Source organism: Tachypleus tridentatus, chromosome 7, assembly GCF_004210375.1.
Source record: "Tachypleus tridentatus isolate NWPU-2018 chromosome 7, ASM421037v1, whole genome shotgun sequence".
In the NCBI taxonomy this organism is placed as follows: domain Eukaryota; kingdom Metazoa; phylum Arthropoda; class Merostomata; order Xiphosura; family Limulidae; genus Tachypleus; species Tachypleus tridentatus.
Genome location: NC_134831.1, coordinates 36,648,927 through 36,890,773, shown reverse-complemented (window position 1 = coordinate 36,890,773; position 241,847 = coordinate 36,648,927). Strand labels below are relative to the sequence as shown.

At 32.7% G+C, this 241,847-nt stretch overlaps 1 protein-coding gene and 1 long non-coding RNA gene across 4 annotated transcripts; one reads left to right on the top strand and one right to left on the bottom strand.

The window, feature by feature from the left end:
• Window positions 1-47,314: 47,314 nt before the first annotated feature.
• On the bottom strand, window positions 47,315-203,599 carry LOC143255443 (paired box protein Pax-6-like). 3 transcript variants are annotated; one of them, XM_076511115.1, is made up of 7 exons: window positions 203,580-203,599; window positions 90,279-90,946; window positions 80,258-80,410; window positions 76,846-77,001; window positions 59,223-59,486; window positions 58,719-58,915; window positions 47,315-49,451 (listed from the first exon to the last, which is right to left on the bottom strand). In XM_076511115.1, the coding sequence occupies exons 2-7, from the start codon at window positions 90,580-90,582 to the stop codon at window positions 49,179-49,181; spliced, it is 1,347 nt and encodes a 448-aa protein (XP_076367230.1). In that variant the 5' UTR covers window positions 90,583-90,946; window positions 203,580-203,599; the 3' UTR covers window positions 47,315-49,178. The 3 variants fall into 3 exon arrangements, with proteins under 3 accessions (XP_076367230.1, XP_076367229.1, XP_076367231.1); XM_076511114.1 differs by lacking the exon at window positions 203,580-203,599 and adding an exon at window positions 145,605-145,717; XM_076511116.1 differs by lacking the exon at window positions 203,580-203,599 and adding an exon at window positions 145,605-145,717 and having other exon boundaries at window positions 47,315-49,434.
• Window positions 183,339-189,099, top strand: LOC143257972 (uncharacterized). Its single transcript, XR_013032061.1, has 3 exons — window positions 183,339-183,465; window positions 186,512-186,646; window positions 188,924-189,099. It is a non-coding gene; the product is annotated as an uncharacterized LOC143257972 (long non-coding RNA).
• Window positions 203,600-241,847: the final 38,248 nt, after the last annotated feature.

The window sequence follows — 241,847 nt, the reverse complement described above, 5'->3', positions numbered from 1 at the left end:
TTATGGCTGCTATTGAATCTAGTATTTTACTTTACATTACAAGAAGTTGGTTATGGCTGCTATTGAATCTAGTATTTTACTTTACATTACAAGAAGTTGGTTATGGCTGCTATTGAATCTAGTATTTTACTTTACATTACAAGAAGTTGGTTATGGCTGCTATTGAATCTAGTATTTTACTTTACATTACAAGAAGTTGGTTATGGCTGCTATTGAATCTAGTATTTTACTTTACATTACAAGAAGTTGGTTATGGCTGCTATTGAATCTAGTATTTTACTTTACATTACAAGAAGTTGGTTATGGCTGCTATTGAATCTAGTATTTTACTTTACATTACAAGAAGTTGGTTATGGCTGCTATTGAATCTAGTATTTTACTTTACATTACAAGAAGTTGGTTATGGCTGCTATTGAATCTAGTATTTTACTTTACATTACAAGAAGTTGGTTATGGCTGCTATTGAATCTAGTATTTTACTTTACATTACAAGAAGTTGGTTATGGCTGCTATTGAATCTAGTATTTTACTTTACATTACAAGAAGTTGGTTATGGCTGCTATTGAATCTAGTATTTTACTTTACATTACAAGAAGTTGGTTATGGTGCTATTGAATCTAGTATTTTACTTTACATTACAAGAAGTTGGTTATGGCTGCTATTGAATCTAGTATTTTACTTTACATTACAAGAAGTTGGTTATGGCTGCTATTGAATCTAGTATTTTACTTTACATTACAAGAAGTTGGTTATGGCTGCTATTGAATCTAGTATTTTACTTTACATTACAAGAAGTTGGTTATGGCTGCTATTGAATCTAGTATTTTACTTTACATTACAAGAAGTTGGTTATGGCTGCTATTGAATCTAGTATTTTACTTTACATTACAAGAAGTTGGTTATGGCTGCTATTGAATCTAGTATTTTACTTTACATTACAAGAAGTTGGTTATGGCTGCTATTGAATCTAGTATTTTACTTTACATTACAAGAAGTTGGTTATGGCTGCTATTGTATTTTTACTTTACATTACAAGAAGTTGGTTATGGCTGCTATTGAATCTAGTATTTTACTTTACATTACAAGAAGTTGGTTATGGCTGCTATTGAATCTAGTATTTTACTTTACATTACAAGAAGTTGGTTATGGCTGCTATTGAATCTAGTATTTTACTTTACATTACAAGAAGTTGGTTATGGTTGCTATTGAATCTAGTATTTTACTTTACATTACAAGAAGTTGGTTATGGCTGCTATTGAATCTAGTATTTTACTTTACATTACAAGAAGTTGGTTATGGCTGCTATTGAATCTAGTATTTTACTTTACATTACAAGAAGTTGGTTATGGTTGCTATTGAATCTAGTATTTTACTTTACATTACAAGAAGTTGGTTATGGCTGCTATTGAATCTAGTATTTTACTTTACATTACAAGAAGTTGGTTATGGCTGCTATTGAATCTAGTATTTTACTTTACATTACAAGAAGTTGGTTATGGCTGCTATTGAATCTAGTATTTTACTTTACATTACAAGAAGTTGGTTATGGTTGCTATTGAATCTAGTATTTTACTTTACATTACAAGAAGTTGGTTATGGCTGCTATTGAATCTAGTATTTTACTTTACATTACAAGAAGTTGGTTATGGCTGCTATTGAATCTAGTATTTTACTTTACATTACAAGAAGTTGGTTATGGCTGCTATTGAATCTAGTATTTTACTTTACATTACAAGAAGTTGGTTATGGCTGCTATTGAATCTAGTATTTTACTTTACATTATTGAATCTAGTATTTTACTTTACATTACAAGAAGTTGGTTATGGCTGCTATTGAATCTAGTATTTTACTTTACATTACAAGAAGTTGGTTATGGCTGCTATTGAATCTAGTATTTTACTTTACATTACAAGAAGTTGGTTATGGCTGCTATTGAATCTAGTATTTTACTTTACATTACAAGAAGTTGGTTATGGCTGCTATTGAATCTAGTATTTTACTTTACATTACAAGAAGTTGGTTATGGCTGCTATTGAATCTAGTATTTTACTTTACATTACAAGAAGTTGGTTATGGTTGCTATTGAATCTAGTATTTTACTTTACATTACAAGAAGTTGGTTATGGCTGCTATTGAATCTAGTATTTTACTTTACATTACAAGAAGTTGGTTATGGTTGCTATTGAATCTAGTATTTTACTTTACATTACAAGAAGTTGGTTATGGCTGCTATTGAATCTAGTATTTTACTTTACATTACAAGAAGTTGGTTATGGCTGCTATTGAATCTAGTATTTTACTTTACATTACAAGAAGTTGGTTATGGCTGCTATTGAATCTAGTATTTTACTTTACATTACAAGAAGTTGGTTATGGCTGCTATTGAATCTAGTATTTTACTTTACATTACAAGAAGTTGGTTATCGGTGCTATTGAATCTAGTATTTTACTTTACATTACAAGAAGTTGGTTATGGCTGCTATTGAATCTAGTATTTTACTTTACATTACAAGAAGTTGGTTATGGCTGCTATTGAATCTAGTATTTTACTTTACATTACAAGAAGTTGGTTATGGCTGCTATTGAATCTAGTATTTTACTTTACATTACAAGAAGTTGGTTATGGCTGCTATTGAATCTAGTATTTTACTTTACATTACAAGAAGTTGGTTATGGCTGCTATTGAATCTAGTATTTTACTTTACATTACAAGAAGTTGGTTATGGCTGCTATTGAATCTAGTATTTTACTTTACATTACAAGAAGTTGGTTATGGCTGCTATTGAATCTAGTATTTTACTTTACATTACAAGAAGTTGGTTATGGCTGCTATTGAATCTAGTATTTTACTTTACATTACAAGAAGTTGGTTATGGCTGCTATTGAATCTAGTATTTTACTTTACATTACAAGAAGTTGGTTATGGCTGCTATTGAATCTAGTATTTTACTTTACATTACAAGAAGTTGGTTATGGCTGCTATTGAATCTAGTATTTTACTTTACATTACAAGAAGTTGGTTATGGCTGCTATTGAATCTAGTATTTTACTTTACATTACAAGAAGTTGGTTATGGCTGCTATTGAATCTACAAGTATTTTACTGCTTTGACAGTATTTTACTTTACATTAAGTTGGTTATGGTGCTATTGAATCTAGTATTTTACTTTACATTACAAGAAGTTGGTTATGGCTGCTATTGAATCTAGTATTTTACTTTACATTACAAGAAGTTGGTTATGGCTGCTATTGAATCTAGTATTTTACTTTACATTACAAGAAGTTGGTTATGGCTGCTATTGAATCTAGTATTTTACTTTACATTACAAGAAGTTGGTTATGGCTGCTATTGAATCTAGTATTTTACTTTACATTACAAGAAGTTGGTTATGGTTGCTATTGAATCTAGTATTTTACTTTACATTACAAGAAGTTGGTTATGGCTGCTATTGAATCTAGTATTTTACTTTACATTACAAGAAGTTGGTTATGGCTGCTATTGAATCTAGTATTTTACTTTACATTACAAGAAGTTGGTTATGGCTGCTATTAAATCTAGTATTTTACTTTACATTATTGAATCTGGTATTTTACTTTACATTACAAGAAGTTGGTTATGGCTGCTATTGAATCTAGTATTTTACTTTACATTACAAGAAGTTGGTTATGGCTGCTATTGAATCTAGTATTTTACTTTACATTACAAGAAGTTGGTTATGGCTGCTATTGAATCTAGTATTTTACTTTACATTACAAGAAGTTGGTTATGGCTGCTATTGAATCTAGTATTTTACTTTACATTACAAGAAGTTGGTTATGGCTGCTATTGAATCTAGTATTTTACTTTACATTACAAGAAGTTGGTTATGGCTGCTATTGAATCTAGTATTTTACTTTACATTACAAGAATTTTACTTTACATTACAAGTTGGTTATGGCTGCTATTGAATCTAGTATTTTACTTTACATTACAAGAAGTTGGTTATGGCTGCTATTGAATCTAGTATTTTACTTTACATTACAAGAAGTTGGTTATGGCTGCTATTGAATCTAGTATTTTACTTTACATTACAAGAAGTTGGTTATGGCTGCTATTGAATCTAGTATTTTACTTTACATTACAAGAAGTTGGTTATGGCTGCTATTGAATCTAGTATTTTACTTTACATTACAAGAAGTTGGTTATGGCTGCTATTGAATCTAGTATTTTACTTTACATTACAAGAAGTTGGTTATGGCTGCTATTGAATCTAGTATTTTACTTTACATTACAAGAAGTTGGTTATGGCTGCTATTGAATCTAGTATTTTACTTTACATTACAAGAAGTTGGTTATGGCTGCTATTGAATCTAGTATTTTACTTTACATTACAAGAAGTTGGTTATGGTATTTTACTGCTATTGAATCTAGTATTTTACTTTACATTACAAGAAGTTGGTTATGGCTGCTATTGAATCTAGTATTTTACTTTACATTACAAGAAGTTGGTTATGGCTGCTATTGAATCTAGTATTTTACTTTACATTACAAGAAGTTGGTTATGGCTGCTATTGAATCTAGTATTTTACTTTACATTACAAGAAGTTGGTTATGGCTGCTATTGAATCTAGTATTTTACTTTACATTACAAGAAGTTGGTTATGGTTGCTATTGAATCTAGTATTTTACTTTACATTACAAGAAGTTGGTTATGGCTGCTATTGAATCTAGTATTTTACTTTACATTACAAGAAGTTGGTTATGGCTGCTATTGAATCTAGTATTTTACTTTACATTACAAGAAGTTGGTTATGGCTGCTATTGAATCTAGTATTTTACTTTACATTACAAGAAGTTGGTTATGGCTGCTATTGAATCTAGTATTTTACTTTACATTACAAGAAGTTGGTTATGGCTGCTATTGAATCTAGTATTTTACTTTACATTACAAGAAGTTGGTTATGGCTGCTATTGAATCTAGTATTTTACTTTACATTATTGAATCTAGTATTTTACTTTACATTACAAGAAGTTGGTTATGGCTGCTATTGAATCTAGTATTTTACTTTACATTACAAGAAGTTGGTTATGGCTGCTATTGAATCTAGTATTTTACTTTACATTACAAGAAGTTGGTTATGGCTGCTATTGAATCTAGTATTTTACTTTACATTACAAGAAGTTGGTTATGGCTGCTATTGAATCTAGTATTTTACTTTACATTACAAGAAGTTGGTTATGGCTGCTATTGAATCTAGTATTTTACTTTACATTACAAGAAGTTGGTTATGGCTGCTATTGAATCTAGTATTTTACTTTACATTACAAGAAGTTGGTTATGGCTGCTATTGAATCTAGTATTTTACTTTACATTACAAGAAGTTGGTTATGGCTGCTATTGAATCTAGTATTTTACTTTACATTACAAGAAGTTGGTTATGGCTGCTATTGAATCTAGTATTTTACTTTACATTACAAGAAGTTGGTTATGGCTGCTATTGAATCTAGTATTTTACTTTACATTACAAGAAGTTGGTTATGGCTGCTATTGAATCTAGTATTTTACTTTACATTACAAGAAGTTGGTTATGGCTGCTATTGAATCTAGTATTTTACTTTACATTACAAGAAGTTGGTTATGGCTGCTATTGAATCTAGTATTTTACTTTACATTACAAGAAGTTGGTTATGGCTGCTATTGAATCTAGTATTTTACTTTACATTACAAGAAGTTGGTTATGGCTGCTATTGAATCTAGTATTTTACTTTACATTACAAGAAGTTGGTTATGGCTGCTATTGAATCTAGTATTTTACTTTACATTACAAGAAGTTGGTTATGGCTGCTATTGAATCTAGTATTTTACTTTACATTACAAGAAGTTGGTTATGGCTGCTATTGAATCTAGTATTTTACTTTACATTACAAGAAGTTGGTTATGGCTGCTATTGAATCTAGTATTTTACTTTACATTACAAGAAGTTGGTTATGGCTGCTATTGAATCTAGTATTTTACTTTACATTACAAGAAGTTGGTTATGGCTGCTATTGAATCTAGTATTTTACTTTACATTACAAGAAGTTGGTTATGGCTGCTATTGAATCTAGTATTTTACTTTACATTACAAGAAGTTGGTTATGGTGCTATTGAATCTAGTATTTTACTTTACATTACAAGAAGTTGGTTATGGCTGCTATTGAATCTAGTATTTTACTTTACATTACAAGAAGTTGGTTATGGCTGCTATTGAATCTAGTATTTTACTTTACATTACAAGAAGTTGGTTATGGCTGCTATTGAATCTAGTATTTTACTTTACATTACAAGAAGTTGGTTATGGCTGCTATTGAATCTAGTATTTTACTTTACATTACAAGAAGTTGGTTATGGTGCTATTGAATCTAGTATTTTACTTTACATTACAAGAAGTTGGTTATGGCTGCTATTGAATCTAGTATTTTACTTTACATTACAAGAAGTTGGTTATGGCTGCTATTGAATCTAGTATTTTACTTTACATTACAAGAAGTTGGTTATGGCTGCTATTGAATCTAGTATTTTACTTTACATTACAAGAAGTTGGTTATGGCTGCTATTGAATCTAGTATTTTACTTTACATTACAAGAAGTTGGTTATGGCTGCTATTGAATCTAGTATTTTACTTTACATTACAAGAAGTTGGTTATGGCTGCTATTGAATCTAGTATTTTACTTTACATTACAAGAAGTTGGTTATGGCTGCTATTGAATCTAGTATTTTACTTTACATTACAAGAAGTTGGTTATGGCTGCTATTGAATCTAGTATTTTACTTTACATTACAAGAAGTTGGTTATGGTTGCTATTGAATCTAGTATTTTACTTTACATTACAAGAAGTTGGTTATGGCTGCTATTGAATCTAGTATTTTACTTTACATTACAAGAAGTTGGTTATGGCTGCTATTGAATCTAGTATTTTACTTTACATTACAAGAAGTTGGTTATGGCTGCTATTGAATCTAGTATTTTACTTTTACATTACAATTTTAAGTTGGTTATGGCTGCTATTGAATCTAGTATTTTACTTTACATTACAAGAAGTTGGTTATGGCTGCTATTGAATCTAGTATTTTACTTTACATTACAAGAAGTTGGTTATGGCTGCTATTGAATCTAGTATTTTACTTTACATTACAAGAAGTTGGTTATGGCTGCTATTGAATCTAGTATTTTACTTTACATTATTGAATCTAGTATTTTACTTTACATTACAAGAAGTTGGTTATGGCTGCTATTGAATCTAGTATTTTACTTTACATTACAAGAAGTTGGTTATGGCTGCTATTGAATCTAGTATTTTACTTTACATTACAAGAAGTTGGTTATGGCTGCTATTAAATCTAGTATTTTACTTTACATTACAAGAAGTTGGTTATGGCTGCTATTGAATCTAGTATTTTACTTTACATTACAAGAAGTTGGTTATGGCTGCTATTGAATCTAGTATTTTACTTTACATTACAAGAAGTTGGTTATGGTTGCTATTGAATCTAGTATTTTACTTTACATTACAAGAAGTTGGTTATGGCTGCTATTGAATCTAGTATTTTACTTTACATTACAAGAAGTTGGTTATGGCTGCTATTGAATCTAGTATTTTACTTTACATTACAAGAAGTTGGTTATGGCTGCTATTGAATCTAGTATTTTACTTTACATTACAAGAAGTTGGTTATGGCTGCTATTGAATCTAGTATTTTACTTTACATTACAAGAAGTTGGTTATGGCTGCTATTGAATCTAGTATTTTACTTTACATTACAAGAAGTTGGTTATGGTTGCTATTGAATCTAGTATTTTACTTTACATTACAAGAAGTTGGTTATGGTTGCTATTGAATCTAGTATTTTACTTTACATTACAATTACAAGAAGTTGGTTATGGCTGCTATTGAATCTAGTATTTTACTTTACATTACAAGAAGTTGGTTATGGCTGCTATTGAATCTAGTATTTTACTTTACATTACAAGAAGTTGGTTATGGCTGCTATTGAATCTAGTATTTTACTTTACATTACAAGAAGTTGGTTATGGCTGCTATTGAATCTAGTATTTTACTTTACATTACAAGAAGTTGGTTATGGCTGCTATTGAATCTAGTATTTTACTTTACATTACAAGAAGTTGGTTATGGCTGCTATTGAATCTAGTATTTTACTTTACATTACAAGAAGTTGGTTATGGCTGCTATTGAATCTAGTATTTTACTTTACATTACAAGAAGTTGGTTATGGCTGCTATTGAATCTAGTATTTTACTTTACATTACAAGAAGTTGGTTATGGCTGCTATTGAATCTAGTATTTTACTTTACATTACAAGAAGTTGGTTATGGCTGCTATTGAATCTAATCTAGTATTTTACTTTACATTACAAGAAGTTGGTTATGGCTGCTATTGAATCTAGTATTTTACTTTACATTACAAGAAGTTGGTTATGGCTGCTATTGAATCTAGTATTTTACTTTACATTACAAGAAGTTGGTTATGGCTGCTATTGAATCTAGTATTTTACTTTACATTACAAGAAGTTGGTTATGGCTGCTATTGAATCTAGTATTTTACTTTACATTACAAGAAGTTGGTTATGGCTGCTATTGAATCTAGTATTTTACTTTACATTACAAGAAGTTGGTTATGGCTGCTATTGAATCTAGTATTTTACTTTACATTACAAGAAGTTGGTTATGGCTGCTATTGAATCTAGTATTTTACTTTACATTACAAGAAGTTGGTTATGGTTGCTATTGAATCTAGTATTTTACTTTACATTACAAGAAGTTGGTTATGGCTGCTATTGAATCTAGTATTTTACTTTACATTACAAGAAGTTGGTTATGGCTGCTATTGAATCTAGTATTTTACTTTACATTACAAGAAGTTGGTTATGGTTGCTATTGAATCTAGTATTTTACTTTACATTACAAGAAGTTGGTTATGGCTGCTATTGAATCTAGTATTTTACTTTACATTACAAGAAGTTGGTTATGGTGCTATTGAATCTAGTATTTTACTTTACATTACAAGAAGTTGGTTATGGCTGCTATTGAATCTAGTATTTTACTTTACATTACAAGAAGTTGGTTATGGCTGCTATTGAATCTAGTATTTTACTTTACATTACAAGAAGTTGGTTATGGCTGCTATTGAATCTAGTATTTTACTTTACATTACAAGAAGTTGGTTATGGCTGCTATTGAATCTAGTATTTTACTTTACATTACAAGAAGTTGGTTATGGCTGCTATTGAATCTAGTATTTTACTTTACATTACAAGAAGTTGGTTATGGCTGCTATTGAATCTAGTATTTTACTTTACATTACAAGAAGTTGGTTATGGCTGCTATTGAATCTAGTATTTTACTTTACATTACAAGAAGTTGGTTATGGCTGCTATTGAATCTAGTATTTTACTTTACATTACAAGAAGTTGGTTATGGCTGCTATTGAATCTAGTATTTTACTTTACATTACAAGAAGTTGGTTATGGCTGCTATTGAATCTAGTATTTTACTTTACATTACAAGAAGTTGGTTATGGCTGCTATTGAATCTAGTATTTTACTTTACATTACAAGAAGTTGGTTATGGCTGCTATTGAATCTAGTATTTTACTTTACATTACAAGAAGTTGGTTATGGCTGCTATTGAATCTAGTATTTTACTTTACATTACAAGAAGTTGGTTATGGCTGCTATTGAATCTAGTATTTTACTTTACATTACAAGAAGTTGGTTATGGCTGCTATTGAATCTAGTATTTTACTTTACATTACAAGAAGTTGGTTATGGCTGCTATTGAATCTAGTATTTTACTTTACATTACAAGAAGTTGGTTATGGCTGCTGTTAAATCTAGTATTTTACTTTACATTATTGAATCTAGTTATTTTACTTTACATTACAAGAAGTTGCTTACGGCTGCTATTGAATCTAGTATTTTACTTTACATTACAAGAAGTTGGTTATGGCTGCTATTGAATCTAGTATTTTACTTTACATTACAAGAAGTTGGTTATGGCTGCTATTGAATCTAGTATTTTACTTTACATTACAAGAAGTTGGTTATGGCTGCTATTGAATCTAGTATTTTACTTTACATTACAAGAAGTTGGTTATGGCTGCTATTGAATCTAGTATTTTACTTTACATTACAAGAAGTTGGTTATGGCTGCTATTGAATCTAGTATTTTACTTTACATTACAAGAAGTTGGTTATGGCTGCTATTGAATCTAGTATTTTACTTTACATTACAAGAAGTTGGTTATGGCTGCTATTGAATCTAGTATTTTACTTTACATTACAAGAAGTTGGTTATGGTTGCTATTGAATCTAGTATTTTACTTTACATTACAAGAAGTTGGTTATGGCTGCTATTGAATCTAGTATTTTACTTTACATTACAAGAAGTTGGTTATGGCTGCTATTGAATCTAGTATTTTACTTTACATTACAAGAAGTTGGTTATGGCTGCTATTGAATCTAGTATTTTACTTTACATTACAAGAAGTTGGTTATGGCTGCTATTGAATCTAGTATTTTACTTTACATTACAAGAAGTTGGTTATGGCTGCTATTGAATCTAGTATTTTACTTTACATTACAAGAAGTTGGTTATGGCTGCTATTGAATCTAGTATTTTACTTTACATTACAAGAAGTTGGTTATGGCTGCTATTGAATCTAGTATTTTACTTTACATTACAAGAAGTTGGTTATGGCTGCTATTGAATCTAGTATTTTACTTTACATTACAAGAAGTTGGTTATGGCTGCTATTGAATCTAGTATTTTACTTTACATTACAAGAAGTTGGTTATGGCTGCTATTGAATCTAGTATTTTACTTTACATTACAAGAAGTTGGTTATGGCTGCTATTGAATCTAGTATTTTACTTTACATTACAAGAAGTTGGTTATGGTTGCTATTGAATCTAGTATTTTACTTTACATTACAAGAAGTTGGTTATGGTTGCTATTGAATCTAGTATTTTACTTTACATTACAAGAAGTTGGTTATGGCTGCTATTGAATCTAGTATTTTACTTTACATTACAAGAAGTTGGTTATGGCTGCTATTGAATCTAGTATTTTACTTTACATTACAAGAAGTTGGTTATGGTGCTATTGAATCTAGTATTTTACTTTACATTACAAGAAGTTGGTTATGGCTGCTATTGAATCTAGTATTTTACTTTACATTACAAGAAGTTGGTTATGGTGCTATTGAATCTAGTATTTTACTTTACATTACAAGAAGTTGGTTATGGCTGCTATTGAATCTAGTATTTTACTTTACATTACAAGAAGTTGGTTATCGGTGCTATTGAATCTAGTATTTTACTTTACATTACAAGAAGTTGGTTATGGCTGCTATTGAATCTAGTATTTTACTTTACATTACAAGAAGTTGGTTATGGCTGCTATTGAATCTAGTATTTTACTTTACATTACAAGAAGTTGGTTATGGCTGCTATTGAATCTAGTATTTTACTTTTACATTACAAGAAGTTGGTTATGGCTGCTATTGAATCTAGTATTTTACTATTACATTACAAGAAAGTTGGTTATGGCTGCTATTGAATCTAGTATTTTACTTTACATTACAAGAAGTTGGTTATGGCTGCTATTGAATCTAGTATTTTACTTTACATTACAAGAAGTTGGTTATGGCTGCTATTGAATCTAGTATTTTACTTTACATTACAAGAAGTTGGTTATGGCTGCTATTGAATCTAGTATTTTACTTTACATTACAAGAAGTTGGTTATGGCTGCTATTGAATCTAGTATTTTACTTTACATTACAAGAAGTTGGTTATGGCTGCTATTGAATCTAGTATTTTACTTTACATTACAAGAAGTTGGTTATGGCTGCTATTGAATCTAGTATTTTACTTTACATTACAAGAAGTTGGTTATGGCTGCTATTGAATCTAGTATTTTACTTTACATTACAAGAAGTTGGTTATGGTGCTATTGAATCTAGTATTTTACTTTACATTACAAGAAGTTGGTTATGGCTGCTATTGAATCTAGTATTTTACTTTACATTACAAGAAGTTGGTTATGGCTGCTATTGAATCTAGTATTTTACTTTACATTACAAGAAGTTGGTTATGGGTGCTATTGAATCTAGTATTTTACTTTACATTACAAGAAGTTGGTTATGGCTGCTATTGAATCTAGTATTTTACTTTACATTACAAGAAGTTGGTTATGGCTGCTATTAAATCTAGTATTTTACTTTTACATTACAAGAAGTTGGTTACATTGAATCTAGTATTTTACTTTACATTACAAGAAGTTGGTTATGGCTGCTATTGAATCTAGTATTTTACTTTACATTACAAGAAGTTGGTTATGGTTGCTATTGAATCTAGTATTTTACTTTACATTACAAGAAGTTGGTTATGGCTGCTATTGAATCTAGTATTTTACTTTACATTACAAGAAGTTGGTTATGGCTGCTATTGAATCTAGTATTTTACTTTACATTACAAGAAGTTGGTTATGGCTGCTATTGAATCTAGTATTTTACTTTACATTACAAGAAGTTGGTTATGGCTGCTATTGAATCTAGTATTTTACTTTACATTACAAGAAGTTGGTTATGGCTGCTATTGAATCTAGTATTTTACTTTACATTACAAGAAGTTGGTTATGGCTGCTATTGAATCTAGTATTTTACTTTACATTACAAGAAGTTGGTTATGGCTGCTATTGAATCTAGTATTTTACTTTTACAAGAAGTTGGTTACATTAATCTAGAAGTTGGTTATGGCTGCTATTGAATCTAGTATTTTACTTTACATTACAAGAAGTTGGTTATGGCTGCTATTGAATCTAGTATTTTACTTTACATTACAAGAAGTTGGTTACGGCTGCTATTGAATCTAGTATTTTACTTTACATTACAAGAAGTTGGTTATGGCTGCTATTGAATCTAGTATTTTACTTTACATTACAAGAAGTTGGTTATGGTTGCTATTGAATCTGGCATTTTACTTCACATTACAAGAGGTCGGTTATGGCTGCTATTACATTACAAGAAGTTGGATATGGTTGCTATTGAATCTAGTATTTTACTTTACATTACAAGAAGCTGGTTATGGCTGCTATTGAATCTAGTATTTTACTTTACATTACAAGAAGTTGGTTATGGCTGCTATTGAATCTAGTATTTTACTTTACATTATTGAATCTAGTATTTTACTTTACATTACAAGAAGTTGGTTATGGCTGCTATTGAATCTAGTATTTTACTTTACATTACAAGAAGTTGGTTATGGTTGCTATTGAATCTAGTATTTTACTTTACATTACAAGAAGTTGGTTATGGCTGCTATTGAATCTAGTATTTTACTTTACATTACAAGAAGTTGGTTATGGCTGCTATTGAATCTAGTATTTTACTTTACATTACAAGAAGTTGGTTATGGCTGCTATTGAATCTAGTATTTTACTTTACATTACAAGAAGTTGGTTATGGCTGCTATTGAATCTAGTATTTTACTTTACATTACAAGAAGTTGGTTATGGCTGCTATTGAATCTAGTATTTTACTTTACATTACAAGAAGTTGGTTATGGTTGCTATTGAATCTAGTATTTTACTTTACATTACAAGAAGTTGGTTATGGCTGCTATTGAATCTAGTATTTTACTTTACATTACAAGAAGTTGGTTATGGCTGCTATTGAATCTAGTATTTTACTTTACATTACAAGAAGTTGGTTATGGCTGCTATTGAATCTAGTATTTTACTTTACATTACAAGAAGTTGGTTATGGCTGCTATTGAATCTAGTATTTTACTTTACATTACAAGAAGTTGGTTATGGTGCTATTGAATCTAGTATTTTACTTTACATTACAAGAAGTTGGTTATGGCTGCTATTGAATCTAGTATTTTACTTTACATTACAAGAAGTTGGTTATGGCTGCTATTGAATCTAGTATTTTACTTTACATTACAAGAAGTTGGTTATGGCTGCTATTGAATCTAGTATTTTACTTTACATTACAAGAAGTTGGTTATGGCTGCTATTGAATCTAGTATTTTACTTTACATTACAAGAAGTTGGTTATTTTACTTTTTTACTTACAAGAAGTTGGTTATGGCTGCTATTGAATCTAGTATTTTACTTTACATTACAAGAAGTTGGTTATGGCTGCTATTAAATCTAGTATTTTACTTTACATTATTGAATCTAGTATTTTACTTTACATTACAAGAAGTTGGTTATGGCTGCTATTAAATCTAGTATTTTACTTTACATTACAAGAAGTTGGTTATGGCTGCTATTGAATCTAGTATTTTACTTTACATTACAAGAAGTTGGTTATGGCTGCTATTGAATCTAGTATTTTACTTTACATTACAAGAAGTTGGTTATGGTTGCTATTGAATCTAGTATTTTACTTTACATTACAAGAAGTTGGTTATGGCTGCTATTGAATCTAGTATTTTACTTTACATTACAAGAAGTTGGTTATGGCTGCTATTGAATCTAGTATTTTACTTTACATTACAAGAAGTTGGTTATGGCTGCTATTGAATCTAGTATTTTACTTTACATTACAAGAAGTTGGTTATGGCTGCTATTGAATCTAGTATTTTACTTTACATTACAAGAAGTTGGTTATGGCTGCTATTGAATCTAGTATTTTACTTTACATTACAAGAAGTTGGTTATGGCTGCTATTGAATCTAGTATTTTACTTTACATTACAAGAAGTTGGTTATGGCTGCTATTGAATCTAGTATTTTACTTTACATTACAAGAAGTTGGTTATGGCTGCTATTGAATCTAGTATTTTACTTTACATTACAAGAAGTTGGTTATGGCTGCTATTGAATCTAGTATTTTACTTTACATTACAAGAAGTTGGTTATGGCTGCTATTGAATCTAGTATTTTACTTTACATTACAAGAAGTTGGTTATGGCTGCTATTGAATCTAGTATTTTACTTTACATTACAAGAAGTTGGTTATGGCTGCTATTGAATCTAGTATTTTACTTTACATTACAAGAAGTTGGTTATGGCTGCTATTGAATCTAGTATTTTACTTTACATTACAAGAAGTTGGTTATGGCTGCTATTGAATCTAGTATTTTACTTTACATTACAAGAAGTTGGTTATGGCTGCTATTGAATCTAGTATTTTACTTTACATTACAAGAAGTTGGTTATGGCTGCTATTGAATCTAGTATTTTACTTTACATTACAAGAAGTTGGTTATGGCTGCTATTGAATCTAGTATTTTACTTTACATTACAAGAAGTTGGTTATGGCTGCTATTGAATCTAGTATTTTACTTTACATTACAAGAAGTTGGTTATGGCTGCTATTGAATCTAGTATTTTACTTTACATTACAAGAAGTTGGTTATGGCTGCTATTGAATCTAGTATTTTACTTTACATTACAAGAAGTTGGTTATGGCTGCTATTGAATCTAGTATTTTACTTTACATTACAAGAAGTTGGTTATGGTGCTATTGAATCTAGTATTTTACTTTACATTACAAGAAGTTGGTTATGGCTGCTATTGAATCTAGTATTTTACTTTACATTACAAGAAGTTGGTTATGGTGCTATTGAATCTAGTATTTTACTTTACATTACAAGAAGTTGGTTATGGCTGCTATTGAATCTAGTATTTTACTTTACATTACAAGAAGTTGGTTATGGCTGCTATTGAATCTAGTATTTTACTTTACATTACAAGAAGTTGGTTATGGCTGCTATTGAATCTAGTATTTTACTTTACATTACAAGAAGTTGGTTATGGCTGCTATTGAATCTAGTATTTTACTTTACATTACAAGAAGTTGGTTATGGCTGCTATTAAATCTAGTATTTTACTTTACATTACAAGAAGTTGGTTATGGTGCTATTGAATCTAGTATTTTACTTTACATTACAAGAAGTTGGTTATGGCTGCTATTGAATCTAGTATTTTACTTTACATTACAAGAAGTTGGTTATGGCTGCTATTGAATCTAGTATTTTACTTTACATTACAAGAAGTTGGTTATGGTTGCTATTGAATCTAGTATTTTACTTTACATTACAAGAAGTTGGTTATGGCTGCTATTGAATCTAGTATTTTACTTTACATTACAAGAAGTTGGTTATGGCTGCTATTGAATCTAGTATTTTACTTTACATTACAAGAAGTTGGTTATGGCTGCTATTGAATCTAGTATTTTACTTTACATTACAAGAATCTAGTTGGTTATGGTTGGTTATGGCTATTGAATCTAGTATTTTACTTTACATTACAAGAAGTTGGTTATGGCTGCTATTGAATCTAGTATTTTACTTTACATTACAAGAAGTTGGTTATGGCTGCTATTGAATCTAGTATTTTACTTTACATTACAAGAAGTTGGTTATGGCTGCTATTGAATCTAGTATTTTACTTTACATTACAAGAAGTTGGTTATGGCTGCTATTGAATCTAGTATTTTACTTTACATTACAAGAAGTTGGTTATGGCTGCTATTGAATCTAGTATTTTACTTTACATTACAAGAAGTTGGTTATGGCTGCTATTGAATCTAGTATTTTACTTTACATTACAAGAAGTTGGTTATGGCTGCTATTGAATCTAGTATTTTACTTTACATTACAATGGTGCTATTGAATCTAGTATTTTACTTGGTTATGGTTGCTATTGAATCTAGTATTTTACTTTACATTACAAGAAGTTGGTTATGGCTGCTATTGAATCTAGTATTTTACTTTACATTACAAGAAGTTGGTTATGGCTGCTATTGAATCTAGTATTTTACTTTACATTACAAGAAGTTGGTTATGGCTGCTATTGAATCTAGTATTTTACTTTACATTACAAGAAGTTGGTTATGGCTGCTATTGAATCTAGTATTTTACTTTACATTACAAGAAGTTGGTTATGGCTGCTATTGAATCTAGTATTTTACTTTACATTACAAGAAGTTGGTTATGGCTGCTATTGAATCTAGTATTTTACTTTACATTACAAGAAGTTGGTTATGGTGCTATTGAATCTAGTATTTTACTTTACATTACAAGAAGTTGGTTATGGCTGCTATTGAATCTAGTATTTTACTTTACATTACAAGAAGTTGGTTATGGCTGCTATTGAATCTAGTATTTTACTTTACATTACAAGAAGTTGGTTATGGCTGCTATTGAATCTAGTATTTTACTTTACATTACAAGAAGTTGGTTATGGCTGCTATTGAATCTAGTATTTTACTTTACATTACAAGAAGTTGGTTATGGCTGCTATTGAATCTAGTATTTTACTTTACATTACAAGAAGTTGGTTATGGCTGCTATTGAATCTAGTATTTTACTTTACATTACAAGAAGTTGGTTATGGTTGCTATTGAATCTAGTATTTTACTTTACATTACAAGAAGTTGGTTATGGCTGCTATTGAATCTAGTATTTTACTTTACATTACAAGAAGTTGGTTATGGCTGCTATTGAATCTAGTATTTTACTTTACATTACAAGAAGTTGGTTATGGCTGCTATTGAATCTAGTATTTTACTTTACATTACAAGAAGTTGGTTATGGCTGCTATTGAATCTAGTATTTTACTTTACATTACAAGAAGTTGGTTATGGCTGCTATTGAATCTAGTATTTTACTTTACATTACAAGAAGTTGGTTATGGCTGCTATTGAATCTAGTATTTTACTTTATGTTATTGAATCTAGTATTTTACTTTACATTACAAGAAGTTGGTTATGGCTGCTATTGAATCTAGTATTTTACTTTACATTACAAGAAGTTGGTTATGGCTGCTATTGAATCTAGTATTTTACTTTACATTACAAGAAGTTGGTTATGGCTGCTATTGAATCTAGTATTTTACTTTACATTACAAGAAGTTGGTTATGGCTGCTATTGAATCTAGTATTTTACTTTACATTACAAGAAGTTGGTTATGGCTGCTATTGAATCTAGTATTTTACTTTACATTACAAGAAGTTGGTTATGGCTGCTATTGAATCTAGTATTTTACTTTACATTACAAGAAGTTGGTTATGGCTGCTATTGAATCTAGTATTTTACTTTACATTACAAGAAGTTGGTTATGGCTGCTATTGAATCTAGTATTTTACTTTACATTACAAGAAGTTGGTTATGGCTGCTATTGAATCTAGTATTTTACTTTACATTACAAGAAGTTGGTTATGGCTGCTATTGAATCTAGTATTTTACTTTACATTACAAGAAGTTGGTTATGGCTGCTATTGAATCTAGTATTTTACTTTACATTACAAGAAGTTGGTTATGGCTGCTATTAAATCTAGTATTTTACTTTACATTACAAGAAGTTGGTTATGGCTGCTATTGAATCTAGTATTTTACTTTACATTACAAGAAGTTGGTTATGGTTGCTATTGAATCTAGTATTTTACTTTACATTACAAGAAGTTGGTTATGGCTGCTATTGAATCTAGTATTTTACTTTACATTACAAGAAGTTGGTTATGGCTGCTATTGAATCTAGTATTTTACTTTACATTACAAGAAGTTGGTTATGGCTGCTATTGAATCTAGTATTTTACTTTACATTACAAGAAGTTGGTTATGGCTGCTATTGAATCTAGTATTTTACTTTACATTACAAGAAGTTGGTTATGGCTGCTATTGAATCTAGTATTTTACTTTACATTACAAGAAGTTGGTTATGGCTGCTATTGAATCTAGTATTTTACTTTACATTACAAGAAGTTGGTTATGGCTGCTATTGAATCTAGTATTTTACTTTACATTACAAGAAGTTGGTTATGGCTGCTATTGAATCTAGTATTTTACTTTACATTACAAGAAGTTGGTTATGGCTGCTATTGAATCTAGTATTTTACTTTACATTACAAGAAGTTGGTTATGGCTGCTATTGAATCTAGTATTTTACTTTACATTACAAGAAGTTGGTTATGGCTGCTATTGAATCTAGTATTTTACTTTACATTACAAGAAGTTGGTTATGGCTGCTATTGAATCTAGTATTTTACTTTACATTACAAGAAGTTGGTTATGGCTGCTATTGAATCTAGTATTTTACTTTACATTACAAGAAGTTGGTTATGGCTGCTATTGAATCTAGTATTTTACTTTACATTACAAGAAGTTGGTTATGGCTGCTATTAAATCTAGTATTTTACTTTACATTATTGAATCTTGTATTTTACTTTACATTACAAGAAGTTGGTTATGGCTGCTATTGAATCTAGTATTTTACTTTACATTACAAGAAGTTGGTTATGGCTGCTATTGAATCTAGTATTTTACTTTACATTACAAGAAGTTGGTTATGGCTGCTATTGAATCTAGTATTTTACTTTACATTACAAGAAGTTGGTTATGGCTGCTATTGAATCTAGTATTTTACTTTACATTACAAGAAGTTGGTTATGGTTGCTATTGAATCTAGTATTTTACTTTACATTACAAGAAGTTGGTTATGGCTGCTATTGAATCTAGTATTTTACTTTACATTACAAGAAGTTGGTTATGGCTGCTATTGAATCTATTTTACTTTACATTACAAGTTGGTTATTTTTGACTTTTTTACATTACAAGAAGTTGGTTATGGCTGCTATTGAATCTAGTATTTTACTTTACATTACAAGAAGTTGGTTATGGCTGCTATTGAATCTAGTATTTTACTTTACATTACAAGAAGTTGGTTATGGCTGCTATTGAATCTAGTATTTTACTTTACATTACAAGAAGTTGGTTATGGCTGCTATTGAATCTAGTATTTTACTTTACATTACAAGAAGTTGGTTATGGCTGCTATTGAATCTAGTATTTTACTTTACATTACAAGAAGTTGGTTATGGCTGCTATTGAATCTAGTATTTTACTTTACATTACAAGAAGTTGGTTATGGCTGCTATTGAATCTAGTATTTTACTTTACATTACAAGAAGTTGGTTATGGCTGCTATTGAATCTAGTATTTTACTTTACATTACAAGAAGTTGGTTATGGCTGCTATTGAATCTAGTATTTTACTTTACATTACAAGAAGTTGGTTATGGCTGCTATTGAATCTAGTATTTTACTTTACATTACAAGAAGTTGGTTATGGCTGCTATTGAATCTAGTATTTTACTTTACATTACAAGAAGTTGGTTATGGCTGCTATTGAATCTAGTATTTTACTTTACATTACAAGAAGTTGGTTATGGCTGCTATTGAATCTAGTATTTTACTTTACATTACAAGAAGTTGGTTATGGCTGCTATTGAATCTAGTATTTTACTTTACATTACAAGAAGTTGGTTATGGCTGCTATTGAATCTAGTATTTTACTTTACATTACAAGAAGTTGGTTATGGCTGCTATTGAATCTAGTATTTTACTTTACATTACAAGAAGTTGGTTATGGCTGCTATTGAATCTAGTATTTTACTTTACATTACAAGAAGTTGGTTATGGTGCTATTGAATCTAGTATTTTACTTTACATTACAAGAAGTTGGTTATGGCTGCTATTGAATCTAGTATTTTACTTTACATTACAAGAAGTTGGTTATGGCTGCTATTGAATCTAGTATTTTACTTTACATTACAAGAAGTTGGTTATGGCTGCTATTGAATCTAGTATTTTACTTTACATTACAAGAAGTTGGTTATGGCTGCTATTGAATCTAGTATTTTACTTTACAAGAAGTTGGTTATGGCTTATTATACATTACAAGAAGTTGGTTATGGCTGCTATTGAATCTAGTATTTTACTTTACATTACAAGAAGTTGGTTATGGCTGCTATTGAATCTAGTATTTTACTTTACATTACAAGAAGTTGGTTATGGCTGCTATTGAATCTAGTATTTTACTTTACATTACAAGAAGTTGGTTATGGCTGCTATTGAATCTAGTATTTTACTTTACATTACAAGAAGTTGGTTATGGCTGCTATTGAATCTAGTATTTTACTTTACATTACAAGAAGTTGGTTATGGCTGCTACTAGTATTTTACACATTACAAGAAGTTGGTTATGGCTGCTATTGAATCTAGTATTTTACTTTACATTACAAGAAGTTGGTTATGGTTGCTATTGAATCTAGTATTTTACTTTACATTACAAGAAGTTGGTTATGGTTGCTATTGAATCTAGTATTTTACTTTACATTACAAGAAGTTGGTTATGGCTGCTATTGAATCTAGTATTTTACTTTACATTACAAGAAGTTGGTTATGGTTGCTATTGAATCTAGTATTTTACTTTACATTACAAGAAGTTGGTTATGGCTGCTATTGAATCTAGTATTTTACTTTACATTACAAGAAGTTGGTTATGGTGCTATTGAATCTAGTATTTTACTTTACATTACAAGAAGGTTATGGTTATTGAATCTAGTATTTTACTATTACAAGAATCTAGTATTTTACTTTACATTACAAGAAGTTGGTTATGGCTGCTATTGAATCTAGTATTTTACTTTACATTACAAGAAGTTGGTTATGGCTGCTATTGAATCTAGTATTTTACTTGAATTGGTTATGGCTATTGAATCTTATTTTACTTTACATTACAAGAAGTTGGTTATGGCTGCTATTGAATCTAGTATTTTACTTTACATTACAAGAAGTTGGTTATGGCTGCTATTGAATCTAGTATTTTACTTTACATTACAAGAAGTTGGTTATGGCTGCTATTGAATCTAGTATTTTACTTTACATTACAAGAAGTTGGTTATGGCTGCTATTGAATCTAGTATTTTACTTTACATTACAAGAAGTTGGTTATGGCTGCTATTGAATCTAGTATTTTACTTTACATTACAAGAAGTTGGTTATGGCTGCTATTGAATCTAGTATTTTACTTTTTACATTACAAGAAGTTGGTTATGGCTGCTATTGAATCTAGTATTTTACTTTACATTACAAGAAGTTGGTTATGGCTGCTATTGAATCTAGTATTTTACTTTACATTACAAGAAGTTGGTTATGGCTGCTATTGAATCTAGTATTTTACTTTACATTACAAGAAGTTGGTTATGGTGCTATTGAATCTAGTATTTTACTTTACATTACAAGAAGTTGGTTATGGCTGCTATTGAATCTAGTATTTTACTTTACATTACAAGAAGTTGGTTATGGCTGCTATTGAATCTAGTATTTTACTTTACATTACAAGAAGTTGGTTATGGCTGCTATTGAATCTAGTATTTTACTTTACATTACAAGAAGTTGGTTATGGCTGCTATTGAATCTAGTATTTTACTTTACATTACAAGAAGTTGGTTATGGCTGCTATTGAATCTAGTATTTTACTTTACATTACAAGAAGTTGGTTATGGCTGCTATTGAATCTAGTATTTTACTTTACATTACAAGAAGTTGGTTATGGCTGCTATTGAATCTAGTATTTTACTTTACATTACAAGAAGTTGGTTATGGCTGCTATTGAATCTAGTATTTTACTTTACATTACAAGAAGTTGGTTATGGCTGCTATTGAATCTAGTATTTTACTTTACATTACAAGAAGTTGGTTATGGCTGCTATTGAATCTAGTATTTTACTTTACATTACAAGAAGTTGGTTATGGCTGCTATTGAATCTAGTATTTTACTTTACATTACAAGAAGTTGGTTATGGCTGCTATTGAATCTAGTATTTTACTTTACATTACAAGAAGTTGGTTATGGCTGCTATTGAATCTAGTATTTTACTTTACATTACAAGAAGTTGGTTATGGCTGCTATTGAATCTAGTATTTTACTTTACATTACAAGAAGTTGGTTATGGCTGCTATTGAATCTAGTATTTTACTTTACATTACAAGAAGTTGGTTATGGCTGCTATTGAATCTAGTATTTTACTTTACATTACAAGAAGTTGGTTATGGCTGCTATTGAATCTAGTATTTTACTTTACATTACAAGAAGTTGGTTATGGCTGCTATTGAATCTAGTATTTTACTTTACATTACAAGAAGTTGGTTATGGCTGCTATTAAATCTAGTATTTTACTTTACATTATTGAATCTAGTATTTTACTTTACATTACAAGAAGTTGGTTATGGCTGCTATTGAATCTAGTATTTTACTTTACATTACAAGAAGTTGGTTATGGCTGCTATTGAATCTAGTATTTTACTTTACATTACAAGAAGTTGGTTATGGCTGCTATTGAATCTAGTATTTTACTTTACATTACAAGAAGTTGGTTATGGCTGCTATTGAATCTAGTATTTTACTTTACATTACAAGAAGTTGGTTATGGCTGCTATTGAATCTAGTATTTTACTTTACATTACAAGAAGTTGGTTATGGCTGCTATTGAATCTAGTATTTTACTTTACATTACAAGAAGTTGGTTATGGTTGCTATTGAATCTAGTATTTTACTTTACATTACAAGAAGTTGGTTATGGCTGCTATTGAATCTAGTATTTTACTTTACATTACAAGAAGTTGGTTATGGCTGCTATTGAATCTAGTATTTTACTTTACATTACAAGAAGTTGGTTATGGCTGCTATTGAATCTAGTATTTTACTTTACATTACAAGAAGTTGGTTATGGCTGCTATTGAATCTAGTATTTTACTTTACATTACAATTACAAGAAGTTGGTTATGGCTGCTATTGAATCTAGTATTTTACTTTACATTACAAGAAGTTGGTTATGGCTGCTATTGAATCTAGTATTTTACTTTACATTACAAGAAGTTGGTTATGGCTGCTATTGAATCTAGTATTTTACTTTACATTACAAGAAGTTGGTTATGGCTGCTATTGAATCTAGTATTTTACTTTACATTACAAGAAGTTGGTTATGGTGCTATTGAATCTAGTATTTTACTTTACATTACAAGAAGTTGGTTATGGCTGCTATTGAATCTAGTATTTTACTTTACATTACAAGAAGTTGGTTATGGCTGCTATTGAATCTAGTATTTTACTTTACATTACAAGAAGTTGGTTATGGCTGCTATTGAATCTAGTATTTTACTTTACATTACAAGAAGTTGGTTATGGCTGCTATTGAATCTAGTATTTTACTTTACATTACAAGAAGTTGGTTATGGCTGCTATTGAATCTAGTATTTTACTTTACATTACAAGAAGTTGGTTATGGCTGCTATTGAATCTAGTATTTTACTTTACATTACAAGAAGTTGGTTATGGCTGCTATTGAATCTAGTATTTTACTTTATTACAAGAAGTTGGTTATGGCTGCTATTGTATCTTTTTACTTTACATTACAAGAAGTTGGTTATGGCTGCTATTGAATCTAGTATTTTACTTTACATTACAAGAAGTTGGTTATGGCTGCTATTGAATCTAGTATTTTACTTTACATTACAAGAAGTTGGTTATGGCTGCTATTGAATCTAGTATTTTACTTTACACATTACAAGAAGTTGGTTATGGCTGCTATTGAATCTAGTATTTTACTTTACATTACAAGAAGTTGGTTATGGCTGCTATTGAATCTAGTATTTTACTTTACATTACAAGAAGTTGGTTATGGCTGCTATTGAATCTAGTATTTTACTTTACATTACAAGAAGTTGGTTATGGCTGCTATTGAATCTAGTATTTTACTTTACATTACAAGAAGTTGGTTATGGCTGCTATTGAATCTAGTATTTTACTTTACATTACAAGAAGTTGGTTATGGCTGCTATTGAATCTAGTATTTTACTTTACATTACAAGAAGTTGGTTATGGTTGCTATTGAATCTAGTATTTTACTTTACATTACAAGAAGTTGGTTATGGTTGCTATTGAATCTAGTATTTTACTTTACATTACAAGAAGTTGGTTATGGCTGCTATTGAATCTAGTATTTTACTTTACATTACAAGAAGTTGGTTATGGCTGCTATTGAATCTAGTATTTTACTTTACATTACAAGAAGTTGGTTATGGTGCTATTGAATCTAGTATTTTACTTTACATTACAAGAAGTTGGTTATGGCTGCTATTGAATCTAGTATTTTACTTTACATTACAAGAAGTTGGTTATCGGTGCTATTGAATCTAGTATTTTACTTTACATTACAAGAAGTTGGTTATGGCTGCTATTGAATCTAGTATTTTTGAATCTTTACACATTACAAGAAGTTGGTTATGGCTGCTATTGAATCTAGTATTTTACTTTACATTACAAGAAGTTGGTTATGGCTGCTATTGAATCTAGTATTTTACTTTACATTACAAGAAGTTGGTTATGGCTGCTATTGAATCTAGTATTTTACTTTACATTACAAGAAGTTGGTTATGGTGCTATTGAATCTAGTATTTTACTTTACATTACAAGAAGTTGGTTATGGCTGCTATTGAATCTAGTATTTTACTTTACATTACAAGAAGTTGGTTATGGCTGCTATTGAATCTAGTATTTTACTTTACATTACAAGAAGTTGGTTATGGTGCTATTGAATCTAGTATTTTACTTTACATTACAAGAAGTTGGTTATGGCTGCTATTGAATCTAGTATTTTACTTTACATTACAAGAAGTTGGTTATGGCTGCTATTGAATCTAGTATTTTACTTTACATTACAAGAAGTTGGTTATGGCTGCTATTGAATCTAGTATTTTACTTTACATTACAAGAAGTTGGTTATGGCTGCTATTGAATCTAGTATTTTACTTTACATTACAAGAAGTTGGTTATGGTGCTATTGAATCTAGTATTTTACTTTACATTACAAGAAGTTGGTTATGGCTGCTATTGAATCTAGTATTTTACTTTACATTACAAGAAGTTGGTTATGGTTGCTATTGAATCTAGTATTTTACTTTACATTACAAGAAGTTGGTTATGGCTGCTATTGAATCTAGTATTTTACTTTACATTACAAGAAGTTGGTTATGGCTGCTATTGAATCTAGTATTTTACTTTACATTACAAGAAGTTGGTTATGGCTGCTATTGAATCTAGTATTTTACTTTACATTACAAGAAGTTGGTTATGGCTGCTATTGAATCTAGTATTTTACTTTACATTACAAGAAGTTGGTTATGGCTGCTATTGAATCTAGTATTTTACTTTACATTACAAGAAGTTGGTTATGGCTGCTATTGAATCTAGTATTTTACTTTACATTACAAGAAGTTGGTTATGGCTGCTATTGAATCTAGTATTTTACTTTACATTACAAGAAGTTGGTTATGGCTGCTATTGAATCTAGTATTTTACTTTACATTACAAGAAGTTGGTTATGGCTGCTATTGAATCTAGTATTTTACTTTACATTACAAGAAGTTGGTTATGGCTGCTATTGAATCTAGTATTTTACTTTACATTACAAGAAGTTGGTTATGGCTGCTATTGAATCTAGTATTTTACTTTACATTACAAGAAGTTGGTTATGGCTGCTATTGAATCTAGTATTTTACTTTACATTACAAGAAGTTGGTTATGGCTGCTATTGAATCTAGTATTTTACTTTACATTACAAGAAGTTGGTTATGGCTGCTATTGAATCTAGTATTTTACTTTACATTACAAGAAGTTGGTTATGGCTGCTATTGAATCTAGTATTTTACTTTACATTACAAGAAGTTGGTTATGGCTGCTATTGAATCTAGTATTTTACTTTTACATTACAAGAAGTTGGTTATGGCTGCTATTGAATCTAGTATTTTACTTTACATTACAAGAAGTTGGTTATGGCTGCTATTGAATCTAGTATTTTACTTTACATTACAAGAAGTTGGTTATGGTTGCTATTGAATCTAGTATTTTACTTTACATTACAAGAAGTTGGTTATGGTTGCTATTGAATCTAGTATTTTACTTTACATTACAAGAAGTTGGTTATGGCTGCTATTGAATCTAGTATTTTACTTTACATTACAAGAAGTTGGTTATGGCTGCTATTGAATCTAGTATTTTACTTTACATTACAAGAAGTTGGTTATGGCTGCTATTGAATCTAGTATTTTACTTTACATTACAAGAAGTTGGTTATGGTTGCTATTGAATCTAGTATTTTACTTTACATTACAAGAAGTTGGTTATGGCTGCTATTGAATCTAGTATTTTACTTTACATTACAAGAAGTTGGTTATGGCTGCTATTGAATCTAGTATTTTACTTTACATTATTGAATCTGGTATTTTACTTTACATTACAAGAAGTTGGTTATGGCTGCTATTAAATCTAGTATTTTACTTTACATTACAAGAAGTTGGTTATGGCTGCTATTGAATCTAGTATTTTACTTTACATTACAAGAAGTTGGTTATGGCTGCTATTGAATCTAGTATTTTACTTTACATTACAAGAAGTTGGTTATGGCTGCTATTGAATCTAGTATTTTACTTTACATTACAAGAAGTTGGTTATGGTGCTATTGAATCTAGTATTTTACTTTACATTACAAGAAGTTGGTTATGGCTGCTATTGAATCTAGTATTTTACTTTACATTACAAGAAGTTGGTTATGGTGCTATTGAATCTAGTATTTTACTGAATCTTACACTTTACAAGAAGTTGGTTATGGCTGCTATTGAATCTAGTATTTTACTTTACATTACAAGAAGTTGGTTATGGCTGCTATTGAATCTAGTATTTTACTTTACATTACAAGAAGTTGGTTATGGCTGCTATTGAATCTAGTATTTTACTTTACATTACAAGAAGTTGGTTATGGCTGCTATTGAATCTAGTATTTTACTTTACATTACAAGAAGTTGGTTATGGCTGCTATTGAATCTAGTATTTTACTTTTACATTACAAGAAGTTGGTTATGGCTGCTATTGAATCTAGTATTTTACTTTACATTACAAGAAGTTGGTTATGGTTGCTATTGAATCTAGTATTTTACTTTACATTACAAGAAGTTGGTTATGGCTGCTATTGAATCTAGTATTTTACTTTACATTACAAGAAGTTGGTTATGGCTGCTATTGAATCTAGTATTTTACTTTACATTACAAGAAGTTGGTTATGGCTGCTATTGAATCTAGTATTTTACTTTACATTACAAGAAGTTGGTTATGGCTGCTATTGAATCTAGTATTTTACTTTACATTACAAGAAGTTGGTTATGGCTGCTATTGAATCTAGTATTTTACTTTACATTACAAGAAGTTGGTTATGGCTGCTATTGAATCTAGTATTTTACTTTACATTACAAGAAGTTGGTTATGGCTGCTATTGAATCTAGTATTTTACTTTACATTACAAGAAGTTGGTTATGGCTGCTATTGAATCTAGTATTTTATTTTACATTACAAGAAGTTGGTTATCGGTGCTATTGAATCTAGTATTTTACTTTACATTACAAGAAGTTGGTTATGGCTGCTATTGAATCTAGTATTTTACTTTACATTACAAGAAGTTGGTTATGGCTGCTATTAAATCTAGTATTTTACTTTACATTATTGAATCTAGTATTTTACTTTACATTACAAGAAGTTGGTTATGGCTGCTATTGAATCTAGTATTTTACTTTACATTACAAGAAGTTGGTTATGGTTGCTATTGAATCTAGTATTTTACTTTACATTACAAGAAGTTGGTTATGGCTGCTATTGAATCTAGTATTTTACTTTACATTACAAGAAGTTGGTTATGGCTGCTATTGAATCTAGTATTTTACTTTACATTACAAGAAGTTGGTTATGGCTGCTATTGAATCTAGTATTTTACTTTACATTATTGAATCTAGTATTTTACTTTACATTACAAGAAGTTGGTTATGGCTGCTATTGAATCTAGTATTTTACTTTACATTACAAGAAGTTGGTTATGGCTGCTATTGAATCTAGTATTTTACTTTACATTACAAGAAGTTGGTTATGGCTGCTATTGAATCTAGTATTTTACTTTACATTACAAGAAGTTGGTTATGGCTGCTATTGAATCTAGTATTTTACTTTACATTACAAGAAGTTGGTTATGGCTGCTATTGAATCTAGTATTTTACTTTACATTACAAGAAGTTGGTTATGGCTGCTATTGAATCTAGTATTTTACTTTACATTACAAGAAGTTGGTTATGGCTGCTATTGAATCTAGTATTTTACTTTACATTACAAGAAGTTGGTTATGGCTGCTATTGAATCTAGTATTTTACTTTACATTACAAGAAGTTGGTTATGGCTGCTATTGAATCTAGTATTTTACTTTACATTACAAGAAGTTGGTTATGGTATGCTATTGAATCTAGTTTTTACTTTACATTACAAGAAGTTGGTTATGGCTGCTATTGAATCTAGTATTTTACTTTACATTACAAGAAGTTGGTTATGGCTGCTATTGAATCTAGTATTTTACTTTACATTACAAGAAGTTGGTTATGGTTGCTATTGAATCTAGTATTTTACTTTACATTACAAGAAGTTGGTTATGGCTGCTATTGAATCTAGTATTTTACTTTACATTACAAGAAGTTGGTTATGGCTGCTATTGAATCTGGTATTTTACTTTACATTACAATAAGTTGGTTATGGGTGCTATTGAATCTAGTATTTTTTTTTTACATTACAAGAAGTTGGTTATGGCTGCTATTAAATCTGGTATTTTACTTTACATTACAAGAAGTTGGTTATGGCTGCTATTGAATCTAGTATTTTACTTTACATTACAAGAAGTTGGTTATGGCTGCTATTGAATCTAGTATTTTACTTTACATTATTGAATCTAGTATTTTACTTTACATTACAAGAAGTTGGTTATGGCTGCTATTGAATCTAGTATTTTACTTTACATTACAAGAAGTTGGTTATGGCTATTGAATTGAATCTAGTATTTTACTTTACATTACAAGAAGTTGGTTATGGCTGCTATTGAATCTAGTATTTTACTTTACATTACAAGAAGTTGGTTATGGTGCTATTGAATCTAGTATTTTACTTTACATTACAAGAAGTTGGTTATGGCTGCTATTGAATCTAGTATTTTACTTTACATTACAAGAAGTTGGTTATGGCTGCTATTGAATCTAGTATTTTACTTTACATTACAAGAAGTTGGTTATGGCTGCTATTGAATCTAGTATTTTACTTTACATTACAAGAAGTTGGTTATGGTTGCTATTGAATCTAGTATTTTACTTTACATTACAAGAAGTTGGTTATGGCTGCTATTGAATCTAGTATTTTACTTTACATTACAAGAAGTTGGTTATGGCTGCTATTGAATCTAGTATTTTACTTTACATTACAAGAAGTTGGTTATGGCTGCTATTGAATCTAGTATTTTACTTTACATTACAAGAAGTTGGTTATGGCTGCTATTGAATCTAGTATTTTACTTTACATTACAAGAAGTTGGTTATGGCTGCTATTGAATCTAGTATTTTACTTTACATTACAAGAAGTTGGTTATGGCTGCTATTGAATCTAGTATTTTACTTTACATTACAAGAAGTTGGTTATGGCTGCTATTGAATCTAGTATTTTACTTTACATTACAAGAAGTTGGTTATGGTTGCTATTGAATCTAGTATTTTACTTTACATTACAAGAAGTTGGTTATGGCTGCTATTGAATCTAGTATTTTACTTTACATTACAAGAAGTTGGTTATGGTTGCTATTGAATCTAGTATTTTACTTTACATTATTAAATCTAGTATTTTACTTTACATTACAAGAAGTTGGTTATGGTTGCTATTGAATCTAGTATTTTACTTTACATTACAAGAAGTTGGTTATGGCTGCTATTGAATCTAGTATTTTACTTTACATTACAAGAAGTTGGTTATGGCTGCTATTGAATCTAGTATTTTACTTTACATTACAAGAAGTTGGTTATGGCTGCTATTGAATCTAGTATTTTACTTTACATTACAAGAAGTTGGTTATGGTTGCTATTGAATCTAGTATTTTACTTTACATTACAAGAAGTTGGTTATGGTGCTATTGAATCTAGTATTTTACTTTACATTACAAGAAGTTGGTTATGGCTGCTATTGAATCTAGTATTTTACTTTACATTACAAGAAGTTGGTTATGGCTGCTATTGAATCTAGTATTTTACTTTACATTACAAGAAGTTGGTTATGGCTGCTATTAAATCTAGTATTTTACTTTACATTATTGAATCTGGTATTTTACTTTACATTACAAGAAGTTGGTTATGGCTGCTATTGAATCTAGTATTTTACTTTACATTATTGAATCTAGTATTTTACTTTACATTACAAGAAGTTGGTTATGGCTGCTATTGAATCTAGTATTTTACTTTACATTACAAGAAGTTGGTTATGGCTGCTATTGAATCTAGTATTTTACTTTACATTACAAGAAGTTGGTTATGGCTGCTATTGAATCTAGTATTTTACTTTACATTACAAGAAGTTGGTTATGGCTGCTATTAAATCTAGTATTTTACTTTACATTACAAGAAGTTGGTTATGGCTGCTATTAAATCTAGTATTTTACTTTACATTATTGAATCTGGTATTTTACTTTACATTACAAGAAGTTGGTTACGACTGCTATTAAATCTAGTATTTTACTTTACATTACAAGAAGTTGGTTATGGCTGCTATTGAATCTAGTATTTTACTTTACATTACAAGAAGTTGGTTATGGTTGCTATTGAATCTAGTATTTTACTTTACATTACAAGAAGTTGGTTATGGCTGCTATTGAATCTAGTATTTTACTTTACATTACAAGAAGTTGGTTATGGTGCTATTGAATCTAGTATTTTACTTTACATTACAAGAAGTTGGTTATGGCTGCTATTGAATCTAGTATTTTACTTTACATTACAAGAAGTTGGTTATGGCTGCTATTGAATCTAGTATTTTACTTTACATTACAAGAAGTTGGTTATGGCTGCTATTGAATCTAGTATTTTACTTTACATTACAAGAAGTTGGTTATGGCTGCTATTGAATCTAGTATTTTACTTTACATTACAAGAAGTTGGTTATGGCTGCTATTGAATCTAGTATTTTACTTTACATTACAAGAAGTTGGTTATGGCTGCTATTGAATCTAGTATTTTACTTTACATTACAAGAAGTTGGTTATGGCTGCTATTGAATCTAGTATTTTACTTTACATTACAAGAAGTTGGTTATGGCTGCTATTGAATCTAGTATTTTACTTTACATTACAAGAAGTTGGTTATGGCTGCTATTGAATCTAGTATTTTACTTTACATTACAAGAAGTTGGTTATGGCTGCTATTGAATCTAGTATTTTACTTTACATTACAAGAAGTTGGTTATGGCTGCTATTGAATCTAGTATTTTACTTTACATTACAAGAATCTAGTTGAAGTTGGTTATGGCTGCTATTGAATCTAGTATTTTACTTTTACATTACAAGAAGTTGGTTATGGTTGCTATTGAATCTAGTATTTTACTTTACATTACAAGAAGTTGGTTATGGCTGCTATTGAATCTAGTATTTTACTTTACATTACAAGAAGTTGGTTATGGCTGCTATTGAATCTAGTATTTTACTTTACATTACAAGAAGTTGGTTATGGTTGCTATTGAATCTAGTATTTTACTTTACATTACAAGAAGTTGGTTATGGCTGCTATTGAATCTAGTATTTTACTTTACATTACAAGAAGTTGGTTATGGCTGCTATTGAATCTAGTATTTTACTTTACATTACAAGAAGTTGGTTATGGCTGCTATTGAATCTAGTATTTTACTTTACATTACAAGAAGTTGGTTATGGCTGCTATTGAATCTGCTATTTTACTTTACATTACAAGAAGTTGGTTATGGTTGCTATTGAATCTAGTATTTTACTTTACATTACAAGAAGTTGGTTATGGTTGCTATTGAATCTAGTATTTTACTTTACATTACAAGAAGTTGGTTATGGCTGCTATTGAATCTAGTATTTTACTTTACATTACAAGAAGTTGGTTATGGCTGCTATTGAATCTAGTATTTTACTTTACATTACAAGAAGTTGGTTATGGCTGCTATTGAATCTAGTATTTTACTTTACATTACAAGAAGTTGGTTATGGCTGCTATTGAATCTAGTATTTTACTTTACATTACAAGAAGTTGGTTATGGCTGCTATTGAATCTAGTATTTTACTTTACATTACAAGAAGTTGGTTATGGCTGCTATTGAATCTAGTATTTTACTTTACATTACAAGAAGTTGGTTATGGCTGCTATTGAATCTAGTATTTTACTTTACATTACAAGAAGTTGGTTATGGCTGCTATTGAATCTAGTATTTTACTTTACATTACAAGAAGTTGGTTATGGCTGCTATTGAATCTAGTATTTTACTTTACATTACAAGAAGTTGGTTATGGCTGCTATTGAATCTAGTATTTTACTTTACATTACAAGAAGTTGGTTATGGTGCTATTGAATCTAGTATTTTACTTTACATTACAAGAAGTTGGTTATGGTTGCTATTGAATCTAGTATTTTACTTTACATTACAAGAAGTTGGTTATGGCTGCTATTGAATCTAGTATTTTACTTTACATTACAAGAAGTTGGTTATGGCTGCTATTGAATCTAGTATTTTACTTTACATTACAAGAAGTTGGTTATGGCTGCTATTGAATCTAGTATTTTACTTTACATTACAAGAAGTTGGTTATGGTTGCTATTGAATCTAGTATTTTACTTTACATTACAAGAAGTTGGTTATGGTTGCTATTGAATCTAGTATTTTACTTTTGAATCATTACAAGAAGTTGGTTATGGCTGCTATTGAATCTAGTATTTTACTTTACATTACAAGAAGTTGGTTATGGTTGCTATTGAATCTAGTATTTTACTTTACATTACAAGAAGTTGGTTATGGCTGCTATTGAATCTAGTATTTTACTTTACATTACAAGAAGTTGGTTATGGCTGCTATTGAATCTAGTATTTTACTTTACATTATTGAATCTGGTATTTTACTTTACATTACAAGAAGTTGGTTATGGCTGCTATTGAATCTAGTATTTTACTTTACATTACAAGAAGTTGGTTATGGCTGCTATTGAATCTAGTATTTTACTTTACATTACAAGAAGTTGGTTATGGCTGCTATTGAATCTAGTATTTTACTTTACATTACAAGAAGTTGGTTATGGCTGCTATTGAATCTAGTATTTTACTTTACATTACAAGAAGTTGGTTATGGCTGCTATTGAATCTAGTATTTTACTTTACATTACAAGAAGTTGGTTATGGCTGCTATTGAATCTAGTATTTTACTTTACATTACAAGAAGTTGGTTATGGCTGCTATTGAATCTAGTATTTTACTTTACATTACAAGAAGTTGGTTATGGCTGCTATTGAATCTAGTATTTTACTTTACATTACAAGAAGTTGGTTATGGTTGCTATTGAATCTAGTATTTTACTTTACATTACAAGAAGTTGGTTATGGCTGCTATTGAATCTAGTATTTTACTTTACATTACAAGAAGTTGGTTATGGCTGCTATTGAATCTAGTATTTTACTTTACATTACAAGAAGTTGGTTATGGCTGCTATTGAATCTAGTATTTTACTTTACATTACAAGAAGTTGGTTATGGCTGCTATTGAATCTAGTATTTTACTTTACATTACAAGAAGTTGGTTATGGCTGCTATTGAATCTAGTATTTTACTTTACATTACAAGAAGTTGGTTATGGCTGCTATTGAATCTAGTATTTTACTTTACATTACAAGAAGTTGGTTATGGCTGCTATTGAATCTAGTATTTTACTTTACATTACAAGAAGTTGGTTATGGCTGCTATTGAATCTAGTATTTTACTTTACATTACAAGAAGTTGGTTATGGCTGCTATTCTAGTATTTTACTTTACATTACAAGAAGTTGGTTATGGTGCTATTGAATCTAGTATTTTACTTTACATTACAAGAAGTTGGTTATGGCTGCTATTGAATCTAGTATTTTACTTTACATTACAAGAAGTTGGTTATGGCTGCTATTGAATCTAGTATTTTACTTTACATTACAAGAAGTTGGTTATGGGTGCTATTGAATCTAGTATTTTACTTTACATTACAAGAAGTTGGTTATGGCTGCTATTGAATCTAGTATTTTACTTTACATTACAAGAAGTTGGTTATGGCTGCTATTAAATCTAGTATTTTACTTTACATTACAAGAAGTTGGTTATGGCTGCTATTGAATCTAGTATTTTACTTTACATTACAAGAAGTTGGTTATGGCTGCTATTGAATCTAGTATTTTACTTTACATTACAAGAAGTTGGTTATGGCTGCTATTGAATCTAGTATTTTACTTTACATTACAAGAAGTTGGTTATGGCTGCTATTGAATCTAGTATTTTACTTTACATTACAAGAAGTTGGTTATGGCTGCTATTGAATCTAGTATTTTACTTTACATTACAAGAAGTTGGTTATGGCTGCTATTGAATCTAGTATTTTACTTTACATTACAAGAAGTTGGTTATGGCTGCTATTGAATCTAGTATTTTACTTTACATTACAAGAAGTTGGTTATGGCTGCTATTGAATCTAGTATTTTACTTTACATTACAAGAAGTTGGTTATGGCTGCTATTGAATCTAGTATTTTACTTTACATTACAAGAAGTTGGTTATGGGTGCTATTGAATCTAGTATTTTACTTTACATTACAAGAAGTTGGTTATGGCTGCTATTGAATGAATTTTACTTTACATTACAAGTTGGTTATGGCTGCTATTGAATCTAGTATTTTACTTTACATTACAAGAAGTTGGTTATGGCTGCTATTGAATCTAGTATTTTACTTTACATTACAAGAAGTTGGTTATGGCTGCTATTGAATCTAGTATTTTACTTTACATTACAAGAAGTTGGTTATGGCTGCTATTGAATCTAGTATTTTACTTTACATTACAAGAAGTTGGTTATGGCTGCTATTGAATCTAGTATTTTACTTTACATTACAAGAAGTTGGTTATGGCTGCTATTGAATCTAGTATTTTACTTTACATTACAAGAAGTTGGTTATGGTGCTATTGAATCTAGTATTTTACTTTACATTACAAGAAGTTGGTTATGGCTGCTATTGAATCTAGTATTTTACTTTATTACAAGAATTGGTTATGGTATTGTATTTTTACTTTACATTACAAGAAGTTGGTTATGGCTGCTATTGAATCTAGTATTTTACTTTACATTACAAGAAGTTGGTTATGGCTGCTATTGAATCTAGTATTTTACTTTACATTACAAGAAGTTGGTTATGGCTGCTATTGAATCTAGTATTTTACTTTACATTACAAGAAGTTGGTTATGGCTGCTATTGAATCTAGTATTTTACTTTACATTACAAGAAGTTGGTTATGGCTGCTATTGAATCTAGTATTTTACTTTACATTACAAGAAGTTGGTTATGGTGCTATTGAATCTAGTATTTTACTTTACATTACAAGAAGTTGGTTATGGTGCTATTGAATCTAGTATTTTACTTTACATTACAAGAAGTTGGTTATGGCTGCTATTAAATCTAGTATTTTACTTTACATTATTGAATCTGGTATTTTACTTTACATTACAAGAAGTTGGTTATGGCTGCTATTGAATCTAGTATTTTACTTTACATTACAAGAAGTTGGTTATGGCTGCTATTGAATCTAGTATTTTACTTTACATTACAAGAAGTTGGTTATGGTTGCTATTGAATCTAGTATTTTACTTTACATTACAAGAAGTTGGTTATGGCTGCTATTGAATCTAGTATTTTACTTTACATTACAAGAAGTTGGTTATGGCTGCTATTGAATCTAGTATTTTACTTTACATTACAAGAAGTTGGTTATGGCTGCTATTGAATCTAGTATTTTACTTTACATTACAAGAAGTTGGTTATGGCTGCTATTGAATCTAGTATTTTACTTTACATTATTGAATCTAGTATTTTACTTTACATTACAAGAAGTTGGTTATGGCTGCTATTGAATCTAGTATTTTACTTTACATTACAAGAAGTTGGTTATGGCTGCTATTGAATCTAGTATTTTACTTTACATTACAAGAAGTTGGTTATGGCTGCTATTGAATCTAGTATTTTACTTTACATTACAAGAAGTTGGTTATGGCTGCTATTGAATCTAGTATTTTACTTTACATTACAAGAAGTTGGTTATGGCTGCTATTGAATCTAGTATTTTACTTTACATTACAAGAAGTTGGTTATGGTTGCTATTGAATCTAGTATTTTACTTTACATTACAAGAAGTTGGTTATGGCTGCTATTGAATCTAGTATTTTACTTTACATTACAAGAAGTTGGTTATGGCTGCTATTGAATCTAGTATTTTACTTTACATTACAAGAAGTTGGTTATGGCTGCTATTGAATCTAGTATTTTACTTTACATTACAAGAAGTTGGTTATCGGTGCTATTGAATCTAGTATTTTACTTTACATTACAAGAAGTTGGTTATGGCTGCTATTGAATCTAGTATTTTACTTTACATTACAAGAAGTTGGTTATGGCTGCTATTGAATCTAGTATTTTACTTTACATTACAAGAAGTTGGTTATGGCTGCTATTGAATCTAGTATTTTACTTTACATTACAAGAAGTTGGTTATGGCTGCTATTGAATCTAGTATTTTACTTTACATTATTGAATCTAGTATTTTACTTTACATTACAAGAAGTTGGTTATGGCTGCTATTGAATCTAGTATTTTACTTTACATTACAAGAAGTTGGTTATGGTTGCTATTGAATCTAGTATTTTACTTTACATTACAAGAAGTTGGTTATGGTTGCTATTGAATCTAGTATTTTACTTTACATTACAAGAAGTTGGTTATGGCTGCTATTGAATCTAGTATTTTACTTTACATTACAAGAAGTTGGTTATGGCTGCTATTGAATCTAGTATTTTACTTATTTTACATTACAAGAAGTTGGTTATGGCTGCTATTGAATCTAGTATTTTACTTTACATTACAAGAAGTTGGTTATGGCTGCTATTGAATCTAGTATTTTACTTTACATTACAAGAAGTTGGTTATGGTGCTATTGAATCTAGTATTTTACTTTACATTACAAGAAGTTGGTTATGGCTGCTATTGAATCTAGTATTTTACTTTACATTACAAGAAGTTGGTTATGGCTGCTATTGAATCTAGTATTTTACTTTACATTACAAGAAGTTGGTTATGGCTGCTATTAAATCTAGTATTTTACTTTACATTACAAGAAGTTGGTTATGGCTGCTATTAAATCTAGTATTTTACTTTACATTTTACACATTACAAGAAGTTGGTTATGGCTGCTATTGAATCTAGTATTTTACTTTACATTACAAGAAGTTGGTTATGGCTGCTATTGAATCTAGTATTTTACTTTACATTACAAGAAGTTGGTTATGGTTGCTATTGAATCTAGTATTTTACTTTACATTACAAGAAGTTGGTTATGGCTGCTATTGAATCTAGTATTTTACTTTACATTACAAGAAGTTGGTTATGGCTGCTATTGAATCTAGTATTTTACTTTACATTACAAGAAGTTGGTTATGGCTGCTATTGAATCTAGTATTTTACTTTACATTACAAGAAGTTGGTTATGGTGCTATTGAATCTAGTATTTTACTTTACATTACAAGAAGTTGGTTATGGTTGCTATTGAATCTAGTATTTTACTTATTGAATCTAGTATTTTACATTTACAAGAAGTTGGTTATGGTTGCTATTGAATCTAGTATTTTACTTTACATTACAAGAAGTTGGTTATGGCTGCTATTGAATCTAGTATTTTACTTTACATTACAAGAAGTTGGTTATGGTTGCTATTGAATCTAGTATTTTACTTTACATTACAAGAAGTTGGTTATGGCTGCTATTGAATCTAGTATTTTACTTTACATTACAAGAAGTTGGTTATGGCTGCTATTGAATCTAGTATTTTACTTTACATTACAAGAAGTTGGTTATGGCTGCTATTGAATCTAGTATTTTACTTTACATTACAAGAAAAATAAAACCCTGCAGTACTTTAAAGTATCCCAGGATATAAGCTACTGTTCAATTAATATTTTTTCTTCTTCTTTAGTCTGAACAGCAATCACTTACCCACAATTGTTTGCGGGTAGTGAAATGTGATATAGATGTGGGACGTTGTGGGCTTGAGCACCCACAGCCCTCTCTCTTAATTTCTATTTCTATCCTTTACTTTATTTCATTTCTTTATGTGAGATTGATGAATGCAAGTTAAGACTGACAAAGGACGTTTTCCCATGTGATATGGGCCCTACTTCCTCAGTGACCTCCAAAACCTAGAGTATATTTTATATTCCATATTATAGCTGGTACCCTCGGATCCTTTAAATCAGTACAGCGTTTTTTTAAAATGTATTTTTGTTTCAGCTTGCTTTTGGTTATAACAATCTAATATAACTAGTCAGAGGTTTGGACTTGTTTTTAACACAGTTCTAATTTGTTTTAATTTACTTTACTGTCAATATTAATATTCTCTCTCTCTATCTTTCTCTATATATATATATTAATGTATGGTTTTATCTATTTTATCTAAAGAGCCAATTGTTAACAGAAACAAATGTTAGGCATCTGGTAATATGTTAGAAATTTTGGCGTATAAAGAACGTTTCTAAATATGTTCACACCCCAACTTGTAATAAATATCGTTATGATAGATGTATGTAGTTATATTTTCTCTATACAATAAATATTAAATGTTTTCATTAATCTGTTTTCTGTTTCTTTCTTTACAACTCAATCAAATTACCATCAGTGAGACGAATTTGATATCTGTACAACACGGGTATGTGTAAATTAATGTAGTAATAAATAGTGCACTTACTACAGTCTCGATAACATAATGCAAGGTTTATTCAATGCAATAGCCACATAATGGTCATAACAACATAAGTTACTCATGAAACCGAACTGAAGGAGTTGGCCAAACACAATTGTACATTATGTAAACTTTATGATATCTATCCCTTGTTTCCTTTTAATAGAATAAATTAAGTTGTTATTGTTCTGAAATGATGGAGAATAAACCCTTTCATGATGCTGAAAATTAAGATATACCAAAAATAAATTAACATCTGTTTTTGTATATATTGCCAAATAATTAGTTCTCTGTTATTATAGAGTGGAAAGAATACATATCAGTTCTTGGGAGTTATCTTTGGCTAAAAACACTGCACAAACAATTTTTTGAAAAGTTTTGCTTTTGAAAAGTTTTGCTGATTGTGACAGGCACCTGGTGGGTATGCACGAATATAGTTTTGGTTTTGCTTCATCACATAGGAACTCTAAGACATAGACAGTTAATTGTTTACCGGCAATAACGTATTTAATTGCGTTTATGTTTCTAATACGCTATTAAGTTAAACATAATTAAAAGTGTTTTGCTCCTGATTTTCGTTTGTATTCAATGTCCGGTGCATCACGTTGCAGTGTCCAACAGTAGTCAGCAAGTATTGACGGATTCCAGTTGTCCTGATATCGTTTTTCCACTGTAGCAATGTCCTGATAAAACCAACATTTCGATGAAACGGTACGTGATAGGCAAATTTTAATGTGATTTTCGTGATCACCAGCCAAAAATCTATAAGGAACACCCAACAGTGTTCAAGAAGCAAAATCTTTGTTGTGCAGTGTAACAAAATAAAAATTATTTTATTGTGCCATCTAATTGTAAAGTTAACGTACAAAGTGTAACAAAACATTATTATAACATAATTTAGAAATAGAAAACACGCAACTGTTGTTAAACCTTCTAAAGCTATTAAACAATTTGCATTTATATATTTCCGTAATTTACATTTGAAGCACAAAATACAAGCATAAATATTTTATATTTTGTTTTACTAACAAAATGAAATATTAGATACTGGACTGATATAGAGCAAACATATTGTCTGTTTGTTTGAATTTCGCGCAAAGCTACACGAGGGCTCTCTGTGCTAGCTGTCCCTAATTTAGCAGTGTAAGACTAGAGGGAAGGCAGCTAGTCATCATCACCCACCGTCAACTCTTGGGCTACTCTTTTACCAACGAATAATGGTATTGACCGTCACATTATAACGCTCCCATGGCTGAAAGGGCGAGCATGTGTGGTGCGACAGGGATTCGAACCCGCGCCCCTCAGATTACGAGTCGGACTCCTTAACCCACCTGGCCATGCCAGTCCCGAGCAAACAGGGAGTAGAACCTATGGCAACCTTATTTTGAGTAAACAACGTTCATATTGGATAAAAAAGTACATGAGAACCAGTTTAGTCATCTGACCCTAAGTTGTTGTTAGTTTGAATTAATCACAAAGCTACACAGTGGGCTATCTTCGCTCTGCCCCCGTCTGGTATCGAAACCCAGACATGCCGCTGTACCGCTGGGAGGCCATCAGACCATAAGAAACAAAACAAAATGAAATAATATTTCTGTTTCGGAACTCCGTAGGGTATCCGGAGTTGTTCGAATGAAAACATCCGGAGCGCTCTTGTTTAATCAACCATATTAATCGTCATTTTATCTTGTTTAATCAACCGTATTAATCGTCATTTTATCTTGTTTAATCAACCATATTAATCGTGATCTTATCTCAAAGTAACGAAATTGATTTCTTTACCTAACTGAATCTTTTCATCAAGATCAATAAAAATAACAATGTGCGAAAAGTGTTGCTAAAGCTATTTCAATGAAAGCAAAACCGGACATATTGCTCCTCCTTCTTTTGTTTTCTTTGCTTCACGTTTTAAGTTTCCCAAACAAAGTTCTGTACTTTACTTGTTGGTGTCCTGATTGATGCTGTGCAGTTGAGTGTCCTTTGTAGTGTATTCTAACTTTACTATCGTTCCGTTTAATAAATAACTGACTTTCTTCTCGTCGCAACACAAAGCAAATGAAAATTTGTTGTTACCAAACATTCTTTTAAAGTTATCGTATAGCTGATTCTTGCGAATATATGCAGGTAAAGCAAAAGATATAATTGAAGCAAGCCTAGTTAGTTGAGAGGGTGCGCTCGCATGACTGAAAGTAACAGTTTTTTGAGTTAAGGGGATCTAGAAAGTGAGCATTTATGTGTAAAGATAAAGAGAAAGAGCACAAATGAAGGCTTCACGAAGTTTTTGAATCTTTTTAACACAATGTTGATCATGAATAGAATGATTAAGAGAAACTGGTCTTTTCAATTTGACACCAATTGCATGTCCTGCTTACAAAGGATTGCTATATTGATTACTTTAGCCTTAACTTATGGCCTCAAAATGGCCTATGAGGCCACGGTTACATGACGCACATTATTTTCTGCACAAAGTATTTACATAAATTTATATTCGAACTTGAAATTTAACAAATTATCGTCAATAGAAAAATCATACCAGTGTATAACTGTGTACGTATTTGATGTAAGTACAGAAAGTTATATACAAAAAAAAAAATACGAAAGCTTATATACAAAATATTTTCAAATTATCCATTACACTTCTAAATACAATGTAAAGCATTTCCAAAACATTATGTAGCATGTGACTTACTGGAAAACAAACAAACACAGCAAAATGCAGTTCAGTGGACGGCAATTGCCTGTTGTAGAAACACAAGTGTGGAGACCGACGTTTCGAAAGTCTTTCATCTTCAGGCGGACGACTGTTGAAACGTCGTTCTCTGTAATTGTGTTGCTACAACAAACAGCTGGCATCCGTTCAAATAAATTGCATCGTGAATACTCAGGCTAAACGATCCGTCAAAGAATCACAACGAAATTGCTCAACTTTGTAAGTACGTTTCATAGTTTGTCCATAGATGGCAGCCGTAGCAAAAAGTAAATTTAAACTTCAAAAATGGATTTTTTTAAGGAATCTCTAAATAATAAAATAAAAAATTTGCATAGTATTTCATAATTTTCCTTTTTACAGATTTTGTAACCTCTTCTGTTACTATTCAAAATTAATTATGAAATAAGATTTAAAATTTGTATAAAATTCATACTATATGTCTGAACACTAAAAATAATCACTGATACAAAAATATGTATTAAAATAAACAAAAGTTATATTTCACCTGCAATACACGCGAGTAGAATGGGAAATGTCCGTATTGAAGTTTGTTTGTTTTGAATTTCGCGCAAAGCTACACGAGGGCTATCTGCGCTCCATATTGAAGTCACCTTCTGAGCATACGTAATTAACGTAATTTCAAAACATTAAACCTCTTTTAAAATATTCTCTAATATCAGAAAAAAATATATGCTTTCCTTTTAAAGAAGCTTTACACAAATGATAAGATACTTTGGATTAGTCAGTCGATTTTGATTTTCAATCTAATGTCTTAATTCAGTAGTTTTCAATACGTGATTCGCAAAAACCTTTCATTGGTCAGTGTAAGGGTGACGTAAAGGAAGAGGCAATATAAAAACCAATAAAAAACGTTCATTTGATCCAGAAACATAAATTTTGAATAAAAGTCTAATATTTCTGTAATTTTGTGATAAATAAACTCAAACAATTACAGAAACCTTCACTTTTTTGTACGTTTTTATCACAAGCACAAAGATCCCAATACATCGAAATATTTGTACAATGGTAACTAACCTATATACTCAGCTAAAGCCATTAGTAGTTGACCTCATTTTAATACAAGTTACACATTTTACAGTCAGGAAGAAAGAACATTTTTAAAACAGGAACAACGTGTTGATCACGGCTGCGATTATTCATACGTACATGAAGAATATTTTAGTATTTAAATCAACAATCTAATAATATATTTAATTTTCAGAATTGATAGTTGTTACTTAGACACGTGTATATCAGGTCGGGTGAACTGATAGATTACTTAGTTATGGCTGAACAGAAAACAGAAACAGAAAGTGAATAAACATAAAAACGTGGACTATGTCATGCGAAATATTTGCATAATATAAGGAAATGTCTGGGAAAATAATTATCAAAGACATAACCAGATGTGTCTGGGTATTACTTAATTATGGGATTGTTTGATTTATTCATAAAGCTTTTAAATTTGTTGTTGTTGGTGGTGGTGTCAGGCTCGTGTTTTAGTATTGTGACGTTTCGTTCAGAAAAACTGTTTTTGTATTTACTCCTATGTTCATGGACTTGAAAAGGTGTTTTGAGTTTATTTTAACCGGATGCTCAAGTTACGTCATGTTTCACCTACTGTTCAGCTGCTACATTTTTTTTTTGTAAATGTTTCCTGGTGAAGTTGGTTCGTTATGCAATTTTCTTAACACGTACTTAATTTTCATTCCAAGGGTGAAAATAAATATAAGCGTTTTATTAAGGTTGTATATATTTGCTAGTCTTTTTGAAATTTCTGATAGAGGTACGCCAATATATTATATATATATGAAATGGTGTAAGTAATTAGTTTTCATCTGTTTTGTGTGAGTGTACCTTGCAACAAATAAATATTTAAATAATAAAAAAACTAGTATTTCACACACTCGTTTATTTACTCAAAAGAACTGTTACTACAGGTTTGCTGGTTGAATTCCAGTATGAAGTATAGACTCAGAAATCACCATGTTAAGACGTGAAACACTTCATTACTAAATAATGTTATTTCTGAAAGTGCATAGAAACCTTCAATCGTAATAGGAAATTAGGTAATTTTCCAAAAATACTATTCATATTGGTTTTAGAGGTGACTTATTGATTTTTTTTTCAATTTTTGTTTGATTTTTAAAACATTTCAAACACATTTTAAAATGTTCTTGAAAACAACTTACTGCTCTACTTTCATATTCCGAAACAGAAGGTTTGAAGTCATCATCCAGTATGTAACTTAGTTTTTGATTATCTTTAGGTTTGTTTGTTGTTTTTTTTATTTAGCGCAAAGCCACACGAGAGCTATCTGCGCTAGCCGTCCCTAATTTAGCAGCGTAAAACTAGAGGAAAGGTAGCTGGTCATCACAACCAACTGTCAACTCTTAGGCTACTCTTTTACCAACGCTCCCACGGCTGAAAGGGCGAGCATGTTTGGTGCGACGGGGACTCGAACCCACGACCCTCAGATTGTAAGTCGAACTCCTTAACAAACCTTGCCATGCCTGACTTACTATCATTAGGTCAATATCTAAAAGCTTTGACATGACCAAGAAAAACGACCCAAGTCCGTCACTCTGATGGTTGGGTATATTGCTGACCGAATTCCTTCGTCACGACAAATAAAACTCATTCCATCGTTACAATGAATGATTTTTGTCTTCGTACAAGTTCATCATCGAAAGTTAGTAAACTATTAAATTAATGTTTTACATTCTACTATTTATTTTCTGAAAAGATCGATTTCATTGAACTAATAAACGGTTTTTGAAAATAACCTTTTCTCATTTACAATAAGCCTTTCGCACATTGTTTGCTCGAAATCCATCTCCTATACTACCTTCGTTGATAATTTGTAGGTAACATTGGTATTTTTTTACTTGAATTATGCGGCTAAGTCTTCGTAGTTAAGTGATACAACAGAATAGTTTAGGTTTGTTTGGAATTAAGCACGAATATGCACAACGGGGTATCTGTGTTCTGCCCACCACAGGTATCAGCATTCGGTTTCTAGCTTTGTAAGTCAGCAAACATACCGTGTGCTATTGAAGGGGGACAATCTTTTAGGATTATTAAAATTGTAGTTTCGTACAAAACAGTATTATTACGTTTTTGATGCACAGTCTCCTAATGATGAAGTAGTCAAAGTATTACTAATCAAAATTTCGCCAAACATTACGTTCGTATAACCAATCTTTCGATGAACTGATTTTTACAAAATGAATTTAACCATCCTTTCCAAAATAAAATATTCATACACTTGGATAATAGACTTATTTAGATTTGAGATTTAGAATTTCAAAGACGAGGATAACTCTTGACTTAATGATACTGAAAAAAAAAGGGATATGGATCAACTTGGAGCATCAGAGCGATCCAGATAAAAACCTGTCAAAAAAGCAGTACCATAACTGTGATAAGCGATGTTTTGAGAAACCACAAAAACAAAGGTCAGTGCATAAGTAGTCCACGTGACACAGACAACAGTACGCAACATATTTAAAAAGAATGTCCATCTGAGAACGAGGCCATTAAGGTATTGGTCCAGGCTTCCTGTCATGCCTCCTGTTCAATCGTTGCATCCAGCTAGAGCATAAAACGAATATTCCTACTACTTCGTATGAATACATATCTTTCAAACTGTTGGAGTTCTTTCTGAACGTTGAAAAGAGAGATGTGCTCTGGACACGTCAGTCTCACGACAGAGTCTTTTGCAATGCTAACTATACTACAGGCTGTTGTCAAGGTGTGCGGTCTTTAGATATAGCATAACCAGACACAGGGATATGGATTCTAACGGCATGGCGAGGCACCAGCATTGTTTTAAAGTAACTTACTCAACCTGAAAGACATACGTCTTAAAGTCAGTTACTTAAAAACCATTTTCATAATAAAATATTGGCATTTTAAACTTGTGAATAGAACGTATAGAACAAAATAGTACGAAACCTTTGTTTACTAGCAGTGTCTTGCAATTTATGAGTATTTTACTCAATAAATAATGTTTTAATACAAATTTTCTAATTCTGGTTAATTTATCTGGTTAAGGTACAATAATGCATGATAAAAATAACCTCATTACACACGTTCCTGTACGAAGGTGAACTGTATCTCGCAGTAGAAAGAAGTGTTCCAAAGCTATTAGAAAATTGAATGCTGTTTTTTGTATAATGTGTAAAAGATATTGAAGTTATTACATAATGGAATATATATTTATTAGTACTATTTGTGGACGTTGTGTTGGTTCTTTGAAACACTGCATTTTTTCAGTTCTCTTGACTGGTATTACAATAAAACGAGATCTCTTTGTTAAGGACATTTTAGGCTACTGTGATTAACTGGTACAGGAATGAAAACGACATGAAACTCATGTGGTACTGACCAAAACACACAATATCTCAAACTTTATCGTGTTGGCTTACACACGCATTCTCCTTGTTTTTCTTAGTTCTATTGTAATAGTATTCGATAACAAATACTGTTTAGTTGAACTGTAAATGTAGACAGGGAGAAAAGAAATAGTTCGTGAGCAGGAAACTAGCTTTCTGTTTTCATACTGTTCTCTTGGTGTTGTATATCATAACTAAAATGTATGTATCTTCTCACCTACACTGCTTATAATGAGAGTAACTTTCGAATCAATCTGAATTCCATAAAGAGTTTGAAATATCGAACTAAGAAGCAATTACAATAAAATGAGGCTGAAACGTGGATACAAAGTTTTCACGTGGTTTCCAAAGAGAACTTCATATTAACAGAGCACTCAGCTGCTTATGGAGTTGAAACGTGGATACAAAGTTTTCACGTGGTTTCCAAAGTGAACTTCATATTAACAGAGCACTCGGCTGCTTATGTTTACGAAGTGACTTTATTAAATACTTCTTACAAACACGAAACAGTGCACAAAATATTACATTACATATACACAGCAAATGACCAACTCCGACAATGAAGAATCACTAAGGTAATAAAACAGTTTTATTTTTTACCAAATATCAATAATATACAAGAACTCAATTTAAGACTTTCGTCATATTTCCATCAAGCAAACTAAACATCCTTATTTTACAGTTTTTTTGTTGAAATAAACTGTATACAGGAACGAATATGAAGCCTGCTTGGGTTTGAACGAAGTTAGTTTTTGTATTAAGTTTTAACAGTTCTCTTGAATTTTATATTTCTGAAACCACTTATGATAATATGATTATAAACAAAACCTAAATTCTAAACTTAAAACTACTTGACAAATTGAATTTGCGCCAAATTAATGCAGTGTTATTATACTTAAAAAATAACTCTTTTGGATATTGATAACTCGTTACATTTAGATCCAAAATATTAATTTATCAGAAGGAAAACACCTGCTGGTAAAATGTCATCACAGCTGCTAACTAATTCTATGTAACTTAAAGGTTGATTGTGGCTAGCACGTTCAGATATGGTTCTGTTATTTAAAATGTTTCACTACAAGAAACCACATAAGGTAACAATAGATTTTAATTTTAACCAATAACACCATATATACGTGTGTGTCTTTTAATTGAATAATTCCAGGCTAGGTTATAAGTGTTGTTTTTCTCTATTTTGAAATACTGAAAATTTAAAATGATTGTTCATTGTTTCTTGGGATATTTACTACTCTCTTTTAAAAAGTTAACTTAAATAACACTTGCAATACTTTCATAGGAATGTATGACCTTCTTTAAGTTAGGCATTTTGGCTTTTATGACTTTACTATTTGGTAAACTACTTCATTATGAAACTGGATCATAAAGAAAAGGCTTAGTAGTCGACAAATCTTAAGGTGCCATAAAAACAATCTTTATAAAAATATTACGATATTCATTGTCTGCCCATTAATACTTCACCATCATAGCTTCTTAACTGGAACATTTCGTTCTTAAGAAGTAAGACGAACATACTGAAGATCTAGAACAAAAACCTAGCGTTTAAAAACATTTTTGAGAACTTTTTGAATGCCTTGAAGATACTGTAAATTACTTTATATGAATAAGACATATAGCATATACGAAGTTTTACGTACAGAAAATTAAATACCTGTCGACAATATTGAGAAAAAAACTCTTTTTACAAATTATTAAAACTTAAGAATACCAAGTTCCTAAAATCAAGAAATAATTTTTAATTTCTATATAACTAATTCATTATATATATATGTGTGTGTGTGTGTGTGTTTTTAAAAACGTACCTTTAAAACTTTACATCCCTCATATTTATTAATAGTGAGAATGACTTTTGTTAATTTATAATACTTGCTGAGAGAAGGCCAGAGAAATGTTTCGTTTTCCCCCCAATAAGTGATTTACTGATGATTGTAATACAATTAAAGAAAAAGTTGGTTAGGAATTGCAGAATTTTCACTTTTCAAATCCAACTGTTTAAAGCGGTGTTCCTTGAAACGCCACAGTATTTATTGTAAAAAGTATATTTTTTTATCTTTCTTGTCAGATATTCACACGATAAAAAGATGTTTGAATTTACTGTTCTGTGGGTATTGATTCCTACATCGGCTCAAAGTCCATACTTCCTAAGGACGGAATTATGATTAAAAGTTAGCGTTTTGCAATCACCGAAACACTATGTTTGTGTCGGACTGAAACAACGTACGTAAAGAAAATTAGCACACACTTGTTTACAAACCTTTCATCTAACTAGGAACCCCGAAGAGAGTTCATGTTGAATGTATTCTTGGTCAGTCTGAAACAGGGGACTGAGGACTGGTTGTAGATGACGAAGAAGAAGGTCTAGCTGGTGAAAAAGCTGAGTTGAAACCTCCCATTTGAGGAACGTTGTCGCTAGGTTTTGGAGCCTGTGGGTGAAGTTGACTAGAGGGCGTTGTTGGCTCCGGAGAAGTTGAAAGTGGGCTGGAGGGGCCTGGTGACGAGACTTCTATGCTGTCCATAGGCTTGATAATGTTCATTCGCTGATGACGACGCCACTTGGCTCGTCTGTTGGAAAACCACACCTGTTTCAAACAACCAACAGTGGTATTGTGGGTCTGGAAGTCTGAACTTCTGTTAACCAAATTATTTATAAGAAACTTCCAATATTGTTAAGGATTATATAGTTTAACCAGTTTGGTATGCCTTTACAGTCAAGTCAGTCTGTAATACGATTACATGAGCTTAGAAACAACTGGGACTTATTCAACGAAGTTCATAAAACATTTTGTGATCTCATGTCGTGTCTATAATAACTTACCGGAAATGTAGAAGATAACAAAGGTTTATGAACGTACTATGTACATATGTGCATACAAAGAACACGGTGTGGTTTGTTATTAGTTTCTGTATCCTCTCTTTCAAGGTACAGTGACCATTGATATGGCTCATTAGAGGTATTATTAGGTTTAAAAACAATATCTATTACTTTACAATATCTTACCTGTCCAGAAGAACGCTTCATTAACAGGACATTAATTAGTTGTTTTTATTAAGTTACATGTACAGTGTTTTTATTAAGTTACATGTACAGTGGTTTTTGAGAAATATAGAATTGTTTTTACATTTTAGAGTTTGAGTCAGAATTATCACGATGCCTTGTTTACGTGTTTGGTCATTAAATATTTGCAAGGCAGTTTATAATCTTATTGAGTGAAGGTCACCTTTACCAAACACCAAAAAATGCAACACCGAAAGTAGGTGACTTTCATCTAGCACATGTGTATCATTCAAAATATACCTAGAAAGACCTTCAAAATATTATTACAACCTTCTCCAGAATATATCAACTAAAGCAGTTACAACTGTCGTTTTCTTTTGCCTTTTATCAAAGCATGTCCATTTCTTCTTTACCTTTTAAGGATGACAAAACGAGGAGACCACAGTGATTATCAAGATATAAGCTTGGCAACCAGTTTTTATGTAACCATAGGAACCAAGAGTTGTGACGTGTCAAGGTAATGAGGGTGCGTGAGACATATTACATACATATATGTATGTATGTACTTATAAAAGTTGAATGACCATGGTTCGGAGAGACATGAGCTTCTCGTTTATTGGTTGCAATCGAATTGCTGAGTCCACGCAGAGAGATAAACTAGTTTCTTCTGTAAATTACATAGCTTCAAAGTTAAACGGAACAGTTAAAAGAGTCTGGCTACAAATAAGACAACGAAATGATGACAATAGTTGAAAAAAAAATGAAACTGACTCATTTTTCTTGATTATATGATTAAGCAAATATAAGTTTTAGGAGAATAACGATTTTAAACTTGTCACTAATAAAAGTCTACAAAACAGGGCAGATTAAATATCAGTGGTGAAATAGTAGAAACGTGCAAGTTACTACGTTCTTCAAACATTGTCTATTTTAATAGTATATAATTATTTCTGGCATAGATTCAATGAAAAAAAAAAGTCCCTAGTTTATGTATATGTGTGTGTATATGGTTATGTACCTGACCGACAGTTTGTGATCGGTTTAAGAGCAAACAACTTAAAACTCACAAAATGTGACGTAAACAGAACCCACGTATTCAGATATTGTTCTACCTATGCGATGTAATAGAACCCACGTATTTAGATATTGTTCTACCTATGTGATGTAATAGAACCCACGTGTTTAGATATTGTTCTATCTATGTGGTGTAATAGAACCCACGTATTTAGATATTGTTCTGCCTATTTGACGTAACAGAACCCACGTATTTAGATATTATTCAACCTGTGTGATGTAACAGAATCCACGTATTCAGATATTGTTCAACCTATGTGATGTAACAGAACCCATGTATTTAGATATTATTCTACCTATGTGATGTGCAAGCAGTTAACAATTGAACCATAATTATTTTTATTATACACATTATTCCACAGAACAGGATTAGATTAACAGGTAATACTGATTTAGAATAAATAAATATAACAAGGTAGTGACGTTTACACTGATCAGCCAAGTTTTACAGACCCCCACACACACACCTGTAGAACACTCAATTAATTTGCTTATACATATCAAAACAGATTATTCGTGTGAATTGTATCAGATTACCACACTGGTGTATCCATAACACACTTAGTATGGAATATCATCTATCCCCTCATTATCTACAGCCCATGATTGTCTATCAAGAACAGCGATATCAGATGAATAAAGTTTAAACATATATATGTCATCAGACATTATCAGATGTTATGTCTGTCGACAGGAAACACGTGTAGTCGCCACTCGCCGGTTGGTTTGTGTAAAATGATCTAACAGGCTTTTTAACACGCAATATTAATTTTTTCATTCGACAGTGGTGAGAAATTGGCTTCGCTAATTGTTCTGAGCTTAGATATGACACGCTACAAAGTTACTAAAAATCACTTCGTAAACTAATGAAAACAGTGTTAAGTCACCGTTTGTTTTTTGTCTCTACAACAGAAAAATGTGAGAAGTGCACAGGAAGCACTTGTGTTACTTAGACAGGACAACAGACTATTGGATATGGTTACTCTAACAGCACAGACTGTTGGATATGGTTACTCTAACAGCACAGACTGTTGGATATGGTTACTCTAACAGGACAGACTGTTGGACATGGTTATTCTGACAGGGCAGACTGTTGAACATTTTTACTCTAACAGACTAGACTATTGGAAATTGTTACTCCAACAAGATAGACTGTTGGAGACATGATTATTCCGACAGACCCGACTGCTAGGCTTAGCATTAAAAGTAGTCTATATGAACGTCACTGTAATAGTATCCGTTTCACAATACTGTGTTTTTCTAAGGAACAAGAAACCTGGTCGTATTACCAAAAATTGGATGGAAGAGCACGTGAGTGACTTCCGTTTTCTTCCTTGCTCAGCACAACTAAAAAACCTCCATTCATTTCTACAATCCCTGTAGAATCAGCTACAGTTCATGCTGCTGAACAAATAGGCTATCATAGAAAACATCATATTCCGACAGTTACCTCAGTGAGTTTGTTTAAAGTTGGTCCAATCAGAGATGGAGGTGGTCAGTTGACCTAACCAAGTGTAGAAAGTTAGTTGGAATAGAAGAAATTCTTGGCATTTATTCGATACAGTTAAATATATAGATGGACGTATACAGTAGATATAATACTGTTAATCACATATAAACATAACGTATGCAATTATTAATTAGTCATACAAAGAGCTCATTGCTAATGTGACGATAAAGTAGAAGTATTATTTCGTCACATGACGACACTAAACAGTTTTTTTGTTCTTAAGCACTTAGCTGTACAATCGACTATCTGTGCTGTTACAACGTCACCGATCAAACCCCAAAATTTAGCGTTATTATCCCTTAAGCTTACAGCTGAACCACAGCCAGCAGCATATTCAACTAACGTACACCCTCCCTGCAGTGGTACAGCAGTATGTCTGTAGACTCACACCGCTAGAAAACCGGGTTTCGATACACTAGTGAGCAGAGCACAGACAGCTCATAGTGTATTTCTGTGCTTAATTTTAAACACAAACTGATTTATGTACTGATAATAAATTCGTGGATCATAGAATAGTTCAATTAAAACATTAACCAAATTTCTTCACAAAACTTTCTAAGTCTTCGAAGTTTTACCCAAATAGAGATGAGATTACCTTTATTTTGTAGTTATTAAATTCATGTATTATAAATTAAAGGGGTTTTCAAATCCTCTGTGGTCTGTCTTCTATTAAAACTCTACATGTAAAAGTTCTTTATAAATAATATGTCTTGCTTCTGTGCACGCTAATACGCTATTTGTTTAGTACGTAATCGAACATTTATAATAAAAGATAGTCTATTTTGGCAGAGTACTGTACTGTTCAGAGTGGAAAGATACATTACGTTAGCCTATATTTGATAGAAATGATTAAGTGCACGATTATTCGTACATCCAACACCTGGTGGCAGGATGAAAGAGAAATCCTCCACCCTTAGATCTCGCGTGATAAGACACCCGATACTCTCCACCCCATCCGAGCTTCGTGCTTCGATACTACACATTACAGAAACTCCGCCCCCAACGTGTTATTAGTTAAGCTTGTAATGAACTGAAAATGAAAACAGTGTAATTTGGAATATGGAACTAGAATGTAGGTTTCAAACTATGACTTTCATACTTTAGATATAAATGTTCTTCGTCACGTATTGTTTGGCTAACATACCTGAAATCGTTGTGAACTACAGTTATATATATATATATATATATACACTAAATAGGCTATACTACCTCTTCATAAACCTTGAAGGGAATGGATATAGGTTTTAAATAGGTGGTATAGTTTATTTAGTGTAGTTTAGGTACTTTGTGTGCTTAAACTTTGACGTTAGTATATTCATGTTCACTGAAGTAAAATCAGACTTTTAAAATTCTGTCATTTTCATATGTGTATTTGTGGTACACGTTTCTGTTGACCTTCTGTGGTAAAAGAATAAAGCATTCCACTGCTTACAATCAAACAATGGTAAATTAAGTGTCATTGTATGTCTCTGTTTAATGGCTGAGAATTATTTTGTTCTATAACAAAACTACATTAGACTATCTTCTGTCTCCATCACGGGGAATTGAACCCAGGATTTTAAGTCCCTAAACTTAGCACTGACCCACCAACGGATAGTGACTGACAAAGAAGAACCATGCGCAGTAGAATTATCAGATTTTGATATCTGATGTTATAAATACGTCTTCAACTTAGAATAACAAACCCAAATGTATTTCTGGAGTAAATCTGGGTTATTATTGTGATAAACTCTAATAAAAAACTAAACCTTCAGTTTGACAGGATTCTTTGATGATTAACCTATTAATGAAACATTATGTTATTTACATGTGAAAGAAAACAGTGACGTTGTATCCGTACTCTGATATAATTGTTTTAATTTGACTCAAACTGCCCCCCGCTAGTACAGCGGTATGTCTCCGGAGTTACAACGCTAAAATCAGGGGTTCGATTCCCCTCGGTGGGCTGAGCAGATAGCCTGATGTGGCTTTGCTGTAAGAAAATCACAATCAATCACTATTACGTAGATTTATAGGCCTGGCATGGCCTAGCGCGTTAAGGCGTGCGCTTCGTAATCTGAGGGTCGCGGGTTCGTGCCCGAGTCGCGCCAAACATGCTCGCCCTCCCAGCCGTGGGGGCGTTATAATGTGACGGTCAATCCCACTATTCGTTGGTAACAGAGTAGCCCAAGAGTTGGCGGTGGGTGGTGATGACTAGCTGCCTTCCCTCTGGTCTTACACTGCTAAATTAGGGACGGCTAGCGCAGATAACCCTCGAGTAGCTTTGTGCGAAATTCAGAAAACAAACAAACAAAGACTCAAACTGTTTACTAAGCGCTAGCTGTGGTATTAAATTTTCTTTCGGGTCACTTTGTTTTAATAACTTATGTAACTCACAGATAATGCTCTAGGTTGTTTTAGTCACTTTGTTTTCACGAGTTAAGTAACTGATAGGTTATAACGCAAGTTATTTTGGTCACTGTTCTCACAACTTCAATAACTAATAGATAATCACGTAAGTTGCTTTCGGCACATTGTTATTTGTACTATATTAAAGACTCACACTGGTATTCGTTGTTGTTGTTGAAAAAAACCTGTGCATTATTAAAATTATTTGTAGAAAGACAATAGAACATAAACCTGCCATTTGGAAGCTAAGGAACCGTGGGACATGGCATGTTCAGACTTGCTGTTGAAAAGGCATTTAACTATTGAATATGGTATGTCCAGACTTGCTGTTTAAAAGATATTGAGCTATAGGACATAGCATGTTCAGACTTGCTGTTGGAAAGATTTGAACTGTTGGATATGGCATGTTCAGACTTGCTGTTATAAAGGCATTGAACTGTTGGATAAGGCATGTTCAGACTTACTATTATAAAGCATTGAACTGTTGGATAAGGCATGTTCAGACTTACTATTATAAAGACATTGAACTGTTGGATAAGGCACGTTCAGACTTACTATTATAAAGATATTGAACTGTTGGATAAAGCATGTTCAGACTTACTATTATAAAGACATTGAACTGTTGGATAAGGCATGTTCAGATTTGTTGTTAAATAAGTTTACAAATATGGGAATAAAAACGGGCAGACAGATGAATGAATGAAAAATATATTATATTATATTATATTTCAGTAAATAGAGGAATGTAATAATTATAATAATAATTATTTAAACAATGAATAAGAAGATATATGCACAAAAATAATTAGATAATTCAAGGACTAAATATGGATAAATCTACGTAATAATGATTGATTGTGATTTTCTTACAGCAAAGCCACATCAGGCTATCTGCTCAGCCTACCGAGGGGAATCGAACGCCTGATTTTAGCGTTGTAAATCCGGAGACATACCACTGTACTAGCGTGGGGCGTACATAATAGTAACTCATAAAGTAATGTAACTGAAACGACCTTAAAAAGAAACTTGCTTATTCTGAAATATCCTGCATCAATATCCATATACAAGTGTAGACCACTACAGTATTACAAACGTATGCAAATATTCTTAATTATGTAAAATGTATATTCCTGGAAATCTTATCGGACCTAGACTCTTAATATAGAACCACGAAACTTATTAACGTTGGTTCTAACTCGTAAGGTCTTCGAAGAGGAGAAATCTGCTTTTACATATATATATATATATACTATTTTTTTATTCCACACTGAAGTCAGTTATTAAGTATCTAATAATGAAATATGCATTACACAACTACAAATACTTATTTTGTGCATACAAAATTTGTATCAGAAAAGCTCTGTTAACCAATGATTATTTAGATCGAAGAAAAACTGTTGAAACACGTATTGTTGTCTGACAAAAATCTTAAATTGTTATGGCATTTCTTAGAAAAAAATGTTTCCCCAAAGTTTTCCAATTACGAGTTCGTCGTTAACTTCTCTTTCAAATCTCCGCTAAGCCATTTGCTGTTAAATTTTAGGATATTTTGCTAAAACTAAGAAGGGGACTTTAATTACTGTTAATGTTTATTCAACATATTTTTTTTTCACCGTTTAATTCAGAGGAACTCTGTTTCACTTTATAATTTCAGGAAATCAAGCTACTAGTGGGTTATTGTAGAAACTTATTTGATACACATAGTTTCTCACTACTTTAATTTCTATACAGTTTCTCCCTACACGTTAATTCCTGTGTAGTTTCTTACCACTCTTGATATATGTACAGTTTCTCACTACCCTTAAAATCTGTACAGTTTCTTGATACCTATTAAATCCCTCTGTGGCTTAACGATTTTTGTGAATGTTAGGGGTAACACAAAATTCAAATTCCTACATTGGGTAGTATTTAGTTTAATAGAATATCCTGGTTCTTGTATTCCTTCTCGGAGTTCTTTAATTATTTTATAACGTATTAATTCCTTTTGATATTGTACAGTTTAAATGTGGGTCCTGTTTTAATGGATCCCTTACAACGTATTAATTCTTTTTAATATTGTACAGTTTAAATGTGGGTCCTGTTTTAATGGATCCCTTACAACGTATTAATTCCTTTTGATATTGTACAGTTTAAATGTGGGTCCTGTTTTAATGGATCCCTTACAACGTATTAATTCTTTTTAATATTGTACAGTTTAAATGTGGGTCCTGTTTTAATGGATCCCTTACAACGTATTAATTCTTTTTAATATTGTACAATTTAAATGTGGGTCCTGTTTAATGGATCCATTACAATGTATTAATTCCTTTTGATATCGTACAGTTTAAATGTGGGTCCTGTTTAATGGATCCATTACAATGTATTAATTCCTTTTGATATCGTACAGTTTAAATGTGGGTCCTGTTTTAATGGATCCATTACAATGTATTAATTCCTTTTGATATCGTACAGTTTAAATGTGGGTCCTGTTTAATGGATTCCTTACAAAGTATTAATTCCTTTTGATATCGTACAGTTTAAATGTGGGTCCTGTTTAATGGATCCCTTACAACGTATTAATTCCTTTTGATATTGTACAGTTTAAATGTGGGTCCTGTTTTAATGGATCCCTTACAACGTATTAATTCTTTTTAATATTGTACAGTTTAAATGTGGGTCCTGTTTTAATGGATCCCTTACAACGTATTAATTCCTTTTGATATTGTACAGTTTAAATGTGGGTCCTGTTTTAATGGATCCCTTACAACGTATTAATTCTTTTTAATATTGTACAGTTTAAATGTGGGTCCTGTTTTAATGGATCCCTTACAACGTATTAATTCTTTTTAATATTGTACAATTTAAATGTGGGTCCTGTTTAATGGATCCATTACAATGTATTAATTCCTTTTGATATCGTACAGTTTAAATGTGGGTCCTGTTTAATGGATCCATTACAATGTATTAATTCCTTTTGATATCGTACAGTTTAAATGTGGGTCCTGTTTTAATGGATCCATTACAATGTATTAATTCCTTTTGATATCGTACAGTTTAAATGTGGGTCCTGTTTAATGGATTCCTTACAAAGTATTAATTCCTTTTGATATCGTACAGTTTAAATGTGGGTCCTGTTTAATGGATCCCTTACAACGTATTAATTCTTTTTAATATTGTACAGTTTAAATGTGGGTTCTGTTTTAATGGATCTCTTACAACGTATTAATTCTTTTTAATATTGTACAATTTAAATGTGGGTCCTGTTTTAATGGATCCATTACATTGTATTAATTCCTTTTGATATCGTACAGTTTAAATGTGGGTCCTGTTTTAATGGATCCATTACAATGTATTAATTCCTTTTGATATCGTACAGTTTAAATGTGGGTCCTGTTTTAATGGATCCATTACAATGTATTAATTCCTTTTGATATCGTACAGTTTAAATGTGGGTCCTGTTTAATGGATTCCTTACAAAGTATTCATTCCTTTTGATATCGTACAGCTTAAATGTGGGTCCTGTTTAATGGATCCCTTACAACGTGTTAATTCTTTTTTTTGAGCAACGAAACAGGATATTCTTAATGTAATAATAACCTGAAGCCTGTACAGTTTAATAACGCTTACTGATATAGAAAACCCAAAACTGATTGGTTTCGCTAAAATATTTCTCACTTTACAGCTTTGAAATACATTTATTAAAGTGTATCCTAAATATTAAACTGTGTATGAAATTGCAACCCGAAGTTCATATCATTATAACTAGTGTAAGTCCAAGTCCAGATATTTTGGTAGTTTCTACAGAAATACACATATTCTGTAGCGACAGCAAACTCGACTTCGTTTTGTGTTCTAAAAAATAAATAATTAATGAAAGATAACAAGACACGTCACACTCACCTGTACCCTTGCTTCTGACAAATTAGTTTTAGCAGCAAGACGCTCACGGGTATTCACACATGGGTAATGTGTGTTTTCGAATTCTTCTTCTAGTACTTCTAACTGTTCAGGGCTGAAAGTTGTGCGATTCCGTCGAAACTTTGGTCTGTCATTTGTATCTGTACTCACTCCATCTTCACTGTCTTTGTCTGTTATGTCTGAAATTAGGTTTAATATTAGCAGTTCTTTCACTAAATATTAAAATTAGACGTGTAGGTGCCGGGATTTAGGTTTAACAGATGTTTTAGATTTTAAAAGATCAGGTTAAAAATAAATAGAAAAGTGTATTATTCTAGCGGTTCATTATCCCTGAACATTCGACATTTATGCACACATATATCTCATATTTTTCTTCCTTACACCTTCTTTCTCTCAGTACCATTATTTTCTTCATTCATCCAACTCTCTCTCTTCATAAACTTATTCGTTTTGTTTTTTCTTTCCCAAACGATGTACGGTACAAACCTGTAGTTCTTTGTTCCCGCAAAGAAGATATAGTAGCTAATGCCGCTGGATCTGTGGTTGTTCCAGGAGGGAGGTGTGATCCAGCGAAAGATGACCACATATGAGGGGGAGCTGCCGGGCCCCAGGGAAAAGCTGCGGCATATGGGTGGTACATATTGTAGCCGGCGGCACGTGCGAACTCTGCTGCTGCCCTTTCTGCTGCTCTGTTTCGTAGGATTCGGTTAATGGAACTAACACTTGGTGCAGTGTTATTGGTGCAAACTCCTAAAGATCAAAATACAATAACATAAAGTTTACCACTCTTGGTGTAGTGTTATTGGTGCAAACCCCTAAAGGTCAAAATACAATAACTTAAGGTTTACCACACTTGATGCAGTGTTATTGATGCAAATTCCTAGAGATAAAAATACAATAAAATATGGTTTACCACACTTGGTACAAACTTCTGAAGATAAAAATACAATAGAAGAAGGGTCGTAACGTGTGACAATCAGATGTTGTATCGTTCGACAAATATTTTACCTTGGAAGACTTGTTGTAGATATAATATATATTTCTTGACCTTTAAGAGTTAACGATGTCGCCATAGATACATGGTGACTGTTGTTAAATGGGTAGAGTATACTAAATTAGTAAACAATTAACACAAGAAAACCGAAAATCTCGACGATACTCTGTATGGTTGACTTGAATTATATTTATATCATATGAATAAAATAATGAACATTGTAACTTAAGACTATATTAATGTAACAACACAGTATTTTTTTTTATCTTTCCCATACATGTGTTGCTGGAACTGAAGCGGTATTGGCCCCTGAAGAGGGGGCGAATATTTACAGTACCAAAGTAGATTAGTTACTACGTATTTTCGTATTGTTTGTCTTCTTTCATGCAAAATTTTTTCCACCACGATACACTGTCTGCCCACAGATTAATAAAATGTCAATGGGCAATTTCTGTTTATCCATATTGTGACAACACGTAATATAACGAACTTGTCAGTTGTAATTACTGGGCTGGCAGAACGCTTGAAAACCAGAGAGCTGTTTTCAAACAAACTCGTTTCTTATGTACTTAATGATTCGGGAAATAAATTTTTAATTGTACCTTTATCGACTTACTTTGCAGTAGCATGCTAAGTTATAAAGAGGAATATATAAATATAAATCATGTATTTCGGTTTCCACGACTTTTTTCAAATCGATAGAAACAAACACCCTCTGTAAACATACCATGCTGGACACTGTGTCGCGTATTTTGATTCGTAAACTTGGGCCATCCGGATAAAGAAGCGGGTGTTTATGAAGTTACAGGAGTTTCGACTATCGTTTCACTGTAAATTATAAATGATACGTTCTCTACAAAACGTCGTTTCACACGTTTTGGTTCGTTGCTATAACTACATCACATCAGAATGGAATAATTTAGACCACGAAATAAAAAATCGACTTTTAACGACAGCCGTGATATGTTCCGCCTCTGTCGTTGTCACATCGGCGAACGTGTAGTGCTTACTGTTCAATCGTATATGTCATTATCATCCTCAGTTGTTCTCTTGCTTCCTTCTGTTCCATTTGTTTGTTTTTAAAACGTGGGAAGCGACAAGGGGGCTACAAATCTGTTATTCGTCTCCTTCACTAGACGAGAAACTAATTTCGTCAAGTAGGTAAAAACAAAAATAACGTATAAAAAACTGGTTATTTCCCTGATTTTGATTGTAAATTTTGTTTAGGTAGTAAGCTTCAACATTTTTCATTAAATAATTTACGACATAAGTATGTAAATTAAAATTCAATATTTGTTAGCGAGTTGAAAATAAAGTTTAATTAAAGTCGCTACGCTGCAAAACGAACGTACTTGAAAAGTAATTAAATTATGGATTGATATGTACACGTTCAAAATACGTTCTGAGCTTCAAATTAGCCAGTCTTGTAAACAATAATTCCTTCCTCTGAAACGTGAAGTAGAAGTGAAAGTATAAACATGAAAGTTAATGTAATGAACAGGTATTTATGATCCATCACCATCATTTAAAATTATAAAATATAAGATCCACTATCAATATTATGGATCATCCAACACACATATTTAATATTTACTGTCATTCAATACACGCGTTTTAGATCCACTATCAACATTAAGAATGATCCAACATACAGTTTGAACTTTCCCGTTGTTATAAAGATATAAAATGCATTTATTCCATAGGTAAAGTGGTTTCTATAGTTACCGTCTCGAGGACTCGTGGTTACAGAAACTCGTATTGTGTTAGTCAGACTCATTACAAAGTGTACGAAACCTATAAATAACTTCATAGATGTCTTATACTAAACTTCTGATATCGGACGCGATGTTAACGCTTTCAGAAATAAAAATATCTTCCGCTTAATGCTCAAGAAAAGAAAACACGATTGGTTTTAATACTGTTGTATTTTATTTTAACATTAGAAATGATTGTCATTTTCAAACTGTCGTCTTCCTTTTCGACTAGTTTCGTGAGGTATTCTAGATCTGAAAATTGATTTTCATTTCACATACTACCAAAGTTACTTCGATATTCGGTTGTTGAAACGAGTGTTTATTAGTATTATATCACGTTATTTTGATTGATGTTCTTTCGTGAGTCAGTAGCAAGTTAGTGAATTTACAAAATTAAAATTCGGGATTCGATTCCTCGTGGTGGGCAATGCTTGATTGAGTACACTATATTAAAAGCTCATGACGTTGTTTCCGTCCACGTTTGATCATGATATGTCTCATGACAGAACATTTTAAAAACTGTCTCGCAGAATAGTTTTTATTGTAAAGGTCTCAATAAAAGGTTAAATCCAGAGCACATCTCTTCTCCTAGCTCATTTTCCATAAGCTATCTATTGTAAAAAAAGACGACTGTTTTTAGTTCCTATAGGAACAGTTCAATGTTCAGCGTTTGGATATTTGACTGATACATTTTTATATAGAATATCAAAAATACCAGTTTGTTACGTTTCTTAGCTATTTGAAGTATGCAACAGCTGAATGAATGCGTCGTATAAGTAACTTATGTATACATGATCGCATGCCGCATTTACCAGAGAAGATCTTTCTTTATTATGTTTCATACTGTTACCTGTGGCATATGGACAGTTTTTATCACTGAGCATACTGTTTGTGAACTCGTGCCCATTACAAGACGCCTCTGTTTGCGTATCACAGGTGTGTTACGACTTGTTGCAGGTATCTTTCTGGATGGTCCTGGTGTCCAAACTTGACCCATGTTCCTTTGTTTTCTAAAGTACCAGGGATATACCCGTCGTGAAAATTCTAAACATTCGATCGAACACATTTTTATTATTTCAGTATATGAATATCATGTGTCAGAAAGGGTTTTCATACACAATTTTCAAAAATGATCCATTTTCGCTATCATCATACTACGCTAATCAATGCAAAAAACATAGTTCTAATTCTTTCATTCCAACGCGGCTTTCTATCTGTTGTACTTGTGGGATTTGCTTTATTTCCATAATAAAGTTCGTTTTAATATAACACACAGTCGAATCTTTATACTATTATTTAATGACCTGTGATTCGGAAGAAATAACTTGCTAGAATGCAACAATTTTTTTTTGTATTCATTGTTCATTAATTATGATTTAAATAAGGCTTTGGTATAGTTATAAAGAAAGTAACAACCATGAGGGTGATAATAATCGGTTTTTAATTATTAAAAATATTTTTTACACTCGAAAAACTTATTTGCAGCTCAAATGTAATACGAAGGTGTGTATACGTTACACCTTACACCAAGCCTTACACCAAGTCAATATGATGTCAAGTTGCAATTCTGTTGCTTTAAAACATACCTAATGCGGAGAGACATCAACAAAAATGACAATAAACAATTTGGACTTACCCCCATAGCCCGGCATGGCCAAGCGTGTTAAGGCGTTCGACTCGTAATCCGAGGGTTGCGGGTTCGAATCCCGGTCGCACCAAACATGCTCGCCTTTTCAGCCGTGGGGGCGTTATAATGTGATGGTCAATCCCACTATTCGTTGGTACAAGAGTAGCCCAAGAGTTGGCGGTGGGTGTAATGACTAGCTGCTTTCCCTCTTGTCTTACACTGCTAAATTAGGGACGGCTAGCGCAGATAACCCTCGAGTAGCTTTGCGCGAAATTCCAAACAAAACAAACAAACAAAGAAAACTCACCCCTTACTGAAAGCAACATTTAAAAAGTCTAAACGATCTGGTTGCTACTTCGTGGTAAACTGTGGGGTCACTTACGACTGTTTGTGCTCTAATGATCACTGTTGTCATGAAATCTATATTGAGTCTATGGTCAGTCGACTTGCGTTTCTTGGACGTCACCTTGTAAAGATATATGTTATTTTATGACGTAATTCCCCTCGCATGACCATTTTATCGTAAGAGTTCAGGCCTGGCATGGCCAATCGCGTAAGGCGTGCGACTCGTAATCCGAGGGTCCGACGGCTAGCACAGATAGCCCTCGAGTAGCTTTGTGCGAAATTTCAAAACAAACAAACAAACAAATCGTAAGAGTTCCATTTCTGTGTGTGTGTTCAGGTGTTCAGTTTCCAAAAGTTAAATGGCTATCAGCCTTTCGCCTGTCATCAACAAGTAACACTGTTCTTGAAACAAAAATCCCAAGTTAATAGACCTGAAGTCGAAATAGATGTACTATACTACCAACACGTGTGGTAACTGTAAGATGTGCCTAAACAGACGTACATTCTCATAGCAAAACATTAAAAGTAAACATCACTAACAATTCATTTAAGTATAATTTTTTTATAAAATACTTTTCGTCAGTAAGTTTATTCGACATTCCCCACATTACTTACTAGTTCCTGTACCAATAATGAAGGTCTAACGGAACATTTTATACAATGTTCCCCTTCTCGGTAGCACAGCTGTAAGGCTGAGGGCTTATAACGATAAAATTCTAGGTTAAATCCCTATAATGGACATAGTAGATATAACCCATTATGCAGCAGCTTTGCGCTTAAATAAAAAAAAAAATCCGGTTATATAATACACTGTTCAAAATATGTTTGCTAAGCAAGAAATGTTTAAATGGGCTCAATTACATTTGATTTATATAGTTAACTTACCAGCCTGTTGTAGGTGTCCGAACTTTTACTACTTTGCCCTCTAAAGAAGGGTTTTTAGAAAACGAAAATAATAGATAGCCCCCAATTATGAAAGCATATACCGAAAATAATTAATATTTATTAAGTAATATTATGTAGTTAGTTGCTGTATAACTTTGTTAATGACCGGAAATATGCTGTTTTTTGGGGTTTTTTTTGCCATCAGCAGTAATATTTCACATCAACACGAGAGAACTGCAAAGCATTTTCTCTACAAATCATTAGTAATTTTTATTTGCTGAGCGGATATACCCTCTGGGGTTAATTTTTTCCTTGTTTCCGCTTCAGTTGGCGCGCGATCACAGAGCTCATATGCCAAAGCAGGTGTATTGCTTCACCATTTATCTTGAACACAAACCTGTCTCCCATTGTTTTGTAAATATCTTTTATAGTGTGAATGAAACGAGGCACTTTTCCCTTAATTTGTGCGCTGTATTAATTATTTTGTTCTATGCAGAGAACTACATGAACCGGAAATAGCAAAACATATTCGAAGCGCTATCTCTAACGCACGTGTCTTATAGGCACTTCACGAACACGTCTCTGCAAATAATGTGTGGTCAAGAAGATAAACGCGGGCAATACTGCGGTACATTTTAGCTGCACGAAAACAAAGCATCACTCTCATGCTACTGAAGTTATCATTTTGAAATGTTCGAGCTAAGCGTTTTGTCACAATAACTTTAAATTTTTCCTAAAATAACTAAATAATTATTTGAATGGCTCATTAGAAATAGAGGCACGTAAGTTCAGTTGTTTCCCACACCATTTGTAGGACAAATTCACGCTATAAATAACTAAATTTGCAAAGCACAGAGCTTCTCGTATTCACCGTAAACCGATTAACAATTGCAAGAAAAGTATGAAGATTTTTCACGTGTAGTCACTGAGCACGAGACGCTTTCCTTAAAGAATATAAATGTGTTAACGTTTTTCGAGGTATTTCTCGGAAAATGACTTAATATATTCATTTTCTTTTCTGACATTCCAAGATCCACCAACATATTTATTTAATCAAGGATAATTATATGTGTATAAGAACGCATCCAGAAAGTTTTTATTATTTTAGTGGAATTCACGTTTTGAAGATAAACTTATGCCACAAAATACAGATATATCTCTAATTTTCGGAAACAATTATCTCATTTCAGTGACTTGTAAACAATGTGGATTTTTTAGTTTGATGGGAATCTAAACGAGGTTAAACGATCAGGTCAGATGACCCTATGGTTAAGGGGTTAACTGACTTAATCGTTTTTAGTTATTTATATATTAATTCCTAAGCCTCAAAAAACACTATTAATATACAAAAATATAAAATTCAACCTGAGAGAAACAGCTAATAGTAAGTACTCATTATTCTAAAAAAAAACATGTATATAGTGCTAACAAAAAAAAACCACTGAAGTAGAGGGCGTTAATATGTTATTCTGTATTCCACCAACCGAATTTAGTGAAAAGTAATAATAAAGGTGGTGCGATTAGAATTCTTATCGTATTTCACTAAAGTAAGTTTAGTGCCGGTAATGTAAGTAGTTTAATGCAATCTGTTTCATATTCAGTTTAATCCAGTCCAAAAACAAATAATTCAGCCTTACGTTTAATACAGGTAATCTACTGGGTGTGTCAAGAAAAGACATCTAAGATTGTAAAATGTTTTGATAAGAAGACAAATAATGCTTCTCCCATTTATGTGATGTAAGAAAATGTTGGTCCAGCGCATGATCAGAGTTTCAAATATAATTTTATCTACTGCAAGCTCAGGTACGCTTGTTAATTACTATCAGGTATAGCCTATTTAAAAATAAACTAAGTCTAACTATTTATTGATGTGTTTTTTTCTAATGTTCGTGGTAAAGATTAACTAGTAAAGAAACCATTTCTGAGTAACAAGCCCTCAAATGGCACAGTTTGCAGACTTATGACGCTAGAAATCTGGTTTCGATATCCGCGGAGAGCATGGTACATATATATGTAGTTTATTGTTTAGCTTTTTGCTTAATTGCAAACAAATAAACTGAGTTGCACAATTTTAGAAAGATTAATAAGCCCAGTGCTTAATACAAGTTACGAATAGGAATGCACAAAGATATGAACGTGTGTGGAAATGAAAATGGTCTAATACTGACTTCACAGATCTTTAAACTAATGTCAAAAACACTGTTAGGCTGTGTAGTGAAGATCACACTTGTTTCTTATGTCAAGTGAATGTGTCTGTCCGTTCGTTTATACTAAGGCTATCTGCGATAATCGTCCTTATAATGATATACTGTAGAGGGAAGGCAGCATCATTCACTCCCAGTTTCTAGGCGAACCTTCTTAAGTAAATACTGGCATTTGACAGTCACTTTTATAACGTACGCATGTCCTAATATACAAAAGGAGATTTTTGTTTTGACAGTAAATGGATTCGAACTGTGAAACTTCAAGCAAGAGGACCCACGTACACGTCATTATTCACTTCAGCAGTGACGTAACATTATTAATATGTATCCCGTTTTCATATTTCCAGCTGTATTAGAAAGACTCATTGTCAATTTTCAAATATGACGTACATGACTTGTACTTTATAAAAACTATTTTATTATCAATTCCAAGAAAGCACACATTAACAGCAGAATGATCTAACAGAAGTTACATCACGTGATTCTCGTTGGTTGAATTGTGTAATAAAAAACTCTGGTTTAAGTTCTTATTGTGATTTAATGGACGGACAAGTCCTTCAAAATATTTTCACTTAAGCGGTTCTTAACGTTACAATTACAGAAGAATTATTTTCTCATTGTTATATTTTTAACTTGACAGTCTCATACTGTTTGCTGTTTCTGTTGCTTATTGATTAACAATACAGCTTGCAATTTCTACAAGCCAAGCAAGACATTTTTTGATTATGGTGTTCTTTTGACAAATCACCATCTAGTGGCGACTCTGAAAACACATTAAGTTTTTTTCATAGAATCACTAGTCACCATTAAAGATAAGGATTAGTAGCTCTGAGTTGCAGGAATAGTTGCCTCTGGGTATGTAAATTATTTCACTTATCGAACGAAGCAATTGACTAATAACAGGATGTCGTTACTAAATGAGTTGAGCTAGTAAGCAGAATGACAGAATTTCTTAACAACGACCTCTAGTGTTACATAGAAGCTTCACAATCTATCATGATTTAATTATCATTCTTGGTGCTCGTGATTACGTGGTTCGAGTACAGAGCCTCGAGCATTCTGAACTTGGGTACAATGAAACTGCGAGGCACGTGAAAAGACAGTGTTATTTTTGTTACAAATCAGCCATGTACTAATTGCGGTTTCTGCGTCAGCTAAAGCCGACAAATGTGGATTACCAAGACGATAAAAATACAGATCTTCACTGGCATTAACAGTTTGCAAGCAGGAATTTCTGGTTTGATGCGATAGCAGACTCTAGATATGAATCAAGTGGAGCTGTGCTACGACGTTAGAAGTTTTTTGTTTGTTTATATCCTGTACGAAACGAATAACTCTTCATGATTATTTATACCCTCATATTCTGACACAACCAAGGTATTATTTTGAGTGGAGGTTTTAAGCTAAAGTCAATGAATTTAACCACATATTTTGAACTGTTGCTAGAGTCGAAAGTACGTGATATAAAAATTGTGTCCTTCTTACGTTTCTATAACTCTTTATCGGTTTCATTGTATTACGTGTAACAACTGTCTCAATAAAAAATGTATCAGTTGCTTGTGCGTGTTCATTTTACTCACCCTAGCTACCCATTTCCGGCTCACCTGGTAGTTACATTTTGTCTTAGCAGAAAAAATAAAAAGTGTGCTCTTCCGCTTTGTCCTTTACATAATGTTCAACACGTCTCGATAGCTGTGCACCCTACTAGAAAATTATTCCTATACTGACTCATTCCGCGGGGCAGGTGCCTCGTGTCTTTAGGCGCCATGTCTGTCTTGTACCAAACATCTCAAGAAAATGCTTACACGGGACCGGAAATCTATAGCTGATGTAATCACGTCCGCCACGAGGCTGTGACATGCTTACTCGAGCTATGAAAACGACTATTTCATGTCCCAGATCTTGTTAATTGACTCTCTCCAACGTGTCTATCGTCTTACATTGACGAATTCCATTTCGTAACGTAGGTAAGCTTACTTTTAACACTACAGCTTCATATTAAGCCGGAAGAAACAATCCACGAGCCCTAAAATAAACAAGTACAATTATTCTGAACAAACCACCTATAATATTATCTTTTCTTCATCAGCTAGTTATAGTGTGAAAATATTTATTGAAACTTATAAAACAGCTATATAGAGATGAGGAACATTTCTATTATTATATATATATATATGATGAACAATCCTATTGTTACATATATATATATATATATATGATGAACATTTCTATTGTTATATATATATATATATGATGAACATTTCTATTGTTATATATATATATATATGATGAACATTTCTATTGTTATATATATATATATATGATGAACATTTCTATTGTTATATATATATATATATGATGAACATTTCTATTGTTATATATATATATATGATGAACATTTCTATTGTTATATATATATATAGCGCAAGAACATTTTGAAATATTTAGTTATTTATTAATTCTTACCAGAATAAGGTCCGGTTAGTTCACGTTTTTGTTGTTAACCTAAGACGACCTATAATTCAATTTAATCAATGTATTATCTTCATTACACTTTTGTTTTATTTTTCTACTCAGTTGTACTGCTTCTTGTACTAAATACTTATATCTACCTTAATCAAACGTACTTCCTGTTGGTCGTCCAATATGAACTGCCCATATTCTGACACGCCGGTTGTTGGTAGTTCAATAAAAACTACCTTGTAAGTACCACAATCAGACACACCGGTTGTTGATCATCCGATAAAACTATCTTGTAAATACGACAATCAACCACGTCGGTTGTTGGTCGTTCAATATACACTACCTTATAAATACCGTAACCAGCTTGTTGGTAGTCAATATAAATTACCCCATAAGTACCACAATCATACACGTCGGTTGTTGGTCGTCCAATATAAACTATCTTGTGAATACGACAATCAACCACGTCGGTTGTTGGTCGTCCAATATAAACTATCTTGTAAATATGACAATCAGACACGTCGGTTGTTGGTCGTTCAATATAAACTCCCTTAAAAGTACCGTAACCAGATTGTTGGTAGTCAATATAAATTACCGATAAGTACCACAATCAGACACGCCGGTTGTTAGTAGTCCGATAAAAACTACCTTGTAAGTACCACAATCAGACACGCCGGTTGTTGGCCGTATAATATAAAGTACCTTGTAAGTACTATAATTAGACATGCCAGTTGTTGATAACTCAATATGAAATACCTTATAAGTACCACATTCTGACACGTCGGTTGTTGGTAGTCCAATATAAACTACCTCATAAGTACCACAACCAGGTTGTTAATAGTCAATATAAATTACCCGATAAATACGACAATCAGACACGTCGGTTGTTGGTCGTTCAATATAAACTACCTTATAAGTACCAAAACCAGGTTGTTGGTTGTATATATAACATACCCGATAAGTACCACAATCAGACACGCCGGTTGTTGATCATCCGATATAAACTATCATGTAAGTACCATAATCATACACGTCGGTTGTTGGTCGTCCAATATAAGCTATCTTGTTAATACGACAATCAACCACGTCGGTTGTTGGTCGTCCGATGTAAACTATCTTGTAAATATGACAATCAGACACGTCGGTTGTTGGTCGTCCAATGTAAACTATCTTGTAAATATGACAATCAGACACGTCGGTTGTTGGTCGTTCAATACAAACTACCTTAAAAGTACCGTAACCATTTTGTTGGTAGTCAATATAAATTACCCGATAAGTACCACAATCAGACACGCCGGTTGTTGGCCGTATAATATAAAGTGCCTTGTAAGTACTATAATCAGACATGCCAGTTGTTGATAGCTCAATATGAAATACCTTATAAGTACCACATTCTGACACGTCGGTTGTTGGCCGTATAATTTGTTTGTTTTGGAATTTCGCACAAAGCTACTCGAGGGCTATCTGTGCTAGCCGTCCCTAATTTAGCAGTGTAAGACTAGAGGGAAGGCAGCTAGTCATCACCACCTACCGCCAACTCTTGGGCTACTCTTTTACCAACGAATAGTGGGATTGACCGTCACCTTATAACGCCCCCACGGCTGATAGGGCGAGCATGTTTGGCGCGACTCGGGCGCGAACCCGCGACCCTCAGATTACGAAGCGCACGCCTTAACGCGCTAGGCCATGCCAGGCCCCAGGCCGTATAATATAAAGTACCTTGTAAGTACTATAATCAGACATGCCAGTTGTTGATAACTCAATATGAAATACCTTATAAGTACCACATTCTGACACGCCGGTTGTTGGTAGTCCAATATAAACTACCTTATAAGTACCACAACCAGGTTGTTGATAGTCAATATAAATTACCCGATAAATACGACAATCAGACACGTCGGTTGTTGGTCGTTTAAAATAAACTACCTTATAAGTACCAAAACCAGGTTGTTGGTTGTATGTATAACATACCCGATAAGTACCACAATAAGACACGCCGGTTGTTGACCGTCTAATATAAACTATCTTGTAAATACGAAAATCGGACACGTTTTTGTTGGTCGTCCAATATAAACTATCTTTTAAGTACCACACTTCGATACGCCGGTTGTTAGTAGTCCGATAAAAACTACCTTGTAAGTACCATAATCAGACACGCCAGTTGTTGATAGTCCAATATAAACTACCTTGTAAGTACTACAATCAAACATGCCAGTTGTTGGTAGCCAATATATATTACCCGATAAGTATCATAATCAGACAGGCCGATTATTGATCGTCCGATATAAACTATCTTGTAAGTACCACAATCACACACGTCGGTTGTTGGTCGTCCAATATAAACTATCTTGAAAATAAGACAGTCAGACACGTCGGTTGTTAGTCGTCCAATATAAGCTACCTTGTATTTCTTATTTCAAGAATTGAGCACTTACTATGTTGACAGTGTTAAACACTCATTCTGGAATTTTTATTATGTCACCGGTTTACCTTATTTTTTGGACAAACAATAGTTAGCCTCATCTCAGTTTCACACCCGGATATTTTCCTACTTTAAAGCAGTGATTTTCTAGTCCATTCTACTTCTTGGATTAGTACACCTTTTGTATTGTAAGTCGAGACAATAATTTCTTCCCCAGCCAATTACAGTGAGTAAATCGTATTTAGAACGTATAAAGTAGGTATATAAAGATTATAAACATAGATTATCTCGCAATAGCATTTAAAACAATTGGTTATTAATTAATTTTTATCTTAGCATTTTTTTCTAATTATTAGAGATTTCCATCAAATCGACACTGTTTTCATGCGGTGTCGTATTTTTCTTTAGTTATACAACCATTTCTTGATTCATTTCAAACAATGATTACTCTTCAGTGTCACATATAATATTAATATTTTGTTTTAGTTAATTAATATTACGTTAATCACAACATACTTTAGATATGACACCGACTACATTCTGTACGAAGACACGGTCGAAGAAAGCTTATATAATAAATACGTATCACATAAGGTTGGTACCTGAAACTTATCAGAACAGTGTCTAGACAATATCCTATACTACCTATAATATGAAATTTATATATATTTATATCTTTATAAATAAATACAGTTATAAACCTTCGTTTTTTATTTTGGTACGTCAACTATAATGCATTAAATGTTTTTAAATTTATATAAATATGTATACATATATACATATGTGTGTGTGTGTGTATAGTATACTGCCAACAGCCACACCCGTGGAAAGTTAATTGTGTGTATTTGGTAGATTTAGGTGGACTTGTTTTTTTATTATGGGAACAGGTAATTATACAAGGATAAATTGCTTGCCCTCGAGGCCTCTTTGTTCGATATATTCTTTCACTCTGCCTCTAAAGGCTAAAATGATGTTATCTTTAGCTCCACTTGTACAAGTTGTAGATAGATATTTTTTAGCAGTTGAGAGGATAAGAAAAATGAGCCGTTTGTACCAACACCCACTTGCTTTACGGGCCATCTTGTTTTATAGATTGAGGTGCCATAGCTGTTATCATATAATAAATGAAAATAGAAGAAGTTTAACCAGGTGATTACCTAAAGAAGCGTGCAGTGTTAATGGCAGAGGTTAATTGTGTGTTAAGGGGCACGTGGGCCCGCAAATTGGAGAAAATTGGCAGTTTAAAGAGAGGAAGTTAGCAGGGGTCGGGCGTCAGCCAAGGGTAGCTCACCATGAACATGGTGAATCGGTGCCAGACCTATGTGATTCCTTGAGAGAGAGGGGTAGGGGAGTGCATACCTTACCAAAGAAATGAAAGTACGCGTCGTTACGGTCAACTTGGTTTGCTGAATAATTTGACCGTTAAGTTGAGAACTTTAATAAAGCAAATCGATTTATTATTTTTCTGTTTCCTCCAAAACCTTTATAGGAGAAAAAAAGATAACATGCTTTATGACAACGCACTACATGTAACAGTGCTTTATTGTTCACTACTTCGAGACAGCGCACTACATGTGACAGTGCTTTACTGTTCACTACTTCAAGACAGCGCACTACATGTAACAGTGCTTTATTGTTCACTACTTCAAGACAGCACACTACATGTAACAGTGCTTTATTGTTCGCTACTTCGCGACAGCACACTACATGTAACAGTGCTTTACTGTTCACTACTTCGATGGAAAATCGAGAAAAAATATTTTATTTGCGCACAGTTTTTAATGTCTGCTTCTCATCATCATGGAAAGTGCACTTTCATTTGACAGTCGAAATCAAATCTCGCAAAACTGTTCTTCAGTTAAGAAATGGAAATATTCCTATTTAGACTACTATACTAATCTATTAAATCCGGTTAGTTTAAACGTTTTAAGGGTAAGGGTCTATTGACTTTATAACTGTTAACCTTCAAAATAGCAATGAGATCGATTTCATTGACTATTTAAACATATTTTTATAAACTACTAGTTCGTCACAATATCTTGCGGCTACATGCCTGGTTGGTGAGAGAATCCGTAATAACACGGATCTCACACACAAAAGATAGTTATAAATGCCATTAGTACTATAATTAGTTCCAGTAATTGCTCTGTCTAGTTTGTTTGAACTTAAGCACAAAGCTACACAATGGGCTATCAGTGCTCTGCCCACCGCTGGTATAGAAACCCGGCATATACTGTTGTAAGTCCGCAGACATGCCACTGTGACGAGTGTACTGAGAAAATGAGTTATTTCGTCTAACATTTGGCTACTTCTATACAACTTCTGCAAACATAAATATGCTCAATACGTAATTCTTATTAGCGGTATGACAACAGAATACTGTCCACTAAAAATGCTGACATTACTATTATTATGATAACTGAGTGTATTAAGAATGCTGACGTAATTGGCATTGTTAAACCCTCAGTACTGTGTATTAAAAAAAATTTGACGTAAGTGGTAAAAACTGAATACTTCGTATTACAAATCCTAACGTGAATAGTGAAACTGAATACATTGTATTACAAATACTGACGTGAATAGTAAAACTGAATACTTTGTATTACAAATACTAACGTGAATAGTAAAACTGAATACTTTGTATTACAAATACTAACGTGAATAGTGAAAACTGAATACTGTCTATTTAGATTGCCATCGGCTGGCTAAATTTTCTTGAAAGAGTTTGTTAGAGCTACATTGATTGTTTATGAAACCATTTATATGTACATTTTTAATGCCATTAGCCCCAAAATGTAGTTTATATTATCTATCTGGCTATCACACAGATATATGTTAGTGGTTGTATCTGTGAAGACTTACACCTTTCCAATTAATTACGAAGTGCGTATGCGTAGTATTGATTAATGTTAACACCTACTTGTTCAGATAACGTTTTTATCTTCAATACAAATCACAGTGTTGAAAAGATAGAGATTATTGAAGTGTTCTAATCAGGAGATTCGAAATTAAAGTGTCAACTAGCAGGAGTCTTCGGATGGAGAGAATCCCATTAGAATGAAAAACAGTTCTGATCTTTGATAAGAGTTTTAAACCAGCATCATGTTAAACCCAGGTAAGACAAGTTGGATACCCTGATTTGTCAAACATTCTATATCCAGAAACTTCGAAACAGCAACGTTCAATAAATTTAGTTTATTTGTACGATTTTGAGTTCAAATGTTATTGCAGTTATTCCTACACGTAGAACCTGCTTTTTATCAGTTATTCCTACACATAAAACCTGCTTCTTATCCGTTATTTCTACACATAGAACTTGCTTCTTATCCGTTATTCCTACACATAGAACCTGCTTTTTATCAGTTATTCCTACACACAGAACCTGCTTTTTATCAGTTATTCCTAGACATAGAACCTGCTTTTTATCAGTTATTCCTAGACATAGAACCTGCTTTTTATCAGTTATTCCTTCACATAGAACCTGCTTTTTATCCGTTATTCCTACACATAGAACCTGCTTTTTATCAGTTATTCCTACACACAGAACCTGCTTTTTATCAGTTATTCCTAGACATAGAACCTACTTTTTATCAGTTATTCCTTCACATAGAACCTGCTTTTTATCAGTTATTCCTACACACAGAACCTGCTTTTTATCAGTTATTCCTAGACATAGAACCTGCTTTTCATCAGTTATTCCTAGACATAGAACCTGCTTTTTATCCGTTATTCCTACACCTAGAACCTACTTTTTATCAGTTATTCCTACACACAGAACCTGCTTTTTATCAGTTATTCCTACACATAGAACGTGCTTTTTATCCGTTATTCCTACACATAGAACCTGCTTTTTATCAGTTATTCCTACACACAGAACCTGCTTTTTATCAGTTATTCCTACACACAGAACCTGCTTTTTATCAGTTATTCCTAGACATAGAACCTGCTTTTTATCAGTTATTCCTTCACATAGAACCTGCTTTTTATCCGTTATTCCTACACATAGAACCTGCTTTTTATCCGTTATTCCTACACATAGAACCTGCTTTTTATCAGTTATTCCTACACACAGAACCTGCTTTTTATCAGTTATTCCTAGACATAGAACCTGCTTTTCATCAGTTATTCCTAGACATAGAACCTGCTTTTTATCCGTTATTCCTACACCTAGAACCTACTTTTTATCAGTTATTCCTACACACAGAACCTGCTTTTTATCAGTTATTCCTACACATAGAACCTGCTTTTTATCCGTTATTTCTACACATAGAACCTGCTCTTTATCAGTTATTCCTACACATAGAATCTGCTTTTTATCAACAATTTGGGCATAAATTCCTGAATTTTCATAGCTCACTTTTCTTGGTTTTATCTAAATAATACCAACACTCGCTTTAGTACAACATTTTTTAATATAGTAAAGTGCTTAGTAGGCTATTACATATACAATGAAAATTTTCGAAATGAACTGCAATGTATTGTGAAAGTGATGAAACGTAGAAAAATTACAGCTAATGGAAGAATATGTTTTAAATAAAATTCACAACTGTTGGTTGGTTTACATATTTCTAAAACAAATACTGAGTCTGTAACCCTTTGAAAATATATATATATTATTATATCCGTTGTTTACGTCCGATTGATTGGACTATCTTAAAATTAAATTTACAGAGACAGGTGTTGAACAGCCTTGATTAAGATATGGTGGGAAGATGTTCAAATCGACGTCCACACGAACCTTAATGATAGCATCCCGCGGAGCCGCTTACTCTTTTTAAGCCCCTAGTTGAACATAACCTAGGGGAAACTTGAATGTTGTTAGACAGACTGAAAACCTCGATATGGTGCCAAACACTCACATTTGTTTACTTCCAGTGCAGAGTGGCAAGTTGTCTAGAATGTGAAAAAACCTCAATTACGCTTTACACATTGTAACTGAGAACTATGTGACATGCTTACCTTAATTCTTTTACGTATGTCAACACCTCAATCACTAACCTACAGCGCAAACTTCTGTGAACAATACACGATTGTTGTTAAACTATTCAATTCTTATGTTTTAAGCTGCTTATTAAAGTGGGCAAGTTTGCAAGAATAAGTTAAGGAATTTTTATGTTTTTCTATACAGCCTAGGACTGACTAAACTGACAAGAATATTGTTACTTTGGGATAATTCTATGTTGTTTCTGTAGAGCCTAGAACTGACTAAACTGACAAAAATATTGTTACTTTGGGATAATTCTATGTTGTTTCTGTACGGCCTAGAACTGACTAAACTGACAAGAATATTGTTACTTAGGGATAATTCTATGTTGTTTCTGTACGGCCTAGAACTGACTAAAGTGACAAGAATATTGTTACTTAGGGATAATTCTATGTTGTTTCTGTACAGCGTAGGACTAAACTGTTACTTACTTTCAGATATAAGGCGTTCTCTGATTTCCCATGCGAAAATCGTGGGATTCTCTCTCTTATACTGTTCAATTTTAGCCACTACCGTAGGGGTCGCTACTTTTGGTTTACTTCCTCCTATGACTCCTGGACGAAGAGAACCTGTTTCGTAGTATCGTCCTGTCACGAGAAAGATGTAGAAGACACTTACTAGTCATAAGCTTTCATTTTTATGATCATAAAGTCGTTCAGATAGAAATTAAAGACCTATATAGGAACAAAATACTTTAGCATTCAGGAAATCTACCAGGGTTAATTTCAAACCTTTAACATTCTTTTAGTTCAATACGTTCAAAATATTCCCGGACATTTGTCGTGAATAAAAGATCTTTTATGGAGTTAAGTGAACAAAATACTATTTACTGTAAAGCATCTCGTCCCAAATAAACGTTTAGTATTTAATATCAATAACACATTTCAATTGGAGTCTTAACTCATTAATAATTTATTTAGTAAAGGTTTTGATTTTGATTTTTAATTATAAGTTTGTTATTGTCTCTTTGCCGATTAACCATTTTATTTAAGCGTTCTATCTACAATTATAATATGAAAATTTCTATAAAATATTGCATCATCATTCTTTAAATGATTTATTAAATAATTTGGTAAACAAAATAGAAAATCAAATATGATCAAATTACGTGTCAAACTTATTGTCTGTATTCATCACAGGACAGGTTGCAAAATTCTATATATCCGCTGCGTAATTTTAATGGGTGAACCTTGGAAACTCAACTAGACACGAATATCTATCTCACGAACTTGAAAAGCAAGCTGTATATCAAAAACTAGTGGACATCTAAAAATACGCGGTGTTTCTGTTCCAATTGTTTTGTCTCGCCTGATTCTATAGTTTTTATTAATGGGTATATGGAGTATTTTGGCCACTCCGTAATTGAGAAATTAATTTTATTTAAACTGGACTTTTTACAAAATAAAACACAATAAAACATCATAAAATTCTAAATTTATATTTAATCATTTAACACTTCTAAGTACACAATGATAAATAGTTAGTGATTTGAACCATGGAAATACATTACCTGGGGATACCCGTTAATAAATCTAAAACTGTATAAAGGACAATGTTAGATAATGTTTCCCCTTATTCTTTTGTTATTAAATCTCTAATGACCTCATTAGATATTAACTGTATATTCTGTTTTGTGAAACGTAATAATTAACTCATTCTACTGATTAAATACTTGAAATAGTTGTGTTTTGAAATTCAATCAAAAGTCGGTGACAAAGTGAAAATGTGTCCTTGTTCGTTCAATTACAGTATCCTAATCTGACTGATGAATGGTGTTCAATTACAGTATCCTAATCTGACTGATGAATGGTGTTCAATTACAGTATCCTAATCTGACTGATGAACGGTGTTCAATTACAGTATCGAGACAACCTAATCTGACTGATGAATGCTAATACGCACTAAAATAATTTGTATGTAACAACTGTCAAGATCAGTTATTTTTATCATCCACCATGATTGAAAAAATTATTTGTAAATGTATTTTACTTTGTTAGGGCACTTGACTCTCAATTTGAGAGCCGCGAGTTCAAATCCCCGTTCCATCAGTCATGTTTGCCCTTTCAGCCGTGGGAGCGTTATAATAATACGGAAAATCCCACCATTCGTTTGTAAAAGAGTGGCCAAAAGTTGACGGTGGGTGGTGATGAATATCTGTCTTCTCTTAATTTTTGCACTGTTAAAATAGTGGCGAGTAATGCTGATAGCCCTCGTAAAGTTTTGCGCGAAATTAAAAACAAACTTTACCAAGAAAAAATTAAAACTACCTCAACTTAAATAAAAAATATTCCCTGAATTCACTAAATTGATGTTTGTATGTCGTCTTTAAAACCTGACATAATTATGCCTGCATTAATTAAATGATGTCCTTACAAAAACATATATGATATCTTAAATATGTCATAATTTATTAACCAGATCAAGAGTGTGTAATTAAATTATGAATCAATAATTTCTTTGAAAAGACTAGCCAGTCAATGATGTTCTTAATTACAATTCTCATGAGATTAGTCTAATATTTCTTAACATAAGACTTTCGTGCACTAAATTATACTTTATTGTATTCGATTTTTATAAAGGCCAGTTTCGTTTCATAAAATCAGGAAAAAAAATACGGGTATCAGCTTGACGTTCTCTATTAGGTAGCAACTATCCAAAAAAATATAGGTATCAGCTTAACGTTCTCTATTAGGTAGCAACTATTTAGAAAAATTATACAGATATCGGCTTGACGTTCTCTATTAGGAAGCAATTATCCAGAAAAAAATATAGGTATCAGCTTGACGTTCTCTATTAGGTAGCAACTATCCAGAAAAAATATACAGATATCTGCTTGATGTTCTCTATTAGGTAGCAACTATCCAGAAAAAAAATATAGGTATCAGCTTGACGTTGTCTGTTAGGTAGCAACTATTTAGAAAAATTATACAGATATCGGCTTGACGTTCTCTATTAGGAAGCAATTATCCAGAAAAAAATATAGGTATCAGCTTGACGTTCTCTATTAGGTAGCAACCATCCAGAAAAATATAGGTATCAGCTTGAAGTTCTCTATTAGGTAGCAACTATCCAGAAAAAATATACAGATATCTGCTTGATGTTCTCTATTAGGTAGCAACTATCCAGAAAAAAAATATAGGTATCAGCTTGACGTTGTCTGTTAGGTAGCAACTATTTAGAAAAATTATACAGATATCGGCTTGACGTTCTCTAGTAGGTAGCAATTATCCAGAAAAAAATATAGGTATCAGCTTGACGTTCTCTATTAGGTAGCAACCATCCAGAAAAATATACAGATCGGTTTGACGTTCTTTATCACGTTCCAGTTTTTCAGTGTTTGTTATTAGGTTCTCAAACTACGTTAGAGACTCATAAATATTTCTTGTTACGGTTTATCTTAATCACCAAGAACTATGTAGATTATAACTAACTCTGAAATATATGATTAGCTGACAGAATGCAAAAATTGCATGCCTCTAGTTAATACACAAGGAGTGTTGATTAAAATATTACAACACCATTTCTTCAACATATTCTCCCAAATTTCTTAAATATCAAACATGCAGCCTTATGTAATTAGTAATTTATTTCCATATCAGGTTAAGTACCAATTTCATTAATGAACTTAGATTAAAACCATTAATCACTAGGACTATTTATTATTTATGTTTTTGGCTGATAGACATATAAGTCAATTCAAATTGAACTTCAATGTTTGTGTGACTTTTTCAATGCAAAGCATTATCCCGTTTTAAAACTGGAATACCAGCCTAATTAAACGTAATGTTGTCTTTTCTAAAAATGTACTTCATAGCAGATTATTAAAGTTAAAGATCAACTTGCCTAAAATCTTACTGACAGTAGTTTGTGATGTCAGAAAATGGCGGGCGAAATCATAAGGCCGAAGTCCGTAAGGAGAAAACTCGGTGGGTAACGCCCTAGATGGCGTTAATGTCTCACTCAGTCGAGAATTGAGGTACACTGGGTTTAGGCTACCTGTGAAGAAAAGCAAAGAAATAATTTAAATAATGATACTGATTAAAATTTCAATTTTATATGAGACAATCTGAAATACACCTGCCAACTGACGGGTAGTGTTAAAATATAACTTAGAAATGTAAGTTTAACAGCAATCGTATATTTCAAAGTAATAACTTGAAAGTAAAATTTATCTCGGATATTTGAAATTATAGAAATGTTTCTTCATACACAACAGTTCTTGAGTACCCTGCATCTCAATGACCATAAGAAAGTCAGGGTTGTTTGAGAAACAATCCAGCAACTTTCACATTTTTTACCTTGAATTCCTTTAGAATATTCAACATTGTCTGAAACATCATCCTGCCAAAATTGTTGATTATATTTTAATACAATAAGCTAGGAGAAATCAACCAACAGTCTTACAAAATAGAAATAGAGTTAGTTCAGTTTTGACCCCTTATGACATTCCCCCACAGTTCATAGTGTTTAAATATAATTTTTGGTTGAAATTGGTGTAATAGACACGGAGGAGTTAGAGTACAAACAAATAGACATTTCGTCTTAATATATATATATATATTTTGTATATCTTTTATAGCATTTTCTATCTCTAAATTACTTTATGCAATGACGTACATAACAGTAACTTCTCTAGGGTTCATACATTCGTCTTTGTATTTGTTACTTAAGGCTCAAACAAACTTGGTGTAAATAATACACAAATAAAACTAGTTAGATAAATTGTTTAAACTATTGGTCTTAAAGTGTTTCAAAATTAAGAATAATTTAAGCATTAACATAAAAATGGCTAACTTAAACAGAACACATCCTGTATAAAGAGCACTAACGTTTTATATTGTCTATTTGTGTGGCATATGAAATTAGATACAATATGATTACTTTGGTTTTCTGAGGAGAACTGCGTTATAAAAACATCGTTTTTAAGGGGAGCTACAGCGCAAAATAAGACATACAGAAAACATTTTAATTACACTTGCACGGGTGGGTATCAAAGTGAGCATGCCACAATTTTTAACAGGGTGCTATTCATCACGATATTACGTATTTGATGTCAAAGTTATGCATTATTCATTTTACACTACATGACAGAGGAGCGTAAATAACACATACAATATACAGGGACATAGTAGATATGCATTTCAGATGTTCTGTGCGTTATGTGTCCTCTGCTGGTACAGCGGTAAGTCTACGGATCTACAACGCTAAAATCAGAAAACACACACACAGAGTGTACGTTATGCAAGTGAAATATATAAACTTTCGATGGAAAATATGTCTATTCCTCACATGAACTTCACTTTGTATTCTGAACTGTCAGAGTACAAAGTGAAGTTCATGTGAGGAATAGACATATTCACAGAAGTACAAATACTTCCTTAACAGATCTGATTATTTTGTGTAAAACAGGCTTGTACTTTTGCTTAAAATTTACCAGATTTCGTGTAGATATATACAACAAATTTGGAATTAAGGTTTATATTCCTTTTTCAATCCGGTAACGAGACATTGGACAGACAGACCACGTGCACATTCAGTTAACATCATTTCTAGTTTTTAAAGGTAGTTAAGACAATTTCTTTTCGTTATACTACACTGAATTTTTCAATCTATACGAGAATTATTTTTATCTAGAAAACAGTTTATGAGTATCTTTGTAAGAATTAGATAACGTTCTACACATTAAATTATTATTTAGGCCTATTGGCGACTAAAGTTTATACTCTTGAACATATTCAATTACAAACAAATGTTTCTTCTCATGCGTGTACCGTTACTTCGGGTACCTGGTGGATCTGTGACAGAGCACGTGTTAGGGTTTGATATTTAAAATCGCAGAATCTGCTCAATGTGTTCGTAATATTTTTTTTCCAGAAAGGTTATAATATACGTTCACAGGTAAGGTAATGGCTGTACCTATCTCTGTGGGAGTCATTCACTTAACGATTAACAAATATTACTTGCCAAAGAAAGCAGTAGATTACAAGAGAGAATAATATACATAGATAATTAAGCAACGCTGATCAATACGAAAGAGAAGTATGGAAGATTTTCATAGAACTAAGTTTCAACATCACAGAACCATACTTTAAAGAATGATTGCAAAAATAACTTACACAATTATAGTATATTTACTAAGAATGTTTTATGACAAGAATATCCACACCAAAAATTATAGTATCATGCTAAGGCAATAAGTTATAGCATAATTGATAAATCAATAATAGTTTCGGACCATGTGAAAGACTTTATGGAAGTTTCAATACGAATTTCTTTGAAATGATTTAGTGTCTGTTTATTCTCTTTCAGTTTCTTCACATCTCTCATTCTGTCCAAAATATGGATCAGACATTTTTGTATTCCAGTAGAATATAATACTGTTTCTCGTTGCATAAATCCAAATTCAACTTCATGTTAGTTGTTTCGTTTTTTTTTTGGGATTCAATATGGCGCTAGTAAGAACATAAAGCCTCGCTATAACAACAAATACATGCCTTTTACTTATAATCTGCGCACTTCTAATTCGTCTAAGTCGAGATCAATATCTATGGATCCACATCCGTGAAATGATTGGGTGAGGCCACGTGCGGCTTAGGGTTGTTGCTTTCTGCTCGTACTATCTGTACAGGACCTGAAGGATCAATCGCGTGGACAGACAGACCAATAGGAGTGATTGCCCAACTCTAGTATAGCTTTGAATAGTCTGGACTAAGGATATCGCGTGTTTCATCAGGTGCCATTGCTTATGAACTGTATGAGCTTGATTCGTCTTTTATTTTCTCTGAAACTAATGCATTGTTTCCTATATCTAAAGGACGTAGTATATGAGTCGTTAAAGAAAGTACGCTTCAGTCATTGACGTCACGAGCTTCTAAACTTTAAGCTGAATCCTCCACCAGGCGTCTCGTATAGTTTTAAATTTATTGTGAAAACACAAAAATACAATTTTTTCAGATTCACAAAACCTCTGATATATATATTTTACATAAATATTTACAGTACTCCCTGTTAGGATTGATTAAACCACTGCAAAGAGTTCAAATGGTGATACCTTGACGTGCGGAAAGATTAAAGTACAATTTAGAACACTAAGGTAGTGTGTCACGTGACCTATACACAAACAGTTTTTATTGAATCTGTCAGACATTCTTACTTAAGATTGATGAGACAACATTAACGTTTCCAATTACTGAACTGAATATATTAAAGTTCAACATTTCGTTTGTACAAAATCATTTGATCACTTTTAAGAATTAATCGACAACTGTTGTAATTTGTAACAGTTTCTTAGAGTTTTCTAGATGAATAAACATAGTATGCGAGGTACGTACCACAATCAACAAAAGAATGAACACTATTAGCACTTTTAAGTCCGATCCTAACATAACTACAAATAATATGGACAATGAACTTAGAAAAATTCGAAATACGAAACGATGAAAAATTTCTAGCAACAATCAATCAAACAATAACAAAAAGGATTTGAATTCGATGACAAATAATATTCAATGTGTATAACAATGATACACAAGGAGGAGAAAACTAAAAGCCAACAATGATGAACACGTTTTAAAAAGTGGCACGTGACAAGCACAATAATGTGAGACACCTTCTGGAAAGTAATCAACTGAGTTCAGTCGTTGAAATGGGCCAACAATGATAAAAATGTATTTTCGAAACAAACTGACGCAATTTATTTCTACACCGTGTATGCAATGATACACAACAACTACATATACAGCTTTATTCTCGCTTAAATTGTTTTATGGCCAGCGCACACTCACATGATAACATGTATACGTGTACATTTTCTATTGTGTTGCCATATGGAATAGCATGTATGAACCTATAATGGACTATTAACACGTACAAAATATTTCATGTCTATCATCAAACACCTGGGTTTGGAAGGATTCCGAGAATTGCTTAGGAGGGCACCATCTTTACAAAGGTACAGCATCATCATTAGATTGTTCGTTTAGATGACAATTGTTCCCGAGTTAAAAACTTATCTGTTTATGAATCCAAATCTATCTGTTACTCTGTAATCAAGACAGTATTTTATGAGATAGAAAAATAATGATTAAAAGCTGTGATTCTGACAATCTATCGTTCGCAGACAGCATTTTTGGATTGTAAGTAGATTATTCCAATCCTATTATTCAATTATAGTAGTGAAAGAGCTAGCGGCTGGTGTTATTTACTAGTTGCCAGCCTTCTTTTAGTTGAAAATTAGGACTGGTTAGTGGAGACAGCCTTTGTGTAGTTTTTCTCCAACACTCGAAGCAAAGAACAAACAAGTGTAAAAAAAAGCCCTAAATCTCGGTTTGTACTGATAACGAGAGTTCAAGTTAATATCATTTTTTAAGTGTGTGTGTTCTTTTAATGTTACCTATTGAATTTGAGAAATATTTCTAGTTCTTATGTACTGTAGAACACTCTGGAAAGACGTCATCTTGGGACAGTAAAATATTTAGAAGCCACGTACACACTAATTGCTTTTTCTACAGGCTCCCTAATAGTACAGAAATATATATGCGGACTTACAACGCTAGAATCCGAGTTTTGCTACCCGTGGTGGGTAGAGCACAGATAACCTATTGTATAGGTTTGTTCTTAATCACAAGCAAAAAATAAACAACATATAAGTAGCATAATACGATATCTTTCAACGTAACATGCCACTCAAAAATGTCATGGTTATTTATAATTATATAGCAGTTACATAACCTAACTTACATATTGAAAACGACGGTGCAATTGAATAAGTTACTATATGAAATGTATTTGTTCTCACGAACTTTGATATATTCACTATAGAAAACCTAACAAATGTTTATACGTGTTTCGAAATGAATACTTGAATGTGCACTTAGCAACTAAATCTTTCACTAGCACCAAGGTACGACTTTTAACTACAATTGTAAACTACTTGCTTGAAATGCAATAACTCAAACAAAACCTCTTGTGCATGTCCAAAATTGGAGCGTATGTTAATGTGATCTAAGATATAACAAAACTTTACTGGCAGATTATTAGTGAAAGCTACACCTTTTCTGAAGCTAACGTGCTGGACTGAGATGTTTAAGTCTAATGTGGTTTTAAAATACACCTTGAGGACAAAACCTGACAATGAAATATAGTCACAATTAGTTAACAGTTGTCCAAAGATACAAACCAGACAATGAAATATAGTCACAATTAGTTAACAGTTGTCCAAAGATACAAACCTGACAATGAAATATAGTCACAATTAGTTAACAGTTGTCCAAAGATACAAACCTGACAATGAAATATAGTCACAATTAGTTAACAGTTGTTCAAAGATACAAACCTGACAATGAAATATAGTCACAATTAGTTAACAGTTGTTCAAAGATACAAACCTGACAATGAAATATAGTCACAATTAGTTAACAGTTGTCCAAAGATACAAACCAGACAATGAAATATAGTCACAATTAGTTAACAGTTGTCCAAAGATACAAACCTGACAATGAAATATAGTCACAATTAGTTAACAGTTGTCCAAAGATACAAACCAGACAATGAAATATAGTCACAATTAGTTAACAGTTGTCCAAAGATACAAACCTGACAATGAGATATAGTCACAATTAGTTAACAGTTGTCCAAAGATACAAACCACTTTATTCAAAGAAACAGAAAGAACTGTAAACAGAAAACTTCGAACTCTACAGTTGAACCGCCATGAGAATGTCAGGAAATATATTTTGACAAAGTGAGAATAATTTGCAAACGCGATAAAACCAAAAGCGAAGATTCAAAACTAAAATATCTATCTTTAGTATTACAAAATAACACTACCAAGGAATGCCAACAAGTTCTTAAAAGTGTGAGATAAACTTAAAAAAGCACTAAAACAGCAGGTGTAAGTAAAAAGACTGCACTCGATACTAAGAGAGAACTTCTTACCTAGCAGATAATCTGTAATGAGAAGTACTGGTAACTATCAATTAGACACACTGAAGAAACGTGCAGAGTTTAGGAACAGGGGGGCTAGTCTCATGAACCTGTATGAGAAGTACTGGTAACTATCAATTAGACACACTGAAGAAACGTGCAGAGTTTAGGAACAGGGGGGCTAGTCTCATGAACCTGTATGAGAAGTACTGGTAACTATCAATTAGACACACTGAAGAAACGTGCAGAGTTTAGGAACAGGGGGGCTAGTCTCATGAACCTGTATGAGAAGTACTGGTAACTATCAATTAGACACACTGAAGAAACGTGCAGAGTTTAGGAACAGGGGGGCTAGTCTCATGAATCTGTATGAGAAGTACTGGTAACTATCAATTAGACACACTGAAGAAACGTGCAGAGTTTAGGAACAGGGGGGCTAGTCTCATGAACCTGTATGAGAAGTACTGGTAACTATCAATTAGACACACTGAAGAAACGTGCAGAGTTTAGGAACAGGGGCTAGTCTCATGAACCTGTATGAGAAGTACTGGTAACTATCAATTAGACACACTGAAGAAACGTGCAGAGTTTAGGAACAGGGGGGCTAGTCTCATGAACCTGTATGAGAAGTACTGGTAACTATCAATTAGACACACTGAAGAAACGTGCAGAGTTTAGGAACAGGGGGGCTAGTCTCATGAATCTGTATGAGAAGTACTGGTAACTATCAATTAGACACACTGAAGAAACGTGCAGAGTTTAGGAACAGGGGGGCTAGTCTCATGAACCTGTATGAGAAGTACTGGTAACTATCAATTAGACACACTGAAGAAACGTGCAGAGTTTAGGAACAGGGGCTAGTCTCATGAACCTGTATGAGAAGTACTGGTAACTATCAATTAGACACACTGAAGAAACGTGCAGAGTTTAGGAACAGGGGGGCTAGTCTCATGAACCTGTATGAGAAGTACTGGTAACTATCAATTAGACACACTGAAGAAACGTGCAGAGTTTAGGAACAGGGGGGCTAGTCTCATGAATCTGTATGAGAAGTACTGGTAACTATCAATTAGACACACTGAAGAAACGTGCAGAGTTTAGGAACAGGGGCTAGTCTCATGAACCTGTATGAGAAGTACTGGTAACTATCAATTAGACACACTGAAGAAACGTGCAGAGTTTAGGAACAGGGGGGCTAGTCTCATGAACCTGTATGAGAAGTACTGGTAACTATCAATTAGACACACTGAAGAAACGTGCAGAGTTTAGGAACAGGGGGGCTAGTCTCATGAACCTGTATGAGAAGTACTGGTGACTATCAATTAGACACACTGAAGAAACGTGCAGAGTTTAGGAACAGGGGGCTAGTCTCATGAACCTGTATGAGAAGTAAAATGTGGGAACAAGAGGCCAGTCCCATGAACCTATACAATAGGTGATATGCAGGAACGGGGAAGCTAGTTCCACAAACCTGGACGGAAAGTATAATGTGTGAACAGGGGGGCTTGTCCCCAAAATATGTACGATTGGTAGAAACAATATTAAAACATGAAGGCTAAACTCACTAGCCTGTACGATAAGTAAAAATATAGATATACAGAGTTCGACTGGTAGAACATATAAATACAGCTACGTAGTAAAACAATAAACACTTTGGACGTATACATTTTGAATCCAATTCATCGGATTGTAAATCCTGCCACTTTACTTACACACTGGTTTTATAATAACGCCGATTCATTGTCATCTTTAGTAATGAGAGAAATGAATATTTCGGTCAACTCCCTTACTTATCCATATTACATAAAGCGATTCCTTGAAAAGAGAAAGCCATTAACGAGTATGTTAACTGTTTTTCTCTGCGAAAAGCAAGTTAGTACTAACTGTCAATAAACTGATACGCCCTAAATACACGAACAGATTAAGTCGCAATAAAGTCTCACCAATACTTAGTGCAGAGTAATTTGCAAGTCACTTTACCTAATCAATTATTAACAACGTAGAACTTAATTTGAGATTGAGCTTGCAAGATCATGGTTATTTACGACTTAAGAATTAAAATTAAGTCATCGTCATCGGTAACTAAAAATGTCATTAGCGTATGTAGAAAAGGAAGCTGCACGTTTACATAGAAAAAATCTACATATTAAAATCCTATTATTTAGAATTCTCTAAGTTTAAAATGTAAACTTTGGTAATATTTAATAGAACTATCGAGTGAAAACTCTGACCAATGAAAGATGACAAATTCCAAACCTGTTTACTCATTACTATAAGTAGTAAGTTGAAGTACTGTGAAGCACTTGGTACCCTTTGAGATGGGCTCCTTGTGATAGGTACACACTGAAACAATACTATTTTATTTAAGTGTACCTAACATGAATACTAGAAACAACGTGTTTTTAAACACATGTTAAGTTTAGTGATACACTACTTGTGGACAAATATTCTTCTACGTCTAAACGATGAAAATATAAACACCTTAAGTCATAAAAGTTCATTGACACTTAGGATAAATAACACTGTGGTGACACAAACATCAATCTCAGGATTTAATAAAATATTATATTGCTACGTATGGTGTTTTACTTATTTCGTTGATGTCGAATTCATCGATTTGATATTCGTTTTTTATCTGCTTGGCAGCAATTATTTGAAAAGAAACAAATCCCATATACAAATTAGATTGAGTTGTATCATTTACTATCAGGCATCGAGTTTTAAACACTTGTCTTTAGAGGTGTTTTTGGTTTCAGGCGATGAATGTCAAATCTTTGCTTTGAGTTGTATATTCTACTATCAAACATCCAGTATAAAACTCCTGCCTTTAGAGATGCTTTTGGCTTCAGACGATAAGCGTAAAATACCTGCATAAACTGGTGCATCTGGTGTTCAGTGTAAAACGTGCATTGTAGAAAGAACAATAATGTGCTCAAAGTACAAGTTGTTTACGATATCCTGTGAGTCGCTAACAGTTTACAAACTCTGATAACGCCGCTGTGTGAAATAAACCACTGCTTTTAGCCCAACATTTTTTCCTTAGGTAAATCTTCTACTTATTTAATGGTGCAATAAATTTACCCTAAACTCACTCATTCTGCTGTCCATAAAACTATTAATTCACTACGTGTTATAAAACAGTGTGTTTTAAAGTGTACCTAAAAACGATGGAATGATATTCATTCAGAACATCAGAACGAAATATGAATAATTAGAACAATAAATACAAGAGAAAAGTAAGTTCGTCAGATGAGGGTAATCAGTTCATCTATTTATTTTTTGTTAAGAAAATACCCAAACATTACTTACTTACATTACTTCTCTCTCTTCTTGTAATCAGGAATAGAAGGAAGGAACAAATTTTATATAAATAATTGGACCTTGAAAACAAAGCGTTTTTGTTCAAAAGTCAGAACTTGTTCTGTTTCAAATAACTGTTAAATCACACAAGACTGATCCTAACAACATGTGAAATATCCTTGATTTTAAAGCATACAATGTGAATAGTTGACACACACTGCATCAATGTGAATAACCCTCTTAAAACAGTTGACACATGTATACTGGAAACCATACAACTCTTGTGTACTTTGACGCACTTTCTAAACACTGAAAGCTACACAACTCTTGCTTAGTTATTTTAATCCACAATCACTAAACAGAATACAATTATCCAAGGAATTCTTAAAACAAACGTGAATTCTGTCAGGAATAACATAATGAAAAATAATCTCAACTTATACAACCCATATTACATTCGTCACATAAAATACAATGTTCACCAATATTGTACGAAGACTGTTAAAAACTTGTATTGTAACAAGTTGCTAGAGAAATATATTACTTGTTGGTGACATGATTTGTTGCTACGAACTGAACCCGGAACCATTTGTTAAAGATTAAAGAATGACTTATGCTGTAGTGCTACAGATATTCCTACCTGCCATAAGTGTAGATGCCGTGACGTTACAGGGGAAAGCCGGTGGCGTAGCTACGGAAGCTGGTTCACAAGATCGGTAGGCAGCGGTCGGGGAGATATTCGTAGGTCTTTGAGGAGAAACCGCTGTTAGATCCGGAACGTGAGGGAAGTGTACCATGCCGGGCACGGAAACTGAAGTCAGGGTAGACGTACCAGCAGAAGAGAGAAATGGAAGAGCGATGTTAGTTCGGAGAGATGGTGCCAATAGATGTTGTGGAGGCACCGCAGGTGGCGATATGGAACGCTTCGGAACGCTTAAGTCCATTAAAGTTGTCGGTCGAAGGCGGGGATGGTGATCAGGAAAACTGGCGTGGTTTATAACAAGTCGACATAGGCTTAACACAGCGGTAGACAAGTACAGTGTGGTCAACGTTAAAATATCAGCCAACGGAGCGGTTTACCAAGAACAGGTGCTGTCCTGAAGAAGGTTCAGTCAGTGACCCTATTGCCCGACCATTAGACAGGTGTACATGTTAACTTGTGGCTAGTGCGAAGCTCTCTCTCGTCTCAAGAAGATGGCTCATTAACCTTCATAATGTGATTAAGTCGAGTGTGGTTTTCATTGGCTTTTGTCGCACCCAACCTCAAGGCGTCTGGTCGAACGCTTGACTGAGTCTCTTCGGCTCCACCTGTCAAAAAAACAGAGAACGAGAGTATAGCGAGAAAACCAGTAGCTGTCAGGGCTCGTCCTCAGCACTCTCTGCCTCAGGCGAAAACATTAACTGTTCAGCCAAATTTTTTTACCGTGTGCGTTCAGCAGCGACAGTAATAATGAACTACGACTTTGTGGCGACCCGCTACCCAGAAAAGCCCAGCCGCCTGTAAAGTGGACATTTCAAATTACTGATTCGTAGAGGAAACAGCTAGCGAGTAACGGCTACGTAAATATCTTACTTCAGTCAAGTTATCATGTGAAAACTGGATCAGTGACGTCATTTCGAACATGAAACTTAATACTCATTTCATGTTATGCTATTATGTTTAATATTATCAAAAAGTTTATGTTTTTCGTCAATCGCTAAGCTAGTAAAACACAACTCAGATGATTTACAAGAATATGATAATAAAAATACACAAAAGATACAAATACCAGGATTTCTGCTGTCTTATGTATATTAATCAACAATAAAATTTTGATTATGTATTATAAATGTCATTTAGCAGGGTAATATAATGTAATGACCTGAACTTGTATAGATAAAAAACACGGTGGCAAATGTGGTAGAAACTGTAATATTACGAGAAAGCTGAGGTTTAGAAACAGCACTTGAAATCGTAGATAACAAGTGAAACTATTATTTCATAATTTTAATATACACCTTGTTCAAGTAAAGAAAAATAAATTATAATATCCAGTTGATTTACAACTACATTTATATGTGCATTAAATCAAAAAGATTTCTTGTCTCTGTTATAAAATAGTGTTTTATTGTACTATCATGTCAACGACTACTGGTTTTGTTTTGTTTTCTTTGAGAAGGAGATAATTTATGGTCACATTAGACTAACTGTTTTCCGTTTGTGAATTTCAAAGAACCAGTAGTTCATTAACTCCTATACATTTAGCATGAATAATTTTGTTTAAAAATGGTTGGTGGCATAACCATTACCACAGATTAACTGAGAGAACTAAATGTTAGAAATAGTAACCTAATCATAATCGCATTATGAATATTAAGAAAGATTAAGTAGGGTTACTTAATGTCGTTAATCTGGATACCAGAAAACAAAGCTTTAACGATTAGAATCATCATACGTGTATACCTCCTCTTAAAAAACTTTTACGATCTGAAATTGACTGGAGACGAGATTACTTAATAAATCTAAGACTGTCCATTCGATTCACGTTTTAAACACTTTTTTAGAGCAATATAACATCATAAGCTATTAAGCTGAAAATTATAACGCTGGCAAACTATCGCTGGCTTTTATGTACGGTCTTTAAGAGGTTAACGATGAAATTCCTCCACAATAAAAGTAGTCTTAGTTTGTCTTACACACGAGTGCAGTTCGTTAAACCCCTTTTTCATAAGTTAACAAAACAAATCGTGACGTAAATGATGCTGACTTCCAAAGGGTACCGCCATCTTCAACATACGAACCAAATCAGTCAAGTACATAATTATAAGAGAATGTCTATCACACTACATCCGTCATAATCAGTGTCGACGTGGCCTTCCGTACAGTACCAAGACTCGTGATTAATTGTAATAAATAATAACAGTTGTGGTGTTTATATGATTGTAATTTTAACATTTTTATTTAAATCGTGTATAAATACGATATTAGTATAACAGTTAAGAACACAATAAAAACTGAAAAATTAACCTCAAAACATGTGTGAAGAAAGAAGCTTGAACAAGAACACTTTGTATCTATTTCAAAAACTGTCAACATCAACGTGCCCAATGTTTTGAAACAAAATACTTTTTTTGCTAGTTATTCGCAGCTTTGTGTTTTGGATGTGTTGTCCTTATATCCGTCTGTTAAGCTATCTGTCGGAACGAGTTATATAATCCAAGGAAATCAGTTCAGCGTAATAAAAGACATCTATATACAATCGACGAATATAAAGGATCTGTTGCATTAGATACATTAAGAACTTATCTGCATTTTATCGTTTAAATTCTAAATTACTATGGTGAATTTAATCTATTACGATAGAGACGAAAACGGAAGTATTAGAAATTCTATTTCGAAACTGTTCGTGTGTTTCATAAAATGTAGGAGGTGAATTTATTTTTCTCTGGCTATACAGTACCTCATATACAGTACCTTTTCTCTGGCTATACAGTACCTTATATACAGTACCTTTTCTCTGGCTACAGTACCTTATATACAGTACCTTTTCTCTGGCTATACAGTACCTTATATACAGTACCTTTTCTCTGGCTACAGTACCTTATATACAGTACCTTTTCTCTGGCTATACAGTACCTTATATACAGTACCTTTTCTCTGGCTATACAGTACCTTATATACAGTACCTTTTCTCTGGCTATACAGTACCTTATATACAGTACCTTTTCTCTGGCTACAGTACCTTATATACAGTACCTTTTCTCTGGCTATACAGTACCTTATATACAGTACCTTTTCTTTGGCTATACAGTACCTTTTCTTTGGCTATACAGTACCAGAAGTCAGTCTAACTGGTTATTGGAAAATCGTACAAAACAATATATTTGTTTGTAGTTAAGCACAAAGCTACTCATTGGGCTATTTATGCTCTGTCCACCACAGATATCGAAACCCGGTTTCCAGTTTGTAAGTCCACGGACATGCCGCTGTACCATTAGAGGACACACTACAATGTACATCTTTCAGAATTACAACGCCTAGCAGCTGTGTAAGAGTTCTATGCGTGAAGCTGACCTTAATATTAAATGAAGGGAAATCAGTCAGTTGTCATATCAACTCATGAGCTACTTTTAAGATTTGATTGCCACTTTTATAACTCACCAAAGCCCCAAAGTGCGTTTTATTGCGGCAACGGTCTCGAACCATGGACTCTCAGTTCACATTTTGAGCACGTAAATATTGTTACTGTTAGCTTTGTGTGTTTTTATTTTAGTGATTCACTTGCACATTTCGAACAATCGTCTGATAATACCAGCTGAAATAAACAAGCGAACATTTCTAAAGAATTATTTTAAAATTTTAATGTATGTTTTTGTCAGATAATTTGTCTATATTTCAGGCCTTCTCATGTTTTATTCCAGTTGCGTGATTATTAGACAATGACGTATAGAAGTTAAAATTTAATAATCAGCTTAAGACGGTAACAGCATCTATAATTTACACATAAGATACTAATGCTTCACCCATTATTATTTGCATAAAAGCTGTTAGCACTGTGTCTGTTGCTCTATTTGACAAGTAGTATTTTATCTTGCGTTTTGGGCGGTCCCACCTGGTTATAGTAATCAGTGAGTGCGCATGCGCTTGAAGCATTCTAACAATAGTACGCGTCATGAGCACTGATAGTGAATTGTTAAAAACAGTCCACTATGGGTTGTCGTTAGGCCCATTTTCAAAATTATAGGTGGTTGAAACCATGCACGGGAGTTTATTGGCTGAACGCGCTTCATCAGCAGAGCTGATACGATTAGATTTTTTTTATCTTCATCCTGTCCAGTCTGCCAGTGGACTATTCGGAATGCAAAATTACTAGTTATTCCATGCCCAATTGCAAATATAGGAAATGGATTATTAATGAAATGTACTTTTTACCGTCTGTTTCTTTTTCCAGAAGTTGGTGTTATGTACAATTATTCTTTGTTAGGAAACAAAGGAAGTAGTTTTTGAATTTCCGGTTGAAAGATTAAAATTTTCCTGCTTTGTAGAAAGAAACAACAGGAAATGTAGATGGACTCATGAGCGATTCTATTAGAAAATGATACCAATATAACAATAATCATGCCTAGCTGAACACAAAACAAGGGTTGTTTAGTTCAACAGTCTTTACGACACCACATACATATAGTAATTTTGCAAATGCACACAGACGTTGACATTTTGATACCAAAAAATATTCAATACTAACATAAAACTGTTGCATCACTTTTAGCATGACGGTCTGGTGAGAAAGTTGGTTTATTTCACTGTCTGTTAAAATATTCTGGTCAGCTGCAAATGGACTCTTGAAGTTACAAATGAACTTTAGAGTTATTTCCTAATAACGTTACTGCATTCAGTTGTTGTAAATCAACAAAATGTATCAGTCGTTAGGGGTGTAGTACAAAGGAAATGACCTCGTAGAATGATTCCAAGACTTCATGAAACGAATTACAAGAACTGCCAGATACTGCAGTATATGAAGACTTAGAATGTATTAAACAAACTTAAAGAGAAGTACTCTAAGAAAGAAAAACAAAACTAACACTAAAGCACAATAAACGGCAACAATATCCACTGGTACAATAGATCAGTGACTTGCTTCACTACCTACTGTTATAACAGAACAATGACTTATTTTACTACCTACTACTACAACAGAACAAAGATTACTTTACTACCTACTGCTACAAGAGAACAGAGACTTACTTTAGTACCTACTTTTACAACAGAACAGTGATTACTTTACTATCTGCTGCTACAACAGAACAGTGACTTACTTTACTACCTACTTTTACAACAGAACAGAGACTTGCTTTACTACCTACTGCTACAACAGAACAGTGAATATTTACTATCTACTGCTACAACAGAACAGGGACTTTCTTTACTACCTACTGCTACAACAGAAAAGTGACTACTTTGCTATCTACTGCTACAACAGAACAGGAACTTGCTTTACTACCTACTGCTTCAACAGAACAGGAACTTGCTTTACTACCTACTGCTTCAACAGAACAGGGACTTACTTTACTACTTATTGCTACAACAGAACAGAGACTTGCTTTACTACCTACTACTACAACAAAACAGGGACTTACTTTACTACCTACTTTTACAACAGAACAAAGACTTAATTTACTACCTACTTATACAACAGAACAGGGACTTTATTTACTACCTACTGCTACAACAGAAAAGTGACTACTTTGCTATCTACTGCTACAACAGAACAGGAACTTGCTTTACTACCTACTGCTTCAACAGAACAGGGACTTACTTTACTACTTATTGCTACAACAGAACAGGAACTTGCTTTACTACCTACTGCTTCAACAGAACAGGGACTTACTTTACTACTTATTGCTACAACAGAACAGGAACTTGCTTTACTACCTACTACTACAACAAAACAGGGACTTACTTTACTATCTACTTTTACAACAGAACAAAGACTTAATTTACTACCTACTTTTACAACAAAACAGGGACTTACTTTACTACCTACTACTACAACAGAAGAGTGACTACATTACTACCTACTTTTACAACAGAACAGTGACTTGCTTTACTACCTACTGCTACAACAGAACAGGGACTTACTTTAGTACGTACTGCTAGTTTTAGTATTGTCTACTGAAAAGACGTATAGGGATTTGCTTTGTGGTCATGTTTCATGTAAAATATATATAAATATTAAATCTTTATTTTGTATTACATTTTTATAAATATATAAGAAAGTAAATGATACGATTTTTTGTTACGAACTAAACAGATCAAATATCTTGTTTCCAGATGTAATTTTCCAAGGATTTAACTTCTATTGATTTGAAAAAAAACAAAAAAAAACGTTTTTAAAGCTGACATGCACGTGATGAAATAGATTATTACACAAAAACAATTTTGTGCATAATTTAATTTATAAGTTAAAAACTTATGAAATGTACAAGATTAGCCAATAGATATCTTGATTTTTTTTCCAACAAGTGGATTTTCCAATCCGAAGACTAATACAAACTCATCCAAATACAGTGAAAAACCAATATATTTTGAAACTTCAAGAAGTTATATTCATAAGTAATTATTTCATGTTTGTGGTGTAACATATAATTTAATTTTCTCACTTTAAAATAAATATGGCGTGAGAGATAATTTTATTTCAACTATAAAATGTTCGACCTCACTTCCTAATTTTAATCAATTTAGCTTTCTACATTTTTATTGCAGTACTCGAATGAAATAGTGATATTCTGCTATCAATTCGTTAAAAATTGTTAGAAGTTAAGATAGGTTAAATATTAATAAGAAATGTTCAAGAAAGTAAACTAAACTTACTCACCTGCTGCTTCTCTACAAACATGTACAGCAAAAATACATTAAAGTTTTCGTCAATAAAAACTTAAAAATTTCTTAATCGTAAGAGAGAAGTTTTAAGAAACAAAAACTTAGCTCCAGCTGTACGACAAATGACAGGTTCAGCTTGTTTGAGCATCCATTTTCTGAGCACTTCTGGTACGAATTTGTCATATAGATATATGTATATATTCAATACTTGAACTTGGTGGTTCCATGACATTTAGCTCAACAGCTGTTTCGTTGTTTGTTTATTTTTTCTTCTGTTATTACGGTTTCCGTTGCGACGCGTGTGTATCGTGGTGTGCAGTGTTTTGTTTAGCCATGGAAGAACGTATATTTAACTAAAAAAAAAAAAACGATTGTAAGGTTATGGTAAAGATAATAGAGAAGGGGGGTTAGAGGGGGGATGGATGAGCAGGTGTCTTTTTACCCCAAAACATAAGGAAGAGATGAATTGAAAAAAAACAAAACAATAAACTTGTAACTTAAACAGAATCCCACAGAACTGCGTTCCAGTGACTAATTTGAAACTGGATATCGTTTTTGTCTGTTTCATTCCAGCAATGTACACTATCTTCTTTTTACTGTGACCTTCTGTTGTCAGAGAAAACCATAACCCCATGGAGCTGGGAGTGATTAAGCGTCACTTAATGTTTTAATCTAAATTAAACAGAGGACATTAAACAGTTTAAACAGATAAGTGCTCTATTTTGTTCAGGTTCTTTCTCTTTTTGCGATAAAATGAAACGGTTTTGTGACTTACAATATGTTTTCTTTGATGCCTATTGAAAACGTCAATAGCGTTCTCTGTATTTCAGTTCATTCACTTTTTAGAAAATTCAACGCTGTAAATCTCAAACTTTTTACCAGTTTCGTGACGCAAATGTATATAATTACCTACAAATACCTAGTTTTATTTAGTTTTCTTGTTTTAAAAAATATATAACATATCCATTCCCATGGGTCAAAACGTTAACACAAAGAAACACATAATTGCTCAAGGGAAATACATTGTAATAACGGAAGAGGGGCAATCTGCCTTCATAACCTTTGAAACTTAATATATAGAACTCTAAGTACACATAAATTAATAAGTATTTGTCTTAACACAAAGTTTATAACTATAAACCTTCAAATGACTCTCGCAGATGAAACTTGCTTTTATCTTGCATGGTGAGAATTTTAGGTTGAATAAATATCATTCAGTTAAACAAATATACTAGAGCAGTAAGCACTGAACAGAAGGTCATTTCACATGTTAAACTATTGTCATTTTGCTTCCATGTAATATTTGAAGAACAGTAAAGTATGCTATTTTTAACGCTCAGCACGCATTTTATTACTGAATATTGTTTTAGTTTATATGATTCACATCCTGGTTGCTATTAGTATTCTTTGTTATATTGATTTTACTTTTGTCAAATAATTTGTGAAATTCTTGTTAAAATGTACAACAATAATTGTTATTATTTAAGTCAGGTTTCACTTTACCGACATGTTTTGTTTAATATATTTAAATATTTAGAAATATTCTTTAATAGTTTAACATCATTCCTTTTTGTTTATTCTGTGAAATTAGAACAAGTCTAAGTTTAGAATAAACAAACAGCAATACTTACTTTCTGAATCCCTTCAATAATCAGCCAGAGCAAAGAATAAAAATGTATTAATGCTTACTGCACTGTGCCCACTGCAGGAACTGAATCTCCAGTTTTAGTGTTATAAGACTCCAAAGCAGCTACTAAAGTGAGTTTTATTGTTTCATCTTTAGGAAAGTAATTACTGTTTATAATTTCGTGAGTTTATAAACACAAGGGCCAGACATTTTATATACATGGAAAAATTTATATATAAAAGATAAAGCAAGTTAAAACGCGCCCATTTAACAACATGATACACACCTCACACAGGACAATAGTACAAAAAACAAGTATTACATTATAAAGGGACTCTTATGTAAATCAAGAAGTGTCCACTATGCTACTAAAGAGAAGAGTTCATTAAAACTCTCGTTACCATGTGAAGAATCGTTATGGAAGTTTGATCATACTTTATAAGTACAAGAATTAGGTTCCGAACTGACCTCGAAACTGCTTCCTCCTCGATTGCGTTCAGCCTGACCTCCGAGATTGCTCACTATTGTTCGATTGTGACATGCTTATTGCACCAGGTTTCCCCGAAGTACTAAAGGTCAGTTTACATTATACACAGTAATCTTTCCACACTGTACTTCAACCTTCTTCCATTACCACAGTTAAGCAAACTAAATCCACGGAAGTCCATGAATGTGCAGTTAGGTAGGGTCACTTAACAGGTATGCTTCTGTTGGTTTATCTTCATCCTGGAGTATTAATATTTCTTTGCGTCTTTGCCATATATACGTGAGTTATTCTACACTACTGGTGTCAGTGTGTTCTTCACTTCACAGCTGCTTTACTGTGTTCCTTGCGAATTGTTTCACTATACAATAAACCCAGGTCGTCTCTGAAGGCGAGACAACTATTTTGGAACTTTGACAATTGTGGTAGTAATTCTAATGCATTAAGACGATTATTAGGTGGTTTTACATGTTCCATGAGTTTCATTAAGTCTTTTTTGACGTTGATGTGCCATGGGATTTTTATACCCTTTGTAGTAAACTGTGTTATGGAATGGTGAATAATTCACTGTGAATCAGTTAATCAAAATATCTTCCATCAACAGTGACACCACGTCTTACTTACCCCTCTCTACATCAGAGAAGAATTATACATGAAGTGGCACAGCGGCATATATGCGAACTTACAACATTGGAAATAGGGTTTCGATACCCGTGGTGGGAAAAGCACCGATAGACCCATTATTCAGCTTTGTACTTAACTACAAACAATTATAGGCGAGTGAATGCTCATTATAATATAAAAGGATAATTTTATGATATAATTCACACAGTAACGTATAACAGGATATAATTAAACACTTAATAACATGTGACAGGATATAATTAAACACTTAGTAACTTGTGACACGATATAAATAAACATTTAGTAGCATATAACAGGATATAATTAAACATTTAACAACATATTACAGGACTTAATTAACACTTAGCAACATGTAATAGGACATAATTAAGCATTAGTAACATATAACAAGACATAATAAACACTTAGTAACATATAACAGGGTATAATTACTTAGTACCATACAATGGAACATAAGTAAACCATCGAGAAAGATATTAGCTGGACGGCAAGTTCTTAACTCTCGGTTTGAGTATTATTTTAATATTTTACGTTATAAACTTAACCTTGTTTTGTATTTCCATTCGTTAGTGTAACTTACCTGAACTTTTCATCTGCTGTTTATATGCTCACCAGCTCTCATAAAGGTTATTCACTCCAGCCGTAACCTTAGTTTTTATTAGTTTGTCCGTTCATAATTAGCCTGTAAACCCTAAGTACAGCTCTGAATTCTTGTTTCAATCCCATTGTTTCACTCAACTTTACTGCTTCTGATTTTAAGAGTTGACTACCAGCTGATGTAATTACCTTAGTTACATTCAACTTGTCGATCCAGTTTCTTTAGTTTTCTAGTCCATCCTTTGCTTTTCGGTATCTATGATTAGCTGAGATATGAAATCTACTCTTCTAGAGATTTAGTGCTAAAATATAGAAATTAGATATTTCTCGATTTTTGTTTCTTTAGAAACTTACTACCGACCACTTTTAAACCAGTGTCTTAGATATATTGCTCATACCAATGACGAAATATTAGCCTGTCTACTTTATTAAGCCTATAAACATCTAACACGTGTTTCTGGTTTTCTAATCCTTCCGACTTACCTCCAATTTTTAAATATACACGACTTTAGCCTTCACACGTCTTTATGGTGTTCTGTTCTTACTCCCACGTTTAATTATTCGTTTTGTGGTTTCTGCCCCACCTCTAACCTTTGGCCTACATACCCACAACCCTTCCCAGCTTTAGGTTTTGAGTTTGGAAGAAATTTTCCACTCGTTGTCCCAAAGGTTCGTTAATTCTTTCATATTTTTTTATCCTTCAGGTATATCTCTACCTTAAGTGTGGACGTTCATTCGCACATAACTAACCAGTTAGCTTGGATACCTTCCTTATACGTTTTATCTTTTGATTTGAACTAACTCAGTCCTACCAAAAACCTGAGTGTCATTTCTTTATAGTCCTGTCTATTCCGTTTTGGTACTCTACTCTTTATACAATATTTAAAATCTAGCTTTCGCCCAAAAGAAAATCTAAACAGGTTGTTCATTAGGCATACAATTAAAACATCATAAGTACGTGTTTGGAACTACGGATTTTTAGATCTGCCGTTTAAATTAAATCAATCACATGTTTAAAGCTTCACTTTATTATTGAGATGTTTCGTACTCTAATATCTTCCACATTACATCTATTAATTAAAATACATAATCTTTATTAGGGTGTTGAGTTAAACGTTCAATTCTCTATTAGGGCCATAAGGATTGAAATAATATTATACAGGCCCATAAGGATTGAAATACTATTATACATCCTTCTTCTTGAATAATCCTATAGGATCAATAAAGAGTAATGTGTTAACAATTAATAAACCAAATACTGTTGTCTTATTGTACTCTGCGAAACGTACAATAAGAATCTTTGTCTTCGTTTAAGAAATTAATCGCGTAAAGCTTCACAATGGGCATCTGCAATAGCCTTCCTAATTTTGAACTGACATACTAGAGACAAAGCACTTTATTAACTCAAACCACTCACCACCAGCTCATGGGCTATTTTAATCTAACAGTGGGTTTTGCCCACTCTTATAAGACATTCTCTGTCTCAAAGGGAGGAGCGTGATTTCGCACTATCGAGGCTCGAAAAAATGACCCTCAGATTCCCTGTTCGTCGCTATAACTAATGGGTCACGCCTAAACTTTGTAATAAAATATCTTTCATAAGCTTATTGTAGAGCGGGGAGATCAAACACTGGCATAAACCAATAGCATTTGAAATGTCTATCTCTTCAACTAGGACAATAAGAAGTTATGAGAAAGCTATTAGTTAAGTAATGGGTTTATTTCTTTTGGACATTATAAATGATAATTTCAGGGTGTTTGTGCGTCTGTGTTTTTCTTATAAGAAACAATCTGCTGATAATTTCAGCAAATGTTAAGAATGGATAAAATAAAAGATTATTTTCGAAAATTTCTTCTGTTAACTCCTGTTTTATTAAGTTATTTACGTCTTTGATGACATCTATATAAGAAAATATATAAAACAAAACTTCCACGTGTATCGTTATGAGGAAGAACATCGATGTTACAGTAATTATTAATTTTACTGTTGTTTCGCGTGAAAGGACATCTAACTAGAACTAGTAAATAAACGTATTTACCTGATGATTTCTGTTATTTATTTATAAGATTTTAAGTTATGTCTTTATTTTCATGTCACTTGGGTTTAGCTTGTTCATTTAACAAACAAACGAAATGGACGCGAACGAATCATGTGAATGACTACCTCGTACTGTGTTTGTGGGCGTGACGCAATCAGTTGTCTAGTTATCTAATATTCTTCCTGTAAGTACAAACCAATTATGAATCTAGATACCTAGTATTGTTCCTTTGGGTACAAACCAATCACATGTCTATATATATATATATATAGTATTGTACCCATGGGTACAAGCCAATCATGTGTCTCGATACTTTGGGCTGTTAATGTGAAAAAGAAACTTCTTGGGATTTGTACTTTTTTGTTTTTAATTAGTATTAGTAATAAACTACTTTGCATAGTACTATTTGCACTATTGCAAGATATTATGGAAAGTTATATGCTTGCGATACTTGGATTGGTCAATAAATAATGTAATGAAACAGTTTATGTAAAATCATTGGTCAAGAAGGTTGAATCATTTTACAGTGGGCCACTAGTAAAGCTAACTTAAACCTCTGTAATCATTCATAATTCTCATAACTCTTATGTTCTAAACTTATGTTTAGCTTTAAATAAAAAATACGTACGTACATAATGAGATTGCTCATTTGAATATATTTTTATATCTAATTTTGTGTTAAGCATTAGGTTAGGAAATATCCTAAATACAACCCCTATATATAAATATTGTGTAAATGGAAAACGTAAAAGGAAAAAGAAATGTTATAGATACTTTTTCTTGAAACTAGAGGCGTGAATGCCGCGAAGAACAATAAAAAGAAGACATTTACCAATGACTGTAACACACCTCCTGGTTCTCAAGTTCCAAATACCTATTATAAAACACTTCTAAACATTGTTTTGTAAGCTATGATTACCGTTCATGAAAAGAGCGAAATAACCGAAGAAATTAGTCCTGCAAAGAACAAATATAAATGTTGTATTTTATTCGAGATCATGTTCGTCCAAGGTATTGGAGAGTATGAGACGACACAGGTATAATTCAAACTAAAATTTATAAAATGTTTATATAAGATGTAATAAAAGTGAATCAAACAGAATTTAAGCATGAAGACTCGAATGGTTTAAACATACAAAGTGTTAGTATTTCTGACTTAACTACTCGAGTAACTTGGAATAATTCTTAACATAAACCAAATAGGCTTGTTTTTTAATTTCGCGCAAAGCTACACGAGGGCTGTCTGCGCTAGCCGTCCCTAAATTAGCAGTGTAAGACTAGAGGGAAGGCAACTAGTCACCACCACCCACCGCCAACTCTTGGGCTACTCTTTTACCAACGAATAGTGGGATAGACCATCACATTATAACGCCCCCACGGCTGAAAGGGCGGGCATGTTTGGTGCGACAGAGATTCGAACCCACGATTCTCAGATTACGAGTCAAACGCGTTAATCCACCTGGCCCACCAAATAGGATTCGGCGATTCAGTTCTATTGGTATTCCTAGAAGAAGCCGAATAGAGACAATAGATTTCAAACAGGAATTAGCTTCATAACACGATGCAGTGTCCTGTTATTGTGTTATGGCAGTTTTATTCACGTCATTTTTGGGTACGTATCTCTATTTAACTACTGTCCATAATAATGTTATTTGTTAAATATTTGTTTTCTTAGCTTTATCACCACTACTATCTTCCTCATTACTTGTTAACTAATTACACAATAGACAAAGAAATACCATAATTAATTAACACTAATTATCCTTAGTGCTTTAACAAGAGAATATCCACGTGGCTTGTTAACTAGCTATTTACTTTGTCAGTAGTATTTCTCATGCCTCTTCACTAGCTTACCTATTACTGAACAAAACGGTTTTCATCCTTTTATCTTGTGATTTTTAGTTGTTATTGCTACCAAAACTGTTACCTTCTTTTAATAGCGAGATCATTAACTTATTTCGACTATGGTTACTTTGTCAGTAGTATTTCTCATGCCTCTTCACTAGCTTACCTATTACTGATCAAAACGGTTTTCATCCTTTTATCTTGTGATTTTTAGTTGTTATTGCTACCAAAACTGTTACCTTCTTTTAATAGCGAGATCATTAACTTATTTCGACTATGGTTACGATGTATGTATTAAAAGGTTGAGTTTTAATATTAGCTGCTTGTCTTTTGTGGTTAAAGTCCTAGATTGTGAAATGGGTGGTTCAAGTTCACACCCTGTTGCCACAAAACAACAACAAAAAACAACCATTCCTCTCTTTGTAAGTTATAAACACATTTTGTTAATCTGGTACTTACATTGTTCCGTAGTGAACACCAAACTTGTTAAAATCCAGTGTTTTACACTTGGTGTTAATGACAATGCTTTTAATCTTTCAACAAAATATGTGATACCGAGAGTTCTAATTTAAAGTTCAGTAAGTATAACCGGATCGTTCTTGCATATGGACGTTTTTTGTTTGACTACGCAAGTGTTCTACACATAGGAAGAGAAACGCCTTGTCTGTACCGCCTCTAGGGACTGGGGTTCTTCTAAATCAGTTGAAATGGTTGATACAATAAAGAAAAATGCTCCGCTCGTATTGGTGTTTTTTTAGGCTGATATACAGTTATAATCAGAATCATGTTCTGCATAAGGAAGACCAAATGAACGTATATAGCGCTACTAACTTCTGTGTTCTAGTTCATTAAAACTCTTGACACAAGCACAAGGAAGTTGAACGAAACCCTCATGGATGTCCATCGATTCATCATTACAAAATCATCTAACACAGTTTTGAAACATTAGTATATGAATCTGCAGGACATAAAAGTAGCTATGCTTAAAATGCACTATTCATTTAATTCATTTACTATTAAATGTTTTTAAAACTATAAAGGAAACTAAAGTGTCTGGACAAAGTTCACATCTTTGGCTTGATATTTAGTTGTATAATCCAGTGCGTATAGCTCAAAATGACGCCAAAAATATTTCATAGGAGATCAGATGTTACCGTTTATCAACATATAGATGTGTGCTGTTGTTTAACTTGCTTTATCATTGGATCATATACTTTATAGAACTTGTACTGAAATATCGTTTTTATTTCGTTACATTACCATTATTATGATCATGTACTTTATAGAACTTGTACTGAATTATCGTTACATTACCATTATTATGATCATGTACTTTATAGAACTTGTACTGAATTATCGTTACATTACCATTATTATGATCATGCACTTTATAGAACTTGTACTGAATTATCGTTACATTACTATTATTATGATCATGTACTTTATAGAACTTGTACTGAATTATCGTTACATTACCATTATTACCATCATGTACTTTCCCTGGAATTGAAAGAAATCTGAAATCTAGATATTTACAATTCCAGTCAAGCAGTTTGTTAGCCTTTTACAAATAGTAAATAACTTGACAAATGTTTGTACTAACGGCATATCGACTTATTATAGGTAGAGTTTTTGTGGTAAATGTATATTGTATCATAGAGGAATTTACATATTTTATAAATAAAAACCTAATTACAATGTTTTTATTGTACATTTCGGATATTTGTAAAAAGCTACGCAACTCATATACTATAGGGAAGGCAAAAAATCAAAGGCACCCACCGTCAACTATTTGGTTACTGTAATATAACAATGGAGCGCGATTTCCTGGCAAATTGTACCAGAAGAAGAGAACCACGAATTAACAAATCAACACGTTAACCGTAGGGCCACACCCACTCTCACATGTTTGGAACACTTACGCTTCCTTAATGCGTCCTTTTACGGACAGAAGTCGCCAGCGTTCATACCAAATGAACTGTCGTATTTTTACATGTTGTTTACATCCACTCCATCTAGTTTGGAAGTTAAACACAAGTTTCTACCAATAAGACCCTGTTTCACTTTTACATTTATTAGTTTTAAAAATGATCCATCTTCGTGATACATAATTAGTGTGCTAAAGAAAAATCTCAGTGACATACTTGATGACGTAATCGTATTTTCCGTAACGATTTTAATGGGTTACATTCAGTATTAAACATGTGATGGAAACTAAGATAACTAAAATGTATTATTATTAAAACTATTTTCGATGGACTGATTCCACTAATTAGTAGACCTATCTTGAACATCCTCAGTACAGCTAACACTGCCGAAGAGTTAAAGGTCATTTGCAAAGTTTACTAGTTTACTAATTATTACCATCTCCATGTGTCATTGATGTCGTTGAGAAAAATCAAAGACTCGAGATCTGCTCCTCTAGAGCAGGAGTCAAGTATAACTGGACTTTGTTAATAACGTTAATCTATTCTACCCAGCCATCTTTCAATCCAATTTAGTACTCCAGCCACCTGATGTGATTCTCTTTGTTAATTTTTATGTGGCATCTTATAGAAAGCGTTTTTGAAAACCTAAGTCCATAAAATCTACATCTTTTCTATCATCCAAAGTACACGTAACCTTCTCGAGCCCCAAACTGGCGCAGCCGTATGTCTATAGACTTACAACGATAGAGACCGTGTTTCGATACCCATGGTGAGCGGAACACAGATAGCCCATTGTGTAGCTTTATGTTTAAGTACAAACAAGTAAACAAACTTTCCCAAAACAAATATAACAGGTTACTAAGGAAATACTTTATGTTAGTCGATCCATGTTGATTTCCTATTATATTACTTTTCTTCACGTAATTTTGCAAGGAACATTCAGTAAACTTTCCTGAATTTTTCATATTAAAGAAGTAATACTAAATTATCTATAATTTTTTTTTTTTACAAATAGGAGTAACATTTGCATTTATCTAGCTTCTGAACCTTTGACCACCAACCTTCCAGAAACGAAACAAAACGTTAGAAACTCTGGTTCTTGATCTCTTTTAAAACCACAAGAAAATGTTTAAAACCTGAAAAGATTTGGTTTAAAATTTATTAAACAGGCAGTTTCTAAACAATTTTCATAAAAACGATGAAAATGGTTCTTTCATATCATATACAAGCAGTATCTAATATACAAGCAGTATCTAATATTACAGAGGTGATACAAGCTGTATCTAGTATTACAAAGGTGATACAAGCTGTACCTAATATTACAAAGGTGAGTTGAAAATACAAGCACTTTTATTCACTGCCCATCAAAATAATAAATATGAACCCCAGTAACTTGGAATAACGTTTTACAACCTTTTCACTAATATGATAAACTTGAGAAATAATTAGACGTAAACAGGTCTACAACAAGGTTGTCGCTTTATTTAAGCTCCGCTATCTTTGTTTGTACTTCTTACGTATGGTCTATAGCAGTTTTAATTGTCTTGTATACTTAGTTAAATATCAAGGTGGTCGGGTTCACCATAATAGTTACGTGCTTGGATTAGGAATCAGTATTCACTACACGCGATCTGCACTTTAGAGATGTGGATGCGTTATAAGAGTGACTGTAACTTAATTTAACGAAAGTATTCAGTGGTATCACGTATTCAACCCCGGACTCTTCGATTAGTAGATCACTTGACCACGCCCAGCATAAGCAATTGTAAAATAATCAGGTGTCTCTGTACATGAAATTAGTAAACCTGTAGTTGCAGAATACAACAACATTATTTCTATAAGATCAAACACGACTGTTAACTCATGAACACGAAGAAACTCTTGATTTCAGTAAATAATGAAACTACAAGCTGACATTCTTAAATATCTACAAAAATAGAGCGTTTTATAATTAAAACAAATAAACAAACATGTTTAAGATGGTATTCGTGATAAGATGAGCCCAAATCTCGAGCATATATGACGATTACCAACAAGTTGCGACATCAAATCTGAGAAAGCTTATTACAATCCACTCTTTGCAATGTATTTAAAATATTACAACCCGTATTTTAGCCTGATTTCGAATTGTCAAAGTTTTTGAAATGTACATACCTTGTAAAACTGTTTACTTTGTACCATCTCTCGTGAAATGAACTTACAGGACATCAGAAAATAAGTACTTTTCATGTAATTAAACTCCACAGTGACTTTCAGGACAACAGGGAGTAAACAACTGTTAAGTATTACGTTTCATACTGAGTTTCAAGACCACATTACCATTATCTGTGAAGTATCGTTAAACACTGAGGTTTTGTTTCTTTTACAAAATGAAACGTTAGCGTTTCTAAATAACGAATATCTGAAACAACTGAGTATCAACAAAAGATGGCACCATGATTTGGGAATTTCTTTTAAAATTCCATTTTTAAGAAACGAGGGTTTAGTTCACGGTTTCCTACTTGCTTACCTCAAGTTCATCATGTTGCTGCTATCTTGATACCACCAGCTGTTTAACAGTATTGATTTGATCATGTCCATCATATGATAGACCAAAAAAAGTCAAAACAACATAAACGTTTGAACTATTTTTAGACTGATTTAGTTATTACAGTTTCAAATAAACAAGACAGGGTGATATCGTTTTCAACTGACTTTACCTTGTAAAATTTCAATTTGATCATTAGAAATTGTCATTATCTTTATATATTCTTTCAGTTCCAATGATTGGTTTGATAAACTGTTACCATGATAGATAAATACCATTTACTGATAAGTTGAGCAAGGAATATCTAGAACAATTTGTCCAAGACAAATCTCCATCCTTATTTAAAGTGATATATTTACACCAAGATATATCATACGTTATCTTCATAGAAATTCACAAACTGAAAATGATGCGTGCCAGCACAATGTACTTATGCAGCTTTGTTTATACGAATATCCAAAGTAAACCAAACTAAGTTCTGTCTTTAAGTGGTATATCCTTTACCTCGTTTTCATCAACTGCTTCATCTCGGCTTCTCTACAGATATGTTTGTGTAGTCAGACGTAAGGCTTTTCAAACTTGGCTTATATCACTGCACTTATTATCGGACATAAACAGCTGTACAAATACATTATTATAATTCATAAAACTGCGACATTATCTTTTATAGATTTAAGTAAGATATATAGATTTTAATAAATATAGTCTGTCTGGCCACTACATTAGGCCTTCTCCAGACTTTTGTACAATACTCTGTACGGCAATACTATATTTTACCATACATTCCACCTGGCCATTTCAATTGTCCCTCCCACATAGTACTATTTGTTGGTATAACAAAAATTGACATTTCATATAATGTAGAAAGGGATTTAATAAAAACAGGCTTTATAGTCAGATCATGTTAGCCACGATTTATGTTTAGGTCCTCGCCTTTTCTATGTTGTTAGTTAAAATGAGAAGTAACAAAAAAAAAAATTGAAGGTGCATTCCTATGCAGGTAACATGGCCCCACCTCATAGTTGGCAAGTCGCCACCGTGACTGAGATATGGTTTTGATCATGTGACGAGGGGCTTGCTTCACGTTCTCACAGTCCGCGCACGGAAGTCTAAGAAAGAAAGAATGAGGAAATGAGTGTTATTATTCATGTTAAGTAGCATGACCTTGTTCAATATATTTATTCAATCATCGAGTGAGGATTGTTTGTAACCACTTTACTGCTCGCGTGTAGAGGTAATAAAGCCTTCGAATCATGGTCAGAGAACTCGGCTGGAGGTAGGTTTCCACGAGATTTGAAACATACATACTGATTGATATACACACACCAACATTTGTGAAACTGTTCAAAATATTAATCGTGGAAACAGAGACACAAATGGCATTCTTCGCCAATCTACCTTAGGCCAAGAGTGCATGGATCTATCTAACTGGAATTCAGGTCCCTTAGCTTTTCAATCATCCTAAAGATTGCGAAAAAATATTATAAATATACAGAGAGTAGTAACCACTGTCCATTTATAGCAAACTTAACATCTGACAGGATATCAATTGATGTCTAAGTGTGTAATATTCAGTATTAACTTTTAAACCAAAATCAGTAGAATGTAGACGTCGCTCTGCAAAACACAACTACCAGAAATATTTCTTATAACATGGCGTACGGAAAACTACACGCCCCCTCGGTGCACACAACAGATAGCCAGATGTGGATTTGCCCTAAGAAAAACACACACAGCTACACGCCCTCTCTTGAGAAAAGTAAAAAAATTAAACTCGTTTTTTATTTTGCAGAGAATCATTGATTCCGCTTATAAACTCTTCTACTGTGTTGACCTACATTATTGTAAGTAGCAGTCTTTTCCATAATCAAATTAATGTACTGTATAGCAGCAACAGTTTTACACCTTGTCATAATCTCTGACAGAAACAAACATGGAACTTCTAGTTATTTTATTCTGTGTATTATTACTACTTTTTAAAACTTTCCAGAAAACCTAAAATGCAGTTAGAAAATCAATTTCATCTAAAAAATCGCAAAGACTTACAACTAATTGTTTCGGGCAACACAGATGTTGATACTGGTTATAATTACTACTTTATCACAAAATAGTCCATTGGCTACGTGCTGTTAAAACTTGAAATAGCTGAAATCTTAACCCTAAAATTACGAAGCGGTTTTAACATTTTAAAGCTACTTGGTCCATAAATTTCATCAAATTGAATTATTCTATGATTTTCCTGAAGAAACCTCGGTGTAAAAAGTTGATGAATAAAATCACTCATATTCTGTGTAACAGACGTAGATGGCTCCAGCATCAGTAAATGGTATTAACTTGAATATTTATGACATATGTGCTTGTATACTCACGTAAAGCTCCGCAAGGACTATTTTCTCTGGTCGTCCTTTATTTGAAAGCGATAAACAAGCTAGTAGAAAGCACGTACCGCCAACCTTAGTGCTATTCCATTAAATTATTGGATTTAACCTACACTTAAACGCACCCATGGCTTCAAAGTGTGAGGCGTTATTTTGCAGCAACGAGGCCTAAACCATTGATTCTCGGATCCACACTACGACTCTAAACCACTAAACAATGTTCAGTTTTTTGGATTATCATTTAGCTCAACATATCAATATAAACGCTGTAACCAACAAAGTTATCGACCTATAAGACACTTGGTTGATGAACAGTTATAAATCACAATGAAAAAAACTGAAGCTAATACTGACTTACACGGATTTTCATAATTTATCATCCGGTCATATATAATGTATAAACAAATTTCTTCCCAATTTTTCAAAATTCTTCTGTATTTTACATGAGCTAAAACTCTTGAAGTAAAGTGAGTATTTGAATTGTGCACAGTTCTAGTTTAAACAATGTTATCATTAGTTCAAACAACACTTTAAAACCTTTATTATTGGCTGATCCAAACCTTTTGTATAATACTTGAAGTCAGTTTTTCTTACAGACATTTGGTGTTCCTTTATGAGATTTCAGTACAAAGTAAAACGTGAATTACAAAGTCCTTAAATGACTGTAACATGTAGATATTCAACACTTTGTACACTATACAATTGGTGTCTTTAGGAGCCAATCCCTATATTACGTATGAAAGGAAGTAAAAAAAAATCAATACACATAATATTAAATTTTATTACACACATTCATAGAATAATTACCTTAAAATAAACAAGGTTTATTTAACCTTCATCAGTACATGTTAATATATCCAACGTTCAGTACACCTGGGGTCCACACGGACCTCGCATATAATTAATGATCATAATGTTAAAGCTATGATTTAGATGTTGAAAAGTTAGCATACTGGCTTCTCATAGCATTGTGTAGATAAACTGTAAGAAAGACTGTGTACCATAAGTATATAATATGTGATTTATTATTATAAATTATGAAATTTTCTTATATCCATGTTCTCATATTTAGACAAAAATGCCATTATTGACATGTATTTCGACAATATAGGGCTACTTCCTCTCTAACTGGCATCTCACAATTAAAACCAATAAAATACTGAATGAAGAAACAGATTTCTCGAATATGTAACAAAAAACGCCAAACTGTACGAAAACGTGCTTGGGTTCTGACCCAAGGGGGTCAGAACTACATCAAACTTTGTTTCAGAGCTAAACTAATGCCAAATTTTGGACAACATGTAATCAAAACTTATTCTGAGTGAACATAAAGTTTCTCATATCTTTTACCAGTCATTTTACAAACACTCACCACACCGTACACAAGGTGTGGAGTGATCAGCGCAAACACAGTTTCCACATGCTGTACTGGTGTGACGGACTTTCCTGTCCGCGATTCTTGGGCAAAGATAACATCATTTTTTGTTGTTGGAACACCTTGACCAGCATGCTGCCTTGTGTCAAACAATCCTAGATCTACAAAGGCAGATTTGACGCTTTTCTGCATTACACAGGGATATTAGGGACGTCTCTGAAGTAGATAGTGCGCATTACTTCAGGAGTGATCTAAATACATAATCACTGTTTATCACAATGGATAGCCTCTGAGTCCATAACACACAATGCCTGATGAAGACACAGAACACCAAATCTGTATATTACTTTGGGTCCGCACGGACACCATGCAACTTTTTATACACAAAAAATATTCGACTGCAAAATATTAAAAGTTTTACTATTTTTGTGGCAGAGGACGCTAATGTGACAATTACATAAAATATCACTGGTTGATGCAAAAATATTTGTCACTAGGATCCATATGGACCCCAGGTGTACAGATAAAGGTTAAAGTGATATTTTTAAACGCATATGTTTTATTTGAAAAGGCTGCTTTTTGTTGAAGTTGTTTCTTAGTCTAGGCATATATTTACCCATTGCTATGTACTATGTATATATTTACCCATTGCTATGTACTATGTATATAAAATTTAGTTACACAGAAACTTTTAATCCTCACTATGTTATGAAAGAAATCTCCATGACAAACTTCACCTGCAGCTTAACATTTTACATCTCGAATTAATGTGATCAGATAGTCAATAGCTACAATAAATCATCATGAACCGTATCAGCTAGCTCCAGCTATATTTATCATTGCTACAACGTGAAAGGTTAGCTACCATGTCAAGTAATTTTTGCCCATAGTTTGCTATGAAAAAAAACAAGACAGAAGATAAGATATATATATTGGTTTACGAAAACAATACTAGTATATACGGATATCACCCACACAAGTCAGATTTAACTAAGTGTCATTAAATAAGGAAATACTACTATATTAATACATAAATTACACCAATACAAAGGTTAGTTTAACTGTTTATTTAAGGGAAACAATATGCGAATTCCAGTGCGTTTAGTAAGCGAATGAATTGAATATTTCATTAAATAAGTCGGTTTACTGTGATTTTATGTGACTTACGCACTTACTAGCTAGTCAGCTCGGTGCATGTTTAAGGTAACATGTATACACGCGCACATCAGTATATAATATATATGTATATATAAATGTTATAGAAAAAATAACAATAGCTATTACAGATATATATGATACAACCAAAAACACGGGTAGAAACATAATGGGCTATCTGTGTCTGCCCACCTCGGGGGGTATTGATATCCTTTGGGTTTTTCGCTGAACTACTGGAAGCGAAGAAGAAAATGAAAAAAAATAAAAAATTACACTGTTGCTCAGCACGATAATTTACACATAAGATCTCTAAAAGATGGTAATACATTTCTACACAACCTGCTACAGACATAATGATATTGACTTCTAAAACCAGAGAGCCAGAAGTCCATGGTTGCAAAGTCAAGTCACTTCCCTTGTTTGTCGGAGAAAACACAAATAACAGCACTAGTGTCCTTCACTGAAGCTGGGAACATAACCATGACGTTTCCTGTTATCTTTTTATGAACTGACCATTTGTTATAGAATAGGCTCAGCATGGCTAGGTAGTTAGGACGAGCGACTCGTAATTTAAGGGTCGCCGGTTCGAATCCCTGTCGCACTAAACATGCCCCTTCAGCCGTGAGAACGTTATAATGTGACGCTCAATCTTACTATTCGTTGATATAAGACTAGTCCAAGAATTTACGGTGAGTGGTAATGACTAGCTGGCTTCCCTCTAGTGTTGCACCGCTAAATTAGGGTGGTAACCCTAAAATCTGACCAAAAATATTGTTTACGTTTTCCGTATCAAGCTGGAAAACCTAATATTGTTTTGAATGTTAAAGAATACTGTACAACGTCCATCTCTGTCTGGGTAACTTCTGTGTACTTTCTTTCAACCTGTCTTTCTTTCTGTTTATCAACCTGTTGTTCGTTTATTTAGAAGGTAAAATGTTTATGAATTTTCATGTAAACAGGTGACTGGAATACGAACACCTTGTTTACAAACATTTGGGTCTTGAACAAAAGAAATGTGAACTTTTGCAGTCTGTCTGGGATTATATCCTGAGTATTTTCATTTTACCCTTCCGATGATTCTATAGGTAATTGTATTTTATTTCGTGTTTCGTTATTATTTCGCGATAGGTATGTCCTTCATCGGAAAAGACAGACATACATCCAGACATAAGTCTGTCGGTCTAGTGTTCATCATGACTACAAACTTTGCTCTTGAAACTGAGACAACAACAAGAGCATTCCGACACCAAACTAACCAGTTTGGTGAAACTTGTCATCACTCGGCAACACTGTGTCAAGTTCCTTCTCTGAAGCAAGAGCCACTCCCAGTACATCTTCTCTGTTATTTAAAAAAAAAACGTTTTTTGTTTGTTTGTTTCTCAGCACAAACCTATACAACATGTTATATGCACTCTTTCCACTTCGAGGATTTAACTTCCCAATCTTAGCGTTATAACTGTTCAAGTACAAATTGTGGTGTTACATGTTTTTTTTACTTCCTTCTAACTTAGTAATTTTACAAGTATTTACGATTTGCTTTCTTACCTCTCCTTTTTAAGTTAGTGATGCGTAATTATTTGTTTGTTTTCATTTTAGTGTGGTTGACCAATCACCACTTAGCAATAGCGAAGCGAGACGCATACTGCACCTATATATATATTGATTATAAATTAGGTTCTTGGAAGTTGTGTTATAGATTGTGTAAGAAGATTGTGTAAATATTGATTAATAAATTTTCATTAAACGTCGCCCAATGTGTTTGTTATTAATACATAAGTATCTAAAGAACGTCGACATGAGTATCTAAAGAACGTGGGTAATCCCACATGTACCACCGGTCTTTCTGCAGTAGCTGAAAAAGTAAATTACTCGATCTATATTGTTTCTGCTAGTGGTTATTGGTATTGTGAACGGTCTAGTTGTTAACATTCACAAATGTTGAATCTTAGAATTTAAGTTCTGTAAAAAATTTCCGCAAAAATGCATTCCGCACTTTAGGACTGTGGGTACTGTTAGGTATCATGGTTGTCTTTTCTCTACTGTCATTTCCTTGAAAATTAAGAACAGCTGTGTGCGAAAATAACTCCTCTGTAGTTTTACAAGAAAATGAGAAAAAATAAGCCAGTTGGTGAGGGCACTTGACTTGTGATCTAAGGGTCGTAGGTTCGAGTCCCAAATACATCAAACAAGCTTGCTCTTTCAGCTGTGGGGACGTTATAATGTGACAGTCAATCTTACCATTCGTTGCTAAAAGAATAATCCAAGAGTTAGCGGTGGGTGGTGATAACTAGCTACCTTCCCTCTAGTCTTCCACCGCTAAAGGCCCGGCATGGCCAAACGTGTTAAGGCGTTCGACTCGTAATCCGAGGGTCGCGGGTTCGAATCCCGGTCGCACCAAACATGCTCGCCCTTTCAGCCGTGGGGGCGTTATAATGTGACGGTCGATCCCACTCTTTGTTGGTAAAAGAGTAGCCCAATAGTTGGCGGTGAATGGTGATGACTAGCTGCCTTCCCTCTAGTCTTACACTGCTAAATTAGGGACGACTAGCTTAGATAGCTCTCGTGTAGCTTTGCGCGAAATTGAAAACAAAGTAAGAAAAAACTAAAACGATCTGACACGTAATACATTTAATTTTTAATGATTAGCATAACAATCACATCAAATCTGATGTGTTAATAGGACTTAGAGGGTTTATCGTATTTCAGCAGCTGCATTACTGAAAACAGGAGTAAAAACCGATCCTCTGGTGTAGAGAGTTTTGAATTATTAACAGTTAAACACCTGTCTCCAGTAACTTCTTTGTTTGATACTCAGATCCTTCACGGCCTCCAATCCGCACACGTGGCAACATCTGAAACTACGGTTACTTTTCATATTCAGTTGTCTTAAGTTTCTGAAATAAGTTCGCCACAGCTAGTAGTACTATAATAAAATTTTGTGATAACTCCCCTTGTTCATTAATGAGCACGAACCCCCAGTAAAACACGTAATACATATGGAAGTAGAATAGCAATTCTCATAAGCCCCTTGTCTTTGATTTAATCACAAGTGTATCGTTAAAGTCTCTAAGCTCTTGGTAATAACTGGTGTGTAATTACTATAGTTCCACAGATGTTTTTTTCTAGATTGTTTGAATGACGTATATATTGTTCAACAATATATATATATAATAACCTTCATTGTTCCAGAGGCACTTAATCCCTGAAAATTACTCTCCAAGTACTGGTATAAACGAGGCTATTTCTTTTAAAGTAGATTTTAAGTTTTACTCGTATATAAAATTTAAAGAACTATAAACTGTCTTATTATTCTTCTTTAACAGAAAAGGAAGACAAATCGCTCGATTCGAGCCCACGTTCGTGAGGATGCTATCAAATATATTTGATTTTTTTCTAACTTTCTAAGAACGTAATTCAATATAAATGGCAGGCGCTATTGGAGACAGGTGTATTAAAATGCCATTATTGTCATTAGAACTCAGTGTAATATATATTAAATGTAGATTCTCCAGAACTTATTGCCAAAATTCTGGGCGTTATCTATGTTGGCCGCAGAAATAGAGGTAGCTGGATTGGTAATAATCGCTTCTCATGAGACACAGGGCGTAGGGGAAAGAGAGGCGGCCTCACAAAACACGAACAGCTAAGGGAGGTGTTAACAACTATTGAACACCCTTGACTTCGAAGTAGACGACAAATTATTCCAGAGAGCAGCAGGCTCGTGCACATTTACAGAAACTTACAACAATCGTCGGTAGGTTGCATGGTTAAAATCGGATAAACTTTCTAACTTAAACACACCCATTAAATCTCAGCAAAGAGTAAACTTCGTACAAGTGAAATAGGACTCGCAGCTTTTTCTCAAATAAAAACAAACATTTACAAAGCGTCTAATTACAGGGTAGAAGGTGCTTGGAATATCTTTTTGTTTTGCTATTTACCATTAAAGTGTTTTTTTTTTTTTCAAGTATTTTTCAAATAGTTGAACTTATGGTAATTCAGTTAGCACGCTAACCTTAATAACACTATGTAACACAAATTTTGTTCCTGGATAGAATGTGTTATTTCTTAATTGCTTATGTTGTAAAAGTACAGAAAATGACCATTATTTCCTTCAAACTTTGCTTTTGTGACCTGGATAATGAAATTTAGAAATTAACCTATTTTCTATGTAAAAACGGGCAAATGTGTACATTTTCATTTACATAAGGTCTAAATAAAACAACATATGAATCAAGATTTACATGTATTTATACTAAAGTTATACAAAAATATTTAGAAGTGAGTAGTTTTTCGAGATTTGTCACTGTAATGTAAATCACTTTCACTTATCAGCCCCCAAATATAGTCTCCCATCATGTTTTCGTTATACGCTCCCAGGTCACAAAAGCAAAGTTTGAAGAGAAAAATAGGTCTTTTCCATTTACTTTAGGTATAAGTAATTGGGAAATAACACTTTCTGCCCAGGAACAAGAAAAAGTAAAAAAAAAATTGTTACATAGTGTTATATACTAGTATGCATATTTGTGTAGTTTTATTTATTTTTATTCAAAGGTATAAAATGTTAGACAAAATAAAGGTGTTCAGTATCTGAATGTAAAAGTATTTTAACACAATAAAAGAATATTTCTGATTTGAGCCACAAAAGGCACAACAATACTTAAGATATTGTTGAATGTAGAGCTGTGTGTATTCACACTGTGTATATTCATATTCCAAATATCTAGAATACGGTATTCAAACATACCGGAGTACCACCTGTAATCTGCGCTTTAATCATAACGGTGCTAGATAAAGTTGTAATCTCCCATTCTGTTTACAACTTTAAGAATGGACGACACCAGGTAATGTGATAATCACTATTTTATTCGATACACTTGTTGACTCTCTAGATGTCTATAAAACACGCTATAACCAATTCTAATGATCGTGAAGTTTCTGTAAGGGTTTTATACGCTATTATAGATAAACTTTCACTTTTCGTTTACCTGACAACAGATACGTTATCCATAAACTGAAAACACAGTGTTTGATAACTTAATACAAAGTGTTAAGTGTACGTTCTGTTAATTAACAATATCTATACGACGTTTGTTTTAAAGAATCTTATTTTTCTTGTAACTGTATCCGGATATTCCTCACAGAACGAAGACAGTTTCTATTTGTATTATAATAAGAATGAGAAAGGGGTGTTTTTCATGATACTTTACGATAATACCAACATGGCTTAGTTACGTATGCAAATATTATGGTTAGATACAGGTAGACGGGAAGATGTCTAGAAGCAGGGTCATGGAAATATTGATGTCAGTATGATTGCTAAAGATTAAATTCAATTCTTTTTCTGTATTTATTTACAACAGCTGCAGAATTCTAAACATTGCAGAGGAAAAGTCTAATTATACGCAGGCAGGGATGCACATGTTTACTCGCTTATTATCTGTTAAATATTTATATAATATGTATGACATAACCAGCTCTATGCCTCAGTTTATTGTCCTTAAAACTGTGGACACAGTATACATATAAACTTGTTTAAAATAGCAGACGAATGTTAAACATATATGAGTGTGCGCACAAACAAATATCAGTGTGACTGTGTCTCCTAATGGATCCCTGTCAACTCGAGACAGCAGAACCCTGGCGGTTGAATCTCCACCTCTTCACCTAAACAGAGTAAATGGAATAGTTTATTCACTGGTTTCTTTATGTCAAAGGTTATAGTTTATTCATGTTGAGCTTGCTTGCCCTAACAACGGCAAACAGACTTTTCTGTTATTAATATGGAAGGTTAGTCCTACAGTTTCACCGACGTTGGTCGATGTTCATACACTTAGGAGAGATCTAATACAAACACTGTCTGGCGTAGCGAATCAATACAGCAATGAGGCTTACACGCGCTGCTAACTCCCATCCAATCATCTGCACTCAACAATTAACCCTGCCACATGAGGCCGATACGGAATAATGTTAGCATAAGTAGAACGTACTTACCAATCTCAGGTACAGTCATTTGCTAGCACGCAAACAACTACTAATGTTTCTAGCTAACTTTAACCTGTAGGGACACTTTTTATGTTGAAATCACACGTGTATTAAGTGAGAGAAGCTACATCTCAACATCTGACATGTACCTATATGAGGATCACCTTGGAAAGTAAAGAATGAATTGTAAACATTTCATAACTCTTGAATTTACTGAACTCAACTAAACTGTACTAATACAACTGTTACCTGCACCTTGAAGAACAACTACATTATTCGCATGTGCAAAGCTGATTTCGCAAGTAACTGTTTAAACCCTTAGATGTTAGATTCAGTCTTGAACATTTATAAAGTATTACACTAAAAATCATTTCTAATTATAGAATTCATGTCTTTTTTTTACTTTTAATGTTTGGGAGAAAACTTGGACATTACATAAATTAGACTACAGCGTTAAACGGGTAACGATTTTGAATTTAAACAGTTTGAAAAAAAATATGCCTGCAGCAGATATTCTGTTTGCATAACAAATATGTCGCCAACTTGGATCGGTTAAGTTCATTAATGGCAAAAAGCGTAGAGATGGTCTCTCTTAGGGCTAGCGTATATCCAATGTTTTTCAAGGTTTGAATCGTTATAAAACTAATTCTAAAATTTGCTTAACAAACAGCTTTCTACACTTAATATCAGTTTCATAACAGAAGTAATTTTTCCACACAGACAACCCTCTAGCCTTACACTACTAAATTAGTAACAGCTAACACAGACAACCCTCTAGCCTTAATAACGATAACATCATGTTTTATAGAAACATCTTGAAAAGGGTTATTTCTAAAGCAGTTTTGTGTGTGGAAAAATTAGTAGTGTAAGGCTAGAGGGTTGTCTGTGTTAGCTGTTACTAATTTTAGTAGTGTAAGGCTAGAGGGTTGTCTGTGTTAGCTGTTACTAATTTAGTAGTGTAAGGCTAGAGGGTTGTCTGTGTTAGCTGTTACTAATTTAGTAGTGTAAGGCTAGAGGGTTGTCTGTGATAGCTGTTACTAATTTAGTAGTGTAAGGCTAGAGGTTGTCTGTGTTAGCTGTTACTAATTTAGTAGTGTAAGACTAGAGGGAAGCCAGCTAGTCATTACCATCCACCGCCAACTTTTGGGCTACTCTTTTACCAACGATTAGTAGGATTGACTGTTACATATAACGCTCTCACATCTGCCTTAAAGAGCGATCTTCTTTGGTGTGACAGGAATTTGAACCCGCGACTCTAATATTACGTGTCGAGCCAGCATGAAATTAAATTTGTAGTTTTCAAATAACGTATTTGTATCACTATAGTATTGACTGGAATATCCAGGATATTACACACACCAGCTCTAAGAATTAGTGACTTAGAAGTAGGTTCAACCATGCAAGCTAACAAAGTGTTAAAGACATTTGAAAGAGAAAAATCACAGAAGAAATAAAAAAACGAAAACAGTTCACTCCAGAAACCTCACATAGATTTTCACTTTATTGTATTTTTGTGAAATAATTAAATATAAAAATAAACAGAAAATTATAATGCAAGAGTATAATAAATAATTAGACTTTGAGATAAATAACCTTAAATTATTTAGTTTCTCCCCTTAAATATATTGTCAGATTTCTGAGTAAATGCTTTTCATGGCGAACGGGCCCGGCATGGCCAGGTGGGTTAAGGCGTTCGACTCGTAATATGAGGGTCGTGGGTTCGAATCTCCGTTGCACCAAACATGCTCGCCCTTTCAACCGTGGGGGTGTTACAATGTGACGGTCAATCCCACTATTCGTTGGTAAAAGAGTAGCCCAAGAGTTGGCGGTGGGTGGTGATGACTAGCTGGCTTCTTTCTAGTCTTTACATTGCTAAATTAGGGATGGTTAGCGCAGATAGCCCTCGTGTAGCTTTGCGCGAAATTAAAACAAACAAATAAACAAACATTGCGTAAGAAACAGCCCGTCCATAGTTTGCTTGTTGAATAAAGAAACGAAACGCTTTCTTGAAACGTCGCTAAGAAAAAAAAAGATTAAACACTTGTAGGCTTATTTTTCTCCGGAAACTACGTATTGGTTTCACTTCATAAGGTTATCTGTTGTGTCTTCTGTTGGGAATGAACACCATATTCTGGCGTTGTGATCCGTAAACTTACCACTTTGTTATTACAGGTAAAACTCGTGTGGTCACAGTATCTAATAATGTCCTATTAAAGACAAAACTCGTGTGGTCACAGTATCTAATAATGAAATAATCCAGTAGAAGGCACTACTACGTGTACGAATGTCACATAATGATTTTGTACACTAGTTAATAATAGTAATAATTATAAAATTACAACTCATTCTTAATGGATGGAATAACCCAGAGAGTACTGCTACATATACGAATGCCACACTATCATTTAGTACACTAGTTAATAACAGTAATAATTATATAATTACAATTCATTTTTAATGAATGAAATATCACTCGTCGTCTGTATAGGTAGATAATGTTAGTCTAATTTCAGTGGCATTCACTTATACTTAAATTTAACATATTATTTAACTCTCGTTGTGCCACTTTCAACTTAGTTCTATTCTTCAATACTTCAAGTAATTTCCAAATAAGAGCTACCCTAACGGAAGAAGGGGGAACTACGTCGCAAAGCTTCGTTCTGTTATGTTTAAAAGAATTGAATAAAATCATCCGAGTGAAAAAAATTAGGAATTTTAATAAAACGTGTTTTTTTCTGAAAATAATTGGACATGAGGCCTGGGGTAAGCAATGTTTACATGTGAAATTTATAAGATGAAATTAAGTTAACTTTACACCCTAAGCTGGAAAGTGAAAGTTGTAGCTACGAAAGAGAACCCTCCAACCTCAAAAATTGGTAATAAAGCTGGGAATACTTTCTGACCTCACGATATAAATAACAAGTAAGGATTTGAAGTTGAATAAACAATTCCAAGCACGCCTTGAAATCAATTTCTGTTTTCGCAAAGTAAAATTGATAAAGAAACTGGATATAGCAATCCCATTAAACAATCAGTTGTCAACCTTTTCAATAAACTTCTATTGAGTTTGAGTGGTTGTAGTTTGCTCAGTTGTTAGTTTGGAAGTCATAGAAACTTAGACAACAAATTTTTAGAAATCTACACAATGGCATGATTTTTGCTCAAGAACCCTCATCTCAGAAAAATATTACCACAGATATGATCACTGGGGAAAACAATCTTCAATACATGCATCCTTAGCTTAGTCATCTCTACCAACAACAAAATAAAACAAACTGTAACTGACATTTGTAATAAAAAATTAACTAACAAAGTTATCGTTATAAATTATTTATATCCGATAATGAATCTTTCATGCCAAACAGACGTTTTGGAATTGAAACTGTTTGTACTTAAGCACAAACCTACATAAAGGGTATCGATAACCGAATTTTAGAGTTGCAAGTCCTCAGACATACCGTTGCGCCACTGGGGTAAAATGCTAAAAGAATTAGCTGGTTCAAATCGGTGTAATTTATATATATCGATTTTCACATGCTCATTAAACACATATTTTATATTCCGCATGTTCATTAAGTACATAATAGCTTATATACTTTGATATTCCACATATTCGTAAGGAGACGATAGTTTGGGTTTTCGACCTAGTTTTCCTGTTTCATTCTATAAGCTCATCTTATTCCAAAGTAGTAAATATCGTAAAGTATTTAGTTTAGTTTTACTGCTATTGAAACAGAAGCCATTGATTTCGTAACGTCAATATTGAGTTCAAATCCGTTCGAGAGATTAAAAATATTTTTTAGTGTTTCTCCGTGAACCTGTTTACATGATTTGAGACCCGTTTGAAATGTACCACTGATAAGTAGACTCTGAACTGCCATTTCTTATTAAATATATAGGAGAGAGCAAGAGATCTCTTAAATATCTCTTTAATTGGTTAACTGCTATAAAAGATGAAAAGCGTTAGGTGTTTAGGACCGGTTTTCTCCTACAAGTTTCAGGTCTGTGACCTGTACTAAGAATAGTTATTAAAGTTGGCAGTTGCGTGAGGAAATCTGCTTCAAAAATAAAGCCATAACTAAGCCTCTGGCCAGGCTTAGCCCTCACAGAAATGAAGGATGAAGCTCGGCAGTGATTCATCTTTACAGGAAGAATGGGTGGTCATTTATATGATGTGTTAAATTAATTTCACTTTTTAGAAACTACGTTTCTGATATATTACGGTATAACGTAACAAATACGAGTTTAAGTGACATAATGGGCTTTCACAGCTCGCTAGTTACGTAAAAGACAAGTAAAGTAAAGTATTCATCGTTAGATGTAACGTTGAGGTAAAACTATGTTATAATGACATAAAATGCTGGACCATACAACGTGTTTCTAGCATCACTTATTAAGATTTTAATAAAAATGTGTTTCGAAAAATGAAGTTAATTTATTTAAAGCAATTTACCCAGTAAGGTATTCATGCTGTGCCCACAACAGGGATCGACCCCAGAAGTTTTGTGTTGTATGTTTTAAACTTTCACCCGAGCTAAAATAGAGCTAAAGTATAAAGAGAAAACTCAAGATACTAGTTTTAATGGGTAAGAGTCATAGAAACTCAAGATAGTAGTTTTAATGGGTAAGAGTCATAGAAACTCAAGATAGTAGTTTTAATGGGTAAGAGTCATAGAAACTCAAGATAGTAGTTTTAATGGGTAAAAGTTATAGAAACTCAAAATACTAGTTTTAATGAGTAAAAGTCAGAAACTCGATATACTAGTTTTAATAGGTAAGTCATAGAAACTCAAGATACTAGTTTTAATGGGTAAAAGTTATAGAAACTCAAAATATTAATTTTATGGGTAAGAGTTATAGAAACTTAAGATACTAGTTTTAATGGCAGTGATGGAAACTCAAGATACTAGTTTTAATGGGTAAGAGTCATGGAAACTCAAGATACTAGTTTTATGGGTAAAAGTTATAGAAACCCAAACACTGTAAACGTTGGTTAATCTAATATTTTGTTTTCATTTCTTTTTCTCCAGCTACCAACCTGAACTGTTGATTTTGTTAACGATAGTTTACAGGAAAACTATTTTTTCGTTGTTATTTGAAACTAAAATATAACAAATTCTATGACCTATGAATAAACTCTGAATTGTATTCTCTCATCAGATGCATCTCCAATGTTAACTATTTTTGTGATGAAGAGGTAAATGATTATAATTACGTCATTCAGTGATTTCTAAAATCAAGGGTTCGATTCCTCTCGATGGATACAGCACATAGCCCAATGTGGTTTTGCTTTCAAACAACAATACTAACACAGAGAATATAATCACTTGTTATGAATTTTTCCTGCTAATGTTTCAACGTCAATGAACGTCAAAGTGTTAGATAAGGTTATTTTTCAGCGGATCGCGCGTAATTTCTACTTTCATGCATCAGTACAATGGATTCGTTTCTTTAACTAAAGTCAGTCATGATATATTGATAAATATTTCATTTTATCGTGAGAGAAGTGTGACTAGATCAGCAGGAAGTCTAGGTAAGCTATGGGAAAATACGTGGTCTGTTTAGTCATCATCGGTTTATGGGATTATTTCGTTAGCGTATTAACGTTGTAAAAATAGATATTCGTTTCATACGTCATTATTTTGACAGCTCTGTTAAGGTGAGTTTAACGTATCTAATAAATGTATAAGAAATAGGTGAACGTGAAAAAATATCATATCACGTCTTGCACTAAAATATCATATCACGTCTTGCACTGTTTAGTTCTGATCGAGTGAAAAAATTATGAAATTACTTGATACAATTTTAAGACAGTAGATAATTGTTTTCAGAATGGTTAGAGGAAGATATGTAGGCATATAAAACAGAATAGGGTGATATATGTGCGAAGATAAACAAGGAATGTGAAAGATAAATAGAATAAAAATTAGGAAAGTGAATGAAACAGTTATGTGAGAATACATGGAAATTCTGGATTTCAAAAGGGAAAGTTATTGTTCCAGGGAAAATTGTTCAAAGTTTGCTTGCTTTCGACTGTTGTACTCCGCATCTGATGTAAACCAATTTTTAACATTAATACTTAAAATAAACTGCTCTGGCATACTTTGCTCCTTCGATGTAAACCGGTTTCTAGAGTTATTATATATTACCTGGGTTAGCTAATATTCAGGTATTACCTACAGTGTTCCATTTTTATCAGTTGAAGCGCAACTCCAAACTAACTCATATTGAGAAAATGTCTGGAATTATAAACCTAAATTAGTTTTTGTTTTTCCGAGCGATACTCTTTTTGCCCCTGAAATCAATTTAACTTATTACAGGTCAACATAAATTTTATTTTATGAAACACGGTGGTGAAAACGTCTATCTTCTCTCGCTAAACTTGTCACTTGTATAATTGGTAAGGTATTCATGCTGTGCCCACAACAGGGATCGACCCCAGAAGTTTTGTGTTGTATGTTTTAAACTTTCACCCGAGCTAAAATAGAGCTAAAGTATAAAGAGAAAACTCAAGATACTAGTTTTAATGGGTAAGAGTCATAGAAACTCAAGATAGTAGTTTTAATGGGTAAGAGTCATAGAAACTCAAGATAGTAGTTTTAATTGGTAAGAGTCATAGAAAGGATCTCTAAGAAACCTCACCAATTAACAAGGATTTGTGAGAAACCTCACACGTCAGTAAGGATCTCTAAGAAATCTCACCCACTAACAAGGATTTGTAAGAAACCTAACCCATTAGCAAGGATATATGAAAAATCATTAGAATTAGATGTGTGTTTTCTTATAGCAAAACTACATCGAGCTATCTGCTGAGTCCACCAAAGGAAATCGAATCCCTGATTTTAGCATTGGAAATCCGTAGACTTAGCGCTGTACTAGAGAGGGACATTAGAATGAAATAAGAAATGAATAATCGAAGGATTATAATTTTTCAAATATTCTAATGTATACGTTATTTAATTCACATAAGTGAAAATCTGAAGTTAAGTGTATGATCAAATGACTGTATTTGCTTCTAGTGAAGCTTACACGCTCAGAGTTCTGTTGTAACAAGCTCTTACTCCATATTTTATCTTTACGTGAAAATAGTGATTACGTAATATATACCAACTTATGTGTTCTCACTTTGTTTTTGGTGCCATGAGTGCGTTATAAGAGTGACAGTCAAATCCTACTACCAAATCAAGGTAGTCCATAAGTTGACAGTGGTTGCTGTTGGTTAGCTGTCTTACCTTTGTCAGATATATTCAGGGATGGGTGACACAAATAATAGTTTAGTTTTTGAAAATATTCGAAAAGGAATTCTAGACAACTTAGTGAAAAAAATACCTTGATAAAAAGTCATATTTTAGTGTCTTTCTATCCCAATTTCTCTCAAAAACATACAAGTTGATATACTTCTAACCTCTCTTTTCCTACAACTAAAGAACTTCAAAAACATCGTGGTAAAATCACAAAGACATACAACTCTCTCTACAATTTCTAAACAATTTAACAAACTTAAAAACACCCATTTCTAGATTTAATATATTATAGAAACTAGATAAAGTTATGCCTACGAACAATGCAACGTATTTTTAAAAGGAATAAGTAATTCATTATCTTAAATCTTTTAATCACTTTGGATAAATAAGATTTATTATTTTATGTAATAAAAGTTTTATAGCGAGATTTGTTCAGTACTCAGTAAATGATGAGAAAAGGTTTAAGATTCTACCATAAAAAAACGAGAAAGAACATTCAAAGAAACAAAGTTTTTAAAATCCAAGTACAATTATCGATTGTAGAAAAAATGCCAGGAGTTATTATTTTTTATTTCATTAAAACTACATCTAGAGGCACGACAGTAACTCCCGTAGTTAAACAAAATTCTGTAACTATTCACACAGACATACACACAATGAATTGAACACTTGACCAAACTAAGGTTTCGGGATAGCTGTTCTAAGTACTTGAATGCCACCATCCTCGTGTTTTTTAAAGAAATCTAAATGTTAGAAATAAAAGACCAGCTTAATATCTTGTAGATTAACAGAAATTATTGATCAAAAAGTGATAAGCACTTTTCTTATACCAGTTAACAACTGAAAATTTATAGTTAGGAAAGACGTGAACACATCACCTGCCTGAACCGAAGTTATTAATATATATATATATATATTAGTGAAATCTGTTTATCTCCTTAACATGTCATAAAGTTGTTATAATTAGTAACAGTATTGGCTAGAAGATGGCAGCACTATCTACTGAACAATAATATTTTCCTATCGCTTTGATTAAATCCAATTATGGCAAGCTAAATAAATTTATTTATAACTTACAAAAACAGTTTAAGGGTAAAAATAAATACATTGTAATTAAAGTTAAGTTTCTGTTACGGGAACTTGTAATTTAAAATAAAAAGTTGATAAGTGCCTCAAACATAAACTGTAAAATATAACCAAGTTAGATTAAAAGAACTATAAGCATCTAAATGCGACATCTACAGAAAAGAGACAAGTTACAGAATTTTATAACTTTTCTAAAAATTTAATTTAGAAAAAAAAAGTTGTAATACGATTTATAAATAACTAATGTTAAAATGGCTAAGGTAAAACAAATGACATATTCGGAGAAAACTTGGACAAACACACACATGTTTCCACTAGTTCCTTTTATAATGAAAAAGAAGGGATACTTTTTGCCATTATGTTCTTTTTTTCGTAAATAAATTTGATATTACTTTTTACGTATTACATGTTTATACATGTTGGCATTTTATCAATCTGTTTGTACACATTACATAATTTATGGCTATTACATTTATTATAGCTTCAGGCACGTACACAGAATACTGGAAAGATGGTTTCCAATTTGTGAGAATTATATTATATTGGGCAAAGCACAATCAGCGTACAAGCCATGTTAATACAACGAATATCTGGGAAACATGTCCTCTAGAAAAAATTTGTAAAACATGGATACTATGATGTTAAATCTGGAGGCAAGTTTGCACGAACTATAGCTTGAACAATTACACGACAGTTTACGTAAAATCCAGACACATCCAATGAAAAGTTGACAAATCATCATTCCGTTGTGGCAATGCGCGGGGAGTCAAATTTAAATTAACATAAATATGTACTTTTTATTATAATAAAGTTCTGTACTACATGAAGAGTATGTATTGATTGTCAAATTATTTTACTAATTTAAATAATTATGTGTAACAATAGTATATTAGCTATTTCAATAATTTCCTGTCATATACGTACATGTATGCACTATTGAAATATCATGTTTGCATGCTTTACAATAAATAACTTACATACAGTTACTTTGTTCATAACAGGATCGTAATTATTAGGTATTAAAGTTAGAACACTCAATAGTTTTTCCAGTTGTCCCCTGCTGGGACAACGGTAAGTCTACGGATTTACAACGCTAAAATCAAGAGTTCAATTTCTCTCGGTAACACAGCAGATAGTCCCGATGTGGCTTTTCTCTAAGTAAAATAAACACCCCCTGTCTTTAATTAATGTGCCAAGCGTTCACATAAACTTAGTAGCAGCATTTTATTTGCATCACATAAATACGGGGCTCAGCAAAATCCCCTCCAACACAGTGTATTGTACGGTTGTCTATACACAATACATAAATATATATCTAACACTTAGAAAGTACAACTAGTGTAATATTTACGTAATGGTATAATAATTGTGTAATTATGAGCTGTGGATGTACTAAGTTAGAAATTAGGAAAATAATATTAAAATTGTAAAGTAAACAGTTACCTTTGTCATCATAAAAGTTATAGCTTAAAGTATTTTATTTCTAGATAACTCCGATCCAATTCACATAATACATAACTTATCATTTTTATTTAATCTCAGAAAGAGACAAACATATTGCAGTAACATGAGATATATATGTTAACATGATGATACAAGGTACGCCTTCTTTCAAACCAAATCTACAAGGATTTTTAGTCATTGTGAACATCTATATAGAAAATCGATATAATTATACATCTATGTCAACTCCTTTACTTTTTGTCATCATGTACATTTATGTAAAAAAAAAGACATGATAATGGAAACTGTGTCTTTATTAGATCAAATTCTGCTCTTTTTCAAATTTTGAAACAAGAGTACGATAAGTGTTCGTATATCTGTTGTCTTTTGTTAATTTCTTCTAAATCTAGCCATGGATGGAAAATTTCGAATAAGTAGAAATCCATTTCACCAAAGTCCCACAGTGGTTCAGCGGTATGTCTGCGGATTTACAACGCTAAAAATCGGGTTTCGATACCCGTGGTGGGCAGAGCACAGATAGCACATTGTGTAGCTTTGTGCTTAATTCAAAAACAACAACATTTCACCAATTCGTTACTAATACGAACCTGCTTGAAAGATGTCCTTGTTTTACAGTAAATTTTAATTTGATTAATTAAATACAACAGAACACCATTTCACGACTGCTTATTTTGGTTTTCACAGAAATTCTTTGTGCTTAGTACGTTATTCAACAGATTTTATTGACTGCTGTGATATGAGTCATTTAGTTAATTGCTTTTGCGTAGCATTAAGTAGATTGTTACGAGCCAGTTCTCCAAGATCGAAATAGAACGGAACTTGTGCCATTAAATATTAACAGTTTGAAGCTCGAAGCACTTAAACGACACAGTCTTTAAATCTAGCAGATGTCATTCCTATAGATTTGCGATTATGATAAAATATACAATGGACTGTTGAATTATAACTAAATCTGAACGTTACCATGACAACGAATATAGCACTTACTGCAAGTTGTTCGAACAAACAATCAACCGAATTAACTAGGTCTTTTAGAATCAATGTTGGTCAAACGTACCATACAAGGTATCTGTGAAACGCTATTATATTTGTTGAATTAGAGAATACAAAGTTATCGTATTTCGAGTCTACTGTGCACCAATTTCATTTCTGAGTATAATACGTAAAAGAAAAGTGAGAACACAAGTTTACTATAAAGACTGTCCATATAAAAAATGTCTATATAAAAACTGTCCATTGTGTGATTGTTTGTTAGCAACCATCACCAATAAGTGATTACCTCGATTACCGTAAGGTGACCAGAATGTGTCAGATGGTGCACATGGGCTATTTTGTTTTAGTACTTTTGTCCGAGAATAGGAATAAAAACCTAAGTTAGGTCACATTTCCCTTTTCAAAAATACTTTTGACTTTGAAATTTGAAGACACAAGTACATCAGCTAAACGAGGCAATTACTACATTCTATAAAAGAATCAGCATCTAATAAGTTTATTAGGGACTTTACAGAATGAGAAAGGAAAACGTTATCTAACAATAAACGTTTGGAAACTGGATAATAAAGAAAACATTATTATAAACGTACAACATTTTGAACAAGGTTACGTCTCCAAATTTTATTTTCTAAAACGTGAGTTACTCGTCATCAAGTTATCCAACAATGTCCTCTAAACAAATTTTATTTTCTGAAACGTTAGTTACTCGTCATCAAGTTATCCAACAATGTCCTCTAAACAAATTTTATTTTCTGAAACGTGAGTTACTCGTCATCAAGTTATCCAACAATGTCCTCTAAACAAATTTTATTTTCTGAAACGTGAGTTACTCGTCATCAAGTCATCCAACAATGTCCTCTAAACAAATTTTATTTTCTGAAACGTGAGTTACTCGTCATCAAGTTATCCAACAATGTCCTCTAAACAAATTTTAATTTCTTAACTGGTATCATCAGCTTGTAAATATAGTATAAAGTCCATCGTTATAAGAAGCCCAATTTTATCATTTTGACCTGCGGTTCTCCAGGACTAATGAGGTAGATGTAATCCAATTACTTCAATGTATGATTAGGCTTACGTTTGATCTTAAGCAACATAGTAGTTCCGAAAATCAAGTTAGTAGCATCAATGTCACGTATTCTACCAGTTCCCATACTATTGAGTAACAAACAACGCATAATACCAAGAGTATAATCTGTGTAAGTGTGTGTTATACCAAAAATTCCTTCATCTACAGGCTCCCAAGTGTCTACAAATATCGCCACAAAGAGTTACAGACTTCTAAGGTGTCCACACATATCTTCACAGAGTTACAAACTTCTAAGTGTCCATACATATCGCCACAGAGTTACAGACATATCGCTATCAATAGTTACGTGACTGAGTCTGTATAAAGATACCGAAATCGTTGTTTCAATTTTCACTTTAGAGCGAAGACAACTTTAAATTAAAATTTTATTAATGTTCCCACAAATGCCTGCTCACGTGTACCCGGGGTAGATCTTAAATATTTAATATTTTTGTCAACTTTAGTTTTGTTATATTGAACACAAATCTCCCATTTTTAATTAGAGTTTTAGTAGTATGTTTGCTTTCGTGCTCGTTATCTGTGGCTCAGCTGTAAGCTCGAGAGCTTATTATACCTAAACTTAGTGTTCAATACCAGCAGTTAGTATACTGTGTAGCTTTGCCCTTAAAATCAGACTTTACAGACCCATTCAGATATACTCACTTCTGTTAGTTGGGATAAGTGTCAAACAAACTGATAACCGTCAGTAGATAGATTTCACGCACATTTTCAAAAACGTTTAGTTGGAAATATGTCAGTAGAATTAACTGATTATCCTGAACATTTAAGGTTTCATAGCATGATAAAAGTTTGTTGTCCTACGAATCCAAACTGATTAATTTAAGCCTGTTTTTAAGCGCCTTTAAACAAATTACTTGTGATACTTTAGAAGCTAAAATTGACATCGAATATCTAGAAATTAATGAAACTAAAGCCGGAAAGTTTGTTTAGTCTTATTTTATTTACTCCTATCGACTTATGTTGAATAAAGCTACTTTTTACGTCATTTTCTGCCTATCTCAGAACAACTTGCATATATTTACTACATTAAGTTATAATCCTAATATTTATTACACTTGTTTATATATGTAAGAATCTTCGAGATAAAACATAATAAAGCTGTTGTAAGTTTAGTGGCACGTAACTAGCTTTTGTGTGATTAACTTCGTTATATAAGTCCAAACCGAGATAGATAATGAAAATTTCAAAACTAGAATCGTTACTTATAACAATTTCAATCACTAAAAAGCGCTTTAGGTATTTCGATTACCAGATAGAATGTAAAAAAAAACATGCAGATATTTATCTTTGTTAGACACCAACAGTCAGACAATTATTTCTAGGTAACAAGAACTACAAGTACTTACATGAATAGTTAAGTAATAACTGAACACCCATCCTCGTCCCTTTAAACAATTATTACTTAGTAACAAGAATTTTAAGTCCTTACCAAAATAGTTAAGTAATAACTGGACACCCATCCTCGTCCCTTTAAACAATTATTACTTAGTAACAAGAATTTTAAGTCCTTACCAAAATAGTTAAGTAATAACTGAACACCCATCCTCGTCCCTTTAAACAATTATTACTTAGTAACAAGAATTTTAAGTCCTTACCAAAATAGTTAAGTAATAACTGGACACCCATCCTTGACCCTTTAGACAGTTATTAGTAACAAGAACTTTGAGCTCTTACTTAAATAGGTAAGTAATAAATGGACACCCATCCTCGTTCGTTTAGACAGTTATTACTTAGTAACAAGAACATTAAGCCCTTACCTAAATAGTTAAGTAATAACTGGACAACTATCCTCGTCCCTTTAAAGAATTATTAGTTAATAACAAGAACTTTAAGCTCTTACCTCAATAGTTAAGTAATAACTAGACACCCATCCTCGTCCCTTTAGATAGTTATTAGTAACAAGACCTTTGAGCTCTTACCTCAATAGTTAAGTAATAATTAGATAACCATCCTCGTCCCTTTAGACAATTGGCATAATTGGAACTTAGTAACAAGAATTACAAGCACTTACCTCAATAGTTAAGTAGTAATTGGACACCCATCCTCGTCCGTTTAGACAGTTATTACTTAGTAACAAGAACTTTAAGCTCTTATCTAAATAGTTAAGTAATAATTAGACATTCGTCTTCTTTACTTGTCAACCCCGTTTAATTATAAGATGGGCAAGCTGATATATGCCCAACAATCTGAAGTTGGCTCAGTATTCTGTACAAGCACGTTTCAAACACCGACATGATATTTAAGACCAGTGTTTTCATAATTCAGGTATCTTTGAAATACTAGCGTATCATTGAAGATTCCAATGTAAATATAGGGTTGGTACATCATTTATGTAGTAAGAAGTTGGAGTTCTTAATACCAAATGATACAAAGAGTCTAATAACTTCGCAAACTTTATAGCCATCCATACCTTATCTATCTTCTACTAACTTAACGTTATCCGTAAAGAAAATTGTTAATAAGATATATGAGACATCACTGTCTGTGGTAGGTAGGTCAAAGATGGAAAAGTTAAATTCTCGTATTTTATCCAAAATGGCTGACTTCATTCAGCCTTCAATATTGGAGCCTAAATAATATTATTCGAATTTACTTATTTGATGTTAACTTTAGAATCATAAAAAGTAGGGTTAGCTACAATATCTGCATGTGGTTGTAGACGGTGAATGGTAGAACGTGTTGGGACGTTGTGGGTTAAGCACCTAGTGTGTAACCCATGGTTGACCTTCCCTGACATCTACCTTTTTGTTCATTTGCATTTTTAAAACTATATTTACTAAGTAGAATATTCCCAACTCTTTTGGTTGCAAATATTTTTCTTCAACAATCTTACCTTTTGCACTTTATTGGTATGACTTTTAATATTATTTTATTTAGATGCAAAGTGATAAAGCGCTATAACCTGAGAGCTATCGAAAGGTGGACCTTTCTAATTCAGGCGCAAACTGGGAAACGTGGTGTAATCGAATGAGTTATATATAAAGGGGGTTGAGTAACATTGTGAAAGTCATTTGACCATCCAGGAAATGTTTGGTATATTTTTTCCATGTACTATTGCAAGTATCTCATTTCTGGTACAATGTAGTCGATCTTTGGTTTATCTCTGTCAGACATCACTTAACTTCCTTCATTTGTCACTCATTCGAGTGCACCACAATTCCCAGCTTGCACCTAAAGAAGAAGTGTCCACCTTTCAAAAGCACTCGGATTGCAAGATTTTTTTTTATTTGTATCAAAACTTATTGAACCTACGTATTCTTCTAACATCATGAATCTTATATAGGTAGATAGTCATAAACTTATTATAACTTCAAATTATTATGAATGACGGCTTTAAGTTTGAACTATAAACAAAATACATCGGCTTGGTTTGATAGACGGGACTGATTTATATACAGCTGATAAAACTTATAGTACTAGACCTGTTTTGTTTATATATGTATATATACTTAACGATGTGATATGAAAGACCACAGTCAAAGAAACATTTCAACGTTTCGATAACCTCAGATTATCTGTTGAAGGTTCATATACCGAAACGACCTTCTTTCTTACATTATTTGCTTGGAAAACGCTTCATCGATTGTTTTGATAATTAGCTATCAACATTTTAATTAAACATTCATTTATTTAGAATATTTATTATATATGAAATATAGAATAGTGAGTATATTACTATTAATAGATTTATTAATGTATTTTCCAATCATATATTGATTATTTTTGGCAGAAAAATAATATTTGCGTCATTCAAGTAAACGATGAAACAGTGACAAAATATGAATACAACGGATAATGAGAAAACTCTGAAGAATCACATAGTTTTGTTGGTTCACACTTTGTTGTTGTAAGGATTAGTGTTCAAGGCAATGAGATAAAATTCGGCATACGATGCAGTCGTATCTCTTTAGTTCAGAATACACCACATGGCAGGGCCAAGCGTGTTAAGGCGTGCGACTCGTAATCTGAGGGTCGCGGATTCGCATCCCGGTCGCGCTAAACATGCTCGCCCTTTCAGGCGTGGGGGCGTTATAATGTGACGGTCAATCCCACTATTTGTTGGTAAAAGAGAAGCCCAAGAGTTGGCGGTGGGTGGTGATGACTAGCTGCCTTCCCTCTAGTCTTACACTGCTAAATTAGGGACGGCTAGCACAGATAGCCCTCGAGTAGCTTTGTGCGAAATTCAAAAACAAACAAATAAACAAACACCACATGGCCATTTCTCTCCACTTCAGATCGCACTATCAGTCTCTTCAATTCAGGCTAGACCACACAGCCATATCTCTCCAGTTTAGACAAGACCACACGGCGATATATATCCAGTTCAGATCACACTGTAATATCTCTTCAATTCAGGTTAGGCCTCACGGCCATATATCTTCGGGTCAGACTTAACCAAACAGCTATATTTCTCAATTACAGACGCAACCATATCTCTCCAATTCATACGAGATCACACAGTCATATTTCTTCAGCCCAGAGGAGACCACACAGTCATATCTCTTCATTTCAAACCCTCTGTATATCTTTAGTTCAGTCTAAACGATACTGCTGTACCTCTTCAGTTCTCAACCAACGATACAGAGATATCGCTTGACTTCAAACAAGACTATAACTTACTACCATTCAGCCTCCTGTTACTTACTAGTGAATTCTGTGGTCACTGCTATTATAGAGGAGATGTACCTCTATGGCCATTCATTAAACATCGAGTACAGTGTGCCACAGAGACGTGGAATTTATTGTTTAAAATGAACAAATATGTTGTAGTATTGCAATCTGTATTAGATAACAATACACATCAGTTAAATGTTAGAAACATTCGGTAAAAATAAAATGTACATATATAACAATACATGTTAGTTAAATGTTACAAAGGTTTGACAGAATTATATTGTTAATGAGGTAACAATACACATTGGTTAAATATTAGAAACATTTGATATATATATTAGAAAATATTACAGATAGATAGTCATTCATGGATTCATTTTTGTTTTCGTCTTTAATGACATTATACAGTAAGCACAAGAAAAATTCAACATTCAAAACACCTGTTGGTTAAAACATCTGGTAATATCTCCTCGAATATATACATATATTTCTAAATGGTTTTCCATGAAATTCCCGATGAAAAGTGTTTTGTTTATTAACTAATGAGTTGGTGCTCTATGCTCTACAGAAAACTGAACTGCCCACAACTCTTATAAGCCTTTCATTCTCTCGTTTGTTTTTACTGATTGCAATACCAATAATATTTTATATGTAAAACTTTGGTAAAAAACTATACACTGGATTAAATTGACAAAATACGTTAACTGCTAGATTGCTACAGAACTGTGAGGAAGACAACCTGCCAAACCGGATATAATTAACATCTGTGGAGCTACTGGATGCCTTACCTCCACCCCTTATAACATTATTTTTTTTATATTCAAGACTTTCTAAATCCAATTAAGTTTTCTGTGGAAGCTACTTCAATATTCATTCCAGACACGTAGAGCCCTAGCGGAAAATGACATATTCAGTTGGTTCATTTTTGCCTCATTTATTATTTAATATTAGTGTAATTAAATAAGACACAAATGAAAAAAGAACAAATATCCGTAAACTTAAGTGAAACAGGATATTTATAAAATCACTACTACGAAATAACTCCCAAATTCCTCACAAAAATAAAGTCATATTTCTCATTCTAAATAGTTAGATTATTTTTTTTTAATATTCTGAGTTAATTATTAATTGATTAGATGGTGAAATAATGAACTACATAAGACTAAACCACTGGAATAATGGTGAGCGAGCTAAAAACCTCTAGCTTCGGAAATGTTTTATAAAAAAAAAGACATTTGCAGTCTGACTCATTTGTATCAGTTAAAGTACGTCGTATAATAATAACTCGTTAGTATCCGTTAAAGTACGTCATATAATAATAACTCATTAGTATCCGTTAAAGTACGTCATATAATAATAACTCATTAGTATCCATTAAACTACGTCATATAATAATAACTCATTAGTATCTGTAAAATTACGTTACCCAGTCCAGCTCATTAGTATCCGTTAAAGTTCGTCAGATAATAATAACTCATTAGTATCTGTAAAATTACGTCACCCAGTCCAGCTCATTAGTATCCGTTAAAGTTTGTCAGACAATAATAACTCATTAGTATCCGTTAAAGTACGTCAGACAATAACAACTCATTAGTATCCGTCACATAATTCTAACATTTCTTTACAGCATCTTCTTTAACTTGGTAGAAACTTAAATGTTGATGGTTGAGATAAAAATTCAGTAAAAACGTTCACCTAAGATAAAAACAAACTCTTATTTTGTGGATGTCGAGGAAAATTTAAATATTATAATAAATAAAAGTGTAAGTTCTATAAAACATGAGATAATGTTAAGAACATGTCACAATCCTTCTAGATACAGTAGATACGATGTACTGGAAACAAAAACCTTCAAGTTCGAAGAGGGATAAACAAACATTCAAGTCTCTTCGGTTGTAAGGTGTTTTTAATAACCTTATTTGGAATACTTACCTATAACAAACCTGAAACATAAGAATGAGATACAGTAAAGTGACAGATCTTAGAAGTCTCTCTTTATGAAGCCATTATTTTTAATGTTTACAAACTTTGTTTGTTTGTTTGTTTTTGAATTTCGCACAAAGCTACTCGAGGGCTATCTGTGCTAGCCGTCCCTAATTTAGCAGTGTAAGACTAGAGGGAAGGCAGCTAGTCATCACCACCCACCGCCAACTCTTGGGCTACTCTTTTACCAACGAATAGTGGGATTGACTGTAACATTATAACGCCCCCACGGCTGAAAGGGCGAGCATGTTTGGCGCGACGGGGATGTGAACCCGCTTCCCTCAGATTACGAGTCGCACGCCTTAACGCGATTGGCCATGCCGAGCCGTTTACAAACTACAAACACGTATAAACATACAACAATAATAGAAACCAATAGTGTAGTTCAGCGCCCTGTGATAGTTTTTGCAGTCGCCGCTTTATTTTGATTGCTGTCAAAACGGGGTAAATCGGAATTGCTGTCAGATTAGTTTCAACCCGTTGTCAGGATATATAAATTATTCCATCCAATGGCAAGATAAAAGTCATCCTTGTAGAAACAAGAGATTTACAACGGGAGTAGTATCTACTCACGAGATAAGCATTTACAATTAATGAACCCGTCTTCTTTATAAATAAGATGTCTCCTTCACAAGATATCCGAGACACAGCACAACGTGCTAAGAATGGAATGACAAAACTAGCTGCCTCTCGCCCTGCGGGGAAGGGAATCCTTGCATGCTTTCATCTTAAGTTCTTATCAATGACGTTCGTCATTAGCCGTTTCAAAGGGCGAAAGTCAGGGTGCGGCCATCCACGTTAGGATCAAACAAGTAATGTTGACGAATAGAAACAGCTTCGTCTTATTGGGTTTCACCTATCGATCTGCGCTTTGACCCATTACTACTGAAAGTGAGAAGCACAGCGAAGCGTGCAGCCCGAGGTTATCTGTATCTTTTTGTGGACGCATGTTTTCAAGATGGATTCACGAGATTTTTATCCACTAACTTCTTTCTAATGCTCTGACAAATACAATCAGTTTCGGTCAAAATGGCAGCGTTGTATAAATCGTCTAAGACAACCATTTCAGATGTTGTCAGCAAATACTTCAATTATAGTCTAGACCCTGATTAACTCCCTAATAAAACTGGAAGTTTTAAATATATACTTCGAAAGGATAATTCTAAAAGCTTTAAAGTAGAAGATTAAGGAAATTCTGATTATAATAAAGGTTTGTTTGTTCGAGAGCTATCTACGCTAGCTGTCCCTAATTCAGCAGTGACAAAACAGAGAGGAGGCAACTAGTCATCGCCACCTTCCGCCAACTCTTGGGCTTCTCTTTCACCAACGAATTAGGTGGATTGATCACACATTATAACGCTCCCACAGTACTCGCGACTGACAGCTTGCGAGTTGAGTGCCCTGACCACTAGGCCGTGGTTCAGAAAAACAACAACAAAAATCCACAAAAGAAACATAGTCCAAAACATAGTCCAAACATAGTCCATATTACATAGTCCATATTTGTTTTCCAACCCAAATCTGAAATTTATTATTCCCCTATCTGTCATACCCGTCAATCAGTAAATCATGTATAATAAATAGTATTTACTCCTTTGTTAATTAATTTAGTATATAAAATATAATCAAAAGTAGCCGACTTTTTAATAGAATCTATGCAATAATAATAAAATAATAAATACCATACGTGTCTATAGTCATATTTTCCAATTGTCTGTTGATTAGTTAAGGAAATTATTGGTTAACACCGTGGTGGTTGCTGTTGTTTTTATGAAATCATCCATCAGTGTAATCTCAGTATAACATGTAACACACTAGAAATATTCCAAAAGTTTGACAGTTTATTTTTGGAATAATTATAACTGTTAACCTTTCCTTGTCAAACAAAGACGAAACTCAAACATACTTCGCTTCCAGGCCATTATCCTATGATTCAGGACGACACTAGAAGGACACAATCACGACAAAGAGTCACTACACATCCTCATTACAGACTTCAATATTATCTGCTCCAGAACAACAACAGGTAAATTCCTCTCTTCACACAAGTAGTAGAAAGTCACACTGAAGTCCGAACATCGACGATCATTGCGACATCTTTTAAATAATAACGGTTTATTACGTGCTCTCGACACATCTCACGCGTGAATTCTACATCATTAGAACATAATTGGCTGTTCCCTTAACAGCAAATGAAGTTTTTGTACAAAAAGGATTGAATCACGTGATGCGCATCACAAAACTGTGGAATCATTCTCGACATAAACTGAAATTGTCTTGCACGCCGGAACACTTCTAACACAGTCCTCAACAAACTGAGCTCACACGGAGTGCAGTTCTCTGCAAAAAGTTAAATGCCATGACCACGTTTGTAAGTAAAATGTTTTCCATACATTAATTTCAACGATATACTCTTCCTAGCCTTGAAGGACTGCTGTCTTTAGCTTAGATCACATTGAACGATGTTCTCTGCCTAGTTATCAAGGATTACTGACTTTAGTTTAGATCACGTTGAACAATATTCTCAGCCAAGCTCTCAAGGACTGCTGTCTTTAACTTTGATCATATTGAACGATGTTTTCTGCTTAGCACTCCAGGACTACTGTCTCAATTTTGTATCAAATTGAACAATATTCTCAGCCAAGCCTTCAAAGACTGCTGTCTTTAGCTTATATCATATTGGACTATATTCTCTGCTCAGACATCAAGGAGTGCTGTCTTTAGTTTAGATCACATTCAACGATGTTCTCTGCCTAGCCATCAAGAATCGCTGTCTTCAGTTAAGATCAAAATGAGATATAACATCTGCCTAGCCCTCAAAAACCAGTTTTTAGTTTAGATCAAATTGAACGATGTTCTTTGAATAGCCCTCAAGGACTGCAGTTTTTAGTTTAGATCACAATGAACGATGTTCTCTGTACGATTCTCTAGGTTTTCTATTTCATATGACATCAGATTAAAAGCAACACTATTCATATCTAGGATCAGTTGGAACTTTAATCTGATTGTATCATCTCATATATTACGAACTGAAAACCTTAAAGCAAAAACAATAAATATCTAAATGAAATGTTTGTGAATTTTATCTTCAGTTTCTATACTACTCACCTGTTTTATTTTAGAAACGAACAAGACTGATTTTGCGAAGATTTCGTGAGTGAGTAAGTGGTAACAAGTTGACACCTGCTTTACGTTTCTATTGTACTTATAAATCGTATACTACATAAACTTTGATGTAACCCATTTACATTTATTTTACATTTTAGTAGAAATTACATATGAAACATTTTTTTGTTTACTTAGTTTTTAGAAGACTGTATACTCAGGGAACTTTGTGACAATCTATTCATTGTCAGTATCTTACTCCTATAATTATCCATTTAAGTGAGTTTGAGGTTTCAAAGCCAGAAGAAGTAAATTATTGTTTTTTTGTGACCTCTTGACCACAAAGAGAGAGGAACTAACACTTAGGGGAGAGAGTTTACCGTTCAATAAATACTTCAAACATCTACAGCGACACCACTGTGTAAATCCGTGAACTTTACTTTGTTTGTTTACTAAAAGGTTCATTCTTCTTGTCAAAAAGAATCTTTACTCGAAAACTATCTGTATTAAACACCAATGACCAAGGTTGACGTCTATCAATAACCAGTAACAAACAAAAAGAAACGAATAGCATAAGCAATAACCAAAACATTCGTCAGAGACCAAGACAGAGGAAAATTAGACAAAACAATACCAATAACGAAAACATACACCAATACCCATATAACGTTTGTAACCACGATAATTATCAATAACCAGTCAGTAACAAAGAAAAAAAAATCAAAAACAGTGGCCAGAGCTAACATCAATAACCACCACAAGCACTCTAAGCAAAGAATAAAGTCACTGAGTAAAACAAATGTTAAGTGCAAATGTATGTGCAATCCATTTGACGTGAAGAATACTACAAACACTAAATTTTTACTGCACCTGTGCTCAGATGTATTTAATGTGTTATAAGATACACGAATACGATAGACATTTAATCAATAATAAAGTGTGTAATTTTAAAGTGGAAGGAAGTCGGGAAAAATGGAATATTATTCGATTTTGTGAAATATGAAATATACCTCACAACTCTCTGTTTCTTGACATATATTTATATATTACACAGCTATATCTATATTTTACATAACGTATCTATTTAAAAATACGTAGGTTTCGGTGTTAAAATACGCCCTATTTTCATAAATTATTTTTTTAACGCTTGGGGTTGATTTATTTGGCCCGGCATGGCCACTGGGTTAATCTGAGTCGCGGGTTTGAATTCCCGTCGCACCAAACATACTGGCCCTTTCAGCCGTGGGGGCGTTATAAGGTGACAGTTGGTAAAAAGAGTAGCCCAAGAGTTGGCGGTGAGTGATGATGACTAGTTGCCTTCCATCTAGTATTACACTGCTAAATTAGGGATGGCAAGCGCAGATAGCCCTCGTTTAGTTTTGCGCGGAATTCAACATCAAATTTTGTTTTATTTAAACTCGTATCTTTTCTATCCATATAGTTATTAAAATATCACAAATTTAAGTGCTTGCATTGGTTGTTGAAGCGAATATTACACATAAATGTCCGTATAAACTTATAAGAACCGATGCGATATAAGTTGTTTTTTACTCAAAAATTACAGATGGACTTATAAGACACATTCTTATATGCTAATCGTGCACCTTTTTTTGTTGTTATAAGATCTCTTGTAATACATAAGTTACACAAACATGTCTTTGTTTGTTTTAAGCGCAAATTTCTAGTGTGCACTATATGTAATGTGTCCATCGCAAAAATCAAACTTTTTACGGGGTTTTACGATTATAAGCTCACAAAAACCTACAGTCATCGGAGCAGAGAGGGCAAACACGAAATAAGAACAGTAATAAATAGCATTCATCACCGTTTGAATCTAATTTTACACATAAAAGTAATTCTTTTCTAATTTATGAGCGCTCAAGCTAACCGCTAAGCCTCAGGGGTCACTAATAAATAAAACTGATAAAATAGAAAAAACTTAGAAACTAAATATCGCACTCTTCATGAAGCTGTTTCTTTAATCTTATAGCATTCTTATTCTGACAAGATAAAATTTAAAGGACTTATCATGTGTGAAATGCAGTATATAACAAGTTTTTCAACTAAAAAAATTTTCAAGATTTATTACCGAATAGATTGATAAGTGCTGCCATCTAGTTATGACGTTTAGTTAAACTATATTTCAGAAGTGGGAATTGTTTTGTTTCAAACGATTTCCCTGAAAATTCGAAGCAACATAGGACCATAAAGACATTTAAAAAAATGCAAATGAATGTAGAGCGTTGCCTCAATATCAGAATTAATTCTAATCTAAGTTTTGTTACAAATAAATAATAATATCTCATTGCTGACATCGTACCAAAGAAATCGACGATAAGAATGCTTATTTGAAGAAGAGTTTGTTTTGTTTTTGTTTTTGAATTTCGCACAAAGCTACTCGAGGGCTATCTGCACTAGCCGTCCTTAATTTAGCAGTGTAAGATTAGAGGGAAGGCAGCTAGTCATCGCCACCCACCCCCAACTGTTGAGCTACTCTTTTACCAACGAATAGTGGGATTGACCGTCATATTATAACGCCCCCACGGCTGAAAGGGCGAGCATGTTTGGTGCGACCGGGATTCGAACCCGCGACCCTCGAATTACGAGTCGAACGCCTTAACACGCTTGGCGCTGCCGGGCCTTTGAAGGAAAGATTGTTTGGTATATCTTACCTAAATCTTAAAGTAAAATAAATATATATATATAATTACTTAAAAGAGTTAATGATGCTAAATTATAAGCTTTTCATCTTCTTTGGTTATATTTAAATTTTCGCATCTTCAATATGTACAATGCTAAAACAGGGTTTCGATGCCCTTTGTGGGCAAAGCACAAATAGCCCATTGTGCGGTTTTGTGATTCAATTCAAACAAACAAAATCAGTGCGTATAGACCAGAAACGGCATTAATATTGGTGATATTATTTTAATAAATTGTGCTTGTTTTAAATACAAACCCATGTAGTAAACTGGTGTCAGTAATACAGGATATTGAAGTACAGAGTGCACTTAACATGTATTTACACCTGTTTACATCGAATGTCGTTTAAAATTTTAGAACATAAGGATTATGCGATAACAGTTTAAAAACTTTGACTGCTTATGATTCTTGTATTCTAACAGGTCAGATACCGTGGTGGTGCTTCAACAGATACATTTGGTGCTGACGTTTAGACAAGTCAAACATGGTGTCATTGTTCAATTGCTTAGATATTGTGCTGACGTTTAGACAGGTCACACATGGCACTGATATTTCAACATAGATACGACACTAGTGTTTCAAGGTCAAGTATGGTGCAGGTGTTTAGAGAGGTCACACATGGCACTGATATTTCAACATAGATACGACACTAGTGTTTCAAGATAAGGTATGGTGCAGGTGTTTAGACAGATCACATCTAGTGCCGATATTTTAACAAATTAGGTAAGTTACTGGTGTTTCAAGATAAGGTATGGTGCAGGTGTTTAGACAGATCACATCTAGTGCCGATATTTTAACAAATTAGGTAAGTTGCTAGTGTTTCAAGATAAAGTATGGTGCAGGTGTTTAGACAGGTCACATCTGGTGCCGATATTTTAAAAATTAGGTAAGTTACTAGTGTTTCAAGGTCAGGTATGGTGCAGGTGTTTTGACAGGTCACATCTAGTGCCGATATTTTAACAAATTAGGTAAGTTACTAGTGTTTCAAGATCAGGTATGGTGCAGATATTTAGATAGGTCAGTTATTGTGATTATATTAACATTTCTTCACACAATTGAAAATGTGTAAATGAATTTTGTAACCCTGTTCCAGTTGTATCATAACAATCTGCTCTTTAGCACTTCAGACTTGAAATTGAAGCTTCCTGTTTATGATTCTTCATTTAGTGCTTTACTTCATTATATATTTTTATCAGTTTATTTAGTGTTTTTAAACATATAATCCATCTAATTACATACACTGTATATAAGTCATATGTATTTCATATGCTTGAATACATGTGTATTTCGGGTGTTTATAGAAAGAGGTACAAAAATATATTTTAAAGATTAGATGAGTCGTAAGAGAATGTCTTCAATTACTTATTTCATTCTTGGTCAACAAACGTATTATAGGCACATTAAAATCAAGCGAAAGGATCATTGTTATATTCTCTAAGTAATATTGTAAAATTGTGATATTAAATGAAATAAAATATTGGAACTATATTGTTGTATTCTCTGTGGAAGTCAACAAATGGGATGAAATTGTTTAAAATAAGTTAAATTAATGCATTAATCTACGTGTGACAGAAACATAAAACCCTCAAAGTCCCGCGTGAAGATAAATAACGTATGAAGAACAGCATAATAATTGTTAAAACTGCTGAGAAAATAGATAAATCCTTGAAATATATGTAAAGGAACGTTTATCTATTATTACAAAAAAATATAATATAAAAAAATAATATTTTAATACTTACCACGAGAAGATCCGACTCTACGGTTTTGGCAACTTTATTGAAAGCTAGGGTTTTCTTATTCGGTTAATTCTGATTCTGTATTATTTAGTTTCAACTATCGTTACTAGATGGCGTTTTCTATCAATAAAGTGCAGTCAAATTTGTTGAGTTTCGGTCACTTGTGATTGTATCATTTATACGTTCTTATACATAACGTCTTTCAGTCTTCTTTGCCCACTTCTCTGTATGAGCTCTGGACTTCGCTTGTACACAGTTGTCCGTACGCACCTAACGACGTTGAGTTCTGCGCCGAGGGTGAACCTGCACAGGTAATAAAAGTTTGTTTTCGATAATAATTTCGATTCGTCGCCTAACCACGTCGAGGAAGCTTGAAATAATTACCTACTGCAACAATGGCCACGCAAAGCAATCTTCATTCGCTTTCCAGGGTAGTTATGCCCACGCTGATTGGATGTTTTTAAGATGGTGACATATTCAGCTGAGACTTAATGAGCACTGCTCAGAACTGGTAGGCGGAGCTTGTGCGACTTTACTACAAATCATGGCCGAGCACGTGCTACTACCTCTCACTAACAAATCATGCGTTTTCCTGCACAAAGCACACGTTGACTGTAACATCAATGACACCAGAACCACAAAGCTACTTGTTCACATGAGCACCCATGGGAGACTTGACGCGCCTCCTACTAAAACCTGTTTAAGAACAAACATGTCAGACTAAGTCATAGCGAAGTGTCGGTCGCAACCAACACATAGGACCTTCTCTCATGTGAATGGCACAACGTTAAACAACAACAAAAAAGATGTTATATATCACTAGGCATGATGCTGTGTTTCTTTATATTATTTAGTAAAACGTGTCAAATTACACATGAGTTACATGAAACATGTTGGATCATGCGACAGTTTCTAGACCAGAAGAAAGCAGAATGTTACGAGTTACTTAATTGATATGTTCAGAAATCTTACGAGTTTCTTCAGTTCCTCCCCTAATATAATATAACACGAGTTATAGTTTCATGTATCATCTAGGAAGTCTGGAAATATTTTCACGACACAGACATTTCGGTGTACACCAACTGTAACACACTTGTATATACCACACTGTTACTCTTGAACAAAGTGCTGTCAGTAGTTCACATTGTTATATGCAGTATGAAGACACTCATAAACTGAGGAATATTTTAATATGCAGACGATTGGTCGTTTAACACTAATTTTTAATGATAAAGTACAATATCTAAGATATTAAGACGAGATGCTACATGTGATTCAGGACTTTAAAAAATACTCGTTTATAATTATATTGATAGTAGAGACAAAAGTTTAGGTTGTCATTTTGTTTCTAGAGTCGCATGGAAAAATAAAAATACAGTTACTTATTGTATCTAGTGGACACTGTGATTTTAGTATTCTTACTTTGTCAGTAAACATTAACAAATACACTGACGTATTGTATCTAGTGGACACTATGATTTTAGTATTCTTACTTTGTCAGTAAACATTAACAACATATCAATTACTTATAGCTTCCTCTTGGCTTATGTAGTTGTGGTTATTATCGAGGACACCTTACTAAAGTTTGTGATTCTTTACAGAGTGTAGACAACCATTCTGTAGCTTTACAGTAAAACATCAACACCTACGACAGGTGTAGACACTTCTACTGAAACCACATAAAACCGGACATAAACTTTCTTTAATTTGGAGTTCGAAATACGTTGACTTTTATTGCTGTTCTGAAGCATACATTGAAACATCATGAAGCGTCTGTTTCTTGTTTTTTGAAGAACTTGTTATGTAGTTCAGTGTTTCAATATGACGAAACAAAACTATTACAGGCGTTTTACATTCTTGATTCTTATATTAAAAAAACTGTGTGAGAGGTGAACAGGTGTAAAAGAAAACGATTATTTTAAGATGTGGTAATTTGGTGAAGTCTTTCTTCATTGGTAGAACTATGATGTATCAACTAATGAAGTCTTTCTTCATTGGTAGAACTAGGATGTATTAACTAATGAAGTCTTTCTTCATTGATAAAGCTAGGATATATCAACTAATGAAGTCTTTTCTCATTGGTAGAGCTAGGATATATCAACTAATGAAGTCTTTCCTCATTGGTAGAGCTAGAATGTGGCAACTGTTGAAGTCTTTCCTCATTGGTAGAACTAGGATGTGGCAACTGTTGAAGTCCTTCCTCATTGGTAGAGGACTAGATTCATAATAAGAAATTAAAATGAAAACGTGCGGGCAAAGTGTTGTTCCTATTCCTTTGAAACGCATATGAAGAAAGTCTTCGTCGCGTGTCATGGGCGTGTGCAGCACGAGGTACAACGCGACCAGCTGGATAGACAACAACGATAAGGTCACGTTGAATTAAACCACAGTTTCTTAAAGAAACTATAAATGTTATACTTAGTAGTTTAATAGTGATGACACTGTAGTTTTTTTAAGAAATCTGGTTTGATTTAACATGTTTCAAATAATTTCACAATCCTTGGAAGAATGTGCACTGACTACAAAGAAATAATAAAAAAAAATACATCAAGAACAGCACATTTCTAAATTCCAATTTGATAATACGTAACTGTAATACGAAGTGAAACTTAAAAAGTTGAGTGGTTTGTAATACAACAGTAGCAACTACTCTCAAAGGTTTAGTATTCTTGTTTGATACATAAAGAGTAGGTCGTATTAAAGTGTGTATTAAAATGATTTAAAAAAAGAGTCCAAAACACTGACTATTTATAAAAACAACTAAAGTGAAATTTAAAACAGTTTCCACGAAATCAGACGTAATGATCCGAAACGAGATATTGAAATCATTTTCCAGAATATCCATAAACCAGATATATTATAACCTGAGATCAGAATATCCATAAACGAGATAATTATAACCTGAGATCAAAATATCCATATACCAGACAATTATAACCTGAGATCGGAATATACATACAGCAGATAATTATAACCTGAGATCAGAATATCCATATACCAGATAATTATAACCTGAGATCAGAATATCCATATATCAGATAATTATAACCTGAGATTGGAATATCCATAAACCAGATAATTATAACCTGAGATCAAAATATCCATATACCAGATAATTATAACCTGTGATCAGGATATTCATATACCAAACACTTATAACCTGAAATCGGAATATCCATATACCAGATAATTATAACCTGTGATCAGAATATTCATATACCAGACAATTATAACCTGAAATCGGAATATCCATACACCAGATAATTATAACCTGAGAGCAGAATATCCATATACCAGATAATTATAACCTGAGATTAAAATTCATTCTGAGGTCCCTAACATGAAAATATAAAACATAAAGAATACAGAACATAACTTGTACGAAACTGTGTTTCTAATACAAGGATTGGTTACAAAATCTGATGTATCTAACGCTTGTACACTCATCAACTTAATGAGTTGTAATAAAATATGTTGTTTTCTCAATTGCACACAAAGCTACACAAGGGCTCTCTGCGCTGCCGTCTCTAATTTAGCAGTAAGGCTAGAGTACTCACAGAAACACTCATATGTTTTTAATATAAAACAAATCACCACAATAACACTCCTATACATTTAATATAAAACAAATATTCCCAGAAAAACTTTTATATTTTTAATATGAAAGAAGCACCCACAGAAACAGTTATATATTTTTAATGTAACACAACTACACATAAGAGCACTCATATATTTTTCATAAGAAAGAAGTACCCATAGAAACACTCATATATTTTTAATTTCAAACTAGTACTATTTTTGAAATAAAACAAGTACTCAGAGAAACACTAATATATTTTTAATATAGTAGAACCACTCATAAAGAAACGCATATATTTTTAATACAAAACAAGTACCCACAAAAACTGTGATATATATTTAATATAAAAGAATTACACATAGAAACATTCATATATTCTCAATATAAATCAAGTACCCTCAAAAACATTCAGATATTTTAAATATGAAACAAGTATTCACAAAACACTCATACATTTTAAATATTAAACAGGTTTCTACAGAAACACTCATATATTTAAGTATAAAACAAATAATCACAAAAACGCTCATATTTTTAATATGAAATAAGTAAATTCTGAAACACTCATATATTGTTTATACGAAAGAAATACTAACAGAAACACTCACATATTTAATACAAAACAAGTACCCACAAAATACACCTATTTTTAAAATGAAATAGGTACCCAAAGAAAAACTCGTATATTGTTTATAAGAAAACGTATTCACAGAAGCAGTCATATATTTTTAATATAAAACAAGTAGTCACACAAACACTCATATATTTATAATATAAAACAACTACCCATAGAAACACACATATATTTTTATTATGAAATAAATACCTAAATAATTTTTTGTTTGTTTTTGAATTGCACGCAAAGCTACACAAGGGCTCTCTGCGCTGCCGTCTCGAATTTAGCAGTAAGGCTAGAGTACTTACAGAAACACTCATATGTTTTTAATATAAAACAAATCACCACAACAACACTCCTATACATTTAATATAAAACAAATATTCCCAGAAAAACTCATATTTTTAATATGAAAGAAGCACCCACAGAAACAGTTATATATTTTTAATGTAACACAACTACACACAGGAGCACTCATATTTTTCATATGACAGAAGTACCCACAGAAACACTAATATATTTTTAATAGAAAACATATACCCGCAGGAGCACTCATCTATTTTTAATATAGAACAAGCATTCAAAGAAACACTCATATATTTTTAATATAAAAGAACCACTCACAGAGAAAGTCATATATTTTAAATACAAAACAAATACCCACAGAAACACTCATATATTTTTAATATAAAACAAATACTTACAGAAATACTCATACATTTTTAATATAAACAAATACTCACAGAAACACTCATATATTTTTAATATAAAAGAACCACTCACAGAGAAAGTCATATATTTTAAATACAAAACAAATACCCACAGAAACACTCATACATTTTTAATATAAACAAATACTCACAGAAACACTCGTATATTTTTAAAATAAAAGAAATATCCACAGAAACACTACTATATTTTTAATATTAAACTAATACCATAGAGACACTCATATATTTTTCATTTTAAGAATGAAGATGTATGTATAATAAGTTTAACGAAGTATTGAATGTATGAATAAGTAACGTAAATCTCTGGACACAGAAGTATAGTGCTTACTTGGTGTGTTAACGTAAATCTCTGGACACAGAAGTATAGTGCTTACTTGGTGTGTTAACGTAAATCTCTGGACACAGAAGTATAGTGCTTACTTGGTGTGTTAACGTAAATCTCTGGACACAGAAGTATAGTGCTTACTTGGTGTGTGTTAACGTAAAGAAGTATCTTACTGGACACAGAAGTATAGTGCTTACTTGGTGTGTTAACGTAAATCTCTGGACACAGAAGTATAGTGCTTACTTGGTGTGTTAAAATCGGACACAGTATAGTAAACTATAGTGCTTACTTGGTGTGTTAACGTGGACACAGAAGTATAGTGCTTACTTGGTGTGTTAACGTAAATCTCTGGACACAGAAGTATAGTGCTTACTTGGTGTGTTAACGTAAATCTCTGGACACAGAAGTATAGTGCTTACTTGGTGTGTTAACGTAATCTCTGGACACAGAAGTATAGTGCTTACTTGTAAACACAGAAGTATAGTGCTCTGGACACAGAAGTATAGTGCTTACTTGGTGTGTTAACGTAAATCTCTGGACACAGAAGTATAGTGCTTACTTGGTGTGTTATTTTCGTAATACGTTCTAATAACCTTTGTACCTTAAATTGAGATATTTCCTCTATTGGTCAGTAATACGTTTTAGCTTCTTTGATGTATCTCATGAACATAGAGTTTATATCTTGAAGTGTGTTATTGGAATTTAAAACTATCATTTACGTCGCAAAGTGCAGGTGATCAATTTAATTGTAATTAGTGGTTATAACATGTTGATTAACATAACAAACTTTATTATTTATACATGATGACGATAAAAATATTGTATTCTTAATATGACACTGTATTTTATTAGTACAAATGAATTTGCAATCATAATGTGTAATGTCAGCTAGATGTTAAGTATTAGTTAAGATAATATTGTTCAAAATAAAAATAATGAATTTTATTTAATTATGTTAATGAAGAACGGTTCATAATTGTATTGATGTATAAGTTCATTGTCCATAAGAATGTATTTCCCGATTTTCCGGTGAGTTCAGGGGTTAGCATCACTAAAATGCGGAGTTCGATTCCTGAGATGAGCAAATTGCAACGAGCTTATTGTCTGCTTCTTCACTAAACAAATAACAACAAAAACATTATTTTTCTATAAACTAATAAATTTTGTTGTGCATTATCGGCCCACGGTATGTTTACAGATTACAACTTAAACATCCTGGGCTCGATTACCGGTGGTTGCAGCAGACAGCCCAAAGTAGCTTTCCTTCTAACAACAGTACATCACTAGAGTTATACCCTTATAATGGTGTATATCTCACTTCACATAGGCATATATTATAAAGGAGCCGTGTGTTTTAAAATAGATGTATATCATAGTGTAATATCAATATTTGAATATTTTTTTCTATCTGTGTAACACAAATAACCAGACGAAGGATCGTAACAGCTACGTGCTTCTTAAAGCATTTATGACGTAACTGAATGTTGTTAAAAACTTCAAAGATAGCGATGTTGACAAATTACAATTTTTTGACACCGTCGGTTGCGGTACAGAGTAAAGTGAACGAACTAGACTGGAACTGTTTTCTCATACTTAAAGCTATTTTACCATACAAATTACATTATTTCTTTCTGACCTGAATAAAGAATGCTTGGGATACTTCTTGATCTGACCCTGTGTTCATTTTGAATCTCATATATAAATAGTGTTAGCAATACTTCTGATCAGATTTCACGTGTAGATAACGTTAATGATAGAATCGCTAGATTTCTCTTCGCTTTAGATCTAGTACGTAGATAACGTCAATGATATGTTACTTGATCTAGCGGTAAAAAGGTTCCGTATCTCCGGGACGTGCCTAGCGTGGCGCGGTGAACAGAGACTGGCTCGCAATCCGCGAGTTTAAGTCCCGTCACCGAGCACGTTCGTCTTTTCAGCCTTTGGGCGAGTTTTAACGTGACCGTCAGTCCCACTTTTTGTTATTGAAAAGTAAGTAGCCCCAAAAACTACAGGAAATTAAACAAAGCAGACAAAATCTTCTGACCGTGTTTTTTCAACTGTAACATAAAATATAAGTGAAAAAAAAAAACATGTCTGTATAAACTTTGATCACTTAGTTCAAACTATTAACATATGTATGGGAATATTTCATGAATAAATCACTACTGATAACAAAAGTTCGATAAATTTTTATATATTTGTGACGAACCCCCCCCCCCAAAAAAGCAACAACTTTAAAACAATGTATTAAATCCCCCCGCTAGTACAGCGGTAAGTCTACGGATTTAGAACGCTAAAATCAGAGGTTTGATTCCCCTCGGTGAGCTCAGCAGATAGTCCCACGTGGCTTTGCTATAAAACAAACACACACAATGTATTAAAAGTTTCTTTTTGTTTCAGTGTTCGTTTATTGTGTGTAACAGTGATTGAAGCCATTATATATTTATATTAGTGCTTGTAACAATTTGTACCATTTCAGAAACCAAACTTGGTTAAGTATCCGACGTTCCAATACCACTTAATGACCTGTCTTGGTTAGATCTTTTTAACAACAATATTTATGTATTGGTTTGTTTTCGATTTTTTAAAACATTATAATATTTGTGTGGCTTTCTAACCCTTCTGAAGTCACAGAGTATACATCAGGTAAACTATTGTGTAGGACACAAGTTTCGCTCGCTCTCATCTTCAGGCTCAGTTTGGAATAGACGCTTCTTCCTTTTTTTAAGGTGTCTTCACACTGTGACTGAGTTCAGCCTAATAGTACCGACATTGGTTATTTTTATAGATTAGACTTGTATGGAATATTTATAGTTTCAGTTAATTTTATGGCATATTTAATTTAAAGATATTACAACAGCTAGAAAATATGCCCCTTTACCTTAAGAAAGCACTTCTTACTTTTGATAATAAAATAAACTGTGACGTCAATGTGTCCAGCTCAGAGCTTCCACTCCACCAATCATGTATCTGAATTTAAATCGCAAATAAAAAGTGATAAATTCACAACTTTTCGTGAAGGAAGGCAAGTTTTTTCACATGGAATTCAATAGATGTCACCACAGCTTCTTGAAGGTGATGACGAATCAAACCGTTATGTGGTCCCACTTTAAGCAGGTTGGGGACTGAAATAAGATATTTTCTGTGACACGTCGCACTGCTTAAAGAATATTGATGTATTATTGACCAATACAACAAATTCTCATTGCCATATCTAGTCTTTACCAACCGGACACCGATATGTCCGCGAACTTTGAACGCTAAAACTCAGAGTTCGATTCCACACTCTAGACACAACAGATAACCAAATGTGGCTTTGTTCTAAAACAAACAGTTTACCAGTTCATAAAAATAAAACTCAGAGTTCGATTCCACACTCTAGACACAACAGATAACCAAATGTGGCTTTGTTCTAAAACAAACAGTTTACCAGTTCATAAAAATAAAACTCAGAGTTCGATTCCACACTCTAGACACAACAGATAACCAAATGTGGCTTTGTTCTAAAACAAACAGTTTACCAGTTCATAAAAATAAAACTCAGAGTTCGATTCCACACTCTAGACACAACAGATAACCAAATGTGGCTTTGTTCTAAAACAAACAGTTTACCAGTTCATAAAATAAAACTCAGAGTTCGATTCCACACTCTAGACACAACAGATAACCAAATGTGGCTTTGTTCTAAAACAAACAGTTTACCAGTTCATAAAATAAAACTCAGAGTTCGATTCCACACTCTAGACACAACAGATAACCAAATGTGGCTTTGTTCTAAAACAAACAGTTTACCAGTTCATAAAAATATCATGTGACTATGTAATGTTATATGCAGCCTGTATATGTATGAGGTTGTTACCAATATGGTATATGTGTAATAAATATAACGATGGGTGTGAAGTGGCTTTGGTATAAGAAAGCACACAAACAATGGGTGTAGAGTGACGTAACTTATTGTAAAGGTGCACGTAAAGACTGGGTATTATCTGTTGTATTAACAATTAGAACTGATTTCTTTACAGCTAAAACATCACTGAACCACAGGTGAACATTCTTCATCACTTGAAGAACCGATTTTCTTTTTAACTTCTATATTAAAATAAGAATGTACAAAAATCATGACTAACACGCATATCCAAAACGTGATCTCACCATCGCCAAAAAACACTGAAATACCAGTGGAGTTTTTGTTCCTGGGGGATCACTGGTTTGGTTTGAATTTTGCGCAAAGCTACACCAGGGCTATCTGCGCTAGCCCTCTATAATTTAGCAGTGTAAGACTAGAGGGAAGGCAGCTAGTCATCATCACCCACCGCCAACTCTGGGCTACTCGTTTATCAACGAATAGTGGGATTGACCGTCACAATATAACGCCCCCACGGCTGAAAGGGCGAGCATGTTTAGTGTGACGGGGATTCGAACCCACGACCCTCAGATTACGAGTCGAGTACTTTAACCACCTGGCCATATGGGGTTAGGGATCATTGAAGTGTGTTTAAGAGGGACGTACGATATGTGATCGGTTTCACAACTTTAAAACCGAACGAGATTTTTGCAGTTCTGACTATTTCGAACACAGATAAAGGGTGTTTCAGATGAACACAGATAAACGTTGTTTCCGAGAGTGAAAACGTGAACTTTTCAGACACCAAATCACCACACGAGTTATATTTCTTGTCTTATTTTATACCTAATAGACTTGATTCCACTTTTTTATAAACATTTCTCAACCTAGACTAATATTCTATTAAACATTACCGGAAGGTGACCAGTACTTCCTATATTAATCAAAACAACACCGTTGCTCGTATTATGGTAGTTCCAGCTTAAAACAAGTGTCGTTTATTTCTATTGTACACGTTTTATAACACACTCGGAAACATACCTGCTAACATCATCGTGTAGTCCGTTTGAAACAAAACTTAGAATTATACCGCTGCCCTACAAACATCCTCGTTTCCATGTTAGTAGATTTAATTAAATTATAAAACTATTAAATAAATATTCGATGTTAGAAATACGATAAATAAATAATAATGTGCACTTAAACTTTGCCTATAAAATCTTGTTTGTAAGTGACTTAAATAAAATTGACAATTATTACAGTTTACATACTTAATCTGGTTCACACCATAACGGTCGTTGTTGTCTGGAAGTTGAAGATATGAATAGCGTCTGGATCATAACTCAGAGGTAAATTCTATTATATACATCTTGAAATCTATAACAACTGTGAAAGGGACGTTACTATGTGTAACTTTTATCTGTAATACCTATAAAGTAAACATTATTAGGTGTAACTTTAAATTTATAACAACTATCAAGGAGATATTATTATGTGTAATTTAAAATAAATACCAATTATAAAGTAGATATTGTTATGTGTAATTACAAATCTATAACAACTGTGAAATATACATTAGTATGTATAACTTTAAATCTATATCCACTGTGAAGTAGATATTAGTATGTATAACTTTAAATCTATAGCCACTGTGAAGTAGACATTAGTATGTATAACTTTAAATCTATAGCCACTGTGAAGTAGACATTAGTATGTATAACTTTAAATCTATAGCCACTGTGAAGTAGACATTAGTATGTATAACTTTAAATCTATATCCACTGTGAAGTAGACATTAGTATGTATAACTTTAAATCTATAGCCACTGTGAAGAAGATATTAGTATGTATAACTTTAAATCTATAGCCACTGTGAAGTAGACATTAGTATGTATAACTTTAAATCTTTTGCCACTGTGAAGTAGACATTAGTATGTATAACTTTAAATCTATATCCACTGTGAAATAGACATTAGTATGTATAACTTTAAATCTATAGCCACTGTGAAGTAGACATTAGTATGTATAACTTTAAATCTATAGCCACTGTAGACATTAGTATGTATAACTTTAAATCTATAGCCACTGTGAAGTAGACATTAGTATGTATAACTTTAAATCTATAGCCACTGTGAAGTAGACATTAGTATGTATAACTTTAAATCTATAGCCACTGTGAAGTAGACATTAGTATGTATAACTTTAAATCTATAGCCACTGTGAAGTAGACATTAGTATGTATAACTTTAAATCTATATCCATAGCCACTGTTAATATGTCTATAAATAGACTTTAAATCTATAGCCACTGTGAAGTAGACATTAGTATGTATAACTTTAAATCTATAGCCACTGTGAAGTAGATATTAGTATGTATAACTTTAAATCTATAGCCACTGTGAGTAGTATTAGTATGTATAACTTTAAATCTATAGCCACTGTGAAGTAGACATTAGTATGTATAACTTTAAATCTATATCCACTGTCAAGTAGACATTAGTATGTATAACTTTAAATGTATATCCACTGTGAAATAGACATTAGTATGTATAACTTTAAATCTGTAGCCACTGTGAAGTAGACATTAGTATGTATAACTTTAAATCTATAGCCACTGTGAAGTAGATATTAGTATGTATAACTTTAAATCTATAGCCACTGTGAAGTAGACATTAGTATGTATAACTTTAAATCTATAGCCACTGTGAAGTAGACATTAGTATGTATAACTTTAAATCTGTAGCCACTGTGAAGTAGACATTAGTATGTATAACTTTAAATCTATAGCCACTGTGAAGTAGACATTAGTATGTATAACTTTAAATCTATAGCCACTGTGAAGTAGACATTAGTATGTATAACTTTAAATCTATAGCCACTGTGAAGTAGACATTAGTATGTATAACTTTAAATCTATAGCCACTGTGAAGTAGACATTAGTATGTATAACTTTAAATCTATAGCCACTGTGAAGTAGACATTAGTATGTATAACGTTAAATCTATAGCCACTGTGAAGTAGAAATTAGTATGTATAACTTTAAATCTATAGCCACTGTGAAGTATTAGGTTGAGGAATAATTCGTGAGCGTTTTTAAATAATTTCATTCAAGCATTACATGCAAGACTATACAGTACTTCAATGCATGAACACATTACACCCAAAACATTTATTATGATACTTTATTTCATGTAATACCTAGGTATATAGTATGCATTGTTTTAAACGAAATTGCAAGAAATTAAATGCGAAAAGCAGATGGTGTCGAAAATGCTCGATTTTGTCCACTTGACATTCCATTTAATGAGCTGAAAATGAAAGCAAAAATTAAAGACATATGAAAATCAAACACACCATCTATTAGAGCAAAAAATTATCTACCAAATGACATGAAATATTTTGCGAAAGCGTTTCATTTATGAATATATTTTTTTAACTTGAAAAAACGCTCACGAATTATTTCTCAACCCAATAGATATTACTATGTATAACTTTAAATCTGTAGCCACTGCGAAGTAAATATTATTATGTGTAATTTCAAATATATACCAACTATAAAGTAGAGATTATTATGTGTAGTTTTAAATCTATAGCCACCGTGAAGCAGACATTATTGTAGTAGACCTTAAATCTATAATCATTCTTAAATGCATATTATTCTAGGGGAATTAAAATGTGGTATTATGCAAAAGGCCTATTCGTGATATGATAGGTGAAATATTATTACATCTGATTTGTTTTCATTCATAAGTTCTGAGAAACTTCATTATTTGATGACATTTTGTACATTTGTAAAAGTTGTTTTAAATATCATAAAGCCAGAATATTAAACATTTAAGTATATTCCACATTTGTTGACATTAGCCATCATAGAGTGATTGTATTTCATATCTGAATGATAAATACTTGACACAGCGCCCCCTAGTAGTGTATCTGCATGTCTGTATCACATCATTGTTGAAACACAGCTTCAGGGAACTTCAGGGATTATTGTGATACACCTGGTGACAACAGCATTGCATTATTTTGTATGTAGTGTACGCTTTACTTAAAAGCTGAAATCTTGGTTATAACTATTATTAAGTACACCTGCTAATAGCTATGTAGTAATAACTCTCCAGGCAACAAAACAGTGACATCTGTTAGAGAAAGATGAAGTTAATTAACGTTTTTATCGGCAAAGTGAAATAAAGATAGGCTTATATTATATTACTAAGCGAACTGAAATCCCAGTGACGATAACGAAAGAATGAGGTAAAATTTAAAAATGGACAGTCCGTAAGGTTCTTTGAACAGATCAAAAATATTCTCTGTGGTTGAATTTCTTTAAAGCAAACCTATGTTTAACCACCAGATTGAACACCAAGCAAGTAGATTTAAGTGATACTGAAGCATGTCTAATACTAGCCTGAAAACGAAGGAGAAATTCATTTTAAAAGGTACTTAAAGCTCATGGAATAGCTTGAATTTTCCTTTATTTTACAGAGTTGATTTCTGTTACAAACTTACATTCTGATTAAGGTGTAATTGGATACCAATAAGTGATAATTATATACGGTAATAAAGTATAACACACTCATTCTCTTAATGTTTAACAGAAAGCTCTACACTTGATGAAGAACTAATGACTGTTGTAAAGTTTTCAAAGAAACCTCGCCACAATATACCACAAGCAACTCTAATAGTTTATAATGGTACAATAGTTATATGTTTTCGTTCTTACATCTTCAGGGTACATTTATTTATAAGTCACATGAAGTGAAGGATGTCAAGATATGTTCGGTATATACAGAGGTTATGCACATTATATTACATCGACTTAGGAGCCTCCTGATATCGTTGTAGTCAGTAAGGCCAAGTCCGGACGTACTCTCTCTTACGATTGTGCATCTTGAAAATAGCCCTGCAACGTAGTTTTTGTGTTTTTTTGTTGTGAAAAAGGCTTCGTCGTCATGCTGACACTATCCGTACGGTTTAACGTAAGTGTACGAGGATAACTGTTTTCTAACACTAGCTTCAATAATCCCATCACACAGAAATATACAGTCACTTCATCTGGTTACTTGTCTCGTATATTTTCACACAAGCTAGCATAATTATTTATTTCATTCTCTGCTGTTTTAGGTAGGTTACAGTTGAACTAATACGTCAAGTAAACAATTTGTGTCACTCTCCCAGACAGAGATCTTCAAGTAGCGCAATGATTGCTACAGTGGCAAGCGTGCTTAAAGAGCAAACAGAACCTATATTCCTGTTTTTCTCAGGTTCTCGAGTTATCTCCTAACGTATTCCAATCAACTCGTGACACGCGTCCGTCGGGAAGGAGCACAGGTTTGGACTCTGCTTTGTGTTTGTTTTTTGTTTTGTTTTTGAATTTTCGTACAAAGCTACTCAAGGGCTATCTGTGCTAGCCGTCCCTAAGTTAGCAGTGTAAGACTAGAGGGAAGGCAGCTAGTCATCACCACCCACCGCCAACTCTTGGGCTACTCTTTTACTAACGAATAGTGGGATTGACCGTCACATTATAATGCCCCTACGGCTGAAAGGGCGAGTATGTTTGGCGCGACGGGGATGCGAACCCGCGACCCTCAGTAACACGATAGGCCATGCCGGGCCCAAATAAATGTGTGTGTGTGTGTGTTTTATAGCAAAGCCACATCGGGCCATCTGCTGAGCCCACCGAGGGGAATCGAACCTCTGATTTTAGTGTTGTAAATCCGTAGACTTACCGCTCTACTGGCGGGGAACCTTAACACGCTTGCCCATGCCGGGCCTACTGCTTTGTGTCGAAATGTCTTCATCAAAAGGACAGTAACGACACGGGACAGCAGCGGCACAGGACAATAACGACACGTGACAGTATACGATTACAATAAGCATATTGAATTTATAAAGTACTCCAATTTCTTTTGTTTTGGATCATGACACGTCGACAAAACAGTTTATATCTTGTTTTTTTTAAAACGTTGAATAGGGATATCTCTGGTACCATTTGATGCCCCTGGTTTTTGAATGAATTTGTTCCTAAATAAAATTTCATATTCTTAGCCTCCGAATCGCTTTATTCAACATTTTGTTTAAATGGCTGCTTACATAAGTTTATCTAACATTACCTGAATATTTTATTTTCCTAACTTTATCCATATTTTACACATATTCTTAATGTTAAGAAGGCGCTACACATGTGCTGTGTTATCTACATATTTCCACGATATTATATGTGCAGTTCTTACGACTGCCACTAGTGGTTGAAAGACTATATAAATAAATAATGCTTCTTTTTTCTTTTATGATCACAACTGTTGTATTATGTAATTTCTAATGGCTTTAACCATACCTTTTGTTAGTAACACAATGTTTTGTAAGACTCCACGTCAAATAAACTGCGTGTGATTAGGCATCTCGTTTAGTTTAGATTTCTCTCTATTTGTCTCTTTCTTATAAATACAAATAGAAATCATTAGAAAAGCCAGATGATCAGTTTTGGTTCACGTATTTTTCACTATACAGTACTAACGATCATGAAATAATATTTTAAAACAGCTATAAGGGCTAACAAAATAAACACGTTTTGTTTTATTGGAACACTATTCTTTTATGATAGACAGTTGTACCTAATAATATAAATGCGTTTGCTTTGGTGTTTTTGTTGTTGTTCAGTTAGCTCACGTAAATTCTTTTCTGAAAAACAAAGAGTTCTTACAACATAAACTTGCATCCCGTTGGAGAAAATACTAAGTTTTCTTGTGTAAGGCGTGTAATTTGTAACTAATGGTTACAACACTTTACAGTATGTAAAAGCACTACTAGTGGTGGAATTTTGGAAGGTCTTATTTTGTTAAAAAAGTATTTTATTACAAAAAAATCAATAAAAATGAAACAAACAGAATTCATCATCTAGAACGCCACCTACGATATTTGTACTTACATGTGCTTTATTGATACGTCTTTAAAAATTATCCATAGTATATTTAAAATAACATGAACGTCCAAAGAACGACCAACGTTATGTAATTCGTTTGACGAATACGACGATTAGGCCCGCACGTCTATAGTTACAATAAGAACAGACTTGTGAATGTCGTAATGCAAACGAGTTAGGAAATTACACCACAACAAAATAGTAACGTCACGCTTTACGAATAAAGCAAAACAACGTACGATTAAAAACTTCCGGTAAAACAAAGAACATTATCAGTTCGGTATCTTTACGGTGATTGGTGGATAGTTGCATCTATACAGACAAACGCACAACTTCGATTCCAATTGGTATTTCGTACAGAATTTAAATTTGATCTCTTGACATTCCATTCATTCTATGTTAGCGTATTAATATGTGAGCGAATACATGTTTATACAATACAAATGCAAGATAATCTTAATATTTACAATTGAGAGGACTATTGTAAAGTTCGTTAGCGTCATGGCATTATTGACACGAACAAAGAAAGGCGTGATGACAACAATTATGACAACAGACAAATATGGGTTAAAACACTGTTGATGAACAAAACACACATTGTTTTAACCATGCAATCATTCAATTGAAACCTTGTTTGAATAGGCGTTGCTTAACAACATCATACAATTAAATTTATTTACGTGATGTTAAGCAACGCCTATATCAACATCTACCACTAGATATAAAAATATGTTGTGATACAGAAAAAGGAAGTGTGACACAAAGTAAACAGTAACAAAGTTGTTACACAGGAAAAATATGTGAGGAAACGTTTCTAATAAACAAGGATAATTAATACGTGTTTTACATGTATTTTTATTATTATACGTTTTATTGAATAAATAAGGTTATTTCATTTATTAAACCCAAGTTTACTTGAAAATTACGTCCATACACACACAATCTATATATTCGTACCTTAAGATGCTAGGAACGTTTAACTACCACACTAACACTTGGATTCTGCTTCATTTAAACAGAATCAATAAAAATGGAAAAAAAAGATTTCTATTTAATAATAATAATGAAAAAAAACACTTCAATTGGATATGGACGTTTTCAATTTTCTTTGAATGTAACTAATTAAATACACGTTACTGGTTTGCTAATTGTGTAACAAATTGTAACTGAGTACATATATCATAATCTTTTTAAGCAATACAAGTTGTAAGCTAAACAATGTAAGATACAGACATTGTTACTTAAACAAAATACGTTATAGAAAATTACGATTAAATAGCACAGACAATGGAATATTAAGGCTCAACAACGTACTCTGCAGAAGCTAACAGTTGAAGTAATAGTAAATACACATGCAACATTAGTGAATTTTATATAATCATGCCATTAAAACACATCTTTGTTTACACTAAAATGCAATATATACATATATATATAAATTTACGTAAGTTCACCCTTATTTATGTTTTCATGGCAATATGATCGTGAATTTCAGGTTCTTGGATTTACCTGCATGTGTCGTAACAATACAGGCATCAATCTTAAGTGTCTACATATGTATAACTTACAACCATATAATAGTAGTTTCAGAACATGAGATGTTCTAGATCGTGACAATAGATTTAGAGATATCTCAAATGTATAACTGTAAGGAACGTGCCAGGAGTAGATTCTACTTCTAAAGTATGAATATTTCTATCCTAGGGGCTGATAAGATAAGAAACAGATTACAGGTTACACATTCAATTTTTTCCATGAAAAACGCATTTTTCTTTTACCGTGAGGCCATAAGTAGAGAATGTTTTATGAGAGGTTAAAATTAACCAATTTACTGATGCACGGACATGTTTCTTAACATTCAGAATGGCAGGGCGTTAAGAATCCAGAGTTTTTGTGTGAGTTAATAGTATAATTAAGGGTCTGATGAGGGAAACTTTAAAAACAAGGTCAGAATAAAAACCTCAATAATTTGTATCGTGAGCTCGAATCCCGTCACTGAATATCCTCGCCTTCTTAACCACGAGTGCGCTGTAGGTGACAATCAACCCCTCTGTTCGCTGTTAAAGGTCAGCTCAAAGGTTAGTGGAGAGTGGTACTGACTAATTGCCTTCACTATATTCTCGAATAGCTCTGAGTGAAATTGAATAAGCAAGGAAATAATCCTTAATAAAACCATGCCAGTTTTCTGCGAAACATTAAGTATAAACATATATTTTCTCAGTACAATAAAGTTATTTGTACCGGAAGATTTCTGATTTTAAAACTCTTTAATATTCCTTTATCTGAAATGTTAGGGTCGAAATACAAGATTCTGTAGTTCATTAAGCTGATTTTTATTCTCTACTTTTGAAGCCCTCTCCTACACACATGTCCTCCGTGGGACAGCAGTAAGCTTATGGACACAGCAGGTGGTCCAAAGTGGCTTTGCTCTAAAAAACACAACCAACCTTCTAACTACTTATTTTATTTTGTTCTAGAATTTGAAAATGTTTTAAAACAAAAGAAACTGTTGGCAAAAACCAATACACTTTATTTCCTTGTCATCCATCTGGTGCTTACAATAAAGAGGAAAGGATGACAACTACTATTTGAAACTTCATTGATATAACAACAGCTATCAACAAGTTTTACTGATATAACAACATATATTAACAGGTTTTAAAAATATAACGACATCCATCAATAGTTCTTAATGATATAACAACGGCTATTACCAGGCTTTAATGATATAACAACAGCTATCAACAAGTTTTAACGATATAATAACAGATATTAAGTGATTTTAAAGATATAACGACATCTATTAATAGTTTCTAAAGATATAACAATAGCTATTAAGATGTTTTAAAGATATAACAACAGCTATCAACAGGTTTTAATGACATAACAACACCTTTCCACAGATATTACTTATATAACAACAACCATCAACAGATGTCAGTGATATAACAAAATCTCTTTACAGATATTATTGATATAACAACAACCATCAAGAAATTTCAATAATATAAGAACACCTATTCCTAGGTTTTCATGATATAAGAACACCTATTAACAGGTTTCATTGATATAAGAACCGCTATCAATAGGTTTTAATGACATAACTACACCTTTCTACAGATATTAGTGATATAACAACGAAAGTCAACAGTTTTCAATGATATAACAACAGCTGTCAACATGTTTTAAAAATATAACAACAGCAATCAACAAGTTTTAATGATATAATAACAGATATTAACAGATTTTAAAGATAAAACGACATATGTCAATAGTTTTTAATGATGTAACAACAGCTGTCAATATGTTTTAAAGATACAACAACAGCTATCAACAGGTTTTAAAGATATAACAATAGCAATGAAGAGGTTTTAAAGATATAACGACAGCTAGCTATAGGTATCAATGATAGAATAACGGTTATCAACAGGTTTCAGTGATACAACAACAGCTATCAGCTGGTTTTAATGATATAACAACAGCTATAAACAGGTTTTAATGATATAAAAACAGCTGTCAACATGTTTTAAAAATAAAGCAACAGCTATCAACAGGTATGAAAGATATAAGAACAGCTTTGAAGATGTTTTAATGATATAACAATATATATCAAGAGGTTTTAAAGATATAACAACAGCTATAAACAGGTTTCAATGATATAACAACAGCTATCAAGATGTTTTAATGAAATAACACAAGCTATAAAAAGATTTTAAATATATAACAACAGCTATCAACAAGTTTTAATGATATAATAACAGATATTAACAGGTTTTAAAGATATAACGACATCTATTAATAGCTTTTAATGATATAACAACAGCTATTAACAAACTTTACTGATATAACAACAGCTGTCAACATGTTTTAAAGATACAACAACAGCTATCAACAGGTTTTAAAGATATAACAACAGCTGACAACATCTTTTAAAAACACAGCAACAGCTATCAACAGGTTTTAAAGATATAAGGACAGCTATCAAAATGTTTTAATGATATAACAACACCTTTCCACATATATTAGTGATATAAAAACCACCAAAAGGATTCAATGATATAACAAACACTTATTCATAGGTTTCATGACACAACAAATATCAACAGGTTTTAATGCCATAACAACAGCTTTCACAGGTATTAGTTATATAACAACAACCATCAACATATTTCAAATTATATAACAACATCTATTCCTAGGTTTTTATGATACAAGAACACTTATCAACAGGTTTAAATGACATAAGAACACCTATCAATAGGTTTTAATGATATAACTACACCTCTTTACAGATACTAGTGATATAACAACAACCGTCAACAGGTTTAAATGATATAACAACACCTATTAACAGGATTTTATAATACAACGATTTCTATCAACAGGTTTCAAAGATACAACAACAGCTATCAAGAGGTTTCAAAGATATAACAACAGCTATGACCAGGTTTTATTGATAGAACAACAGCTATTAACAGATTTTAATGATATAACAACAGCTATCAACAGTTTTTAATGATATAACAACAGCTGTTAACATGTTTTAGAAATACAACAACAGCTATCAACATGTTTCAAAGATATAAAAACAGCTATTAACAGGTTTCAATGATATAACAACAGCTGTCAACAAGTTTTAAAAATACAACAGCTATCAACAGGTTTTAAAGATATAACAACAGCTATTAAAAGGTTTTATTGATATAAGAACAGCTATCAACAGGTTTTAAATATATTGAAACAGCTATCAACAGGTTTTGAAGATATAACAACAGCTATCAACAGGTTTTAATGATATAAAAACAGCTATCAACAGGTTTGAATGATATAACAGGAGCTATACAGATTTTAATGATATAACAACAGCTATTAACAGGTTTTAATGATATAAAAAACTCTCAACAGGTTTTAATGGTATAAAACAGCTATTAAGATGTTTTAATGATATAACAATGGCTGTGAAAAGATTTTAAATATATAACAACAGCTATCAACACGTTTCAAGGCTATAACAACCACTATCAACAGGTTTCAAATATATAAGAACATCTATCAACACGTTTCAAAGATTTAAGAACAACTATCAACAGGTCTTAATGATATAACAACAGCTATCAACAGGTTTCAATAATATAGCAACAGCTATCAGTTGGTTTCAATGATATATAACAACACACATAGCAACAACCATTAACAGGTTTGAATGATATAACAACACCTATTAATAGGTTTTTATGATACAACGATATGTATCAAAAGGTTCAAAGATATAACAACAGCTATTAACATTTTTAAAAGATATAACAACAGCTATCAACAGGTTTCAATAATATAACAACAGCTATCAATAGGTTTCAATGATATAACAACGGCTATCAATAAGTTTTAATAATATAACAACAAATACTGACAGGTTTTAAAGATATCACGGTATCTATCAATAGTTTTTAATTATATAACAATAGCTATTATCAATCTTTAGTGACAAAACAACAGCAGTCAATATGTTTTAAAGATACAACAACAGCTATCAATAGGTTTCAAAGATATAAGAACAACTATCAACAGGTTTCAATGATATAACAACAGCTGTCAACATGTTTCAAAAATACAACAACAGCTATCAATAAGTTTTAAAGATATAACAAGAGCTAATAAGTGGTTTTAATGATATAAAAACAGGTTTCAATGATATAACAACAGCTATCAATAATTTAAATGATATAACAAAGTTCTCAACAGGTTTTAATGATATAACAACAGCTGTCAACATGTTTTAAAAATACAGCAACAGCTATCAACAAATTTTAAAGATATAACAACACCTATAAACAGGTTTTAATGATATAACAACAACTATCAACGTGTTTTAATGATATAATAACAGATATTAACAAATTTTAAAGATATAGCGACATCTGTCAATAGTTATTAATGATATAACAACAGCTATTATCAGGCTTTAATGATATATAAGAACAGCTGAAAATACGTTTTAAAGATATAATAATAGCTATTCAGAGGTTTTAAAGATATAACAATAGCTACCTATCTGTTTCAAAGATAGAACAACGTTTATCAAAAGGTTTCTGTGATATAACAACAGCTATCAACAGGTTTCAAAGATTTAAGAACAACTATCAACAGGTTTTAATGATATAGCAACACATATCAACTGATTCTCATGATATTAAAACACCTATCAACATGTTTTAATGATATAACAATACTTATTAAGTGTTAGGCTTCATTGATATGACAACAACCATCAACAGGTTTTAATGATATAACAACACCTATCAACAAGTATTAATGACATAACAACACCTTTTCAGAGATATTATTGATATAACAACAACCAGCAACAGGTTTAATGATATGACAGCACCTATTCATAGGTTTCTCTGATAGAACAACATCTATCAACAGATTTATTGACATAATAACATCCTTCCACAGATATTAGTGATATAACAACAACCATCAACAGATTTTAATGATATAACAACACCTATTCATAGGTTTTTATGATACAACAACAGCTATCAATAGGTTTTAATGACATAACACCTTTCTAGAGATATTACTTATATAACAACTATCACATGTTTCAATGATGTAACAACGCCTATTAAATAGGTTTTTATGATACAACGATACCTATCAAAATGTTTCAAAGATATAACAAAAGCTATCAACAGGTTTCAATGATATATCAACAGGTTTCAACGAAATAACAACAGCTATCAACAAGTTTTAATAATATAACAACAGATACTAACAGGTTTTAAAGATATAACGACATCAATCAATAGTTTTTAATGATATAACAACAGCTGTAAACATGTTTTTAAAATACAACACCTATTAAAAGGTTTTAAAGATATAACAACAGCTATTAAAAGGTTTTAAATATATTAAAACAGCTATCAACAGGTTTCGAAGATATAACAACAGCTATCAACAGGTTTCAATGATATAACAACACCTTTCTATATGTCGTAGTGATATAACAACAATCATCTACAGGTTTCAATGATATAACAACATATATACATAGGTTTTATGATACAACGATACATATCAATAGGTTTCAATGATATAACAACATCTATTCATAGGTTTTTATGATATTACAACACCTATTCATAGGTTTTTATGATACAACAAATCCTATCAACAGGTTTCAGTGATATAACAACATCTATTCTCAGGTTTTTATGATACAACGGTACCTATCAACAGGTTTTAGTGACATAACAACACCTTTCGACAGATATTATTGATATAACAACAACCATCAACAGGTTTCAATCATATAACAACTCCTTTCCACAGATATTAGTGATATAACAACAGATACTATTAACAGGTTTCAATGATATAACAACACCTATTCTTAGGTTTTTATGATACAACAACACCTATGAACAGGTGTTAATGACATAACAACACCTTTCCACATATATTAGTGATATAACAACAACCATCAACAGTTTTCAATGATATAACAACATATATACATAGGTTTTATGATACAACGATACCTATCAATAGGTTTCAATGATATAACAACATCTATTCATAGGTTTTTATGATATTACAACACCTATTCATAGGTTTTTATGATACAACAAATCCTATCAACAGGTTTCAGTGATATAACAACACCTATTCTCAGGTTTTCATGATACAACGATACCTATCAACAGGTTTCAATGATATAACAACACTTAGTCATAGGTTTTTATAATACAACGATACCTATCAACAGGTTTCAATGATATAACAACACTTAGTCATAGGTTTTTATAATACAACGATACCTATCAACAGGTTTCAATGATATAACAACACTTAATCATAGGTTTTTATGATACAACGATACCTGTCAACAAGTTTCAATGTTATAAGGACTATTGAAGTTTCGACTGACAACACTACATGAGCTGTATATGAACTGTATTAAAATAAATGTTTTTGTTAAGAACACCGTTATGTTGTGAACTGTACTTCAAAACATATGTTTAAAAGTAAACGATATTTTCTATTTATTGCATAACTGGTTTTGAAATTACGTACTTTTATTAAAATAGTGTAACATGACTATTTCAAAGTAATATAATGTAGTAGTTGTGTTATATTACGATATAATTTAATAATATAACTGAGAAGTGCATGAAATATTTAACTTTCTAACTTGTTTTAACCGGTTTTACAAATATTTGCAAGATGAATTGTAAAATGACTCTAAGATTGCATGAGCGTGTCATTCTATGTTAAAAAGTATTGCGACAAGGACCGCCCTCTGAGCCGTAGTACACGAACTAATCATCAGATGCAAAGGTTCATCTGCACATTGTAGCGTCATTCTAGTTTGATGAGTCTGTATTCGCGGAATTAATGCAGTAAAATTCAAATGGCTAGAAAGCGCAAAACGTACGTCCAAATTATTATCTATTTAGCCCTGATTTTTAGGGAGTTCATCAAGTTTCTCTACCAGTTTTTTTTTTAATCAAAATTGGTTTAGTTAGTTGCTAGTTTATACTTGTGATATCAGACAAACGGATAACTCTGCTTTGGATCTTGGCCAAACTGTCATTTGATTTTGTTGTTGTCGTAGAACCAAATATTAATGTATTTACTTAGAAAATATTTAATTAAAACATATTATTGGTTTATTTCCGACCCAGCATCAACTAATTCAAGTATAAACCTTTAAAGACGTTTCAAGTGATGAATTATGTAATTAGTTTCATTAAACTTCGGGACTTCCAATCAAACAATGAATTAATACATATATTCATATGTTATGTCTCGTGTAAACCGGGGACAATAGAAAGACTTCTCTCACTAGGTTGCAGGTTTACTTGTGATATTGAATTTGAACAAGAATTAACTGTCAGATATTATCTTTATTAAGATTCAGCCAAAAATGAAGACTTGTGTGACCGCTCTAGCTAGTCATACATGGTTATAATTTAGAATTTGGCCGATACATCAATATAAACACATACTGTACAGGTTATAAATACTAACTATATGTCATGTTATCACTGGACTGCCTCATTCGTTAAACAATACTGTGTGTGACGTGGACCAATCTCAACAAATTTGGTATATCCATGATGACACCAGTAGAAACTATAGGTGCCGCTTTGTTCCACATCGCCAACTGTGTGGGTGGCCATATGAACTATCATGTGGAGTGTTATAATAATAGTTATTACTAATTCTCTCCTCCTTTACTCTAAATGCTTCATCGCTTTCTAACAATTTGACCGGACGTAGTGACGTTATCTTGCTAATTGTTTGAAAAGAGAGTGAAAGGAAACATCAGAGTTCTCTTGTTTGGTATCGATAGCGTCACAAAGTGTTATACAGCTTTCATTAGCTGGTCAACAACAATAGTAAATCCGTATTGGTGCTATATTTGCATCTTGAAGCAATGAAAATAGTAGTATATATATATGTATACTATATTTATTACCGACACCATCATTTTTCTAAGTAATCCCAAAGTGTGAACTCTCGAACTTACTCCATTTCATTGTTCGTTATTATTTTGATGGTCCGGCATGGCCAGGTGGGTTAAGGTGTTCGACTCGTAATCTGAGGGTCGCGGGTTCGAATCCCGAGCATACCAAACGATGCTCGCCCTTTCAGCCGTTGGGGCGTTATAATGTGACGGTCAATTCCACTATTCGCTGGTAAAACAGTAGCTCAAGAGTTGGCGGTGGGTGATGATGACTAGCTGCCTTCCCTCTCGTCTTACACTGCTAAATTAAGGACGGCTAAGATAGATAGCCCTCGAGTAGCTTTGCGCGAAATTCGAAAACAAAAAATTATTTTGATTATTTTATTAATTAGAATCTTCATAAATTTTTTATAATAAACTTTTGGTGAACTTATCTAATGCATATATTTCAAGCTATAAATAAGTGTTTTGTTTTAACTTCAGATGCCAGTCGAATAATAAAACAAATATATCTATTATACGTGTGCATATAAAGAAGCGGCAGACGAGATAACTGACCCTTCCCGGCCGTCGCATCGTTTAACTGTCCCCCAGTGGCTCGGCGGTATGTCTGCGGACTTACAACGCTAAAAACCGGGTTTCGATACCCGTGGTGGGCAGAGCACAGATAGTCCATTGTGTAGCTTTGTGCTTAATTCAAAACAACAACAATAATTGACCCAAAACGTTTTCAACGATCCATCCACACAGGTGCGGGTCAAGAAACAAGAGGCATAATGCAACGTTGTTGTTTTAGAAGCAAATTTGAAATTTTATTTCTGGAGAATATTATAATTTACGGCATTTTAAAATTCCTTGTCATTTCTGTAATTCAATGTTTAAAAAAATTGAAAGAAGATCCGTATGAGAATATTAAGGTAGCCCTATAAATAAACTTCATCCAATAGTTAAAATAAAACTAAGAGTTATATAACTAACAACTGATGAAAAAAAAATTTAACTTCAAACAACTTTATTTTACCTATATTATATGCTTTACTCGAAGTTATTACAACATATAACAGTTTTAGACCTATTATATCTAATATTAAGATTTCAATTTAAACGTAGCAAAATTTATATCTAAAAAATTCTAATTTTAAAGGGTTAAAAACAAACACACAGTTAATAGTTCGTTGCTGTTCATAAGGTTAGATCAAAAGGACATTTTGCGGGTTCGCGCCCCGTCGCGCTAAACATACTCGCCCTCCCAGCCGTGGGGTGTGTTGTTGGTAAAAGAGTAGCCCAAGAGTTGGCGATGTCGCCTCATTGTTCACTGCTAAATTAGGGACGGCTAGCACAGATAGCCCTCGAGTAGCTTTGTGCGAAATTCCAAAACAAACAATCATAAGGTTATATCAAAAGGACATTTTGATGTTGTTCGATGTCGTCATTGTTCACTAGAGTAACCATAAAAATAATTATTGCATGTTTTGAGAAAAACACTTAAAGAAAATAATGTATATGATTAACTTGGCATGAAATTCTTTAATATGCAACTTGATGTTCTGGTAATTGTATAAATAATGGTTATATATTGCAAAACATTACACTCTTGGGGATGATACATTTATACGAGGTGTGACAAAAAAAAACCTAAGACTTCACTTTTATTCCGGAGAATAATGTACATACGTCAGTATGAATAGTAATCTCCCCAGCTGATATACACTTGTTCCTCCCATTTTCGGAAGAAATGCTGGAAGTCTTCAACTGTTATGCAGCTAAGTTCTATTTTCACATTATTATGGATAGTTGAAATGTCATCAAATCTCTTTCCCTCCAACTTAATTTTGATTTTTAGGAACAGAAAAAAAATCACACGGGGCAAAATTGGGAGAATACTGTGGTATCAAAGAGGTGTTTATTTTTCTGCCAAAAAGTCTTGAACAGACACAGCAGTGTGTGAAGGCGTGTTGTCATGGTGAAGAAACCAGTGACCACAGCTCACGGTGGTTTCTTCTAACTCTCTCCTTCAAGCGAATTAAGACTTCTTTGTAAAAGGCCTGGTTAACTGTCTTTCACCTTAACGACCGTTTCATCAGTGGACGATGTCGACGATCGCCCAGAACATGGGCCATCTTTGACCGATTTCCAGCCATTTTGGAAGCGTTTTATCTACTGATGAATGACAGCCTTACTTAAGCAGTCATCACCAAAGGCAGTTCTTAACATTTCGAGGATTTCTGTTCCAAGTAATCGTTGTTTTTTTTAAATGGCTGTTCACATAAGTAACAGCATATCGTGAGATGAAAGTTTGTTGAACTAATGCACATATTTATGTAACATTTGAAATCCTGCGAAAATTAATAGGGTTTCATAATTAGATAGCCCTAAAACAATATTAAACAATTTACTAAGTTAAAATAATATTTAAAGCCTATATACCTAAATTACTCTAGTAGTGTGGTTTTACGCCTATACCTAATGGCAAAGAAACTTAAACTTCGACCTAAGTGAAAGCGGCAAAAATTCGTCAACTAAAATATTTCGTTAACAGAAGTTTCGAATATTCAAAGAAATGATTTTAAAGAAATGAAAATTTGAGTATCAGTTATGAAACTGTTTTAAGAACAAAACATATTTAAATAAAATATATTTACCGACTTAGCGTTGTAAATTTTGCTAAATACATATTCCAGTCCAGGTCAGTAAGGCATAAAGTTTAATATTAAATGCATTTCGAAACGATCTTTAAAAAGGCAGATAGTTATTACCACCCACCGCCACCTCTTGGGCTGCTCTTTCACCAACAAAGATTGATTTGTGGTGACTAGACTCATTATAAGGCTTGCGAATATAGGAAGGATATGAAAGAGGAAACGAATAGTTTGATAGGTTTATACCACAAAAAAACAAAACAACGGGTTAAGCTTAACTAAAATATTGCATCACAAAATTCAGAAGAAATTCTCTCTTTTGGAACTTTACATTTTGATTGTTTACTTATTATTGTCCTGGAAATTTGGTTAATTTTTAATTTCGCGCAAAGCTACACGAAGGCTAATTGCACTAGACGCTTCTAATTTCGCAGTGAAAGACTAGAGAGAAGGCAGATAGTTATTACCACCCACCGCCAACTCTTGGGCTGCTCTCTTACCAACAAATAGTGAAGGTTACTGCCAAATTATAACGTCCCCATGGCTGAAAAGAGTAAGCATGTTTGGTGAGACGGGGATTCGAACGCCCGATCCTCATATTGGAGTCGAACGCCCTAATCACCTGAAATATGGAAGGATAATAAAACGAGAGAGTTAATTTCAAAAACAGATTAGTTTTTTCTTCCAATAAAAGTAAGTTTCTCTTTGGTTGGATACCTCAACACAGAGCATCAAGTGTACATAAACAGAAGGACATCTTTGTGTGACAGATCTTGAAAGATGGTGGTTTTTTAAAAATAACGGAAAACAAAACCCTAAAGTAATTATCATTCAAAGGATTGCCATTACCGTATCAACACAGGCACATGTATAAGACTAATGTGTTTTTATAATATAAAAATAGCTTCTTCTGTAAACAGATAGTATTGTAACATCTGGCAAGCACGAATAAATACCACTTGTTACGTCTAACTGGTAGAACGTTTTAGCAAGACGATGTTTAATGAATTTTACTACGTCTAAGCGTATTTAAAAATAACTATCTCGCCTGTTCTATTAAATTTATTCTGTTTGACCCCCACGGATAAAACACAATGTATGATATTTGATATTAATTGTTGTTGAAGTTTATTTTTAACAATAATGTACCCTTAAATTAGGATGTATCAGATGTTTCAAAGCATGTACTTATTGTGATGTGAGAAGTCTGAGCACATGTTCAGTTTGTAAAAGCATTCAAAATATTTTGTTTTCCAAAAAAGCCGTTTCTTATATCGTTATCAGCCGTATATACATAACAATACTTTGAACAAGGTCAAGGGTACAGTAAAATAACCACCACTAACTTCAAGTCCAACGTTTTAATTTTAGGCTTTAATCAAAGATACCTGAGTATACTTAAACACAATGATTAGAAGTAGTGCGAGAGAGGGCATTAGTGTATGATGTTTAGATAATCGCATGACAATTAACCCCTTGTATATTGTGCTGCTAAATATCACCTTATTAGTTTTTCATACATGCGTAAATTTTATATAATTATATTATTATAACATATAAAAACTCGTAAGTAGACTACATCTATGTTTTAGGTTGTAATACTTGATGAAAAGAAATATAAATCGGTAACTTGGTATGGAGAAGCTAATCGTAAGAACACACCCACCGAGTGTGTGCACTGTGTCTTGTTATCGATGTAAAATGAAGTGAAATTCTCTTCTTTGTAAAATGTAAACTTCATGTAGACTTCGTAATCACTGCAAGAATGTTTGTTTATGGAATTTAGCCTCTATCCGCCCAAAGGGTGAGCACTTTCAGTGACAGGATTCGACCTCATGACACCCCGCTTGTGAGTAGCATCCTACTTACCAGACCATGTAAGAGATTCGCCATGTGACAACATTACTTCCTCTGATAAAAATAAATAAGTCTTCATAAGTTTGGAGTGGGTGGTCAATGTAAGGATACGTTCACCAGGTGACAGCACTACTGCTTGTGATGAAACGGATGAAGGAACGGAACAGATTATTGTTCTGTTTAATGTTACATAACGTGACGTAACAGAGGTTTCCACAAGTGAGTGCATTCATTAAAATATTCCGGTCATAGTTGGCGAGTCATATTAACATTCGTTCTCATCCACACGTTGAGGACGACATGCGTGTATACCAGTTTCTTTTGGAGAAAGTTAAAAATAATACACAAACATAAACAGTGTTTATCCATCACACATGGATTCTCAACAGCTGAGATCCAATATAATCACATTGGCTAACCGTTATATCGTATTTATATTCAACCACCATTATTATTAAATACCTCATAACAGAAGCGTAATCGTAAACTTAGTAAAAGGTGAAAATGAGTTAATTCAAAAGATGGAAATAATCTATACTGAATAAATACATAATTTTATAGCGAATGTTCAATCGATTTCTAAATAATAGAACAGATGAGTTAAATAATTGAGTTCCTCTTTTCTGCCCCCTAGTGGCACAGCATATGTCTGCGGACTCACATTGCTAAAAACCAGGTTTCGATACCTGTGGTGGGCAGAGCACATATAGCCCATGCTCATTGGGTAGTTGTTGCTTAATTTTAAACAAACAAAATTCTCTTTTCTGGTTATTAAATAATTATTACAGGTAGTTTGATTCACAATACGAGAAAGAACTGGAGCAACAAGCTTGTGTTATCAAACACTTCTTTCTCATTTTGTGAATTTTAATAAAGTGTTTTATATAATTATATCACTCAGTTTGATTTTTCTGCAAATTCCGACAATGTTTTCACAACGCTTACACACCAACTAGGTTATCTATGAAACAACACTGTTCCAGTGATAGAATTGCACATTTTCACAACATGAGTAAATCTGGAGAAGAAGTGTCAAAGCTAACCTTTTCTAGGCTACAAAAGGCAGTCTCGACTGTATTTAAAGTGAACTCAGATAGTATTCTGTAGGTGAAATGATTCCAGTGAATATACCACTTGAGACATTTGATAATGAATTGGTAAAAATGTTGGTTACCTATAAAACCCATCATACAGGTTTACACTTGTATAGTGCTGGTGGTCCAACTGTTTATAGTTAATTTCCTTTTGATTGATAGGAAAACATAAATACATTTAAAATTAACTTTAAAAACGTTTATAACAATAGTTCTTGTCTTTCTCACTTTTTAGACTTTTTGTCTTGTTTCGAATGAGTATTAACATTAGTTTTCATGTACATCTGTGGAAAGAGTGTTGTGATCCCCGTAAAACCTTTGACACTAATTGGAACGTTGTTTTAACACCTCTTTTCGGTCAAATCAGCTCAGTTGGAGAAAACAATTACTCCTGTGGAGTGGGGGGTCCAGTAATCGAATAATAGATACATAAATGGTAAGAGGTTGGCCTGTGCTAGAACTCTGAATTTCAGAATTATAGATCCAATTTTGCTTTCATGTATTACCAAATATATTATTCACACATGAAGCTGTGGCTACTTTGTAAGAGCGATTCTTAGAGTGGGTGGACATAGTGTGCTGCTAGGTGGTTGCTCTCTCTCCGACTCGGGACGACGGCAGCGAGTCTTAGTTGACTCACCATAAAACCCAAATATCCAAAAATGTAGACGTAGATAGATATTAGAAGCGTTTGCACCGATATCTTTAACTCTAGGAGAAAACAATTATGAAAAGTGTGAACTTAAATTTGATGACTGAAAAAATACTCATTTTGGGCTCTTTACTCTTTTTGCGACCAAACATTTTTTTAGTAACCAGGAAAATTTGAAGAAATATCAATATTTTTGTGGATTTTGTGTTTGTGTTTTGTATATCTATCTGAAAAAAGGTCCTACAAACTACTAGATACAATGTGAAAACATACTTATCAAAGGATACTCATGTGGTTCCTTGGAGAAGAAATAGCACTAGCGAGACTACCACATACACCACTGTGGTAATAAAGTGATTGTTGCTTTTCTGACAGTTAGTTGTGTTAATTCTTTAACCTATATGGGTTAACGTTTGGTCTACTAAATCGTGGGAGATGAAAACAATCTGTATTTATAGTTGATGTTCATTTCGCACACCTAAAATTCGTTCTGAGGACAAGTCTTGAGTGGTAGTCAAGTACCTGGAAAGTGAATTACTGACAGTTTTAGGGAAGAGGGGTTTACCTTTTAACCAAGATGTAATAAAATATTAAATATCTTGTCATTCTTTGTTTAAAATATCCACATGTTGTGAAAGTGGGACAAAGAAAAAACAAGTAAAGACATTCGATAAAATAACCATTGAGAATTCTGGAATCATGTTGAAACTGAACTTGTTTGTAGAACTGACTCCGTTGTATTATATACACATGAACCAAGCGCTATACAATAATAAAGAACAACTTATATAGCTTCGCTTGAGTATAGTGGTGTGAATAAAGGGTTTGATGACCATTCTATGTGTCCCTGTGTAAAAATTGCAAACAGACTGAGAAGATCGACTTCCACAACACAAATATATTGTAGAATATAACTTAGGCAAGTGTGACTTTTGTAAAAACAACCAGTTGGTGATAACTACATAGTGGACGTCTACAAACAACTAACACCTACACACTCAAAGTGAATTTTAAAGATTATAAAGTTATATAAGTGAAAGATGGATTTTATATAATATTTAAAAAAGTTAACAGAAGAGGTAGTTTAACTGTACGAGTTAGAAAACAAACTTTTTGTCAATAAAAAGAAATATAAGAATGGATTCACTGTAAGGCTTTAGATAGACTTCTATTGAGCAAAACGAGAAACTGTATTCTACAGAAGTAGTTTTACTGGGAGGTTTGAATAACAACTCTTTGTTCAAAGAAATATTATTAATAATTTAGAGTATTTTGAAATACATTTAGATAGAATGAAAACAACCTTATTTTAACTGAGAGATATTGAATGTAAGTAAGTATATTAAAATCTACATTCACAGAAAAAAAGTTTGAAAGTCTGATTTATGAGAAACGAGAAGGGCATGACTAGACGACCGTTACCATGGGAAACATGGATGATCATCTGTTTCTGGAGGCGGAAACGACAAACAGGTAGGTAAGTTGGGAAACGTGACCTTGATGGGAAAAGAAAAGATAGCCTCGCAACTGTATGGAAACTTATGATCTCATGGGAAGATGACGCTGTTAAAGGTTTGTTTGTTTGTTTGTTGAATTTCGCACAAAGCTACTCAAGGGCTATCTGTGCTAGCCGTCCCTAATTTAGCAGTGTAAGACTAGAGGGAAAGCAGCTAGTCATTACCACCCACCGCCAACTCTTGCTACTCTTTTACCAACGAATAGTGGGATTGACTGTAACATTATAACGCTCCCACGACTGAAAGGGCGAGCATGTTTGGTGTGATGGGGATTCGAACTTGCAACCCTCAGATTACGAGTAGAGTGCCTTAACCACCTGACCATCCCGGACCTCTGAAAAAATACTCTACTTATTTATAGTGTAAAGGACCCGGCATGGCCAGGTGGGTTAAGGCGTACGACTCGTAATCTGAGGGTCGCGGGTTTGCATTACCGTCGCACCAGACATGCTCGCCTTTTCAGCCGTGGGGGCGTTATAAAGTGACATTCAATCCCACTATTCTTTAGTAAAAGAGTAGCCCAAGAATTGGTGGTGGGTGGTGATGACTAGCTGCCTTCCCTCTTGTTTTACACTGCTAAATTAGGGACGGCTAGCGCAGATAGCCCTCGAGTAGCTTTGCGCGAAATTCAAAAACAACAACAAAAACAACATATACTTGAAAATTAAAGATAAGTTTTTAGTTTCACTGTTATATTTAGCTAGTCATTACATTTTACTGGAAACATATAAACGATAAATGTCTAGTGGGGCTATTGAATCTAGCTTGTTATTCTGTTTTACTTGAAACATAAAACATAGTCTAATGTGACTTTGCTCTAAAAAAAAAAACGTTCTTAATTTTAACTGAATGAATATCCTTAAGCAAACCGGCAATTGTTGTTACAGGAAAAACGTTCGACGCATAAATAGTGCCCAAATGTATTGGTGACACGTGAAAATTATACTTGCATTGTTACGTATCCATATTGAAGTATGGGAACTATGAACTGTCTTCCTTTCTCAGCGTTGTTATCGATATTAGTTCTCATGTGCTGCTAGTTGATAATCTGGGAAATATGTCTTTAACATATGAGGAGAATCCACTGTTGGATTTTGTTCCAGGTATCTTTTTCCCCTACGCGTGACATCAGTAGCAAAGGTGGGAACATACACTAAAGCCTCGAGCAAAATAGCGAGACCTTGACTCATTAAAAATCTCTAAGAACAAGGTGGAGAACAGATAATTATGTCCCTATGTGAAAATCAGTATCCTTTCTTTCTTTCTCAGGCTTGGTGATACTTAGAAAACATAACTGTAGTTGGTTTTTATTTTACAACTTATTATACTGTTTCAAGATAAACTGATATGCTAGAACAGAAAAATTATTTCACCAGACTTTATTACTGTACATTAACGTATAGGACTTGGTATGGTTGAAATAGTAAATCAACATATCATAAGCTCACGCTTTTACTTTATCAGCTGAGTATTTATCTAAATATTTTGAGAATAGAAGACTCAATAATTTTCTATAGCTTGTCTCGCTATTTTAGAATAATATTAAACAAAATACTGCTTGTTATTGTATCTGTTTTCTTCCAAATATCTCCGGAGTGATTTTGAGTAACAAGAACCACAATAAACCTCGCACTCGTATGTTTGTTTTATAACAAAGCCACATTGAGCTATTTGTTGTGTCTACCGCGGGAATTGAACCTCGGATTTTAGCTTTGCGAGTCCGTAGACTTATCGCTGTCCAACCGAAGAAGTGATAAATCTTGTACTCTGACATTTATAGAGAAATCATAAAACCAACTTTTCTATATAACCCTCGATTTAACGAGACATTAGATGTGAAAAAACACGAGGATTGAAATGTTTAGAAACATTTTGTTTGTGTACTGGCAACATTTTTCTTTCGAGAATTTTCTAATTTTAAAGGCGTCTTAATACGCACGTGGGCTAATTAGCCAGGTCGGAAGCACTTCAGGTTCAGGTATAACTGTCACAAAGTTTAAGCTACTGGCCAGAGGGAAGGCAGCTAGCCTATGCCGTCTGGCACCACAAGGGCTTGTGCGACTCCACTGAGTCCAATAGCAGAAATGACTGTTACTCTTACAACACCCCATATGAAAATGCGAAACGTTTTGGCAACATTACAGAATCCCATATCTTTTGCGTTGCAGTCCGAAACGTTAATTACTGGGCCACACCAGTCCCACTTTTTGAAAGAAAATAGTTAAACTCAGAAGTATCTATATGTACTTTGAGGTTTTTATGCTAACAATAAGTGCAATTTCCTTCAGATCCCCTTAACAGCGTTAATGTTGTATTTAATTTCTTTCATTTTGAAATTATTTTCAAAGATGTTTTGTCAGTTTTTCAGAAATTGTAATTATAATAAATACTAATTAATGAATGTGGGTTATCATAATTTGAATTATCAGTACAATTTGAAGGAATAACCTTAACAGTGTCATGAAAGAAAAGGATCTTGGTGTTAAAGTCAGTCAGTCTCTAAAACCATTCAAACAGTGCACTGAAAACAAATTCAAAGAGGTTATTATTTCATTGTACAGGTTACTGTTTATGCTACATTTGGAATATTGTATTCAGTCTTGGGCTCCTTACTTTAGAAAAGACAGAATCGTTGGAAAGTGTGTCATATGAGGAGAGGCTGAAATCTATCAGATTGTTTTATCTCGAAAATAAAAAGAGTAAGGGAGATTTAATTGAAGTATTTAAAAATCTAAAGGGAAGTGGTAATATTGATGCATAATCTATTTTCATATTTAACAGTGAGAACAGTAGGACTAAGTGATAGAAATATAATATTTTGCAGGGTAGGAGTCATTTTCAGCTAAGACAGTTTTATTTTGCTAATAGGGTGGTTGGTATTTAGAATGGGTTACCTTGAGATGTCGTAGAGGCAGTAAAGTAAAATACTTTTAGGTTAAAGTTTGATAAGTATATGAATAATAAAGGCTGACTTTAGGTTTTCTTTATTATTATTATTTTAAGTCAGTTTAGAGTGTGGTACAGCCCAAATGAACCAGTATGTTCCTGGTTGTCCCAGAACGCTATATCAAACATATAGTGGTAGATTTTGTCGTTAAAGGTGCACTGTATAGATATACAAATAAATATTGTGATATTTTCAAGATATGTATTTGCGATGTTTATATATATATTTATATGTAATTGATAGATGATGATTCTTACTCTCTAGTGGATAATTTGAAGTCAGTAAAACTGTATCGAAAATGTGAAACTTAATCAATAATTACTTTATAAATAGTTAGACAAAATAAACAACAGCCTCTGTGTACAAAATATCCCAATAGCATTTGAATCTAAACTTATTCTACATTTAAACTAATCCTTTCTAAGTCATGAAATACTGAGTGCATCAAAGCAGTGAACTGTTAATATAACACACCGTTTATAGACTGGATGAAGTAAATCATTATCAAACTTCACGAAACGGTTAAAATCAACACTGACGAGCTACTCATAAAATATCTTGCTATATTTTACATTAATACATAAAAAACAATTACAAATACAAAACATATTTATACAAACAATGGATAATTAAATCTTCAAAGGTGTATATGTATATAAAATATTTAGAAATACCTTTATTTAGTTGAAGTTAGGCATTTACATTCACATATTAATAAGATTAGTGCCCCGGCATGGCCAGACAGGTTAAGGCATTTGACTCGTAATCTGAGGGTCACGGGTTCGAATCCCCGTCGCATCAAACATGCTCGCTCTTTCAGCCGTGGGGGTGTTATAATGTGACGGTCAATCCCCCTATTCGTTGGTAAAAGAGTAGCCTAAGAGCTGGTGGTGGGTGGTGATGACTAGCTGCCTTCCTTATAGTCTTATACCGCTAAATTAAGGATGGCTAGTGCAGATAGCCCTCGTGTAGCTTTGTGCGAAATTCGAAAAACAAACAAACATAAATATATTTTATTTCTGTCGTTTTCATACATAAAACAATAAGATTTAAAACAAATTATCTGAAACATAAGTTTTGTGGAAATGAAGTGTAACATTTGAAACAAGATGGTGTTAGTATACAATAACCTCATATTCCAGAAGCAAAGAAAGATATCAACATGTGAGTTCATTTTTGTTTTTTCTCTTCAACGTTTTTGTTTTTCATTTTCTAGTCGTTTCTGGGCTCTAATTTAACATTATTTCTACATCTTGTTTACGATGTTTTGTTTCTATATTGAATAAAGTTTTAAGGTAATGTCTGATATTATGCTAATTTAGTCCTTTCGCCAAGGTCAAATGGTTCGTTAAGTAAGCTTTAAATCAGAGCGTTGGTAGACCACGTGGGGGGCTTTTCATTTAATTTTGGTTTTGCAATTCCAATGAAAGTTATGGTATCATGTTTTTTAAATTTGAATTTAAAGTAGTAGTTTTGAGTATTTATATAGGAAGAGAGTATATTGAGGTAATTTCATTACTTTTTACTTTTACAAGGGTGGTTGTAATCGATAAGGCAAGAGCTGTTTGTGAACTAAATTCTTTTCATAAATAGCAACAAGACCATTCACTTGTCAAATCCTATGTATCGATCAACAGCTGTTTTGTGTGAGGAAACTGATTATGGTAAGTCCAAGTCTAATAGTAATAGATAGAAAAATGATTTACGTTGAATGATAATGTTTGTAGTACATTGTAAATCTGCGCCATTTAGCGTTTATTTACCTCACGTGCGTACTAACCTCTATTGTTCTAGCAGCTGGCGTATCTGTCTAAATCAGGATTATGCAGCGTGTAGTTGCTAAGGTTGTCGCTAATCCACAATGTAATTTATCCTCTGCACGTGTGAAATGTGTTCGTAATATCGCTTGGGAATAACATTTAACTATGTAACATTGATGACAAGAAAACACATGCCCAAGGAAATTTCCTCCAATCTGAGTATATAGAGATTCATCTAAGGAGCTATAAATCTCGTACCGAACCGTACATGGCCTAGAAGTTAACGTGTCTGAAACAAATGGTTCATGGTTCTCAATCCGTTGCCATGAAAACACGCTAACACTTTAGAGCCCTGCACGAGTTAAAATTATATGAGTGATCGTAAAATTCCACCATTCAGTCAAATAAGAGCAGGTCAAGAAGTGATGGTGACTGGTGTTGACTAGCTATCTTTAAAGCTAGGGACGGTGTAAGACTAACAATATATAGCTTTGCGCAAAATTCTAAAATACAAACGACCTTTCTTTGAGTCATTATATTGGAAGGAGGAACTTTACAGTGGTGTTCATTTCGACTTTTAGTACGAAGTCAGTTAGTAGGCTGACATCTTGATGCAGTTATGTTACATCATTACTGATGTAGTTTAAGTTGTGCGTTTCAATAATTCTCATCGATATTTGTCATCATACAAGTAATAGGCCACTTTACCAATACCAAAATATAAAACAAGAAGCGTTTAGTATACTAGAGTAATATATATATATATATATACAAGACTCAATAATTATAGTACTCTATTAACTAATTCTATTCACAGTTCGTTCTATAAAACGAGTATCATTCTAACGTTGCGATAGTTTTATTAACGATTATTTTAATGGCTAAAGAAAATGTAAGGTGTCGGTTCCAAAACCATTACTATTCCTAGACTGTTAGTGATTTAAGATAAAGTTCACAGACCTAAGATATAGGGCTATAAATCCTAATAAAACTATTCAGTAGTGATTGTTTTTTAGGCTTAGTAAAAGTGTTAGCAATCGTCTTTCGTTTACTTTTTTTCTCTACGTGCCAATGAAAGGCCAGCTATGTAAGGGTATTTAAGATACAAAAATATACATGAAACGCAAATTTTACACATCTCAAATTCCTTATTGAAGTAATTAAAATAACTTTGATTCAAAACATTTCGAGTCAAGGAATATCTAGTGTTTTAATTTATGGGAAAGCTGTTTTTAAAATTCAGTTTATGTTTTTTTATGTATTTATATCAATACCTGTCCATTGAAAATGTGAAATTTGGTTCACGCTGGTTTTACCACTGTGACAACTTCAACATGAAAACATCAAGTATTCAACATATCTTTCTTTATTTAACGTAATTTTTTCAAGACAAAACCAGCGATCGTAAAGCATAGAAGATGTTCATATGGATAATTGCATTGATTTTAGGGATTTTCAAAACTTGAAAATAAAATCAGATAGCTATAAAAATCGTTGGAAAACAAGTTATTGTGACTAGAGAATAAATAATACATGATACTATCCAGATTTATTGCAACTTACTTAGTATAAAAAAAGGTTTTTGTCTTCAGTGCTAAGTATCAAATAGGTACGGATCACTTTGGAATCAAAATTACTGAAGGGAATTTCGAGATAGCAATTGAAAGTTTACGTAAAAAGAACAACAGAAAACACGCACACAAAAACAGTAATAGATAAAAAAAAAAACATGACTTTATTAAGAGAGGAGATCGCCAGGTGATGAGTTCCAAATTCGAACTGACTGTTGATAGAGGTCAGATATGTATAAGATATAACTTTTATTACTACGTCTCAGTTCTCGAAAAGCGTGTGCGACACGTGCCGTTTGGCGGGAAGGACGACTGTAATCATCTTGACCCAGTTTTCTCGGAATTAATCTCCATATAACGGAAAGTTTGTCATAAACTGCTACAATTACATCATACCCAACAGCTACTTACAAAGTCTAGACGTTTGTTTCATTGTGTATCCTGTGAGAACAGAGCAGGTGCAATAATTTGTAACACAGTAATAAAGTTTTAGAGGATGTAGCACTTGTGTAACAGTTAGAAATAAAGGACACAATAGGCAACTCTCTAGTCTGTTCGTGGTTTCATAGTCATAGTCGTAATGTCATCTTGTTTGATGCAACATCAAACGCTCGAGACAACCCAAAAAGTTAAACAAGAAACCTTATGCTTAAATTGCTTTAATTAGAAACCTTAACAAAGAAAAATGTTGATATAAACTCTGTGGTCAATAAAACAGGTTTTTTGTCAGCTTCTACGGGAAGTTTCAACTTGTATGTTAACATGAATGTCGTTTTATGATTTGAATTAATGGTTTACAAGTAATGAGTTGACCCTGTAACCCTGACTAACACTAGTTGGTTACTTTGAGGGCTCGTAATAAAATACATGACTGCGGCACAAAAAACAATTCAGTACTATACTAGATAAGAAAGTGTTATAGAATGTTCCCAGTCTGTATTGACGCATTCCCAACGACACATTTCTGAAGGTTAGAAACTGTGGATAAATTGTTGTTAAAAACATTTTAATATGTTGGTCGTTTACTGTGTTCCAAAGAGATATAACACTTTAGCTAGTACAGTGGATAGTCATGGTAAAGGTTATTTAAAATGTGTTTTTTTCTTTTGTATGTGATAAAGTATATGAAACCACTACGAACAGGAATCTAAATGATGCACAAGGAAATTAATGAAGACACACTGTAAAATTATAAAACCCAAAATTCGTTGTTTATGATGTTAAAACGTGTAATTACATCACTCTAATACTGTAAATAAATTTATGAAATATATCCACAAAATACGGCAGAACTATAAAGTAACTTATGAAGTTAATCATAGATCGGAAGCTATGGTTAAGGTATAGGTTCATTGATAAAACTATTGTGTTATCCCTAGATCAGATTAATTGCTAGTTATGCTTCATCACGACCAGTAATTCAGAGTCATTGATATCTATGGTGTACTATCTTCAGAAGAATGGTGATGACTATGTTGTATTACCACCAGAGAAAAGATCAAAGTCGACTACAGGTATGTTGTGTTATATTCAGAGCATAGGTGAAATTAAGAGTAGAAACTGTTTTTCAGGGTGTAAATAAAATTAAACCCAGAAAGTTTATTTTCAAGTTCTATACTTGTTTCAATAAGTGCTGGTTTCTGTGTGAGCGTATTGCTTGTGTTAACTTTATAATAATAAGCTGATTTAAATTTTTAAGGTATACTTTGAGTTTCTTTTACAGTCTTGTTGTTAAAAAGTTAACTGGGCTTAATAACTAATGAACCAGTTTGATTGCCGTTTCTCTGAAGTGTAGATTAACCTCAACATGCACCTGCTGAGCTTACTGATTAAAATCATCATGTTGAATTACAAATCATACAGTCAGTAGGTGGCGCATGCACATTAGAGTAACTTTGCTTTCAAGGCTTTTTGAAACAGCAAATGCATAATGTATTGTGTATAATTTATTTTAATTTGAACAACAAAAATGTACCATATGATATGCGAAGTACAATTTTGTTGTAATCATTAGAAAAACTGTATGTAAAAGAACAGGTTGGCCACACGAGATAAACAAATATTCGTTAAAATATATATTTCACTATTCAACAAACCGAAACTTCAAATACTTTATTTGTATATGTAGCTACCAATGAATATTTTTATTTTACGGAATATTCCTACTTTCCTATTTGATCTCACTTATTTTATTTAACTTCGTTAATTTCTACAGAAATCGACATGTATGGATTAAGAATTGTTTTCACAAACATAATATAATATAATATAATATAATATAATATAATATAATATAATATAATATAATATAATATAATATAATATAATATAATATAATATAATACGATACAATATAATATAATATAATAGCACTCGGTTAAAAACTGAAGAAAAGAAGCAATTATTAATTCAGCAATAGCGTAATTGGTTTAAGAAGTTGTATCCTATAAAATCTGAGCTTTATCAATAAGTTCAAAACATATCAGTAGTCCTAATCTCTCACACACAGTTTCCTCAGTAAGTTCAAAACATATCAGTAGTCCTAATCTCTCACACACAGTTTCCTCAGTAAGTTCAAACACTTCAGTAGTCCTAATCTCTCACACACAGTTTCCTCAGTAAGTTCAAACACTTCAGTAGTCCTAATCTCTCACACCCAGTTTCCTCAGTAAGTTCAGACACATCAGTAGTCCTAATCTCTTACACACAGTTTTCTCAGTAAGTTCAAACACATGAGTAGTCCTGCTCTCCGCGTGTTTTGTTTTACCCTCATCATGCCACAAGCAGAACAAAATATACGGCCTGACGAACTAATGAATGAATATTTACTTTACACTTATTGTAAATGTTACAAATGTTGTTACCAGTTTGGTTATTAATTTTGACTTCATGCCTCGATACTCGATAGTAACCTTCATTAGCTTTAAGACTACGACACTATTATTTAAAACAGATCTGTACTTTACAGAATGAACCAAATTTTTTTCTAAAATATATGGTGGTGATTTTTTCTTTCTAAAACAGTGTTAATAATTTCCTTTATAGTAAAGTCATGGAACGTAGGTTAATAGTATTTTGTCATCACCCGCATGTACTCGGTACAGCCAAATCAAGCATCGTTATTTGCGCTGCTATCACTTGAGAGTAAAAGTTCTTTAACTGGGAGAAGTTCATAAAATTTAACAAATATGTGCTTAAAGGTTTGCAAAGAATGATGAATAATAACCGTCAACCCACTGATTCTTTTGAAAATTGAGCTAGAAACTTATAGTCTAGTTTGCTTGACCTAACCGATACTTGTGTATCTACACGTGCTTTCATCCTGTAGTTTTACCTGCTTGAAATAAGCCGAATGAAAATAATTAAACCGTCCAGCTTTACTCTTAGGTGAAGTTGTAGAAAACCTGTTAAACCAATAGCCCACGTGGGTCAAACTTAGTTGAAGTTGTGGAAAACCTGTCAGACCAATAGCCCACGTGGGTCAAAACTGAGGGATTTATTTTAAATAACTTTGCATATGGGGCTTATATTTAAATAAAATTTGACACCTAATAGTAGGTTGTGAAGATCTATCAATGTACCACATTAAAAGCACATAACATTTGAGTACGTTTTTTCTATCAAATGAACTTTCTGTACTTTAGGTTTGAGAAGAACGAGACGAAATTTAATCAAAATCGGATATCTTCTATCTCGTGTATGTTTTTAATGGGTTGCCTTGAAATTTGTTAGAAGTAAGAGTTCAGTAGAACACATCCACTAAAAATATGTTATAATTTGTATTATCACAGTCCGGGCTACAGAAAGTGTCAAGTTACTGAAGTATCACAACTGATTGATGTGGTCCACGACACACTACCGTGTGTTTTGATGTACTGAGCTGTTTGTGACAAAATGAATTATTGTATTGGCAGTATGGCTTATTGATGTACTTCATTGTTTCAGTAGTAAAACCGAAGGTGTGATCCCTCTGGTAAGCACAGTCAGCTTATTGTACTGTTTCGCTTACAATATTAAATCTTACAGTTGTTGTCTTTTTGTTACCGTATGTTTGCACTTTTGTCTTTATTTTATTTCTGTGTTTTCTGCTGAAAATTGTGAAGTAATAAATGAAAATATTTGTGATTTACTGTTTCATATTTCTCCTGCTAGAAGAATAATTTGTTTTTTTGTTTTTGAATTTCGCGCAAAGCTACTCGAGGGCTATCTGTGCTAGCCGTCCCTAATTTAGCAGTGTAAGACTAGAGGGAAGGCAGCTAGTCATTACCACTCACCGCCAATTCTTGGGCTACTCTTTTACCAACGAATAGTGGGATTGATCGTCACATTATAACGCCCCCAAGGCTGGGAGGGCAAGCATGTTTGGTGCGATCGGGATTCGAACCCGCGACCCTCGAATTACGAGTTTAACGCCTTAACACTCTTGGTCATGCCGGGCCTTAGAAGAATAACAGTAAGCGATAACATCCGTCCGAATGATCTTGGAGCGCGAAATATCATTTGTGCACGTTCTACAGCTGTATTGTGATAATGTTTATGTTGTACATACAGGTGTGTGAAACTAAACTCAGATATTTTTCTATAATTAAGTAGTTATATTTTATCGAAGCACACACATATATATATGTATATAACAATAAAACTAGCGAATTACGTTCAGCACTATTCTCTCCAAATTGTATGATATGTTCTGATCTTTTTATGAAAGTATACAGTACAGTTAACAATGGCCAATTAAATGGGTCTATACAAAGTTGTGCCAGACTAGGTTCAGTTGTAATTTCAGACTACATGCTATAAATATACGTTACATTTTGGATGAGGAATATATAATATATAATATACGCCTCCCTACCAGAGGTTGTATTAGTTTTATTAAAATGGTTTTGAGTAAGAAAACCAGCATATCACGTTCCCACTTTACCTAGTTTAAAGTTGCGGTGAAAGGTGATATATAAAAATTACATTTCGACATTGTTTGTCGTTTCACATCTTAAAAAGATGCTTAGCATCTCTTTCGAATGTAAAATATTTACACAAAGATCATAAACGTGTCTCAGCTCAGGGAATTTGAACTTTCAAGACAACAATATGTTTTTTTTATTTAACAGAATTATAAAACAAAGTATGGTGGATCAATTAGGGTTACAAGACTGCCCAGAAAGAGACCTACAAGAAGCCATACTATAGTCGTAATAGAATTTATGATCATGAATTCATCACATGACCAATCGAATGAAGAGTGTACGATAATGAATTACAGCAAATGACCAGTGAGAAAGAAGGATATACAATTAGAATTACGACATATGACCAATCAGAACAAATGATATACGGGAAATATTACACATATAACAATCCAAAATGTTGAATGTCTATGCTTGTATTTAATTATATATGTTAGAAAGAAGTGGCAGAGCAATATATATAAATTGTACGAAGAAAATGGTGTATTAGGAAAATAAAAAAAACAACAGAAAGTAATAGTATGATGAATAAGCGATCATAAACTCCAGAACGAATGTTACATTTATGGTTGTTCCTTCGTAATAGGGCCTGGCATGGCCTAGCGCGTTAAGGCGTGCGCTTCGTAATCTGAGGGTCACGGGTTCGCGCCCGAGTCGCGCCAAACATGCTCCTCCTCCCAGCCGTGGGGGCGTTATAATGTGACGGTCAATCCCACTTTTCGTTGGTAAAAGAGTAGCCCAAGAGTTGGCGGTGGGTGGTAATGACTAGCTGCCTTCCCTCTAGTCTTACACTGCTAAATTAGGGACGGCTAGCACAGATAGCCCTCGAGTAGCTTTGTGCGAAACTCCAAAACAATCCTTCGTAATAAGTCTCCACGATTAGTATTTCATCGTATAACATTATATGAATTATTACTATTGTTAACTTATATACCAGTATGTATATACATATAAAAGTAACAAACAGTTTATATATATATATCTTATTGCATGATAATTCTAAGTAAAACGCTGCTGTAACTCCAATGAATTTATATTATTACGACTACATCTGTGTTTGTGTGTGTGCATAAGCTTAGTACAAATGTGTATACAATTTAATTTCACTGATCTATGCATGTTTATACTAATGTCACAATGTTGTTGTTTGATTTCATTAGTATATCATTTTGTACTGAGTATGGCTTAGTGGTTAGCATGCCAAGCTACGGATCAGAGATATCATCGAATTGTTGTCATAAAGAACACACTGCCAGGCTATGGGCTCAAGATCTTATCGTATCATTGTCATAAATAAATCAATAATCCCGCATCTTGCTTTAAAACTGTAGATGCGTTATAAGAGTAACGGTCAAATCTAAAGTTAGCGAAGACTGTTGAAGATGGTCGTTGCATGTCTTTGTGTGAATATATAAAAATATCGCTTATTATTTCACAAGATTTTAACATAATATCATTTCATCATATCTCAGTATTTCAACGGCATATAGTTTCATCATATTCAGTATTTCAACGCTATATCGTTTCATATTACAGTACTTGAACACTATATTATTTTTGCATCTCTGTGTATTTCAACGTGTTATCATTTCATTTCTAACTATTTTTCAGTGTAATATTATTTCATATCTAACAGTATTTCAACTTTATGTCATCTCACATCTAAAATTATTTCAACGTAATATCATTTCATATCTAACAATATTTTAACGCTATGTTGTATTCACACAATACTTCAACGTCTACACTTTAAAAATCAATTCGAGTCCGAACGAGATATTTGTGCTTCAACAACAACAACAGTCCATGATTTACTTTTAGACATTTGTTTAAAACAAACAAATAGTTTCAATCGTTAAAGTATTGGCAAAACAAACAGAATCTCCTAAAGTCTTAAGTCAATTCTCAGACTGTTTCAGTCACAAGTTTAGATTGGTTTTGTAATTTATTCCACAGGCCATTTTACATTGTCAATGAGCGATATAACAAGCAATGAGTGTCTCTAAAAGACTGTTGAGGCTAGCTCCATACGTTAAAACTACCAGTATATGTGTTATTGAAATTTCAACTCTCTGTTGCGTAAGTGTTTGTAGATTTGTTTTTGTCTATAGCTGATACAATTGAAAAATTGTCTGTTGAAAAACAGAAATAGGCGCACAGATAATTACAATACTAAATACATCTACTTATTAACGTTACACGAGCTCGATTATTATAACTAAAGTATCATGAACTTGAATATCACGTTTATGGTGTATTAAATATTCTTAATGTCGCAGAGTTTTATAATAAAACTTTAACGTAAATTATTAATTTGTGAGTAAACGTACTGATAACACTCATCAGAACGTCTTTACCCCATACAGCGAAGAAATGTCTAGCAACGTGTCTTAAAAGATAACTTGTTAATAAAATAATACAAGAAAACCCATGCAATATGCAGAGACTTAATAACTCATATGTATAAGTTCTTAACAACTAAGTGTTGAGCAAACGAATTATATAGTACCACATTACCTTCAAAATACTCCACATCAAGCTGTAGACACCCGAAAATATTAAACATGTTTGCACCAAATTAACGCAGTCCAATAAAATCTGCTAAATTATAATATCAACTGATACATGGATTATATATGTAAAAACGGCTCGTTTGGGTTGAGAAAATTTTTTACGTAGAGGAGTGAACAACGTTTTGACCTTCTTCGGTAATCGTCAGGTACTCGAAGTTCCTTAAATATTGTTTAGTAAAAAATTTGTTTTTCTTAGATTCCATAAATATTGTTTAGTGTATACTTGTTTTTCTTGGATTCCATAAATATTGTTTAGTGTATACTTGTTTTACTTGGACTTCCTTAAATATTGTTTAGTGTATACTCGTTTTACTTGGACTTCCTTAAATATTGTTTAGTAAACTTCTGTTTTTACTCAAAGTTTATAAATCTTGCGTGGTAGACATTTGTTTTACTTGGACTTTCTTTGATATTGTTTAATAAATCTTTGTTTTATTCGAACTTTCTTAATTATTGTTTAGCAGTTATATCAATAAGTTGGACTAACTTGTGTCTTAAGTTGAACTAAATAGATAATCTTGTTAGAAAGACACAAATTTGTAGAGTGGCAGCGAACCACAAGTACAAATACTGGAGTGTGTGTGTGTGTTTTCTTATAGCAAAGCCACATCGAGCTATCTTCTGAGCCCACCGAGGGGAATCAAACCCCTGACTTTAGCATTGTAAATCCGTAGACTCACCGTTGCACTAGCGGGGGACACAAATACTCGACTAATATATTAATCTAAATTTATATTCCTTTCTCAGTGCCAACAAAAATCCCAGTTTTCAAGGCTAACCAACACTACCTTTCCCAATAATATTTACTTGTTTGAAAATTCAGATGATCATTTTATGCGTTCTTGTTTTATATCACAAAACATATTCATCATTCTTCAGGATTATTCTCTTCTGAACGTTTTTCAAAGGTAATTTAATATTAGAAGCGAGGAAAGACCTGTTATAGAACTAGAGATTTGTATGCAGAACGAGCCTGAAACACATCTAGTTAAACCTGTATATAATAGGTGAGCAAATCGCCATTATAGCGTTGGAACGTGACGGGTTAACGAATATTTTCTTTCATCGCATACGCACAAACACGTACACTGTACAAAACACCCTCAAGTGTGTAATACAAAATTTCAAAAGCTTTCAAAAGTGAAAGAAAAATGAAGAATTCTGTAATAACCTTTTTTTTTGCCAGGCTACTCTTTAAATTTGATTGGACACCAGGAGGTTATTGTTGGGTCAAGCAATTATTCGTATACAATGCTATTTTGTTTATTATTCGTAATTTCTTCATTGTATCTTTCATTTGTCCGAATTTCGCCAGAATATACTACACTGTGCTCTTTCGCTTATATTTATTTAAGAGATATATAATACAATACAGATATTCTTCTAGTAGTCTTATACAGATACTCAACAAAAAAACAAAACAACTAATTTTTTACATCCAGAAACCAAATGAAACGAGAGGTTATATAAAAAAGAAACCATTCACAGAGAATAAACCTTAAATCGTATTGTTGGTTTAACATGAATAATTTATTACACCCAGAAACCGGACGAAACGACACGTTATAAATAAGAAACCGTTCAGGAAGCTAAACTTTAAATCGTATCGCTAGTATTAACTATATTATAGTATCTGTGCTTCAAAACTTTATAATTTAGTTTCATAAAAATAACAAGTCATCACTGAGACTCCCCCTGCCATAATATCTTATTTACTGCTCCTTTTTATTTTGGGTGTATCTTAAATAAAAATAGAAACAGTGTAACAGCCGTTCCGGTGAGATCTTGAACGTTATTACATAATAGACTTACATCTGTTTTATTTTCTCTCTTGTTTTCCATTCAGAGCGTTTTCGTTACCCAAGAGTTTTAAATTATATTCTGAAAGTTTACTGGGGTGTTTGTAACATTCTTAAATCCTATTTTACGACAGGTGTAACAAATGTTACTGACAACATATTTACAAATTCGGTAATTAAACTGGCATTGTGACAAACACGAAAATGTTAGTGATGGCGTGATGTTAATTGTTTGGAGATAATAATGTACTGATACTAATTTACACCATGATGTTGGAAAAATACGTAGGCTCAAGAATTTTTGACAGAAATGAAATAGAATCTTTATAACTCGAGCACTTTCGAGAGGTGGACCTTTCTTCTACTAAATTACACCAGTAACCAATACACGATTTGTAATTAATTAAACCAACTGTTTCTGTGCTATGAAACTGAATCAACTTGTGATGGAAATTAATCTAAACCACTGTTAGATAAACACGTGTTTATGTCCACTTATAACTGACAAACCGCTGGACTGATTGCCACCAAACCTAGCTTGCACCCCTATGTGATAAAGTGGTTGGTGTTTGGACTTGACCCACCTTTGTTATTCCCGGCCACGTGTCTTCAAAATACATACCCAACACAGTTTTGAATAATGAAGCTTGAAATCGATCTATAGCAGTAGTTTAGCTTGATGTATAAGAAATAAACTTAGTTACGGTATAATTTAATGAGTATTCTGTTCTAACTATCATTTACAACATGGGTTAATTAGAATTTGGAAATGTTATTACTTGATTAAAATAAGTGTTCAGATGCAGCGAGAGTTATTGAAACCTATCATTAGCAAGTCCTGTAGTTTGTGTGTGTAGTACAACTCCTGTGCTATTTGGGCGGAAGTATCTGGCCAGCTACTATATGCTTTATAAGCACTTAGTTTCAATGCACGTACATACAGACTCCTGGAACTGAAGGACTAGGAAACTTAACGTTTACTTTACAGTTTACTTAAAGAGGTGAAGGTCACTTTGTTTCTCAGAACGGCTGGTATAGGTATTACCATGTTTACTGATAAGGGGAAAACAACATTTCAACCTTCCTGGATTAAGACCTGAAGATGACCTAGGAAGGTCGAAACGTTGTTCTCCCCTTATCAGTAAACGTGTTAATATCCATACCAGCCGTTCTGAGAAACATTTTTATTTCGAGTGGGTATCTTGTCATCAAGAATTAAGGTCACTTTATTTATTTAGGTAGTGACTCCTGCTACTTGTGTATCTCATTCAAGTTTCAACTTATATGTGCCGAGATTACTCTGAAACCACACTGTAATCCTCTAGGAACTCTGCTAGTAAGTTGTACACTAAGGAATGTTTTTAGGACATTATAGTAGTGATCTGTGGGAAGACACACTTTTGAAACTATATGTAAGACTGTGTAATAGTGATTCTGTGGAATCTTTACCTCAGGGACCCGTTTGTAAAGCATTATAGTAGTAATATAGGGAAGACACACTTTTGAACATTTATGGAAGGCTCTGTGGCAGTAATTGTGTGAAATCTACACCCCAAAATTTGTTTGTAAGGCATTATAGTAACGATTTATGGGAAGTCACATTTTCGAATCTGTTTGTAAGCCACTGTGATGGTTATTTTACAGAAGCTGTACTTTAAGTAGTGTTTGTAATTCATTATGTTGGTTATTTTAGGAAGTTGTATTTTAAGAAGTGTTTGTAATACAAGCTTAACCAGACCTGATCAGAAACATCTGGTATCTACAATTCAGCAGTAACTATTCTAGTGTAACCCGACCCGGCATGGCCAGGTGGTTAGGGCATTCGACTCGTAATCTGAGGATTGCGGGTTCGAATCCCTGTCACACTAAACATGCTCGCCTTTTCAGCCGGAGAGGCGTTATAACGTGACGGTCAATCCAACTACTCGTTCGTGGAAGAGTAGCCCAAGAGTTGGCGGTGGGTGGTGATGACTAGCTGTCCTCCCTCTAGTCTTACACTGCTAAATTAGGGACGGCTAGCGCAGATAGCCCTAGAGTACCTTTGCGCGAAATCCAAAACAAACCAAACCAATCTAATGCAATCATGTCAGTAAGGGTATTGTAGTAGTTGATTGGATATTGGTTAGCGTGTTATAATAACTGATAAACTACAACTATAAGATGAAACCACAGAGCAGAAGGTATAGAACTATGAAATTATTTGCACATTTTTTTTTTATAAATAAGCAAAGAAAGAGAAACAACATTCATCTCAAAGCAGTTCATTGTATCAAATGCCAGTCGTAAAAACAAGAGGTACACTATATATTATACTGATAATAAGATTTGTATTTAGGGTTATTTCATTACAGCAAAGCATTGATCTCCAACGTTCCTGCTTTTCAAATTACATCGACAGTAACTGTCGCATTTAAAAAAAAAAAAAACTGTTCTAAAGTTCATGTTAAGCACGTTCCGTGTATGAGTAAATATACATGTTCTACAAATAACTCTCACCGGTATAATACTAGTCTGCTTGACAGCTGGGAGTTCATCATTTTGAAACTAGCAGGTGGTTCAAATTCGGTTTATGTTTACATGCTATTTGAAGGAAAAGTAGTTGTGCTAATAAATTATTCTGTGCTGATAAGTACATTTCGAACATAACATCGGGATTTGAAACCTAATTTCTTCCGCAGCTAAACGTTTTACTCTGGAATGTTCGTCTTTATTCTGTTTAGTCTTAACCAGCTACTGCTCAATTATTAAAATTAATTTCTCACATATTACGTTGTATTGGGATTACATTACTTCAGTTAGTTGTATTATTTTCAAATGAAGAGTGTGCTAATTGAAAGCTATAATACGAGGGTGAAACAAGAGAATAAAACTGTCATAAATGTGATTATAAGGTTAACCCATGGTACCAATGGTAAATCTGGATATAAGTTATTGTGGGATTTCAAAGAGCAAAACAGACCAGTAGTTGAAGGAAAGATTCATATTAAATACTTCATGAGATATCCTGACTAGGTAGTTATTTTAAAAATAGCCAAGAGTGCTGATTTATGATTTGTATGGTTAAGTATTCTCTTTACTAAAAATCAAGTCAGTGACTGGTTCAGTATAAGATTCTGATATCATGTAAATAACGAGCTGTTGTAGCTATAATAAAACATATATGTACAGTCAGATCCTTATATCATGTAAATAACGAGCTGTTGTAGCTATAATAAAACATATATGTACAGTCAGATCCTTATATCATTTAAATAACGAGCTGTTGTAGCTATAATAAAACATATATGTACAGTCAGATCCTTATATCATTTAAATAACGAGCTGTTGTAGCTATAATAAAACATATATGTACAGTCAGATCCTTATATCATTTAAATAACGAGCTGTTGTAGCTATAATAAAACATATATGTACAGTCAGATCCTTATATCATGTAAATAACGAGCTGTTGTAGCTATAATAAAACATATATGTACAGTCAGATCCTTATATCATGTAAATAACGAGCTGTTGTAGCTATAATAAAACATATATGTACAGTCAGATCCTTATATCATTTGAATAACGAGCTGTTGTAGCTATAATAAAACATATATGTACAGTCAGATCCTTATATCATTTGAATAACGAGCTGTTGTAGCTATAATAAAACATATATGTACAGTCAGATCCTTATATCATTTAAATAACGAGCTGTTGTAGCTATAATAAAACATATATGTACAGTCAGATCCTTATATCATTTAAATAACGAGCTGTTGTAGCTATAATAAAACATATATGTACAGTCAGATCCTTATATCATTTAAATAACGAGCTGTTGTAGCTATAATAAAACATATATGTACAGTCAGATCCTTATATCATGTAAATAACGAGCTGTTGTAGCTATAATAAAACATATATGTACAGTCAGATCCTTATATCATGTAAATAACGAGCTGTTGTAGCTATAATAAAACATATATGTACAGTCAGATCCTTATATCATTTGAATAACGAGCTGTTGTAGCTATAATAAAACATATATGTACAGTCAGATCCTTATATCATTTAAATAACGAGCTGTTGTAGCTATAATAAAACATATATGTACAGTCAGATCCTTATATCATTTAAATAACGAGCTGTTGTAGCTATAATAAAACATATATGTACAGTCAGATCCTTATATCATGTAAATAACGAGCTGTTGTAGCTATAATAAAACATATATGTACAGTCAGATCCTTATATCATTTAAATAACGAGCTGTTGTAGCTCTAATAAAATATATATGTACAGTCAGATCCTTATATCATTTAAACAACGAGCTGTTGTAGCTATAATAAAACATATATGTACAGTCAGATCCTTATATCATTTAAATAACGAGCTGTTGTAGCTATAATAAAACATATATGTACAGTCAGATCCTTATATCATTTAAATAACGAGCTGTTGTAGCTATAATAAAACATATATGTACAGTCAGATCCTTATATCATTTAAATAACGAGCTGTTGTAGCTATAATAAAACATATATGTGCAGTCAGATCCTTATATCATTTAAATAACGAGCTGTTGTAGCTATAATAAAACATATATGTACAGTCAGATCCTTATATCATTTAAATAACGAGCTGTTGTAGCTATAATAAAACATATATGTACAGTCAGATCCTTATATCATTTAAATAACGAGCTGTTGTAGCTATAATAAAACATATATGTGCAGTCAGATCCTTATATCATTTAAATAACGAGCTGTTGTAGCTATAATAAAACATATATGTACAGTCAGATCCTTATATCATTTAAATAACGAGCTGTTGTAGCTATAATAAAACATATATGTACAGTCAGATCCTTATATCATTTAAATAACGAGCTGTTGTAGCTATAATAAAACATATATGTACAGTCAGATCCTTATATCATTTAAATAACAAACTGCTTTAGCTATAATAAAATAGGTATGTACATGTGAAGAAATATTTGGCTTGAAAATCGTCCGAAATAACTGTCTTCCTTGTTTCCTGTTTGGAGAATTTCTAATAATCTCTGGATCGAACCTGTAACATTTTCATTATTCGCTAAGTGTTGAATTATAAGTTATTTTTGGCGCTGCATCACATGTAATACTAACACAAAGTACGTAGTGAGATAAGTGTATCGTTTTAAACTGTGGTTTGTGAGTAAACTCATTTCAGTCCTGATTAGACACTATAAAATTACGTATTAAAACCAAAATATTTTGTCATATAAAGCTGACGTAATTATGTAGTTTTCACTGATTCTTGGCTCAGAGTGTATTAGGTTTGTTATTGTGACAAGTAATGCTTAGATTGTCATGTGTTCGTTTAATTATTCTGTTGCTCACAATTACTAAGTTTGTTCAATTGATTGTTTCTTGGTGTTTACTACTGTGACATACAATTGTTTCTTATAGGTTATTAGTTAGGTATTTTCTGTAACAGAACTTTCTTCAACTTGTTATCTTACTGTGTTTTAACTTAAATGTTGTATGTTTGGCTTTTCGCTGGTCGCATTTTTCATTTTCCACGGTAAAACTCTTCAATAGATGGAATACAGAAATATATAAAAGCTAAGGCTCCGAGACCTAATTATTGACCAAATACTTATGTTATGATAAGAATTGTTTCAGATATTCTGTTTCAATCAAAACATGTTTCGTAGTCTTACATACGAAAATAAACTTTCATATTAGTAAGTTTATCATATTTTACTCTGTTATAACACTTTTTCTTGTATTTAGGATATTTGATCACTTCTGACTGTGATTTATTACTGCTATTCCGAGATTATGATATTTGATCACTTCTGGCTATGGTTTATTACTTCGGTTCTAGATTATGATATTTAATCACTTCTGACTGTGATTTATTACTTCGGTTATAGATTATGATATTTGATCACTCCTGACTGTAATTTGTTACTTCGGTTCTAGATTATGACATTTGATCACTTCTGACTGTGGTTTATTACTTCGGTTTTAGATTATGATATTTGATCACTTCTTATTGAGGTTTATTACTTCGGTTCTAGATTATGATAATTGTTCACTTTTGATTGAGGTCTATTACTTCTGTTCTAGATTATGATATTTGATCACATCTGACTGTGATTTATTACTTCTGTTCCAGATTATGATATTTGATCACTTCTTACTGTGATTTAATAGTTCGGTTCTAGATTATGATATTTGATCACTTCTGACTGTGGTTTATTACTTCGGTTCTAGATCATGACATTTGATAACTTCTGACTGTGATTTATTATTTCGGTTTTAGATTATGATATTTGATCACTTCTGACTGTGGTTTATTACTTCGGTGTTAGATTATGATATTTGATCACATCTGACTGTGATTTATTACTTCGGTTCTAGATTATGATATTTGATCACATCTGACTGTGATTTATTACTTCTGTTCTAGATTATGATATTTGATCACTTCTTATTGAGGTTTATTACTTCGGTTCTAGATTATGATAATTGTTCACTTTTGATTGAGGTTTATTACTTCTGTTCTAGATTATGATATTTGATCACATCTGACTGTGATTTATTACTTCTGTTCCAGATTATGATATTTGATCACTTCTTACTGTGATTTAATAGTTCGGTTCTAGATTATGATATTTGATCACTTCTGACTGTGGTTTATTACTTCGGTTCTAGATCATGATATTTGGTCACTTCTGATTGAGGTTTATTATTTCGGTTTTAGATTATGATATTTGATCACATCTGACTGTGATTTATTACTTCGGTTCTAGATTATGATATTTGATCACATCTGACTGTGATTTATGACTTCTGTTCTAGATTATGATATTTGATCACTTCTGACTGTGATTTATTACTGCTATTCCAATTTAAGGATCTTTGAACAAACTTATGACTATCAAATCATGGCTACAAGTTTTAATTTGAGAAAATATTTTAGAGATAAAACTGTTCAGAAGAATGAAATAGTTTGAATCACGGATTTTTTTATATATGTGTGTGTTTCTTGTCTCTTTCTGTTCATAAAGGTGTTAGTGTTCCTTAGAAGCAGATTTTGAAGGCTTTGTGCTCGTGTTGTTCTATACCTCAAATAGTAAAACACTGAAAATCATGTGTCCTAGATGTATGATTTAACCATGTGGTTTCCGACTAAGTTCCCACAAGGATAATTTACTTTTAAAAGTTATTATTATAAAACGACTCAAGTAAACATCAGTCCGAAAAGTATGTATTGTAATATTTCTTACCATCTTTCGGGAGAAATACTGAAACACAATGCAACAGAGAAAATAGTTAGGAAATACAAATGCAATGTGATATAAACAAATATTACATCGTTGTATGTGTGATACAGTTAATTTTTTCGAGTTATCAAGAACCCAACTGATGCTTGCTAACGTTTTCTGTCTGAATGTCACTGCAAAATACCAAATAAGAAGCTGTGCTATCCTTAAATTGTTTAACATGATTTTCATAAGTTTATAACAATTCCAGGAAGTGTTCTTACTCCCTTTAAGACCTTAAAACTTGGGACAGCAGTAAGTCTACTGATTTACAGCACTTAAGTTAGGGGCTCGATTCCCCGCGGTGGAAACAGCTATAAGAAAACATATACAGACCTATATAGCACTTTCAGAAAGTGTTCTTACTCCCTTTAAAGCTTAAAAAGTTGGGTATTTTGTTTTATTTGTTTGTTTCTGTATTTCGCACAAAGCTACACGAGGGCTATCTGCATTAGCCGTTCCTAATTTAGCAGTGTAAGACTACAGGTAAGGCAGCTAGTCATCACCACCCACCGCCGACTCTTGGGCTATTCTTTTACTGACGGATAGTGGGATTGACCATCATATTATAACGCGAGCAGGTTTGGTAAGACGGAAATTGAACCCGGATCTTTCAGATTGCGAGTCGAGCCCTCTAACCACCTGGCCATGCCTGGCAAACTGGGGATACTAACAAACATGTACAATAATTTCAGAAACTGTTCTAACTCTCTATGAAACCTTGATTTTTTTACTTTGGCCTTGGCTTACATTCTGAGGTAGGCATGTTTAACACAGAAACTCAACTCTTGTGTGTACTTAATAATTATGGCACACTGCGATACAAGTTGTTAAATGATCAACTGAAGTACTCAGCATAAGAAATTAGTAATCTGTATTTAACCGGATTTGACTGATGTATGAATAAAGCGTAAAATGTCCGTAGTTCCCACGAAACTACAATGATACCAAACTTTCCACGAATCTCCGTATAATTGGTGCTACATTTGAACAAATGTTATCAGACTCAGCAAAGAGATCCTAAACATAAAATATTAATTAGAACGTCTACTAGTTCTTAAATATATGGCATGATTTAGCTGCTTACTTGCACGTTCTAGACAATTTTGCGTAGCACACATACTCGAGTGATTGTTTTATAGTTCGTTATCCACCGACGGAACACCTGTAATTTTAAGGACTTAAACACTTAACTCCGGAGCTTGAACCCCTTCGGTGGATACAATTTTCTATAGTTCAGTGTACATCTGTGGAACAGTAGTAAGTTTACTGATTTACGACGCTAAGTTCCAAGCTAGATTCCTTGCGACATACACAGTACTAATGATTCTTTTATATTTCATTATTCTCCGGAATGGGGGGTTGAGGTGGAACAGCGATAGTTTTACGGACTTACAACTCTAAGTTTACAGGGTTCAGTGAACACAGCACTAGCGATTATTTTATATTTTCCGTGTCCTCTGGTGGGATAGTGGTAAGTTTACCTACTCACAACACTTTAATTCCTTATGGTGGAGTGCACAGCTGGATGTCTGAGGACTCATACCGCTAGAAACCGAGTTGAGATACCCGTAGTGGGCAGAGCACAGATAACCTACAGGGTATCTTTGTGTTTAATTTTAAACATACAACCCCTGCGGTACATATAACAGATAGCACAATGCGGTTTTGCTTTGGAACAAACAAACAAGTTAATTCAGTCATTACTCTATAATTGCAGGTGAAGTCAGTGCAAGACTATATAGCTGGCATGTATAGGCTTAAATAAGGTTATCACACATTTAAAAATACATGTCTATTTATTTACTTACCTCACTTAATTTGTCATAGAACAGCGTCCATTACAGTCCATTACAGTTGTATTTCACCAAAATATCTCACAGTGTTTAACGGTGATTTTAGAATTGCAGAACGAATGTTCCTCGACTGGTGCTTTGAATATCCAACAGAAATAAAATAAAACTACAGTACAATACATAATAAATACTAAATTTTAACAATCATCTTGTACTCAGACAAAATACTAAAAGTTGGCTTAACACTGGCATATGCTAATTTTTTTTAAATTGTTATCGGAACTTATTTTTCCTTTACCACATATTTTGTGTGAAGTTAAAAACCTATATTTTGGCTTTCACGCACAGCACAATATTCTTAATATTTTAAGTAGCCTGTATCCTTTTTAAACCTCAGGTCTTATTTTCTTAGCAAACTAAATTAATGAATACAAAAATATTAAATCACAACAACGTACTTATTAAGAGTATCGTACCGTATAATAAAACATGGCATGTTACTAATATCTTCTTCCGTTATCGGGGGAGTATGGCATAGATTTACATTGTTGTCACGTAGTTTGACAGCTGGTTTTTAAAACAGTCTGCCCTCCATCTGTCCAGTGATACTGCTTACCAAAAGTCTTAAAAAGTGAATGTTGTTACTTACAGGACAAAATAACAAACAAAAGTGAATGTAAAATACGATTTTAGAAAATGTAACGATCATACATAATCTTTTTTACCATACCTTATTGTGAATAAGTTTTGTGAAAACAGATATAATAAAACCCATTTTAAACGCGAGTACATTAATAATCGTTTTACATAGACTTCTGGTTTAAAATCCGAAATTCAGAAAAACTTAAATTTTTTCCTGTTCAAGTGAGTAGATGTAAGGCCTAATAATTCTTATCGTTTACGACTCATATTGAGTTTCAGAGTTGTTTGTAACTTAGCAAGGCCACCTAGAGTTTGGATTTCAAACTAAATATTCATTAGTGTTCTGTAATTACTATTCTGTAAACGTATATAATTAAAGGAAGTTGCATCACCACAATTAAACTGTGTTATGTACGAACCCGTTTTATTAACATCGCAATATCTTTTATGCATATAACAAGCACTATTACCCATAATAATTGGAAGTAAATATTCTTGCATCCAAATAGTAGCACGTCCGATTAAAACTAGTCTAAAATGTAACACGAGAACAGTTAAATGCATTTGTTTCTAGGTTTACTACAAAGAGCACTCAGTAAAAGTTTATTATGATTTGATTATCCAGGTAATATTTGTTTATTGAACTAATGAAATGTAATAAAGAATCGTAATTACAGAACCCAACTTAACCATATTTTTCATTAGTTATAGGAATAAATGGAGTAAGTGAAAGCTAGAGAACCGGCTTCGAATCCATGCGATATCACAAACTGTCCTCCGCATTTTAAGCTGTGAGTGCACCATAAAAGTAACAGTCAATCCCGAGGTGGTGGGATGCTGCTTTTCCTCTTATTAAACAAAAGTGAAAGTCAATGTTTGGTGGTAGGGTGCTGCCTTACTCCTTGTTAGAGTGACAGCCAATCCTTAGTTGTTGAGTGCTGCCTTCTATTTTGTTAAAGTGGCAGTCAAAACTTGGTTCTGGGGTGCTGCCTTCCCTCTTGTTAGAGTGACTGTCAATTCTTGGTTGAAGGGTGCTGCATTCTTTCGTGTTAGAGTAACAGCCAATCCTTGGTGGTAGGGTGCTGACTTCTCTCTCGTTAAAGTACAAAATTAGGGACTGTGACAGATGATTTTACTGGTTTTTTCATAAAGATAAATACAAATAGCTGACATAGTACAAGTTCAGTGAACTAGAACTGTGACATAGTACAACTTCAGTGAACTAGAACTGTGACATAGCACAACTTCAGTAAACTAGAACTGTGACATAGTACAACTTCAGAAAACTGTAACTGTGACATAGTACAACTTCAGTGAACTAGAACTGCGACATAGTACAACTTCAGCAAACTAGAACTGTGACATAGTACAACTTCAGTGAACTAGAACTGTGACATAGTACAACTTCAGAAAACTATAACTGTGACATAGTACAACTTCAGTGAACTAGAACTGTGACATAGTACAACTTCAGTGAACTAGAACTGTGACATAGTACAACTTCAGAAAACTATAACTGTGACATAGTACAACTTCAGTGAACTATAACTGCGACATAGTACAACTTCAGTAAACTAGAACTGTGACATAGTACAACTTCAGTGAACTAGAACTGCGACATAGTACAACTTCAGAAAACTATAACTGTGACATAGTACAACTTCAGTGAACTAGAACTGCGACATAGTACAACTTCAGTAAACTAGAACTGTGAATATTTACTGCAATGAGAAAAATTTCAAAACATATTGCGTAAAACATAAATATTTACTTGTCATAAGATATCCAATGTTCTTCAGTTGCTTTTACAATGGTATCATTAGCAAATAAAGGACCTGAGTACAGTTTTGATGTGATAACATTACTGGAAATACTGCCTTTTGATATATATATGTATAGATACACAAAGCACTGTATCACATGATTAATTAGCAAAAACAGACACAAGTTGTAACTCCGTAAGTTATCTAAAAGAGACTGACTGGCATTGATAAATATATAACTGATTTCTCATCCTTATGGACAACTAGAGTAACAAGCATTAAAAATTCGGGTATAAAAATAACCAGTTATTGTTAACATCAGGATAAAGTGCCGTTCAAAGTACCTCAAACGCGTGGAATTCATCTTTTTCATGTGCTTCAGACTCATGGAATCCATCTTGTGTCATGTGCTTGAAACACGTGGAACCCATCTTGTGTCATGTGCTTGTGACATATGTAACTCATATATTTGCTTTTAAGATTCTCCCTCCTAAAAGAGCAAACAAAATACGCCGCGTTTAAGCTAACGTTTCTTACCTAAAGAACTTTTTATTTTGGTCTACATATTATTTGGAATTGGATTTGGGTTTGATTTGTTTTGAATTTGCGCAAAACTACGCGAGGGCTATCTGCGCTAGCTGTTCATAATTTAGCAGTTTAAGACTAGAGGGAAGGCGGCTAGTCATCACCACCCACCGCCAACTTTTGGGCTACGCTTTTACCAACGAATAGTGGGATTGACTGTCACTTTATAACGCCCCCACGGCTGAAAGGATGAGCATGTTTGGTATGACAGGGATTCGAATCCGCGAGCTTTGGATTATGAGTCGAGTGCCTTAACCACCTGGCCATGTTGAGCCTAACTTGGATGTACCATGTATTTTACAAGATGTATATAGTTTTACTGACTCGCTGTTTGCTGGATCAGTTTCGTTGGCAGGGTAGAGTGGAATTACCTTTTTTTTTACAAACGTGTCAAATGGAGCACAGTTAATAGCATCATGTGATGTTAGAAAGCACAGTTAATAGCATCATGTGATGTTAGAAAGCACAGTTAATAGCATGATGTGATGTTAGAAGCATTTTTACGAACTACAACGTGATAAAATATTTTTACCATTTAATTATAATCACTAATGTAAAAATCGATAAAGTTCACCCTAGTAGTAAAGGAAAGCTCAACAATGAGTTTGAAGAGTTGTCTCCAGACAGGAAACAAGGCAGAGGAAGTAGAAAGCTATGATTTAGTTTAACAATAACTATATAATTAAAAATTTCTTTCTAGTTGAAAAAAACAAACAATATATTGCTGATAATAACGTTTTAGAAAGCGATTTACTTTTCCAATAATCGTCAGGAGCTAGTTCACAAGACATTCAAGTTTTTGTTTTCATCAGTTGGTGAAACATTATTTGAATCATTAATAAATAGCCAAAAAAAACACTAAATTTTCGTATTTCCTAATATTCACTGAATGAAATAACCGACTTTAATGACGATATTATAAAGTCAGTAGTCAGTAAGCATTACGTCACGTGAATACGTTTAGTCTTTTTTTTTTTTCTTGAACAAAATATGAACAAGACTGAACGAACAATTGACAATTTTACAGTAAAGTATTCGAACATATGTATGCATATTAATAAGTTAGAGTTGTCTCTTTAATTTGAGAACTTGATTGAACACATTTCGAAGATACTAAATAGTATAAAGTAAATGTACCACCATAAGGGCCCAGTTTAAATGGGAAAACAAACAGAAGAACGATTTGTCTTACTTGCCCATTTCGGTTTTATTGCCTTAATGTCTCGAATAGAGACTAAACTAAGCGAAGACGTTGGTAGTGAAATACGCAGAACTGACATAATGGAAGAGTATCTTCGCATCAGACGTATGGCTCATGTTCTGTGGTTCACGGTTGAAAAAGAGGTAGCCTCCCTTTATAGCATTTATTATAATTGCTCATCGATGTAGGGCACTTCTGCTATGTACTGTATTAATGTACACTGTTGATTACCTAATAATGTAGTTGAGACAGCAGCCACGAATGTTGGTGTTGTTGCTTTCTGTGTTTGCTTCCAGCATGTCACATATGTGCTCATTGTTTCTTACTTACTTGGTTGTGAAAGTCTGTTTTTTACTTAATAAAAATAAATCATGTCGAGTCAGGGTATAAATTGGCCAGTTAGTAGGTGTGGGTTTGGCTAGTTAGTGTCCGTGATATTTTAACGAAAGTAGTATTTAAAGAGGAAGTAAAATTGCATATATATAGCATATATGGTCAGTATATGTATACATGAATGATGTATGAAATGAATTTTGTAACCGTATGAGTCTTATATATGCATGCTTGTATGAATTGATATATTAATATAACTTCCCTCCATTTTTGATGCATTTGGGATCGTGACATTTTTACGACCCTCATTCACTGTGATGACCCTAACCTCTGATTGACCGTCACTCCTGCATACTTTATCTGAACCTATTTTATAAATATAATATATTGCTACAAAATCTCTGCTTTACTTTAATCTAGAATCTCCATTTTCGTTGTCTCCTACTTACACGGTTCATGTCGTTCACTACAGTCAGCTTCAAGAATGGCTACTTTATCTGCAGTATCTATACCATTCGTTATCACACAGTGTTGGCTGTAAGTTCACAATTACTATTAACCATCTCCGTGACTGTCGATCCGATGTTCGAAACTGATTTTGTTGCTATTTTCTCAAACTAAAGCCTAAAGATTTATGTGATGGGAGACATCCTAAACATATGTGTAACGTTTTAACATTTGTGTAACATGGCCAAAATAGATTATGCAGTAATAAAAAAACAAAACAAAACTATCAGCAGCGTCGTATCCGAAAAGTCAGGAATCTTATATTTATAAACAAGTGATGACGAGAAACCTACTTGAAATAAAAAGATATCTCAAGACGCCTGGTATGGGTATTAGAACATTAATTTAAATGAAATACAAAACAATATTTCGACCTTCTTAGGTCATCTTTGTTAGTCTGAAGATGACCTAAGAAGGTCAAAACGTTGTTCTGTATTTCATTTAAATTAAAGTTCTAATACCCATACCAGTTGTCTTGAGATACAAATGATACACGATACACGAGATCAGTGTAGATGCAATATTACGTCAATGGTTGCTATGGTACATGTGTCACGTCTGTCATATAAACATTCACGTACATCCACTTACATGTGTGTATATATATAATGAAATTAAATAATTACATTCAAATGAAGTTAAATAAGTACACAAAATCATGAGAAAAGACTGCGTTAAAAACAGCAAATCTCAACCTCTGATTAATTATATTATAAACATAATTTTAAGCCAAAACGAAACACATTAAAATTAAACAAAATATGCTGCATATTTAAAAAAAGGATCCTAGGGTACAAGCTACAATGTGGAATTATAAAGTGTATCCTAGGTTATGGAGGTGACTGCGGAAGTAGGACCCACACATCTGTATTACTCTTCATTGTGGAAGGTTGTGAGCTCGAGCACCCACATCTCAGTTTCCTAATTTCTTGTCTAATTGTGTCTATTTCTTGTGTGAGACTAGCGGATTGGAGGTTAAAAACTGATAGATGATGTATTTCCACCACAGTGTGGGCCTACTTCTGAAGTCACCTCCAAGATACACTTTATAATCCCACATTGTAGTTTGCACCCAAGGATATTTTTGAACTTGCAGGGTATTTTGTGTATTTTTTAAATTTTAATGTGTTTGTTTTGGCTTTTTTTTTAAAAAAATTATGGTTATAATATAATTAATCAGAGGTTGGGATTTGCTGTTTTTAACGCAGTCCTTCCTCATGATTTTGTTTACTTATTTAACTTCATTTAAATGTCTTTATTTAATTTCACTATACATATATAAATATATATAATGATGTATGGATAATGAAGCTTCATATAAACCACATATTACATCAAAACCATTGGGTGTAAACAACTATGCACCCACTGCTATTTGCTACATAGTCCAATAAACTTCAAAATTGCCGTTTACAATGACAAAGATGTGTTTATTAATATAGTCTAGTCTGGAGGCTGGCGAAACAATATTAAATAATAATAAGGAACAACAAATTGGCAATCACTATTATGAACCACTACCGTAGTTGATGATACTTATCAGCAAGTGGTTTCAGATCATTTATGTCATTTGGCAGACAATATTAGATATAATGAATAACGGATGGCAAGACCATTATTTTATTGCTTGGTTAAATAAGAACAGCACAAAACCTTTAGTGAAAAAAGCATTTTAACTGTGATTTTTATCAACAAGAAATACAGTTTAGTTTTCGAATGACAGATTCCACAAAGTCGTATAGTTTATTAAAAACATTCCATTTATTTACATATATTCCATAGCTACAGTTTAAGTAAAACAAATATTAGTTCATGACAAATCACAATTACTGTAGAAATAGATTTGTTCTTTACGTAAAACTCACTCCATTCAAAAACTTTGATAACTCCGGTTTAAACCAATACGACGAACAATGATAACTCTAGAATGCCTCGTTTTTAAACCTTATATATGTATATAAGTAATTTTCTATGTCTTTTTATTAGGTCTTTATACCCGATCTGAATTGTTTTGAAATATATTGTTATTACCACAGAGATACCTACTTGAAGAATTGTTACTTTCTGATGACGGCAAGTAACAAATTTGTGTGGATTAGATTTAACTTACTTAAAGAACTGTTACTTTCTGATGACGGCAAGTAACAAATTTGTGTGGATTAGCTTTAACTTACTTAAAGAGCTGTTACTTTCTGATGACGGCAAGTAACTAAGTTTGTGTGGATTAGCTTTAACTTACTTAAAGAACTGTTACTTTCTGATGACGGCAAGTAACAAATTTGTGTGGATTAGATTTAACTTACTTAAAGAACTGTTACTTTCTGATGACGGCAAGTAACTAAGTTTGTGTGGATTAGCTTTAACTTACTTAAAGAACTGTTACTTTTTGATGACGGCAAGTAACTAAGTTTGTGTGGATTAGCTTTAACTTACTTAAAGAACTGTTACTTTTTGATGACGGCAAGTAACTAAGTTTGTGTGGATTAGCTTTAACGTACTTAAAGAACTGTTACTTTATGATGACGGCAAGTAACTAAGTTTGTGTGGATTAGATTTAACTTACTTAAAGAACTGTTACTTTATGATGACGGCAAGTAACTAAGTTTGTGTGGATTAGATTTAACTTACTTAAAGAACTGTTACTTTATGATGACGGCAAGTAACTAAGTTTGTGTGGATTAGATTTAACTTACTTGAAGAACTGTTACTTTATGATGACGGCAAGTAACTAAGTTTGTGTGGATTAGATTTAACTTACTTAAAGAACTGTTACTTTATGATAATGGCAAGTAACTAAGTTTGTGTGGATTAGATTTAACGTACTGTTGAAGAACTGTTACTTTATGATAACGGCAAGTAACTAAGTTTTTGTAGATTAGCTTTAACATACTGTTGAATAACTGTTACTTTGTAGTAACACATGACTCATGTAACAAATTATAGGAATATCCCCTGAATATTGAAGTGAATTTTACTAACTTTTGTTAGGTGCTTATTTTGTATGTTTTACATAGAAAATGGGTGATTTTGTTAGATGCTTATCTTGTATGTTTTACATACAAAATAGGCGATTTTGTTTGGTGCTTATCTTGTATGTTTTACATATAAAATGGGCGATTTTGTTAGGTGCTTATCTTGTATGTTTTATATAGAAAATGGGTGATTTCACCGATTCCTTTAGTCAAATATTTAAACTGATTATTGTAATCGGTAAAACATTACTAATTGTGATGCGTTATGGAAGTAATAGGCATAAGGTTCTGTAATTTTGAGGGTTAATAACATTAATAGCTTAAATTATACACATTTTCAGTAACATATACCGGCGTAACACTGAGTTTTAGTTAGTGATTTTATGAAAACGCGTAGATTAAAAAAAAACCCAGTAAAATACCAAAATAAGAAACAGTGGTTCTCAAACATTTTTGTCGACGGACGACTTCGGTGTGGCAAAAGACCCGTGATCCACCTATCTGTCCCACCCCACCTGTTGTGTTCTCACTTATGGTATCAGTGATTTGGACTATGGGCTAGCCCGTGGAAATTTGGAAGGACCCTCACGCATCAAATTTTACGAAACATTGCAATAACCCTAACGCTTTCTAAACGCATACCTTTTTTTCATTATGGAATGTAGTAATACATTGAATACTGAGTTACTTGTTACTTTCGACCACTCATTATCCCGAAAACTCTTGTAGAATCTTGAATTGAATTTCCGCCACCTGTTCCTCTTTCTTATCAGCTGCTTTAGAACCTAACGGCAGCTGATATCTGTATGATAATATCTACCTGATGATACCGGTTTATTTTACGCTTATTTGAGACACTTACGATGCAGATCTTAATGTATGACGCATGTACTCTCGATGCCAATGAAGTAACTGTACTATAAGTACAATTAGGGCTCGTTGTTCAAATATCTAAAGAACTGCAGGCTTTTCATAGCATACTTATATTTTAAATAAGATATAATAATTTGTTGCCGCCTTTGAACTGTAGTTAAATAGTCAGCTTTGTTCCGTTAAGCTCGTCTTATAAGTGAAGACTCAAATAAACCTCAGTTTTTTTTTCATAAAGCAGAAATGCTGTGTGCGTGTTTGGTGTTCACATGTTTTATCCGTTCAGCACCTTTTGAGCGACATTAACAATGAAGTTATATCTTAATTAAACTGTTTATTTGCTGGTTTAAACAACCATCGTTTTTATATTTAAATACCTTAAATAAATATAAGGCGAAAGCGTCGAAGTATATCGAAAAAAAAAAAACCCAACACGATCCAATAGTAAATAAACAAATGACTGTTTTGAATATTCAAGGTAGAAAATAGACATACTTCCGTCAATACTTGTTTCAAGACATCTAAATATATTAATAATAAACAGGAAACTATAAGATTACTTCACTAAATTACTCGCATAAGAAACACAACTAAGTCAAACCGGAATAATAGTTTTCCAAATAAGATTAAACCTAAGACAAAGAAATAGATGACTATGTAATTCTACAAATAAAGAATTGTTGCCAGATAAGTTTAAATTTGTGTCGAAGAAAGAAATTACCATATAATTGTATAAATAAAGAATGGTTACCAGGCAATATTAAACTTGTGTCAAAGGAACACATTACTATATAATTCTGTAAATACAGAATGATTACCAGATAAGTTTAAACTTGTCAAAGCAACAGATTACTATATTATTCTATAAGCAATGTTTACCACGTAATATTGAACTTGTGAAAAAGAAACATATAGCTATGTAATTCTATAAATAAAGGTTACCGGGTAATATTCAACTTGTGACAAAGAAACATATAACTATATAAATAAAGAATGGTTACCAGATGAGATTGAACTATTGAAAAAAAATATATAGTTGTATAATTTTGTAGAGAAACAGAGGTTTTCAGATATTTTATCTGTGACTAAGAAACGGTTGGATGATTTTACAAGCCCTCCAGTGGCACAGCGGTATGTTTACCGACTTACAATGCTGGAATCCGGTTTTCGATACCCATGAGGGCAGAGCACCGATAGCTTATTTAGCCCATTGTGTAGCTTTGTGCTTGATCACAAACAATTAATTCTACAGAAACGCTTTCATGGTCGCTGGAAGATGACATAAAATATTAAACTTATTTTAATTCATTGAAACTATTACTACACTAATTAGTTAAATCATGTGAGGAATAATTTAAAATTACATTATATTTAAATACATAACATTTGTGTTTTTATTACAGGATTTTACTTCATGTTGTTCTTTTGCTCATATTTTCCCTTTCAGCCCAACATTTTAGACCCATCCAACTCTGGACTGTACAGTTTATCAAGTAAGTTAGTAATCAAAGAAATCACGTTTGTTTTCTGTTAGTGGAATCGGTTTTCAGATAGTACGTAAAATGACTATTGTAACATAGTATTCTTTTTCTGTAAATAAATAATAAAAGAAAACGGAAAATATTTTAACGTATAAAAGCAGATGTCTGTTTTCACCTAGTTAGGTTTACGTATCTGACACTATGGGTATTACAAACTCTTCCATGACAGCTGTACCCGAATCCTTGTCGAATAATTAGATTCTCAATCATATTAAGGGATCCTTATCAGCTGGCATACACGATCCAAAAGTAGAAATGTTAATTGCGTTGTCAGTGGCCTTGAACAGCGCCTATACTGTCATCAAGTGTTGCTAACAAGGATAGCAAGGAAACACGTTTGTGCACGATATTTACGCTGTTGGTCATAAGAATTCTTTCTTTGTTCAACTTTAGTGAAGTGTGTAAAATGTTTCGTTTCCAGTATTTATTTCGAATGTATTTAGGCGGGAACGACACTGGAAGCGTGTTCGTTTTTCCATTGACAGGACATGATGTTTCCGTTTCAGTGGAACATAACAATTGTGCCGAACAGAATTACACACCCGCTTATAATATTTTCCACTTTAATGCGCTGCAGGTGAATATTCCCTGGTTAATTAGTTGGTCTTCTGTTCAGAAAGCTATGAAACATGTGTCGCTTGTTAGTTAACTAGTTTTTATTAACCTTCTTTATTAACGTTAAAAGAAAAATTAAACACGCATACCTTTCTCTTAAGTGTTTACCGGAGTCATTTTTTCTCTTTGACGTTGAGTTTTAGTGTCGTTTCTTGTTCATAAATATTTGGGTATTATTAGTTCACAGTGAAATTATACGAGTCGTTCTGGTATTTTTTTCTCGTGTATACTAATTATAAATACCGGATTCATTGATACCCGTTGTTTGAATTAATTCTTCTGATAACTTGTATACAATTTCTAAGGAACAATCCAGATATTTTCAAATATTTAATATCTATAAACTTATTTTCTGAACTAAATATTTTTATATTTGGTTTAGGACCGATCGTAGCCTAATTACTAGTGTGTTGAACTGTGAAGAAATAGGTCGAGAATTCAATTTCTTTATACGCTACTGAATATTGTTCTCTTCTTTCAGGTGGGATAGTGTTATAAAAGTCAATTCGTAGACGGCATGTAATTCTGTCTTTCTGCCTTTTTATCGTCAGAAGTTTTAAATCAGAGGCGGTTATGCCTGAATCTCTAGAATCGGTGAACTAGCTATGTAACCTTTGTGTATCATAAAGTGATACTCATTGTTACTTCAAAATAACTAAAACTTTCTGATTTGTTATTTAAGAACTTGTAATTCAACATTACTTTTCTTCTAAATAACAATCTTGCTCTTTTTTAACAACACCTCAAAAACTAGGCTGATATACACACGTGTGATAGTTACTTTACATTGTTTGTTTGTTTTTTAATTTCGCGTAAAGCTACACGAGGGCTATCTAGCAGTGTAAGACTAGAGGGAAGGCAGCTACTCATTACCACCCACCGCCAACCATTGGGCTACTCTTTTCCCAACGAATAGTGGGATTGATCGACACATTATTACGCCCCCACGGCTGAAAGGCCAAGTATGTTTGGTGTGACGGGGATTCGAACTCGCGACCCTCAGATTACGAGTGGGACGCCTTAATCACCAGGCCATGTCGGGCCATTCACATTGTTAAAACGTCTAAACGGCCAGTACGTAGACTGCTGAGAGATGTGAAAATTCTTTTGCACTTAATTGTATTAGTGTTTGTTATTGAAAATATGGTTAAAGTTTATTATATTCGTTGTAGTTTTCTTTATTTTTTGAATAAATATTTTCCTACCTACAGTTATATTGAAGAAATGACTGTACACAGATTCAACCCCGCTCTCCTATTCGATGAGAGGTAAAATCTTGTGTAAAAGTTGTTTGTTCCTGTTAGAACATTTACTGTATGCAACTTTAACGTAACGTTAAACATAAATGTGGTTGTGTATTATTAACTGTATTTTTTCATTATTTGCTCTCCAGTTTTCATCAATGCTAAAAAGTTTGTTTAATATAATATAATAATAATAATAAATTTATTAAGCAATAAATTAGACACAAAAAATCAAATATCAATATAAAACCATCAACAAAGAGTTAACTCGTCCTGTGATGGTTAAACACATAATAAAGTAAAATCAAAACTTACAAAATCAATATAAAGTTCCCAGAATATTATCATCAGTATTTAAGATCCATTGTTTTAAGTATTTCTTTTGATTAACACGATTAATAGAAGATCTTATACTATAAGGAATAAAATTATGAATACGAGGTGCCAAATAAAGATATTGATGAAGTGTAACTGTTTTACGTGGTGTGGGTACATTAATTGGAAAAAAAGATTGAAGTCGTGTAAAATATGAAGTGACTTTAAAAGGCCTATTAAAAGAAACATGCAATGTAGATAAAGCTAAAAAATATAAATAAAGTTTATCATATGAAAGAGGGGAGTTAAATTTACTGAAATCGGTATCAAGCCTATGAGTAAAAATCATTTTACTCGAACGAGTCGATCAAAATATCAATACCACGTATTACTATATTATAAATATTTTGCAATAAACGACACAGAGCAACAAACAGAGAAGAGTTCAGGGGTTAATAGCATCTGGTAAGAAATATTTTCACATGTTAATTTCACTGCGAGTGCGAGACGTTACACCAGGGATAACATGTTTAGCACCTACACATTGATCTCATTCTCTAGCACCATTTCATTAAGAGTACACTTATAGCTAGATGGTGTATGTCACAACATTCCAGAAGAAGGATATACCTACAGAGATACTGGTAAACAACTATGAGACGAAGGATATACAGCATTTTGAAGAAAGGAAGTTTTTGTGTTTTCCATGGAAACAGAAACTCGTGAAGCAGAAAGTCTAAGATTCTAATAGGCTTCGAAGCCTTATATTCGAGCCGAGCTGGAACAAGCTCATTCATAAAGTCTATAGATGTGACTGTTACGAAAGAGCACCTTTTGATTCAGGAAAATATTACGATGGAGCTAGGCATTTCTACAGGTATCCTTATAAATATTACGATGGAGCTAGGCATTTCTACAGGTATCCTTAGAAATATTACGATGGAACTAGGCATTTCTACAGGTATCCTATTACGATGGAGCTAGGCATTTCTACCGGTATCCTTAGAAATATTACGATGGAGCTAGGCATTTCTACAGGTATCCTTAGAAATATTACGATGGAGCTAGGCATTTCTACAGGTATCCTTAGAAATATTACGATGGAGCTAGGCATTTCTACAGGTATCCTTAGAAATATTACGATGGAGCTAGGCATTTCTACAGGTATCCTTAGAAATATTACGATGGAGCTAGGCATTTCTACAGGTATCCTTAGAAATATTACGATGGAGCTAGGCATTTCTACAGGTATCCTTAGAAATATTACGATGGAGCTAGGCATTTTTACAGGTATCCTTAGAAATATTACGATGGAGCTAGGCATTTCTACAGGTATTCATAGAAATATTACGATGGAGCTAGGCATTTTTACTGGTATCCTTAGAAATATTACGATGGAGCTAGGCATTTCTACAGGTTTCCTTAGAAAGTTTATAAACAGGGAGTTGAAGCTTCTCAAGGCTTACAAGCTTCCAGCCACACCTTTAAATTAACTACAGTTTCACGATAAAAAGACTATAATTAAAACAGTTCGATTTTGTTAACATCTCGTGGTGACGAGAAACCCACCTGAAGTAAAAATGTTTTCTTTAGACGGTTGGTATGGTTATTAAAACTTTAATTAAAATAAAGTACAGAACAACGTTTCAACATTCTTAGGTCATCTTCAGGTTAAGAGATTGCATGTTTCTCAAGTGACCTACTGTAGTTCTAATAACTTTTGTGTGTAAAATTAGTCTTGGAAGCCAACGTTTAGGAAGTCTGATACGTTGTTTGAAAAAATATACATTACTTTTAATAAAGTTGATATACTGTTTCGTCACTACTACTCACAAAACATTTCTTAAAACATAAACGTGCTACAAATGTGGGCTTTAAAACAAATATTCATCTCCGTAATGTGATGTTCTGGTTTAATGATACCTAATGTAGCAGAATCCTTAGATGCCTACCTTCCTTCACTTTTTCAGATTTAGTAGCACTGCTACAACTATAAATACAAGTGGTACACTCATCTCCATGGTTCCATGATTTAGTTGTACTGCAACAACTATAAATACAAATGGTACACTCATATCCATGGTTCCATGATTTAGTTGTACTGCTACAACTATAAATACAAATGGTACACTCATCTCCATGGTTCCATGATTTAGTTGTACTGCAACAACTATAAATACAAGTGGTACACTCATCTCCATGGTACAACAACATGGTACACTCCATGGTTCCATGATTTAGTTGTACTGCTACAACTATAAATACAAATGGTACACTCATCTCCATGGTTCCATGAGTTAGTAACCCTGCTTCAACTATAAATACAAGTGGTACACTCATCTCCATGGTTCCATGATTTAGTTGTACTGCAACAACTATAAATACAAGTGGTACACTCATATCCATGGTTCCATGATTTAGTTGTACTGCTACAACTATAAATACAAATGGTACACTCATCTCCATGGTTCCATGAGTTAGTAGCCCTACTTCAACTATAAATACAAGTGGTACACTCATCTCCATGGTTCCATGATTTAGTTGTACCACAACAACTATAAATACAAGTGGTACACTCATATCCATGGTTCCATGATTTAGTTGTACTGCTACAACTATAAATACAAATGGTACACTCACCTCCATGGTTCCATGAGTTAGTAGCCCTACTTCAACTATAAATACAAGTGGTACACTCACCTCTATGGTTCCATGATTTAGTCGTACTGCTACAACTATAAATACAAGCGGTACACTGCCTTCCACGGTTCCTTGAATTTGTAGCCATGCTTCAACTATAAATACAAGTGGTAGTCTGATTTTTATGGTTCTATGATTTAGTAGCACTGCTATAATTATAAATACACGTGGTACACTGATCTCCATGTTTCCACTATAAGTACAATTGATGTATTGATATCCATCATTTAAAGTGTTATTAATGATACTATAAGAATTACCAAGTATTACATTTTTGAACACCTCTCGATCGGTCTCCTCTCTCAGCTAGATTCCAGTTCTATGAACAAATATAAACACCAGTCAGAGTTAAACAACATCTAATGTATTTCGTTTTTTTTTTGGCAATTTTAAGTACACATTTAATAAACTATACCAAGTAGAACATTTTAACACTTCTTCTGAACAGTTGTTAGTTTTTACTTTCTTAGTTTTTATGTCAAATACATATAAACATAGAGCCATAATGAAATATATATTTCAGATATGAAACCTACACCTATTTTATCTATACAGGTGTCAATATTGACCATCATTTTTATTCGCCGTTACAAAAGTGATATCTTGTATCAAACAAGAGGGAATTTACAGTAATCGCGTCTGTAATTAGGTCTCAAATCAGTCAAGAGATGGAACTATGAGCTAAAATGTAGTTGATAAAAAGCTCAAAACCATTTTATGATCCGTTATGCCGCGGCTAAAAATGCACAAGCAAAGAAAGAAATAAGATTTGCCGAAATTTTGAGTTTATAGATTCTAAAACCAGATGGATGAATTTAGTTGTAATTAAATTCTGGTCTCCATTTCTTGATAATGTAAAAAATATATAAATACACCTTTCATCGCTCTGGTTAACGTGCTGGAGGACTGTTGGGTCTGTGAGTTCCACTTTTACGTCCAGCGAAAAGAAAGTCGCGCTTCACGTTTTGTGTGAATTTTATAAGGGCGAAGGTGAATATGTACTATTTTGTCAGACAGCAGTGACCCGAGAAGTGGTGGTGGGTGGTTTAAATAGTACCTGAAGCTTAGCTCGACAACAAAGCAAAGAAACTCGTTGCCAGAAATGTTTTACTGAAAAAGAGAATGGTGTATTTATATACACTTCTAACCTTGTACTTTCTGTGAACAATATATATTTAAGAGAGACGATATAGGGTGATAACAAATGTTATATAACAGAGACGCTTAGAGTACTTCTTATATTCTTAATAAATCATCTTATACTAAGATTCACACTACATTAAATGCTATTAATAAATCATCTTATACTCAAATTCACACCACATTAAATGTTGTTAATAAATCATCTTATACTCAAATTCACACTACATTAAATGTTGTTAATAAATCATCTTATACTAAGATTCACACTACATTAAATGTTATTAATAAATCATCTTATACTCAAATTCACACTACATTAAATGTTATTAATAAATCATCTTATACTAAGATTCACACCACATTAAATGTTGTTAATAAATCATCTTATACTAAGATTCACACCACATTAAATGTTGTTAATAAATCATCTTATACTCAAATTCACACTACATTAAATGTTGTTAATAAATCATCTGATACTAAGATTCACATTACATTAAATGTTGTTAATAAATCATCTTATACTAATATTCACATTACATTAAATGTTATTAATAAATCATCTTATACTCAAATTCACACCACATTAAATGTTGTTAATAAATCATCTTATACTCAAATTCACACTACATTAAATGTTGTTAATAAATCATCTTATACTAAGATTCACACTACATTAAATGTTATTAATAAATCATCTTATACTCAAACTCACACTACATTAAATGTTATTAATAAATCATCTTATACTAAGATTCACACCACATTAAATGTTGTTAATAAATCATCTTATACTAAGATTCACACCACATTAAATGTTGTTAATAAATCATCTTATACTCAAATTCACACTACATTAAATGTTGTTAATAAATCATCTTATACTCAAATTCACACCACATTAAATGTTGTTAATAAATCATCTTATACTAAGATTCACATTACATTAAATGTTGTTAATAAATCATCTTATACTAAGATTTACACTACATTAAATGTTGTTAATAAATCATCTTATACTAAGATTCACATTACATTAAATGTTGTTAATAAATCATCTTATACTAAGATTCACACTACATTAAGTATTGTTAATAAATCATCTTATACTAAGATTCACACTTCATTAAATGTGTTAATAAATCATCTTATACTAAGATTCACACTACATTAAATGTGTTAATAAATCATATACAGATAATTTAGTGGTATTAGTGTGACTTAGATTGAATCGGAGCTGAAATGAAGGACAAACTGAAAGCTTATAAAAACACCCCTAGATGACAGCACAAGCATGATACTTTTAAACATGAATACGTAGTATAGAGACGGTCTGAGTAGTTAATTAATAAAACTTTATTGTAAATGCAAAACTTTTCGTATATTTTTTCTGTAATACCCAGTCAAACCGTCTCCAAACTTTGAATTAATTTTAAGACGTCTTTTAGAAAATACAAATAAATGTATAAGACTGCTGTGTTGGAAAAAGCACATGCTAAATACCATAATAGCTACATTCAAATATATAGAACTCGGCATGGTCAGGTTGTTAGGGCGCTCATTTCGCAATCTAAAGGTCGCGACTCTAGTTTACCTTTTTATTTATTTTTAATTATCTCAATTTTTAAAGAGTTTTACCACGTTGCTTATTGCAGAAGTTATTTGTTGTTTCTCAAGAAATTGTTTATGGAAGAAGTGTATTTTCTCATCTAAGTGATAAGTTACGATTAGGACCTAAATAAACCTAATTATTTGTTTTAATTATATAAAATACTTATTAATAAATTATAATGAAGGAACATAGTTTTTGTTAGTAGTAGATATTTTATTGGACAGTCTAGTAGTAGTGGTTTAGTTGTAAGGTTCCAGATTTCAACACTAAAATCAAGAGTTCGATTCTCCTCTGTGGACACAAGAGATAGATCACGTGGCTTTGTTACAACAAAACATTCACACTGGTGGATTATTTTATTTTTATTATTCTTTTGATGCGTATACGTGTAAAGCTCATTGAAGATCTTCCTAAAACACCAATACAAACAACTCATCAAAAACGATTGCGGTAATACGATAAAAAGGAAATAATGATACGATAGAAAAACAATTAATTTATCATCTCCCTTTTTGGCGCCATCTGTCCGTCATAAAAGAAACCTGTGAAGTAAAAGTAAAAAATGATGTGATATTCATCCCTTGATTTAAAACGTACCACAATATTTGTACAATGCACTTAGTTAAATGTAATTATTTCTATATTTCACACATAACAATCGAGTCATTTTTATTATTTATTCTTTCGAAGTCTGAAATAATAGAAGTAGAAAGACTGTAAATTTCTATAGTATATTATGTCGTGAGATAATAGGTAATATGTAATTACACTATATTGATACTTCTGTAGTTCTTCAGTGACGTTATATATTAGCGGTACATCTCTTGCAGTGGCACTGTTATAACACTAAAACAATGTATCTTTTAATTACCACACTAAAATAAGTAGTGGAAATATCTGATAATAAAACAAAACTTCAGCACTGTTGTTAATATTAAGAATTGATCGGCAGGTTCCCATTAAAATGACATAACTAAAATAATGAGTCGTCTAAGCCGCTTTTAGAGCATCCAAGCATCCAATAGGAGACAAGCATTGCTTGTTTCGTTATCCACTAGTTTAAGCTTCCAAAGAAAGGTGGTGTAGAAAATTATGAAAATATATTTACTTTAAAATATATGTGAGCTAACAGGGTGTCGAACGATTCATATTTTTTCTCTACTTTATTCTTATTATCTTACGCATGTGTTGTGTTAAGAACTGGTTTTGTAAGCCGTTGGCTGATTAAACTCAACTTTGACTCCAGTACCTACGTATAAGTTCAATTAGCTAGATACCCTAACATCACCATTAATTTAAGCTTGGAGTATTGTCTGGAACATAAATACAAGGAACTGTATTTATGCAATTTTCTCAATTCGCACAAAATTAAGTAAGAATCAATAGATACTGGAAGTTTTTAACAACAGGTTAAGTCATCTGCAAACATTTAGACAAGATCTTGATGAAATAGAAGGTTTGGACAACATCTTGTGTCATCGCGGAACAGATTTTAGAAGTTTTTACGTGACTTATTGTTAGTTAAAGTGTTGTACAGAAATGTATTTAGTTCATGTAATTATTATCAACTGCCATAACTAAATGTATATAAAATTTCCCGTCACATATGTATGGAATGTAAATTGCTATATAAATACTTTGTTCTATTGACTGCTAATTTAGTGTATAGGCATGGTCCCTTTCAGCAGATAAATAGAAGTTTGCTGTACACAGTGTACGGCTAGCAAAAATTCCACGCGCGTTTAAATGCTCTTGATGTGTGAATATAGGAGTAGCTCACTCGTTTTGTTATAATCTAAGCATATAATTTTGACTGAACAAAAACATTCAGACCAAAACAGTAGTAATTAGTTAATATTTTCAACTTTATGTGTTGAATCGTAAACACTTTTTATCTAGCTAAACATAAAGATTCTGAGCTTATATTGCTTTGTTCTAGTTCGGGCCGGCATGGTCAGGTGGCCAGGGTGCAGGTTTGAATCCCCGTCACACCAAACAACCAAATATGCTCGCCCTTTCAGTCGTGAAGACGTTATAATATTGGAATCAATCCCGCTATTCGTTGGTAAAAGAGTAGCCCAAGAGTTGGCTGAGGGTGGTGATCACTAGCTGCCTACCCTCTATCTTTTCACTGCTACATTAAGGACGGCTAGGGTAGATAGCCCAATGCGAAATTTAAACAAAACAATTAGACGTTTCCGTATAATAGATAAATTTGTCTTCATTACAACCTTATGTTTATTTTAATTTGTATTTATTTAGTTTCACTTTGTTTCACAGACTGCTTTGAACACTTTATAGCTTCTTACTTTCTTTAGTACGGATTTTATTCTTCGTTTCTGTCAGTTTCTTGTTTGAATTCGTAAAACTGATTCAAAGGTCATAATAAGGCCTACGAAAAAGCTTAGCTTAAAAATGTATCTCAGAACGGCTAGTAGGGGTATTAACACTGTTACTAATAAAGTATAGAACAACGTTTCGACCTTTCTAGATCATCTCCAGGTTAACAAATGTTTGTCGTCATGAAGAAAGCATAGCTTAAATTATGTGAGTGAAAATGATAGAATAAGAAATTCGAGCAAAGTGTATGAAACTACCGTAAATATTATGGTCGTCGTGGCTAGTGAAATCATGAAGTAGCTAACCAGGTTTTAGAAAAATAAAAAAAGTTTTTGAAGATAGTTAAATTGCATTGGCCAGTATTTTAATTTTCTAACAATCAGTTACTCTTGTAATATAAATTACACTGATTATATAACAGTGTAAGGAATACGGCAATCTTTCTAAGAGCACATCTTTTACACATTTTAATAATTTATTCAGTGTTTTATAATTTGTACTTTTAGTTAAATAATGACTCATTACATGGATTTTAAAAACTGGTGGTTTGTTGTTCTCTGGAATTTATATGATCAATATTTCAGTATACTAATAATTACTCTCTTAGCAACAGTTTCATACTGTATATATGAAATATTCCATCACCCTACCCGAACGAAAATCAATAATTAGTTCTTAATGTGTTTTTATTACCATATACCAACTACTAACAAGTTTATATGGTTTACGTTTAAACATAGATCTTCTTGAAAAAAAAAACTGGTGTTCTAAGCATTTCTCTTGAGTATATCCTGTTAGAACATGAAGCAACTAGCATATCTCAATGTTTACAAGGTTTTGGTGAGTTCTGTACTAGCACGATTTTGTTTACTCGTGTATGGTTTATATTTTATTATTAGGGCACCTACTTCTAAGGCTTTCTACTGAAAGCACTTCAAGCTCAGAATCTTAGTTTTGTTCTGGATGGAAAGTATATAAAATACGAACCAGAAGATATTTGATTTTTTTTTGTTTTTTCGCCAGGTTAGAGAAACGTCTGAATGCTAGCTCACAGAGCGATAAACATTAAATAAAAGATAAAATAAAAGAACAATTCATGTTGTTGATATAAAATAACTGATTGAATAAATAAATAATTCGTTCTGTTGATTTTTTTAAGAAATAATTAATTCATGCGGTTGACTCCGTTTAGATACTTTTATCTTTCAATAGAATAAGCTATCTTGTTATACAAATGACAAAGTAATTTGTAACTAAAGCAAAAAACTGCTTTTAAATTCCTTTTAATACTTAAAGTATACGTTTCGTAAATTAATAGTGTTATTTTTCGTATTATTTATGAGGATGGCTGACTGTTTGTTACCAAAGAAGACTTGTTCAATTCTGTAGTTTTTTTAGTAATCTTCAAGTTGATTACAGAATATATATATATAGCAGGGGGAAAATATTCACTCTATCAATATTAAGTGCTCATAGTTTTTAATAAAGTAATTTCATTTGGTATCGTGAACGTTCAACATAATTCTAAGTGTAAACAAAATGGTGAAATAATCCTCTTTTAAAAATATTGTAGCAGACAACATGTGTGAAATTGTCTTCCTAGCATGTAGTGGCATACAACCTGATGTGGAGGGTTCTCTTTCAGAAATATTACAGCAGACAACGTATGAATGATTTTCTTTCTGAATTATAGTGGTAGACAACTTAATATGAAGGGTTCTCTTTCAGGAAAAATGTAACAGACAACATGTGGAGGGTTATCTTTCAGGAACATTGTAGCATACATCTTTGAAGGATTCTCTTCCAGGAATGTCTTCGTAAACATCATGGTGTAGAGGATCTTTTCTGAGGAACACATCTGTAAAACACAATGATGGTCTTCGAAGAACATAAGAGTAGACAAATTGCTTTTTTATTGTTAAAAATGCACTTTGAATTTTTATTTTTTAAAAGTTGAAGCATGTAATAACATCATCAAAGTTTTTTCTATATGTTTGTGTCTACATGTTTATCGATATGACAGTATAAGTAAGTGCTTTTAATAATTTGTAAATGTCGCTGCTTTGATCTCACGCCTCATATTTCAAACTATGTAATATGTAAAGCGCGGGCTTTATGTGTTTCGAGAAACGTTTATGCTAATTCCTTTCAGAGGATGCTTAAGGCTTTAGTTAGCTCTCACCCATTTACGTTTCTAAAATCAATGCAAAAGAAACACGGCCTTTTTCATTTATTACTTTGTTATAGCACAGCCAAGAAGAAAACAGTTCATTAATACTCTGGATCAGTTTTTATTACTTTTGCCCACTAGGGTACTGAATAAGCCTATTCAATTGGACTTCATTTAACTTAGCGAGGAACAGAAGAAGGGATAACTGAATTACTTTAGTTAGGACAATGCTTGGATTTGTTTATGCAACAGTAGAATTTCCCAGGGGGTTGAGAGCTATTTAAAGTATCTTCTAGTGGATTGTAATAAGAACATGTTAATTACGACGTCTATGTATTAAACACGGAATCAGAAGTTGAAAGAATAAACTTAGTACGTCTGATTATTGCCATACTAAAAGATTAAAAAAAATGATGTCAAAACGTAGAGAAACAAACTGGAGATGAGCACACAAAACCCAACAAATATCAATGTAAAACTAGCCAGTAGATGGATGGTTATTATGTTAGATTGTATAGCAGTATTCAGTTAAAATGTTTCTATCCAAACTATTGTTACCACTTCATTACTGTAGTGATGTATATATAGTTAGACTGCTGTAACCACTTCAGAACTATAATGATGTATATACTAGTTAAATTATTGTAACCACTTCACAAATATAATGATGCATATATTAATTAGTTTAACTCTTAAAAATGCTCAGAATTATAAAAAATTTCTTTACATAAAATAAATATTAAATTTTTCTTCTTCTTTGTACAAATTTGTATTGGAATTACAGTGTAGAACCTTTATTTATCAATAAATCAATACTGACTGTTTATAAATTACAACAAATTTGATACTCCTTTGTTATTTGGAATTTTATTATGTAGTGAGAGCTCAATAATTCTATTAATTTTTGCAGTGGTATTTCGAGCTTTCATGTGTATAAAAAAGCTTCTAGAATGCGTTATTATAGATAGCTTTCTGAGTCTCAATGTTAATAAACTGTATTTGGTGTAATTAATATCCAGATCTGGGAATGGAAACTTCTTCAGGTATCCTTTAAGTTTTTAAAAGTATTATTCTATATAACGTATAAGCTTTAAGTCGTTTGAACTGATATTCAAATAATTTAGAAAAATAAGCTAACACATTGTGAAGTAAATGTGACGTCTAAAAATAACGAATGTTCTTTATGTATATACACCAGACCTGCTATCGTGGACGTAAAAAACTTTCCTCATTATAAGGTAAAATACTGCTGGTTCATTTTAAGAGTCATTAAACGAGAACACGCATCAAGATTTCTAGAGAAACTTCGCTAATAATGTACTTTATTTAGTTGTTTACAAAAAATGTGTGGTTAGCGCTATGTCAAGTAGAATAAATCGAGTTCGAAAACGATCCTGGCGTCACGATTGTCTTCGTATGAACCAATTTTTACATTGTTTGTTGATATGCATGTATGTGTATAACTGTAGTTGAATTTTTATGGTATTGAGAATACTATGAAGACGTACAAGAAACAATACCCTTTCCATGGAAATATGTCTCAGTAGAGAGAATTTCTTATTCCCATGAAAATATTGGAAAAACACTGATGTTTTCACGCTCAGATATTAACTAAAATAAGCTGTTATTGGTCTAAAATAGAACCATTTCTAAGTAAGTGTTCATAATTTTATTTAATAAACTCATTTTCGTTGCCTCTTATAATCTGGATTAATGAAGGTGTTTGGAACAAATCCGGTGTTTTTACGGTAATATTTCAAGTAAAACAAGCTGTTACTAGACTGAAATACAACTATTTCTAAGTAAGTGTTCATTGTTAATAAACCCATTTTCGTTGCCTCTTATAATCTGGATTAATAAAAAATTTAGTTAATTATATTTTGTACTTTTTATACAGGATGTCCAAAACTAATACACCAAAAATAAGATTGAATAACTTTATTGTTATTTGAGATGACAACAAAAATTGAATACAAATACAAGCATTAGGCTTATAAGTTTTGCTTTGTTGATTGGTTTTTTTTGTTTTATTCTTGTTTGACGAACGAACTGTTGCTGGAAATTCGTAACAACACATGCTACAATAATTGTTTATTCAACAACTCAGAGAAACTTTTGGTTTGTTACAAAGATCTATCTTTCAACAGGATGGAGGCCCGGCATGGCCAAGTGGTTAAAGCACTCGACTCGCAACCTGAGGATCGCGGGCTCGAATCTCCTTCACACCAAACATGCTCCCTTTTTCAGCCGTGAGGGTGTTATATGTGATGTTGAATCACACTGTTTGTCGGTAAAATAGTAGTCCAAGAGTAAACGGTGGGTGGTGATGACTAGCTGTCTTACACGGCTAAATTAGGGACGGCTAGAGCAGATAGTCTTCGTGTAGTTTTGCGCGAAATTAGAAACAAACAAACCAAACAAACGAACAAAATGGGCTACCACCCACTTTGCTCCAGTTGTTAAAGAGTTTTTAAACCAAATATTTCCACAGGGTTTGATTGGTAGGGGAAGACCTATCAAATGGCCCTCTTGTTCATCGTAATTAAAGCTTTTAGATTTTCATCTCTGGGACTTTTTGAAAATAAATGTCCACCACAACAAACCAAAAGACCTTAAAGAACTAAAACATCAGAATTGTAATACTATCCTATCCGTTCCTACTGCTGTGTTGAGAAATGTCTTCTTATAACTTGAATGTAGAATTAGATTAATTGTAGCGAATTGTGGAAGAAGTCGATTAATTATTAAAACTATGAGTTACGAGTCTGCTTCTTGTATTTATATTCAAGTTTTGTTGTTATCTCAAATAACAATAACGTTATTCAACTTTATTTTTGGTATACAAGCATTAATGTTTGGACACTTTGCATTGCTAGAGGACCATAGATGAAAATGTGTTGAAGTAACAATAAAAATTATAACTTCCGTGATGACGATGACCTTAGGAGGTCGAAACGTTGTTCTGTATTTTATTTTGATTAAGATGCTAATATCCATACCAGTCGTCTTGCGAATACATTTTTAAAGGTTATAACTTGATTATTTTTCTGAAGGTTCACACTTTTAATTTTTAAAAAGTTGTTTTGAATGTTATTACTTTGGTATCAGCGAGTAGTTTGGTATCAGCGAGTAGTTTGGTATCAGCAGATAGTTTGGTATCAGCGAGTAGTTTGGTATCAGTTTGGTATCAGCGAGTAGTTTGGTATCAGTTTGGTATCAGCGAGTAGTTTGGTATTACTTTGGTATCAGCGAGTAGTTTGGTATCAGTTTGGTATCAGCGAGACGTTTGGTATTATTTTGGTATCAGCGAGAGTTTGGTATTATTTTGGTATCAGCGAGTAGTTTCACATCTTTTTTTTCTTTACAGAAACTACTTTACTAAGTAATCGAACATAACATAAATTTAGCACAGACTTTCAAAGGCAAAATTCAATCCGATAAGTCTCCTAGTGGCACAGCGGTATATCAGTGGACTCACACTGCTAAAAACCGGGTTTCGATACCCGTGGTGGACAAAGCACAGATAACCCTATGTGTAGCTTTGTGCTTAATTCAAAACAATCAGTCAATCGATCGATGTGGTAAAGCCGCGGTCTGTGAAAGGCGTCCAAAATATGTTCGTGTTGTAATCAATTATTTTAATTAGATACATTCTTGGGTGTTTTCTTCTTTAATTGGATATCATCCAACAATTTAATTATTATTAAAATATTGTGTATTCTTCTGAGATAAAATGCATTAAAATGTTTTTTAACCAAACATGGAATTAAAAACTTATTTAAGCCCAGGAAATGACAGAATTGCTTGGATAATGGCAACATCCAATTTCTATTTTCTAACAATTAATTATCCACGAAGAGTGAAAGGTATCTAACGTTTCTCTTAGTGCACTGTAATAAGAGCATAGCTTGTAAGTTAGAGCATCTAAGCGCTGTTGGAGTTGAAAATATTCAACATGACATGGAAAGAATTTTTACTAACAAACGTATTCAATATAAACAGAATTTTTACTAACAAACCTGCTAAATATAAACAGAATTTTTACTAACAAACCTGTTAAATATAAACAAAATTTTTACTAACAAACCTGTTAAATATAAACAGGATTTTTTACTATCAAACCTGTTAAATATAAACAGAATTTTTTACTAACAAACCTGTTAAATATAAACAGAATTTTTTACTAACAAACCTGTTAAATATAAACAGAATTTTTACTAACAAACCTGTTAAATATAAACAGAATATTTACTAACAAACCTGTTAAATATAAACAGAACTAACAAACCTGTTAAATATAAACAGGATTTTTTACTATCAAACCTGTTAAATATAAACAGAATTTTTTACTAACAAACCTGTTAAATATAAACAGAATTTTTACTAACAAACCTGTTAAATATAAACAGAATATTTACTAACAAACCTGTTAAATATAAACAGGATTTTTTACTAACAAACCTGTTAAATATAAACAGAATATTTACTAACAAACCTGTTAAATATAAACAGAATTTTTACTAACAAATCTGTTAAATATAAACAGAATTTTTTGCTAACAAACCTGTTAAATATAAACAGAATTTTTACTAATAAACCTGTTAAATATAAAAAAAAAATCGCATGGAACTGCTTTAGCCACTAAGTAGCTATAATTTTTTATTTTCAGAGACTTAGAAATATAAAACCTTGTGTATCAGCATAAAACAAAACACCTTTTTTTTTTTATCTCAAGTCTGATAAAACCTGAATAGACGCAAAGTTTAGTCGTATATGATTATGAGAACATTGAAATTTATAGCGTTTAAACTGTGATACATCAAACTATTGTCACCTTACTTAGTTCGTTGTTCAAATAAGGTCAGAAACTACAGATATATTTTTATAACTGTGTTACAAACATCCGGGACGTTGTAGAATGAATGCTCTTATTGACGCCACTATAGCGCAAACCAATTCTAAGAGTGTAAGGACTATTCTTTCCACTTCTGGTGACGATCGGTTCAGCGGTTCCCCAAATGTTTTAAAATAAAGACTAAAAATTTGTGATTACGTAAAATAGATAAATCAATCTCTTACTATTTAATTTTGAGCTGTCTTTTTAAGAAAGAAATTTCATAACAATGAAGACAAAACAAGACAATAGAAGGTTGTTTTAATAATTACTTGGTACAATCTAACGTGGAAGTAAAAACAACATAATAGAATGCTCTGTTAGTAATTACTTGGTACAATCTAATGTACAATTTAATATGAAAAGTAAAAAAAAAGACAATAGAAAGTTGTTTGTTGCTATTGTGTTATTAAGTATGAAGAAATAGGTTTTACTAACTTACTGAGATGAGAGACAGATATTCTGATAACCAAAAGGATGTGCTTTGATAACAGTTTTCAGTTCACAGACCCTGGATTAGATGAATGTTTGTGTCATCTTAAATACATGTTTCCTAGAAAACAAATTTAGAAGCTCGGGAATTTAGTGGTGGCGTCTAGAAATACAGGTTTACTGAATTTATGACTGTGGTAAGAATAACAGGTTCAAAATCATAGCTTTGTAGATAAATCAGACATCAGTTAATATGATGGTGTGTGATATGTGAAAAGAGAACAGTTTATTGACCTCTCGATCATAATAAAAATAAATCTAATGTTAAGAAGAACAACAGCATAACGTTATTTCCATCACATTATCTATAGTGTTGCTTGAAATCTCTTTATATTTATGTTGTTTTTTTCATATTTTATGACATTTGTGGTCAAAACAAAGGTATTGGCTTGTTTATAAAGCATCATACGACAAACATGAGTCACTTTGTACCAAGTTTGAAATACATGATTATTAATAACGTTCCATAACCTTTTTATATTTAATTTTAGTGTCATACATAGTATTGGTTAGTGTTTAATATAACTGATTTAATTGATACTTATTTCTTATAAAGATTATTATAACTAAATATAATATATTTCATAAACTATACTTGTTGCCGGGCTCGGTTTTAATTATCTGTGTATATATGATGTAAGCTAATTTAATCACTATTTAGGCACGATTTAGCTTGTATTCATCATTATTTAAGTACAATGTTGGTTCCTTTCATCAATATATAGGTATAATGTAGGTTTTTTTCCCATCACTGTTTAGGTACAATGTATGTACCTTTCATCTCTATTTAGGTACAATGTATCTTGCTCTAATCAGAAGTTTATGATTCAAGATTTGTATAGCAATTTTCATAGATTACAATTTTTGTTACTGATACATTACTGATAAGTTTAGAGAACATTTAAGTTTTTGGATATGCATAAACGTTTCTGGTAAGTTGTCCTGGTTGTGAAAACAAACACGTCTTTTCTTTAAATCGGTTTACTTCATGTAGTTTTGGCTTCGCACCAATGCTTAGGAAAGAATATTATTGGTTCATATAAGTCAAAGAGCTTGTTTTTTTTTTTATAGGTACTTGTGGTTTGAGAAGCTAATCAGTAGTATGAATACCTACGACTGTGACGTAAAGATGATATAACTAAGTGATTAAATATGCAAAATTAGACAAAATATTATACGTAAGTATAAGTCGGATATTATGGTTATTCAGAAAAGACTGCAATACCAATTCTCAACTTATTGTGGTTAAAGTGACAGTAAACTCACTTTCTTCATTCATCTTGTAATAAAGGAGAAAACAGTCAGGTTATCATTAGTGACTAATCAACAAGTAAACAAATACACGGATAACATTTGTTAAACAATGTAATCAATCAAATATTAGTTATAGAATTGTATTTTGCGTATTCATATTTTACTTACTTATATTTTGCTTTCTCGTATTTTATTTACTTGTATTTTGTTTGCTTATATTTTACTTACTTGTATTTTGTTTGCTTGTATTACTTGTATTTTCGTTACTTATATTTTGCCGACTTGTATTTTAGTTACTTATGTTTTGCTTACTTGTATTTTAGTTACTTATGTTTTGCTTACTTGTATTTTAGTTACTTATGTTTTGCTTACTTGTATTTTTTTTACTTCTTTGTGATAAAATTTCCAAACATGAACGTTGCAATGTGTAAATGACTTTTAACTCATCTTCATATACACATTTTACACTACTTTTGTTATAGAACCCTTTAATCGATTTCTAGAAAATATAAACGAGTTTCATAAAAATCATGAAACGTTTCGCTCTACTCTGTTGAATTATCTATGAACATGGTAGATGTTAGAGTCACACGGGTTAGAATTAGATTATTTTGAATTTTTTCATAACTTAAGAGCTCCAGAACAGTCGCTAACAGAAAGTAAGTGAAGTACTTCATCCTTGTTGTTAGATTAGACTGAATATAGTCTGTTCTCTCACTGAGGATCGTACGTCCATCATAGAACTTGCACAAGATCTGACTTCTAATGGAACTTGATGCTTGAAGTACATACAACTAACTCAGTAATGTGAATTCTTCAGACAATATTAAATTACATCTAGGACGTCGCTTTAGTGACATACACATTTAGGGACAGTTGGCTTGTAAGAACGTCAGTCATTAAGGAACGACGAGGAAAACAGTCCCTGTCTATTGTCATACACAGTTTTACTTTGTTTTTATAGTTCTTGAAATAAACGGAAGGATAAACTTTATTTTTTAACATTTTAAACATGGTATGTCTCAGAAGCTTAAAATATTTTAAAATATATTTCAGCTATTTATTTTGTTGTTGTTTTTTTCTCCCAAATTCATAATTACATACATTGCTGGACAAAACTGAAGCTCAAATGCAGTGTAAGACTAGAGGGAAGGCAGCTAGTCATCACCACCCACCGCCAACTCTTGGGCTACTCTTTTACCAACGAATAGTGGGATTGACCGTAACATTATAATGCCCCAATGGCTTAAAGGGTGAGACTTTTTATTGCGACGAGGATTCGAACCACTCGATCCTCGGATTGCGAGTTGAATGCCCTAATCGCCTGGTCATGCCGGGGAAGTACTTAAGTTTTCGAGAAAAACAAGACTTCCATTGTGAAACTGTGTGCACAATAACAAATTACTTGTTATAAAGCCTAAACTGGTATATGTCTATTTCTGATCCGTCACTTTTTCGTCTTTCTGGTTTTTGTTCTGCAGTTAACTTTTTTACCAGAAAGTGACTGTAAGAACCAAACAAAAGAAGTCTAATAGATTTACCGGACATGGAGGTGATTAGATTTTGGTTAAGAGCTATTAACATCATTAGCTATATGTCATTAATAGAATTCTTTGATGTTACCGACACACATCATATAAAAATTCTTTCTCCCAACACTGTTTTTCTTTTTCGTTTGCTAATTCTTTGATATGCTTCGTCTAAGTTAGATCTCATGTTGATTAGTGGAAACCATTATATTATGACGGAGATATGTTGTAATAGAATAAATGGTTTTTACACCATTAGAGGGAAGTAAAAAACAAATGCATTTACGACGAGCATCGCAAAGAAACAAATTAATTAATTGTTTCATAACATAATTTAAGTTTCCTAAGTTAAAACACCAGTAGAATGAAATCGATCAAAGGGAGTATTAAAGATAGAAATTGAGTTTCTATACCTGCTGTTCACAGAGCACAGAAAGTTCAAAGTGAAGCTTTATGATTTAGATCTAATTAAAAATAACAAAATTTAAGAGAAATATAAATGTGACTAGAAAATAATGATTTTGCCACGTCTTCAAATATCTTAATGACATATATTTCAGGACAACTGATATGGATATTAACACTTTTACTAATAAAGCAGAGAACAACGTTTCGACCTTCTTAGGTCATCTTCATGTTAACCTGTGCTAAAAGTACTGAAATATTTTTGGTACATTGTTTAGTTGAATGCAGTTGTATGATACAACGATTCAGTTTTTAGCGAAACCACTCGGTGGCTCAGTGAGAAGCTTGAGTTCTTATAAAACTGAAACTCGAAGTTCGATCCCTGTAGCAGGTATAGAACGCATAGAAAAACATCGAGCGAAAAAGATGTTAACAGTTAATATTTTTACTTCTTTATAGTTGTTTTTATGACATTGTCGATGTTTGTGGATTCTATACATCACTTAATCTAAAGCTTGAACTAAAATTAATCAATTTTAAATCTTGTTATATTAAACTGGTTAAAACTGTTTGTTAGCTGAATAAACAAACTAATCATTACGTTTGAAAAACTTTCAAATTTGTCCTTGAATATTAATTATTTGAAATTGTTTAACTATTTAATTATGTTGTATTAGACGGTCCGGCATGGCCAGGTGGTTAAGGGACTCGTCTCGTAATCTGAGGGTCGCAGGTTCAAATCCCCGTCACACCAAAGATGCTTGCTCTTTCACATGCGGAGACGTTATAATGTAACTGCCAATCTCACTATTTGTTGGTAAAAGAGTTGGTGGTGAGTGTGATGACTAGCTGCTTTCCCTCTAGTCTTACACTGATAAATTAGGGACGGCTAGCGCAGATAGCCCTCGAGTCGCTTTGCGCAAAATTCACAAACAAACCAATTTTATATTAGATCTGATTTTACTACTTTTTAAATAAATGTGTATCCCTTGAAATGCTAATGAAATAGCTGGGAATATCTTTATATTGAGAGTAAAATATAAATATTTATTGACCTTGTCGTTCGTGTTCCAACTGAGAAAGATGATTGGTGACATTAAACATTTTCTCTTTTTATTCAAAATCGAATAAAGAATCTTGAAGTTAGACCAAAAGTTTTAAACTGAACTTTCCTTTTCAAAACAACTAAATTTCAATAATTATACTGAAAGAGAAATAAATTTCATGTAACAACTACACGGTTTAATATTTAACTAACTTTCATTTTTTACTCGAATTTCCTTATCGCTTTATTCACTTAAACTGGAAGGATCTGACAAAAAAAAGCCATAACTGTAAAAACATATATTTCTTTTTCAACTTTTGTAAAATTTGATTATTAAAAGCCCTAAGTATATACTCCTTAATGCGTAAAACTTCTCTACAGTACCCCTAATCACCACTAAGGAAAATGGACACGTGGATGTTGATACGTTATATGTAAAATTATTATTATTTTTTGTACATTACCTAACAATATTTCGCAAAGGAAGTGGATTAATCCAGGTGTCTGACGACACATTTCTATCTTATGGCATCAACAAAAGAAGAATTCAAAGTGATGTACTAAAATTGTGAGTGCAAGAACGTCGTGTACACTAACTGTTTCTTGGTATTAATTTGTGAATGTATCTAAAGTTTCACTAATGAGGAGAAGTCGCTGTCTTTAGAGTTTATAATATTTGTGATTTTATTATATATGAAATATTAAATCGGCAATTGATTTCAAACTGGTCTTGGAAACATTAATACAAAAGCACCGCATAACTTGTTCATTGATTGACAGATATGATTTAGTATATATACAAGGTTGTTATTTTTTGGTTAAATTTAACCTTCGATTATTTTCTAAATTTCACTACTTTTGGTTTAACTTCAAGGTTGTTAATGCTCTTGTTCTACACAGAAGAAAGATAATTTTATGCCGGATATATTCTTTGTTAAAATGTACATCACATGACCAACAGTTAAGAATCTCCAAACGTACTGGGTTTTAGTTATAAAAACACACATGGTAACGAAACCTTTAAACTGCCAACAGGCGGTATTCCTATTAATTAAAATTTTCCTCTTATATAAAGACTATTTTACAAACAATAAATTCAATTCCTCTCGGTGGACTCAGCAGATAGCCCGATGTGGCTTTGATATAAGAAAAACAAACAACAAAATAACATTTGTAATTACAAAATCGATTTTATTGTTACTACAGCGTACTAAAAATCGTGTTAACGTGAATTATTTATTACGTTTTGAACTTAAAAAGAAATCATCATTATGAAAAGGAAGTCAAATGGCATAAAAATAATTTATTTATAATCACTAGGACGACATCTTAGAAAAGTGGTTATCACTTATATTTAGTTATTTAAAATGCATTTAGAACTAAATTACCCTTGGTAACACTGCACAACAATTTTTTTTAAAAGTTTTGTTTCCTGGAAAGTTTTTGCTGATTGTGACAGGTACCTGGTGGGTATGCACGAATATAGTTTTGGTTTTGCTTCATCACGTAGGAATTCTGAGAAATGGACAGTTAACTGTTTACTGGCAATTAAATACGTTATTGTTTTTATTGAAACGTACCGTTTCATCGAAATTTTCAGTTTTGCTACAATGGAAACACAATATCAGGACAACTGGAATCTGTCAGTGCTTGCTGACTACTGTTGGACACTGCAACGTGATGGGCAAATTTGGATGTGATTTTCGTGATCAGCAGCGAAAAATCTATAAGGAACACCCAACAGTGTTCAAGAAGCAAAAACTTTGTTGTGCAGTGTAATCTAAAAGAGAATATATACCAGTTGACTACGGTACAAGGAAACTGCATACCAATAAACACTATAAAATATTTCATTCTCTCCTACCTCAGTGGAACTTGATAAAATATTTCTTACTGTTCTAACTCGGTACTACTGTTTCAGGAGAACGGGATAAAACTTCGTCATTAGTTCTAGTTCAAGAATTGTTTTTATAAAATCTGTGTACGTGCTTTCTTTCTAAGTGATTCTGGAATATAGTCACAGTTTCGGTAGAGTAAACTTTGTTAAAATGTTTGATAAGCTTTACTGAAATACAGAAGTGTAAGAATTTAGTGACCTTAGTTAAAATGTTTGATAAGCTTTACTGAAATACACAAATATAAAAGTTTAGTGACCTTAGTTAAAATGTGGTATTATGTCCATTGAAAAAAGCTGTACTGAAATACACAAATGTAAGAGTTTAGTGAACTTAGTTCAATATCACAATGTATCAGTGGTCTTGAGTTGTTAAATTTGGGATGAATTGGGTATTGGAGAATCAAGGATACATTATGTATCATCATGCAATACAATAATTTATCTAAACAAGACCATATTATTGGTAAACACTCCATGTTTTAGTTTCTAGGTTGGATTATTGTGCCATTTTGTTAAATCATTGTGCACGTTGTGATGTCAGTAATGTATTTAACTTAATGTCTTTTAGTATTTTTTTCCTTTTATGATTGCACTGATTTCACCAGATGCATAAATAGGTCTAAACAGCTTAATGAGTAAATATGAATAATTCGTTTATCTGGAAAACTACCATTTTTTGACGTAATATATGAAATTTTAGATTATTTTATTTTATATAGGTTTTGTTTGTCAAATAAATTATTATTTATTTTTATTATTGTATAAAGTAAACCATAAAACGGATTTGTAACAGTTTATTAAATAAACAAGGTATGCTTGTGGAAGGACTGATTTTCTTAAGCTAATCTTTCTTTGTTTCTATTACTAGCCTCACAATTACAATAACTCAATCGGTCGTTGAATAATGGATAAATGTTTCAGGCTATCAAAAAGTTAGAAGATGGCATGTGGATTAGGGTTTTGGGCCATGAGAAAGGGTAAGTTAAAGCTACAAACACCCTCCGCATTTTAAGCTGTAGACACGTTATAAAAGTAACAATCAAATCCATCATTCGGTTGAAAGAACCAGAAAAAGCACATTTACTATTGGGCACTTTCCTTTTCATTATATATAAAGTGTCGTTCAGTTCTAATTTCAGAAATACCATTTCAAAGAGGAGTAAGAATGAACTATATCGTTAATTACACCCTATTTAAGTTTAACAGGTAGAAACGTGAAGAATTTTTGTAGTATTCAACCTCCAAATAAGGGGGGTTTGTTTAAACAAGATACAGCTTGATATAACAATTAATTACGTGGTTTGTTTCAAATCATTACACAATCAAGTTGGTATTGTAATAACAACAACTCGGTCATATCTCAACTCTTAGAAAATAGTTTTATGTAAACAAACGTTAGTAAAGGAAAGCCAGACATTTATATATAAAAAAAACCAATCACTACTGCTCTTAACTGCAAGAGAACACTACTTGAGGGCAAAATGTTTACAAATAGTGTTTCATTGCAGTTAAGGGCAATAGTGATTGGGTTTTTACATACAAATGTCTGGGTTTTAGTACCCAGTTGCCTATAGAGTTTTTTATTTTGTATCTGTTCTGTTGTGTTTCTAATTGTCTGAAAACGCTATAATAAAGCTTCGACAAGTAGAAACAATATCTTCTGACATTTGTCTATCTTCGATAAAGGAACTGATTTTCTGTAGGGCAAGTTTTAGTTTTATATCTGTTTGCAACTACCTTGTTTAGGTATTTTAAAGTTAAATATATTTTGAGCTTCTACAGATAAAAACTACTATAAATATAACATTATTATAATCAAACTTCTTTGTTGGTTTCAAAAACACTGAAAGGACTAACTTAGTTGAATGGACATCAACTGCTCGTTCCCAAACTCAGGTATAATGGACGACGTTTTAGGACCTGAATACAAAGGGTGAAAAACTTCCTAGACAGCCTACTAAAGAATTATTGAAATTACTTGAATATAGATTTGGTAGCAACATCTTGCTGAAAACTGACTGAAGGACTTGAATACAAGTTTGGTAATAATAACACTGACAACTGACCAAAGTGCTGAAACGTATGTCTAGTAACATAGAAATGTGTGTGAATACATAATGTTCAGGGCGTGTTTGTGTTATCTTTGTACCGATTATCAACTGGTAAAGAATAAACAGTTTCTGTTTATATTTGTAGTTAAACTCAAGTGCATAATGTTAGTCTTTCTTTTGCTTGTTGGGTTTATTTTTCTCTTGTTAACAACTTTCCTTTGTCTGTTGCCTTTCATAGCTTTGTGATTATATAAATAAAACTGCTATTTATACAACATACTTAAGTGTTATTCATTTTTTATCAATAATAATTTTTACATGCTACATATACTTCTTAACACATGAATTACTTTACTCGCCAAATACATTTATTGATTGAGGTGCAGCACAATACTTCTCTTAACTGTATTTATTCTAAAAACTATTTATTGATGACATGGCAGGAAAAAGCCGTAAGTTAATCTGTATTGGAAAGGTACAGAAGTCTTACAACCGGAAAGGATTGGTAACGTAATGAAAGGGTAGAGCTTCCTAAACTGAATTTCCTGTTAGCGTCCTTTACTGTTTCCTGGGATATTAACAGAATAGTTTAGTTTCCTTGAACGAAGTTTGTCCTTCTGCTCTGTTTGCATTTTTTGATTAGTTTCGGATTTTACCGATAAGAAACTGTTATAGTGGTGCACGGAAAGCCCCTGGTTCATTAGTAGTATTAGGAAAACGTTTTCAGGTGAATGTTTTTTTTTTATAAATGCTTCATTACAGTTTATAAATAGGAACATTCTGTTGGACTATATCTTATTTCATCCTGTGAAGGAAGAGATTTATAGCCGAAATTAAACTAAAATGTTATATACATATTTCGTACAGAACTTTGGAGTTAAAAACTAAATATTCAACTTTATCGTTGAGAAGGATGTCTCATAGTTTGAAACGTTTTCGCCGCAAAGAACGACCTGCAAAAATTAAATCTATTTTAGGATGTTTTAATACATATTTTAAACATATATAGTTTTATTTGGCACAACGGTGAATATTGAATGTGTGTGTATCAAAATGTTTCATATTACATTCTACAGTTTCTCAGTCTTTACGTTGACTGATACACGTACTGTACGATAACTTGTACAAATTCTGTAGGATGACTTACACAAAGTCTTTAGGATGACTTGTATAAATTCTGTAAATAATTTATACAATTGCTGTAGAAAACTTTTATTAGGAATTTCGTCTTTAGTCTTGTATGACTGTCATTCTAGCGAGCAATTTATGTAAATATTTGACTGAAACGCCAGTAATTGTACGATTCGTTTTGTGTATTATTAATTTCTAAATGTTTACCTGGGGCACTTTTTTTTAAAATGCTATAGTCGTCAACTGTCTACTTTGTACAAAACTCCTAAAATTTATATCCTTATATGTGACTAATAGGTGAGTTTAAACAAATAAACTTGTAATTTTCTATGGGAAGGCAGAGAGTGGCCTCATTTTAACATGTATGTCAAACCTATGCTGTCATCCCTATAGCTATTAATGCGTAAGTCTGTGTCCTACAAACATGTATTCATATACCAGGAAATATTTGTAACTCCTTCATACACTGCAGTCACTATGCATCTTTTGTGTTCTTAATAGAAATGTTTATAAATATTTCTTTTCGTATTGGTTCACATGCCCTTGTCACAAAAACGGTTAGTTCTCACGTTTTAAGACCAGAAAACCATCAGCAGTGAAACAAGAGTTTGATTTAGAAAAAATAATGATCTTGATAAAGAGACATACATAAGAAAATATTTTGAAGAAAGTCATATTTGTATGATAATGACGACAAGGATTTTGAGGTACAGAAACAAATATCATCATATGTAGTCATTAAAACAAGTCAGTATCATCATCTGTGGCGACGAGTGTTTGTCACCGCAGCCACAAATCATTATTTCAGAAGTTTGTTGTTCTCTTTTAATAAGGTTCCTTTTTTAAATTCATTTATTTCTCGTATCTTTGTATTAACAAACTAACCAGTAACTTCAAGTTATGGACATATTCCTCTAATTAAATGAATCCAATATGTCCGTTTGTGTAATTGGTAAGTGTTACTGGAATGCCAATTTCACTTGATAAATTCATCGAATATGAAGTTTTCGTCTTCACTAATGATTTGTTTTA

Bases quoted from the DNA above. Each gene is read 5' to 3' on its own strand.
- LOC143255443 (XM_076511115.1), bottom strand. From the start codon at position 90,582: ATGGACTTAAGCGTTCCGAAGCGTTCCATATCGCCACCTGCGGTGCCT. The intron at 77,002-80,257 runs GCAAGTTGATCT...TTCTCGTGACAG, and splicing joins TACTGTCAGTAAGATTTTAG to GACGATACTACGAAACAGGT. The intron at 58,916-59,222 runs GTTTGTACCGTA...ACCTAATTTCAG, and splicing joins GCGGGAACAAAGAACTACAG to ACATAACAGACAAAGACAGT.